Source organism: Onychomys torridus, chromosome 5, assembly GCF_903995425.1.
Source record: "Onychomys torridus chromosome 5, mOncTor1.1, whole genome shotgun sequence".
Taxonomy (NCBI): domain Eukaryota; kingdom Metazoa; phylum Chordata; class Mammalia; order Rodentia; family Cricetidae; genus Onychomys; species Onychomys torridus.
In genome coordinates, this window is record NC_050447.1 from 83,479,337 (window position 1) to 83,767,694 (window position 288,358).

Genomic DNA, 288,358 nt, shown 5'->3' on the forward strand with positions numbered 1-288,358 from the left:
AGCTACAGGCAGCTGGTGGCTCACACGGGAAAGAGAGACTCTTCTTTAAGGGTTTGACTGCTGCTAAGCTGACCATGCTCTAGTGAAGGACCACGGAGTCATGTGTATATGGGCAGCAAAGATTGGTCTTGGTGGGCTATAAAAAGGAGAGAGGACATGAGGTTGGGAGAGAGTGGGGCAAAATCTGAGAGAAGTTAGGGGAGGACCAGGAGGTGACTGATAAAACTCCTTTATGCATGTATGAAATTTTCAGAAATTAAAATAGTTATAAAAGCAAACAGGAACACCTTATGCATTGCTTCTTTTCCACAACACATATTTTAACACAATCACTTGCTACTTTAATTATTTTTACACCAAAGCATAGTGTGATGCTATTCTTGGTTGTCAACTTGACTACATCTGGAATGAACTAAAACACAAATGGCTGTGCACACCTGTGAGGGATTTTTTTTTTTTTTTTGTCTTCAGTCATTTAAGTGGGAGGATCCACTTTTAATCTGGAGGCGAGAAGATACACCTCCAATCCAGATCTTCTGAGATGGAAGATCCATCACCTTCCATCTGGGCCACCTCTTCTGCTGGCAGCCTACATAAAGGACATGGAAGAAGGAGGCTTGCGCTCTCTTTGCCAGCTTTCTCTCACTCTTGCCAGCAAGTCCGTTCCTTCACTGAAATTAGAACCTCCTCTGTGATTCTGGCATAAACCAAAGACCAGCTGAGACATCCAGCCTCATGGACTGAACAATTACTGGATTTTTGGATCTTTGGTTGGTGGACAGCCATTGTTGGACTAGCTGGATGAACCACAGCCTGTAAGCCAGTGGTTCTCCATCTTCCTAATGCTGTGACCCTATAGTTCTTCATGTTGTGGTAACTCACAACCATAACGTTATTTCATTGCTACTTCATAACTGTAACTTTGCTACTGTTATGAATCCTAATGTAAATATCTAAGATGCAGGATATCTGATATGCAACACCTATGAAAGGGTTTAGGTTGAGAAACTGCTGTCAGCCATTCTCCCTCCCTTTCCATATATATATATATATATATATATATATATATTCATTCTATAAGTTCTGTTCCTCTAGAGAACCCTGACTAATGCACATAGTTTTCCATTATATTTTTTTTTAGCCCATTCTGATGAGTTATACTCAATCTTTCATTACAAACAAAAATTCAGGGACATATTGTTTACCTATCTGTGTTCTCATTTACTGACTCTTAGAAGTGGGACCCCTGGGTCAAAAGATCTGTGCCTTTTGAATTTTGATGCTGTACAATTTCTTTCTACTGATGGTAGATCAAAATATTCATGCCATTTTGCTGTCTAGACACTGGGGCCAGGTTTACTCTGCCCTCCTGGTTCAGATTGTACTTATTACTGTCAACAAGTTCCTTGGTCACATCATGACGTTAGACTGTTGCCCTGCTCTTTCTTCAAATACTGTTTGGACTAGACTATTTGTGTGTCAGGGCAGAACATTTGCCTTGCATGTGTTAGGGCCTCAGCTTGAAAAAAAAACCCAAATACCTATGAAAGACAGACTTCATGCTTGGGTGGTAGTGGCGCAAGCCTTTAATCCCAGCACTCCACTGAGGAGGCAGAGGCAGGCGGATCTCTGTGAGTTTGAGGCCAGCCTGGTCTACAAAGCGAGTTCCAGGAAAGGCACAAAGCTACACAAAGAAACCCTGTCTCAAAAAACAAACAAAACAAAACAAAACAAAAACAAAAAAAGAAAGACAGATTTCATGGGCATTAGAGTAATTTCTTGAGTTTAGTCACTGTCATAAGCTTGGCTCCATGAATGTCATGACCAATGAAATGAATGTTTCATTGATGACAAGGTGGGAGTGGAGACATATATCATTACACATTACCCCACATGCAGAGCCTCAGGGTGGCTGGGAGCACCTCTGTTTGGGTCATCTTTGTGTGAAACTGTCATTGACACTTGGGTGGCAGTGGATTAGGCTGCTCTCACTGCCCTGCCTCTGTGGAGGCTTGCAGACCACCTAAGCTGTTCTTGCCAGCCCTTAGGTGTGGACTCAATTCATGTTGAATGAAAAAAGCAGTTAACTTTTTTTTGAATACTGAATAGATATTTGGGTTCTCAAAAACATGACCTATTATAATGCTAATATCTGGCAATTGGTATTTGGAGCATATTGAAAAAGGCAACTATTATCAATCCCATTGGAAGTGAATGGTTGACTGCTAAGCTAATAGCAATGGGGGCATGTTGAGGATGGAATCTGCTTAACTTCACATGAAACCTAGAACAAGGGATTCTGATATCACTTTTAGCTGTTACCTTTGGTTTTTCACACAGCGTTTCCTAAGGTTAAATAATACACTGAGGCATTCCCACAAGTCAAAGCGTGGCCTCTGTGATGTGCTCCCCAAACGGTGTCTGCACCCTGAACCTGACTTCACAATACGTTTGAGAAAAAGGTGTTGTGGTTTCATGATGAAGCCACCACAGTCAAGGGCAAGTATGAGAGTATGAGACACAACAGACTTCTCCCCATCAAGTAACACTCCCAGAAACAGTTCATGCAGCATGGAAGCCTCGATCAGCTGCTGATAGTCCAGGGGGACTTGAAGCTGAAATTCTATACTGCTAAACCCAGTGAATCCTGACCAGGGCTTATTCTCAGGAGCTCAGTAAAGAGGGAAGACTCTATAAAACATGCACCTAACAAAGCATATCAGCAGCTTGAACGGAGCAGGCCTGTCCAGATAGGAGAACCCTAATAAATAAACGAAGCACAACATTTATTGCCAACACTCATGTCACTAGCCCACAGAAAACTGGAGCCGCGCAGCTGGGAGAGGAGAAGTCTGCAGCCAGAGAAGGCCATGGAACATGCCCAGGCTCAATTATTTATGGCGTGCAGATGAAGAGACAACCTTCCATATGAGGAACAGTTCAGCAGAGGAGGGTGGGCTAAACCAGGATGAGATCCAGAGAGCCAGCGAGCCCCATGAAAGGGACATGAATACAAATGACAAGCAATAAAACAGTACAAATCAGAAACATTGTAACTCTCAGAAATAATTTAGGGTCAAAAGAAAAGGGGGGAGGGAATCTGGCCTTGGGACAATTTTCTGAGAAGCAAAGACATTAAGCAAAATGAAAGTGCTGAGTTGAAGACCCAATTTGCTGCAGTGCCATCCTAGCTATGAGCTTGGTGCTTTATTGAAAAAGAAGAGAGAGAGAGAGAGAGAGAGAGAGAGAGAGAGAGAGAGAGAGAGAGAGAGAGAGAGAGAGAGAGAGAGAGAGGGAGGGAGGGGGGGAGGGAGGGGGGAGAGAGAGAGAGGGAGGGAGGGAGGGAGGGAGTAAGAAAGAGCAAAGCAGCAATTCTGCATTAGCTGATGCAGACACTTCGTTGTCCCCTAGTGACGATCTGTGTACCGTTCCCTGTATAGCAGGGCTCAGTCTGACAAAGGGCTATCTCTGTCCCCAAGAGACTAGTGGCCTTAAGCTAGCTCCTGGATGGTGTGTGCATGACAACAGCGTCACCAGGGAGAGCAGAGTGGCAGTCACAGGAGACAGGTGCAGAGCTGGAATTCCAGCCTCCATAAATGCGCTTTTTATACGAGATGCGGATTCCTCTGTTTCTCTGTAGTTTCTGATCTTGCAGTCGATACCTAAGGGCTGTCTGGGCCATTTTCAGTGACTTTTATATGCTACAATGTACCCCCTTCAAACCTGAGCCAAAGCATAACAAATACCTTCCACCTGCTGCTGTATGCTTCAAGGACTCTTCCTACCCACTTCTTGAGGTGAGATTGTCGCTGTTAATTTAGAGAGAGGCTGGAGCACCAGAAAGAGACTTCTTTCCCGGTCACAGGGAGTAAGTGGCAGAGTACTTTATTCCACCCGGTATGGGCTGTGTGGGAGGACCGGCTGGAACTGTGTCAAGATCCAAGGGCGGCTCTCCCAAACCTGCTAGCTCAGTGACTCCCTCCCCCAACAAGAGCCCTCTTCTCCTGGCCTCTGGAAGAACTGATTGAAAGCGCCAGAAGTCTCTTGTCGTGGACGGCACCAGAAGTTTGCACTGTTGCACAGGCCTACTTCTACAGGGTGGCATCTGAAGAAGTCCGTATATATAGGTCCTTCATGTTTTCATTCTTCAAAGGCAACTGGACTTGACCCAGGAGCCTGCACTCTACCAGTGAGCTATGTCCCCAGGCCCAAAGATTTCCCACTCTTCGACCAGACCCTCTATGCCACGAATCAGTGTTCTGATGGCATGCTTCTGCCTTTAGTCAGTAACTTCAGCCACCACCCTGAAACATTCTAGATGGAAATTTGGAGCCAAGCATACCTTCTGTTCATTCTGTTCTCTTCTCCACTCCAGCTTGCCACCTATTTCCAGTCTATCTCTTATTACACTAAGGGCTTGTGATGAGTGGGGGTCCCCACAAAGTGCCATCAAACTTTGCTCTGCCTGCCAGGTACACATCCACCAGAATGGCCATTTTGCCCTTAGCCAGCTTTCTGAAACCCTGCTCTGTAATGGAGGACAGGATGGTCTATGAATTATTTCAGAGTTTGATTTCAAATAATATTCTTTCTTTCTTTCTTTCTTTCTTTCTTTCTTTCTTTCTTTCTTTCTTTCTTTCTTTCTTTCTTTTTTTTTTCTGAGACAGGACTTCTCTGTGTAGCTTTGGCACCTTCTTGGAACTCACTCTGTAGACCAGGCTGGCCTCGATCTCATAGAGATCCGCCTGCCTCTGCCTCCCACATGCTGGGATTAAAGGCGTGCGCCACCACTGCCCAGCTGATTTCAAATGGTATTCTTAGTAGATTACAGGTTTAATACCTTTAAAATAAATGTTGCTAAGAACTAGCAAATTCATTAGTGGTACATGCAGACTATTTCATCATTAACGGAAGGGGTCTAAGAGCATCAAGCACTTGTTGCTGTGACGATCTCTCTGAAGCCTAGAGGGTGATCAATGGATAGACCACAGAAAGATGCTCTGGAGAATCAAAACCAACCTTCTTTCTCAGATTTGCAAAACTGTTACCAAAAGGGTCTCCTTCCCACACTGCTCTATCCACAAGGTACCTATAACAGCTAGACATTAAAAAAGATGATGTAAGCCTGGCAGTGGTTGTGCACGCCTTTAATCCCAGCACTTGAGAGGCAGAGGCAGGTGGATCTCTTGTGAGTTTGAGGCCAACCTGGTTTCCAGAGTGAGTTCCAGGAAAGGCACAAAGCTACACAGAGAAACCCTGTCTCAAAACAACAACAACAACAAACCAAAACCAAAACCGAAAAAACCATAAAAAAGGTGATAACCCAGTAGCTTATCCATCAACATTCTCTTCTTCCTTCCTGGTAACTTGCTCAAGCCCGGGCCTGGCAAACAAAACAGGACTGGCCACACGCACAGAGCTCTCATGGAAGCAGCGGGTTTAGGGTGCTGAGTGTTCAGACCCCACTTCCCAGAAAATAACTCGCAGACAGGATGGCCAGAAACTTCAAATGGCAACTTTGGTGATTTGAGATACTTTCCCAGGAATTTAAGAGGCTATCACTAACTCTTGACTTTCAAAGAGACTCTGGGCTTTAAAGGCACAGTTGCATCTGAAATTGCTCAGCTAGCGACATCCCTCTGAAGCTCCTGGGCGGGAGAGAAAGCAGGAGGCACCGCCACATCTGGACTGCACCATATAGTTCACTTTCCAGGTTATAAATTTTCTGCCACAAAGCCTTCCCGAAAATAACTTTCTACCATGCAAGTAGATTTTTTTTTTATTAGCTGAAGTATCCATTTTTTTTTCTATTATTTTGAGATGGAATACTAGAAGACTTGCTGGCTACTCTTCAAAGAACTGCACATTTAAGAAAACAGCAAAATTACAAAAAATGTGTCTTGAAAACACAGATTTAAATTATGGTAGAGAAAACATTAAAAAGACTGCCAGAGACTAATAAATATGAACATTTATCATGTAACTATATACTATAGTTGAGATTACATTCCACAGTTGTAGAATTAACTGCTGATAAATATAGCCAAACAGTACCAAAATAAGAGGGCACATATACATATATACTTACACACCCCACCCACACCAACCCACCCCACACACACTCAAACACACATATACCTACACACCCTACCCACACCAACCCCCCCCCACCCCTACTGAAACACACACACACACACACACACACACACACACACACACACACTCAAACACACACTCCCTCACACTCTCAAAAATTTGCACTCAAGAACAACAATCTTCTCTACATTTCAATGTCCAAATTTTAATATTTTTATTTATTATGAAATAAAGTCTATGATATTAGAGAATGAATGGAATTTTAAAGTGAGACTATATATGTTAGAAAAATTCATCCAGGGCACATATTTTCTTTCTTTCTTTCTTTCTTTCTTTCTTTCTTTCTTTCTTTCTTTCTTTCTTTCTTTCTTTCTCTCTCTCTCTCTCTCTCTCTCTCTCTCTCTCTCTCTCTCTCTCTCCTCTCCTCTCCTCTCCTCCTCCTCCTCTTCCTCCTCCTTTTTTTTTTTTCCTTTTGAGACAGAGTTTCTCTGTGTAGTTTTGGTGCCTGTCCTGGATCTGGATCTCGCTCTGTAGACCAGGCTGGCCTCGAATTCATAGAGATCCACCTGGTTCTGCCTCCCGAGTGCTGGGATTAAAGGCGTGTGCCACCACCATCCAGCCCCATATTTTATTTCTTAAGAAAATAAAACTATGCACAAAAAATTACCTCTGTGCCCTGGTGTTAGCCCGGGAGTACTAGATCCTTACCATGAAATACTAACAGAAACAGAGCATGACAGAAAGGTGGTGTGACATCTCTTCAGCTGCATGGCCTCAGTGTCACTGCTTCACCCCACTGGGAAACTCAGGAGCTCCCTGGTTAGAGAATGCACCCAGGATAGCCCAGAGTCTGGTGGGGTCCTCACAGTTGTGCTGGTGTGCCCAGTGGAGAAGCAGGTCTTCCTTCCTCCCCAGCATCTGGGCACAGAGCAGGCAGTTCAAGCCTGAATGGGACCAGAGAAGCCTGGTGGGGTGCTGTGGGCTGTTCATTGCCCATGGGCCACCTTCACTTTCTGCCAGCACCTCCTCCCCCTTCTGATGAGGGGGTGGCTGCCGTTTTACTTTAGGGAATGCTGGGGAGTCTTCCACAGAGGCACACGGCTTTGCCTGCTTCCTTCTCTCAGTGTGAGTTTTCTGGTGGGGAGCCCCAGCTCTGCCGCCTGGGAAGATCGCCTCCTGAAGTCGGCCTTGGATCTCTTCCCCGTGAACATGAAGCAAATGGAACTTTATTTCAGCAAAAGACTGAGCAGTGATCTGACAACGGGCACATCTAATTTGCAACTTGACTTCATCTGCCTGGTTTAGAAGGAAATCTTCTTCCAAACTTGACTTGGTTTCTCTGGAAAGGGGGAAACAGTTGAGGTAAGACTTCCCAGGAAAATGCAGGTGATCTCTTGCCATCAGGTCTTGGCCTCCAGGCGTTTAAGGCACCCTGCTATGGAGATCTCTGCAAAGCCTGAGCAGAGGCCACCACAAGCTGCCACCCCTAGGGCCAGACATCTCTGAGGCCACCGGGAACAAGAGTCCTGCATCTCCCCCTAGTGAACCACATCCCTGGTTACCATAGGTGTAGTCAACATGAAGATTATTAATATGACAGGAGCTGCCACAGTACACCGTGGCACTGCTGGAGATGCCTGTCCCACATCATCATGCCATACCCACCACTTTGGCAGTTCTGACATCGTACTTCAAGATGATCTGAGAACATGAAAGCAAGTGTGAAGGGAGACTCCATGGCACATGAGTGCAAAGCATGTTAGTGGGAGATGGAATGAACTACTGGAGATGGGGAAAGGCGGAAGACAAGAAAAAGCTAGGGCAGGCATCTTGTTGTTATCCATTATGACGGTGAATACAAAATACTTAGAGCAACTGGGACAATAAAAACAGAGAACATAAGGTGTTGGGCAGCGTTTCCTTCTCACCCCTCAGGCCCCTCAGTTGGGGCGTGGAACACACTACGGCCACTTCCCTGTCATTACTGCTCATGTGCTGGCCTTCTCGGCACCCAGATTATGGAGCTTGTGGATGTTGTTGTTGCTGAATAATGTCAAGGAGCAGAGCTTACCAGACAGAAGGACACGGGGAAAACCTAATCTGGCCTGACAGGTAGCAAAGGGCACAGACAGAGGGATAGCTGGAGTACACTGGGGTCTGGTGAAGGGAGTGGCTTCACATGGTGTTGTGGGCTAGATAAAGCTGTTTAGATAAGAATTCTGTGAACAATAATTTTGGGGAAACTACTTTATAAAGACTACTAAGAACTATATATGGTAATCTACTATTTTAATTTTTAGATGCAAAAATAATCTGTCACTCAGCTGTCTCCAGCATACCCCAACTGGCATTCATGCCTTGACTTACACAAGTTTGAGTAAGTCAACATTGTGACTGAGCAGACCAACAAGAAATGGGGTCATTCTTCAAAGAACTGAGAGGGTGGGACGAGGTGGCTTATTTTTCCTTATGACATCTTTTGTTATTGTTATTTTGGGCCTGGGTCTCACATAGCCCAGGCTGACCTTGAATTCCTGGTCTCACTGTCTCTATCTGTCAAGTGTTAGGATTGTAGGTGTGTAGCACCACTCCTGACTATGTTTTGGAATCTTAATCTTCTCAAATCACAACAGACTTTCTTGCCAGGCTTCCCTTCTGTGAGCACTCACCTCTCCAGTGGGCCATCAGGTCCTTGCACACAGGCATCTCTGTCTTTGTTCTTTGGCGTGTCTCCTGGCTGCAGGTCACTGGAGGAGGGCTCTGTGCTGATCACAACCCTGTGCACCTCCTTCAGATGGCCAAAATAGACTCGGACATGACCAAACACTTTTGCACAAAACTCACAGCACACTAGTTTCTTGGGGCGACTCTCACCATGGTGAAGTTTCATGTGAGCACTCAGGCTGCCGGGACGGACATAGGCCTTGCGACAGATCCCACAACTGTAAGGCCGTCTGTTGGTGTGTGTATTCATGTGGTCTAGAAGGTGATGTTTGAACTGGAAGTGGTGGTTACAAACGGGACACATGTGCCAGGGCTTCTTAATGCCAGAGAATCCATTTCTGAGTACAGGGCTGGGCTTAGGGGTAGGGCTGTCACTTTGCTTGGAGCCAAGACATTTTGGAGGTAGTGCATTATTCCGCAGAACATCCTGACTTAGGCTGCTGGGAGCCTGGGACTGCAGTGCAGCTGCAGGAGACGCCAGGGGTGCCAAAGTAGACATGACGATGATAGGCTTGGGCATGATGCTACGATACTTTCTTGAAGCAGCCTTGGGCTTCTGGTCTCTGGGCTCTTGGGGACTGTTCCTCCCCCTCTCTATGCCATCTCCACACATATCAATAATGAACTTCCTCCTTTTGCCCTGAAGTGCTAAAATCTCCTCTGGCACTTTCCATTTCCTTCCTCTTTTCTTTGCCACCCCACTGCTGGGTTTTCCTTTGTGGCTGAGATCTAATTTGGTGACAGGACAGAAGGTACTTTCACAAGCATTCTGCTTTGACCCATGCAGAGCACTCATCTTGCTGGGCATCGTGGTGGCTGCATCAAATCTTTCTGTTATGGACAGTCTCTCGTCACAGTTTGCCCTGTATCCAAAAGAAGATAATTCGGCATCATCTGCATCTGTGGCTTTCCCTCTTGAGAAGGGCAGGATGGGCAGTGTATCCTTCGGTACTGAAGAGACCAACTGAACCACACTGCTGAAGACAGTGTGTGCAGGGGCCACCTGCTCTTGGAGCTCTTCACCAGCACCCGCAGGCTTAGTGGGCACCTCCTTCCTGGCAGCAACAGCAGGCTTAGTGGGCACCTCCTTCCTGGCAGAGTCTGCCTTCTGCATGATTGCTGGGAGGTTCTGTGGGGAAGAGCAATCCTCTGTAGTGCATGCTGGGATGGCAGGAAGCTTCAGGTCTCCACAGCTGTTGGTCACTAGAGGATTTGAATCTCTGTGGTCAATACTACTGGTCAGCGCAGCTGTTTTGATGGTGGGAGAAGGGTTTAAAGTGGGCACTTGCTTCACCAGGCTGGCCTTGTGAGGCAGTTCAGAATGGGCTTGTGGAGAAGGGTACATTTGGCATGTCTGGGCTGGGCCAGGAGGTTCATTCCAGCTACTTTTGGGAGAGCTCAGGTCCTGTTTCTGTCTTAACCCTTTGTTACTTAGTGGTTGATATCGAGGAATAGGCAGTTTAAGGTTTTCATGCAGGGACATTCTGGGCTTCTGAACTGGCTGAGCTGAGGCAACATTCGGCAAAGCAAAAATAGAAAACGTCCCCTCCTGGCCAGCCACCTGCATCAGAGCATAGTTCTGGGTGGGTATGCTCAGAGGCTTGGAGGTTAGAGCCACACTCCCTTGGTCAGAAAGTGAGGAAGAACATGGTAGCACTCTGGATGTTAAGACTTTAGGCACAATTTTTGGTGCAATGGTCCTAAACTGACTCTTATTCTGTAAACTCTTCCCACTCTGTGCTGTTCCAGAAGGGATGTTTGATTCATCTGCAATGATAACACACAGATTACTACAGTGTAATTGTCCTGGTACTGAAACTTCAATTCACATCTGACCTGGGCTAGAGACCTGGCTCAGCAGTCAAGAAGATATCCTGATCTTGCAAAGGACCTGAGTTCATTTCCCTGCACCCATGTAAGGGAGCTCACACCTACCTTAACTCCAGCTGCAGGGGATCCAATCCTTTTCAGGCTCATGCAAGCACCTGCACTCATGTGTATACATCCATACCCACAATACATAAAATTTAAAAAAGTCTAATTGTTCTGTGTAGAAATCTGTGTAGAACAAATTCCTTGGCCCTTCCCCATCTTCCTAAGCAACCATCTCTGTCCTTCAAGACAAAGTTTGAAGGTCACCTGCCCTGCTTTCCCAAGGACTGTAATTCTCCTCCACCACTGCAACATAATTCTCCTGTTAGAATGGCAGTTATTCAAGAGAACTTCCAGAGAGCTGGGACTCTGTTCTTCTGGTCCCTGTGCTCTGTAAGCCCTTCATCCAGCCTCTGTCTTACCCACTTTTGACCCATCTTCACAAGCCAGAGCAATTCCACTTTCCTTCCTGATCTCCAGAGCTTCAAAGTATCTTTTCTGGAACATTCTATTGTGACTTCTGTTTTATACACATGCCTTGCTTTCACAGAACACCTAAGCTTTATGAAGGCGACACATACTAAGTTCATCTCTTATCACCCACTGCATCTTTGGTCTGAAACAAATGCCTTTTGCATGACCTGGCTTTTCACTCTGGTTTAGGCTGTGCCATTTGGTGCTAGCAATGCAGTTTGCTTTGCAAAGTGACGAATTCCAGACTGAAGGTGGCTTTGGTGCTGTTCCCTGTGTGACTTGTGAAATTTCTTCTCACACTTTTCAAACTGTTTATGTATGCTTTTGCAATTAAATCATCAGCATTAAGAAAAAAACTGATGTGACACTTTAAAAAACGTTAAACATAACCAAAGAGACACAGGATGATAAAAGTACAGAGCTAAAGAGAAAACAAAATAAAACAAAAACATGAATCACACAGAAAGCACCTTCCAGGACACTAACAGGAACAATTTTAACTGATGGAACAACGTTCCATTCATCCCAGATTTATTGGCCTGACCACAGAGCAATTACTACAACCTTAAGAGAACAATTAAGGAAACATTTTGGCTCCCCATTCTAAAAACTGAATCATCCATTTTATTCCCTAAGGCCTCAAGGTCACAAGGCCTGGCTGTGGAGAAGTTTCTTATTTTTAAGTGCCTCCTATTAATCAAACTTCATGTAGGCTCACATGTACTAGCTGCACGCACTAGTCTAGGAACTGGGTATTGCAAGCCCATAATCCCCTTTCTGAAAGTTGTGGGGCCACATGTGGGTTGGAGTTTATACTTTCCCATTTTAGAAAAGTAGTAAGATAAAGAAACACACACACCAAATGTCACACAACACCTAGCAGAATCTGCAGGTCATCAATAATTAAACCCACTGCCACACCTGCAGCCAAGTCCATTAGCACTTGTAACACAGCAGAGAAATCAAAGTACCCAACTGTTGTTTGCCTCTGAGTGAGTGAAGCACTAATTTTTAATTTCAGATTTTGGAGCTTTGTGTAAAGAATTTTAGAAACATTTGTTTGTGTGGATACCAGGGACAGAAATGTGGGGAGCTACAAATCCACTGAAACACAGAGACAAAGCTTTAAAATTAGCCCTTATTGACTGACTGCCCACAGTTAATGAACCAACAATCTGACCAGAAAGTTGCCTGTTAACACTATGGTAATAAGCAACATGGTGGGAATAATTTGAAAAGTATGACAATTTACTTTAGAAAGTACTTTAACATTTGGTTAAGAAAGAGGATGTCGGGTGTGGTCTCACACACCTTTAATCCCAGCATTGGGAAGCAAAGGCAGACAGACCTCTGAGTTTGAGTTCAGCCTGGTCTACAGAGAGAGTTCCAGGACAACCAGGGCTACACGGAAAAACTGTCTCCAAAAACAGAAAAAAGAAAGAGAGAAAGAAAAAGGATGTTAGGAAACACATGCTACTTGCCTTAGAGTGAGGAAGGCATTATTTCACACAGTAGCTGCCTTAGAGTGAGGACAGTGCTGTGGTAGAGGATGCTGGGAAGAGAGGTGGGACTAGCTGACTAGACAGCACAGGAAATGACACTGGGAACAGCACATTATGCTACTGGGGTTAAACTGAAGTAGTCAGAGCAGCAAAGAAGAAAGCGAAAGAATCATACACACCGAGGAACAAGTGTGAGGGAAAGAGAGGGACCAGAAGAAACACAGACCTACGAGAGCTGACTCTCAGAGGCAAGACACAAAGATGGCAGGCAACCCAAAGAGAAGCCACCAACAGCCAGTGTCAAGGTTTCCTGAAGGTGTCCAGAGACTGAAGCTGGGAAAAGGATTCTTACTTTTGTGACTAGGGATTAGTAAGCAAGCTTCTGGGTTTTCAAAAATGAAACTTGATACACTTTATACCGCCATACTAAATGGGAGTGAACTACGGACATAACTCTCCACTGCTGTCCATGTGTCTCCCCAGCCTGTGGAGACAAAATCACACAGGAAAAGCAGTGATTTCAGAGCAAAAGGAGGCTGTGACGACTTCAGAGTTGTCTAGGAGACAGGCTGCTGAGTATGTCTTGAGAGCTTTCTGAAGAGGTTTAGCTTAGGGGCAGACTCCAGCAAATGGCCTGGGAGCTGGAGAGACAAAAAGGGTGAAGGCGAAAGCAAGCTGGGCCTCAGCATTCATCTTGCTCTGCTTCCTGCTCTGGCTGCCCTGTGACCAACCACCATTCCTTCCCTGGTGTGCAGGACCCCTCAAGCCCCGAGACAACACCAACCCTCCTTCCTCCCCACCCTGTTTTCACCAGGTATTCTGTAGAGCAGTCAGAAGAGCAGTTAACTAACCAGAGGCCAACTGTGGATGAGAACAAAGGCCGTGTCTGGAGGCACCCAGCTCTGCTCCAGCAAGGGCAGACTCTGATTGACAGGTGAGCAGTGTGGGCAGCCTGCAATGACAGACCTAGGTGATAGGCAAGTGGTAGTCGGTGGAGTCCGATGTTGGGGATGAAAGGGGATCAGCTGGCTCATGATCATTAATCGCAGCTACTCACATCTGTGGGGGTGAAGAACAAGCCTTGCCAAGAATATTGCAGTTAGGTATGCTGGCATACATCCATCAGGAAGTGCATGCAAAGATGGAGTTCCCCATAAGTGTGCTATGGTGTTCCACTGCCCACAATCACAAAAGAGAGGAAAGGAAACTGGCATGTTAGTGGAAAAGTGAGGCAAGAGTACACAACCCCAACATCGGAAGGAAGAAAAACCCCAAATCCCAGGACCTACTTAAATGCCCAAAAAGAAGCTAATGATAATTCAAACACAGTATCCTGTAGCTGTAGAGGAAATGACAAACGGATACAGAATACTCTCAACAGGTTTTTGTGGGACAATATCCTGTCACTTAGACTATAAAGTCTGGGATTGCATAGAGAAATCTATCCCCCATACACAGAGGGGAAAAGAGGGGACCTTTGTGGGGTAGGGACAGCTGTGGGAACAAGAAGCCAAAAGTCAGACAGTAGTTTCCAGTTCACTTGCCACCCTGTCTCTCTCTAGGGAGGTGCTCAAAAGTAACCTGCTCAGTGAATGAGACACTTTACCCTTCCTGGCCTACTGAGTACGCAGGCATGCACACACCATGTAGTGTGGAGAGGTCTGAGGACAACTTGCAAGAGTGGTTCTTTCCTTCCATGGCATGGGGCCCAGGGACTGAACTCAGGTTGTCAGGCTTGGTGGAAGGTACCTTTACTCACCGAACCATCTTACTGGCTCCAATTAGGTATAGGAATAAGATTTTGAAAGTGAGACCCTTTGGGCTATTTGTGAGTGTGTGCTTTTGCAAAAATGACAGCATCTAGACACATAGAATGGTTCACACCCTTTATTTTCTGTGACCAGAATTGATGGCCAAAGAGGTAATTTGGTGACCTGACAGGCAGCACATCGCTGTCTCTTGAAGCTATACATGGAGAAGTATGAGAGCTCATCTCCCTGCAAGGACAAGCAGGGACCTGAGACTTGTTCCTCCAAACATGGGCAGTAAAAGTCAGTTATGTTAGAATAGCTACAATTATAGAAATGGTTTTTTGAGCAGCAGGAGTCCTCAGAGTAGACGAAGTGCCATCACACGTGTTTAAACTCTACAGTGCTGCCAAAGCACGGCTGTGGCTAGTCTCTCTTGGCAACACAGCCACAAAAGCAGCTTGCTGCTTTGCACTGGGACCTTCCACAGATGGCACAGTCTAAAGCCCCTCACTCACACTCCTAAATCCCAGAGCTCACAGAGCTGTGCGCTGAATAATAAGGAGAAATTTCCACTGGCATTTATAATTTCTGGAAATCATGCAAAATTAGCCATAACAGAGTTAAAAAGACTCACAGGACCTTCAGGTACTAAACTTGGACTTTTATTAACTAAAGGCATGAAAGGCTCACTCAGTAAAATTAATTTTGCACAACTATTCAGTGAGAATACCTAATATCAGAATTTTAAATGTGGGGTGTTTTTAGTATTTTAAGTATATTAAAGTAACCACTTGAAAACTGATATCTACAGCTGATGAGAATTGATCAGACTGCAGAATAAAAGGAAAGAGGAAGTGCTGAGTACTTTATGGCCTGAAATCTATAGCAGGTATTTTAATTGAACCCTCATTTATCACCAAGAAAGTATTATTGCTCCCCTTTTACAGATTAGGAAAAGTGAGGCCAAGGAGAAAGCAAGCCAATGGACTGTGTGACAGGCCTGACCTACTCCTTCTGAAGGAGCAATCTTCCTTAACTTCATTCTTCTGCACCCCATTAAATCCTAAACTAGACTAGCATTCCAAAATTTTAAGGGAAAAAGAGAAGACAAATTGAAGCTGAAATGGCTTGTCAAGTTTGTATCCCAGTAAACAATACTTTTAAGAGGTTCAGTAGTAGAGCTAATTTTTGAAAAATTAAGCTATGTGAAAGGAAAGAAAGCTAACTGTTGGAGCTGAGTTTGCCACTAACTACCATAAGATCATGACAATCCAAAAGGCTGGAGACATTTGTGTGGAGAATGAGCAACATGTGCCTTTCTTGTCTTCCTCCACCAGCAAGAGGCTGGATGTGCTGGGCACTGTTCTCATGCTAGTAGTAGGGAGTAATCAACCAGAGGACTCAAAAGCTCTGGGAGTCAAATCCATCTCAAAATACTTGCTGTACCTTGAGGAGACAAACCCATAGGGTTGGTTGTCTCTAGATGGCTATAATACATTCCTTTCCTGGTTTCCAGAGCAGAACTGGGAGTCCTGCTTTGTGGAGGCTATACAAGCTTTTCCCCTCCACTGTGCTCTTGGTTTGGAGAAGTTCCATTATTCTTCCTGCAGAACTTGGGAGGGTGCAGGCAGAGAGACAAATGGCCCCGCTCTAGACTCAAGCCCCTTGGTCTCGCGCTTAGAATGAATGTGCTGTCAAATCAACTCAAAGAAACAAAATCTTACAAAGTGTTCAGGTTTTAATCTGATCAGATTGAAAAAAAAAACATTTCAATTTTATTTGTTGGGAATCTAGATTCTCCCTCTTTCATTTGGCTTTGAAACCATAAACTTCAGCTGGGGTTCAAACTGTTTTTCAAGATGCTCTCTGCTTAACACAAGCATGTTAAGACTGGGAGGAGACCTAAGATAAAAGAAATGACTCAAAACACAAATGATTACAACTTCATTTTGCTGAAAAAAAATATAACAAATGTCCTAACAGTGTGCTCAACTGCCTAAGTTTTGTTTCAAGGGCCCAGGAAGTCAAAGACATTTTAAGTTCCTCTACTTTTCCACTATGACTGCTACAGTCACCATTCCTTGAACCCACATTTCAGGAAATTGGAAGTCACACAAGGAAGTTCCAGGTGGAACTCTGAGTCTGGTTTGCCCGGTCTTCCTAGCACACCTACCCCGCCCTACCCCGCCCTACCCTGCCCTACCCTGCCCTGCCCCGCCCTACCCCGCCCTACCCTGCCCTACCCTGCCCTACCCTGCCCTACCCCGCCCTACCCTGCCCTACCCCGCCCTACCCTACCCCGCCCTGCCCTGCCCTACCCTGCCCTGCCCTACCCTGCCCTACCCTACCCTGCCCTACCCCGCCCTACCCTACCCCGCCCTGCCCTGCCCTACCCTGCCCTACCCCGCCCTGCCCTACCCCGCCCTGCCCTGCCCTGCCCTGCCCTGCCCTACCCTGCCCTACCCTGCCCTGCCCTGCCCTACCCTGCCCTACCCCGCCCTACCCTGCCCTACCCCGCCCCACCCTGCCCCGCCCTACCCCGCCCTACCCCGCCCTGCCCTGCAGGCCTGCCCTACCCCGCCCTACCCTGCCCTGCCCTACCCTGCCCTACCCCGCCCTACCCCGCCCTACCCTGCCCTACCCCGCCCTACCCCGCCCTGCCCTGCCCTACCCTGCCCTACCCTGCCCTACCCTGCCCTACCCCGCCCCGCCCTACCCCGCCCTACCCTGCCCTACCCTGCCCTACCCTGCCCTACCCCGCCCTGCTGAGCTGAGCTTTCAGCTAATACCCTCTTTTCTAATGACAACACCCATAACCAGCAGGCCTTGCCATTTGGCACAGGCCAAACATGCTGACTTCCTGCCTCCCTTAGCAAGAAAGAGAATTCTCATTTTTTTTTTTTTTAAAGCAGCTATGTTTCTTTATCAATACTGTTTCTTAAACATTATCCCAACACTAAGTATATTTTATGTGCCAGGTACTACGTAAAACACATGCATTATCTTATTTGATCCCCAAAGTATGGTGGGTGAGAAATGATTGTTATGAGCATTTTATAAATGAGGATTTCCAATGTTGGCACCTAGATGCTGGCCTATGGATGCTTTTCCATTTCTCCAGGGGCAGCTATGAACACCTTCACAGCTCTGTTAGAACAATAGACAGGCTCAGGTTCTGTTAGATTTGGTGTCACCTACCTCTGCCGTGCTCTTGAGTTTTAGCAAGTCACTCTGTGCATGAATATTGGCACCCATAAAATGGGCACAGCAATATATAACTACAAAGGTGGTTAAATAAGAGAAATATCCCCTGGAAATATCCCACTACTCACTTGCTCAGCAGATATTCTTTCTCCTGCCTGTAAGTAATCATGAAGTTTCTAATATTTATTCTCAGTAGGAAGAAAAAAGGCACAACTTAAATTCTCATGCTAAGGAATAGTTCTGAATTTTAAAACCTGCATTTCTTTTATGAGAAGCAACTGAGGAAAGGGAGGAAAAATGATGCTTGTTAGAATCCAACAAACCTGTCTCTCCCGTGTCTGTGTCAGCTTAGCCTTGCCCAACATCTGATCCATCCTGTCAGATTCTATTCTCAGTGGTCCCCCTTCTCAATTTTTCAGTTGATTAAGTGTTAATTGGATTAACAATTCAGTGTGAACAGAAGTTCACGCGCGCATTTGAAGGAGCTGTGTTGTGGGGATAGTGCCCCTTGCTTTTGTTTATACACAGTAGGGAAGAAAGCTACTGGCTTGCAAGGTGTTCAAAGGCCGATTTCCAGGCCACCAGGGAGGAAGGTCACTAGTGTGATTTAGGATGCTCACTGGCCGCCACATTTCTATAGGATAGCAGAAGTGAAAACTGTGGCCAGGAGGTAGGGGAAACATTTTACTTAGAAAGTAATTAAGATATTAGTGTAATGGAGCAGGAGAGATGGTCCGGAGGGAAGGCAGAGGCACTTGCTGCACATGCCTGACCTGAGTTCAATCCATGGAACCCATAGAATGGTGGAAGGAGAAAACTAACTCCACAAAACTGCCCTGACTAACACAGGTGTGCAGTGGCACTCATGCCACCACAACCGCATTATGTGTGCTGTGAAAACACAACAGTAAATTAGAAAGGACTTTAAGAAAGCTTGAGTACAGAAAGAAAAGTGGGGCATCAAAAGGGAATTGCAGTCTTTAAAACTGAGTAAGTTAGATAAGCACAAAGACTATGAAGCAAGAGGAAACAAATGTTCTCTGTGGGAGAATTTAAAAGTTAATTACCTCAAATATTAATGGCCATAAAAGAAAATATTTACACAATGAGACTCAAGTAACTATTCTTTGGGGGAGCTAAAGCTCATGTTCCAAATGAAAAGAAAATTTAAAAGACTTTTTAGTTAAAATATCTTTTAATAATTTTCAATTTCAACAAGTTTCAAGGTTCTCCATGTTAGTTACAACTCTAGTATTAGTTCTTATTTCTGGGAGGACTTTTTATTTAAGAGTTTCAGATAAGAAACACTAAAAACCATACACGGAACACATTTTGTTTTCAACAGGAATAATATATAGCATGCACAAAAGCTTACTACTGCTACACAACAGCCAAGCTAAGTGTTTCCTTAAACCTACAAAGGACTGGACAGTGTAGTGACTTAACAAAATGCTAATAACCTTCCACAGAGTCTATGTAAGACAACTAGAACCTTCTGAATGTTTCTAAAGCTGCTAATATTGAGTCCCTTATGAAATTGAGACCCTGATAACTGAACCTCAACACTGTAGGAGCAGCAGACAGCTTCCTGGCATCTTGTCACTTGTGACAAGTATCTGTGTACTCTGTCTTCCCAGGGCATTCTGACATGTTCTAAACAAATGGGAACCATCTCCTGAAAGAGTTTAGTGCCCAGCATAAATGTCTGGGTATGGAATCTTTATCAGCCAATGAAACTGGTCATTTCTTTTAAAATCATGTTTTATTTGTTTGCTTGCTTTAAAGATGGGGTTTTGTATAGCCAGAGCTGGCCTCAGGTTCATCTACCATGTAGTGGAAGATGAGCTTGAACTCTTGATCCCTGAAGGCCCACTGCTGTCTTCTTATGCCCCCTAACCATCTGGGCCCCAACTGTACTCCCCCCACAAGGGCCAGGATTACATCATCTTTTTCAATTTTGTATTTCCCCAGTAGTTACAGTAGTTAAGAATCTGTGATGATGAATAAGATGACATTTGATGAGAAAAACTTTTTCTTTAGTGGGTTAAACATAGGTAAAGGTTTCAGCACCAAGAAGTGTATTTAGTAGGGATCCATGCAGAAGGTTGGGTGTTTTTTACTGTTGGTCAAAGCATCATCATATAACTTACATGGTTAAGACCACAACCTTTTAACACTGGTACCACAAAGACACTATTTTTATTCTGTAATTTCAAAGCAAGTTTATACAGAAGGGTCATTTTTGGGGAGTACACAAGCTGCATTAAAACATTAAGGGCTGGAGGTATGTAGCACCTGCCCTCCAGGCTCAGAGCCTGGACTTAACCCCTAGTAAACACAAAGGAGAGAGGGAGGGAGGGCGGGGAGAGGAAAGGAGAAAGACTATGTTTTATAGCATAGTCTTACATATGCTTTATCTTTGCTTCTGATTTATCTGCAACTCAGTGTGATTTATAACATTTTTGGTTGCACTTTTCCCCACACCTCAGCTTTTATGCCAACAGTTTATGATTTATAAGTACAAATGCACCCTTTTGGGCAGCTGTGGATCTGTTACAGGAAAGGCAATCCCTTGTGACCACTTTACTGTTTTCTAACATTGGTTGTTAAGTCTTGCCTGTAGCTCTTCACTCAAGGCACATGTTTCTTTAGCATGGGTCCCTGCAACTCTAAGACTGTGCAGGTAATAAAGAAGACCATGAAGCATCAGCACAATGGACTAGCACAAAGAGAACTGGGCCTGGAGTATCCTTTTGTGGGAGTGATCAGGTTGGCTGTGTTAATAAATATCTACAGGCTCAGAGCTACAACTAGTCACATCTGCTTGCATAGATGGCCACATCATCCTGAACATGCCCCTAGAACCAATTCTTTGAGAGTTATTACAGGGAACAAAGTCACTCAGATTTGAAACTAGGAATTTTGGATTCCTTTTTCTTTGAATTCTGTCTGGCTTCTCCTCCACCAGTGTCTTTATTCTCCTTTGATGACAACTACTAAGTTTGGCTGAAGTGAACATGTCTCATCTACTGGTTGGGAACACATGACAGCTTCTTGTTTCCACAGGAGATAGAATGATTATGAGGTCTATCTGCAGTCTCCTTGCCTTTTGGGTTTGCTTGTCTGTGTGTATATGTGCACAGGCAGACATTCTGGTTCCATATATGGCTTTATGGCTGGGTATCCATTGACACTATTAGCATATCATAGGTTAGCCTCATCTCTGTCTTCTTATGGCTTCCCCAAGTAGCCCACCATGTGCTCTTCATTCATACTGCCTGATCAGAGCTGGAGAAATCTACCCTCCATGAACAGTGGCTAATGTTAGAAGCTTGAAACCTCTAGTCTCAAAAGGTCACCACAATCTACACCACTGTCTGTCTGTTGTCCCTGGACTTTGTTTCTTCACTGGGGCTCACTGAAGATTCTCTCATCTTCCATGGTACATTTCCCATCTGCTCTTTTTGCTTCTGAGTTCCCCTTCTATTGTTAATTATGCTCCACAAGTAACACCTCTTCCTGGATGGGGAGGAAGGAGATGCACTGACAACTCACCTGTCTCAACACAGTAAAGTGCACACTATAGAATGAGGAGATGCAAGACTGCTCACCTCATTCTGCACCCCTTCATGTGTTCTGCGATCAACACATGCTGAGCTCCCAGCTCTCAGGAGGCCTGCCTTGACCACTCTAGTGGTGCTGCTTGGCCCAGAACCACTGATGGCTGTCCTCCTTACCTGCCTCAATTGGCCATCATGGCTTTTATCGATATACTGATATGTCATCTGTCTCTTCCACTACAACAAATTCCATGAAGCAGGAGTTGTTTCAGCCACTGCCAGACCTCAGGCCCCAGATTCCATCTGGCTTTGCACAATACAGTATTTACTGACTAAACAGGTGAACTTTGAGTTACCAACCATCTTGTCTTGCTTGCTTTTAATCCTTTTCTGACAATATAGATACAAAAGGCATGAGAAGAGTGAACACCTAGGCTATCTTTGGCTGCAGCTACAGCCCTGTCTTCCTTCCTTCATGAGAGCATGTTCTGTAGGTAGTATATACATTTCTTGTGTCTGGTTGTGAATTTTCTCTCCTCTCTTCATTCAACTTCCCCCAATCCTTAAATTTCATTATGAAGTACTAAAATGCACTTAAGTCAGGGGTAAGAGCTTAGCTTGACTTCACTTTTCACTCTATTTTTAAGTTAACAGCTAATTTATGTTTGTGGAAACTGAACATTTCTTGCAAGGCCACAAAGCTGAAAGAGCTGGATTTGAATCCAGATCTATGTGGTACCACAGCATTCCCCTTGTTCCAAACACAATGAACTCAGTAAGTAGTTCTAAAGTTTCTCCTGTTACATACGTTAGACTTTTTCAGTGGCTCTATCATGATTCCAGGGAGGAGTCACTGGTAAGGGGGTATTTGTCTTCTAGTTACAAGAGCAATCCATAGCCTAGGGTTATAAAGGCAGGTAGTGAGGCTCCTACAGAGCAATATGCAATGCCACAGAATTTAAAGGACAGGCTTGGTTGGCATCTAGGGGGCATGCTTTCATAGAGCTTCTGGTGTACATGTCAATAATGCCAAAAGATGAAGCCATCAAGAGATTAATCCATGGATTATCTCAGAGCCCTCATTAGCTTTCTCTGGAAATACCTGCACAGACACACCCAGAAGTGGTGTGTTTTATTAACTCCCAGTATTTCTTAATCTAACCAACTTGAAAGTAAAGGCTAATCATCACAAACATGATGAACTGTTTAAAAATTGGCATTGGAGTCCTTTATCATTAAAAAGAGCAACAGAAATCACCCATAAATGTTCTAAGTACAATACTACTCTGCAAACTGAGATCACTGAAGAACTCTAGTGTAGACAAGAAGTACAGGACTGTGACTAGGTTTTCATGTGATGCATTCTGGGACATGGAAACTTGAGCATCACCTGGGCTGTAACACGTGGCCTGATCTGAGGACCTTCCTTTTCAGAGAGTGGAGAAGTCCCTCAGAGACAAGACAACAAAGTGCATGTAAGACAGAGAACTGAGATCTATCTTTGGTTCTTCCACTAATTCTAGCATGAATCTAGGCAGGACAACAATCCTCAATCTATTCTGGCCTCTGTTTCCTCTCTGAAAGTGGTGATTAGAAAGAGTCAGTGTTTCTCTAGTCAGATCTGCAGACACTGGGGAGGCTCCCAAACACCATCTGATGCTAATATAGACCTCAGAGGCAAAGGATCTATTGGGCCAAATTACCTCAAGACATCTCCACCTGAAGCCAAGCAGTGACAGCATGCTGGCCAAGCAGTCCACTCCGTACTACTGCATTCTCATAGGAGATCGAGAACGCAGCTCTAGATTTTGGTAATGTTAAACCTTGAAGCTTAAACTACTTTGTGTGATGGAATGATGCAATCACAGCACATTTCTGCCACAGGGGTTGGCTTTAGGAAAGTGAAGCTGAGATAGCTGCTTTCCCCTCTATCTAATGAACATATGTTAAAAGAGCATAGATTTGGGTATGAGTGGAGTTTTATTTACAAAAGTAAAACACAGAAAGTATTAGTTGTCAGTAATAAAGATAATTTTTCATGCAGCAAGTAGAATTTTGGAAGGTGGAATTTCTGAACTTAGATGGCTCCTTACTTATGATGGGCATGGGTCCTGATAAATCCATTGGTAAGCTAAAAAATTAAAAAAAAAACAGCATAGCATCCACTATCCCTCATCTAGCAAACATCTCGGCTTGGAAACAGCAAACTGAAGAGTATTGACTATTGGCCCTTTTGTCTCCTGGTTGATGAGAGTTGTGGCTTGTTTCAACAGAAAGCACCATGAGCTTCAGATAATGTATGATAAACTGGTAGCCTGGGAGAAACTGTAATTCTTTGAAACTTACGTTACCCAATGGATATTCAAGGACTATCTCATAAACTGTTTTCAATTTCATGACATCTATGTTTTTTTCCCAGTTTTTAAAAGACATCAGAAGATTCCACTGATAGTCTATATAACCTTTCTAAAAATAGAGCAGTTTCTAAAGCATTAAAAAAAAACACAGAAATGTATTCAAAATTATTTTAAATTTAGTTTAAAACCCAAACAATCATAAATCCCTTTCTGTCTTTATAGTAACCAGCATCAAGCTCAGGACCTTAAGCACACTAGGCAAACACAGAATTCTACCACTGAGCTAGACCTCAACTGAGTGGTATCTTCCTAACATATGCTGGAATTTCTGTAAATATCTTTAGAATTTTGATGTCAATTAATTTGAAGACAAGAACTCTATTAAAAGCATTGTCAGATCTGTGAGTCTCTAGCTATCAGTATTACACTTTTAAAACAAAATGCCTATCTTATATTCTTGGCTTGCATAGCAGCCTAAATACCCCTGTCAAACTACTTGGCTTTTATCCCTGTTCAACTCATCACATCAACCATCTGCATAAATAAAGATGCAGGCATCTGCTATATGGCAAACGGTCTCAAGGGCAGATGTTTCCATCCTTGCGTTCATGTCACCAGGGCTGGATACATTATTTGAACAGATGTACACAATCTCAAAGTGTTGTGTCCCACAGTGAAATGTCTCCAACTGGTTTCTATCAGAATACATAACTGCTATTTGCACCTGCATTTATGATAATGATAGAAATCAGCAGGGGTTCTGACAAAGTGAGATGTGATGCTATGAAATATATTTACATGGTTAATTGGAATTCCTGGAGACTATGCTGCCAAGCGGCCACACTGACATGCCCAAGTAAACTGTCTGTTTATTATCCTGATTTTTATATAGGTACTTCAATAAAAGTACTCATAATCTGAGTTTACTCACACGAATATTTTAAAATCTAATATTTTATCCCCAAATAAAAGAAGCTTCCAGTTATGGTCTACTCCATTATTTTAGGCCACCCAGGTCATTTCCACTTGGCTGTACACATATATAAAACTAGGTGTGTATGTTTCCCATTTGTCCTTCTGTCAACAGAATAACATACTGATAATGTACAGCAGTGTTTTACAGAAGTTATTGCACTGGGAAGTCTTGGTTTCCAACATGAAACAGTTAACTAAAACCAGCTTGAGAATGTCATTTGTATTTGGTTGGTAGCATAAAGTGGCACAAAGGTCTAAGAGCAACACTTAGACCATTTGTTAGGATCAAAATGTTTCCATATGAATTTCACATCTTTACAAAGAAAATATTGGAAATGCATAAGAATGATCCCTTCCCCCACCACTCAAAGAGGTCAGGTCACAAAGCAGTGTTAACTGCCACTAGTGGATCCAAGGGCTGGAGAGCGGAGCACTTAATAATTTTCTTTAAAGCTTTCCCTAAGCTACAGTGCTGTGGTTACTGTTACAGATGCAAGATCTACTTTACTAACTTGCAATTTAAATGTCCCAACCTTCAGTCATTATACCTGAGTTGTTATCCAAAATAACTTGTGTTTGTACATTTTGTGTGTGTGTGTGTGTGTGTGTGTGTGTGTAGGCAGAGGCACCATCCACCATTTTGGTATAATTTTTTCTCATCCACTTTTTTTGAAACAGGGTCTCTTATTGGCAGGGAGCTGGAAAAGTAGGTTACACTGACTGCTGGTGAGTGTGAACCCAAGAGATCAACCATCTCCACCTCCCCAAGTCAGGGATTATAATTGCATACCACCACACCTAGTCTCCCTTTTATATATGGGTTCTTAGGTTTCAACTCAGGTCCTTATGTACTTCCACTGAGCCCTCTCCCCTGGACTAAATATGGTTTATTCTGTAAATTATGTTAAGATCTCTATTGTGTTCTAAAGGAATTTATAAGGAACATTTATAAACAGTTATTTTCTATATTCACAAATTTGCCCACATAGTAAAATTTATTTGTAATCCCAAATCCAATGTGCGTGGCATTTCCTGCTCATTCACAAACACATGCAAAGCATGGAAAAAATCTGAGCTACATGACATTCACCGTTCACAGCTGAGGTCAGGCAAGGTGACTCTGCCTTCGCGTTTCAGCTTTCATGCTATAAATAAGAGTTCTTTTCATGGTCTATTTGGCACCACGGCTTTCGTATTTTGTGCTTTTTCTCAGTGAGTCACTTTTAGAACAGCTCTCTAGCATGGCACTGAAGCACTGCCTCCTGTGTGCCTTACGAAGAAAGTATGAGTGACAGAGGAACCCTTGCTCCAGTACGAAGTGTTCTGCTGGATCTGTGGGTTTGCTGTTAATGAATCAACTGTACTAAACTAAGTATCTTTACACTGACACATGAAACCGAAGATTATTTATTGATTGCTGTGACCAAGGCCCACAGAAAGTTAACTCTGTGTATCTACAAAGGGTGGTGGTTCAGTGTTGGCTAGTGCAGTGTTCTAGAGACTTCAGAGAGTACTCAGCTGCAAACACCAGCCAGCTGCCTGTATCTCCCCTCACATATTCATCACCAGACATGTTTATACCACCCCTGCAGAGGGCTGCTGTTAACCAAGGCCACAGAGCATAGAAGAGTAGATAGACTCCATGGAGTGCTTTGTTTTTGTTCACTGGACAGAGAGAAGAGGGAGACAGGAGGCAGGAGGGAAAAGATCCTAGAGAGGAGGCTAAGAAACCTCTTTTTGTAGCATGTTAAAAATGTATAAAGTGTTTTTTATTTGAGTTCTAAAATGCCATATTAATAAATACCAAATTGTTTATGTCTATAAGATGTGTACAATCATTTATGTATAGAAGATATGAGGACTTCTCTTTTGATACTACCATGGCATTTTATTTTATTTTACTTATTTATCAGAATATCATAACATGTTACTACTTACTCTGTAGTCCAAGCTACCCTGGAATTCACTCTCTAGCTATCTGAATTTAAACTCATGGTAATCTTCCTGTTTTCACCTTCCCAAGGGCCAAGATTACAGGTATGAGGCACCACACTTGTCTATTATTTTTAAGAATATTTATGATGACGATGATGATGGTGGTGGTGGTGGTGGTGCTGGTGTGTGTGTGTGTGTGTGTGTGTGTGTGTGTGTGTGTGTGTGTGTGTAGGTCGGAGGTTGATGTTGGGTATCTTCCCCAATTGTGTTCCACCTTGTTTTCTTTTAAATTTTATTTCTTTTTGGTTGTATGAGTATGTGGTCTGCATGTATGTCTGTGTACCACATGCATGGCTGTGTTGGGAGGTTGGAAGGGGGTGTCGGATGTCCTGGAATTAGTTATACATGGTAGTGAGCCACCATGTGGGTGCTGGGAAAGAGCAGCAAGTGCTGTAACCAGTGAGTCATCTTTTCATCCCCTTAGCCAGCTTCTTTTTACATGGGTTCTGGGGAATGAACTCAGGTCAAAATGCATGTGCAGTAAATACTATATTTCCCTAGGGCCTTAAAAGTATGTTACTAAATCAGAAAATTCAGCCTCTGAAAAAATGCACACATGGCTTCACAAGAGAGGTGGTAACGGCAGTGGCTCTGCTGTCCGGCAGTATACGAATGGTAGCGTGACGGCACACGCTCAGCTAAATGCAGTGGCCCTGAAGGGCGTCTGCTCTTTTCCCACATCCACTTCCTACTCTCATCTAGTAGAAACAGCACTGGCATTTAGGTTAATCAAACATTAGGGCAGAGTTCGGAAATTCAGCACAAGACCATAGAGCAAGAGCTTTCTACCTGTAGTCAACTTGCCTAGAAAACAGAAAACCAAATCATCAACTTAGCAAATGACTAAGTTCTTTCTTAGGGATTCCCATAAAACAGAGCCTCCACTAGAGGTAAATGAAGACAGAACTCCAAATTCCTCCTGCCTTATCCAAAGTATAGACTTTAATCCTCTGTGGGCATGGCCACAGTGAACTCTTCCTAGCACACAGAGATTACCAGTCAGGGAACTCTTTGGTGATATGGTGTGGTGTGGTGTGGTGTGGTGTGGTGTGGTGTGGTGTGGTGTGTGTGTGTGTGTGTGTGTGTGTGTAGGTGTATGTGTGTGTTAGTTAAATAAAACTAAATACACTTGTATTTTCTCCCCCCTTTCCTTATTACCCCTATTTCCTGTAATGCCCAGTAGCCCAAGACTCATGGAACTCACTCTGTAAACATCAGACATGTGACACAGTTCCTGGTGAGAACAATATGGGCTGTCATTGAACCTGTTTTCAACAAATAACCACATGTGAAAGCATGCTAATGGAATGCTTTCCTTAAGTGCCACAACTCTGCTAATGATATCCCATGTGAATTATATATTGGAATGTGCGCATGTTTCTAAAGCTGAAATTCAAAAAGTCCATATTTATAATCATTCATCATTGATATGTTAACTCTATCAATCAGTATTTACCTAATAAATGGCATGTGCCCAGAAAACTTCTCATGTTACACAAACTGTTTTCAGAGACAAGAATATAAGCAGAATAATAACAAATGAATCTAGGGTTTTGTTTTTGCTAAAATATTAGTATTAATTAGGAAATATTTGAATGAATGAGTAAAGTTAATGAAAGAACTGGGCAACTTTTAGGCTCCAGATACTCATTTAAAATTGCTTTTCTTTACTTAAGTAATTTTCCATAATATGATTTCTGTTCATATTGATTAAAATGACTTTAGGAATTCAAATATGCAATGTAGTATTGACTGGAAAAGAAAAAGGGGATAATCAAATGATTGTTAGCAATCTACTTTGCATGTTTATATGGTGACAATGGAGATAAACAGTGACCGCTGGGTTGTGACAGATCTGGGTTCAAATCAGTGGCTTATTGTTTGGCTTTTTTTTTTTTTCCATTTCCTTGAGCCTTTAAAATAAAGATTACATCCAACCTATTGTGAGGTCTTAATAAAGAAAGGGTGGAAAGCTGTAGCAGAGTGGCCATCACACCACACACCCTCTTTGTCTCGATCCAATTCCAGGTTTGGGGTTTTAGCAAAGACTAAGGAAGAAGTTATTAGGGAGACTAGGGAGGCTCAAGGGGTTGAATCTGGAGGTCAAGTCAAAGCTGGCAAGCAAACTTGGAGGCAGTACAGAAACAAAACCCTGAGGCCAGGCAAAGCAGGTAAGAGGTGAGGGGAGTGGCATGCTATTTTTCTCTATGAGCCACAAGGCACAGAGTTCATTAAGTAGAGACACATTAAAAAGACTTGTAGCATTTTAAAGCCAAAAAGGAATGTTTGATAACCCTGGACTTCCTAATTGGAAACTGAGCTTTAGGAACAAAAATAACTTGTCTGAGGTTCCACAGCTTGATTTGGGGATGGGTGGGAGTGGTAATTAGGACAAGACTTGACTTTCTTGATAGTTGACCCATTAGTTTTTCTTCTATGCAACTCTGTCTCTCTCTCCTTTGTACAGATAAAGAGGAGAGACTAGTTAGGACACTGATTATCTAACACATTGCTACTGGTCACTATAAAGGATACACACCAGAGAACTCAGAAAACTTGTGTTCTTCATTTGTACTTAGGAGTTGCTTCCCTCTCTCATTTCTACTTCTTTTCATGACTTAGTGTTCAGAGCTTAAATTCTGTATATCTCAAGGGAACTGATTTACCAGTTGGCCTGATGTGTAGATGACATCTAAGAAATGCAGTCTGTCTCAGCTTACTTGACAATGGATGCCTAGGATTATGCTTGGCTTTCTAAGGGGACTAGATATCATCCCAAGCAGAAGGCAGCTTCATGCACATCTCACTAATAGAGCAGGCTCAATTTTAACAACTATGAAGAGTGACATTTCTAAGTGCTCACTTTGTGGTCAGTAAAATGCAGGGTGAGGTATATAAATTAGCTCTATTAATCTCCATATAGCTCACAGAGTGAGACTTACTATCTTTATTTTACAGTTATAGAGAAGGGTGCTGGTGTCATACAATGTACCTAAGATTATAAAATTAAGAGATAGAACTGAATTACAAAACCAGCTTTCAAGCTATCTAAAACTTAAGGGGTAGAGATTAGAGATTTGTCCCATTTATTCTAAAGATCTTTATAGCAAATTCTTTTTGCTATACTAAGATTATTCAGTTTTACAGCATGAAAGATGACATCTTTTCTTATATCCATGACATAATTTCTTTTCTGTATAGAAGGTACTATGCAGGGTAAAGGAAAGATATATATTTCTTCTGTGTTAGTTTATTTTTTATAGAAGGACAGTGTAATTAGTCTTTACTATAGAGTCTATTTCTACCTATAATCTGTTTAATCCATTTCTCTGAACACACTAGAAACTTCTCTTAAAAAATTAATCATGGTATCATCTATGTATGGTGTTGACACTTGCAATCCTATCTACTAAGGAAACTGAGGTGGGTCAATCCCGAGTTTAAGGCCACAGTAAGTAACATGGTCTCAAAAAAAAAAAAAAAAAAAAAAAAAAAAAAAAAAAAAAGGGATAAACCCTTCCTACCTGCTACAATCTACAGGTCTCTCTTTCATCAACCTCTCCAGCCAGCCAGAAATCCCGCTTTCTTCTCCAGGGTCTAGCCTGGCGAGTCTCCTTGACTCACCCAAGCCACACAGCTATCCCAACCTGCCAGATCTAGACTGTGTCCCACTTTATCTGGCTACCACTGCATGCAATACAACCAACCTCTGGGTTTCCTCCCTACCCACCACCAACCCCACAGGTCCTTCCCACGCCATGTCTAATCCTTGCACAGCTAGATTGAGCACAGCCTTCTCCAGGGTCTAGTCTGGTGGGTCTGCCTAACTATTCCCTCCACAACCTATCAGATTTAGCCTGGATCACACATCTAGAGTTCAGAACTAGTCTGGCCACCCTGCCTGGGTCACAACCAATCTCTAGGCTTTTGCCAGGACCTACCCTGTCGACCCTACACCTAAAGGTACCTTGCCACATCCAACATTTCTACCCAGTGAGATCTACCTCACACTAAAGGCTTGGACCAGGAGGCACATCCTGTCTATCAGCCCAGTACCCTCTGTCCACCTGACTTCATTCCTCCCAAGCCATTCCCAAGCCATTTCCAACCTTTAAGCCCAATTTGCCTGTACATCCTCTCTTTCACTCTAACCTGCTCTGTCCATATCAAACTTAGAACAAAAGAAATTCATATGCCCAGATCTCATGACAAAAATACCAGCAACATGAAAGATCAAGCTAATTAATATCTTCTCTGTAAAACCCACCAGTCCTATAAAATGTATGCCAAGGAGAATTACCTAGATGAAGCTCAGTACACTAAATTTAAAATAATAGTCATAAACTTCATTAAAGAATTAAATGAATTTAAAACATAAAGAAACAACTCAATGAAATTAAGGAAAAAGAACTTAGGGAGAATAAGTGTCTGAGGAATGGCCAAGGAAGCACAAATACAAAGCTGACAGAAATGATGAAGACAATGCAAGACTTGAGAATAGAATTCAATAAGGAGATAGAAACACTGAGGAGGACTCAAGCTGAAATGAAGATGGAATTGAAAAACCCAATTACTCAACTAGAAAACTCAAAGGAAAGCCTTACAAATAGCATAAATCAAGCAGAAGATAGATAGGACTCAACGATAAAGTAGAGGGTCTAGACCAAATAGAAAGGAATATGAAAAATTAAAAAAAAAACAAACAAGAAAACACAGAAAATGTGGGAAACTAGGAAAAACTATGATGGGAATTGGCAAGGGTTCTTCTACAGGTACCATCCCTAATTTTGGGGAAAGGAACACCAGGGCACAGGTCCCTGACCTTGATATCAAGCTAGTAGGCGGCAGTAAACCTGAATGCTGCAGATGATCAAGGCATTGTGAGTGCTTGGACATAAAGGGGGGCAGTGCTCAAGGTCAAAGTACTATTACAGATCAAGGGATCCAGTGTGTGGATCCAGCCCATAGAGTGTGTTGCTGAGGAGTGAAAACAGCCACAGTTTGACTTAAAGCAGTCTGTGATACAGGAGAGAGAGATGTGGAAAAGATAAGTGGTGGTGGTGGTGTTTGGCTTAGAGCAATTAACTAGTAGCGAGGTGAGAGAGTCTAACAAGCCAATGAGCGGGCCACAAATGGTGGTCATGAGTTTGACCCAGGAGGGACACACAACCAACATTCTCCAAAGTGGTCAGGCAGAGTAGTATTCAATAGCTGACATGGTTAAGGTCTGAAACAAGAGATGGTGTGATAGGCAGGTGGGATCAACATCATGTAAGAGAGGTAATGTTAGGGATCTAAGGACCTTTGAGGAGCATTGGCAATTTTTACCACTGTGTCTATGCCTAGGGGTTAAAGAGTGGGGTATGTGTCCTTTGTATTTTGATTGTGCCTAATGGGAGGCTGTGGTAAATGCTATAGTAAAATTTACCAATAACCCGTCTCCCATCTGGGGTGACATGGATCCTTAATTAGAATATTAAAAAACCCATTCTGTATACAAGGTCAAATGCCTTCCTAAATATGCATCATGTCTCCTACAGGACCAATAAAGGTAGCCTCCATAATTCTCTGGCCAGTGTTGGCAGTAATCTTTAGTTTGATTATAGAGAAAGCTAGCACAGGGGACAGGAGTTTCTAGAAGTGGATTTAGGTGTTATAGGGGTAAGTATCTCCTTTTGGAAATTTGCTGGTTGTAGCTGGAGACCTTCTCTCCAGGCTCTGCCAAGCCCTGTTAGTCCAACAACCCACTTATGAAATAAACACACAGGTGCTTATATTATTTAAACTTGGCCATTAGCTCAGGCCTACCGTTGTCTAGCTCTTACTCATATTCAGCCCATTTCTATTAATCTATACTTTGCCATCTGGTTCGTGGCTTATCGGTATCTTACATCTCGCTTGTCATGGTGGCGGCTCGCACTTCCCCCAATTCTCTTCTCTGCTTGTCCCGCTAATACTTCCTGCCTGGCTACTGGCCAATCAGTGTTTTATTTATTAACCAATCAGAGCAGCACATTTGACATACAGAACATCCCACAGCAGCTGGTGAACACTCTCCAGACACCACCATACCAGTGATCTGATTGAACCACTGAGTATAGGTTTCCTGAACCCTTGAAATCTTAATATAATGATAACAAAGAGGGGGGAAAGAAATCTGAAACACTTTTCATTACTTTAGATCACTTTCTTATATCTTCAGAACATTCATTTACATGCCTTAAAACACTTTCCTAGACCATCAGAACTTTCTTAAGCTTTTGCATCCTCAGATCTTTATACACGTTCTTAGACTTTCATTGCAACGGTGTTGAATTTTCATCAGTAGCCTTTCCTAGCATCTCTTTAGGAACTTCAGTTGCTCTCAATGACCCATTCAAGTCTTTTTAAAACTAACTACTTAGGTGACTCTTATATTAATTACAAAGTCTGGCTATCAGCACAAGGTACACCTTTGTATATGAGTACATGAGGTGCAGCTCTAATACCTTTTAAACAAGCATTGTTTTGTAAACCCTATCATAAGCCCTGTTTTTATGATTTTTCAGGAATTATCATAAAGTAAAAGAGAAAACAGGCATGTGACAAGCCCAGATGAAGAAGAGATAAATAAGGGAGTTTACAGAGAACTGAATCAGCCTTTGAAAGCCTACTGTAGAGCAGTTTCCTGACCTTATTAGGACAGGCTGTTGGTTAAAGGTGGGGGTCTCTTGATAATAAACATTCATATGTAATAGCTACTCCAGACAAGTATAGATAGGAAGAAATAAAGGACAGAGTAAGTTTAGATATAAAAGATTCCAGATCATCTGTTTGTGCAGTGGCAGAAGTTGCCACCATTGAAAATCGAGTATGCCAATTTTGGCCATTGAACTATACTGAGGCTAAGATGTTTGAAGTAACAGAGTGAGGCTTTAATAAAATCTGAGTCCAAGGAGGAAGAGAGGGAAAGTTGCAAATCAAACTCTGCTGGAGAGAGTTTCTATAAGCTCCAAGTTAGAGAGACAAGCTCCAAGCTGAGAGACAAAAGAGAAGCCCAAGAGGACATAGAGAAGTTGTGAGACTTTCAGGACAGAGCCGAGAGACAGGAGGGACAAGGTGTAGAGGCCCAGAAGGGCTTCAGGAAGCTCCTAGGGGAGGAGGCAGGAAACAAGAGGGTTCCAGTAGAGGGAGATGAGCAAGTATCTTATTAACTAGAGAGTTGCCTATATAGGGGAGGGGTCCTGGAGGGTACAGCAGGCTCCAGGAGCTGGAGAGAGGACACTTACTGAGTAGGGGAAGAGAGATGGATGGTTAAAGCAGGTAGAGGGAAGAAGCAGCTGAAGGGGTAGGCTCTAGAATTTGGAACCAATTATGATGGGTGGCAGAAACAAATGGTTTGTATACAATTTAAGAGAGTCAAATCAGCAACTTGAGTCAGTTTGAAATGTTGAGATGTTGACATGGTTGAAAGGTAAGTATGACACCCTCTACCAATGCTACCTACCTGCAGAGAGAGAGAGAACTCAGGAAGTGAATTGTGCTTGGAGACACTTGTGTGTTAGGAGATGAGATAGGTGGTGAAAACAAAAGACAGGAGTGGGTGACCTGAAGGTTAACATTTTTCATTCCCATATGAGAAGTTCAGATGCAGCCAGAGTATGCAGGCAAGGTACCCATCCTTGGACAGTATGGTCTAGTTTCTTTAACAGATATACAACAAGAGCAAAGGAGAGTCCCAGTTGGTGACCGAGGAACCAGAGCACATACGCCTCCTGTTCTCTACCACACACACACACACACACACACACACACACACACACACAGAGAGAGAGAGAGAGAGAGAGAGAGAGAGAGAGAGAGAGAGAGAGAGAGAGAGAAGGAGCAAGTCAAGTCCAGAAGACAGTGCTGGGGCCTGGAGGAGGCCTTGCTGAAGCTTACAAAAGGGTTTGGTAATAGATGCAAGCGGGAATTCGTGTGAGAGGCCCAGGGGCACCGCATATAAGGGGTAGGTGAGATAAGAGAAAGAGGGAATCCAAAAGTGTAAGAAGCCAGCCATCTCTAGGGAAGACAGAATTTTGCCCTTGGTGGTAGAGACTGAAAGTGATTATATTAGGTATTTCCTGTCTAGGGCAATGGCCTTGTGAGTTGGAGTAATAGCTAATTCCAGATAAGTTACTTGAGGAGCAGGCAGTCAGACCTTAGAAGGTGAAACCTTATATCCCCAGCTGGACAGAAAGTTTAATATGGTAGAGGTGTCTGCCTGGCTAATTTGTGGGTACAGACTACAAAGAAGAAGATCATCTATGTCTTGTATATGCTTGGATTTAGGAAAAGACAAAGTTAAGTCAGAGGCCACAGCCTGGCCAAATAGATGTGGGCTGTCCTGGAACTTCTGGAGTAGGATGGTCCAAGTGAGTTGGGTAGAAAGGTGAATGTCTGGTTCAGTCCAAGTCAGGCAAAGATATTTTATGACTGGGTGTCCGGAAGAATAGAAAAGAAGGTACCTTTGAGGTCCAGGACAGAGAAATGAGAGTCTCTGAGGGGTGGCGAAGATGAGAGCACAGGGGTTAGATACTATGGGGTGAAGGGGAACCACTGCCAAGTTGATAAGTCATAGATCCTGAACCAAGCTGTATGTTTCATTGGGATTTTTAACTGTACATATGGAGGCATTAATGGGGGAAGAAGTGGGTTGCAGATTCTTTCTTAGGAGGTCAGAGATTTAAGTACCCTGAGGCTTTGGAGAGAGAGTGGGTTTTGAGCACGGGTGATAGAATTGGTAGGCTTTTGTAGTTGAATGATGAGAGAGGGATGATGTTTGGCTATGGAGGGGTTCTGGGTGTCCCATACTGGAGGATCCACTTGGGAAGCTGTTAAGGGGAAAGGTAAGACAGATTTTGTAGTTTGGAGGAGGGGGTGGAGAGGAATAACTGGCGAGCCTGGGGTCAGGTGAAGTAAATAGAGGGGAGTGAAGGAAATAGAAGCTCCTACTTTAGCCAGGAGGTCCCAACCAGCAAGGGGATGGGACAGGTCTGGTACCCCTAGGAAGGAATGGGTAAGGGGGACACCCCTAAAGATACAACTAAGTTGGTAAGGCTGTCCCCATACTCTGGCATTAAGGGAACAAGAAGGAGAGATGAGTCCCCTAAATTCCATCAGGACTGAGTAGGTGGTCCTGCCCCAGTGTCCAGAAGGAAGGAATCAATCACCCTGATACTAAGATAACCCATGGCTCCCTGTTGGAGATCATGGTGGTTGGGCCAAGGGAGCCCTTCCCCTTAGTTGTCTATGGCCAGACCTAGGAGGTTGGCTGGAGGGCAATCTGTACTTCATGTCCTCACACTCAAGGGACACGGGGGCAGCTAACAGCCCAGTGCCTCCCTTGATGTCACCTTAGACATGTCAAAGTGATTTAGGAGGGCTCAGGCAAGCTCACTGACCCTCCTGACCACTTTTGAGGCATGGATCTAGAGGTCCTTGGGTTTTGGAAGGCAAGGGAGCCTAGGCAGTTGCTATGGCCTGCTGAAAGGTCTTAGCTAGCAGCAGGTATTTTTGTTTTGGGGCCTTTTTCTTCTCTCCTATGGTATACCGTGAAGGCCACTATTAAGACTTTTGCCTGTGAAAGTAGGGGGTTCCTCTCTAGATTTTAAGTTGGGCCCTAATGTCAGAGACTCTGGAAACAGGAGTGCTTTAAGGACAGGCTTATGGAGACAAGCCTGGAGGCAACATGTCTGGACTTCATCTGCATGTGCTCTAGCCTGGTTCCAGACTCTCCGGTGCTCCTCAAGGAGAAGGTTGGTGGTGAGAATCTCATAAATGCCATGGAAAACAAGGTTGTAAGATTGGGTAATATATTGGAATTCTTTAATAAAGGTGTAAGAATTAGCAGTATAGAACCCCAGTCCTTTTATAATTGAAAGTGTTTACTTAATGAATAGGTGAGTTGTATCCTGACCAAGCCATCCACTCTGGCAACCTCCTGCAAAGGGAAAACCATGACTAGTTTAGGCCCTGTGTGAATGGGGGGGAGGGGTAATGAGGGTCCCATAGTGGAGCAGGAGCAAGCAGCAGGAGGACTCAGGGCTGACAGTGGGCTGAAAAGTGGGAACCTGACAGGATCAATTTGGGGGGTTTATTTCTGAGGGACAAAGGGAAACTAAAGAGGCCTGAGACTGTGGGTGGAGGCTAATATGGGGGAGGCTCCTTAGCATGACTGAAAATAGTGGGGGAGTCATCTGGTCTGGGCTTCATAGCTAGGCGTTGTTTCTTTCTTGGTTGGCTTATACCATGTGGTCACTTTTTATCAGGAAGGGAGCGAAGTCCATCTTTTCCATCCCTAGCAAAGATGGTTATCAGCTACCTGGCTGTCTCTATCCCAATGGGGTGCAGCAGCTAAGATGGTGGCAAGCCCATGTTTCCTCTAAGGTCACCTATGCATACATTTTTAACTATCACCCCGGTGTGATTTTGTTACAGATTTTACAGATTTTTAATCATACTCAACAGTGAGTAGCAATAGTCCCTGTTGGGAATGGTCTGTCCCTTTATTTTGTTTTTCTTTCCTTTCTCTGTTACATAGTCAGGTGGCTTGTCTGATATGGGACAGAGATTTGGCAAGAAACCTTTTAACAAGCATGCCTGGGTCTAGAGGAGGGGGAAACCATACCTTAACTCCAGAGCCAGCTTTAATTGAAGTCGGACAGCACAAAATAACAGTCTAATGCCACTGATACCTAAAAGACACCTGAATTCCTGTAAAATTGAATCCAGCAAGCTGAGAGAAGGTTCAGAGACAGGAAATTTTTGAGCCCTGGATACAGACAGAGGATGATGCAAGAGGGAGCTAAGAGATGCACTAGCCAGGGAGGAGTGTGTGCAGGATGTGTACAGCACGTTGCAGCTGGCCTACTCCTTTGCTTTCTCCACCCACTTCCTAGGTCCTGCTCTGAACCCCCACTCTGCAACAAACTTACAGATTCATCAACTGTAACTTAAAAGACAAGATATTTATGCAGTGTGTGTGTGTGTGGGGGTGTGTGTAGGACCAGTCAAAAACAAATGGCTTAGAGCAGAGAAAAGAGAAAGCTTGAACCTCTTGCAGTATTTGCAAAGGTCCAGAATAAAATTGGGATCTAGAGTGCTATAAGGCAGCATCTGAACTCATTATCTAAAGGGTATTGAGGCCAAACAAGTTTAGGGCCCTTCAGGGTGGGCATCAGGTGTAGAGGCTTGAGGTTTTCTAAATGGTATCCCAGGGGGAAGGAGAACATATAGAAGGCATGGTTCCCATGCTTGAGAGAGAGGACAAGAGAAAAAATATCACTGCAGCCTGTAGTCATGGGCATACCCAAGACTCAGGGAGGATCAAATGAGTACCAAGCTTTTTAGAGGGCTGTCACCTCCCTTAACATGGGTCAGGGCTAACATCCTGAAGAGGTGACTCAGTACTTGGTACCAGGGCTTTCAATGAAGCCTGAAGGCTTTCCAGAAGGCATGAAAAACTGAGCTCTGGAATGAAGTCTCAACCAAAGGAAAGGGTTGGAGAATAGAGTTACAAAAGCCACAAGGGCCTAGAGAAGTTGTGGGATTATGGGCAGCATCAAAGGGAAGGTGGGAGAAGAGGGCAGGAAAGAGGTGCAATAGCCCAGTTTGACCTTAGGAAACTTCAGGATTGCAGCTCTAAGGATGGGGCAATGGGATCAGGTGAAATGGGCCAGCCATAACCTTAAAGATCATGGCTGGGGGTACCTCCATTTCCAAGAGTACCAGAGCGGGGTGGGACCTTCATCAGTCATTTCCTCGGACTCAGGGAAGCATTTACACTGACCAAAGGGGAAACTTACCAAATTGCTGCTGGTGGATGGGGTACTGAGCAATCAGTGAGCCAGAATGTGAGTCTGTTGTAGGTGGACTAGAGAGGAGGAACAGGATCCCAGTGAGGCTCAGATCTCAGGGACAGCACAAGTACCAGGAGAACCTATCCCAGTCACAGCACCAAATATAAGTGTTACAGCTCTGGGGGGGAAAGGTATCCTGGCAGTCAGGAGCCAAGGAATACCACAAAGTCACACCATGCAACAAATCTCACAAAAGGGATTTATTAGGAAAGACACAGAGAGTGGCTGCCTCTATTAGTGCAAGAAGCAGCAAAGAACTGAGCAGGAGGCAGGTTTTATATAGTTTCTTGGGGACAGAGCTTTCCAGGGTGGCCTGGGTCTGTGTTCTCAGATCTCAGGGCAAGCTCAGGAATTGGTGGGGCTTTGTGACCTGATCTTGGGTTTTTCACTCTGTAGAGTAGAGCTTGTTTGTCCATGTTTTGAGGGGTTGGGTCTTGCCATTATGGCCATTATAGGGTTCTGTGGGCACAGCCTGACAGTTGGAGGTCCTCAGTTGCAGGGTCTGGCTACCTAATTCCCTCAAGGGGTTTACAAATACATCTGTAGCAAACACACAAACTCATGGGGATTAAACAGTTCATTACTGAATGATGAGAGGGTCAAAGAAATCAAGAAAGAAATAAAAATATTCTGGAACTAAATGAAAATGAAAAGACAAAACAACAAAAGCAGTCCTATGAGGGAAATTTATAGCTCTAAGTGCCTACATAAAAAAAAAAAAAAAAGACAGCACAAATAAATGGTGTGATAGTGCAACTCAAAAATTTGAAAAACAAGAACAAACTAAACCAAACCCAGCGGACAGCAAGACATAATAAAAATTAGAGCAGAGATTAATGAAATAGAAACAAAGAAAATAATACAAAGAATCAATGAATCTCAGATCTGGTTCTTTGAGAGGATAAACAAGATGGACAGATCCTTGGTCCGACTAAGCAAAAAAAAAAAAGGGGGGGGGTTGGGGGTGGGGCCAGAACCAGAATGAACAAGGAACCATTACAACAGACATCAAAGATATTCAGAATATTATAAGGTAATACTTTAAAAACCTGTACTCCATCTAAAAGAAATGGATGAACTTATAGATTCAGCAAAACCACCAAAATTAATCCAAGAAGTTAACAACTTAAACACACCATAACAAATGAGGAGATTGAAACAGTAATAAAACACACCCATAACAAATGAGGAGACTGAAACAGTAATAAAAGCCTTCCAGCTACAGGAAGTCCAGGTCTAGAGAGATTCACAGCAGAATTCTACCAGACTTTCAAGGAAGAACTATAGCCACTCTTTCTTAAACTACTAAGAAAACAAAACAAAACAAAACAAAACAAAACAAAACAAAACCTCAAAAACAGAAACAGGAGTATTCCCAAACTCGTTCTATAAAGCCAGTCAATATCACTCTAAAAAACAAAAAACAAACAACAACAACAACAAAAACCAGGCAAAAACAACCAAAAATGAAAACAACGATGTCAATGGTGAACATAGACTCAAAAATGCTCAGTGAAGTACTTACAAATACAGACATATCAAAAAGATGATATACCATGACTAAGTTGGTTTTATCCATGAAATGCAGGGATGTTTCAACCTATACCAGTCTACAAATGTAATAAACTAAATAAATGTACTTAAAGGCAAAAATCACATGATCATCTTAATAGACTCAGAAAAACAAGGATGTCTGAGAAATAAATCATATAAATCATAAGGAATCATACTATTGACTGCTTACTTAAAAACTATAATGATGTAATTCTTTCTATAAATATACATATGAAGTTTTAATGAAAGTTACTCATCTGACAATGCTCCCTCCAAGAGCTAAAGACCACCTAACAAAAACCTAATACCATATATGAGATGCACTTATTTTTTAGTTGTTAGCCAGGACTGTCCCAAGTGCACTTCAGAAACAGGGCCCTGGGTTCGATCCTCAGCTTAAAAAAAAAAAAAAAACCACAATTATGTCCAGCATGTTACAATAACCCTATGGGTGCAGTAGTGGCATACGGACCTTGGCAGTAACCAACAGCTTTCAAATTGCTCAACAAGAGGGAAACCATGCCTGATACTGGAAACCTAGCTAACTACTGAGTGCTAGTAAAATCATAGCTATTGGAATATAACTTACAACCACTACTTTACTAAACCAGTGTAATCCGTAGCAACAATCTAAACATTTGTCTTAATACTCAAAGATAAATGTAGACTTCACTCACCAAGGAAATTTTAGATAGACAAAGCCCACTACAGAAAACTGCAGCCAATCAAAATGCAAGAGTTGTGGAGTCCAGTTCCAATGGATACATATACAAAACATTCCTACACCTAAGGTTCAGAGAACATTGTAGAAGAATTGTAGAACACTGTAGAGGGGGTAAAAAGATGTAAGAACCAAAGTATAAAGCAGTTTGCTGTGAGACTGTGTGCTAGTGATTGTCAGAAGCTATGCCTATAAAGTCTCACCAACATGGCCATGCAAATATGAGCTAAACAAGGACAATAGGAATAGACATGCCAAGTGGGAGAAATAGTCTTCCCCACAGAAAAGCCAATACCAAACTGTCAGTCCTCAATTTGCACATACACATAATATCATACAGACTGAGATTATATTTAGGAATATATACATATATGCATGTAATGACAATTAATGAAAAAAAGAGGCCATAAATTTGAAAGAGAGCAAGGAGGAATATATAGAAGACTTTAGAGGGAAGAAAAGGAAGGGGGAAAAAGATGTAATTGTTTCATATTCTCAAAAATAAAAGAAGTAATTTAAAAATTATGGTATATATATTTTCATAGGTTTTATAAAGGGAAATTAATTTTTCTTGTGGATTTCATTTTGAATGGTATGAGATAAAACAGGTAAATATATAAGCAAACACCATCTCTCTACATATGTGCGTCCTTGTATATATATGAATATAAATATGTATGAGGCATGAATGCAATACTTATTAAGATACCTGGGTCATTCTGCCAGTGAAGCCACATCCATAATCCCAGTGACATCTATTACCTCCAGCTAACTGGCAGTGGTGGACTGGCCTCTCAGTTCTGCATGGAATGAGCTGGCTTGCTCTAGGAGCATTTCAGCCTAGGAAAGGAGACAGATCCTTATAATGTCCTGGCAACCTGGGAATCCATATTTACTAGATTAATTTATCAAAGGCAATGAATTTTTATATGTAATTTGAGGTTTTGCTTTTAATTCTAGTAAATATGTCACCTCATGACTAGAAGGTGGAGGCATAAATATATCAACTAAAAGTGCTATATTATAATGTGTACAGTGGCATCTTCTGCACCATGGCTTGTCTTACCTTGCTCTTTTGGTGGTACTGATGAGGAATTCCGCATTATGATGTATGTGACTTGAACAGTAACTTTCCTAAAATATTCAAGAACAAAGAATTAGAGACTAGTTGAGATATTATGTTAATACACTGTAAAATATGAATTATAAGAGCTTTTAAAAAATGTTTTCCTTATTTATAACTAAATGAGTGCTAAGAAATGGGTCTTAAGCTACTAATAATTGCTGCATGTATTTTCTGTTCATTTTTCTATGAAAGGATTTTGCCAAATATACTGGACTGGACTGGACTTGGGGAAGGATGCTATGATGTGGGATGAGGGCCTCCCTGCACCTCTGCCGTCACAGTCAAGTAGAAGCAAGCGAAGTGCAGAGTCTCTGAAAATGCCCTGCCTGATAACTGTACTTCAGACATATTGTTTAAACAATAATTGCTAAAATAAATGATAAGTACTGACAACTAAAATATTAAAACAAGCACTGAAATATAAATCATAAGCTGCAAGAGCAACATAAGTCTACTATAGTCACTTGATAGAATATAGTCTCATCAATGTAAAAAGAGTATGACACCTATGGAGGAGCATAAGAAATGCTCATACATTCACACTAAAAGACAGATGCCAATATTATAGTCACATAGGAATGCACATGGTGGCAAATTCACGTATGTGTCTGCACTGTGCTTGGTCATAGAATTATAAGTTTTCCTTTTTAGGTTAGCAAATTTCCAAGCTGTCTATATATTGACCAGCAACTCAGTATTCATGAGGCTTGGTACTGGGAGCTTCTCAGAGATCAGAAGTCAGGATTCTGGTATGTTATTTTCACATAATCCATACACATTCTCTTGTATGCTTTAAATAATTTCTAGATTACTCCACTACTTGAGTACAATGTAACTGATATAGAAATAGATACTAGAATATGGGTGTATCCAATCTGAGGCCTAGCTATGAATGTGGTCTAACACAGCTGTAGAAAAAGGAGTCATGTCACAACATCCAAGGGTTGGCCATGCTGCTTGTTTAGGGAATAATAAAATTAAAAAGTCACTACATGTTCTGTATAGATGCAGCTTTAATTAAGTATAGGTAATTAATTCATCTGTTTATTTGAGACAAGTTTTTACTTTGTAGCCCAGTCTGGCCTGGAACTAACAGAAATGTCCCTGCCTCAGTCTCCCAAGTATGAACAACATGCTCAGCTATAATTGCAGCTTAAAAACTATTTTTGAAACAAGGCATGGTAGTACATGCCTGTAAATTCTAGCACTTGAGGCTGGAAGCGGGGAGATGAGGAATTCAAAGCCAGTCGGGACTACATGACAGCCTGTCTAAAAATAAAACTGGAATGTAAAACATGTTATTATTGTTATTTTGAGACAGGGTCTCACTATGCAGCTGTGGCTTACAACTTTTTTTTTTTTAAAGTGGAAAGTTTCATCAGTCTTGAACTCATTGGTATTTGTTGATATTACTTAGAAAAACATTTGTACCTAAAAGTTTATAAAAAATATTGGGCATTATTTTTCCAAAGATCTTAATTGTCTTTTTTTTTATTTAAACACAGTCACATTTCTATTTTACATCCTCAAAATTAGAATTTTGGCCCATGAGGTGCTACATGCCTTTAATTCCAGCACTTGGAAGGCAGAGGCAGGAGTATCTCTCTAAGTTCAAGGCCAGCCTGGTCTACATATTAAGTTACAGATAAAAAATAAGGATGGAACAGATAATCAAATCTTTTAAAGACACCAGAAATTAGTTCATAAAAACAGGTCCTAACTGTAGCCAAATTTCTAAGCAGTCTTATTAAATAAAAAACATGGAGCCAAATATAGGGGTGAAAGCCTTAGACATCAGGGAAATAGTGAGAGCCACCAACCAACCTTACTTCACCTGCTCTGCAACTTCCAAAATTCCATGGCTTCATGTCTACCCAGGCTTTTATTGCCTTGCTGTTCTGCCCTTTCATTGGCTCTTAGCCCAGCTACCTCACTTCCTTGTCACTGCCTGTCTATACGGACCTCCAGGTCTCCATGGTTAGTACTGGGATTAAAGGTGTGTGTCACTATGCTTGGCTCTGTTCCCTAGTATGGCCTTGAATACACAGAGAGCCTGCCTGCCAAGTGATTGGATTAAGGGCGTGTGCTACCACTGCCTGACTTTTATGTTTACTTAAAATGGCTTGCTATTTCCTCTGCTCTCCAGGCAAACATTATTTATTAATATACAATAATATAAAATATCACATTTCTCCTTTTTTGTCTAATAAAAAAGTTATAACAAATATAAGAAAAACTATATACAATAAGTACAATAACTATATATAATATATACAAGCAATAAATACATCAACAATGTCTAGACCTTTTATTTGCATTTGACAAATTCAGAGAAAATATTTAATTATTTATCCTATCCAAAATGTACCTAATTCACTTTCTATTCTAACTTGTATTACCAACAGAAAACTATCTTATGATGTCTTTCAAACTTACACGCTTAACACCTCTTAGATTCTTTTCTGAATTTCTTAACAAGGAAAATTGTTACTATAAATATCTAATCTTTAACTCTATCAGAGACCCAAGAAGGAAGTAATATTACCTAGTAAAACAGGAAGTGCAAACAAGCAACTTCCAAAAAAATGTGAGTTGACAGAAACAGCCAGCTGCCTGGACAGTCACCCGAGTTTCCTCTGCTTAGACTTTTCTTAGACAATGAGGCACATATGCTCCTGGCAGGATTTATTTATTTCAGAGAGGAGGATGGGCATCAAAGACTCCATATGGAGTTTATTTTCTTTTTGGCAAAAATAGCCATTTTGGCAAGAAACTGTTCTTGCCTGGTCTGCTTGACAAATTGCTGTATCAACTGGACATGCAGGACTCAAAGGAAGGTGACCACTGAAATTTGCAAGGCGAGATGGTTCTTCAAGTTCCTGCTTTGTAGAAGAAACTGCCAGAAATTCTACAGGACACAGAGAGAAGAGACTGAGAGACTCTAGACCTATGTGGCTGAAGATGGATGCCCCAAAGTTGCAGAGGAACTTTGGATGACTGTCCAGGTAGGTAGCTGTCTCTGTCATTCTAGATTTTTGGAAGTTGCTCACAAAGCTCTTCCCAGTTTATTTAGGTAATATTATGTCCTTCTGAGGTCTTTGATATAGTTGAAGACTAGATAGTTATAATTATTATTTTCCCTGGGTATGATAAGAGATAAATTAGATATGAAACTTTAGACTCACAAATATAGGATAAAATATGTTCTTTAATTGTGCCAAATACAAATAGACTAAATATTATAACTGTAATTCTTGCCTGATAACTGTTTTGTTATATATAATTTTACTATGTTAAAGTTAAAATTTTCCTTTTTAATTAAACAGAAAAGGGGAAATGCTGTGGGATAAAATTAAACAGGAAAGGGGAAATGCTTTTGTACACTGGTTTAATAAAACACTGACTGGCCAGTAGCCAGGCAGGAAGTATAGGCAGGGTAAGCAGACAAGGAGAATTCTGGTAAGAGAAAGGCTGTGAGTCAGGAGACACTAGCCTGCTGTCCAGGGAGCAGCATGAAATGGCACACAGGTAAAGCCATGGAACATGTGGCAACATATAGATTAACAAAAATGGGCTGAGTTTAAGTGTAAGAGCTAGTCAGTGGTAGGCCTGAGCTAATGGCCAAGCAGTTTTTAATTAATATAAGCCTCTGTATGTTTACTTGGGGGATGCAAGTGGGAGGTCTATGTCCAGACCACCAGCAGGCTGGGACACAAGATTTCTTCCGACTACACCTAATGAGGCTGGAGAGATGGCTCAGAGGTTTAGAGCACTGTTTGGTCTCCCGAGGGTTTGGGTTGAATTCCCAGCACCTGTGTGGCAGCTCAATGCCATTTGTAACTCCAGTTCCAGAGGATCTGATGCCCTTTTCTGGCCTCCAGAAGGCACCAGACATATGAGTGGTATGCAGACACACCACAGGCAAAACACCCATACACATAAAATAAAAACAAGTAAATCTTTAAAACAATACCAAAAAATTGATCCCAAAGAGATAGGAAACCACAGCAGTGAGTTGGATAATTATGATGCAAGAGGCAAGGTCCTGAGTATGGAGAAAAGAGAGTCTCCATTGTGTTTCTCTTTACTTACAATTATTGAGCATGCAAAAAGGTATAAAATACGATCCATAATAAAGAAAATAAGGAAAAGTGACCCAGGTGTTAGAAATAATAGATAAGAATATGGGGTATTTATTCATGTTCATTAACTCCTATTAGGCATGTTGGAAGAAGAGAGATTACCCAAAATGAAACTGAGAAGAGGAGTTAAATAAAAGCAAAACACAGAAAATGTAAGTATCATAAGCTGAGCTGTATGACAAATTAGAAGTTCATTCCAATAGCTGGAGAGAAGAGAGATGGAAAGACAAGAATGTTTCTTTAAGAAATAATAGCCCAAACACTATGATAAAACTGTAGACACATAGATCCAAACATGTAAAAACCTACAACACATAAAAACATAAAGATTACAGCAAAGACTATCATTGACCAACCTGCCCAAAACAAGTGAAAAGAAGAAAAACTAGAGATCATGTATTACATACAGAGGAACAATGTATTGAGGATGACAGGACACACCTTATTAGAAACAATACAAGTAAGGAAACAGAAAGCATGAAGAAAGGAGGGAGAAACAACCCTGTGATCAAAAATCCTACGTTCCACAAAGAAACACGAGGCTCAGACAGCTTCCTAAAGATTAGGAGTCCTTAAGGAAGAAATGACTTCAACCGTACACAAACCCTTCTAGAAAATTAAGAAGATGGGTCTGGGCAATCGCTCGGATGGCAGAGTGCCTGCTGTGCAAGCATGAGGACCCAGGTTTGGATCCCCAGTTCCCATGTAAAACTTGGCATGATGGTACCTGCCTGTGATCACAGCACTGGTGGCAGAGACTAGAGTAGAATCCTACACTAGGTCAAGTGAGCTTCAGGGCAAGTGAGACTCTGTCTCAAAAAATAAGGTTGAGAAGCAATGAGAAAGACATCTGATGTCAACACATGCATGTGTCCCTGTGCACACAAACACACATACATATACAAAGGACACTGAAAAGAATGAATTTCTCACTATTAAAGAAGTGATCAGTATCTAAACATCAAAGCTAGACAAAGCCTTTATGAGAAAAGAAACTAAAGACCAATATCCTGGCATGAGCACACATGTAAAAGTTACAAACAAGATTTCAGCTAATCAAATCCAACAACATGATACGACATTGTAACCGGGCAGGGTAGCCTCACCAATACACATTTGTTTTAACATTCAAATGAATTTCATTCACATATTAATCAACTAAAAAAGAAAATTATGCGATCATCTCAAAAGATACAGAAAATGCATTTGATATGGTCTAAATCCATGTCTGCTAAGAGCTTTAAGAAAATGAACAGAAAGGATAGTCACTTTGGCAAAGAGCTAAATCATGAAAAGCTGACTGCTTTCACTCCAGGTTCACAACTAAGACAAGGATATCCATCCTTAGCATTATTCCCCAGAGCTGCTGCAGACGGCCACTTCAGCAATGATGTACCAGTGGACACCCATGTGCAAAAACAACAATGAAAAATTTTCAGCCATTTCACAAAATTTAGTATGTACCACATATCCAAGTATAAAACTTAAAAGCCATAAAATTCCTAAATGAAAAACTATGATCTTTATGATTTATTTATTCACTAGTTCATTTATTATTTTCCCAACCCTAACCATAAAGCATAAACCTTAGGAAACACTATTAGCTTTGGTCAGGCAAATTTATCAGAGTAAGAATGTCAACTGAGACATATTCCATAGAATATCAAACTAAAAGGGTAGAATTCCCTCAAATTGAAAAGACAGAGTATGAAAAGAAAAGCCACACAACAGAGACAATATTTATAAATAATAAATAGTATTCAAAATAAAAATCCCTCTTAGCAATGAGCAAACAACCCAATTTACAAAATATGAATCTATTATGTCACTAGAAAAGATACATGGCTTATAAATAAGGACAGGAAAGATGTTGGACATCATTAGTTACAAACCAAAACCATAATGCAAGGAAACCATGCATCTATCAGAAGGGATATGGTGAATGTCAACAAGGATGTGGGAGAAAGAGAGGAAAATAGAGCATACATGAGCATATAAGCAAAACCAGAATACATACCATGTGAATCTACTTGTGTAAGATTTTAGAAAATGCAAACTGGAGGGATAGGAAACTGATGGCTGCCCGAGACAGGGAAGACAGGGGTCTTGGAAAGAAAGGCTAGGTGTGCATGAAGAAAATACATCCACCCAAGGGGATGAAAGAGGTGTTCACCAGATATGCTTCTGGGATATGCACACTTCAAAACTAATCATACTTCATTCTACATATGTGTACCTTACTGTGAATCAACTGCAGCTTCATAGTATTTTTTTAAAGACTTTACGGATATGGATGAATATCACTTATTTACACTCATGCCTTTTCATAAAGCAAGCTGATGAGAACATATTCAACTATGAAATTATTAATACTTTGTTCTTAAAAGAAGATGTTAAAGTAGGAATCACTGGAAAAATGTTATATCTTATTAAGAAATCAAAGAAATGCAACATGAAAACTACCTTTGTTTGCTTATGAATTGTGAAAAATACAGAAATAGCTGGATGTGAGGGGAGGGTTGCCCAGATGCTGCTGGTGTTGTAGGCACTTGCTGTGTGTTGTGCACAGCACTCCTGGAGGCTTAGAGGGATAATTCCTCAGGGCTACACCTTCTCTCCACTTTAGGAATTAATCTCAGCATCATCATGGCATCCAACATCACTGTCATAAACAGCGTTTTCTTGAAACCAACTCAATTCTTTACAATGAAATTAGACATTGAAAAGAATGACACTATTTTAAAGGCTGTTTCTTAAAAAATATTTAAGTATAAAAAGTGATTAAGATACTTTTGCTTAAAAGGGTTGGGTATAGAGCAATATCATTCATTTTTTTCATATAGACATAAGAAAAACTTCACTAATTTAATAATTTTTTTTGTATGTACATATTTGTTTCACTAATGAACAACTACTACCTTTGAAATCAGAAGAAAGCACAAGTTACTGTTTTAGAACAACGCATTAGAAAAAGAGGGCCATTCTCAACAGTGCGTGGTTGCTTATGCTTTTATTTTGCATGGAAAAACTGTCACACTAGTAGGGTACCATGCAGCACTTCCATACATGCACTCACAGTGAACTCTTTCAATTAGGTGAGCCATGCCCCCTCAACCATCCACCACTTCTCACTGGTGTAATGAGTCAACATCCTTCCATCAAGCATTAGATGCAGTGACTCAGTTATTTCAGTCACCCACTCAGTTATTTCACACTCAATCATCTTACTCCAATCTAACTCTAACTCAGTATCCATCTCTCATCTCCCCTAGACTTTTCTTAATGCCTAGTAACCACCATCTACTTTCAAGTTATGTTCCACATGAGCGAGACTGTGAGTATTAATCTTTATTTCACATATTATCAGGATCCATCCACATTGCTACAACTGTCAGGGTAGCATTCTTTTAGATAGTTCACTCCTGTTTTATGATGTGCCTGTACATTTTCTTTACTCATCTATCACTGCCTGACACTTAGGCTGCTTACTTATTCTGGCTATATGACAGTGCTCAATAAACATGGTAGTATGAAAGTTTCTTCAACATACTGGTTTTATTTCTTTTGGGTAAATGCCCAGGAGTGGGCCTACTGGATCATATAATAGTTCTATTTCTAAACTCTGGGTCCTTCACAGTGTTTCCCACAATGGCCATATTAATTTACATCCCCATTAACTGTGCAAAAGTTTCCTTTCCTCTCATGCTGTTGTCAACACTCACCATCCTTTGTCTTTTAGAGAAGGAAGCTGTTCTTATTGGGGTGTGGTGATGTCTGACTGTGGATTCATTGATTTACCTTCCCTGGGTGGTTAATGATATTAAACATGTTTTTCAGAATCTATTCACCATTTTTTTCTTTTTAAGAAAATGTCTATGAAGGAATACTAGTTTGAACAGGAATTGTTCCTCATAGGCTCACAAACTTGAACACTTGGTCCCTAGTTGGTGGTACAATTTAGGAGGTTTTGGAACCTTTAAGACATGGAACATTGTTGGAAGAAGTAAATTTCTGGGGATGGGTTTTAGGGGTTTGTAGCCCCACACCAATTCCAGTTCACATTCTCGGCTCTGTGTGGTTGGAGATATGATCTCTTAGCTTCCTTCTCTGGCTGCCTATTGCCATTCCCGCCCCCACGCCCCCATTATGGACTCTCCTTTTGGAACTGTATGCCAAAATAAACTTTTCTTCCATAAGCTGATTTTGGGCATGGTGTTTGTAGCAACATAAAGTAACACACACAGTAAGTCTACAGCATGTTTTAAATCAGGCTGTCTACTTGCCAGCTCTCACATTTCCTTCTGGATATGAACCACCTGCTGGATGTACAGTTTGTACAGGATGTCTTTTCACTCTGACATTTCTTTGCTGGCAGAAGCTTTTTAGTTTGATGCAATTCAATTAATTGATTTTGCTTGCTTCCTAGGCTTTACGGTCTTGTCCAAAAAACTGTTGTTCACTCCAAAGTCCTGAAACATTTTTCTGTGTTTTCTGCTTTTATTTTCGTATCTTACACTTAAAATTTCAATCAGTTTTGAGTGGTTTTGAGAATTGGTAAGAACAAAGATACTATTTTCCTTTTTTTTCATTAAGAATTTTTTTTTTTTTTTACTCATTTTACAAACCAAAGATTCCCCCTCTTCCCTCCTCCTGTCCCCACATCCTCCCACCCAAACCTACTCTTCAGTCTCCTCCACAAGAAGGCAAGGCCTCCCATGGGGAGCCACATCCAGTCCAGGCAAGTCCAAGCCCTTCCCCCTGCCTCAAGGCTGCAGGTCCCATCATAGGTAGTAGGCTCCAAAAATCTCCTTATGCACCAGGGATGGATTCTGATTCTACTGCCAGGGGGACCCCCAAGCAGAACAAGCCCCACAATTGTCTCCCATGCAGTCTCCACAGCCATTGATCCAACTTTCATGAATTCCTACTAGTTTGGTTTGGTCGTCTCTGCAGGTTTTCTCACCATGATTCTGATGTACTTGCTCATAAAATCCCTCCTCTCTCTCTCTCTCCTACTGGACTCCTGGAGCTCTGCCTGGTCTTTGGCTGTGGATCTCTGCATCTGCCTTCATCAGTCATTGAAGGAGAGTTTTGTGATGACAGGGTATTCATCGATCTGATCACTGGGGCAAGCCAGTTCAGTTCAGGCACCCTCTCCACTATTTCTAGTAGTCCAAGCTGGGGTCATCCTTGGGGATTCCTGACAACTTCCCTAGCACCAGGTTTCTCTGTATCCTTGATATCTCCTTCTATCATGGTATCTCTCTCATTGCTTTCCCACTCCATCCCTGTTGCAGCTCGACCATCCCATTCCCTTATGTTCTCATCCCCCATTCCCTACCCTCCATTGCCCACCCCTCACCCCCAGTTCACTCATAGAGATCTCATCTATTTCCTCTTCCTAGGATGATCCATACATCCATCTTTGGATCTTCCTTGTTAGCTAGCTTCTCTGGAGTTGTGGGTTGTTGTCTGGTTATCCTTTGCTTTACTTCTAGTATCCACTTATAAGTGGGTACATACCATGTTTGTCCTTTGAGTCTGGGTTACCTCACTCAGGATATTTTCTAGTTCCATCCATTTGCCTGAAAATTCCATGATGTCATTGTTTTTCTCTGCTGAGTAGTACTACATTGTGTATATGTACCATATTTCCTTAATCCATTCTTCAGTTGAGGGGCATCTAGCTTGTTTCTAGGTTCTGGCTATTACAAATAATGCTGCTATGACCATAGTTGAGCATGTGTCCTTGTGGTATAATTGAGCATTCCTTGGGTATATGCCCAAAAGTGGTACAGCTGGGTCCTGAGGAAGATGGATTCCCAATTTTCTGAGAAAATATCACACTGATTTCCAAGGTGGCTATACAAGTTTGTACTCCCACCAACAGTGTAGGAGTGTTCCCCTTGCTCCACATCCTTTCCAACATAAACTGTCTGTAGTGCTTTTGATCTTAGCCATTCTGACAGGTATAAGATGGTATCTCAGAGTCATTTTGATTTGCATCTCCCTGATCACTAAGGATGCTGAGCATCCTTAAATGTCTCCTAGCCATTTGAAATTCTTCATTTGAGAATTCTCTGTTCAGCTCTATAGCTCATTTTTCAATTGGATTGTTTGTTATTTTGATGTCTAGTTTCTTGAGTTCTTTATATATTTTGAAGATCAGCCCTCTGTCAGAAGTGGGGTTGGTAAAAATCTTTTCCCATTTGTAGGCTGTCATTTTGTCTTATATACTGTGTCCTTTGCCTTACTGAAGCTTCTCATTTTCAGGAGGTCCCACTTATTAATTATTGTTTTCAGTGTCTGTGCTACTGGTGTTATATTTAGGAAGTGGTCTCCTCTGCCAATGCATTCAAGACTACTTTCTACTTTCTCTTCTATCAAGTTCAGTGTAACTGGATGTATGTTGAGGTCTTTGATCCACTTGGACTTGAGTTTTGTGCATGGTGATAGATATAGATCTATCTGCAATCTTCTACATGTTGTCATCTAGTTATGCCAGTACCATTTGTTGAAGATGCTTTCTTTTTTCCATTGTACAATTTTGGCTTCTTTGTCAAAAATCAGGTGTTTATAGGTATGTGGGTTGATGTCAGGGTCTTCAATTTGATTCCATTAGTCTACATGTCAGTTTTTATGCCAATACTAAGCTGTGTTTTATTACTATAGCTCTATAGTAGAGCTTGAGGTCATGGATGCTGATGCCTCCAGAGATGGCTTTGTTGTATAGGATTCTTTTAGCTATCCTGGGTTTTCTATTTTTCCAAATGAAGTTGAGTATTATTCTCTCCAGGGCAGTGAAGAATTGTGTTGGGATTTTGATGGGGATTGCATTGAATCTGTAGATTGCTTTTGGTAAGATTGCCATTTTTACTATGTTAATCCTACCTATCCATGAGCATGGGAGATCTTTCCATTTTCTGATATATTCTTCAATTTCTTTCTTCAGGGACTTAAAGTTCTTGTCCTACAGGTCTTTCACTTGCTTAGTTAGAGTTACACCAAGGTATTTTATATTATTTGTGGCTATTGTAAAGGGTGATATTTCTCTGATTTCTTTCTCAGCCCATTTATAATTTGTATATAAGAGGGTTACTGATTTGTTTTAAGCTAATCTTGTATCCTGCCATATTACTGAAGGAGTTCCCTGGTAGAATTTTTGGGGTCACTTAAGTATACCATCACATCATCTGCAAATAGTGAAAGGTAGACTTCTTATTTTCTAATTTGTATCCCCTTGATCTACTTTTTTGGTCTTGTTGCTATAGCTAGAACTTCAAGTACTATATTGAATAAGTATGGGGAGAGGGGACAGCCTTGTCATGTTTCTGATTTTAGTGGCATTGCTTTGAGTTTCTCTCCATTTAATTTGATGCTGGCTGTTGGCTTGCTGTAAATTGCTTTTATCTATCTATCTATCTATCTATCTATCTATCTATCTATCTAATTATTCATTCATTCATTCCTTTGTTTATTTATTTTTTGGTTTTTCAAGACAAGGTTTCTCTGTGTAGCTTTGCACCTTTCCTGGAACTCACTTGATAGCCCAGGCTGGCCTCAAACTCACAAAGATCCACCTGCCTCTGCCTCCCAAGTGCTGGGATTAAAGGCGTGGACCACCACCGCTAAGCTGTAAATTGCTTTTATTTTGTTTAGATATGTTCCTCATATCCCTGATGTCTCCAAGACCTTTATAAGGAAGGGGTGTTAGATTTTGTCAAAGGCCTTTTCAGGATCTAATGAAATCATCATGTGGTTTTTTTCTTTCAGTTTGTTTATATGGTGTATTACATTGACAGATTTTCATATGTTAAACCATCCTTGCATCTTTGGGATGAAGCCTACTTGATCATGGTGGCCAATTTTTTTTATGTGTTCTTGGAGTCAGTTTGCCATATTTTATTGAGTATTTTTGCATCAATGTTCATGAGTGAGACTGATCTGTAATTCTCTGTCTCTCTCTCTCTCTTTGTAATTCTCTCTTTGTTGCATCTTTGTGTGGCCTGGGAATCAGAGTAACTGTAGCATCATAAAAGGAGTTTGGTAACATTCCTTCTGTTTCTATTGTGTGGAACAATTTGAAGAGTATTGGTATTTTTTTGAATATCTGGTAGAATTCTGCGTTGAAACCATCTGGCCCTGAGCTTTTTTTGGTTGAGAGTCTTTTAATGACTGTTTCTATCTCCTTAGGGGTTATTGGTCTATTTAAATAGTTTATCTGGTCTTGATTTAATTTAGGTATATGGTATCTATCAAGAAAGTTGTCCATTCTTTCAGATTTTCCAATTTTGTGTAGCACAGGTTTTTGAAGTATGACCTGATGACTCCCTGGATTTCCTCATTGTCTGTTGTTGTGTCCCTTTTCATTTCTGATTTTGTTAATTTGGATGCGCTCTGTCTTTTGGTTAGTTTGGATAAGGGCTTGTCTAACTCGTTGATTTTTTAAAAAAACCAACTCTTTGTTTCATTGATTCTTTGTATTGTTATCTTTGTTTCTATTTTATTGATTTCAGCTCTCAATTTGATTATTTCCTGGCATCTATTTTCCTGGGTGAGTTTGCTTCTTTTTGTTCCAGAACTTTTAGGTGTGCTGCTAAGTCACTATTGTGAGATTTCTCCAATTTCTTTATGTGGGCATTTAGTGTTATGAATTTCCCTCTTAGCACTGCTTTCATAGTGTCCCATAAGTTTGGGTTTGTAGTGCATTCATTTTCATTGAATTCTAGGAAGTCTTTAATTTCTATCTTTATTTCTTCCTTGACCCATTGGTGATTCAGTTGAGCATTATTCAGTTTCCATGAGATTGTAGGCTTTCTGTAATTTTTGTTGTTGTTGAAATCTAACTTTAAGCCATGGTGGTCTGACAGAATACAGGAGGTTATTCCAATTTTTTTGCATCTGTTGAGATTTGCTTTGTGACCAAGTATGTGGCCAATTCTAGAGAAGGTTCCATGGGGTGCTGAGAAGAAGGTATATTCTTTTTTGTTAGGGTAGAATGTTCTGTAGATATTAAGTCTATTTGAGTCACAACATCAGTTAAATCCCTTATTTCTCTGTTAAGTTTCAATCTGACAGATCTGTCCAGTGGTGAAAGTGGGGTAAAGTCTCCCACTATTAGTGTGTGGGGTTTGATGTGTGATTTAAGCTTTAGTAATATTTCTTTTATATGTGTGGGTGCCTTTGTATTTGGGGTATAAATGTTCATAATTGAAACTTAATCTTGGTGGATCTTTCCTGTGATGAGTATGTAACGTCCTTCTCAATCTCTTTTGATTGATTTTAGTTTGAAGTCTATTTTGTTAGCTATTAGGATAGTTACACCAGTTTGCTTCTTAAGTCCATTTGATTGGAAAGTCTTTTCCCATTCTTTTACTCTGAGGTAGTGTCTGTCTTTGAAGTTGAGGTGTGTTTCTTTCTTTTTTCTTTTCTTTCTTTCTTTTTTTTTCTTTTTAAGATTTTTATTTATTTTCTATGTATTCAGTATGTATGACTGCAGGCCAGAAGGGGCACCAGATCTCATTACAGATGGTTGTGAGCCACCATGTGGTTGCTGGGAGTTGAACTCAGGACCTCCGGAAGAATAGTCAGTGCTCTTAACCTCTGAGTCATCTCTCTGGCCCGAGATGTGTTTCTTGTATGCAGCAGATGGATGGGTCCTAATTTTGTATCCATTCTGTTAACCTGTGTCTTTTTTATAGATGAATTAAGGCCACTGATATTAAGGGATATTAATGACCAGTAACTGTCAACTCCTGTTATCTTTTGGTGGTAGTGTGTGTGTATTTCTCTTCTTTGGGATCTACTACTGTGGGATTATCTATTGCCTGTGTTTTTGTGGGTGTATCTGACTTCCTTAGGTTGGAATTTTCCTTCTAGTGCTTTCTGTAGGGATGGCTTTGTGAATAGGTATTGTTTAAATCTGGTTTTGTCTTGGAATGTCTTGTTCACTCTGTCTATGGTGATTGAAAGTTTTGTTGTGTATATTAGTCTAGGATGGCATCCATGGTCTCTTAGTGTCTGCATTACATTTGTCCAGGACCTTTTGGCTTTCAAAGTCTCCATTGAGAAGTTGGGTGTTATTCTGATGGGTCTGCCTTTATAAGTCACTTGGCCTTTTTCCTTTGCTGCTCTTAATATTCTTTATTTTGTATGCTTAGTGGTTTAATTATTATGTGGTGAGGGGACTTTTTTTGGGATCTAGTCTTTTTGGTATTCTATAAGCTTCTTGTATCTTCATAGATATTTCCTTCTTTAAGTTGGAAAAGTTTTCTTCTTTGATTTTGTTGAATATGTTTTCTGTGCCTTTGAATTGGTATTCTTCTCCTCCTTCTATCCCTATTATTCTTAGGTTTGGCCTTTTCATGGTGTCCCCAATTTCCTGGACAATTTCCAAGGTGTTCCAATTTTATGTTATGACTTTTTTGGCTTTGGTGTTTTCTTTGACTGATGAATATATTTCCTTATTGCATCCTCTATACCAAAGATTCTCTCTTCCATCTCTTGTATTGTTGGTTATGCTTGCATCTGTTTTTCCTGTTTGTTTACTCAGATTTTCTATTTCCAGCATTCCCTCTGTTTCTGTCTTTTCATTGTTTCTATTTCACTGTTCAGGTCTTGAACTATTTCCTTCACATGTTTAATTGCTTTTTCATGGTTTTCTTGGATTTCTTGAATGGATTTATTGATTTCTTCCAATTTTTTGTTTGTCTTTTCCTCAAGGAGTCTATTTTCATTCTTCTGCCAATGAATGCCCAATGGTTCCAACATTGTCTATCGAGAAGACTGTCCTTCCTCCACTGTGTGTGGTTAGCACCTCTTTTGAAAACCGACTGTAGATGGGCAGGCTTGTTTCTTACAGTCCTCAGCTCTGCTGTATGTCATGAAAATACAAAGAAAGCTGTCTGATCACTAGAATTTTCAGTATATTTTGAAGTCAAATTTTGTACAAATCTCTAACTTCGTTCTTTTCACTCAAGATTGTTTTGGCTTTTTGGATCTTCAAAATAACTTTAACTGTACCCCAGCTTGTTGATATCTAGAGTGGAAAACTTGATAGCTGTAGTTGGCTGCTGTATAAAGTATGGCTGGATTTCAGTTAATTTAGTTGAAAAATAAATATATTGTGTAGTTAGTATACTGAAACTAAAGAAAACACTGGACCATAATATAATGTAACATCTTATAATTAGATAGGATGAGAATTCATTATTAAATATGGCAGAGGCAAAAAGGCATTAAACAATAACATAAAACCTGACTGTAGTTTTCAAACCTCACACAAGAAAAGTCCTATGCATTTAGGGCACCATGGAAAAGCACTAGCCTCCACACTTCCTTCAAGGTATAAAAAAAAATCTGTGAAAATCATAAACTGACTTTTTAAAAACTTGAAAAACTGAAAAGTATATTTAAGTAGAAAAATCTATCAGAATAAAACAGTGAAACCGCTGGGCAGTGGTCGCACGCGCCTTTAATCCCAGTACTCGGGAGGCAGAGCCAGGCAGATTTCTGTGAGTCTGAGGCCAGCCTGGGCTACCAAGTGAGTTCCAGGAAAAAAAAAAAAAAAAAACCCAAACAGTGAAACCACCAGTTACAGCAAAATCTATCATAATGAGTTTAGTAAGTCATACATATACATAGTGCTCTGTTACTATCTAGTGTTTAAAGAGAGCTTACTGAACATAAAATCAGATGAATTGGTAACTTGAGAAAGTGACTTGGTGATGCTGGAAATGGAAAATTTCCATTTCCTTCTTACTGATGGACTTTAAGGTTGGCATTGCTTGTCTTTGTTACACATCCTTGCCAAGTTTTCTAAAAAGAAATTTAGATAGAGAACCTCAGAATATCTCTTGTATCATGCCTCACAGGTTGTTGACATTAGTTTATACTAAGAGTTTGTGTGGCATGCTCTCCTGTGTTTGTATGGGCACTGACCACAAGATTCAGTTTAGTTGTTCATCTAGATTAGCATTTCCAGAAAACTATTGCCTAGGGAATAAACAGATCATACATCACCAGACAGACATGCTGTCATCAGGATAAATGTCCTAATAAGTTTGGCCAGTAGATATTAAAATGTGAGAGTATTGAGTTGGAAATATAAAAACAGGCAATGAGACTTTTGGTGTCTTAAAACCAGCAACTTCTGAGAATGTGTATGTCCTGCTGCTGGGACTGAACTGAGGGCCATTGTACATGTTGGGTATGTATTCTACCTCTGAACTACCTCCCTAGTTTGTTGTTTGAGACAGGAGCTTGCTAAGTAATTGAGACTGGCCTCAGAGGTGTGATCCTTCTTCTTATCTGCTTCAGCGATAGGGTTGCAGCCATGTAGCACTGAGCCCAGGATCTTTTTACACATTGGCTTTGTTTGTTTTTGCTCTTTTGGGGGCCCAACACCCTGCTCCCAAATAAATCACACATGAAGACTTATTCTTACTTATGAATACCTGGCCTTAGCTTGGCTTATTTTTAGCCAGATTTACTTAACTTTAAATTATTCCATCTATCTTTTGCCTCTGGGCTTTTCCAGTTCTGTAAATCTTACTCTTACTACATGGCTTGCTGTGTAGCTGAGTGGCTGACACCTGGAGTCCTCCTCCTTCTCTGGCTACTTCATCTCTCCACTCCTCCACCTCTCTTTTTCTTTCTCTTATTTATTCTCTCTGCCTGCCAGCCCCGCCTATCCTTTCTCCTGCCTTGCTATTGGCTGTTCAGTTCTTTATTAGACCACCAGGTGTTTTAGATAGGCAGGGTAACACAGTTTCACAGAGTTAAACAAATGCAACATAAACAAAAGTAACACATCTTAAAATAATACTCTACTACAATTGCCATATGCCACAGATATAGCCTGACTGGCAGCTGACCCTTTGACAAACCTTTCATGTTTGATTCTGTTGTCATCTCATGCTTCTTGATTTTAAAGTATAACACCGTGACAGTCCTACAAGACTTCAGATTCGATGCTAGAACAGTTAGTGAATCCACAAGTGACAGCTCCACCTGGTCTGCATTCTTCAATAGAGCTCTTTTTAATTTGGTGACAATATTCCACTTTTCCACTTAGTGGGCATTCATTCACTAATGAGCATTTGCCAACTTCAGGTTATCAAAAATAAATGTAATATAATGTATGTGTTCAATTTCTGGGCAGATAAATGTGTGGTTTTATTTGTTTGTTTGTTTGTTTTGGTTTTTTTAAGACAGGGTTTCTCTGTGTAGCTGTGCGCCTTTCCTGGAACTCACTTGGTAGCATGTGCCACCACCGCCCGGCCAGATAAATGGTTTTATATCTGTTGGGTAAAAACCTAGGAGTAGCATGCTATTTAACCTTATAAGCAACTGCCTTATTCAAAGTGGGTGTGCTGTTACAAACTTCTAAGTAGGGATGGAATTCAGGTTTTCTCAAGATTAAGAGAATCTAAATATCTTGATGTTTAATTTTGCTAAAATAATAAAGGTCTATTATTTAAAAAAATCCTGACTACGGGGTGGTGGTGGCACAGGCCTTTAATCCTAGCACATGGGAGGCAGAGCCAGGTGGATTTCTGTGAGTTTGAGGCCAGCCTGGTCTACAGAGTGAGCTACAGGACAGACACCAAAACTACACAGAGAAACCTTGTCTCAAAAAAAAAAAAAATCCTGACTAATAACAAACAGTACTCCCCATATACTCAACTGTAGCAATGTTTGTTCCCATCTTAATCTGTCCTATTTAAAAAGCAAATAACTGGAGATGTTGTTCAATGCTAAAGTACTTGCCTGATATGCACAACACCCCTGGTTCAAACCCCATTTTTTTGGGGGGGGAGAAATAAAAATAAAAATTTCAAATCACACTGGGAAGTGGTGGCACATGCCTTTAGTTCCAGTACTTTAGGAGGCAGAGGCAGGCAGATCTCTGTGAGTTTGAGGCCACTGGTTTACAGAGAGAGTTCCAGACAGGCTCCAAAGCTACACAAAAAAAACCATGTCTTGAAAAACCAAAAGAAAAAAGAAAAGTTCAAATCACAATGAATTGGTATTAAAGGATCAGAGAAGCTGAAATATCAACATAATACATTTTCATCTATTTGGAAATTTTTTAATGCTTATATTACTGTTTGCATTAACACTAGTATTTTCTCTGCAATAATTGCATGTTAGTATTAAGTTCAATGTAAAACATTTATTTACATTTAAACAATATTTTTTTCCACTTCCCAGACCTGTTAAGGTACATGACTGCTGTTCAACGAAAGCATGCTACAACACTGGACTGACCCTTAATTTTTAAAGTCATATTCAGCCCAATCCCTTGTGTGCAAAACATTAAACACTCACTGGATCAATAGAGTGAGTGAGGAGATGAACACCCTTAACTGAGTCACTACATATGAATTTTGGCAAGCTATGTCTTCATTTAAAAAATATTTATTTTTATTTTAGGTGCAAGAGTGTTTTTCTCACACATATGTATATGTACCACATGCATGCCTGGTGTTCACAGAGAGCAAAAGAAGGCACTGAATTCCCTGGAACTACCATGTAGATACTGGGAAACATACCCAGGTCCTCTGAAGGAGCAATAAGTACTCTTAACCTTGCAGCCACCTCTCTAGCCCTTATTTTTTCTTATTGTACTGTGTCTTCAGTTTTTACAACTTGGAAAAGGACAGAAAAATAATATTCAACTCATTAGTTGAAAAAATATTAAATTGGATTCTTGTGTTATAAATACTTTGTAAAAATTAGTATTTAAAAACAGGGTGCTAATATGTCAGTAAAATTTTCTAGTATTATTGCGAAAGAAATGTTCACTATATTTTTGCCATTTCAAACATGAATAATAGTAAAAATTATAGTAGAATATATTTAAAAAATGAATGCCAGGGTTTCCTGTTGTAAGATCTGTCTATGTTTACAAAATGTGTACACACTCAGGTCTCTGTGCTCCTTATGTGATGCCTGTGTTCTTTCTTAGAGAGGTTAACAATATTTTGAGGTCATTTTCTGCCTCAATAAAGGAAGGATGTTCAGGGAAAGTAGTTCTAGCTCAGAACCTCGCTTCTTTACCCTTCAGAAGGTTTTTTAATAAACTTCCTTCCAACTTTGGTGGCTCTATTCCAATCTGGTTGTATTTTCTTCTGCTTCCAGGGGAAACCACCCACTGCTTACTATACATGACCCTTGGATACCTCTGAACAAAGTGTCACAACCTTCTTCCAAGACAGCCACTCTTTTGATCCACCCCATGCTGCTGCCTTGGCCAGGAGGTCTTATCTTCCTGCCTCCTAACATTTTCTCCTGCCTGCATTTTTCCATCTTTTCTACCACCTCTCTCTGTGCAGCTAACAACAGTGTTTGCCCTTTTTCTTTTTAATTAACATTTTTAAATCAAACCTATATTTTATATCTCTATTTTATTTTAAATATACAAACATCACATTCTCTTCCTCAGAGATAAGCACTTTCAATTCTTAGCACTTAAAGCTTATTTGATCAGAATTCAGACACCCATGCATCCACGAGTGTTAACTACACATTTAAATTTTATTTCTATATTGTTCAGTTTTAGGTAATATCTACTGCTGTCTTTCCATAAAGAATGAAAAATGATTATCTCTCAATCAATGAAAATGACGATTAATGATGATTAATAATAATCTCTAGGTATAGAATTCTAGACTGAAATGGAAAAGCATTATTCCAGTTTCCTCTGGTTGACAATATCAGTAAAGACAATGAGGATTTCAATGCCTTGCATACAATCTTTTTACTCCTCTATAGGAATCATATTAAGTTCTATTTATTCATTTATTCATTTATTTATTCATGTATGTATGTATGTATGTATGTATGTATGTATGTATTTATTTATTTATACAGGATCTCAATATTGTAGCTCTGACTGGGCTGGAACTTACTATGTAGACCAGGCTGTCCTGGAGCTCCTAGAGATCTGCCTGCCTCTACTTTCTCAAGTGCTGGGACTAAAGGTGTGCCATGCCTGGCCAATGTTAGAAAATTTTGAAGTCGGGCCAGGTGGTGGCGGCGGACGCCTTTAATCCCAGCACTCGGGAGGCAGAGCCATGCAGATTTCTGTGAGTTCGAGGCCAGCCTGGTCTCCAAAGCAAGTTCCAGGAAAGGCGCAAAGCTACACAGAGAAACCCTGTCTCAAAAAACCAAAAAAAAAAAAAAAAAAAAAGAAAAAAGAAAAAAAAGAGAGAAGATTTTGAAGTCAAGTGCCTCAATTATGTCTTCATCCATCTGTCCAACGTTTGGTGGACCCTTTCAGCCTGAACTATATAGCAAGATTCTGTATTAAATAAGTAGTCTTCATCCTTTGAAATTTTAAAGTATCAGTCTTGGGGAGGGAGAAAGTATCAGGACCTGATTCAATCTCCAGCCCCACATAAAGAGTGAGTGCAGAAGCAAATCAGAACAACTGAAGAAGACACAGGTGTTGACTTCTGGCCTCCATGTGCATACACACTAAGTATATCCACCTTCCATTGCTGCTTTATTCACAACAGTCAAGTAATGGAGCCAGACTAGCTGTTCGTCAAATGATGAATAGATAATGGCAATATAGTTACACACACACACACACACACACACACACACACACACACACACAAACAATTTTGTTCAGCTAAAAAACTAAACTGCAAAATCTGTAGGAGAATTATGGAAATGGAAAATATTATACTGAATGAGGTAATATCGGCCCATAAAGGCAAATTCACAAGTCACTCTCATTTCCTAGCTTAAATTCTCAACTTGCAGAGGCCAAGGAGATAGAAACAGAGAGGGAAAAGAGGCCTTAAGAAAGGGAGCAATAGAAGACATATGACAAAAGTAGGGGTGTAACTGTAGGTAGAAAGGTTTAAATGGAAATGGTGGTGGAGAGGGTAGAGAAGAGGGAGTAGGGAGGGGTGTTAACAAAAACTAAGTGTATATGAAAAAGCCACATGAAAACCTACTAGTTTGTAAGCTTATTAAAAATATAACAATTAAAAAAGAGGTACCCCCTTTGGGTGGATAACCTATGGGAAGCCATGGTTATTAAACAAAAATTCCAGTGCCAGGTATGGGATACCTCCCTATAAGCTGCTGATCAGAGAAGCCCCAAAGGCCCATAAACCAATATAGGTTATTGACAGTGCTTTTGATTACCCACTAGAACTGAGACATCACATTTTTAAAATAGTGAAATCCCTCTGGAACTGACCTGGAAACTTCCTTCCTGAAATCTAGCATTCATATTATTAGAAGGTGCTATGTAGGATGCTGGTGTAAAGAAGTCCTCAACAATCTCATGTAACCACAGCGAATCATAGAAACTATAATAGTGACATGCTAGGCAAGCTGTGGCACACGATTACAGGGGCAACCAATTGCTTTCTGATTGATTGGAGGCTGGCCCACAGGAGGGAATTCACAACTGGTATTTGTAGAACTCCTCAAAGGCCTATAGCTCAGGAGCTCACAGGCCCCATAAGAGAACTACTATTGTTTTGTTAGCTGAACATGTTGCCAAGCTGTCTTATAAATACTTATGTTTATATCCATAGGTAAGTACTGCTCTCAACTTTGGTGAGACAAGCTTAATTGTGCAGTGAGCAGTGTTTAATGCAGACTCCTAAATGATTAAAGTGCTAAGAATAAATGACTGCTGAGTGCTCAGTTCAACATGGAACATCTTTACCAATCCCTAAGGCTCATCATGAAGAGCGAGTAGAAGAAATGTAAGAATCAAAGAATAGGAAGGGGCACTGAAAAAAAATGTCTTCTGGACATGACAGGGCTGTTGTAGCATGAAGTCAGGGAAACTGTGGTTGCCTGCACAAGGTCTGAACAAGGAAGCCTATCAACATTCCAACAAGGACAGAGAAGAGGCTCGAAGGCCCGACCTACCCCTCCTGAGGGACTACTGCCAGTTAATGAGTACTGGGGGCATACATGATTTTCTTTGTGGTACAGATACTGGTAGGTTTCCTTTCTTCCTTCCTTCCTTCCTTCCTTCCTTCCTTCCTTCCTTCCTTCCTTTCTTTCTTTCTTCCTTCCTTCCTTCCTTCCTTTCTATCTTTCCTATCTATCTATCTATCTTATCTATCTATCTATCTATCGACATATATATGGAATTGTCAGAAATATTTAGAGATAAAAAAAACTATTAATTTAACTAAAAGACATAAGAAAATACCTTAAAACCACCATTTGGGAAAACTGCTAGCATCTTTTACAATTAGCTACAGAAGCTTTACAGATTCTAACATTTGTACCTCCATGTTTCTCTGGATTTTAGCTGGATATGTCAAAGTTCATTTTGTTGATACACAAACCCTGACAAAAAATGAAAAGCAGGGCTCAGAACCTGAGGGCTTAGAAGAATGGGTATAGAACGCCAGTTGTAGAATAGTGTGCTGCCCATATTCCTAAAAGAAAGTGGGTATTAGTGTTCAAAAGGCCTGCCCTGATAGCACCAGAACATACTTCCTATGAATATAAAAAGACAAAGTGATTTCTTAATTAAAAACAAACTATATTAAAACAGTAAGTGGAAAAAATCCTACATATTTTATTTGAAGAAAGTATTCTTTAAGCCTTTTTGTGTAGTTCTGAGGTAATTTTCTAATTATAAAAATTATGATTTCTTGACTAATAAGAAATGCTGTGTTGATGGAGGTGTGGCCTAGCTGAGGATCAGGTGAACCCAATTAACTCAAGTTTATCTTGCACATCCTAAGTGGTTTATTTCGATGTACAATGCCCCCTAAGTCCCTTAGCACCCAACATGAAAAACCCATAAACAAGCTCTGAAGGCCATGACATTAATTTTGCTGTCATTCTTATTCCTTAAGTGTTCATCCAAGACTACAAAAATTCTTGTCCTTTGGGAAAGAAGGCAAATCTGAAACCAATTATGGCAGTTATTATCATAATACTGTTAAATTAAACACAATGACCTTAGTGAAATTTATTTTGGTATAATTTGCTAATGAACATATCTTCTCAAGTGAGATTAGCTCACTCATGCCTAGAGCAAAATGGTTTGACAGAGGCCTAGTAGAACAAAACCACCATACAAAACTTGGAATTTCCATTCTCATAGGCTCAACTGGAAAGGCTGATGTAATGAACTTGGCTGCGCCCCTGCACTTGTTTTACAAAAAATGTGATATCTGTTACAAAGTTTTATTTAAGAGGCAAATACTTCCAATGCCACTGAGTAGAATACTGAATCAAGAGTCTTATCTGTCACAGTTATAGCCTCCGAATGGTCAATCATTACTACTTTCTATTGTCATCTGCTTGCTAGGATTTGCTTATAGTCATCCTCACTATTTATTTAAACTTAATTGAAAGTTAAGAGGGAAAGGAAACACACTAGTACTCCAACAGCTTCTTTCTGTGATTGAGTTTTTAAAAATCCCTTTTCTGTGTGTGTTTGTGGGGAGAGGGGCATGAACATGATATAGTGAGTTTTATGGAGGTCAGAGAGCTCCTATGGATGCCAGCCCTTCTCTTCACTTTGCTTGTTGAGACAGGGTTCCTTCTTTGTCACTCTGTATGACAGGCCAATTGGCTTACAATCTTTGGGGCATTCTGTCTCCACCCCTCATTCTGCCACAGGAGTGCTGGGATTACTTATTCATGTCGCTGGGCCTGGTTTTCCATGGGTTCTAGGGATCCAAACTAAGGTCCTCACATTTGTATGTCAAGCACTTTTACCCACAGAGCCATCACCTCAGCTCCTATTCCTCAGCTTTTAAGAATCAAGCTGCTTTATGTATTGGGAGGATGGGCCAGTGACAACACCCAAGATCAATGAGTCCTCTTAGCTCAAGTTCCTAGCACCTTACCAACATCTAGACTGAGCTTCAGGTAGGAAAGGAAGCCATCTGAACTGCCATGAGGACATGTTTGCTGCATGAGTTTGCCAGTGCTCTGAAATTGTGTAGATAGCAACAGACTACATGGGCTTGTTTTAATTCTTATAAATGCTCAAGGATGGGGATTGGAGCTGAGGCCAGTGAAGATGACTCTGATGGGCAGTGAGGGAAAATTTGGCAAGTAAGACTACCAACCTCTGGGTTACAACTGATGAGCAGGGTGAGATGGCAAATGCAGGCAGAAAAAAGAACACTAGGAATAGAAAAGGAAGGTGAAGAAATAAATTTCTTCAGCTCTATTGAGGTACTATGACATAGGAAACCAGTCAAGAGCTGGTTCTTCGTGTACTTTCCTGAACTCAACAGAGATGTCTCTAGACAACTTGCTCACTGCCAATGGGCTTGAAAACCACTAATTAGCGACTAGTGTAAGTGGTCCTGTTGCTGATCAGATGCAATCATGAGTTGAGATAACATTAACTACTTTAAGAACATCTTTTATCCGTCTACATTTGAAAGTTACCTTCAAATAAGATTTCAAATGTCTTTGCTGGCAATGATAACTGAATATGAGATACTAGGTCACAGAAAGGTAAGAAGAGTACGAGAGCAGCAAAGGGCATTTCCTTGTAAGGGTTTCCATATCAGTTTACTGTGGATGCTCAAAGACACTAATTCAAAGGACACTGAGGAGAGCTTTCCTCAGCCTCCATTTCCATTTCTTTGCCACATTTCCACCATCTATTCCATCAATCCCTATTTCAACACATAGTTTATACTTCAAACTGTAACATTTTGCAAACTTTTAACCTAATAAATAAAACTTTTTAAAATTGATTTTTAAATGTTTCATTATATTTTGTTCTTGGTATCTTAGAACAATAGTGAAGATAAAATGATCAAAATCAAATGTAACAGATATGACAACAAACTCACTGATAATGAAAATAGATAATAAATAAAATTTAATACTTCTATGCATCAAAGGCAATAATGCAAAGGCAACTGATGGGAAGAGTTATTTTCAAAGCATATAATAAGTTTCCAATTCTAATATCCAGAATTTGTAAAGATAGGATTCAAACCAAGAAAAAAACAATAGGTTTAAAAATAGGGAAAAGCCTCTATAACTATTGTTGAAGACATCACACATTTTAGTTGCTAGAAATAAAGAAATCAAGCTGAAACTAACCTGAAACTTTCTCCCTTCTAGATATCTTTCATTATACCAGCAGGTATGATGCAGGATCATAGCACATAAAAATCACCAATGGTCTTATCCACAGTGGAACTGTGTGCTACAATAATGACATGCCAGACAAGATATGCCCATTGGTACAAAGTGGTATGACTATTTTATATGTGTGACCAACTGCTTTCTGTCTGGATTGTAGGCTTGTTCTCAGAGGGAATTCATGCTTGGTACTGTTCAGCTGGTCAAAAGTCCATGATTGGCCGTAGGCCATAGGCCCTAGTAGGGAACCTACTGGTATTGTTTTGCTAAATGGTCATGTTGTTAAACTGTCTTCTAAATGTTTATGTTTAGACACAAAGATCAGTACTTCTCTAAATCTTGACCAGATGTTAATACAAAGACCCAAAGCTGGCCAAATTGCCGAGATTAAGCAACCAGGGAAAGTGCAGCCCTAAAAGGGACAATCAAACTTCCCCTCTCCAGTCTCAGGGAACATTACAGAAGAGGGGACACAAAGAATATAAAAACCAGATGACAGGAGGAGTGCTGAGAAATAGGGCCTTTTGGATGTGACATGGCATATCATCAAGTCATAGCAGCTGTGGTTACCTGTACAAGATCAAGCCAGCCAACATTCCAGTATGGATTGGAGGGGCTCATGAGGTCCCACACCTGGCTGAAGAATTACTGGCAGCTAATGACTACTTGGTTAAGGAAAGGAATTTTTCTTTGGGGCTGGTGGGTTATTCTCACTCTGGTAGACAGCTCCATAGCCATACACATGCAGACAGCACTAATGTGATTCTCTGGGTAAATATTAAAAATGGTCATGAAGGTTGGATGGGGACATGGTGGGAAGGTTGCTAGAGGAGTGGGAGGAAAATCTTGAAGTGGATATGATTAAGATACATTGTATATATACATGAAATGATTAAAAGAATAAAAATATTCAAATTAAAATAACGGTCAAAGGATTTTAAAGAGAAATTTCTCCGAAGAAAGTATGGAAATGGCCAGCAAACACATTAAAAAGATCTTCAATATAACTAATCACTAGGAAAATAGAAATCAAAACCATAAAAACTACATGCTCATTAAAATAGCTATTGCTTAGAACAAAAACACAAAATAAGTCTTGGCAAGGATATAGAGAAATTAAAAGTCCTGGTGGATGGCAGTAAGATCTTGAAGAGAAATATGCACACCTAGGTTTATTCATTATTCACAATAGCCAAGAATTAAAATGACCTTATTTCTAACAGCAAAAAAAAAAAAAAAAGGATAAACAAAGTCTGGTATACCCATACAATAGACTATTATTCAGCCCTACAAAAGAGGCAAACTCTAGTATAGACTAAAATACTGCAACATGCATAAACACTGAGGGCAGACACAAAAAGACAAATGTTGTAAGAATCTATTTGTGTACTAGGGTAGCTAAATTAATAGAAAGAAGCAGATGGTAGTTTCTGGAAGAAGAGGAAGCTGATGGGTGTAGAAGTTCAGTTTTACACAACAAAGAAATTGTAGAGTTGTTGAATATATTTGGCAATGTTCAACTATACACTTAAAATGTTTAACATAGTAAGTTCTGTTAAGTGCTTCTTTTATTGGGAAAATAAAGGTACTAGTAGTTAAGAAACACAGGTATTAAATACAATTAAGCAAAATGGCAACCATTCTGCATGCTAATTTTTGGAAGCACACTAGACAAGTTAGACATGAGATTAAAGAATATTTACAAAACATGCAGTACTTATACTAGACATGTATTATATAGATTTATATAAAATAAAATATAAATTTTATACTGTTTCTTTGGAAGTGGAACATCTTTGTATGAGCATGAATTAACTGCAGAAAACCACAGGTTTCTTTTTTGGGAGACAGGCTCTCCTATAGGCCAGGGTGACCTTAAACTCACTATGTAGCAGATGACAACCTTGATCTTCTGGCTGCTAATACAGGTACCATCACACTGGTTTATGTAAGCTGGTGGTCAAACCCAAGGTTTCATGTATGCTATGCAAGCATTCTACCAAAGCTCCATCCCTAAGCCCAAAAAGAGTTTCACTATGACATTTTCATACATACATACATACATACTTTGATCTTACTCAGCAATGACACTGGGATATCTTTTGGTACAGCATATGTTATTTTTTCTGTTTATTGCTGTACTTCTGCATTTTTTTGAAGAAAATACTAAATACAAAAATAGTAAGTATAAATAGGAAATACCAGCCAAGGGCTCTTTAGGTCTTGCCCATTAACAGCAACTCTAGTCAATGTGTTGGATATAGTTTGTTTCTTTACTTCTGAGAAACATATCACTGCACTTCTCGGGACAGTTTACCAGAAAAGCTGGCATCTTCAAGGTAAGGTGAGCAGTGGACAGAAGATTCAAGTTACAGACAGTGTTTTAATGAATAATATCAGCTACAGACTCAGGCAGAAACCCCCCATTATCCCTTTTACCATCACCTAGATAAACTCCTACACATCAGTTCTGGCCAATATCAGAGATAAGTGAAGGAATCAAGTTAAACAAAGTAGCTTCAGATTCAAAGAATTAACTAAAACATACCATCACAAAAATTACATAGAAATTCTTAAATTCTTTTGAATATTGAAGCAGCAAGGCCACTGATTCCTGTGTTCTCCAAGGCCAGGCGTACATGGACACCAGCACAGTGAGAGCAGCCAACAGGAGTGAAGGAAGGGGAGGAAGTGCTCTGGAGCATATGGACTGTTGGGGGTTTCCCCTGAAACACTTGAGTTAAGTAAAAGCTTAAGAACCTAAAATGTGGAGAAAGATGTGTAGCTAGAGTTTTCCTGCCTGGCCCAGTCAGGACAAATCTCTTACCCGCCAGTCCCATAGTCGCTCAGACCCAACCAAGAAAGCACACAGAAATTTACATTGTTTAGAAACTGTATGGCTGTGGCAGGCTTCTTGTTATCTACTTCTTCTATCTTAAATTAACCCATTTCTGTTAGTCTATACTTTGCCACATGGCTTGTGGCTTACCGGTGTCTTTACATGTTGCTTTTCATGGCGGCGGCTGGCAGTGTCTCCTCTCCGCCTTCCTGTTTCCAGCCTTTTCCTCTTCCTTGTCCCGCCTACCCTATCCTTCCTGCCTGGCTACTAGCCAATCAGCACTTTATTTATACAGAGTGATATCCACAGCACTTCCCCTTTTCTTTTTTGTTAAAAAAAGGAGGGTTAACTTTTACATAGTAAAATTACAGATAACAAAACAATTATCAAGCAAGAATTATAGTTACAATATTAAAGAAGATATCTTATCTATCTTATATTTGTGAGTCTAAAGTTTTATATCTAATTTATCTTGTATCATAACTGAGGAAATTATAACTATCTAATCTTGGAAAGCACTTCCAAGTACAGCACTTACAGCAGTAGATATCACTCTGTATAAATAAAGTGCTGATTGGCTAGTAGCCAGGCAGGAAGGATAGGGTAGGCGGGACAAGGAAGAGGAAAAGGCTGGAAACAGGAAGGCGGAGAGGAGACACTGCCAGCCGCCGCCATGAAAAGCAACATGTAAAGACACCGGTAAGCCACAAGCCATGTGGCTAAGTATAGACTAACAGAAATGGGTTAATTTACAGTGCCCCCCTCCAACAGGAAGTAGTAAGAAAAACCACGCCCAAATTCCCAGCTGGCTTTGGAGATGGAATTGGCTCACTCCTTCTCTAAACCCAAGCACATTGTTAAAACAAAAGGTTAAGAGCTTCTTGTGTCCCAAATCAGAAGAGCCCTCTAGTGTGGAACAGAGAAAAAACACTATTTTATTTAAAACAGGTTGATTATAAATGCAATCTCTTTCTAAAGATAAAAAAGGGGATATGATACAGATATGATAGGGTGAAAGGGTAGATTAATGAACTTACTTCTAAAGAGCAACAACTCATTTAAAATGTTTTACATTGGTATAGATTTTAGTCTATTGACACAAACTTAAAGTTAATTTTGTTATACTGTGTGTATATTTCTACTCTTGTTTAAGGTATTATGTTAGTACAGCTTATTTAAAATTGTAATGGATAATTAAAAATAGATTAATAACTGGTCATCTATGATAATCATACTCATAGCCATGTTAGTTAAGTTTTCTAGATATACACAGAGATATTTCAGATAGACAGGTAATCTTCAAACACTTCAAAGGTCTACAGAATATGGCATTTAAAATATTTTTAAAATTTAGACTTTCTGGACAGTGAGACATGTCTGCTCCTGGCAGCACCGATTTACTTCAGAGAGGAGGATGGGCATTAAAGACACTTCATATGGAGTTTATCTTCACCTTGGCAAACATATCCATTTGGGCAAGAAACTGTTCTTGCCTGGACTGCTTGATTGACTGGACGTGCAGGACCCATAGAAAGGTGACCACTAAACTTTGCTTGACAAAATGGTCCTTCAGGTTCCTGCTTCGCAGAGGAAACTGCCAGACATTCTACAGGACACTGAGAGAAGTGACCAAGAGACTCTAGCCCTGTGGGCTGAAGACAAATGCCCCAACTTTACAAAGGAACGTTAGTTGACTGTCCAGGCTGCCAGCTGTCTCTGTCTACTCTTGCAAGACTCCCGAAAAATGCTTGCATCCTTCTCCCGGTTCTCAGGTAATATTGTATCCTTCTGAGGTCTTTGATGTGGTTGAAGGCTAGATAGTTATAATTTCCTCAGTTATGATAAAAGATAAGTTGGATATAAAACCTTAGACTCACAAATATAAGATAGATAGGATATCTTCTTTAATATTGTAACTGTAATTCTTGCTTGATAACTGTTTTGTTATATGTAATTGTACTATGTAAAAGTTAAAACCTTCCTTAAAAAAAAAAAAGGGGGAAGTGCTGTGGATATCGCTTTGTGTAAATAATGTTCTGATTGGCCAGTGGCCAGGCAGGAAGGATAGGGTAGGCGGGACAAGAGAGAAGAGAATTCTGGAAAGTAAAAGGTTGGAGAGAGACACTGCCAGCTGCCACCATGACAAGCAACATGTAAAGACACCGGTAAGCCACAAGCCATGTGGCAAAGTATAGACTAACAGAAATGGGTTAATTTAAGATAGAAGAAGTAGATAACAAGAAGCCTGCCACAGCCATACAGTTTGTAAACAATATAAGTCTCTGTGTGCTTTCTTGGTTGGGTCTGAGCGACTGTGGGACTGGTGGGTAAGAGAGATTTGTCCTGACTGTGGGCCAGGCAGAAAAAAATCAAACTACAAAGATGGTTTGCCTATAGCTAGTGCTGCCTAAATCAGAAATTGAAACAAAACTAATGGACTGAAATTTCTTTTTATTTTAGTATCCAACCTTAAATGCCAACATTACAAAAGTCAATCAGCTGCCACAGTGCAATGAGGAAACATTGGTTTTTCTATGAATTGGCTGGTTGGGGAAGTTAATTTTAATTTAAGAAAGGGCTCATAAGAACAAAAATATAACTTCAAAAGGCTCAAACAACAAGTCAGGGCCTGAGAAGAGAACAGGGAGGCATACTTCATCAGGATTTGTGGAGTGTGATCTCCACCCAGTATTCTTCCTGGAAACCTTTCAAACGTTGTGTCTAACAGATCTACAACTTATCACTATCATGAATAAGAATAATAGGAGCGATTAGGATCTACAGAAACAGTCCTCAGTAAGTACTGCCAGGGAAAGACATCCACAAAATAATCTTAAGAAGGTTGTGGGACACTGGGCAAATTCTAACTCAACTAGGTTTTAGAGAGAGAGAGAGAAAGAAAAAAAAAGTCACATTCCCTGAAATGCTAAATCAGCAACAGAGATGACTTGTAGAGCTTGGGTTCACCTACTTCCTCTTTTTCTGTGTCCAACATATATACACACACACACACACACACACACACACACACACACACACACACACACATATATATATATATATATATATATATATATATATACATACATTCATACATACATACACACATATCTGTGTATATAGATGTCTATGCACTCTCTATGTGCATAGCTCACACGTCTAAGTACATGATACATATAATCGTGTCCTGGATAATAACATTTGGTCAACAACAGATCATACATGACAGTGGATCTCTGTCAGCAAGCTCTTGTGCTGCTGTGACATCAGAAAAACAAGCTAAAAGTGGAAGGATCTGTTTGCTCTGGTTTCAAAGGTATCACTGCTTCTGGTTGAGAGGGAATGGTAGGGCAGAGACATCCACAATATAGTGTTCAGGAAAACACAGGAGGAGGAAGGGCAAGATATAATACTCAGGGACAAGTCCCAGTGATCTACTTCCATGCAGCCCTCCTCCCAACAGTGTCAATGTATGATGAATAAAGGAATTGTCATGCATTAGGTCAAGGCCTCATGACCCAGTGATCTCTGGAAACACCCTTACAGACAAACCCAGAAGTGTGCCTTACTAATATCTCAGGTAGCCTTGATCCAATCAGGTTGATGCTGAAGATGAACCACCACAGGTTTCATGACTATCAGGAGCTGAAAAATTCCTCTTACCTAGAAAAATCATAGCATAAAGTCTGCAGTGGCTGTTGTAAAGAAACCTGCTCAAGTCATATAGAGACAGCACACATAGTCATGCAATGGCTAGGACTTGGTAGTGAGAGCCAATCCTGATGTTACTGGGCATTTACTACATTAAACTTATCATGGATATTTCACAACGGATTCCTCCTACTTACTAAAAGTAAAAGTTACTTTCACAGAATCCTAGTGCAGTTTTTTGTGCCTCATGACCCAAGTCCAACGCTTGGGCTCCACAGGGTGAAGAAGAACCAACTCCTATTAGCTGTTCTTTAGCTTTCACATCTGGGCATGGCATGTGAGCACCAGCCGGGCACCCCCAGACAAGAAGCAACATGTAAAAGATGGTAAAATTTAACAAAGTAAAAAAGTAACAGTATTACTGAATTAATTAGAATAAAAGAAATAAATCAAAATAAGAAATAAAGTTTTAAAAGTAAATTGAGTTTCTCCTTAGGGTAGAGGGAACCAGAGGAGACATTCAGGCCAGGTCTTCTTATGCTCCACTTCCTTACTGACTAGGAACACCTTCAGGTAGGTTCTGTAAGTTCTATTCAGATGTCCACCCTACATAGGTATGCTAGCTTTACTTTTCCTGTACTGTTTCCAAAAGTAGATGTGCACACAGCACAGTGTTAACTGTCTACAGTATCCAGTTAGGTGACAAGTTTGTAGCTTTCGGGAAATAGACTATGCCATATAACACATGTGTGCAGTGGGCTATACTGTTCAGGTTTATGCAAGGACATTCCACATACACTCAATAACCAGTCAGTAACTATTACAAGACAGAGGACCACTGCTAGCTAGAATCTACTTTAAGGTCCTTTTCTGTTCAAGGGCAAATACTTATTTTGATTTTCAAGTAAGATAAACTGAGAGTACTTAAAACAATTCTTTGTGCCTTTGTCTTCTAATTTCACAGTGAGATTATATTCAATAAATACTTTTCTAGAAAAATCAATTATACAAAAATCTATCCATCAACCATTAAATTTCTATTGAGATGTAAGTTCATCAACTTTTTGTCTTTCTACTTTTTCCAAACTGAAAATAATTTCAGTTTATTAACAGATCAGTTAAAATGTCAGCACAAAACTCAAAAGAAAAATAATCTAAAGAGACAAGTAACCTGACTTACCAAGATGAGCTGAATGAAGTCCTGAAATGTTATGTTGCCCCTGTAAAATTTAGCTCTCTTCTCCGAATACAGATCATCTTTATATTGATGTAATTTAATGTGTGTCTTCCTCCAGAGACTCAAGACTCTACAAGGGCAGGGTTCACATCTGTCTTGATCCCATTACTCCAAGGGCCTTGGAGAGGCATCTCTCAAGTACATTTGACAAATCCACTTTAAAGAATACAAACCTAAACAAAAGGAGACACAAGACTTTACAGATATTCTAGGACAAAATACTTCCATTTATAAAGGTTACATAAACAAAAGTCCACACAGTTAAATACAGGATGAAGACAGAAACAAAGATTATTTGCCCAAATGACTGACTGGTGTGACAAAATTAAAGCATAATGCTCAAAGCCTCTACCTCTGGCCTCCTAAAACTAAACTCTGAGTCACAAAGGCAAAACCTTTAACAGAACAAGAAACTCTAAAGGGATTCTACTACTACTATTCTAAAGTATTCTACTATTCTAAAGGCATGCTGTTACTGAAAATGATTACTGCTAGATTGCCTCAAAACCCATCATACACACACACACACACACACACACACACACACACACAAAGTTTAACAAACTTTCTTAACACACACATCAGCTTTTGCTCTTGATAATTAATAAGAGGCCAAATCTTAACACTCACTAATGAAAATGTAAGGCTTTGGGCTCTGTCAATATTTGCACAACTGAATTAAGCTATTCATAAACTTGCATTCTAGCTTTAAGGCAATCTTAAGCAAGACAGAAACTGATATTTTCTCTAAATCATATCAAAATAAAAGTTTCCTGGAGCTGGAGAGATGGCTCAGCGTTTAAGAGCACTGTCTGCTCTTGCAGAGGACCCAAGTTTGATTTCTAGCATCCTTTCTTGACAGCTCAAAACTACCTTATTAACTACAGCTCTAGGGGATCCAATGCTTCTAGCTTTCTAGGGCACATGCATATGTGAATATTCTCATACATAGACACATACTTGAAAAACAGGAATAGATATTTATGGCCACAAAAATGGCTGGTGAAAATCTTATGCTTCTGTATATATGTGTTCATATTTTGTCAAAGCAGGATAGTTAAAAATTATGAGTTGATTTGTTAGTTAACACAATGAATGACCACACAAAGCAAGTGTTGGGAACTTCTGTAAATGCTCAGAAACCATTTTCAATTTTATTGCTCTGAGGTGCCCATTGTCCCTCATTACTCCTGCTTCTAAAGCAACAAAGGATATCTACAAAATTACTCCAATCTTTTTCTGAACACTGAAACCAAACTGTCTAATTTTCATTTGTTACAAGCATAATCTTTTAGGTTCCCCCACCCCAATAATTCAGAAATGTAAAAGTCCATTAGTCAGGCATGATGGCCTTGGCCTTTAATCCCAGTACTTGGGAAGCAAAGGCAGACTGAGTTCCAGGCCAGCCTGGCCTATACAAAGAGTTCTAGGTCAGTCAGGGAGACATAGTGAGAAGCTGTCTGAAGGGGAGGGGGAAGCAAATCTGATCAAACAAGAAACCCCACATTCTTAGATTGCAGGCCTCACATAACCAGGCCTAAGGTGGCCCAATGAATTATAGTCTGTTATCATAATTCAATAGTTTGAACATCTGATTCACACCACTTAGTATAGCAGTTCTCAACTTGTGGGTAGCAACCCCTGTGGGGGTCGAATATCAGATACCCTGCATTTCAGATGTTTACAATGTTTATAACATAACATTGAAATAATCCACCGACTTAGTGGCTAAGTACCCTTATCTTTAGGGCCATCCTAGCCCCACCCCCACACATGAGGAAGTCCACCACACCACTAGGCTGGAACTAAGCTCTCATGCCCAGGCAGGAGTAAGCTACACTACTAACAGAACAACTGCAGCAAACATAAATAAGTAAATGACATGAATATCTGAGATTAAATGTACCAAGCAGCGTGAGGTAGTTTAATTTGTATCACGGCTATGGGATGGGTATTTCTATGATCCCTATTTTACATGTAAAGAAACTGGCACAAATGGCTTATGTGAACTATCTAAGCTTGCACAATGAGTAAATATGTTCTTGAGGCTCATGGACAGGCACCATGTTTTGTCCTTTACCTTCATCATCTGTTTTTTTCCTACAAAATTTCCATTTCCTATGACAATTCTCAGAGATTACAATGCACCCTAGATTAAGCACATGTAGAAAACAATGTGATACACGTAACAATGACTAATAAACAGCTAAGCTTTACTGAGCCTTTATGGACACTGACACAACTGAAGAGCTCAGATGAAAGGATTTCAGTATTCTCATGGAAAGACTGGGCACCAAGCTCCTACTCCTTCCTGTGTGCTATTCCCTGGAATAACTGTGATGACACCATCCCAGAAAAAGGGTGGCAAAAGTCAAGTCACTACTGCTATCTCTAAAGACCTCTTAACTTTCTTACTTAAATTTCCTTCCGGCTTTGCTGTGTGTGGAGGCATTGACACACCTACACTGTTTGTCCCTTACTGGTATGCTAGCAGTATGTTCAACAGCCCCAGTACAGTGAACTTAACCTGCACTCTCTGCACGATGTTCTTGTTTCTACCACTTTGTTGGCTCTGAAGGCAGGAGTTCCAAATCCAACAATGTGCAGAATAACAGATTCTTTAGTGGGCATTTGAAAAAGGTTGGGGTTATTAAAATTATTTAACTAAACACTTAAAATGTATTTCAGCAAAGTATTAAATTGCTAAAGCAGCTTTTAGAAGATATAATGAAAGACCATAACTTCAAATAACTTTGTAATAAAAACACTGAAGAACTTGACATTTGAGGACTTTGGCTGGCCAAGGAAATAAGAAATGGCTAAAAGTGAACTTCTTCCAAAGAGCTGTCACTGGAAGGCAGCTATGTGCCAGACAATTACTTCAGAGTCTGCTTTCATTACTTATAGAAACATGAGGAAATTTACATGACAGATGATCTCCATATCATTGGGCCAAGGACATAAGACACTGGGGTTCTTACCAGGACAAGGCTTAGAACAAAATTAATCTGGCCAATGTTATAAAATGTATTTGCCAAATTCTCTTAAATTTGTACTTTTCCAAAAACATTTGCGATCAGTAAACTGCACAATTCTATAACATGTGCAACTAGCCTAGTAAGAAAATGATACTTCTCAGCAGAAAGCAAGCAGCCATGTTTCCTGAGGTGGCTCAAAACAATATGCATTCCAAGAGAAACTCTCTGGCTGAAAATTGTACTCCCACATTTTCATTTTCAAAAGCCACATCTCGGAGCTGTGGCTTACACTCTCCCTCTCACCTTCTCTGCCTTGGCGCTCATCAAACTCTATGGGTACTATCTCCTAAAAGCCCTTTGGATGCCACATTTCCTCTCCGCTGCTGACCTCCTGGCACATGGTGCATCATCTTCTACCTAGAAAACCAGATACTCTTACCAGGCTTCTATGGGGTTGCACGGTCTGCTCCTGACTCATTCCCCCTACACTTCTTGCCTCAGTTCTGTACTCCAGTTACAGCAGCCTTCTCTGAATTTCCTGAACATAACAGCTTCCTCTCAATGGAGTTTTTACATGCATTGCACTTGCTTGTGTAATGACAAAATGTCTAAGACAATCAACTTAATGGAGGATTTACTTTACTCATGGTCTCTAGGTTTCAGATGATGTTTGGCCCAGTGACTATGGGGCCCATAGTTGGGAGCATATTTTGTGACAGCAGGAATGGCAGAGGAGTCTGCTCCCCTTATGGTGGCTAAGAAGCAAAAGGAGAGACAGAGAAGGGATGGGGTCCCAATATTCCCTTCAAGAGCATGTCCTCAAAGTGACCTAACTTATTTCCACTAGGCTCCACCTCCAACAGGTTCTCCTATCTGTCAATAGTGCTACAGAGCCTTTAGGAAACATTGAAGATTCAAAGCATAAAATAGTGTCAAGGCAGCCGGGCGGTGTTGGCATACACCTTTAATCCCAGCACTCGGGAGGCAGAGCCAGGCGGATCTCTGTGAGTTCAAGGCCAGCCTGGTCTCCAAAGCGAGTTCCAGGAAAGGTGCAAAACTACACAGAGAAACACTGTCTTGAAAAAAAAAAAAAAAAAAAAAAAAAAGTGTCAAGGCAAAACCATCTCCTCAGAGCTGTCCAGTGCCAGATTGGCTCAAATACGCTTTGAATACATTCAGCGGACCTGCATCTTTCCCGCATATTATTGTGATTTTATTTAAATAATTCCTAGTGCCACTAACAGAGAAGCTTTAGGAGAGTGGGCTCACATTTCTTTGTGTTCAGCATCTAGCATCTAGCATCACAACAAAATCCAAGAGGTGCTCAATCAGTAATTCATTGTGATAAAACTGGCATATCACAAAGCCTCCTTTTAAAGTGTTCTATCTACAGATAGAATGGCTATATTCCATACAGGTACAGGCTAGATTATAGCTTTCTAATCTATATATCCCAAATCTTCCTTTAAAGTGTTCTTTACACAACATAATGGATACACTCCACATGGCCAATGGCTAGGTCATAGAGCACTTCATGCACAACCTTCTTAACAACTGTCAGGCTTTCTGATGACACTTCCCATATAATTCTCACTAGCAGTATATGAAGCAGGTGCTACATATTCCCACAAATGCCTGTTTCCATCTACTTTATCACATGGCATCTTGCTGTGACTAGTCTTAAATGACTAGTGACACTGTCTTTTCAAGTGCTCACTGGCAACTTGTGAATCTAAAGAAATTAAAATGTGTATGTGTACATATTTAACTAGAATTTTTTTCATTGCTGAGTTGTAAGTTTTTCAACTATTCTGGATATAAGCCTCTTACCAGGTATGATTTGCAAATACTCTCTTTTATACCCTGGCTTGTCATTTCAGCCCTGAAAGTTCTTAATTTTGGTGAAAGCAAACTTATCCATGTTTAGTTTGTTACTTGTGCTTTAGGTATCAATCTGATAAACTGTTTTGAATAACTCAAAGTCATAAAGATGTTATCCCCTGCTTTCCTCTGAGTTTTTCATATTTTTTACCTCTTACCTTTAGGTAACTTCTATACATAATATAGGGGTCCTCCTTTTTTGTTGTTGTTGTTCTAGGGCCACTAATTGAGAAGCTACCCTATCTCCTATTGATATCTCTGGGTGTCTTTATTGAAAAACAGTGCAGCAGAAATGTCAGGGTACATATGGACTCTTCCTTCTATTCTATGCATCTGTCTATTCTTATTGCAGTTACCATGGTGATTTCTTTATTCCAGTTTGTAATTTAATTCCTGACACTAAAAAGAATAAACCAATATCCCCCCACCCACAGGCAATCTTGGTGACTCTAAGTCCCTTGAATTTCCATTCAAATTTTAAAGATCAGATTTTCAATGCGTGCAGTATGAGGAGGTCCTGATTGCACAGAGTTTGTACTGAATGTGTAGTTTAGTATGTCATGCTGACAGTGTTAAGTTTCCCACCCTAAGAACTTGGACTGTCTTTCCTTATTTAAATCTTTAACTCTCAAATTGTTTTAGCATTTGGTGTTATAAGTCTTAAACTTTTGTTAAATTTATTTTTGTTTTTGATGCTACTGTAAATGTTGATTTATTTAATGCTATTTTCAAATTATTCAAGGCTAGTGCACAAAAATGCAAGTGGTATTTATATGATTTTGTATTTTTCAGCCTTGATAAACTTATTTTTTATTAGAATCATTTTTTAACATGATCCTTAAAGATTTTACGAACAAAATCTTATGATAAAGAAATTGAGACTTTTTTTTGTTTGTTTTGGTCTACCTGTCCTGGTTAGCACCTTCAGAACAACACTGAATAGAGGCAGAGACAGAACAAAGACTTGTCCTTTCCTAACTTTGAGGCGGAAGTGTTTTAGTCTTCTACCACCAAGTATGTGAGCTGACAGGTTTTCAGAGATGCCCTTTATCAGGGTAAGAGTTTCTCTTCTGTTCTTTGTCTGCTCATCTGATCACAAGAGGGACTTAGAGGTCACTAAATGCATTCTCTTGTGTCTATTAAGATGACACATGGCTTGTAAAAACACGTATATTAATCTACTATGTTCCTTGGGTTTTTTAATATTGAGTAAACCTTGCATTCCTGAGATTAATCCACCTGGTAATGATTTACAATTCTTTTAGTTATTTCATTTAGTATACTAGCATTTGTTGACTGTTTTTGCATCTATATTTATTTGTTTAGTTTTCTTGTGTGGTTTTATTGTTAAGGTGATTCTGGGCCTTAGAGAATAATCTGGGGCCCTTCCTTCCCACACATTTGGGAAATCACGGACTACTGTCAATTCTTCTTTAAGTTTTTGATAGAACTCGTCAGTGTAACCATCTGAGCCTGAAAGGAGAAAAAGAAGAGGAGAAGAGGGAGAGGAGAGGAGGGGAGAGGGGGGAGGGATGGAGAGGAGGGGAGGAGAAGAGAGGAGGAGAGGGGAGAGGAGAGGAGAGAAGAAGAAGGGGGAGGGGGAAGAAAGGGAGGGGAAATGTGTGGAGAAAATCAACTGTTTTACATGTTAAAGGGTCAAATTTTCTATTTTTGAGTCAGTTTTGGTATATTTTGTCTTTTAGAAACTTCATTTTATCTACGTAATGAGCAGAATATACTTGTTCTCAGAATTCCTTTATAAGCCTTTACATTTCTGTAGCATAAGCAGCAATATCCTGTTTTCAATGCTGACTTTAGTATTTGGACTTTTTACTTTCATCTCTGTTGGTCAGGCTAAAGGTTCATCAATTTTTGTCAATTGGTTTTTAAGGAACCAACTTTCCATAAGTAGTTTTCATAATCTAATTGTGTTTTTGTTGTTATTATTATTATTTGAGACAATGTCTCATTATGTAGCCTTATAATTATTATTGTCACTATTGCTATATTTATTATTACTATTATTATTATTATTATTATTATTATTATTATTATTAAAGACAAAGTCTCATCATATAGCCTTGGCTGGCTGGCCTGGAATTTGCTATGTAGACCAGGCTGGCCATGAACATAGATCGTCCTGCCTCTGCCTTTTGAGTGCTGGGATTAAAAGTATGTACTACCACACTCCACTTGTGGTTCACTAATTAATATTTTCTTCCTATTGTTTTGTAGGTGGTATTCTTTTTCTAGGTTGTTAAGGTGGAGGTTAAGTTTGAGAGCATTCTTTAAAAAAAAACAGACATTTAGGGACCTTGAGGAGATGGCTTACATTTGGATTTCCAGAACTCACATAAAAACCAGATGAAGTGGTACGTGCATCTGCAATCCTAGTGCTTGGATGGTGAGATAGAAAGCAAGGACAGGAAAATCCCTAGAAGCTTGTGAGCCAGGGAATCTGGAATATACAGAGGTTAACAGAAACAACCTACTTTAAAGATGGAAGAAGTATCAACACCCAAGGCTGTCTTCAGATATTCACATACTCTCAGGAGCATGCATATATGCATGTGTGTGTACATACACACACACAGCATTTGTAGCTATACATTTTGAGGCAGAATAGAAAGAAAAAAATATGGGCATAAGAGAAAGGAAAGGAGCCTCTTACTTGGGAGTTTGATTAGAGTCTCTCACCAACTAAGAAGCAAGAAAGCACAATTAGGATTTTCTGTCAAAGCTGACAACACATATATAACATTCCTTTCATATATAGACACTTTATGTTAAAATAATAGTAAACAAGGCTTCAGTCCTAAATGTGCACTCCCTTGGATAGGTCTCTCTCCAAGACATTTTCTGGGTACCTTGTCTCTGCCTTATTATTGTGAACAAACGTCCATGAAAATTGCCTTTCTCCAACTGCACCTGGTAAGTTTAAGTGTCCTGGGCTTTAGGTTAATTTACCTTACAATATTTTCTAAATTACCTTGTAATTTCTTGATCCTCCAATTATTTGAGAGTGTTATTTAATTTCTACATACTTGGTCAACCCCCAATTTACTCCCTCCAGTGGTATACACAGTGGTCAGCTAGTGCACTGTGATACTGCACCCTTCTTTGTACTCACTGTACGGCCTAAGTCCTGGAGATGACACACACATGCTTCAAGAGAACGTTCTTTTTGAGTATTCTATGGGTGACTGGTAGGTCTTGCTAGTTTAGTGTCGAGTCTGGGAATGGAACACAACTTATTCTGCTATATTTAAGATAAATCCTTATGCCACCCCCAGTGGCAAGATATATACATAATAAAATCTAGTTTAGAGTTACTTTTTAATATACTCATTCTTAATAACTCAAAGGGACACAAACTAGGAAATAAATTTACTTGTCCTTATCTTTTATGTTTAATTTCATGTCCTATAATAGAAAAGTTTATCACTTTTAAACAAAGTACTAATTTTTCCAACAATATGTACATGACTGTAACTTAAAAAACTAACCATATTAACTATGGTGAACTTACAGATCAGAGAAATGTCCAAGTTTGTTTCTAGATTATCTTGCAGTTAACACATGCTCACCAGCTGCTGCTTACCAAAGCATGACTTTCTTGGTTGGCAAGAGGGAGATCCTATCATTTTCCAAATCTATCATTTTTTTTTTTTTAGTTAAACACACACACACACACACACACACACACACACACACACACACACACACACACGGCATACATTCACACATAAATACACGTAGATGTTAGTATTGAATTGCTGTTTTTGTCATGTGTTCCTTGTTGAAAGTAATGAAAGCATTTTGCTTTTAGATACCTCATGGTGAATTGTTGTTTCTAATAAAAGGAAATTAATAGCACCAACTGATGATCTAAATCAAAAGAAGTATGGCAAAGGACTTTTAGAAGCTGTTGTGACTTATGCACACATGGCAACCACTAGGAAGAACAGGCTCAAATCTAAAACATGCTTTTACACTCATATGCTATGTATCTTCTTCCAATTTTGATGAGCATATTGCAAAGTCTCCACACAAGTAGCGTATATGTAGAGATTCAATGAAAATTTTGGTTTTTTGTTTTTTGTTTTTCAAGACAGAGTTTCTCTGTAGCTTTTTGGAGCCTGTCCTGGACTAGCTCTGTAGACCAGGCTGGCCTCGAACTCACAGAGATCCACCTGCCTCTGTCTCCCTAGTGCTGGGATTACAGGCATGGACCACTACCGCCCAGCTCAATTAAAATTTTTAACTACTTTCATTAGATCTTGTAGGTAAATTTATTTTCAGTTTGTCTTGTAATAAATCTCATTAGTTTGTGAGGACTGGAGTGAACTGGGTTCCATCATACAGTCCTAGGGAACAATGTTCCAAGTCTATGTGCTCCAACCCTGTGTATGATGCTGGATGAAGAAAAACCACATGTATTCCCACAATGATCATGTGAAGGAGTGAGGAAAGAAGGCAGACTCCAGAACAACCAAAGAGTACATTTAAAAGATCATGGATTGGAGGAAGCAAGATTTGCTGAAAGAAAAATGGAGGCTATTGGGTTAATGGAGGAAAACCGTTGATTAGTACTTAGGAGACAAGGGCATTACACTGTGACAAATGCTGAAGTCAGGTAGGCCTCCAGTGAACAGCCTAGGATAAGGAAGGCCCATAAGCCCAGCTGGGCAGACACAGTGGAAGGAAGCAACAGGGTCAAATCTCCCCAGACAGAGTAAGAAAGGTGTTCCCACAGGAGGCTGCATGCTGGGCAAAGATAACATCTTGCAAAAGAAGCATAAAGGAGCTTTATCTTAAGGACTAAAACCCCACTTCCCTTTGAGAACTGTATGCTTTCTTATTATGTTGGCAAGGAATACATCGCCACAAATATATCATCCTTTCACCTACAGTGTTATTCATAAAACTACTGAAAACAAAAATGTTTTAATATTTTATGTAACAATTCTGCTGTTTCTAAGTCAATTTTCTTTATTCTAAGCCAACTTCAAATTAATAGAATAAAATTTATTATAATAAGCACGTTTTCTTTCAAATATCAAAAGTAAAATCTGATATATTCTAGAACAGAAAATATCTAAGAGAATCAATACAAAATGATTTCAGAGCCGGGCAGTGGTGGCACACGCCTATAATCCCAGCACTCGGGAGGCAGAGGCAGGGTGGATCTCTGTGAGTTCGAGGCCAGCTTGGTCTACAGAGCTAGTCCAGGACAGGATCCAAAGCTACAGAGAAATCTTGTCTCAAAAAACCAAAAAAAAAAAAAAAAAAGATTTTAGGATATCTGAGTATAATGTAATTTAATAAAAATTTTCATAATTTAAAAAACTATGAGCTAGCAGACAGAAAAGTACTTGCCACATGATCCAAGAACCTGAGTTCAATCCTCGGCACCCACATAAAATGCTGGGTGTGGTGACACAAGCTTTTATTTGCAGCTTGAAGGATGTGGAGATAGCAGATCCTTGGGGCTTGCTGACTAGCCAGCCTCACCTAATTGGTGAGCCCCAGGTTTCCAGTGAAAGAGACTGTCTCAAAAATCAGAGTGAACTGGACATTGTGGCACATACCTTTAACCCCAGCACTTGGGACGCAGAGGCAAGTAGGTCTAAGGCTGTCAGGATTACTGTCTCTCCCACCACCCCCTCAGAGAGGTAGAAAGAGGAAGAAAAGAGAAGGAAAAGGAAAACAGAAAAAAGAAATTTCATTTAAGATGATAAGATGGCTTAGTGGATAAAGATACTTGCCGCCAAGCCTAATAACCAGAATTAAGCCCTTGGCACCCATATGGTAGAAGGAGAAAATCATTTCTCAAAAGTTTTCTTTGATCTCCACATTTGTATGGTAGGACACACATACTTGTTCTTGCATGTGCTTGTTCATGCTTACACTTGCCTGTGCTCACATGCACCTACCTTAATTAATCAATCAATGTGGTAAAAAAAAAATCAGAAAACAAAACAGGATGGATGGCTCCTAAAGAACGATGGGTGAGGCTGACTTCTATTTCCACTGGCACAGGCACACAGAGAACTACAGCACATGCACGTGCACACATAACTAGCCAGCTCTTCTGGCTCACCAGCCTGTAATCCCAGCACTAGGGAAGCGGGGGCAGGAAGATCGGCTGCAGGCTCCAGGCCAGTCTTAGATGCACATCAAGACTGTCTTAAGAAAGCAACACACATATACACACTCACAGTATTTCAATTATGACAGGTACTCTGTTACCTTAATAAAAAATTCTAATTGGCTAAGGGAAAGTAATTCTCCTGGCAGGCTATAAAGAAGAGGCCCATCATTAAATTATGTTTTATTAAAAAAATTCCTGACCAAATAAAATGTGTCAGAAGTGTCTCACACTTTCCCCACCACTTATCTAACAAATAGGCACACATATAGAAGCTTGTTTAGTAATGTAAAGGTCTGATCCTTTAAAAGTTGTTTGAGGAGCTCTGCTGGTGGAAAAAAAGAATCCTCTAAAACAAGTACAATTCCAGATATACATAAAGTGTCAGGAAATTAAAAGAAATATGTATGTATATGTGCGTGTGTTTGTATCTTAAGTATATGCATGCATATACATGCATACGGGTGCGGAGTGACAGGCTGCTGTGAGTTATTGAACGTAGACGGTAGGAAATGAACATGAGACTTTTCAAGAGCAGCAAATGCTTTTATACACTAAGCCATCTCTCTAGGCCCCAGAAGATTCTTTTACTAAAAATAAGGTAAAATTAAACTAAAGCATTAGAAGTGTCCATTTTAGAATATGATAACAGGGTCAATGGGATAGCTCAGTGGGTAAAGGCATTTGCAACCCAAGCCTGATGACCTCGATTTGATCCCCAGAACTCAAGGTGGAATGAGAAAACTACTCCTGAAAGTTGTCTTCTGATCACACGCATGCCATGATGCTAGACTTTTCTACTGCTGTGATAATACAGTGGTGGTGGCTATGTCAGAGGAGCAGCAAGTGGCAAATGAAGTTCTGGAAATTGGCCCACCAGGAAGCAAAGCTCTGATGGGAGAATTTAGAATAGGCAAGGCCCCAAGGGCTTAGGCCCTAGAATGTCTCTTGTTACTGCTGTGCCTTTACATGTTTGCCATGGCCATTTTTCTCTGATATCTAGCATGGTGTGAATGGGTGTTGGGGAGATCCACACTGTCTTTAATGTAGTGTGATTATCTCATGAAAATATCACCTTCTACTGGACATTTTTACTTGTGGATATTATGAAGATGATTTCCTTGTAAGCTGTACGGTTTAACTAAAGCAATGATTTTATACAATAATAGTTTAAATGTTAGGATTTTGATGATTGAGGGTCTTTAATAAATATAGTAAGGGATTATGATAAAGGTTAGCTTAGTGGGAAAACTACTAAGGTTAAAGTAAGATACATTGTTGGCCCCACCCACAATAAAGCAGGGGTTGCAGAGCATAGAAAATAAGAACAAGAAAATGTCACACAGCTTGTTTCTCTTAAGGAGTCATATAGACTGTGGCTTAGGTTAATGATTAAGAAAAACAATTGAGTTCCAGAAGCTAAGTTAACTCAGGTTCTTTTCATCTTAATGTTGGGAGCTATGTTCACAGGTTTTGGGGTACATCATAGCTAAAACAAAGCTTTAAATAATGACTTAGGATTAGGTTAAGAAGTTTTTGTCAATGGCTCTGAGGTTAAAAAAATATCTTGGAAAATAATTTAAGGGCATACTTTTAATAGCTGAGTGAGGGACTTATTGAGGTCAGGGAGCAGGAACAATGGTAGCCTGGCTACTGCTGGCTGACATGCCTTTCTTGTTAGGATGGGTTGGTGACCAAAGGTGATGGCTAATTCCTTGTACCCATTTCTGCCCTTAGCTTCCTGATATAAAGAAATTGTTGGTGAATGGGTACGCACCCTAAGGATTTAAAGTAGAGATGACTGATTCTTTTTCATATATAAGTGGTAAGATTTGTGATTCTTCTAAGATTCTTTCTAAGATTACCTTTTGAGATAAGTAATAAAGTGATTGGTCCTTTCTTTGCAACCACAAAATGCAGCCTACTAGCAAAAGAATAGGCTGAGAAAAATACCTTGCTTGTTTACACTCTGTTAATCTATAACAAGTTGCTTGGGTATGAATGTACGTGTGTCCTTGTAACAAACTGTTTTTCACCTGTAATACATAAAATGTTTAATCACGTAAGGGATGTGGGAAAATGTTTTTTTATTCATTGTAATCATTCAGTTAAAAATAGAATATAACTAATTATAATTTTGATATTGCTTGAAAGATTTTTATAGGATATATAAGCTATATTAGTTAGAAGGAAGATATCAAGAGAGACAGAGGGATACATATGGATAGAGGTAAGAAAAGAAATAAAGAGAACAAAGAAAAGACGATAGATAGACTCTAAAGGTGTATGGATGTTTCCCCCCTTTTCGATGGCCCCAGAGATTTAAGCTTTGTCCCCTTTCACAGGCCCCAGAGAATTAAGTTTTAATCCCTCAGACAGAAAAGTTAAGTCAAATAATTAGTTTGCTGACTCCATGGTTTCCCCCTAAATCCCTGAGTTGCTGAAGGCTGGTCCTCAAAGCAGCAGTAATACAGCATAACCAAGGTAACTTATAGAAGGGAGAACTTATTTGAGGTTTATGGTTCCAAAGAGATAAAAGACCATTACTATCCTGGAGGAAAGCAGAGCAACATGCTCACAAGCTGGAGGAGCAGCTAAGAGCTCACCATTTGAACTCGGCCTGTACAGTCCACGTTGTTCTCAGCACTATCTCCCAAGCTCTTCCTTAGGTGGTATATCATAGTATTCAAAGTGTTCAAATTCAAAGTTCCAAAGCCTTTTACATTCTTAAAACAAACAACAACAAAACCAAAAAACCACATGGTTAAGTCTGTCACAGCAATATCCCATTCCTGGTTCCAACTTCTCTCTTAGTTATGTTTCTATTGCTTCGATAAGACACCATGACCAAGGTAATCTACTGAAAAAGGATTTATTTAGGGCTTACAGTTCCTAAGAGGTAAGAGTCCATTACCATCATAGAGGAAAGCATGGCAGCAAGTTAACAAGCTGGGGAAGAAGCTAAGAGCTCACATCTCAAAACAAAGGGGGGGGGGAGGTGTGTGTGACAGGGACTCAAAGTGGTATAATCTTTTGAAAGCCAGCCTCCAATGACACACCTCTTTCAACAAGACTACACCTCAGAATCCTTACCAAACAGTTCCAAGAACTTAGGAGCAATTACTCAAACATGAGCCTATGGAGGCCACTCTCACTTAAAGCACCACACATAGCATTGGTATGCCCACACTCACACATACACAGTTTTTAAAAATGTGTTTCCAGTTTTCCACAGTACAATATTTCACACTTTCTCATTTACAGTGCCCTCCAATGGTAGTATCTACACACTGTAAGGGCCCTACTTGTGCCTTAACATTGAGCTCATCCTCTGGAAAATGGGTTCCATCATGAGCTACATGTCTCTGCCCTGAATCTCTCCCTATATCCAGAACACTTCTGTTCTCTCCACTTGCAGATGCTTACCTACTCAGAAAAGGAGGCCTATGGTGCAGTGGGAAGACCACTGCTGAGGTGTTCTGAAAACAACAGAGCCAGGCTTCTAAACTGACTAGCCTAAACCTTCTCCTCACTCCTCAAAAATGTACTACACTTTCCTCTATCTGAACCATTTCTCCTTTTTTGTTCATAGAAATATGAATTGTTCAAAAGGAGTTTGTTGCCTTCCCAGTATTATTTATGGAAGGACTTCTCCTGCCTATCTCAGTCCTGAAACAATAGGAGCTGCCCCTTCTTCCTGAGACCAGGCCCTGACTTAGGCTACATTTCTACATGCTCCTGCTTCCTCAACAATACAAAACAGCATTCCTCTCTTTAAGCAGACCCTCTTGCACTACCTTTAAACAAACCCACATCTATACAGCAGCAATTATCATGTGGCCTTAGAACTTCCTGAAGCTGCAGCCCACAGGCCTATTTAAATATTCCTTATTGCAAATAAACTTCTGAGTAATAGTACCTAAGTGCTCTTACTCATTTTCTCATCTCCTGCTCATTCTCTTGACATCCTGCCCCATTCTCCAAGATGGCTTCTGTCAACACCATCCACTGGGCCTGCTTGGTCTTCAGCTCACCTGACCTCTTAGCACCAAATGACTACTACTCTCAACCTTTCCAGGGCCACTTGCTTTTCACTGTATGAGGAAGAATGCTGAGGTTCCTCTAAGTAAACATCAGACCTCACTGTGCACCTTCTCTCTTGGGAATCTTACCCAATTATGGTTTTATTTACCACACTGACAGCTTAAAAGCCATCCACTTGGTATTCTTAATCTGAAGTTCAGACCCTTCTTTTCTGAGCTCCCCAACTCTAAGCCTGTAGGCTCATGTCTGTCTGCATGCCCAGCATGGGCCTTGAAGACAGGATCCTTGCATTCTAAACCCCTCTCTCCCATTACTGTCCGACATCAAGGAACTTCCTCAACATGGTAGTGTCTCTCTCATTCCCTAGACAATCTAGTAGCCCTGGCCCCATGCAGTTCCTGCTGCTTACCTCGTTCTCCTCATCACTGCAGTCCCTCACCCTTCCTGTGTTCAAACTGCTCACTCCCTAGTCAACTCTTAAACAGCTTCAGAGTCTTGCTTAACTCACCCTCCCGAGGGAAGCAGAGAAAGGGGAAGGGCATAGAAGGAGGGGAGAAGCATTTCAGTCAGACAGAACTTAAAAGAAAACCATCATTTAGATGAGAAACCAAACACAGGCACACAGGTAGGAGATTCACAAGGGGAACACTGGTCTTATGAAGATCTAGCTGAGTGATCACAGGCTGCACACAAGGGAATCAGAGAGAAGAGCTTCCTGGTGCTCCCATCCCTGCAGGTTTTTATCTGGATGAATAAGGGAATAGAAAGATGTTCCTCTTTCGCACTGGAAACAGTCTCAGTATACCAACACTGACTCATCTATTCTTAGTATGTTCAGATAAAACTAATCTAAATGATTAACATGTCAAAACTAATCTATACCCTTAATTAACAAGTAAGATTCAACAATGTAATGCCTTTGGTACTTTTAAAGTGACATTTTACATTATTTTCTCATATATGTAAACAAAATATCAAAATATACTATTGATTATGTAACAATTGAATGAGTATCAAAGGTATTATACTAAATGAAAATATACTAAAAGGTTACTCACTTAATAGTCTACTTACACAATACTGAAATATAAATACTAAGGAAACAGAGAAGATACCAGTGATTGGCAGGGCTTATGGATGGAGGTAGACAGGTGAAACACTAGAACAGGACCATATGAAGAATCTCTATAATGGAAACCTTCATTTTTTTACATAGTTACAAAAAGCTATACCTGAAATAAGAATTGCGCGCGCGCACACACACACACACACACACACACACACACACACACAGGAGTTCAAGAAAAATTAGATACATCTGAAAAAGATGAAGACTGTATTAGTATTAATACTCTAGAGCAGTGGTTCTCAACCTTCCTAATGCTGTGACCCTTTACTACAGTTCCTCATGTTGTGGTGACCACCAACCATAAAATTATTTCATTGTTACTTTATCACTATAATTTGGTGTTATGAATTATAATGTAAATATCTGATATGCAGGCTATCTGATATACAACCCCCATGAAAAGGTTGTTCGACTCTCCAAAGGGGTTCCAACCCACAAGGTGAGAACCACTGCTCTAGGGAGTACCACTGAGAAGGGTGTATAATGTCATGTGTATTATTGAACATTTATGTGCATTTATAATTACCTCAAATCTAAATCTATGAATGAAAAACAGCTTTAGTGGTGGGGATAGAGAACTTGTTTAGCATGTGTGAGGCCCTGGGTTTCATAGCTGGCACTTCAAATAAAAGAAAAAAATAGACAAACAGATAAATCCTTTAAACTTTGAAGTTTAAAGCATTTTACTACTATGATAGTGGTTTTAATAGTCAACTTGACATAGTTTAGGATAACTTGGGAAGAGAGTCTCAGTGACGGATTGTCTAGATCAGGTTGAACTATAGCTATGTTTGTGGGGGGGTCAACTTGATTGTATTAATTGAGGTGGAGTACGGTGGGAAAACCCACTAAGAATGTGAATGGTACCAATTCATGGGCTGGGCCCTGGACTGACTGAAGAAAAGAATGAGCTGATCACTTGTAAGCATGCATCCATTCTTTCTCTTTCCGCTCTTGGCTGTAGATGTGACCAGCTGCTGCATGGTGCCTTCGTTTCCTTACAATAATGGACTGTAACCTAGAATTGTGAGCTAGAATAAAACCCCTCTCATTTAAGTTGCTTTTATCACAGTAACAGGAACACATCCTCAAAAGTACTACACTCTTTATCCCTTGATACAGGCTTCAGTCTTTTCACAGGCAGTCTCCAGTTCCTCCACACTCCACCCATGCCAGCGTCAGAAAGGACACCCAGGGTAGCTACACAGATGTCATGAGGTTGTTCTGAAGACAAGAGAGAAGCATTGGCATTTTAGAGAGGAGGTCTTGAAATGAGCTTCAGGGTCTGAGGTCATAATGACTCAGACAACTACTTATAACCTAAGAAAAACTGCCTTCTTTGGCACTTTGAAGTGTTAAAAAAATCACGTAGAATTAAATTACAAAGTTTGCACACTTGTTTATGCAGCTGGTCTTTTTAAAAATTGTGGTGCTTTAAGTCTACAATTCTAATGGGCTCACTGGTGACATTCCAATCCTTTGAAAAATAAATGAAATATCATAAATCATTTGACAGTTCTTAAGCTTAGATTTTTATCATCACTCTGACTCTAAAAATAAAAAGCAATATGTAAGGATAGGATCTTGTTTTGTGCCCTATAAAGCTCAAGACAGAAAATAAATCATAATATTACATGTCATTTAAAACCCTAACTTTAATACTTGGGATTAAATTGGCATAATGCCTATGGTCACTCCCATGAGAATCTACACAAGTAGAACAGCATTTCTTCAAATACTGCATAAGTCTGGTACTTCCTGTGATAAATGAAGCAATAAGGCTTGGTGACTTGTATATACTCAAATACTTTATGTCCACACCCATATGGTCATCCTGCTAAATATCTGGAAGGTTAGTCTTATTCTTCAGCATCCAGGAGAATGTTGGAATACTTATAAAATGTAAAATATTGGGGTTAGTCTTTTGAATTAAAAAAATGTTTTGCAGCTGGCTGTGGTAACACATTTTTAATCCCAGCATTTGGAAGTCAGAGCCAGGTGGATCTTGTGAGTTCCAGGAAGGGCTGTTACACAGAGAAAACCTGTCTCTAAACATAAAAAAAAAAAAAAAAAAAAAAAAAAAAAAGTTTTGTGTGTTTGTATTATCTGCATTGTGTATGTGTTCTCAAGACTAAAGAATATTCTTTTTTTTTAAGTTTTCTATTAGTTTCTTTATTATGGTCATATTACTTTATAAAGCAGAGCTACTAAAATTAATGTTCTACAACATAAAGGATAATTAGTTTATTGTAGTCCTTTTAAAATTTAATTAATTTATTTATGTAGTACGAATTCCTAAAGGTCTTATAATGAAAAATACCCTAGAGCCAGATATTGGGGTAAATTCTGAAAGATCAAAGAGACAAAGGAACAAGCCACTGCCACTTCTGACCTTGTCAACTTCAAGGAATCCTCTGACTGAATGTCTCTGAGTCCTCTGCCGAAAGGGGTCTGAAAAGGCTTTAGTTCCTGTCTCCTCATGCCTTATATACTTATATACCCTTCTCTGCCCAACCATAGTACTTCCTTCCTAGTGCTGGGATTAAAGGCGTGTGTGCTTTCCAAATACTGGTAGCAAAGGCATGAGATCTCAAGTGCTGGGATTAAAGGTATATGCCACCACTGCCTGGCTCTGTTTCTCTCCTAGATTGAATCAATCTCATGTAATCCAGGGTGGCTTTGAACTCAGAGATCCAGATGGATCTCTGTCTCCGAGTGCTAGGATTAAAGGTGTGTGTCATGTTTAATCTAGTGGCCTGTTCTGTCCTCTGATCTTCAGGGAAAAAAAAATTAATTAGGGTACAACAAAATATCACCACATATTTACTTTACATTCCAATGGCAGTTTCCCACCACCACCACCTGCCTCCATCCACTCCTCCTCTGTTTCTATTCAGAAAGGGGCAGGCCTCCCATGTGTATCAACAAAGCATATCAAGTTGTGGTAAGACTAAGCATTAGGCAGTGGTGGTGCACATCTTTAATCCCAGCACTCGGGAGGCAGATCTCTGTGAGTGCGAGGCCAGCCTGGTCTACAGAGCGAGCTCCAGGATAGGCATCAAAACTACAGAGAAACCCTGTCTGGAAGAAAAAAGAGACTAAGCACCTCCCCTTGCATTAAGGCTGGTCAAGGCAATCCAGCATGAGGAACAGATTCTCAAGTACCAGGCAAAGCATTACAGGCAGACTCTGCTCCCATTGCTAGGATTCCTGCAAGTAGATCAAGCTACACATCTGTCTCATACATGTAGAGGGCCTAGGTTGGTTCCATGCAGGTCCCTGGTTGTTGGTTCAGACTTGTGAGTTCCTATGAATCAGGTTAGTTGTTTCTCTGTGGGGTTTCCTGCGATGTCCTTGACTCCTCTGGCTCCTACAATTCTTCCTCCTTCTCTTCAGCAGGATTCCCCAAGCTTGGCCTAATATTTGGCTGTGGGTCTCTTCATTTGTTTCCATCAGTTACTGGATCAACACTCACTGATGACAATCAGTGTAGACACCAATCTGATCACAGGAGATGACCAGTTCAGGCTACCTAATCACTATTGCTAGGAGTTTTAGCTGGGAGTTTTCCTTGCACCAAGTTTCTACCTTACCCTGAAATACTCCCCACTTTCCAGTTATCTCTTTCAGTACTCTTTCCACCCATCCACCTCCCAACCTGATCCCTCAAGTTCTATCCCCACCTGCTCCCAGTCCACCCAGGAGGTCTCCTCTATTTCCCCTTCCAAGGAAGATGCATTCATGCCCACCACCTTGGGCCCTCCTTGTTACCTAGCCTCTGGGTCCATGGATTGTAGCATAGTTATCCTTTACTTGACAGCTAATAGCCACTTATGACTGAGAACATACTATGCTTGTCTTCCTGGGTCTGGATTACCTCACTCGGGATGATTTTTTTCTGAAAAGAACACCTTAGCAAAGACAATAAGATTGGCAATTAGTAAATGGGCCTGATGAAACTGAAAAGCTTCTGTAAGGCAAAGGACACTGTCAATAAGACAAAATGGCAGTCTTCACCAACATCGCATCCATCCAACAGAGGACTAATCTCCAAAATACATAAAGAACTCAAGAAACTAGACATCAAAATACCAAATAATACAAGTAAAAAATGGGGTACAGATCTTAACAGAGAATTCTCAACAGAAGAATCTCAAATGGCAGAGAAACACTTAAAGAAATGTTTAACATCCTTAGACATCAGGGAAATGCAAATCAAAATGACCCTGAGATTCTATATTGTATCTACCAGAACGAGTAAGATCAAAACCACAAATGACAGCTTATGCTGGAGAGGATGTGGAATAAGGGGAACACTCCTTCATTGCTGGTGAGAGTACAAACTTGGACAGCCACTTTAGAAATTAGTATGGCAGTTTCTTGGAAAATTGGGAATCCATCTATCTCCAGACTCAGCTACACCAATCTTGAGCATATTCCTAAAGGATGCTTAATCATACCACAAGGACACTTGCTCAACTATGTTCATAGCAGTTTTATTTGTAACAGCCAGGACCTGGAAACAACCTAAATGTCCTCAACTGAAGAATGGATAAAGAAAATGTGGTACATTTACACAATGGAGTATTACTTAGTAGTAAAAAAACAATGACATCAGGAAATTTGAAGGCAAATACTTTTAGAATTGATTCACTACTTTACAAAAACAAGTGAAAAACTACCACCAGCAACAATTGTGTGAAGATGATAGGGATTAGGTAGAATTAATGGATCAATTGGGGGGGGGGGAATACCATGAAACCAAGTTTTCCATTCTTTGAATAAAAAGTCTCTTCACTTACTGAGATGTTCCAACTTCTTAGTTCTGACTTGCTATTTTCACAATACAGATTTTGTATGTCTTTTGTTAGGTATATCCCTAAACTCTCTATTTTATTAAAAATAAGAAAAGCATGTGTTACTAATCAGCATACTTCAAAAGCGTGTCTCTCAGAACCACTGTATCAGTCTCTCTGGAAATGTCTAATACCTCAAACTTATATGCTATTTTAATAGCACATTTCAAAAATGGGCCAAGGACTCTAAACTTGGCAGTAAAAGAAATGAGCAGATAATATCTGACAGGACCACACTGTTAATGTAATCAGGTGGCTTGTGGAAGCTGCTCTCACGTTCACGTACACCTTACACTAGACACTGTTCAGACAGGTTAACTGAGAGTGGCAGGGTCACCCATCCCTGAAGCAAGGGGTTCACCTGCCTAGGTGCTCTGAAGCCAAGTCCTCTAGTTAAATCTCTGCCTAGTCAGGACAGGGAGTTCAAGGAGAAGATCAAAGCAAGGAGCAGGCACAAAGCTCTGCTTTTGGCCTATATCCAGAGACTAAGATTTCTGATTGGCTTTTCTCTTCCACTCAAGACTGCCAGTCCCTTCTTTCCCCTTCCCTTTCTTCTTATTCCTCTCGGTCTCTGTCCTTCCATCTTCCCTCCATTGCTTTTAATGTATCAAGACAGGGTCTTGCTGTGTGTAGTCCAGGGTGGCCTCAAACAATCCTGCTCAGCTCCCCTTGTCTCTGGCCTTTGCTTGCCTTTTGCTGGCTTCTCTTCTGGTTTCCCTTTGCAAAGTCTTCTGTGCAGGCTTTGTTTTGACTGTACTTCATATTCTTCGTGATCAGATCTTCTTCCTGAAGCCCTCTGTTTGATGAAGGTTTATTCCATTATTATATAGATGTAACCGTCTTGTTAAATAAGAAACACAGAGCCAGTTGCAGAGTTAAAAGCCAAAAGGTCAGAGCAATAGCTGAGAGCTGAAAACCTTACCCTTGACTGCTGCTCTGTCTTTCCTCTCCGCCAGAGCTACTTCTATGTGTTTTTTCTTTTTTATAGACTTTCTGTTCTGCTTTGTCCTCTTCCTTCGCCACCTTTACAAGGGACTTCTACACTGGAGGCCATTGCTACACTTGCTTCCCTCCATTGATAAATTTCACAAATTTCCTGTTTATGTGAACATCCTTTAAAAAAGACTTAAAAATGATGTGAGCTCTTGTGCGTGCATGAGTGCCTGTGTGTGTATGCATGCCTCTGTGTGTGTGTGTGTGTGTGTGTGTGTGTGTGTGTGTGTACACATACATGTGCATGAAGGTTCCTACAGAGGTCAGAAAAGAGAACTGGATTCCCCAGGAGTTACAAATGCCTGTGAGTTGCCTGATATGGGTACCCAGTAACCAAATCTAGGTCTTCTGCAAGAGCAGCAAGCACTCTTAAGTGCTAAGCCACTTTTTTTATGCTCTGCGATTTTTGATTGCCTTTTTCTGTCAAAAGATTAAGGCAATCCTTTATGTCATAATATATTTATTCTAAGGTCTAAGTTATACATTTCACTTTCTTAAAGAAACCAGCATCAGTTGGGGATTTAGCTTAGTGGTAGAGCACCCTGGGTTCCATCCTCAGCTCAAAAAAAAAAAAAAAGAAAAGAAAAGAAAAGAAAAAGAAAGAAAGAAAGAAACCAGCATCAGGGATGAAGAGGTAGCTCAGCACTTAAGAGCATTAGCTGCTCTTCTACAGGACCCAGGTACAATTCCCAGCACCCACATGGCAATTCACAATTGTCTGTAACTCCAGTCCCAAGAGATCTGATGCCCTCTTCTGGCCTCCATGGGTATCAGTCATGCATGGGCTTCACAGACATATATGCAGGCAAAACATCTATACATATAAAAATTTAAAAGAATATTTGATTAAAAAGAGAGCATCACAGCCACCTTTGCCCTCTTCTGTGCTCACAAACATCATAGAAATAGCTTTTCAGTGCCTTAGCAGAGTCAGGTGCCGACTGAGCTGAGACTTTGTTTCTGCTACTTTTCCACGTTCTCCTTCATCTGCCAGCTCCCTTTCCCTGTCTTTGTTCTGATACAACTGACCATCCCGACTATTTCTCTCCTGTTCTCAGTCTTCCCACCTCACAGGACTGACAATTTCAAGTTCTGACCTGTCCCATTGAGTCAGTAATAAGAAGAGATAGGCTCAATCTTTGGTCAGTTGTTTCCACACTTTATGAAGACACTGTATCCAAGGCATTACAGTAAGATCTAGATACACAGCAGCAGGTAGAGGAAGTTTGTCCAATTCACACTTACTTAGCTAGATGCAGAGACACATAGAGAAACAAACCTTTGAGGTCCTTCATTTAATTCTCCATCTGTCTTGTTCTGAGCATCTACAGGTTTTCCTAGATTCATTTTCCTCTCAAAGACACTCTCCTCTCAAGGCATTTAATATTTAATACTCCCTTTTTACTCAGAGCCCATCTGCTCTGTGCATAGGCTGGCACCTCGGAGCTAGAAAGCTGAGGTGTGTACTTCGCGCCTGTGGGGTCCAGCACCCCAGCTGCCATGCTAATAGCAATGATCATGGACACACTCTCTCAGACAGACTCACTACAGACTTCATCTCCCTCCCACTGCTGTCATCACCCACAGGAGCCAAGAGCAGGAACTGGAGGGTAAATGCAAGTGGAAAAAGAACTATGCTCTTCTCCAAGACTTCTCTAAACTGGACAGGAAACGTTTCACCATAGGGCAACTCCCGCATACTTGTGTTTCAGTGTCACGGGTGTGCTGTAGTCCATTCTTCTTACCAATCCAAAGGTAAAGTTTAGGGTTTTTCAAACTCAGAGATATAAGACCTTTAACAAATGTAATTAGTTCTACACAGAAAAATACAAAGTTAATGTTTCTTGGGCCAAATGTTGGCAACAACCTTTATGGTTTCAAGCAAAGCTTCTGCCCAAGACCCTGTCACCTCCATGAGGATTGGTACAGAACACCGTTTTATCTTGTGTTGAGATTGAGCCTGTGTACAAAATAAAGTACTGATGGGTTTGTTGCTCAAGACACTTGTTTAGACCCTTGCCATCAGTGATGAGACTGCTGAGAAGTATGGACCTTTCTGAGAATGGCCAACGCCTCGGAAACAGGCTAGTTCTAGCCTAAGAAACATTAATCAAAGAAGCCACTGTCATTCACGAATTGCTCACAAGTGATAAAAAGTTTTCAGCACTGAGACCAGGTGTCCTGGCTGCATCAAATCTTTATCTTGAAACCTATGTTTAAAAAGTCTGTTTTCTAATATTGGCTCAATGAAGGCTTAAGAATTCCTTTAAACTCAAGAAAACTTGATGATTACTTGAGACTGTTTAGATGGGTACTGTGAACTTTTCTTTAAAATCTTAAAATTATGCTTCACTACTGTGCATTAAATGAAACATGTGGCCAAAATACCTTTCTTGTTTTTTGATGTCTCAAAGCACCTGCCTAGTTCCTCTGAGGAATTTCCTTTACCTCTGAGGTCCAGCAACTTTACAAGGTTCATTCAATATTTAGATTTACTCTCAAAGAAGTTTAAAATCCAAAGGTTGGTTTGATTTCATCAGTTTGGGGGTTTTGTTGTATCATTAACTCCACATATGATGGATTTATTCTACTTACTTCTTGAGATGTAGAAACTCCCACAGTGATCTAAAGAGGGGGGAATTAAAATAATGCTACCCATGAATCCACCTTCCATGGAACACTGCAGCAAGATGCTGTTCTTCACCAGTCTCTCTATATTCTGTTAATAAGTATAGTATTTGGGCCCATATAACTTTATTCTATCATGAAACAAGGCAGTTAAGTGTGGACACTTTACTTCCACAACTTACCTCTTCCACAGCTGTATCACTTACTGTTAAAAAACATCTATCTGGAAGAGTTTCCTGAATGCAAAGGAATAAAGATTGTGGGAACAGCATCTTACAGTATCTAGGTAACACATGGTATGGCTCTGTGCCCTATTTATTTTTATTAGAATTAGAATTCAGCCATGTGATGGTTGTCATGGTGGCATATATTAACATATTTGAGTTATAAAATCAAGTGGACATTTAGTGAAAGATGTGTGATTTCTAAGATAAACTTAAAAATGAAGACTAGCCTTGTTAATTAGATTAAGCAGTAGACATTTTCCATAAACTGAGTGATCTACATTTACAGGTGCAAGGGTTTGAAAAAAATATTCAAAACATATACATTAAAAAATCCTCTAAGTATGTTAGGAAATATATGTTAAAATCAATAATATTCCTTACCACTTTTTTATGCATAATACTGGGTGAATTTAGGGTGCCACTTATATAGAAAGTAATAAGTTGAACTGTCATTTCATGAATCTTAGTTAAACCTTTTTGAAGCTTCTCTAGGTGAGAAAGAAATGGCAAATACCTTGGCAAGTCAAGCAGCTTCTAGTTTTGTTCCTTTGATAGGACAACCGAGCTGCCAGTGAGGGCTCCTTACAACTTTCCATCTCCTCTGGTTTTCACATGTAAGCCAGCGGTGTGAGAAATGCTCAGGGCACTTAGGACAAGCCCTGCTTGGCTCTCAAGTGTGGGCTGCCCTCACTCCTCCCGGCTGTCTTTGGGTCATGTGCTCCTTCCATTTGTTTTAATCCTTCAGCCAGTTTCTGAGTCTAGGTCTTTCTTGAGTTGTGTTTCTACATTTATAATTTCTAGTTTTCCAATTAGATTTACTGTATCTAAATGAAATTATAAGTTTAACCTTTTTCCCAGTTATGTATGGAAAAATCCCATCTCATTCTTTTTCATATGGACAATCTACTGTCCCCGGAACCACACACTGAAAACTATCCATCCATTCTCCCACAAATTTACAATAGCCTGATTGTGTTATAAACATGTTTCCACATAGAAATGTGTCTATTTATCAATTCTCTGTCTTTTCTACTGGTAATTTTGTATACTTTTACATCATGGATGGCTTTAATTACTATGGGTTTACATTAAATCATGCTACAAAGACAGAAAAAACAGGTCCTTCACACAGGGTGAAAATACCTTATAGGGGCACATTTATAATTTTTAAAGGACACCTCTTTCCTAAGTTCACAATTATAATGTCAAAATTAAATTAAGTAATCAAAACAAAATTAAAAACATAATTGTACTTTATTCTCTAAGATGTTAATAGTAAGGACAAAATCCCCATCCCCACCAGATCTGTTAGGGATTCAATTTTAAGAGCACTGGAAAAAATTAACATTTTTTTCCAATGGTAAGTCTTTTTTTCCCCCCTAAATTTTATTTTTTGGGATGGTTTCACATAAGCAAGGCTGACCTTGAATTTTCTATGTAACTGAGAATGACCTTAAACTCCTGATCCTTCTGCCTGCATCTGTCAGTGGCTGGGATCACAGGCTGGGCCACTTAGCTTGGTTTATGTAATATGGAGAATGAACCCAGGGCTTTCTGCAATGTAAGGGAGAATTCTGCCCACTGAACTGTATCTCCATCCCCCTTCAAAACCACTTCCTGAAGGGTTTCTCTACATTTAATTTATATTTAATGCCATTCAATGAAAGGTTGTAACTTTTCCAAAAAGCTCTAAATTTTTCTTATTTAAGTCAATTATATTGTGTTGCCATGTAAATTGTATTCTTTAAAATTAAACATTTTAGCACCTCCCTTGCCCCCAATCTGTGGTTTTGCCTTCAATGGTTTTAGTTACCCAAAGTCGACCGTGAACTGAAAATAATAAATGTTATTTTCCCAAAATAAAGATACCTTGAGTTTTCAATTGTATACTCTGATGCTATGCATCAGGGATGGATTCTTCCTCTGCACACCATATGTACACTGCAAATCCTCCTGCCTGCTGGCCAGACACATCCTGATCATTAGATCTACTGTTTATGGCCACAGATACAAGTAGCCCTTCTTTTAAACAACTTTAGTCCCCAAATCTTAGAAATAGAGTGATGCTGGGAATTTGAATATGTGAAATCTGTAGAACACTTCTTATGAGTGAAAAGGTAAAAGTTTCTCACTTAGAAGGAAAACAGAAGTGTATGTTAAGAATGCTGACATATAAAGCAACTTCAAAAGAAAATCATGGCAGCTTTGCTACTGCACCTAAGAACTGCAAACAGCAAAAGCTACCGTGTATGAGCACTCAGCTAAGAAAAGACAGCAGCTGTGTGGGAAGAAGACAAACAAGATGTATTCTGGGTGAGATGTGCCAGAAAGCACTGAGCCTAATGAAGATGCAAGCAAGCATCTCATCAAAGGAGCGACACCAAAACACTTACTGGAAGTAAGGAATGCTTTCTAGACTCAAGGACAAGTTTGGATTAAAAATATGTAAATCCCTGAGGGAAGCCACTGAAGAAGATGCTGCCACACTTATGCAGAGTTAAGAGGTTGATTCTAAGGGATGGGACAGGAGCCAAAGCAAGCCCTCACCTGGGACAAATAAAGGCTCTTCCTGAAAGAAGAGGTGCATGAAAATGTAGTCAGAAACCTGTGCATGGGCACAGGGAGGAAACATGGAAGGACAGATGAGCACTGCAAGCATGTGGCAGTGCTGTGGTACAGAGCAAGAGTAGGCATCACGTGCAGAGCAAAGACTCCATGGACTTGCAAAAGCAAAAATAACAATGACATGGAGACAAGGAGGGGCCATATTATCACTTTTGTTATTTTAATTATTTATCGCTATTTTTCTAAAAAAATTATTTTTCTGAGCCTAACTTAGAATTGAACTTTTTTATAGGCACATAAAGTAAAAAGCATGGTTATCCCTAGGGTTCAGTATAATCTGTAGCTTCAGACTGACATCTACTGGAAGATGAAACATACTCCCCACCAATAAGATCCACTGTCATTCCTTCACTGCGGAGAAACCTAGCAGAGGCCACCTTAACCAAGAGACCAAATTTAACTCCACCAATAATAGTCATGTTGATACAATTTACTCCTGATCTGAAAACAAAAGCAATCAGAGTCCATTCTCAGGAACAGTTACATCCCACTTAATCTTAGCTTTGATAAACAGCATGGCTTTGAGTGATATACCACCATTCCATGCTGTCTGGCTGTTGCCACTGGTCTACAGAAGTGCAGCTGCTGTTCTACTGACTTTTCATCAAAATCCCACCCAACTTACCAGTTCATGCTAATAATGTAGTTGTGAAATTCTGAAAGGTTTTTTAAATTATTGTTTTATCTTATCTTAGACATCATATGCTCATAATGGTATTTTATTTTCTTCTCATTTTTACATCTTTTCTTGTAGTCTCCTCCCCTAATCCTGACTTGCTTTTCTGGACAGACCCTTTAGTACAAGACTGAATAAAAATGGTGATATCTGACATAATTTTCTTTATCTATTTATGCCTACAACTCATTTAAATCTCATCAGGATTATGAGCAAATAAGGTCCTTTGGGCTTGACTATTTCTACCACAGAGATAGCAATAGCATTTTGTTTCAGTTTTAAGTGCTGAATGTTAATCCAGAAAGCACAGAATATATATATAACACAAGCAGAAAGAAGTAAGATGAAGACAAGGAGTACAATATGGTATTGTTATTCAAGCAGAATAAAAACTATGATATTAACCTACCCATACTTCATTTTCTCCTGGCAAAGTATAAAAGCAACCCCTGGAAATGTCCAATTAAAAAGCTATCCAACAAGGGAATCACATTATAAGCCACATCTTCTCAGCACCAGATGTGGCCTTGTGAACAGTTCTCCCCCAAAAATACTTCGGTGACATGATTGGATGTCAACTCCAAGCAGAAACTTTTCAGGAACAGGGGAGGTGTTTCTTGGTCTTTCTTGGGTGCTGATGAGCTCAAAGGCCCGTTATTGAAGGTTACCAATTAACTGATACAGTTTTACTAGCAGTAAAGCAATGTAGTAAACCTGAATTGGATTTAAGCTCTGTGCATTTTAGAGAGTATTTATTACAGCAGTTAATAATACCAAAACCCAAAATAAAACCACAATATCTTTCAAGAGTTACTGATATGAGCAAATGAAAGGCAACTGCTCAAATAGTCAGAGATGAACAGAATAGAGACAGAAAGCAAGGCAGCTGTGCTGTGGAGTCACAGAACATGTTTAAAATACTGCTTGCCAAGATAATTCATGGTAATGTGAAAAGTAGCTACTAAAATTCTTTGAAAGCAGAGCTTAAACCCAACAACATTACACATCCCCTAATGTCCACATAAACAATGTCTTAGGAAATAATGGGCAGGAAGAACCTTCCAGAAGGCAGAATTAGTCCCAGAGAACAGCAAACAATGGAGTTCTTCTTAGAGGACAGAATTGGAGTCTGATCAAGAATGTTTCATCATGTTTCCTGCCACCCATGTATTATCTGGTTTTAATCCCACAAGCCCCTCAGCTTCAGGAGATTAAATCCAAACTTGTAATTTGACAACTGGCCCTAATGCAATAAATTACGTGTCCTACACATAAAAATGATGCTGGAGAAAAACAACAACAACAACAACAACAACAACAACTGAGGAGTCTACTGTAAATTTCACTAAACTGACAGCCAAGAGGCCCTGCATCTCTTCCGACCCTTACCACTGACTACTGTAAAACATAGATAACCAAGGCTTCTTGGGACTTCAGCTCCTTCATTTATAAGATAAGTAAGAAGGATATCTTTTAGTTCTAGAATTCTAATTTAAAATCATTGATACTATGGTGCCAAAGAATCCTACAAAAATAAACTATAAAATGTTGGAATCATGGTAGAGCAACTAGTTGGTTTGGGATCTCAGCAAAACCCAACTCAGCACTTAAAAAAAAAAAAAAAGAAAGAAAAGAAAATGCCAAGAAAACATCCTGACAGTCTCTCATTGCTTTTCTGTATTGTTTCTGTCTCACTATAGTATAGTAAGAAATATAACTCTTGCACTTCCCCTCAGAATCCTCCCATGCCCTCAGTTCAGATCCAAAAGACCCAGGGAAGAGCCAACCCTTCCCACCCCATCTCCCATACCCACTGTTATGCCCCAGCCCCCTCTTCAGGTGCAGGCCATGCCAGTCACAACAACTGCAGACTACACCAGTTAGAAGAACAGGTGCAGGCCATATAGTCAGAAAAGCAGACCACATCAGCCAGAATAACATAGGCAAACAGAGGCAGAAACTCTCTGCTGAACCAGAGACCACATTGGCCACCAGACTCCAATAGGTGGCCCACCTGAAAATCTTCTCCACTGTCTCAGTGTCCCACCCCACTATCCCCAATCCCCACTTCCCTCCTCATCAGTGACCTCAACTCTGGGCAGAGGCCCCCTGCTGGACCAAAGGCCACACTAGCCACCAGAAGTCTAGCCCCCAATTTTAACAGAGATTTCCTGATGGACCAGAGGTCACGCCAGCTGCTAGAAATCCAGGCCACAAAGACCAGAAGACCAAAGAGCAAACAGAAACCAAGGAACAAAAGACCCATCCAACAAAGATAAACTCAAAAATTGGTGCCTAGACCTATAATCACCCCAACCCAGATGCCTAGACCTCAGTATAAGAACAAATCAACAATAGGCAGGGCAATAAGTCACTAGGAAAGAGCCCAGTTATCCTACTATAGCAGGCCCTGAATATTCCAACACAGTTGAAGCACAGGGGGGAAAAAACATTACAACCAACTACATGAAGATGATAGAAGTCCTTAAAGAAGAAATGAATAAATCCTTCAAAGAAAGCCAGAAAAACACAAACAATTGGAGGAAAGGAATAAATCTCTTAAAGAAAGCCAAGAAAAACCAAACATTTGAAAGAGACAAATAAAACTGTTTAAGACCTGAAAATAGAAATAGAAGCAAGAAAGAAAACACAAACTGAGGGAATTCAGGAAATGAAAAATCTAGGTAAGTGAACAGGAACTATAGACACAACCAACACCAACAGAATACAAGAGATGGAAGAGAGAATCACAGGTGTTGAAGATCTGATATAAGAAATAAATACATCCTTCAAAGAAAATGTTAAAACAAAAAATTCATGGCAGAAAATATCCAGGAAATCTGGAAGACTATGAAAAGACCAAACCTAAAAATAACAGGAATAGAAGAAGAAAAATCCCAGTTCAAAGACATAGAAAATATTTTCAACAAAATCATAGAAGAAAATTTTCCCAACCTAAAGAAGGACATACCCATAATAGGTACAAAAAGCTTATAGAACACCAAATAGGTTGGACAAGAAAAGAAAGTCCCCTTGCCACATAATAATCAGAATACTAAACATACAGAATAAAAAAAGGATACTAAGAGCTGCAAGAGGAAAGGGTCAAGTAACATATAAATGTAGACCTATTGAATTACACCAGACATCTCAACAGAGACTCTAAAAGTCATAAGGGCCTGGACTGATGTGTTCCAGACTCTAAAGTGACCACAGACACCAGCCCAGACTACTACACCCAGCAACACTTTCCATCACCATAGATGGAGAAAACAAAGTATTCCATGACAAAGTCAAATTTAAACAATATCTATCCACAAATCCAGCACTACAGAAGGTACTAGAAGGAAAACTCCAACCCAAGGAGGTTAACTATACTCATGAAAACACAGGAAATAAAGAATCTGACACCAGAAAAAACAAAGAAAGGAAGCACACACACACACACACACACACACACACACACACACACACACACACTACCACCACCAGCAATAACAACAAAATAACAGGAATTGACAATCACTGGCCATTAATATCTCTCAATATCAATGGACTTAATTCCTCCCCCCGCAAAAGATACAGGCTAACAGAACAGATGTGAAAATAGGATCCATCCTTCAAGATCCATCCTTCTGCTACATAGAAGAAATACACCTCAATATCAAAGATAGATATTACCTCAGTGTAAAGGGTTAAAAAAAGATTTTTCAAGCAAATGGACCCAAGAAGCAGGCTGGTATAGATATTCTAATATCTAACAAAATAGATTTCAAACAAAAATTAGTATAAAAAAAAAAAGATAGGAAAGGACACTTCATACTCATCAAAGGAAAAAAAAATCTACCAAGATGGCATTTGAATTCTTAACATCTATGCCCCAAATGCAAGGCACCCACATTTGTAAAAGAAACATTAACAAAACTTAAATAACACACTGACCTTCACACACCAATAGTGGAAGACCACTATCACCAATACCCCACTCTCACAAGTAGACAGATCATTCAGACAAAAACTAAACAGAGAAATACTGGAACTAACGTACATTATAAACCAAATGTACCTAACAGGTATCTACAGAATATTTCACTCAAATACAAAAGAATATACCTTCTTCTTAGCACCTCATAGAACTTTTTCTAAAACTGATCACATACTTGGTCACAAAGCTACTCAACAGTTACAAAAAAATTAAAATGTCCCACTGTGTTCTATCAGACCACCAGAGATTTAAGACTTTTTGGACACAATGAAAGTGATGTTCAGAGAAAATTTCATAGCACTATGTGTCTACATAAAGAGATTGGAGAGATCTCACACTAACAACTAAACCGCACACCTCAAAGTGCTAAAACAAGAAGCAAGTACACACAAGAGGAACAGACAGCAGGAAATTAACTGTGGGCTGACATCAATAAAATAGAAACAAAGAGAACAATACAAAGAATCAATGAAACAGAGTTGGTTCTTAGAGAAAAATTAACAAGATAGACAAACTAACTAAAAGATAAAGAGAGAATATCCAAATTAACAAAAACCAGAAACAAATAGGGGAGATATAACAATTGATACCACACCAAGGAAACTGAGAGAATCATTAGGTCATACGTTTAAAAATTGTATTCCTGGGGTTGGGGACTTAGCTCAGTGGTAGAGTGCTTGCCTAGCAAGCGCAAGGCCCTGGGTTCAGTCCTCAGCTCCTGAAAAAAAAAAAAATTGTATTCCATAAAATAGGAAAATCTAAAAGAAATGGACAATTTTTCTCAATAGATACCACTTACCAAACTTAACTCATGATCAGATAAGCAATTTAAATAGTCCTATAGTCCCAAAGGAAATAGAAGTAGTCATTAAAAGTCTCCCAAACAGAAAAAAAGGCCAGGACCAGACAATTTTAGCATAGAATTCTAACAGACTTTCAAAGAAGAGCTAATGCCAATACTCTTCAAATTATTCCACAAAATAGAAACAGAAGGAACATTGCCAAATTCATTTTATGAGGCCACAGTCACCCTGAAACCTGTATCACATAAAAACTCAACAAAGAATTACAGACCAATTTCCTTCATGAACACTGATGCAAAAATAATCAATAAAATACTCACAAACTGAATCCAAGAACACTTCAAAAAGATCATTTATCATAATCAAGTAGGATGGTTCAACATACAAAAATCTGTCAATGTAATACACCATAAAAACTAACTGAAAGAAAAAAAAAACCACATGATCATCTCATTAGATGCTGAAAAAGCCTTTGACAAAATGCAACACCACTTCATGATAAAAGTCTTGGAGAGATCCGAAACATAAGGGTCATACCTAAACATAATAAAGCCTACAGTCAACAACAACTTAAATGCAGAGAAACTCAAAGCAATTCCACTAAAATCAGAAATAAGACAATAAGACTCTCTCTCTCTTGATCTATTCAATATAGTAACTGAAGTTCTAACTAGAGTAATAAAACAACTAAAAGAGATCAAAAGGATACAAATTGGAAAGAAAGATGTCAAAGTATCGCTATTTGCAGATAACATGACAGCTGTCCAAGGGAGAACAGGACCATGTACAGAACTCATCTTCCAGTTTTCATTAGAATCCATCTAGTTTTATGCATTAAATTAGTTAACAATTAAAATAACACTACTTAGTAACTAACTGATGTTTTAAAAACAAACAAAACAAAAAGTAGGGTGCAGGTCAAATAAAACACATTTAGGGACCAAATCTGGCTCCAGGTGTCATACCTAGGAGTCTCTGCCATACATGTTTTGTTTGCTTCCTAAGTCCATTCCTCCCTTGCATGTCACCTGACCTGGTCCTAGTAGAGACATCTGCCCACTTGACCTAGGAAACAGGCACTGCTAGCATTAGAAGCCAGGATGGAGTTAGCTTCTCAGGACCAGGGAGTACTCTTTGTCATGGACTGGTGTGGTAGATACAGAGGAGCTACAAATTCTCAGGAGCTAAGGACTGAGGAGGTGTACCTTTCTAGATTCAGATATGAAGTCTTGGGTTGGGTGCCCCAAATTTCTCACATCCTTCATGTATATATGAAGGGAGCACAAATGGATTAGGGTAGTTGTAACTATCTTTTAGTGTGTTCTATCCTATAAATCATTAAAGTTTCCCAGAAACCTGAAAACGTTTTTGAAAGCAATTTTGTGAAAACATTTACAAAAAAGGTGACTTTGTTTTAAACCTTCAAATTACAGGCAGAATAGTTCAGAGACTGATGACATTTACTCTAGTCTACTACATCATACTGCTACTTAGTACCTTACTGTGCTCATTGGCAATGAGCATGTACTGATGTAGTGTGAATTCCAATTGGTCATAATAAATAAATAAATAAGTAAATAAATAAATAAACAAACAAACAAACAAACAAACAAATAAATAAATAAATACATACCCAGAGCCAGATATTGGAGTAAATGCTGAAAGACCAGAGAGACAAAGGAGCAAGCCACAGCCACCTCTTACCTCACCAACTCCTCAGCTGAAAAGGGGCCAAACTCCTGTCTCTACCCACCTTACATTCCTCTCTCCACCCAGCCATATGACTTTCAGTTTCCTCCTCCCTAGTGCTGGGATTAAAGGCATGTGTCTCCCAAGTATTGATCCCAAGTGCTGGGATTAAAGGTATGTGCCACTGCTGCCTGGCCTCTATGGTTAACTAGTGGCTTAGCTCTGAACTCTGATTTCCAGGCAAACTTCACTTGTTAGAGCACAAACAAAATATCACCACATACCAGAGTTCAGACCTATTTGATGCAGCACATGTGCTAATGGTTGCTTCTGACAAATGGCCGGAAATACTCAGTGCACTGCCAAGTTATACTCTGACCAGGGAGGAGGTAAAAGCACAGAAATGCATTCTGGTTCACTAGTGCTGAGAACATGCAATATTAGCCAACACTAATTTTGGGAAGTTTGTAGCAAGGGGCTGCACCAGTTACAGATATGTGTGGGGAGAAAAACATATGCAAGAGGGAGATAGGTGCTAAGGCTGGGGAGCAAACACAGATCTGTCACCAGAAAAGCAAGTAATTTCCCAATTTAACTAACCAAAACATTAAAATGCACAGTATGACTTCAAATTTCAACTTAATACTGGAAAATGGTATGCGAACAACTACCTCATACACATGACACTGACTCCTGGAATGATCCTGCAGGACTGAGGCTGTGTTACTGCATATGTGGGAGGTTATTAAATGCTTCTTAATGATTATGTTAAAGGTCATATTCCTCATACACATAACCTCACTTACTATTATGAGTTAGACATGTACATGGGCAGACAATGGTCTTCTTCTATTAAATGCAACTGGCTGAAATTACTGCCGAAGTTGCCAGGCTCTAAGAGAAAAGAGATCAAATTAATGAGGATGAGGTTGTATAATCAGTTTATGATACAAATTGTGCTGGGGTCAAGGCTGATATCATCAACTCCCACATACCCAAGTATACAGTAAAATGTGACTCCTCTCCTTTTCTCATACTACCACAAACTCTAAGTCAAGCTGTTTCTTACTTCTCTTCCATTCAAATGTACTTGAAAAATCTATTTTAGCAAACTCCCATTTGATCATGCCACCCACTGCACAAACCTCTGAGGGCTGAATCCCTACTGCCAGAGGGACATAGATTCACCTCCTTCGCAGGGCATTCTTGGCTCTCCTAAGTTTGGCCAATACTTCAAATCCAGGAGTTTTCAATCTTAGCTGGATATAAAAACTAGTAGGGGAGTTTTAAAAAATAAATAGCTTGATAGCCCATGCCCCAGAAACTACTGAAGTTCTGAGATAAGATTCTGAGACTTGTAGCTTTAAGAAACCTGGGTGACACTGGAACTTTCAAGACTGAAACACTTACCTAATTTCCCCACCTAGTACTCTACCCGACATAACCTAACTCTTCTGTTCCAGACAGTGGTGGCAGTTTGCTTGCCTCTAGCCCTCTCTTCAGGCAGGCTATCCCCAAAACTATCATTTCTTCCCTAACTCTAGTCACAGGTCCTCCATTCTTCTGAAACCCAGTGAACCCCTACCACTATCTTTAGAAACATGGCATTCACAATGGGAATGCCATTCTGGGCATCCCAAACCCACTAATTTCCTCTGTAAATTATTTTATAGCAATGACACTCTCACTGGGGATGCTTTTGTAACAACACCTTGAGCCCTATATTTCTCTAGCACCTTTTGTTCACATTCCCTAGCCTCTAGCTTTAACAACAACATTAAGCATAAATCAGGTACTCATGTGCACAACACTTAATGATCACTGAATAAATTAAATTCTCTTAAATTTTATGAAGTGATTTTTTTCTTATACCTGACAACCTAAGCTGTCAACCTTGAGGGTTGTTTATGCACACAGTGACATGTTTTTCACTAGAAGCATCATTATACCCATGTAGAAATGATAATCACTTGTTCACAAAACCTGACGTAATGTCAAATATCTATTAATGTGTTTTCCTTATAGATTGAATGATTTCCATGTTTATGTATTTTCCATGCATATGTATTATGCTATGTGTGGATGAGCAGAAAGGGACAGTGGAACAGCTCTTCATCTCTCTACACCTGCTTTAAAAGTCCCTCCCAAGCAAAGGGACAGCCAAGCCCATCCTAATCCACCATAAGGAGGACCAGAGAGCCAGAGTGCTTCTCCCTCAGTTTAAGGGAGTGGTTCTCAACCTTCCTAATGATGTGGCCCTTTAATACAGTTCATGTGTGGTGACCCCCAACCATAAAATTATTTCATTGCTACTTCATATCTGTAATTTTATGATGGTTGTGAATCCTAATGTAAACATCTGACGTTCAGGATATCTGACATGCGACCCCTGTGAAAGGTCCTTCAACTCCCAAGGCGTCCTGACCCACAAGTTGAAAACCACTGGTGTAGAGTGTCAGGAGCCTATAGGCAAATGTCTATGACACAGTCCCCAAAGCCAAGTTGCACTGGAAGATGAGTAGCCAGCATGACTACCAAACTCTAGCTCAGCCTATAAAGTTCATGATCCATCTCTAGAGCCTTCCAGACACAAAGGTACAGCTTCTCCACCAAAGAGCATAATACATGGCAGCTGCCTAGAGTTGAAGCAGTACTGGTGCTTATGAATTAAACAGTCCTGGGAGTGCCAGCTGAGAAACTAACCACTACTTATAACATGTTTTTGTGGAAAATGCCTTCTACATTCCAAACAACAGATCAGACATGAACTTCAGGGATAAAGATTATTTCTGAGGTTGGAACTGACTGTATTTTGTTAATTGCGCTATGTTCAGTATTTTTCTAGGCTAAGATAGCAGCCAGGAGAGCATAACAAGAATAACTAGTTGCCATGAACATGGGTCAGAAGTATCTATGAGAATCAATGCCAGAGGGCAAGATGGGAAGAAATCCAAGTACATTCTTATTTTTGTTAAATGAGTATTAATGAACACTATTACAGGCTATGGTAAATGTTGTGGGAGACAAAAATTAGGAAAGATCTTTAATTTGTAACCTTAACCTAGGATGGGGGACAGCAGATATAAACTTCACACACACACACATACACACACACACACACACACACACACACACACACACAAACCTATATGTTAAAACACAGGAATACAAACATTAGATATGGGCAGCAGAGAGAGAAAGAAAAACCAATGCTTCCAGCTGGAAGCTGAAACCTCATGGAGGTTTTGCATGGTACGGTACTTTGAATGAGAATCCCCCCCCCCCACACACACACACAAAGGTTCATGTGTTTGAACACTGGAATCCTGGCAGGTACACTGTTTGGGGAGCTCTAAGAGGTGTTGCCTTGTTGGAGGATGTATGTCACCAGGAGCAGGCTCTGAGGTTTCAAAGCCTCACCATTCTCAGGGTGTTCTTGTCCCCCGCTCCCTTCTCTCTCCAATCTTTCTCTCTCTGCTTTATGCTTGTGATTCAAGGAGTGAACCCTCAGCTTTCTGCACCAGCTTCCATACCTGCCTCCTACTTCCACCTTGCTGCTATGGACTCTAACCCCCTGGAACCATAAGCCAAAATTAACTCTTTCTTGCACAGCTGTCTTCATTATGATGTTTTATCACAACATAAAATTAATACCCATGGGCTTTAAGGCAGAGGAAGCAGCGAGTTTGGTTTAGCAGAAACCACCACAGGCATTAGAAGAGCACAAGTATTGTGTATTAAAAATAACACCATGGATTTAAGAAGTTGCTGACCTATCACTTCCCAAGACAGATTTCATATACAAGAGAACTATAAGGTACTCTGAGAAATTTGAGAGTCACAAAATGGCAAAGATGTCAATCACCGTTATTCTTTGCTCTGAAGTCTATCTTGAGCTGGGGCTAAGACTTACTTGAAGTAAATTTACTTGGTAAATGTCTTCTAACTTCCAAAACCTTCATATTGGGTGATGCATGACATTCATCTTTATCTGAAAGGAAATGTAATAGAAGTGTTAAAACAGGAAGAATTGATAGGTAGCTTACAGAAACTAATTAGATTATTGTATCTGAAAAGTAATAAAATTATATGAAGCACTATAAAATTGATATCCGTTATACTATGAGTCAAGTAAGAATCTAAAATAAAACCCTAAGCCCTGCTGAGAGACTTTTAAAGGTGAACTCTATATTATTCCTCTTCATTTATTTCACTTGCCTGATTGAAAGGGAAGCTTTTGAACTCCAGTCACTATTCTTGTGAACATGGAGATACCAAGATGACTTAATAGGCAGTTCCTGTTTTCAAGAATCTCACAAACCTCCAGAGAGATAAGCAAGAAAGTGCACTGAGGTAAGTCAGTCAGTGCTACAAATGATACAAGGCTTCTGGGACTTCAGTGACTACAAGAAAATGAGGGAAGGCTCTGCACTCTGGGAAGAAGACAGAGATGGACAATGGTAGGCTAACAGTCAGAGAAGGGGGTAGATTCAGGTTGAGATGGTATTTTAATACTTGTAAATACTTGATTCAGCCTGACCTGGGGTCGGTTTATATCTAAAATAAGCCACAAAGGTTTTAGTTGGAATCATATTCAAGTTTATATTTTCAAAGCATGGCTATGGGTCTAGAGAAGCAGCTCAGTGGATAAAAATGCATTGCACACACGAGTCTGGTTCTCAGCACTCACGTAAAAAGCTAGATACCCCATGGGTACCCAGGGGTGCCTACAGCTGCAGCATAATGAAAGGCAAAGACAGCTCTGGGGTTGGAATCAGGAGGATACCTGGGTTTGCTAGCTGCTATAGTAGCTCCAGATTCAATAAGAGACACTGGCATAAAGGAACAAGGTAGAGAAAGGCAGAGTAGAACACCTGATGCCTTCCCCTGGCCTCCACATATGTGCCCATAGGCACTCACATACACACCCTACATTTACATGCATACATAAACACACACCTTTTATTTTCTTTCCTGGAGCTGAGGACTGAACCCAGGGCCTTGCTTGCTAGGCAATCGCTCTACCACTGAGCTAAATCCCCAACCCCTACACACACCTTCTAAATGAATTTGATTATTTATATACTAGAACACAGAAGAGATATTGGGAGAAGACTCCACAGGCAGGGAATCTCTTTTGTTACTGCAGGAGCCAAGATGAGAAAAAAGAAGATGAGAAGTAAAATGTCAAAAAAAAAATAATAATAATAATAAAAGAGATGTCCTTCAGAGTGGGAACTAGATTAATGACCCCATCAATCACCCCAGCCTAAAAACTGGAGCCACCATCAACCTTGTCACACAGTGACAAACACAGGTGATCTGGGCTGCAATAGAGTGTCTTTCTAATCAGAGGCATTAACTGTAACCTTAAGAAATCTGTTCTCGAACATCAGAGCCCAATCTGTGACCAACAGACACATCACACTCATGTGTCTGAAAGGTCAACTTCAGAATGGTCTCTGTGACTGCTTGCTTGCACTGCTCTGAGTTAGTGTTTGTTCATCTCATAAATAGTTTATTCATGTGAGGATGGGATTCCACACAAGATTGCTAACTACCAATGAAAGAAAGCCAAAAACAAGGGAGGGGGGGTTGCTCTGCCCTGTTCTGTCTCCTTAGAGAAGAAAGCAGACTGAGATGAACTCAATGGTCACTTGTGATCTTAGCAATTTCAGAAAGACAGTGAAAGAAAATAAAAAGCTTCTATGAATTGGGAAATTTAGAAGAAAGAAGTGGAATTAGTTAATAACTTATATTATGTGTATTTATGATTATCATCTAAAATCTTCTTTAGGGAAGATACAAATTTAAAAATTATTAAACTATATTTTAAAATTATTTTTGGTTACTTAACACCAAATGGTCAGCCCTGAAAACATGCATAGGAGTAGCAGGTTACTGAGCAGGTCCTACTTAGAGAAAAAAAATTGTGTGTGTGTGTGTGTGTCTGTGTGTGTGTCTGTGTGTGTATATGTGACAACAATTAATTTAAAAGAGGCTATGACTTTGAAAAAAGAGCAAGGAAGGGTAAATGGATAGGTTTGTAGAAAGGAAAGGAAATGATGTAATTATATTATAATCTCATAATATAATTTTAAAAATAAAAGAATATAGTTCTCTTAGGAGCTAATACTAGTTTCAGCAGCTGCTCAGGGTCCAGCAAATGCTACTCTCAGCCTAAAACAGAGAAACTTCTCTATATAATGAATGACAGTGAATAAAGCCATGCATGGCTGATCAGTGTGCTGAGAAAAGTGACAGTTGATGTTCGGCCCCAAACAGGACTCCAAGACTCAGGGAATATCTAGGAAAAAGAGGCAGAAAGAACGTAAGAGCTGAATGATGGGGAGAAAGGCTGTGGGATGCTATCTTGTAGACACAACACAGTCAATGTAATCATGACATCACAGCAGCTTCAGCTGACTGCAATAGGCCTGCACTACACTGGGCCTTAATACTCAATTGTGGATAGGGAAAGGTTCATGGAGCCCTACCCTCCCTGATGATTGGTTACCGATGGATTCTGGAAGAAGGGTAGCCATTATCTTCAGTGGTCTACTCACTGGTGGGCCTACCAAGCTTCAATGGACAGCTCAGCTCCACACCCATTGAGATGGCTATTCTTGTTTGCCAAGTTGACTACATCTGGAAATTATCTAAAATCTAAGTGGTTGGGAACACTTGTAAGGGATTTTTTTTTCTTAATTAAATCATTTGAAGTGGGAAGACCCACTCCTAATCCAGATCTTTGAGTTGAGAAGATACACTTTTAATCCAGATCTTTTGAGGTGGAAAAATCCACCTTTAATCTGGGCCACCTTCTGCTGGCATCCTATATAAGGACACTGAAGAAGGAAGCTTGCTCTCTTTCTTGCTAGAAAGTCCATTCCTTCACTGGTATTAGAGCCTACTTCTTTTGGATTCTGGCATATACTGAAGACCAGCTAAGGCATTCAGGCTCGTAGACTGAACAACTACTGGATTCCTCATCCTCCCATAGGTAGACAGCCATTATTGGACTAGCTGGACCACAGCTTGTAAGCCATTTTAATAAATAAATCTTGTGTGTGTGTGTGTGCGCGCCGCGCGCACACACACACATTCTCTATGTTCTGTTCCTCTAGAGAACCCTGACTAATACACCTATGATAACACAATTGACCCCAGTTAAACTCAGTGAATCCCAAAACAAAACAAAGAAACTTGAATGGCAGAAAGGGACTTGAAGAGAGGGCAAAGTGCTTAAGGAGATCTAGGAAGGATGGAGGATGTAATCATAATACACTATATACATGTATGAACTCTGTCAAAGAACAAATTCAGTATGTTACATAAGAACAAACAAAAATCCCCAAGTGATCTGATAGTAACCAGCATTAATATAGTCTTTAGGAATGGCTGTGAATTTGTCTCTCCTCTATGTCTACACTGAAGGAGTGCCTGCTGGACCCAGCCACAATACTAAAAGGTGGGAAGACACAGACACAGTAAGATACAACTGCTCTCCCATGCATGATCAATAACTAAGTAGGAAAGAGCACAGTGTATGGATACCAGGCTGGCATAGTGTGAGATAGAAATTTTATCAATTACATTTCCTTTATTTCATATGACAAATTGATTTCTGAAAATCATTTACAAATCTTGGTATTTTCTAAGCAAAGTAAGTTTACATATGACAGAGAAGCTAGTACTCATAAAAGCTTTAAATGATCTATTATAAGTAATTTTTTCTTTTTCTTTTTTATTTATTTATTTATTTACTTATTTATTTATTTATTCATTCATTCATTCATTTATTTATTTATTTTGGAGACAGGGTTTCTCTCTGTGTAGCTTTGCACCTTTCCTGGAACTCGCTTTGGAGACCAGGCTGGCCTTGAACTCACAGAGATCCGCCTGCCTCTTTCTCTGTATTCTTAAGGTCACAAGAGGAGTTCAGACTAAAAGAAAAAAACATATAGAAATGGTGAAACCAAACAAAACAAAAAAACCTGCTTCCTACCACCTCAACCTGCCCCTCTGCTCCCCTGAGATAACTTTTTTGGTTAACTGCTGATCACTGAGAGCAACCTGGCAACAAGCTTCAATGACACTGTGTGCATTATGCATACATGTGCAGTGTGTGTGAGACACTTCAAAACCTGCTCTGCAGTAGATGTTAATAAGCATTTCTAAAGAAGAGGGAAAATAAATTAGAAGGATAGAGTGGGTGTGTCAAAGCTTGAATGCAGGAAATCTGCTCTATAAAAAAATACAAACGCACACTGTGATTACTCTCAAATCCCCTAAAATTAGCCAACAAACCCTTTAATCATGGAATACCAATTGGCATCTTGAAAGACTCCAGATCGTTACAAAACAGTGTGGGAAGTTAGATGGTTCATTGGCAGCAACACATGCAATTGGACAATAGGCATATCCAGAAGCAGACACAGGCCATGTGAACTCACCCCTGGCAGCAGACGTAGAAACCAAAGCTGCAGACTGCCTGAGTATGTCAGTGCTGAGCCCGCTGTGGTTTCTGTGCTGCTGTCCCTGTGACCAAGAAATGGAAACATCCATCTGCAGAGCCTGATGCTAAACTAAATGCACTGGGTATATTTGCTTTTATCAAGTAAATACAATCAAAGGTCTCAAGAGAAAAAATTAAATTTGTTTTACAAAACCGAAAAGTATGGCTAAATATTTTGTGAGACGAATATAAGAATTGCTTATTATAAAAGAATTAGAAGTAAATAAAATTCCTAGGGAATTATATTTATAATGATTTCAGCTCCATATATATGCAAAAGTAGTGAATTTGGAAATACTTCTTTTTATGTTCAAATTCAAATCAAGAAGACATCACTCAGCTCTGTGCAGTTGATCTTGCCAGTGAGGTTAGATAGGCCATTCTGTAGTCATAAATTCTACTTCCCAATATTTCTTCCTAGCTTTCTGCTGAAATGTTTAACTGGGAAGGAGAATGTGAGATGGTTTTCCTACTGAACCGATCCTAAGGTAGCTAAAGGAGCTCCTGTATGTCATGGGCAGAGGCTTCTCTGAATTCCACTGCAGAACAAAGAGCAAGTAAGTTGAGATGGAGAGAAGTCTAGCAGGAAGCAGGGCATGTGTAACTATCCCCCTGTTTATAAATGGCCTCCCCACTTCTTTACATCCAAACCACAACTGTTTGTTCAATGTCATATTCACACTTCCTCTACAAATCTTTCACCACTCCCTTATCCCAGTCCAAATGACTTCCCCTCCTCCTCAGCCTCTCACTTTACACATAATCATACCTAATTTACTTTAGGCTAGTTACCTTTGAACTAGACCACTTACTGAAAGGTCTAAGGAACCTTAGATAGAGGAGTAAGATTTCTCATATCCTTGGGGAGGCCACATTGGAAAGCACAATGCTCACATTAGCATTCAGCCAATACCTGCTAATTTACTGTTACTGTTATTTAATGCTTTTTCTAGAAACAGTTAATCCTTGGGAGAAATTTGTGCTTTCTATTGAAAAAATAGTGAATTTGCTCATAGCTTGGGCAACATTCACAGGTTGTATCTGAAGCAACTGCTCACTACGTCCTTGTTTGTGTTGTTGTTTTCTGTGACAGAGCAGTATCTTGACTAGCCCAGTAATACACAGACCACCTAAGGACTTTGGGTGCAGAATGTTAGAATGGAATTAACTGCTTCATGGCAAAAGGATTCTAAGCAGTGTCTACCATTTGAGGCTAACAGAAAGGGTGAGGACAACAGATTTAGAAACATATATAAATATGCACGTATGGATCAAGAATCTACAAAAAGCAATTTACACTAACATTCATTCAAAAAACTTGTTACTGACACCTATTATGTAACAGCTTCATACTACACCAAAGAACTAAAGACAAATGAGAAACATCAAGCATTCCTGTTGACTCCCCAAAGATCCAAACCTAAGAAATCTAAGGACTTATCCATCCATATCCACATAAAACTGCATCACTTGAGGGTAAATTGCATTACAGTTCATCACATTGTAAACAGCTGATTTTGCCAAAATGACAACAAACTGACATCATCCTAGAAAGTCCTTTGCTTTAACTTCTGTCCCCCAAGTCCTTAGGCTCCAAGATACTGAAAGGAAACAAAGGTCTACTATAAGCAGTGGGATCCAATATGCCAAGAGAGCTATTCCTAGGGAAAGCTGAGATGGGACAGAATGGTCATGCATGCTTGCTATCCTGTGGACACATGGCATTCCTGTGGACTTCGAGGCATTAAATTTCTTCTAAAGCTTAATGGAGAAAGGCAAAAAATAGAAAACATTTCTCCAGCCACAAAAATACATGTATTTACAATTATGGAATCAAAATGGGCTGCTGTATATTTTTAAATCTAGAAAGAAGTGAGTACCTGATCCTCTGAACTGTCAAAAAAAATTAGTAGGAGTGTTGCCACTTTGTATTAGATGCAACTTCAGATGACTGACTGAATACCTGGCTCAAGTGTGATGAAAAGGTCAAAATGTGTTCCTTTAGAACGGAAACACATTTCTCTAGAGTGGCTTCAGGAGGAAGAATGTACAATCTAAAAGACAACGTGTTTGCATGCAGACATAAAGGTTCTGGATCCAAACAGGCAGAGTGAACTCCCTACAGAATTCATCTGACAACAAACACAGTTGTTAGACGCCAGCGTAAAAACCCAGTATGTTACTGATCTGTTGTTTAAATCGAAGGCTTCCTTCTGGAACAGCAAAGCAGGGAGATTGCCTATCTCACGGAGAAAGCTACTGCTACACTTGAAACAGGAGGTTGCTCGCCTACATAATCACCTGGGACAAACTTGGCCAGTGCAAGCAGGCCAGAAGGTTAAAGGAGCCTGGGAACATTTAACATCGTGAAGGAATTACAGCTCAGGAAGATCAGAGGGAGCTGCACAGGAAATGTGAACAGTAACCCTTTTATATCTTTGAGCCTCTTCCTATTGCCTGTGATAAATGGAGTCCTACTGCTTGAACATACACAAGCCAGGAACGTGTGGACAGGAAAGAAAAGGCATTTTATCCACATACATCAGAGCAGAGCATAAATCTACAATGACATGATGACATGGTGCTGCTCTAGAAAACAGACATTGGCTTTTAATTCTAACTGCCACATATGTGCTGTATCACTGCCTTATCCAAGAAAAATGAGAAGAGTGGGCGGACAGGGAGGGACAGGATAGCTGGCAGGCTCATCACAAGTGGGGAAACATGGGACCTGAAAGCTGACCAACAAATAGGCCTCCACCCTGGCTGACAGTTAAACATCTTGTTCCCAGTCAGTCTTCAGGGAAAGCATTCTTTCCATAATAAATAATGAGACCCAATCAGACATTTTTATTCTATCCTTTATCTACTCTATGTAAAAGTTTCTCCAATATTCTAAGCCAGAAGCTTGATGATTCAACTGATTATAGACTGTTTTAAAGAGTAGCTTAGCTAAGAAAGCTGAAACCTTTCTAGCTAATTTAGGAAAGCAGATGAGACTGTGCAGGACTTAGGTATCCTAGTTGGGATTTTTTTCTTAACATATCTCTTCTGGCAAAGAAGAAAAGCTCAGTTTAAATGAACAGGTGCAACTGAAAGATACTAATTAAACATATCATGCACAAATACACACATTCTTCAGATGGTGGGAGCAACAAAAGAGAGGGGGAAAAGGCTATTTCCAAATGGATACGCTTAAATATCAAATAGAACTTCACAGACCCCTCTGAAAGAAATCTCACTTTTCCCACTGACTTAATTTTAGGATAGATGATCTCCTATGAAAATCAGGCAAACCAAACCAAACCTGAACATGAATAAGGAGATAGCAAAGCAAACCACCAAGGAGAGTCGTAAGAACTATCCAGAAGGGTGAAGATTAAAACCAAAGGAATTTTTCACAACGAAGTGCCTTCTTCAAGGCCCACAATAATTACTTTCTGCACACATTTTCTCTTCCTGTTGAGTGTTATGTGAATGGTCCTATCTAGCATTCAACCAGAAGCAGCTCTGACTGATGCTTAATTGGCATTCAATATTTGTTAAATTTTGCTATTTGCTATTCTGAAAATAACAGAACCATACAGTAACCTCTTTTGAGTAGCAAAGCACGAAAGCAAGCAGGTTCAGTCCTATGCATAGAGGCATCAGTCCTTAGTTAGAAAAAGGCACTAAGGAGTCCTTAGTTAGGGCAATGAGCAAACAAGTATGCTACCTGCTAGAGGCACTTTTGTTCAGCACTTAGCAATGCACACATGTAATCTCAACCCAGTGACTGCATAAAGTGAATACTACTATCACTTGGTTAAAACAGTATAACATGGCTTGTTCAAAGTCTGTCATTGGTTAAACAGCAGGGAGGAGTTAGACATTTCTGATAGCTAGCCCATTCACTAAAAATCTTTATCATGGAATGTTGAAATACCCTCAACCAAACTCCCCCAAACCAGTTACATATAAGCACTTTTTCCTTCTCAGCCTACCTAATCCCACTCCCTTCCAACAGTTCCTAGAACAACTGAGTCTCCTCTGGAGCAATGCTTCTCTTCACACCAGTATGACTAAGCCTCCTAACAAAAAGGCACCTTTCAGAAACAAATGTCCTTCAAACTGGCCTAATAGGTCCTACAACTCTCTCCAAAATAAGGATATCATCACAGATGCAGGCTTCTAAACTCTCCTCTATTGAGGAAATGTCTAAGGCTGTATCCCTCCTTAGAATGAGACTGGACTCCATGAACCTGACAAAGGCCAGAAGTACACAAGTAACAAAAAGCTCTCTTCTTCTAAAAGGTTCTAAAAGGCAATCTTTTTAAAAAGAAAACTTTAATTAGAATGTGCAATATTAGGTTGCATTACAGCATTCCAAAGAAAATGTGTTTGTTTATTCCTTTCCCCCATCCCAGGTCCCCATCCAACCCCTTAAGCTTCCTTTCTGCATTCATGTCACTTTATAAAAAAGCATTCTAAAAGTTTTAGTCTTAAGATGCAAAGTTTCCAGCGTCAGTAACTAACATAAAGGAAGATGAAGGTGGAATTTCACCACAGTAGATACCAGATGCTACTTGCTACTAGTGAGATTATCTAGAGTAGGAAAATCAAAACACAGGACAAATGGTATTATTAAAATGAAGCAGCAATTTGTATAATCTGGTCACCTGTAACTATTTATTTAAAACAAAATTGCTATTCCATAGTGTGGGGTGCATAGGTACGTGTGTGTGTGTGTGTGTGTGTGTGTGTGTGTGTGTGTGTGTATACAGGTATTTACATGATTTGGAAGAAAAATGATAAAATGATCCCTGGGAAAATGGAAGGGTCATGATCAAAGAACTTTGGTCTGATCTATAATGCTTTTTAAAAAAAAAAAAAAAAAAAAGCAACAGCATTTTATCTTTCTAAAATATCTTAAACATTTGGTTTCATTATTAGTCTCAGTTTTACATTTTAAAAACAGTGTGTTTGTTCGTTGAGGGCTCTCCATTTCTAACCCCCTCTTTCTCAGCAGTACCATTCATAGCTGTTACACACTGCTCAGCGATCTCTTAGTGGCCTCCCTTCTGCTGATTAACAACACCCGCTTGTACCAAAAAGAGCCATCCCCACAATTTTATGAACTTTTAAAGCCATGGAACACATTTAATCAAGGAAGAAGGAGGATTTCAAAGTACAGGAAACCATAAATCAAAATAGTCCTACATAAAAAGATTACCTTTTCCCTTTAAATTGTGTATGTGTTTACATTTAATAAGCCACACACAGAAAGTCAAATAAGGCTTGGTTCTTTTTAAAAGGCCAAAAGGTGTCTACTTAAAACTATCCTAACAATTTCAATGTCCTGAAGGTTGCTGTAATAAAAACCCACTTCTCCTAGACTCTTCCTAAGTTCTCAACTTGGCTGTATCATATTGGTACTGCTTTTTAAAATTCTAACTTTCCTCTGTGTTCCAGGCCACAACTGACTTTTCATCCCATTCCTTTTCCAAACTTCAGATCATCTAGATTTGGGTTCATAAAGTGGTGACATAGCAGGTCACCAGAGCACAAATTATCTCCCTAAGAGTTGCTAGGATTAGACCTCCCAGACATGGACATAAGCCCTGCCAGATAGGCCTAGCCTGGACCCATCAATTTACACAGCTGATGTACAAAGTAAAGGCTTCTTGTACAAAAAGACACTGCCATTCCAGCAGATAATGACTAGAAGAAGCAGCATCTGCCTTAGATAGGAAGACACTGGGCTGAACAGGAAACTCCCACTTTAAAAAAAGAAGAAGAAGGAGGAGGAGGAGGAGGAGGAGGAGGAGGAGGAGGAGGAGGAGGAGGAGGTTGGTGCAGGAGGTTAATCATTTTAGGTGCATTTAAAATGCAGGAAAAGCCTGTCTGTGAATTAGTGAAGAACAATGCTGATCAAAAGGCATCATTCTTTAATTTCAAATAAAGAATTCTGGACATAATTTGTAGGCAGCATAGAGCACTTCAATCATGACCATCATCTTTGCCTTCAGTTTTATTTCTAGAAACAGAATGGACAATACATGTATGATTAATCTCTTCTCCCAGATGCTAAACTATGAACCTGATGAATATCAAATAGCTACAACAACAAAAGTATCAAACTCTGGTTCCTCTATCAGTTGACTTCTTTCATTCTATAAGGCTGAGTCCTAATGTTTAGCAGAAGCAGGAGATACCAGTGCTTGAGGATGCTGGGTTCTAAGAACACATCCAAAGCTAGCTGCATCATTTATTTTGGTGATTTACCCTTTTTTACCTATGGACTCAACCTCTGTCTGGAGAACACTCTGCAGTTCCATTAGCTAGTACAGTACCTAACCCAAAGTAAATGCCACACAAAACCTGAATGACACTTATCAGACACTTGCTATTTACCTGTCTGACTCACTCGACTTCCCCGGACAAAGCCATTCCTGGCCGAGCTACTCAAATGCAAATGGCCTTAAAAGCATATCATATACACCTGTTAATCTAAGTTTATACTTTAATTTTTTAATTTTTGAAAAAGTATTCCTGGCAAACTTTGTTTACTAAGACAAGACAGTTCCTGAAAACTTTCTACAGAGGCTCTTGAAAGAGTGAACAGAGTCTACCTTTTCTGTCCTCAATGTGATGACCAAAGAGAATACCTAATACAACCTGCACAGCCTTTTTTCTGTGCTGCCCTGGATAGAATTTCTTGATGGCTGTTTTCCATGATCTAGACAGAGCAAAAACTTCAAAAAGAATCACCCCGTGACTGCTGTGGGGCTTTCATTCGCCAGCACTGTGTCAGCTCCTTCCCAATTGAGACCTTTTTATGATTAAAAGTTCTGCCAACCCTGCTCCTGAGCATGCTCAGATCAACTCTGAGGCAGCATACTCTCACTGCTTCTGGGAAACACTTTCAGAGCTAAACACTTTCCAGCCCTCAGGAGCTTCTCAGAGAAAACAACTGTCCCGTGTGACCTGCAGACTGATATCTGTTAGCACCATGGGCCCATCTCCCAGTGTCCTCCATCTTAATATACACCCCTCCCAGTAGAGTCCAGACAAGCATCTCTTCTCACTTTTTTCAGGGAAAGATGCCATGTTAACATTCCTTCCAGTTATTCTAGTACAATCACTTGCAGGTGTTATGACTGGGAAGCACAAACACCACAGGTTCACTTAGCTAGGATTAGGTCAGAGCACAACTAGTAGACTCAGACGTTCCTTCTTCCAATCATCCTTATTCAAAACAGCAAATGAGTTCTTCCTCTTTACTCACACTAGATCTAACTGAGGCCCAGGAAAGATGAATCATTTACCATGGCCTCAAAAGAAAAGTGAGCAAAGCCAGGTCTTCCCCATCTCCATAACCATGCCACACCAAATTGAGTCTCTTGCCAAAAGCCTCATCCTGACCCAGCATCCTGGTGAGACTGTTCCCAGCATTGCCTCCCTCTTACATTTTGGTAGTTCAGCCACATAATTACCTGCTACAAAAGATGAGAAATACAAGGCTTATATCTGAAAATAATTTAGTGATGTTACCATTAGTAGCTGCATCTTTTCCCACCCACTCCAAGACAAGGACACTTATCTTCAGAGAACCTCTTCCCCTAAATGGTGTCCCGAAGGTTCTGAAAAACCTGGGAAAGCCTATTTAGGTACTTTTATGATAGAAAGTTGCCCACTTGCAGAGGTCTAGGTAGAGGCAAGACAGGGATAAGAGTACATTCAAAGTAGTAAGAGGACAGTCCCACTATCAAAACAATGCACATTTCAATGTCAGGCACAGTGTTATCTCAGGGATGACACCGGCAAGGACACCCCAGAAAACAAGCCCACAGGTCGATGAAGTAACTGGTACTGCTTCTCATATAACCCACTCCCATGACTCTGACAACCCAAACACATTCTAGACCTTATACTTCACTATAGAAAATATCAAATGCAAAATCTGAATTCCCACTCGTTTTCTGCTGGTTTTCCTAGTCTAATGAGGAAAGCAAAAGAATGAAGGGGGCAACACAAAGGAAAACAATGATCTTGGGAGGTACAAGACAGGAGCGGATCCAAAATACTGGGGACTAATAAGGTACAAGAATACATTTTTAACAACTTTCTTAAAGCTCATTTTGACATCTATTTGGAAAAACTAGCAATTTATTTAAGACTGTGACAATATTAGTGTTTCATAATCCTTATGCCCACAGAAAAAGTAATAAAAAGAATTACTAAAAACCACAATGTAGTAACTCTCTAAGATTAAAACCTCAGATCAAGGAAAACCAAGAAGTAAGTAAAATTCTTAAACATTTAGAAAAATTAAAAGGTAACCATCCAATCTTGATTGATTAATTGATTGATTATTTACTTATTTATTTATTTATTTGTTGGTACAGGGACAGATATAGTCCAGGGCCTTAAACATGCTAAGAACAATCTCAACTTCCTATGATTCTTGACTGTTAAATGTAAAACTTTAAACTACATTAAGCAAAGATAAAACATTAATAAAAATCCTCAAACACAATGGAGACAAGAACTTTTAAAAATTTGTTTTTAGGTATATTTCTTGTTTGTATGAATGAGCACCAAGGGCACACAAGTGCCCACAGCAACCAAAAAGAGTGCATCTGAACCCTTAGAACTGGAGTTACAGCAGTTGTGAGCTGCCTGATGTGGGTGCTAAGTAAACCCAGGTCCTCTACAAGTCCACCAAGCCACTCCAGCCCTGGAAACAAGGATTTAAATATTCTTGCTGGCATATTGACACATACTTGTAACTATAGCACCGAGGAAGCTAAGTCAGAAGGATTGTGAGTCGGAGTCCACCCTTGGTTATACAAGACCCTGTCCGTCCGTGTACAGGAAGACAACCTATTAAATGCAGCAGGCCACAAACAAAATGAAAATAAGAAAGCAGTCTGTTAGGAAAAAGGGGGTTGATGGGACGGGGAAAGGGATTAAAAATGATAAGGAGGAAGAATATGATCAAGTACATTGTGTATATGCAGTGAAATTGTAAAAGAAAAATAAAAACAAGTCCCCAGCATACTGTTTTTTATTTGTGTATTTAATTAATGACTTTCAACTTTAGTCCCCACTAAGCCAATATAATTAAGAGAAAAAAATCAGTAGGTTTTTTTAGGGACAATGAAAACAGGTAACAGGTAGCAAAAGTTTCCTGTTAAGCTCTTAAAAACTGAAAATGTTAATAATTTTAACAGCTGTATCTACTAGATATGTAAGATCACTATTAAAAATGGAAAAATTTCAGATACATAAGAGTAAAATAAATGTAGTCTTCAAACCCATCACTCAGAGGATGATAAATTAGAGGATCTGAGCGGGCAATATGAAACCCCAATGGTACAAGGTTAGAGGATGTCCTGGCTATGGTGAGGGTGTGGAGTTTATGGGTGAATTTAGCTGCTTAAAAATGGAAATATGTGTTTCCATTAGTTTGGTTATTTGTCCCTGTGCTTTTCCAATCTTGGTCTCAATAATTCACACTCTTACAGTCCCTCCTCTTTCTCCCCAATTGGACTCCTGGAGCTCCATCTGGAGCCTGGCCGAGGATCTCTGCATCCACTTCCATCAGTTATTGGATGAGATTTCTAGCATGACAGTTAGGGTATTTGGCCATTCGATCACCAGACTAGGTCAGTTTGGGCTTTCTCTCAACCACTGCCAGTAGTCAGTCTACAGCGGAGGTATCATTGTAGATTTCTGGGGACCTCTCTAGCACTTTGCTTCTTCCTATTCTCATGTGGTCTTCATTTATCATGGTCTGTTATTCCTTGTTCTCCCTCTCTGTTCTTGATCCAGCTGGGATCTCCCACTCCCCTAAGCTCTCTTTTCCTCGAACCTTGCCCAATGAACCAAATGAACCTATGAACCAAAAGCTGAGGAACCCCCAACTAGATCAGGCCCTCTGGATAAGTGAGACAGTTGATTAGCTTGAACTGTTTGGGAGGCACCCAGGCAGTGGGACCCGGACCTGTCCTTAGTGCATGAGCTGGCTGTTTGGAATCTTAGGCTTACACAGGGACACTATGCTCAGCCTGGGAGGAGGGGACTGGACCTGCCTGGACTGAATCTACCAGGTTGAGCTGAATCCCCAGGGGAGTCTTTGCCCTGGAGGAGATGGGAATGGGGGATGGGCTGGGGGGAAGGTGGGGGCAGGAGGGGGAGGACAGGGGAACCCATGGCTGATATGTAAAATTAAATTAAATTATAAAATTAAATTAAAAAATGGAACTATCTAAGAACAAAAAGGCAAGCACTGATAGACAAAAGAAATGAGCATAGCAGAGTAGTGTGAGAGACTAACAGGGCTGTGGCCTTGAAGTAAGGATGATGACGGATGGTATGGATGCATTCTGGAAAGGAGTTAGCATCTGTTTAACACACCTGAACCATTTTGTCTCCCAGCCAATTGCTTGTGACTATGTGGCTTCCAGCCTGATATGTGAAGGGGGCTTCAATTTATCTCAGAGCTGTGGTGAGATAAAATGAAGTAATAAACATAAATGCCTGGTAACAGGAAATATATATTAGCTATTCTCATGTTATACTTTGATGTTCACAAAGTGACAGCCAGCTGAATGGTGAACAAGTCCCCAAAGCAACATTTTTAATGCTCTTTGGTTGATTGGGTTTTGTGAACTATTACATAATCAATGGAATTTAGTGCTGGCGCTGATCTGGAAAAAAATAACAAAACTCCCTTTTTTCTGAACTTTCACGCCAAGACTAGAACAATCATGTTTTATAGCCAAGAAATAAAGCTGTGAATTCTGCCAGGTGGTGGTGGCACACACTTCTTTGATCCTAGCACTTGGGAGGCAGAGGCAGGCGGATCTCTGTGAATTCAAGGCCAGCCTGGTCTACAGAGCTACTTCCAGGACAGCCAGAGATACACAAAGAAATCCTGTCTCGAAAAACAAAACAAAACAAAAAAGAAAGTTGCAAATTCTATTAACATGAGATTAGTAACACCAGCTATGGATAAAGACTATCAAGAAAAAAAAAGAAAAAAAGGAAACTCTAAAACCTGACAACTTACTCTGAGCCTACTGTTTTAAATAACTATATCCTTTAAGTATATTTCTATTTCACTTTATGAAATTTAACTAAATCATTACAGTTGGCAACAAAAGCAGGAAACCGTTTACACGACCAGCATGGCTATTTTACTCTGATTAATGAAAATTACATAATAGTTTTGGCAGACTACAGAGTGTTCTTTTTACAGTCTTTGAAAAGTTACCATGCTACAGACAATTTTGGAAACTGAGAATTTCCACTACCTTGGCAGCAATCAATTATGTATTATTTTAGTTCAGTTTCAGAAATGGCTCTGTAAGGTTTATGTTCATCTTCACTCATACCCATTAACAACAGATCAAAGTATGTCTAGTATTTGATGGAGAAACTCAAGAAAGTGTTACTGTAAAGAAATGACTCTGAGGACTCAATGTCAAATCACAAATCCTCTCATTGGCCATTTTGTCTCCAAATCGTACACTAACAAAGGGGAAAAAAATTTTAAAAAACCAACCCAAGTAGTGCATCAGGAGCCATATTCAGGACCTGCTTGCATTACAAGGAAGTATAAGAGGAAGCAAAAAGTAAAAGAAAACCCATACCAGTATCTCCCCTTTAAAGAATCAAAAACAAATAAACATCACTATAATGTTCAAAAGATAAAGCCCTACACTTCCTAGAGCTGGAAAACAAACCCTATGACCACATACTTCCTTCCACAGACTTCCTTTCTCTGTTTCATGAAGTCAAAATTTTTAAGGCAACTAACAATTCAAAAAAATTTTCAAACCATTACACTGAAAAGTGACTTCTAAACTGTAATTCTCAAATGAATAAACTTGACATTGTTGCATTAAATAAATGTACTTTTTAGTAACTTTAGATTTACAACATAGTTACAAAGATAGTACAGTTAGTTTCTGTACACATTTTACTCGTTTTCCCGAAAGGTAATTATGATACACTTCTCAAAACCACAAAATTGGCCGGGTGGTGGTGGCGCACGCCTTTAATCCCAGCACTCGGGAGGCAGAGCCAGGCGGATCTCTGTGAGTTCCAGGCCAGCCTGGGCTACCAAGTGAGTTCCAGGAAAAGGCGCAAAGCTACACAGGGAAACCCTGTCTCGAACCCCCCCCCAAAAAAAAACCCTACAAAATTAAAGCTGATATAATACTATGAATTCAACCTTAAACTTTAGCTTTTACCTATTTTTCCCACTGGCATCTTTTTCTCAGTTTCTATGCACAGCCTAGAGTACCATATCACAGCTAATAATTTTTCAAATGCTATAAGTTTTGATATATCCCTCAATTCTGTCTATTAACAATATACTAATTATAGTTAGCATATAAAATTAAACCTAAAATTTCCTGAAGAATACAATTACTAAACACTCTGGGAAAATTACAAGAAAATTCCTGTAAGCATGGTGTTTCTACTAATGTTCTATCTGAAAGAAAAGCAAACAAATCATTGGAGAAAGGTATGTCACACTGCCTATTTTGCCAAGAACCTATAATACCAAATTACTTAATGTACCAAGAATATCTCTTCAAAAACATGATGTCATTAACCTATCTTCTGAGACTCTTATCCTTATAAGTTATATAGTACATTTTTAAATTAATTCTGTAATAGAATATAAAGTTAAATTATACTCATTCAGATAATCTACTTTTATCAAGTACAAATAAAACTACTTTCATTTTCCACTTTTACTTTTAATTACTGTGTGATATTTATAGTAAGAAAACAAAAGGACTAATTTAAGAAAAAATGATTGCTTGTTATTAATGCAATCTTTTCTTTGAAAGGAATAGTTAATGAATGTTTTAAGATGAACAGAAAATGCTCCAGAAAAAAAGAAATGTCACAATGAATAAACTGGCAAAGGAGGATGCTTCACATTCTTTTCCATGGTGTAACACTGTGAGGATTACTAATAGTCACAAACAAGCAATTCACACTGAGGGCAGGGACTTTTCAGTGAGAATCAGTAACCAAGGGCATGGTGTTGGTACTATTTGATTTTACTGAGATAAAATTCTGCTAAGTGTTGCAGACTGGTCTCAAACTCTCATTTCTCCTGCCGTAATCTCCCACTGCTGGGATTACATGTGCAACACACCACAGGCAGACTCCGAAAACTTCTGAAAATACACATGCCTGAAACAGTATTTGGATGTGTTGGTTTGCCTGAGATGGTCCTAACTTATGCCCACTGTTGGAGTGTCCCACCTAGTATAACATTTATACTAAACTTTTTCCAATGAGTTCTTACATATTTGCATTAAAATTAACCAGGACTTATTTATATACACTTCCAGAGTCTGTCATGACTCTATGTATGAGACTCAGTTCTCAATATGCAGTTACATCTACAGATATTAGCAGTAGCCCACATCTCTGTATCATAACTGACACCTCACTCTCAGACACTACTCAGTGCTCTTGCAGAAGAGGGGTCTAAATACCCAGTGCCACTGCCCTGCTTTATGACTATCTTGAAAAAGACACAAATGTAACAAAAGCAGAGAAAGTGTTTTACACAATACCCAATAAAGTATAACTTCATCCAGATCAAGTAAGTTCTAAAAAAAAAAAAAAAAAATCTACTCAGCTTTTATTTAAACCATCCTATTTAAAGTCAAAGTATGGTGATACTACTTTGCTGGCTCCATAAATAGAAGAAATTCAAAGTTCAATGATGGGAGCTTTAAATCAGTGTCAGATATGTCAAATAGAAAAATCAGTTAATTACAATGATGGTTTCACTTAATTCATGAAATCAAGGTAAAGCTCTCAGAAGTTCACTCAGAAAACATGACATACCCCATTTCCTATGCTTGCTTACTAACATTCAGTTAAAAACAGTTCTAACAACAAAGATAAAACTACAGTCAGTTTTCACCAGTCACAAGGAGTCAAGCTTTAGAAAGCTACCATGAACCATGAATTAGTGATTCACTACTGATTTTAGATTGTGATTCTCAACCTGTGCATCATGACCCCTTTGGGGGTCATAAGGTGATATTTTATTTGTACTGAAATGTGATTTTATTTGTATGTTAATAAAGTTGCAGTGTCAGAGCTAATAGCAAGCCATAGGAAGAGCCTGGAGATGGTGGTGGTGGTGCACACCTTTAATCCCAATCACATGAAAGGCAGATCTCTGTGTGTTCAAGGACACAGCCAGCACGGGGAGACACACGCCTTTAATCTCAATAATAACCATAGAAGATCTGGAGGTCTGTATAGACAGGCAGTGATGAGGAGGTCGTGTGGCTGGGTTTACAACCAATGAGAAAGCAGAACAGAAAGTCAATAAAAAGACAGATACACAGGAAGTAGGTCTCTTTCTGAGGGGAAGGACTACAGCAGTAGCAAAGGGTAAGAAAGGCAGTTTTAAGTCTCAGCTCTCAGCTACTGCTCGGACCTCTTGGGCTTTTAAGTTTGAAAAAAAAAAAAATGTCTGCAGGGAACCATAACCACATCTAACAACAACTTTGAAAACTTCAAAAGCAGGACAAGACCCCACAAAGATGATTCCACATGGACTATGGTAAAGCCATTAAGCTGATTAACACCACGGAAAGATCAGCTTTGGACTACAAACTACTCAGGACAGTTTTGAGATGGCTAGCTGAGATGATCAAGCCTGACAGACTACTTGAACAAGGACTTGAAACAAGCCCTGTACTTTCTCATTATGCAGCAACTGTACAAATGATACAGGACTTGACAATTAACCCAAAAATTTTCTTTTCAGGATCCCCTAAAGATGTCTTCACTCCCAGAAAGCAGGAAATAATTTTAAGAAAACAACGCCCACATTCCCAAGAGGTGGGATGGGAAGTTTTTGGTGGTTTAATGAGTTTTGGATATTGTCATTGTTTAGAATGGTTGGTTACAAGTTGTTAACTGTTAATGGTCAGGAAAAAAAAACTGAACATGGAGATTAGATTCAGAGGTTTTTTTTTTTTTTTTAAAAAAAAAAAAAGGAGGGTTGGGGATTTAGCTCAGTGGTAGAGCGCTTGCCTAGCAAGCACAAGGCCCTGGGTTCTATCCTCAGCTCAAACAAAAAAAAAGGGGTGGGGGGAGACTATAGAAATATGAGGTAGATCATTGACTCTATACTGAGAAAAAAAGATAAAGAAATAATAGGATAAATAGGTAGATCACTGAATCTACTCTAAAAAGAAAATGGGGAAGATATAAAAATTACAAAAGGTAGATTACTGAATCTATTATGAAAAGAAAAAATACTTTTAAAAAGGAATTACTTGTTTTAAATAGGATAAGTAATGAAAATTTTTGTCTGAGTGTATCAAATGTTAATGGACAGACATTGTTAACGTAATTCTTGACTGTATATATTGTATATGCTTATTGGATAGTTTTTCTTAGTTGTAAGTTATAAGCTTTTTAAAATTTTAGACAAAAAGGGGGAAATGTGGTGGTATTGTGTTCTCCAAAATATTGTTCACCCTAATAAACTTATCTGGGATCAAAGAACAGAATAGCCACTAGATACATAGGCTAGAAAATGGTGACACTCAAACCTTTAGTCCTAGCATTCCAGAGGCAGAAATCGCTCTGGATTTCTGTGAGTTCAAGGCCACATTGGAAACAGACAGGCTTGGTGACACACGCCTTTAATCCCAAGAAGTAAACCTTTAATCCCAGGGAGTGATGGCAGAAAGCAGAAAGATATATAAGGCGTGAAGACCAGAAAGTAGAAGCTTTTCACTGGTTAAGCTTTTAGGCTTTTAGCAGCAGTTCAGCTGAGACCCATTCAGGTGAGGATACAGAGGTTTCTAGTCTGAGGAAAACAGGGTCAGCTGAGGAACTGGCAAGGTGAGGAAGCTGTGGCTTGGTCTGCTTCTCTAATCTTCCATCATTCACCCCAATAACTGGCCTCAGGATTGATTTTATTAATAAGACCATTTAAGATTCATGCTACAGGGTATCCCACATATTAGATATTTACATTATAATTCATAACAGTAGCAAAACTACAGTTATGAGGTAGCAATAAGATAATTTTATGGTTGGGGGTCACCATACATGAGGAACTGTATTAAAGGGTTGCAGCATTAGAAAGGTTGAGAACCACTGTTTTAGAGGGTAGAGGGTTATGTTCTTGGGAGGCTATGTGACCTCTTCAACAGCTGATCAAACTTAGCATTGTTGTTTGTGCATTTTTATTTCTATATGCCTTATTTAAAATAATCAATAAAACTATAACAAGTCTGAATGAAGCCTACCTAGCACATGTGCTTTTTCTGTTAAGGCACATCTCAAACTTCTTCCACTTAGGAACACTATACAACACTTTAGTACTATATCTGATAGTCATTTTAAACAGCAAAATCACTAACATGCCTCAAAACACAGAAACACAACACTGAGTAAACCATAAAAGGGCAGTAGTTTACAGTAAAAGCCTAAGGAAGGCAGAAGGTGCATGTTCCATTGGAAGTGCACATAGCAAGCAATTCAAAATCCAAACTCCATGCTTTCAAAAGATTTCAAAGTTATGAATAAATTTTAATAACACAAAAGTTAACAAAGTAAAATCTGTAAATAATAAAAATCAACTACCTTCATTTTCATGGTAATAGCAAAATAAACACTAGTGGGGCATGGCATCATAATAAAAACAATGTTCTGACTAAATTAAAACAATTACACAGCAGAAGCAACATGGGCTTGGTTCACAAACAGCTCATAATTCTGTTCATATAAACTGCAATATACCACCACCAGTCAAAATGGGAGCAAATTGTATGTTACAACTGCCTCCACATGAGTGTGTGAACTCAATCAAAACTTATAAACACAGATAATGATGCTGAAATAGTTTTAATGTTGAGTAAAATGAAAATACTCACTTCATCATAGAAGAACTTGCTTTCATTTCAAAAAATTGAGAGGGGGGGGCATGTGTATATGTGCTGTGTAATAATCCTCTTGCACAGTGTAAAGATTCATCACCCAAACTGATAAAACGCTGATTGGCCAGTAGCTGGACAGAAAGTCTAGGTGGGGTGACCAAAGTAAGGCTGCTGGGAAGGAGAAAGGCAGAGTTAGGAGTCACCAGCCAGATGCAGAGGGAGCAGGAGATGAATGTGCCATGCTAATAAAGGTACTGCCACATGGCAGACCATAAATAGAAATATGGGTTAATTTAAATGTAAGAGTTAGCTAGTAACAAGCCTGAGCTATTGTCCGAGCATTTATAAGTAATACATGCCTCTGTGCAGTAATTTGGGAAGCAGCTGTCAGGTATTTGATGCCCAATTGCATATGGTGTCCAAATGTTCAGCAAGAATTTCCATATAAAGCCTGAAAAAGCTTTAAAAAGGATTCTAAACACACAAAAACAGAGTCAAGCTTGGTTTCTTGGTAACTGCTTTTCCTTGGGTAGACTCTGTTTGCTAGTGGCAAGCAGCTGCACGGCTCCTTTAAGAGATGGCTTCCTGACTCAGTCAGCGCTAGCAGCAAAAGTGGGTGGCTCTTTTAAGAGGCCCTGCTAACAAAAACTTAAATGGTATTTATGAGCTGCCAGTAGCAGCATGGACCTAGAAACTTCCCAGAGTTGGGGAGGGAAACATGGCTCCTAGAACTTGCAGTAAACATGCCTCCATAATGAGACTAGAGTCTCAGGGAAGTGAGGGGGAGGAGCCAGCACCAGCATGCCCTGATCTAAGCTATGCAGCAGTTTTTTTGCTCATACAGACAAAAAAGGTTACAGATGCGCAATAAGGACACAGTCAGACAAAAAGATCTTCTAAACAGGTTACAGTGTGTTTAAAAATATACATAGGCTTGGGAGAGAAAAGAAAAAGGGTAGAAAAAAGTCCTTAAGAAAGAAATAGAGTAATAAAAAAAATACAATAAGCCATGTAAAGATGGAAAATACACAGAGAATCTGGATACTATATTTTATTGTGTTGTCTTTAAATTTTTTGATGGCTAATGGAACAAATTATCACTGCTGAGAGACATTTGTTTATGAAAGCTGCTAGATTAAACCAATCTATATATTTTAAAAATATCTTGACTTCAAAATTTAAGTCAAAAGATAGGTTACTTTGGGAAAGAGTTTCTGCTTTTATTTCCACAGGAAATGAGAGACTGTGGATTCATTCTGCATTAAGAAATACCAGGTTTGATTGAGGAAGACCTCCCTGAAAAATCTCTGATGGGAATGGATGACCCAGATGATGCAACATTTCAGAGTGCCTCTGTTGCAGTTTCCTCTGAGTTCTACATCCAAAAAAGCTTCAGGGCTGCTGGCTGAGATGACACAGCTCATAGACTACTCCAGCCAAGACTTAACCATTATCCTAAATTTTCTCAGGGCCCTCAAATTTTACCAGTGTGTCCAATCAGCAGGAAGTAGTCTAGAAAACTATGCCCACATTCCCCAAAATAAATTATGAAAGCTTGTCATCATTTAGGGGGATGGGTTATTAGATTAGATTCAGAGATCTCATTCTAAAAAGAAAAAGAGGGGATAAAGAAATAGAATTAAAGGATAGATTATGCCGGTGGTGGTGGTGGAGGCCAGCCTGGTCTAGAGAGCAAGATCCAGGAAAGGCACAAAGCCACACTGAGAAACCTTGTCTTGGAAAGAAAAAAAAAAAAATTAAAAAAAGGGATAGATTATTGAATCTACTTTATTTCATAAAACAGCAATTAATGTCAGGATGTTTTACATTGGTATGATTTTAGTTTATTAATACAGATTTAAAGTGATTTCTGTTATGCTGTATGTATGTTTTTAGTCTTGTTTAGGTTATTGTGCTTATACAGCTCATTTTAAAATGTAATATAAAGCCAGGCTGTGGTGGCACAAGCCTTTAATCCCAGCACTCAAGAGGGAAAGCCAGGAAGATCTCTGTGAGTTCAAGGCCAGCCTAGTCTACAGAGCAAGATACAGAACAGGCACCAAAACTACACAGAGAAACCCTGTCTTGAAAAAACAAAAACAAACAAACAAAAAACAAAAAAGGAAAAGAAAGAAAAAGAGAAAAAGAAAAAATGTAATATGTAATTAAGGAATACAGATTAATAGTCATCCATAATAGCAAACATAAGTTTTCAGTCATACAGAGATATATTTCAGATAGACAGACAATCTTCAAACATTTCAAAGACCTACAGAATATGGCATTTTAAATGTTTTAAGAACACAGACTTTTCTCAACAATGAGACACATCTACTTCTAGCAGCACCAATTACTTCAAAGAGGATGATGGGCATCGAAGAAATTCTGTATGGAGTTTGTTTTCTTCATGGTGAAAGCTAGCTATGTGAGCAAAGAAACTGCCCTTACCTCAATTGCTGACAGTTATTTTCCCAACTGGACCAGCAGGATGCAAAAGAAAGTGACTACTAAACTTTGCCAAGACAAGATAGGACAGTCCTTCAAAATTCTCTGCTTCACAGGAATGTCTGTCAGAAATGCTAGGCCTGTAAGCCAGAGTTGCATGCCCCAACATTACAGAGGAACTTTGGGTGACTCTCCAGGCAGCCTGATGTCCCTGTCATTATGTAACATTTCACCCTTCTGGGGTCTTTGATGGAGTTGAAAACTAAATAGTTATAATTTTCCTTAGTTATAATAGAAAGTAAATTAGATAGAAAACTTTAGACTCACCAAGATAATTATTTTCTTTAATTTTGCCAAATGCAAATGGATTACATAGTGTACTGTAATTCTTAATAACTTCTTGTTGTATATAATCTTTCTATGTTAAAGTTAAAACTTTCCTTTTTAATTAGACAAAAAGGGGAAATGCTGTGGCATAATCCTCCTGTACACTGTAAAGATTTGTCACTCAAATAGGTTTAATAAAATGCTGATTGGCCAGTAGCTAGACAGGAAGTATAGGCAGGGTGACCAAACTAAGGATGATGGGAGAAAGGCAGAGTCAGGAGTACAGCCAGACACAGAAGGAGCAGGAGATGAACATGCCATGCTAATAAAGGTACTGAAATGTGGCAGAGCATAAATAGAAATAGGGTTAATTTGAACATAAGAGTTAGCTAGTAACAATCCTGAGCTATCAGCTGAGCATTTATAAGCAATATAAGCTTCTGTGTGGTAATTTGGGACGTGGCTGCCAGGTATTTGAAAACAGGTGGTTGGGACAGGAAGCATCCTTTTACAAATATGTAAGTATGTGAGCATCCAAATGTTTCAGACAAATTTTTTTCACTGAACCTGAATCTCTCTATTTTGGTTAGGCTGGCTTTTAGGTGAGCTCTCAGAATCTTCAGGAGATCTCAGGATCTCCTCCCTGCAACTCTAAGACTACAGGCACGTGAGACCATGCCCAGCTTTTTATGGGAGTATTGGGGGGTTTGAACTCAGGTCCTTGCCCTTGTACAGCAAATGATCTTATCCACTGGGTGATTTCCCAAGCCTTCTTTGAATCTTTAAAAGTTATTTTCCAAAACCATCAAAAGCAATGACAATTTCCAATAACCACATAATCTAAATCTTGGTTTCATTTTGGAAATTAAATCAGCTGGAAACACAGGCTAATGTTTGTCTCTTTCAAATCCTTTTGCTGAAGTGCTAATTCCCATTGTGATGGCCTTTGCAGGCAGGTCTTTTGAGAAGGGCATGGAATTATATTAGGTCACTTATATAAGTGAGTACATATTCAGATTCATTTCTCTCTCTCCCTACCCCTTTCTTTCTCCTTCTCTCCTAAAATCAAACCTCTGCACTCAGGAAGAAAGAAGCCTTGCTCAGACCAACAATCTGTCAGCACCTTGATCCCACACCCAGCAGTAGGGTGATACAGGTTGTCTGTGTCTTTTTGGTAGTCAAGATTCAGCTTTTAGAGAGAATCTACTTTTATTTATTTTATTTAAATAACTTTTTATTATGGAGGAGGATAATAAAACGAACCTAAGAATGGCCCCAGAATAGCAGCATGGAAATTTAGTAATATTTTCAAGAAATATCTCTTTTAAAAGAGGTACAACTTATATGACAAGCTTTATTTTGTAAAAATGTTGTTGAATAAAAATACTCCACAGAATAAAAAAAAAACAATGCCTATGAAGGTATATGGCCTGGAATATTTCATATTGAATGTTTTAAAAATCTAAGTTTATTATAATATCAGTTACTTAGAATTAGCTTTGAATTTACCAGGTACCTCAGTACATAAATAATCTGAAATTATGTTTTAAATATTTAAAATTTTGACTTATAGGGAAAAAAATTGAAAAACAAATCACCAATTTCAAATTTAGTAACCATAAAATGCAATTTGGAAACACTCATGTTTTATGGAATAATAAAAAATAATACAACCACATTTTAAATGCTTTATTTTAATATATAAATATTCATGTTTAAGGTGAAGAAACTAACAATAGGAGCATAGAGATACATACTACAGGCCCAGCACTTGTGAGTCTGAGGTAAGAAGGTGACAACTTTGAAGCCTGAGCTGCACACTGAGACTCTATCTCAAAAAGGAACAAAAACAGAATAATACATGCTAACTTTTACTGATAAATGCACTTGCAGTTTTTTGACTGTTAGGAAACTCAACAAAATAGTTTTTATTTGGCTTTAATGAACACATATATTAGTACTTATAGAATAAACGTGTTTTTAAGATAAGGTCTTTTTAAAACTTCATTATAAAAGAAAATCTTGGAAATAAGTAAAAACATCACACACCAAATTAACCAGACTCAAAGAACAAATAACTTAATATATAGTTAGAATTGGCATTTAAAATGGAGGCAGGATTGTTATACAGGTTCATCAATATTTTTTTACTAAAAAACAATTTTTAGTGAATATTATAATTTTATAATATATAATTCTATTTAGTTATAATTTGTAATACTATAACTTACAATTAATTGTTCTTTATTCACTATACAATCTCAATTTGCATACTAAATTAAGTGGTTAACCGAGATACAATAGTTAACCTTACATATCAATTTATCTGGGATTTGATGCTCAGAAGCTGCAGCAGGGTCTCCTATGGACATGACTAATATTTACCGTTAGTTAACTTGAAATTATACAGATCACCCTCCATAGTATTTATCTAACCAGGTCAAGGTCTTATTATAAAAGACTGGTATTTCTTGAAGAAACTCTTCCTTAAGACTGTAACATATACGCCTTGCCTCAGCTTCTAGCCATTCAGCTCATCTTACAATCACGTGCGCTACTCACACTCACTCCTGGGTACTCTCTTTCCAGCTATCTGTTCATCTCACTAGTTCTCCCCGCTCACACACTAGGGATACAGTTCATTATTCTAACATCAGTATAACAAAGGGAGAAAAGGGTCAAGAGTTTATCCCACCTCTATGAACTATAGCACTGGATAAGCAAACAGCAGATAAGGGCAAGTGTCTACAAAATATCCCAACTACTAACTGAGAAATGAAAAAAATTGAAGAATCAGAACAGGTCTGTTTTTCAAACGTATACGGCAAGCACAAATGTCAACTAAGATCACAAGATGCCAGACCAGAAACCTTCATGCCATTTAGTTACTTGTCTGGAATTCTCAGGCCCTCCCTGCCTCAAACTTGATATATCAGAATGTGGGCATGGGATTTTGTAATCTGTGATGGAATAAGACCACCAAGTGACTCAGATCTGCTATGCTTTGCTAACTTCTACACACAGTGTTGCAAATAGGAAGAGCCTCAGGCTCAGTTCCCTTGCACAGCTACCAATTTGACCTCTAGAGGTCAAGAAAACACGCCAGTCTATACCACAAATATGGAAACACTGAAGCTCAGAATGGATCAAGGGTCAAAGCCAAACTTTCCAGGTTCTTCAAATTGTATGGAACAGTAATATAACATTAGGAATCTGTGAACTAATAGGCTGACAGAAGAAACAAATTTACCAATTTCTTTTAAATGGGCAAAACTAGGAGTCTGGATTCAGTAATGAGAAGTGCCACAGAATTTGCCAATAAACAATTTAACTGGAAAAAACATATTCAAAGTCTCTGAACATTTTTCTAAGGACATACAAGAGATGAATAAACACTCATTCAAGAAAATCCACAAAGTCTCAGCAAGATCTACTTGGTGACATCTGAATTAAGTAAGCTCCCTCCTTGCTTCTATACTTCAGTGGTGACCTACTGAATAACTCCAGAAACTCCAGGCAGGCCCAGCCCTTCTCTCAGCACGGTGACTGCACGCAGCTGTACCCTGGGAAGGCAGACAGCTGGTGCTCTCTCCCCAGTCCTTTACTGCAGACTCTACTCTGGACAGGCATGGCTGAGAAGACAACCGCTCCCTTTCTCTGGTGACAAAGTGGCACACTAGGTGCAGCAGATAGAGAACCCACTGCTTAGTTCTCCTGGCCCATCTTGATTCTACACCCAGAGGGACAAGTCAAGAATGCATTTGCTCTCAACAGCCCTGAGAAAGCAGAGAAACCAAAGTCACTCTAGGAGAAGTGAAGCAGTACTTTGTCCCAGTTCTTACACAATGGTGCAAGCAGGGTTCTTCCCAGAAAGGGAGGCAAACTCAAGCATCAGGCCTCAAGGACAAAGAGCTCAAATACACTGCTGGAATGTTAAGCAGTTACCCCAACCCAACAGAACTTCAAAGTCACAAAAAATAAGTGCCATGAAAAGTGACTATGTGTGTGATTAGAACTGATTCTCAAATTGTTCTTAGAAAACAACAGGTCTGAGTTGTGCTGGTGAGCGACGAGCCTTCGATGCTGTGTACTTGCTGTCAAGTGTGGGCAATGTTCTACTGTCAGCTGACATCCACAGGGGTGATTAGAGCAAAGTACCGAAAAACTAACACAACGATCTATAGTTACACGTTCTGCTTTCTTTTCCCAGTTCCTTCAAGGAAAAATTATATAATAAACAAGTTATAATTATATCAAGTTTCTTAGATATAGTGATGTAACAATAACAGCACAAAATACAGAAGGTAAAATGGAGTTACATACGGAAGGAGGAAATTCTATTTTGCTTAAATTTAGTACAAATCAAACAAATATTCTTCAAGATACACAGTAAACCACTAGTCCTCTGTATCTACTGATTCTCTATCTTCATTTCCAACCAATTTAGGATTGAAAATATTTGAAAAAGACTGTAGCTATGACAAACATGTACAGACTATCTTTCTTTGTTATAATTCCCCAAAGAAGACAATACAGTAGAATACCTATTTATACAGCACTTACATGGTATACAGCCTAGAAATGGTTAAGTACATAGAATGGTGTACATATATGATATATATGTACATATATATATATATATATATATATATATATATATACATACATACCAGTTTCCATAACAAACTGGAGCGTCATGAAGGGTCCTGGAACAAATCCCCAATGGAAATTAATCAAAGATGGAACAAGAAAAAGCATTCCAAAAAAACCCAAGATATTATCAATTATCAAAATATCACAGGAATCAAAATGCCACATTAAAAGATACTAATTTCAAAAGAAAATATAAGCCCTAAAGAAAACAAACATGAACTTTCAGTGCACATGAAACACTTTCCACAGCAGATCCTGTGCTGGGTCCAAAACAATCTTCACTAACTTAAAAAGATTAAAATCATGCAAGGGTATGAATCCAAAAGATTGCAAATGAAAATTATTATAAGAAAGAATTTTTAGGAATAAATATGCAAATATTTTACAAATGAAAATAAAAGAACAGATTTCTGAATAACCAATGGGTTAAAAAGAAATCATAAAGAACATTAGAAAATACCTTGAATGTGCAACATCCCCAAACAGACACGAGACACTACTAAAGAAAGTAGTGCATAGAAGATAATTACATCTATAATAAAAACCCACCTTTTAAAAAAGAAGCTCCCAGCTGGGTGGTGGTGGCACATGCATTTAATTCTAGCACTTAAGAGGCAGAGGCAGGCAGATCTAAATGAGTCTTGAGGCCAGCCTGATTTACAAGGTGAGTTCCAGAATAGCCAGGGCTACACAGAAACCCTGTTTCGAAAAGAAAAAAAAAATTAAAAACAAAGCTACCAAGTCAATAACCTCATCTTCTATTAAAGAAGAATCTTGAAACAGTAAGTTAGCCCTAAACAGACAGAGGAAGGAAATAACAAAATGTAAAGTATAAGCAAATGAAAGAGGAGGAGACTACAAAGAGGAAAATCAACAACAACAAAATCTGTCAAAGGATTAGCATTCTGGTGATTGGTGATCACAGATTAGGGCAGACAGGAAGATGTCTGAGAAATAAATGACAAAGAGGGGCTGAAGAGACAGCTCAGTACATGTAAAAAGCATGTACTGCTAGCAGAGGACCTTAGTTTGGTTCCAGCATCCATTATCAGGCACATCACAACCACCTCTAACTCCAGCTTCAGGAGGTTCTGACATCTCTAAGCACCTACACTAATATGCACATACTCACACACATACACACAATTAAAACTAAAATCTTTAAAAAAAAAAAATCAGATAGACAAAGAGAAGAAAGGTTCTCAAAAGGTCAAAAGAAATGAAGAACTCAAGGGGAAAATTAGTCCTTGAAAGTATCAGAACAATAGACTCCTAAATCCTGAACACCCTGGGACAGGTGAGGAACCATGAATCTTTACCAGTTTAAGCCAAACAAAGAACATTATACGCCCTGCCACTCAAAAAGGAAAATAAGACAAGTCTGGCCAGTGAGGCAGGCCTTCCAGAAGTCTTGGACAGTTCCTTCTCCACTTAAGAGAAAAGAGACACCTTATTTTTCTATACTCTTGAGGGCTTTGATACAAAGATAAAATACCTACAGCTAAAACTGTAGACCAGGTAGAATCTAAGGACAAAAGGTCTCTCATCCAAAGTTGTGGAAAAAGAGAACCAGTCTAACATAGTTATAAACCAGATATGACAGTTAGATAATCGAATATGCTTACTCTATTTTCATTCTGTTGCTGTAACAAATACTCTGATAAAGGTAACTTAGGGGAAGGAAGGGCTTATGCGATTTACAATTCCAGGTTATGGTCCATTATTTAGGGGAAATCAAGGCAGAAAAATCAAGCAATAATCACATCACACCCAGAGTCGAGAGTAAAGAGAAAATAAGCATATTCTTATTTGCTTGCTGTTTATGCTCAGCTAGCTTCCTAATTCTTATACAGTTCAGAACCTAGCATAGGGAATGGTGCTGCCCAGGCAGCTGGGTACATTAATAATCAACACCCACCCCCTAACACAAGCACGCTCGCACAGACACATGCGCACACTTGCTTATAGGCAAATCTGATCTAAATAATTCCTCATAGGTTGTAGGAAGTTGACATTTAAAATTAGCCACCACAATCTACCAAATGTCAATTTGACACACAAACATCACTTTTTTTTCTTTTCTTTTCTTTTGTTTTTTTGTTTGTTTGTTTGTTTGTTTTTGTTTTGTTCGTTTGGTTTTGGTTTTTGATTTTTGGAGACAGGGTTTCTCTGTGTAGCTTTGCGCCTTTCCCGGAACTCACCTGGTAGCCCAGGCTGGCCTCGAACTCACAGAGATCCACCTGGCTCTGCCTCCCGAGTGCTGGGATTAAAGGCATACGCCACCACCACCGGGCACAAACATCACTTTTAAACCATAACCTTACATTCCTGGTCTCCAAGGTCTCATTTATCTCATAATGGAAAATATAGCACGATGTTAAAAGTCCCCAAAGTCTTTAAAAATCCTAATACTTTAAAAGTCCAAAACCTTTTAACAGTGAGCTCCTATAAAATAAAATCACATATGTAAACATTCTTATTCCAAAAGGAAAAAAAAATCATTGAGACAGGGTTTCATATAGACCAGGCCTCAAATTCTCTTTGTAGCTGAGGATAATCTTGGCCTTCTGGTTCTCTTGTCTCTCTCTTCTGAATGCTGGGATTATAAACCATACCACCATGTCCATTTATGCCATGCTGGGGATCATGCTAGACAAGCCCTTTACCAACTCAGCTGTATCTCAGCCTCCAAATCAAGAATTTCTGATGCAGACAGTATCTGCTGCTACAGCAGCTATTGAACTCAGTTACTCTTTTTAAAAGCTCATATTTTAGACTTTTATTGTTTACTTTCTGCATTCCGCTGACTTTAACAGTGAAGCCATACCAATATTTTACTACTTATAACAATTTCCATGTTGGTTTCATTTTTCAGATTCATGACACACAACATAGTTTACTGATGGGATCTTTTACTCTGAAGAACATTTTGAAAGCCATATAATTTATTAAAACACTTCTGTGTTTTCTAAATCTGCTCAAGGAAAATAAATTTCAATGGCATCTGTGAAATAACATCCCTGATTCATATCAAATCAGAAAAATCAACACCATGGCCACATAAGCACCAGAAAAAGCATGTTTAACAAAAATAAAAACCCTAGAAAGTACGCTTGTGCAAGCAGTCTCAGCATAGTCAAAGCTGGCTAACTTGTAAGGTCTGAAGCTAATATTTCTATAGAAATATTAACCCTGAGTCACCCAACAGGAGCCAGTCCATTAACATCTTGTGACACTGAGCTGAAGACTACCATTTGAGCTACACCAAGACAGGAGATTATTGTTTCCTCTGGAAACTACAATCCATCTCCCCCACCACTAACACCAAGTCCCAGGGGACAGCACCTACCTAGCCATAGACTTTGCTCACTCCCTAGCTCAGCGGGTCAGTCACACTGAACTTCTCCCTGTGGGGTCTTCCCACTAAGACACTCAAGTCACAACTGTTCCCTTCCTGCTCTTGTGAGTGAGCTGCACTCAGCTCTCTCAGCCAAAGCCTCCTCAGGAATGCTATCCAGGGCTCCACGCTGAGCTGCCTACACCTGCTACAGGTCTTCGCCCTCATACTTCCAGGTGAACACTTCTGTCAATCTCCCCCTTGAGCTCCACTATGTGAAGGATTCATTTAACCCAAAACTTGTAACAATGTTTGGCATTTTGAAGATGCTTAATATATTTATTTATATGAAAGGATGTTCATGAGAAAAAACATATTAATGCTTTTTAAATGTAGTCTGTTGAATTTTTGTCTTGATCTATGATAACTAAAGAAGGAGGTGATTTTCAAAAGACTTCTCCACTCTTGAATTTATCTTTAGAAATTATTCTTGGGGTGAAGACTTTGAAACCCTTCCCCATTGCTGGTTTATAGGCCTTCAGGTGAGTATTCAAACTCTAGCAAACAAAAGCATATCTTCTAATACTAAACTGATCCCTTTCTTACATGTAGTTCCATTAATTCCCATGATATTTGAAAGCAACAAAATACCAACCCCCAGATGTGTACCTCTAGATATGAATTTTTTCCCTCTTGGGCTTAATAACCACATTTCCAGCTGTCAACAGTTTTATCTGGGTATCAATATTCATCCATGTTAAGTCATGTGTCAGGACCTCAATCATTTTCAATGTTAAATGAAATTCCATTGCATATATATAACATTCTGTTCATCCAACAAGTCATTCATTGGTAAACAAATCTGGGTGGTCTATATTGATAGCTACTAGGAATAAAATTACTATGACTTTTTAAGTACAAGTTTTATGTGGCTGAATGGTTTTATTTATCACAAGTAGCTATATAGGAACAGAATTGCTAGGAAACCACTTGCTACTCCGGTGCAACAAATAACTTGAGTACAGATTGGAACCCATATTAAAAACCAAATCTATAATCCCAGCACCCCTACTTCACAGTGAGAAGTGGAGACAGGAAAATCCCCTGGAAGCTTAGGGACCAAAAAGCTTGCAGTCTGCAGCACAGCAGCAGAAATCAGAAGACAGAGACTCTGCCTCAAGACAGGTAGAAGGTAAGACTTGATTCTGGAAAGCTGTCCTCTGACCTAGATACACAAGCACACATAAAAAGAAAATATTTACACTTTTCTCTTTAGTCTGAAAAGCCTAATGATTTAGAATATAAATCATGGTCAGGCTTTATTTAACGTTGTATAAATATGTTACAATAGCTCTCCATTAAATATAAAAACAAAACCAGAAAATTCCAACTCTGGGAAGTTAAAAGTATTTCATACTAATACTATTTTCAAAACTATACCTGGTTTTTTTTACTGTAAAATATGCAAAATACTTCATTAGGATCAATAAAGAATGTACTGAGGACAGATGGAGCCCATGTTCTGTATTTAGAACTACATCAATTTTTATTTAGAAAGGGCAGTGAGTCACAACACTGTTGGGTAGGTACACCACCTTGTGCTCTGAGTACCCTCTGTACAGCAATACAGAACTGGAGGGTGCACTGCCCTTTTTGGCAAGCTTCATGCCTCAGGATTAAAAAGGTATAAGCTAGGCTGGGAGAATATGACCTGAGGTGACCCAGGGATGTCCAGATGCAAGAAAAGGCAATGTTTCAGTTCAATGTAGGGCTCTTTCACACTGTGAATTTGGGCTCTTGGAGGTCTTTGGGAGCAAGGATCTGAGTTGCTCCAAGACTCAGAGGGCAACTCCAACATTGAGCTACAAAGAAAGTTTTCTGAAAACTGAAAAACATAAAAGGTCGTAAGAGAGATCTGGAGGAAGTTGTAGCCAGGAAGACCATATATACCAGATCTAAAAGAGAAGGTGAAAAAAAAAAAGTAGGAGAGGGGAATGAATAATGAAGCAGGGAAGGGGCAGAGTAAACACAGGAAAGGGTGTGGTAAAGCCAATAGCCAAAGAAGAATGCCTATTGTGGAGTGGGTGTGTCTGCTTAAAGAAGCAGTGGCAGTTTAGGCTTCTTTACCCAGAAGCACAACTGCAGGAGTCAGAACTCTGGTGGCCTCCTTTGAAGGCCACCGCCTCTTCTTTCTAGCTTTCTCGGTTCCTTAATCCCTGTGGCCAATCATTTCTGCAAAAAGCAGCAAGTGTTAGCCCTCAGAAAAGTATGACAAATCTTGTCCGATTTCTGATTCAAACCTTCCCCAAGGCACAGTAAAACCCTAAATCCTTTCAGCGGCTCTAACTGACTACCACTGTCCTCTACATACACTCCCCAGTGCCAGGGCTGCTTCAAGACTTCACAGGATTAGTGCTGTCTCCTGACCTTGGGATGTCCATGTACTGTTATGCCCCTGGATACTGTCCAGGGTCTGCTCAGAAGTCATTTCTTCCAAGAGCCTTTTTCTAATTATAGTATTTAAAATCAGCATCTGTATCACTCTATCCTTCCCCTTCTTCATTTTTCTTTGTAACACTTACCATTTGGAGTTATATATGTATATGCATACATGTGTATATATACTGGAAAAAATGTATCTCACACACACACACACACACACACACACACACACACACACACACTTTACCATAGAACTAATGTCTATCAAGACTGAGACTGTTTCCATCCCTGCTCTGACTTAGGTAGATAGCAACAGTATCTCCAACAGTATCTGGGAGATAAATGCTTAACAAATATTTAATGGGTGAATGAAAGAACAAACAAATTTAAGGTCCCACTTTTTTTTTCTCTACTTCCCTGTGTATTCTCTCCTCATGTATTAACTATATTCCCAGCTTCATGCCTTGTCCAACATAACCTAGGAACTGACCATCCAGCTTTGCCCATTCCTTGGCCTTAAATTCTCAATTTTGCTTGGCTTGTACCTCTACTACACACCTAAGCATCTACCTAAGGATCTCCAGCACTTACACACCCAATCTGGAAATCAATGTTATAGAAAGTCCCAAGGAGAAGGAGTGGGATCCTACAAATGCACAGCTCCACACCTGGGTAAATCCTTCTCACTGCTGTTCATCGATTCTTCCTTGGGTTTCAATCAGGTCCTTCTCTTACTTCCCACAGACTCAATTCCAAACTCCCCCTAGTTTTTTTTTCAAATTTCCACTTAGCAGTTTACATCACTCTATAGAAACAAAGGAAATGTTTATTTCCTCCTTCCTCAAACAACAACCACATAAGAATTCTTACCTCCTTCCTGGTAGCACCAAGGAAGCAATGCAGCACCTGTCACTGACCTTCAACCAGTGGAACTCAAGCCATCTGCCTTTTTAGAGACCTGATGTCATTTATCCACTTATGGCTCTCTATCTTCTTTCTTTCTTCTAACCCTCCAATGACTAGTGTTTGATACATAAACACAAGGATTTAAATTAGATCAAATAGAACCTGCACCAATCCACCAAAAAAGCCAGACATGGTGGGACTTGCCTAATTCTCAGAGCTGAAGAGACAGAAACAGGTGGATCCTTGCAACTCTTTGGCCTGCCAGTCTAACAGAAGCAGCCGGCTCCAGGTCAATTAGAGATTAGCAACCCTATCTGAAAAAAAACAAGATGGGAGCCAGCGAGATGGTTCCTCAGGCAAAGACACTTGCCACCAAACTTTGGTTCAATCCCCTAGGATTCATATGTGGAAGGAGAGAGTCAAATGCAAGCTGTCCCGTTCTGTAGAAAAGGAGGCAGGAGAAAAAGAAGAAAGAGAGGGGGGTGCAAAAGAAAACCAAGGTGGATAGTGCCTAAGAACAATATCTGAGGTTGTCCTCTGGCCGTGCACATGTACCCAGACAGACACAGATGTACATACACAAGAAGTTACATCAAAACATTATTTTAGCTGGGCAGTGGTGGCGCACGCCTGTAATCCCAGCACTCGGGAGGCAGAGGCAGGTGGATCTCTGAGTTCGAGACCAGTCTGGGCTACAGAGCGAGTTCCAGGACAGCCTCCAAAGATACAAGGAAACCCTGTCTCGCCTTGTAAGTTTATTTTAATATGAACACAGGAAAAAAATGCTCTAACTAAAATATATTACTTTGAGAGATCAATTCAGAAAAAAAATGTTTTATAGTAGCTCCAGTAGTCATAAATAGGTTTTCATTTCATTCTGAAGAAACATTCTAAATATTAAATAGCTGAAATAATGTAAATAGTGTTATAATAATCATGATAAAAAGAATCATATTAAAATGACCATGCCATGCAAAAATTAGGCAATAAAATCATTAAACTTTTAAGCCATTTCTAAAAGCAGTCAATTCTAACTGCATCTCTAACAACAGCAAAACCAACAAGCTTTTAGATCTATATGTAATTGGGCATCCTTGAAGACTGATTTTGGTGGGTATAAGATACAACACACTCCCTCAACAAAGGAAGTAGACAAGAAATATTGCAAAATATGCTAACACAAATGTCAATAAAGAGTACATATTCTTCAAGAAAGAAAATTGTTCTTTGGCTGGGAACAGGTAATCACAAAACTGGTTTCCAACCTGCCACAATCAATCAACCTTTAAAGTCTATTCAACATTTCTATTCTACATATTCAGTTGAGAATTTCAGCCAGTTAGCAACTACCTTGCTTTGGAAACCTCCTCAAAGGCAGTCAATCTTCAAATTCCAAGTTTAAAGTCAGCCAATCCTTCAATTATGTCACCTTTGAAAATAAGGCAATTTTTAAAACACCATGCTTCCTTAAAAAGCCAGGAGGACTGTGTTCTCCCTTGCTTAAATAACAAGCAATCCCAGCTTTGCATTAGCTCCATTTGTATAGTGATCTCTTTGTATAGTGATGTCACAGTACTGCAAATATTACGGCTATTTGAATATTAATATTTTTCTTCTTGGGAATAAAAAGAAATGTTTGTTATAATAATCCAGTTTCATAAAAGGCAGAACTCCTTAAGACCTTTTAAGAATAATTATAGTAATCTTCACCCACCCTTAAGACTTATAATCTCATGATCAATGGTTCCAACTCCAGTCAATGAATATATTATATAAATATTAAAACATCTGACCACTAAATCTTATACCAAGAATCAACTGCTATTAAATAATCTTCAAACAAAATAACTGCTTAAATATTTTTTAAGTAGATATCTTTTTTCATCTAATGAAAATGATGGTCCAACTTGGTTTTTATAAAATGCAAGAACCTTTAATCCCTGCACTCTGGAGGCAGAGATAGGTGGATCTCTGTGATTTTGAGGCCAGCCTGGCCTACAAAGTGAGTTTCCAGGACAGTCAGAGCTGTTACACAGAGAAATCCTGTCTCACCGCCCCCTCCCCAAAAGTGTTAAAATGTAAAAATCAAAAGTCTTATACTGTATTTATTTGGGCAAACTGATAAACTTCTTGTTCACAATTTAAGAGATAAGTACCTCTCACCAGCTTTTATTGCCTCACAAAAGAGAAACTCATTAGAGTAGGATAAGTCTGCTTATCAGAAGGAAAATAACAATAAATAATTCCATACCATCATTCTGTCTGTTGTTAAGTGTGCCTGTGGATTAGTTCAGCATAGGAAAAAAACTAAGAGAAATAACCTCAAATTTGACATGAAAGATAGCTAACCTTTCTATCTCTTTTTTGGATTTAATCCACACTACCAAGAATACTAGAGACTCAGATTCAAAGGAGACATAAACGATAGCTAACCTTTCTATCTCTTTTTTGGATTAATCCACACTACCAAGAATACTAGAAACTCAGATTCAAAGGAGGTACAAATGGGGGTACTCTCCTAAACATGAATCAGACAGACAACAAAGTGACTGCTCCACATAGACTTCCTTGCCTACCTACAGGTAAATGCAGCTCAGAGTTGTATTTGTACACTGCTTTTGGACTTAAGTCTTCTCAAAAATGAAATTCTAAACAGCACATCTTGTTACCATATAGTTTACCAAAACTCGGGAAATCCCCACTCAAGTCAAATCTGGGAGGAGCACAAACACTGACTTTACCAGGTGACTCAAGTGGCGACAGCAATGTAAGCCTATGTGCCAAGAGACCAATGCAGTCAAAGTACAGATCTGATGAATCTAACTGAAAGCTGTCAAATTCACGTCCTGGAAATATCTGGAAAGGCAGTATAATTCAGTGGAAACAGTCAAGGATGAACACTAGAGTTGGGGACCTTGCTAGATGACTATTTTAAACACGTTCCTTCTCTCAGACATATAATAGCTTCATTTCACAGGACTCTTGGGAAGATGAACTGTTACCAGCTATAGGTAGTCCTAGGTATTAAGACTTAACTCCAAGTTCACTTTGCTTTTTGTCATTAAATTGTTCTAACACATAGGACAAATCATTTGACCTGCAGTATTTTCTTATCTGTCAAATTATGAAGATAATATATGACCACTACATCTTCCAGATGCTGCCAAAAATCACATATGAAAACTCATAGAGAAAAGATTTTTGAAAAATTAATAAATATGTAACTGAGGTAGCTAATTCAGTATATATAAAACATGAAAGAAATTTGGGGGTGAAGAGACAGCTCAGCGGTTAAAAGCACTCACTGCTCCTGGGTTTGGTTCCCAGCACCTACAAGGTACTCACAATCATCTGCAACTCCAGTTCCAGGGGTAGTCAATGCCCTCTTCTAGCTTCCATGGACCGTGTGTGTGTGTGTGTGTGTGTGTGTGTGTGTGTGTGTGTGTGTGTGTGTGTGTGTGTGTGTGTGTAGCAGATAAAATACTCATACACATAAAATAAGTAATTTCTTTAAAAGCCTGCATTTCTAAAGCATTAACTGAAACAAAAAAAGAAAAGAGAGAGAGAGAAATGAATGAATAAAAAACATGCATTATGGTTTGTTTGGAGCTTAAATGTCTTCCAAAGGTTCATATGTGCAAGGTTTGGTGGCCAGCCTACAATGCTGGAACTTTTAGGATGTGGGGCTTACTCAGCCCTCCTCCACTGTAAGTTCCTCCCCACATAGTACTGTGCTACCACAGACCCAAAACAATAAGGCCAAAGGTGCATGTATATCAATCTTAAGGAGCTGATTAACAGAGAAGTCAAATAGTAATGTGTGGAACCTTGGCATGACACACTTCTAAACAGAGGAAACCTGCCTAAGTATTTCACACACGGCCCCTCCATTGCCCTCTGTTATGCAAGCAGCAACATTTCAAGCCAGTTCCCTTATTTCATTAGTAAGCTCTGTCAACACTGAGGTAACAGAACTGGAGATAGTCAAATATCAGAATTTTTCATTTGGTAAAATTTTATCAGTGCCAAATAAAACTAATGCAAATTTAGTAAAATATGCAAGATTTTGAGTAGTTCTTTTGTTGAAAAGGACTCTTGGGGAGCTTCCAATCCATCATGCAATTGTGTAGGCCTTCTTTTGCTCCTTTGCCCTTTTCACACCCCATCTCTCAAGTGTGGGGCAGGGGGGAAAGGGTGTGGGAAGCCAGAATGAACTAATCAGCATGTATTTATGCATTCATTCTACTCTAAATCTATTCCCACAGGTTCTTCCTCATGTTATGCTCCTTCAGAAAGAGAACTATGTTTATTCATCTCCAAATTCCCCAAACCTAACCAATATCCTTCATATAACGTCACCCTTACCAGCTCTGAGTAGCAGGCAATGAAAGGAGACTGGAGACAGAGATGTGAAAGAGACAGAAACTCATCCACCCTAACCCCACACTGTGGAGATGGGAGACAGAATCAGAATGGATATTAGCTGCAGACAGCCAATCAAACAAGGAAGAACCAACTAGCACAGCCCTACCATGTACACTTCCTTCTCTTGCCTCTTGTTATCAACCAAAGGTTAGAAAAGAACAAAAGCGGTTAGCCTTTTCAAAAATATGTGCATTTCCATCCTTGACCACAGTCATTTCATATACACTCAACACTGTACCCACATGAGGTGGTTACAGAGCTTAACCTTCGTGGACTCCAAAGCCTGAGCACTTTGGGTGTGAATCCCACTTCTAATGGTCAAAAACTCATGACAATGGGTAAGGACTCAAGTGGTCAGAGGCCTTGCCCTACTAAATGACTTAAGGCAGCTCCCTGTGCCTCCATTTTCTCATCTGCAAAATGGGAACAGTAAGTTCTTAGCACATACAACTGTTTTAAGGATTAAAAGAATATATGTAAAAATACTTAAAAACTTGCCTGGAACACAGTTCATCTTTACATTATTCTAATGATTACTACTGTTACTAACACTCATAATTACTAATTTAACAACCATGTAAAACTGGACTTTGATTTTTCCTCCCAGATCTGTCATCTCAGAAAACAGCATCGCTCTTCTAGCTCTTCCACCGTAAGCCTAGGAAATTATCATTCCCCCTTCTCTCAGCACCCTCAGTAAGCCCTGTCAATATAGCAGAGTTCCACCTCTCGATGGGACCTCCACAACCGTCTCTACTAGTCTAAAGCACCACACCATCTCCCCTCCTCAAGGGACAGCAGCAACAGCCTCTTACCTCCTCATTTTCACGGGCCCTCCACCACTCCAAGACTCTACAGTTAATTCTCCATATAGGAGAGCAGAAAACAGATACCATTCCCATGACGGTACAGTCTTGTGGTTTTTCCATTACACTCAGGAGTAACATGTCTACTTTGACACAGGCTCCAAGACCCCACCAGAGCCTATCAGATGTTTCAAGGTTACATGTCAACACTTTTCTTTCTCCTTCCTTACTGTGCTCTGAGACAAAATAGTCATTTGGAACGCAGCCTCTCAAATCAGATGACCTCAATTCAAATGGTAAAAATTATAGCAGTGCCAAATAAAACTAATGCAAATTTAGTGAAATATGCAGACTTTGAGTCTCTTAAGCTTTTAGCCTGAGTACACATCTAATATGTGCCAGTTTCCTCATCTACGAAAAGCAGAGGTAGTTTTCTTAACTTAAAAGGTGGTGGTAAGGCATCCAGTATTTAGAACTGTGCCTTGCATATGGTAAGCTCTCCAGGCCAGGCAGTGATACTATCCCCATCCACACTCCCAAGTGAAGATTGAACCCAGGGCCACAGCTCTACCACTTATCTATACATTCCTCAGTCCTACTTCTACCCAGGCCGGCCCTAGGCTCCATCTGCAGCCAAGGCAGTCCTTGAACTTGTGCTCCTCCTGCCTTGGCCTCCCAAGGAGCTTGAAAGCCACCAGCTGGGCTCCTGATACGCTCCCACTCTGCCCTAGAACAATTCAACTGCCCCCTCCTCGCAACGGTCTTCTCTGAGACGATTAAAACACTGTTCCCTCACCATCCTCTTACCTTCATTTCACATGAAATAAGTTTCTGTGCCTGTTCCTTATTGTCTACTTTTCCGCTGGAATTAAACTCTGTTGGGTACAATCTGTCTTCTTCACCTTTGCCACGCCATCTCTAGTTCTGACTCAGAACCTGACTTCTGAACGCAGAATCTCAACTTGGGTGGTGGCTGATGCAAACAACATCCCATACTTAGAAAGCTGCCTATGCTCTCCATCATGGTCTCATTTGACCCTTTAAAAGTAACAAAAGCTACACTATCATCTCCCATTTAGAGACAGAGGAAAAAAAAGTTCCAAGACTTAGATGACTTGTCTTTGGAAAGCTACTAACATAACAAAACTCAGATGCCCTGCTTAATTCAAAGGGTCTTCTGTAAGGATTTAACACCCTCCACTGAATTCACAGACATGTGACCTCTTAATCTACCGTATAAATCCATCCTAGAGTATGTATATTCCCTTCAAAGTTCCTGACAAGTTCATGTTCCAGAGTGTGAGAAGTGTTCCATGTTGTAACTAACTCTTCCATAAGGCAAGAGTTGTCTAAACCATATAAGCATACAAGTTGACTCTAGCTATTTGTGTTGAGTATAATATACTAGTTCTGGGCTGCTAAAAACATTTTTCTGTAAAGGCCAGATTTGAGGGGGTGGGGAGGACCAACATATTGCCAAGATGTGATAGTGATACCGGTTATTTCTTGATCCCCGGTCAATCAATACAATAGCTGAGATACCTACAGGTTCAAAAGTCATGATCAGATGGGTCAGGGTAGGAGGTGTGGGGAGGAGGCAAAGCCCTGAGAAAGATCTTTACATACAAATGGGTTACCACATTGCTCAGAATATTCAATATTTTCATAAGCGTTGTGTAGGATTACATAGCTTGGGTTAGCTCAGAGGGTCTCAAGGTATCGTGGCGCTACGGGAAGGAAAATAAAGGAAGCTGGAGGCAACACGGCACATAACTTGTCCTCAGCCACCTGGGCATGTGCAGGATCCCAAAGGAAGATGGGCACAAGGGCTAGTCTTTGAAGGGGCTCTCCATCCCAGCCTGACCGGGAGCACGTCCTACTGCAAGATGAGAATGGAGACTGGGAATCTAATCTCTTTATCAATAAAACCTAAGGAGGGCCTTGCCAGTTCCCCGTTAACAGGCCAAATCACCCGCTCTCAGCTGTCAAAGGCCCGCGGGAAAGGTGCCGGCCAGGCTCCGGAGAGGCCTCGCCTCCCCTGCACAAGCCGGCAGTCCCCGGAGGGCGAGCTCCCACTTGGGGCGGTCACCGGCCCGGCGTCACGTTCGTGGGCTCCCGGGTCTCCCGAGGCTTCCCGGTGCCCGCGGCCAACACCGCGACCGTGACAGCGAGCAGCCCTCAGGCCCCGCGAGCCCCGCAAGCCAGGGAGCTGCAGGATCCTCGCAAACTTACAGTTTTCCTACTGCATACGCGTCACGGCGGGGTGACGTCACGGACCTGCGTTCAACGAGGTCAGCGGGCGGGCGCGGCGCTCGGGCCCAGGCCCCGCCTCCAGCGAGCGGCGGGCGACGCCCCGTCCCGCCCTGCCCTGCCCAGACCGGCGCGCAAGCGCACACGGCCAGCTGCCGCGTGCCCATGGGCTTCGCAAGCTGGCGCGCTAAGGCGGCCACTCGTTACCATCTTCACAGAGCCCCTGAGGTGAGACGGTCCGGGGTCGATGGAGACCCACGAGAACAAGTCAAACAAATTCTCTCCCGGGCTTGGGGCGGGACGCCAGGGTTCTTACGCAGTTTTTCCGCAGACACTGCCTTCCTCCCCTCACCTGTTCACTAAAACTTGTACGCGTTTGGTAACATACACTTGTTCTCCACCAGGGGCCTATGGGTTCTCCGCACGGGTCACAGGGGCACTTCTCCCATGGGCCCTTGCGCTATCCCTCTTCTGCCCCCCACCTCCCGTACCCAACTAGACACGCCCACTAAGAGTAGACCACGCCCGCTCCAGTCCAACCACGGCGAGCCCCGCCTATGGCACGGCCCGCCCAGGTCCGGCTAGGCCCCGCCCCCCGGACCCGCCCTTCCGGCTCCGGCTTGCGGCGGACTACTGCTGCGGAGCGGTCCCGCCCTCCCAGTGCACTGTCGGCTTCTCTCCTCTGATGGAATTGTCTACACTTCTTACTGTGTTCTCTCGTTGGCCCAAGCAAACCTTTTACAAGTCACCTGTTAAATTTAACAAGTAGTAACCGGAGTAAACTTTCCAGCCTTCCCCCACGTGACGAAAATCCGACTGTCTAGCTCTGGCTGAAAGACCACCGCAAAGAAAGTGAAGGCGGAAAGTGGACCCACAGACTATGAAGAGGAATTCTGCTTTGTAGGAGCCCCACGTTACTCCTTCAGGCAGAAAAAAGTAAACCTCATGACTTAAAAAAAATAGTTCAAATTGTTTGTCTTGTAGAAAATATAAAACACCTTGGAAAAAAACTAGCACCTAGAAGAGGAAATATTGAAAATAGCTGGAATCAATTTTATAATTAATAGACACATAGCCTGGTCAGGGATTTTGCAGGGCAGCTCCTGTGTGTCTTTAAATCTAAAACAATGGTTTGTTTACACTTTTCTTTGGGAGTGATGACTGGGAAACCAGAGATGGGACCTGGTTGAAAATAAGCTTCTAAGCAGAAGCAGAAGAGAGTTGAGTTCCAGGACGGTCTGGTCTGAAGAGATCCTGCCTCAAAAAATAAAATAATATAATAATGTATCCCAGGAAAATCTACGTAGATCATTAGTTTTGAAAGAACCTAATCTGTTCAGTTAAATACTATGCAATGTTTTGACCCTTATCGAGTGCTGTAAAATAAATACTTTCATTTTGTGCAGCAATATAGAAAAAATTACAATTTAAAGAACTTCCACGTATCTCTAAATACTGGTATTTATTTTTCTTTAAGAACAATTGTAAGACTCTGTCTTTTCATTATTCACATGCTGACAAATCTTCTATATCATTACTCCAAACAGGATTTTTTTTTTTTTTAAAGAGATCTAATCTAGCTAATGCCTCAGATTCTCCCACAGGCAAATGTCATCGTAATTTTTTTTTTTAAGAGTGGAAACACTATGTACCAAATGGGTTAAATGTTTTTAGTATAGGGCATGATAAAAATATTCTTTGATCATTTGATTGTTCAGTATTTTTTTCCTTAATGCCACAAGTGTTTGTATATGTAGGGTATGTGTTCAGGTGTGTGTGTGTGTGTGTTGGCCCATGAGTACCATGACATACATATGGAAGTCAGAGAACAGCCTCAGCTGTGGGTCCTACCTAGCCTTTCACCTTGTCTGAGGCAGGTTCTCTGTGTTTGTTGCTGTGCTATTCCTTAGCTGGAGCTTCCAGAGGTTTCCTAGCTCCACCTCCCTTCTCACTAGAGGAGCACTGGGATTACAGATTGGAATTACTAACTCCAATTCTACATGGATTCTTAAGATTTGAACTCACCCTTATGCAGCAAGCACTTTACTCACTGAACCATCTCCCCAGTCCCACAAGTATATTTTTAAAAACCGGTATTGCTTCGTGCAAGAAGGAAGGGGGTGTGATAAAAGACTGAGAAGGGAACTTGAATGTCAAGTAGAAATTTGCAGGAAACAGCTAAGAGGTACACACTAAATACATTAAATATTTTTAATGTGGGATACATTCGCCTTTACAGAATATACTCACATACAGGCACAGTAGGATTTGGTGGAGCTTCTGTCCAAACTGGAATTTGGTGGAAAGGAGTACTGAGAAGCTAGCCCTGGAAGTGTTCCTATTAGAGGGAGGGGCTGCAGGCAGAGCTGCCATTAAGGAAACAGACATCTAGCCCTCCTGGTTCAGCACCGGCAGCGGTAGGCGCTCCAGTCTTGGGGGTGTTGCTTTATCCTGGAGATGGTTTCGTTTTGATATCTGCTGCCCTGACAGTCTACTTCCCAGAGTCTTTTACTTTAATACACACAGTACTTCCTTTAGTTCTACTTAGCAACCTGAGTAGAGCCCCACTCCATCCTTGCAAAAAAAAAAAAAAAAAAGGACCCAATACTAGAGAAAAATTTAAAAAGTAAAGAAATACAATGGCGAATGTTTCCTGGGTGTTAGACGCTAAGCACCCTATTACCTCACTTAATCCTTGAAACTGAGTATGTACTGTAATTATTCCCATCTTACCTACTGGGCAAGCAGGATGTAGGAGACCATTATAGGTAGCAGAAGCAAAGCTTGAAACCATATTCCTAACCCACACTCATAATAATCACTGATATGTATAGTTTCAGGGAAAAAAAAGAAAAAGAAAAAAAAATCACACAATCCAAGAAAGAACAAAACAGAAAGCCTAGGAAACATGTAAAATTTAAAACACTGACCACAGTATTTCACTACCTTCACAATTTTCCATTCTGTTTCCAGCAGATGAGTCTGTTTTTAAGGTGCTCATTGTGGCGCAGTAAGTTAATTTTGTGACTCATTAATGCATTTCCACCTTAAGAAGTATAAAACATAAAATTCCTTCTTCATCACATATAATAGGGATAATTCAGGCAGGTGTGGTGACACATGTCTTTAATCCTAATACTCTGGAGGCAGTGACAGGCAGGTCTCTGTAACTTCGAGGCCAGCCTGGTCTATGCAGTGAGTTATAGGCCAACCAGAGACCCTGTGTCAGAAAAAGAAGAGGAGGTTGACAGCAAAGGCCAGGACAAGGAAGAGGAGGAGGAATCTTTCCAAAAACACAAGATTGTGGTAGTTATTTGTTTTTTCTCCCCTTCCCAGCATGCCAACCAAGCATTCTGCCTCTGGGCTATATTCCAAGCATTTGTGTGTCTGTGTGTGTGTGTGTGTGTGTGTGTGTCTGTGTGTGTGTGTGTGTGTGTGTCAGGGGGAGGGGAACACACACACAAACAACATAAAAACCATCTTCTTAACAGATGTCTCACTAAGTTTCCCAAGCTGATGTTGAACTTGGTCTAATCAACAGGTAGTCTTTGAACTTGTAACTCCCCTGCCTCAGTGTCTTGTGTATCCGGGTTTATAGATCTGGCACCAGGCCATTTAATGCTTGAATAATATGCATGTATTCTGGGCTGTAATATTAAATTATTGATTGCCCTAGGACTCAGAAATCTTACAATTGCTATTGTTTGTTATAGTTAGAGTTTTCCTGCCTGGCCCAGTCAGGACAAATCTCTCTTACCTGCCAGTCCCACAGTTGCACAAACCCAACTGAGAAAGCACACAGAAACTTACATTGTTTAGAAACTGTATGGCCATGGCAGGCTTCTTGTTATCTACTTCTATCTTAAATTAACCCATTTCTGTTAGTCTATACTTTGCCACATGGCTTGTGGCTTACCGGTGTCTTTACATGTTGCTTGTCATGGTGGTAGCTGGCAGTGTCTCTCTCCAACCTTTTACTTTCCAGAATTCTCTTCTCTCTTGTCCTGCCTACCCTATCCTTCCTGCCTGGCCACTGGCCAATCAGAACTTTATTTACACAGAGTGATATCCACAGCACTTCCCCTTTTCTTTTTTTCTTTTTTTTTAAGGAAGGTTTTAACTTTTACATAGTACAATTACATATAAAAAAACAATTATCAAGCAAGAATTACAGTTACAATATTAAAGAAGATATCCTATCTATCTTATATTTGTGAGTCTAAGGTTTTATATCTAACTTATCTTTTATCATAACTGAGGAAATTATAACTATCTAGCCTTCAACCACATCAAAGACCTCAGAAGGATACAATATTACCTTAGAACCGGGAGAAGGATGCAAGCATTTTTTCGGGAGTCTTGCAAGAGTAGACAGAGACAGCTGGCAGCCTGGACAGTCACCTAATGTCCCTTTGTTAAGTTGGGGCATTTGTCTTCAGCCCACAGGGCTAGAGTCTCTTGATCACTTCTCTCAGTGTCCTGTAGAATGTCTGGCAGTTTCCTCTGTGAAGCAGGAACCTGAAGGACCATTTTGTCAAGCAAAGTTTGGTGGTCACCTTTCTATGGGTCCTGCATGTCCAGTTGATCGAGCAGTCCAGGCAAGAACAGTTTCTTGCCCAAATGGCTATTTTTGCCAAGGTGAAAATAAACTCCATATGAAGTGTCTTCAATGCCCATCCTCCTCTCTGAAGTAAATCAGTGTTGCCAGGAGCAGACATGTCTAACTGTTCAGAAAGTCTAAATTTTAAAAATATTTTAAATGCCATATTCTGTAGACCTTTGAAGTGTTTGAAGATTACCTGTCTATCTGAAATATCTCTGTGTATACCTAGAAGACTTAACTAATATGGCTATGAGTATGATTATCATAGACGACCAGTTATTAATCTATTTTTAATTATCCATTACAATTTTAAATGAGCTGTACAAACATAATACCTTAAACAAGAGTAGAAATATATACACAATATAACAAAATTAACTTTAACTTTGTATCAATAGACTAAAATCTATACCAATGTAAAATATTTTAAATGAGTTGTTGCTCTTTAGAAGTAACTTCATTAATCTACCCTTTCATCCTATCATATCTATATCATATCCCCTTTTTATCTTTAGAAAGAGATTATATTTATTATCAACCTGCTTTAAATAAAAATATTGGTTTTTTTTCTGTCCCACACCAGAGGGCTCTTCTGATTTGGGACACAAGAATCTCTTAACCTTTTTTTTTAACAATATGCCTGGGTTTAAAGAAGAAGTGAGCCAATTCCATCTCCAAAGCCAGCTTGATAATTTTGGGAATGTGGGCGTAGTTTCTCTTACTACTTCCTGCTTGAGGGGGGGCGCTGTATCTTATGTTGACACAAAGAAAATTTTAGGATTATGGAGTAGTCCATTAGGGTGAACCTCTGAGCCATTTGTCTTGAAACCATTTTGGATGTTGGATCATCTGGGCCATTGTGTCATTGGAGACCTTTCAGGTGGTCTTGGCTGATCAAACCTGATGTATCTTAATCTGGAACAAGCCCATAGCCTCTGGCTTTCTGTGGAAACAAAAGCAGAGACTCTTTTCCAAAGCAACATATCCTTATATCCAAATTTTGAAGTCAAGGTACCTTTAAAATTTACATATTTATTTAACTCAACAACTTTTACGATCAAATCTTTTTCTGCAGTTAAAAGTCCCAAAGACAAGACAAACCAGATTCTCTGTGTAATATCCATCTTTGTAAGACTGAAACACCACTGTGGCTGCTGGCTCCGCCCACCTCAGCTTCCCAACATGGCGGTGGTACAGTTTACCGCCAGCTCTGGGTCTGGAGCCATGTGTACCATCAACTATCAGAAGCAGTTCTATCAAAGCAGTGCATAGCCCAGAAACCCTTTTTTTTTTTTTTTTTAACTCGCAAAGGCTAAATCCACCATGCAGCAGAGCAAAGTGCTGCTTGTAGACTCCTCATTCCCGCCACACTGCAGGTGAGACACACAAGCCAGAAACCCGCCACAGTAGCTCAAACTGGCAGGCTGCCACTAACTTAAGAGAGACAACTAGGAAGCTGTTTTTAGCTCCGTTTTAGAATCTTTTTTCTCAGGTTTTAGGTGGAAATTCTTGCCAACACGTTGGGCGCCATTTGTAGTTGGAGTTTTCCTGCCTGGCCCAGTCAGGACAAATCTCTCTTACCTGCCAGTCCCACAGTAGCTCAGACCCAACTAAGAAAGCACACAGAAACTTACATTGTTTAGAAACTGTATGGCCATGGCAGGCTTCTTGTTATCTACTTCTTCTATCTTAAATTAACCCATTTCTGTTAGTCTATACTTTGCCACATGGCTTGTGGCTTACCGGTGTCTTTACATGTTGCTCCTCATGGCGGCGGCTGGCAGTGTCTTTTCCCACCCAGCCTTCCACTTCCCATAATTCTCTTCTCTCTTGTCCCACCTCTACTTCCTGCCTGGCCACTGGCCAATCAGAACTTTATTTACACAGAGCAATATCCACAGCAGTTTGTATCTAGAATATTTCCCCCAAAGGCCAATGTTAAAGGATTAGTCCTCATCAAGAGGTGGAGCCTAGCAAAAGGTCTTAGGTCACTAATTGTCTGCAAAGGGGAGTATGAGACACTGGGGCCTGTAAGAGTTCTCATCACTTAGTCAAGGAAATATCTATAGAGCAGGGTGCTGGAAGGAGCAATGGGAAGATGGTGCTAACAAAGGAGCGGAGGCCCAAAGAAAAGAAGCCACACAACAGAGATTGGAGAGCAAGGGAGAGTTGCCATTTTCACTCAGTCACACCCACACACCATCTGCAAATAGTGTTTACTCATTTTACTTCTCCTCCTCTCATTATTTTGCTTAGGTAATTCTCCTTGGCCTTTTAGTCACCGCGTAGCATGACTTTCCTCTGAGAAGCATCCCCTAAGCTGTCTCTGTTCTTTGCATTGCCTCCTCCACCTGATTGTAAACTCCGAGTATGGACTGTGCTAGTTTGGATTAGCATCAGATCCTCTACTAACAGCTGTTGTGCTTCAAACAGGCAACATGTGTGGAGATGATTGGCAACATGGACTCAAAGACTGGATGGGCATGTTGGCACATGGCCTATAATCCCAATACTCAAGAGATTGAAACAGGAGGATCACAAGTTTGAGGCCAGTCTCAAAACAAAAATCCAAAGACTGGGTAGGTTTCTTACTCAAAATGCTAACTGTGTTCATAAGGAGTAACAAGGTACTAAATCAACAAAAGGTACACTGAGAAGGAAAATCTTTTAGAAAGAGAAACATATACAGTGTATCATAACAGTGAACCACTGAACTGGGTTGGCTCTGGCTCCTGGGGGTCTCCTTGCAGGCACAGTAACTTCTCCAAATTTCAGAGATAGGTAAACATTTGTGCTGATTAGTTTTTGTCAACTTGACACAGGCCAGAGTCATGAGGGAAGAGTTGGAACCATAGTTAAGAATGCCTTCATCAGATTGGACTGAAGGCAAGTCTGTAGTACATTTTCTTGATTAATGATTTATGGGTACAGTGCACTGTGGGCAGTGCCACCACTGGGCTGGTGGTCTTGGGTGCTATAAGAAAGCAGGCTGAGCAATCCACGAGGAGCAAGCCAGCAAGTAGCACTCCTCTGTGGCCCTTTTGCCCTGACTTCCCTTGATGATGGACTTTAACCTGGAGGATGAAATAAACCATTTCTTCCCCAAATTGTTTTTGGTAATGATTATTATCACAGCAATAGAAAACAGACTACCACACTCACTAGATTTTATTCTTGATGAATGTCTTAGCTGGGTATTACTCCTCTAGGAACTCTGGGGAGTCAGGTCAGGCCACCTGGACTCTTATTTGCATGCCCATGCCATCTCCTGGAAAAGCTAAATAGACACTGAGAGATCATAATGGTGATAAACTCTCTTAAACAAAGGATTTAGGACAAAAGATGCCCTGGTAGCAAAGAAGCATGTGTGTGTGTGTGTGTGTGTGTGTGTGTGTGTGTGTGTGTGTGTGTGTTTGGGGTAGGGGAAGCAGACTGAAAAAGGAGAAGACAAGGGACCCAGCCCTTGGTCAGAGCAGCCAATTTTATGATGGGGTCCAGAGCCAGCTGCATGATTTCAAGTTGATTCTGAAAGAAGCAAGCTGCCTCTTGGTGTGTGTTGGAATCAGAGACCAAGAAGAACATTCAGAAATTCTGCAGGGAAAGTTAACTTTACCTCAAACCTTCTATTGTCCCATGGAACCACTGTGTTCAGTGGAATGTTCTGGCTTTGGGGCCTTTATATAATCTATTTTCAGGACTGTTTCTTCCCTTCTCCAGTTGGAGAAGAACTACTCACCTGTAAGTCAACTTGTACCACCATTAGTTACATAGCCCCATTTTACAAACCAGTTCCTAGGCCTAAGCACTACTAAGCCTGACATGAACAGCTCTGTGGGGTAGCTCCTACTATTCTCCTATTTTACAGATAATAAAATATTCAGGGACTTTCCCTAGGTCCTGAGACCTGCCAACCCCACATGTGTTGAGGTCTTAGTCCTCACTAAGAGAGTATTTGGAGTTAGGGTCCAAGAGGTAAGGTTAAATGAGGCCACCAGGATGGGGTCCTAGTCCAGCAAGAATGATGGCCATATAAGGAAAGGAAGACTGTCCCTTCTGTGAGGACACTGGAAAAAGACAACTGTCAGCTAAGGGGGGGAAAAGATCTCCAGCAGGGTTCATTTCTGTGGGCCCTCCATGCTGCACTCTGGTAGCCAGAAACATGGGAAATAGTCCCTGCTGGATAGGTTACAAACTCTGCCAGTTCAAGTAGAGGCACACCTGTTAAAGTGGACTGGCTTGAAATTCTTTTTTAAATAAAATTTTTTCTTGCTATTTTTTGTGGATAAGTATTTGCCAGCATGTATGTTTGTGCGCCGTGTGCATGCTTGTGCCCATGGAGACCAGAAGAGAATGTCAGATTCCCTGGAGCTGGAGTTACAGACCATTGTGAGTCACCGGGCCATGTTGGTGCTGGAAACTGAACCTGGTCCTTGGAAAGAGCAGCCAGTTCTCTTCTTAACTGCTGTGCCATCTGTGCACAGTTCCTGGCTCCTGATTCCTAAACACGTCACTGTATCTGCCCACTTTCTCCCACAGACTTGACCATTTCTTCTTTCTGTTCCATAGCACAACCTCTCCTATATTATATTTATGTTTATCAAATTTTTACTTTATTTTATTCACTTGTTTATTTCAAGATGGGGTCTTGCTGTGTTGCCCAGGCTGGTCTCAAACTACTGTGCTCAAGTGATGGCCTGCCTCAGCCTTCTATGAGTTAGAACATATAGGGATGCCAACACTTACAGTATTTTTTTTAACACCCTTTAAAAAAATTAGATACATTTAGAATCATATACATCTTAGACTTGAAAGGTTATCAGAGTTTAATTTTTAAAGGCACATAAGTAAGGACTGGAGAGATGGCTCAGCAGTTAAGAGCACTGGCTTCTCTTCCAGAGGACCTGGGTTCAATTCCCAGCACCACATGGCAGCTCACAGCTATCTGTAATTCTTCCATGGGATCTAATTCCCCCATACAGACAAACTTTCAGGTAAAACATCTATGTATATAAAATAAAATAAATTATTTTTTAAAAGAAGACAGTAAGTGTACCTCATTGATGACATCTCAGATTAAATAATGAACAATATATTATAGTTACTTTAGTCACTTGTGGGTCTTTCTCTCACACTAAGCTATGGCTGTGGTTTACCACACAGTTTCTGATGCATTTTATAAGTGTATTTAATTAACTTGGAACAGGAATGATATCTGCCAGGCAAAGTGACAAGTGATGGAATTTAGGATCCAATGTCATCAAAGCTTTGACTGCCCTAAGGCCCTGGTGGCCTGGGGAAATAAAGTCATCATTTCTCTAAACATAACCCTAGTTAAATTCTATCTGGTCCTAAAGATCTATAATCTTTCTCCCTGGCAATTAAGCTAGCCTCTCTCTTTTCTTTTTGGCAAATTGTCACATATATATGTTAGCCTTTATATAGGATTCTGGAAATGTTTAGTGAGATAATTTTATTGGGTCAAATTAAAATAGTTTAAAATTTTGATTTTGAAAATTCAGGCACAATTACATGTAAAGTGTGAACTATAGATAGCTCTTCACCCTCAGAGGTGCTGATTTTGGTCTGTATTGTTTCCTTTTTCATTTTGAATGGAATGTTAACAGATAACACAGTTTCAAAAGAAAAGCAAGTGTCCTGACTGCTTCTAAAAAAAAAAAAATGTGTTTTTTCCTTCTACCTCATACACACTTAGAGCCTTCACCATTGCCCTGAGATGTTCCCCACTTGGCTGTCAATCAACCTATCTGCTTGCCACCTGAAGATTCTTGGGTTGACAGGGAATCTGGAAGCAAGGGACTGGTCATTTAAGCTTCCACTTAAGGATAATAAAACCCACATGAGTGCTTTCCTACAGAATTATTGATGCTTTATGTGGGTTCAACATCTCCAGTAGCTCCAGTTTTCTCTGCACCAACATTCTCACAATTGATCTTCTGGAGAAGGAATTATTTTTCTATGTTAGGGACTTGGGCCACTAGGATGTCAGCTTTGATAGTTATCAAAAGAAGAAAGGTGCTTCAGAAAAACCAAAGTATAGAGTACAAAGCTGGGTTCATAGTTAGGGCCCAGTGTACACAGATGCTGTATTGGTGGTATTCACAGAACAAGCACCCCCACCCAGCAGAAAATTACACATATTTCTTTCTTGTCTCGGGTAACAGGTAAAGAAGGGAGATGTGTATGTGCTAGTTATTTGGATCATGTTTTCCTTTACACAAAGGGTAATCACAGTCACATGAAAGTTACATTTAAAGTAAGTTCTGTGATGACATATAATTGACAGTATTTAACAAAAAGATTATTTTGATGGAATTTTCTTGTTTCATCATCCAGCAGGTACTGCTGTTTATATTAGTTAGAATAAGATTTGGTTGGAAGCAAGGGACAGTAAAACCCAGATGTCGAGCTTCAACAAGATTGGAACTTACTTGTAGAAATATGTAGAAATGTCTGCACATAGGTGGTCTGTGGCCACTTTGCTCAGGCAGCCTTAGGAATTGTGTTAATTAGGTTTTGTCATCACAGCAAAATATTTGATATAACCAACTTGAAAAGACAAAAGAAGTTAGTCTCTCAATATTTGAAGTTGTATCCCATAATTGGTGGGCACTATTGCTCTTGGTCTTGAGGTCTTGAGGCAGGGCCGCTGTCACTGCAGGAGGCTATGGCAGAGGGAGCTGCAGCACTTGTGGCAGCTGGGAAGCAAAGAGAGAACTGGCAGGAGGAACCAGTATCCGTTATCCTCCTCCAATGACCTCCTGCCTAGGGAGCCCACTTCTTCGAGGTTACATTCATTGACTTTCAATAGCATGATAGGCTAGGGACCAAGTGTTGGATATCTAATGTCCTCTGTAGAGGGAGGGTCACTTATCCAAACCATAGCAAAGACTAGGCTCCCTCTATACCTGTATTTCCAAAGCCACCTCACATGCCCCCAATGACAGCCTACTCCTAGTAATTCTCCAGCTGTGGGAAGAAGATCTAGAAAAGTCTGAAGATTAACATTTCTCAGTAGTTAGGAGCACTTACTGTTCTTGCAGAGGATCCAAGTTTGGTTTCCAGTGCCCACACCAGGCAGCTCACAACCAGTACCCTTCTCTAGCCTCTTCAGGTTTCTACACACACACACACACACACACACACACACACACATACACACACACACACACACACACACATACACACACACACACACACACACACACACACACACACACATTTAATAACTATTTAAAAAGAGGTAAACTTTTCATTCCATCCTTTCCAAGAAGATTTTTCAGATAATTAAATTTGGAGTTTATAATTTATTTTGCAAATTCTCTTAATATTTACCTGTAGTAGACTTTGATATTTTAAAGACAATAAACTGTCTTTATATTGCTAATAACATTACAACGAATTTATATTATTTCCATTTTCAAAAATCTCTATTTTCATCACTTGACATTTTTATACTGTATGTTTATATATATGTATGTATATATATGTATATATATATATATATATATGTATATGTGTGTGATTATCTAAGTGTATGTGTGTGCACCTTTGATGGTTTGAATGAAAATGCCCCCTCTTAGGTTCATATATTTGAATGCTTGTTGCCCAGTTGGTGGAACTGTTTGCAAAGGACTAGGATATACTCAGATAAAGACAGAGGAATTTAGAAAAGGACCTACCACACCACTGCATGATGAAACTGAAAAGGGGCAGCCCAAAGTTATTAGAAAACCAACCTTAGTTTATCCAGTTACTATACAAGAATATACAACATGTGATCTAATATCGAAATATTAGATTTGAGGAGATTTAAGAATGTGGTCATTTCATATGATATACATTCACTCTATATGAAGCAGATATTAAATTCATAGGAAATTCAGAATAGAATTATCCCCAAGACTGGAAAGATTTAGCCATAGAAATATTGGAAGCTGGTCCTCAGTGCAATAGAAAACATGGTGGAAAGAGGAAGGTAGGACTAAAGAACAATGAAATAGGGCTAGAGGTACTTGTATTTCCCAAGATCAGTTTCTCAGTGAAGACAAATATGCTGACTTGCAAAGACAGTTTGAATTTGATAATCACACCTTCGCACTATGTCATTTAGCAGCTTTGAATGTTTGGGACAAGATTGAAGAATCAAAAGATCTGAGTCATTTATTAAAATTATACAAGGCCCAAAAGAAGCCTTCACTGATTTTTTTGCAAAGATTGCTTTCAGTTGTAAATAGAATACTACCAAACCCAGATGTTAGACAAATATTACCTGAATCTTTGGCTTTTAAAATTCTAATTCAGAATGCAAAAGGGTGATTAAACCTTTTAAGGAAAGATCAGCACCAATAGATAAATGGGTTAGAAATATGACTGATATTGGATCTCCAATTTATGATGCTGCTTTAATAGGAGAAATAATTTCTAGGAAATTTAAGAAAAATAAAAATATAAGATGTTACAATTATAGTAAACAAGGTCAACTGAAAAGAGATTGTAGGCAAGGCATTCCTAGAAACAATGTTTTTTTGTTTTTTCAAGAAATAATCCAAACAGAAAACTCCAGCCTTCTGGAATATGCAGAAGGTGTGGCAAAGGCCAGCATTGAACTAATGAATGCAGATCAAAAAGGGACAGGCAAGGTAACCCTTTGCTATGGGAAAATGCCTTAGGGGGCCTCCTTCAGGCCTCAATATCAAATTCAGTTCAATCATTCCCTGTCAACATTGGAGAAACTCATCCACAGAGCAATTAAAAGACTTAATACCTGTTGTTAGAAACCACATTGCTTTGGATGTGATCAAGGACAGAACAGTTACAGTAGATACAACAAAATTTCAAGAGACCAAAAAACAAGTATTTTAGTAAACTTCTATAAATGCTTAGAAACCAAGACTAAAAATACAAATAAACAATAATTTCACTAAAATCTTGGCATCCAGATTGGCCTCTTCAGGAGGTAAATATTCAGCTTCTAGGGATTGGAGCTTTATCTCAGGTAAAATAAAGTACAAGATGGGTTGAGTGTACAGGGCCAGAAGGACAGATAGAAAAATTAAAGACATATGTGACTAACATAGTAATGAATTTATGGGGATATGATTTGCTACAGCAATGGAAAAAAGATTAACATTCCTTCAACCTCAGAAACAAACCATAAAATAAAGAATACTTCCGAGAAAAATAGTAAGAGGTATTCTCAAGAACAATCACAGACCATTCAAGTTGTACTTAAGCAGACACAACACCTGTTGGTCTTTCAAAGTCACCAACAACCTTACCTTTAAAATAGTTAACTGACAAACCTGTGTGGGTGGAGCAATGGCCTTTGACATCAGAAAAGTTGCAAGCACTGGAACAGTTGGTACAGCAGCAGCTAAATGCTCAACCTATTGAAGAGTTGACCAGTCCTTGGAATTCTCCTATATTTGTCATTAAAAAAGAAATCTGGAAAATAGAGAATGGTAAAAGAAGATCTGAAAGCTATTAATAAGGTGATCCAGCCAATGGGCTCCTTTACAGCCTGGAATTCCTGTTCCTTCTTTATTACCAAAAGTATAGTCTATTTTAGTGATTGATTTATAAGATTGTTCTTCTTTTTTAACTACACCTTTACAAGAACAGGATAGAGAAAAATTTGCCTTCACAGTGCCTACTTTTAATAATTCCCAGCCTGTTAAAAGATACCATTGGAAAGTTCTTTCACAAGGAATGTAAACAGAGGCACACTGGGTACCAAATGTTGTTTTAATGTTAGCTTAGCTGCCACACCTGAATCTACTGCTATTTTGACTACCATCTGTGTCTTTCAGCCCAACAGTCAGCACCTTGCTGCTCAGACTGTGGCCTGGCTGGATTTCCAGTCCCACCAGCACTGGTTTGGCTACGGCCACCAAATGTATGATTTGACTAAGTCTCTATCATTCTATTTACCAATAAAAACTTGTAAGTCCGATGTTTGAGTGATAACCTGCTAGATAAGAGAAGTCAGAAGGAACCAGCTGACCTTCCTTTTCTGCCAGAGACCCAGCAAGGGAAGCATCTCTCTATTAGTCCCAAACCAAAAAGACTGCCTGTCTCTAAGTCCCTCCCTACTCCTTCTTGTGTGTCTCTCTATCCATATTCATGGGTCCTTTGTACTCTCTATGACTAATTCCTGTCAGCTAGTCACTGGCTCTGCCCCCTGATCCAAGGTTAATTTTATTAACAGTATCTTGGAGTTCCACATGTGAACAAATATCCCAAAATTGTGTTGGAATTTTTATGTGGATTTCATTGACTCTGTACATTGTTTTTTGTAGGATAGCCATTTTAACTATATCAGTCCTACCAATCCTTGAGCATGGGGGATCTTTCCATCTTCTGATATTGTCTTCAATTTCTTTCTTCAAGGACTTGAAGTTTTTAATCGTACAAGTCTTTCACTTGCTTGGTTAGAGTTACCTCAAGATATTTTATATTATTTGAAGCTATTGGGCAGGGTGTTATTTCCTTGATTTCTTTCTCAGCCATTTTATCATATGTATATGGGAGGGCTAATGGCTTTTGTGAGTTAATTTTATATCCAGAATCTTTGCCAAAAGTGTTTATCAGCTGTAGGAGTTTCCTGGCAGAACATTTTGGATCACTTATGTATACTATCATATCATCTACAAGTAAAAATACTTTGACTTCTTTCTTTCCAACTTGTGTCCCATTGATCTCTTTTAGCTGTCTTATTATTCTAACTAGAATTTCAAGTACTATATTGAATAGACATGGAGAGAGTGGACAACCCTGTATTGTTTCTGATTTAAGTGAAATGGCTTTGAGTCTCTATTTAAGTTGATATTGGCTATGGGCTTTCTGTAAACTACCTTTATTATGTTGAGGTATATCCCTTGTTAACCCTAACTTCTCCAGGATTTTTATCATGAAGCATAGTGATATTTTATTTGTATTGAAATGTGGTTTTATTTGTATGTTAATAAAGTTGCCTTGGGGTCAGAGCAAGCCATAGCAGAAGCTAGGTGATGGTGGTGCATGCCTTTAAACCCAGCACTTGGGAGGCAGAACTAGGCAGGTCTCTATGTGTTCAAGGATACAGCTAGCATGGCGACACATGCTTTTAATCTCAATACCAACCATAGAAGACCTGGAGGTCTGTACAGACAGGCAGTGACAAGGAGGTCATGTGGCTGGGTTTACAACCAATGAGAAAGCAGAACAGAAAGTCTATAAAAAAGAAAAAACACACAGAAGTAGGTCTCGGGCGGAGAGGAAAGACAACAGCAGCAATGAAGGGTAAGGTTTTCAGCTCTCAGCTATTGCTCTGATCTCTTGGCTTTTAACTCTGCAATTGGCTGTGTTTCTTATTTAACAAGATGGTTACATTTACAATGAAGGGGTGTTGGATTTAGTCATTGGCCTTTTCTGCATTGAAAGATTTGAGCATGTGGTTTTTGTCTTTCAGTTTGTTTGTATGATGGATTACCTTTATCAATTTTATGTATGTTGAAATACCCCTGCATCTCTGGGATGAAGACTAGTTGATCATGATGGATGATTTTTGATGTGTTTTTTATTCAGTTTGCAAGTATTTTATTGAAATTTTTTTTATCTATGCTCATAAAGGGAATTGATCTGTAATCCTCTTTCTTTGTTGAGTCTGTGTGGTTTGGGTATCAAGGTACCTGTGGCTTCATAAAATGAAATGAGAAATGTTCCTTATGTTGCTATTCATGGAATAGTTTAAGGAGTATTAGTGTTAACTCTTCTTTGAATATCTTGCAGAATTCTGCATTGAGCCTTTTGTTGTTGTTGTTGAAAGACTTAATGACTGCTTCTATTTCATTAGGGGTTATATATCTGTTTAAGTTGCATATTTGATCTTGATTTAATTTTGGTAAGTTGTATGTATTGAGAAAATCATCCGTTTCTTTTAGATTTTCCAATTTTGTGGTGTACAGGTTTTTAAAGTATGTCCTTATGATTCTCTGGATTTCTTCAATGCCTGTTGTTATAGCCCTCTTTTCATTTCTGATTTTGTTACTTTGAATATTCTATCCTTTTGCCTTTTAGTTAATTTGGACAAGGGTTTATCAATCTTACTGATTTTTGTTTCAAAGAACCCACTATCTACTTCATTAATTCTTTGTATTTTGCTTTTTGTTTTTTTTGCTTTTTTTTGTTTTTCTTTGTATTTTACTGATTTAATCCTTAAGTTTTACTTTTATTTCTTGCCATCTGCTCCTTTTAAGTATGACTTCTTCTTGTTCTAGGGCTTTCAGATGTATTGTTAAGTTGTATTGTAAAAGATCTCTCCAATTTTTTAATATAGGCCTTAATGTTACTTGCCACTTAGAATCACCTTCATTGTGTTCCATAAGTTTCAGAATATTGTTTATTTTCATTAAATTCTAGAAAGTCTTTAATTTCTTTCTTAACTTCAATCTTCACTCATTTTTTCATTCAGTAGTGAGTTGTTCAGTTTCCATGGGTTTGTAAGCATTCTATTGTTTCTGTTGTTGTTGATATCCAGCTTTAATCTGTGATGGTCAGGTAGGATGCAGGGTGTCAGTTCAATTTTCTTGTATCTGTTGAAACTTGCATTGTTTCTGAGTATGTGGCCAATTCTGGAGAAAGTTCTATGAGGTTTTGAGAAGAAGGTAAATTCTTTTGTGTTTGAGTGAAATATTTTGTAAATATCTGTTAGGTCCATTTTGTTTAAAATGTGAGTTAGCTCCAGAATTTCTCTGTTTAGTTTTTGTCTGGCTGACCTATCTATTGGCAAGAGTGGAGTGTTAAGTCTCCACTGTCAGTGTGTGAGGGTCAATATGTGATTTAAGCCATAGCATTATTTCTTTTATGAAATAATAGGCTTGTGCTCTCTTGTGTTTGGTGCATAAATGTTAAGAATGCAGTCTCCTCTTGGTGGATTTTCTGTTGATGAGTATGTAGAATCCTTCCATATGTCTTCTGATTAATTTTGGTTTGAAGTCTATTTTGTCATATATTAAAATGGCTATTCATGCTTATTTCTTAGGTCCATTCACTTGGAATAACTTTTTTCATCCCTTTATTTTAAGGTGATGTCTATCCTTGATGTTAAGGTGTATTTCTTGGATGCAGCAGAAAGATGGGTCTTGTTTTTACATATTTCTTAGTCTTTTTATTGGGGAAATTGAGACCATTGATATTGAGAGATATCAATGGGCAATGATTGCTAATTCCTGTTATTTTGTTGTTGCTGTTGCTGTTGTTGTTGTTGTTGTTGGTGGTGGTGGTGGTGGTGGTGGTGGTGGTATGTGTGTGCTTGCTTCCTCTATTGATTTTACTGCTCTGGGATTACTTATTCTCTGTGTTCTCTTGGATATTGTTAATGTCTTTATGTTGGAGTTTTCCTTCTAGCACCTTTTATAGGGCTGGATTTGTAGATATATATTGCTTAAATTTTGTTTTATCATAGTATGTCTTATTGTATTATTTTCTCCATCTATGGTAGTTGAAAGTTTTGCTGGGTATAGTAGTCTGGGCTGGCATCTGTGGTTTCTTAGAATCTGCAGCACATCTGTGTAGGTTCTTTTGGCTTTTAGAGTCTCCACTAAGAAGCTACATCTCATAATGTATAATAATCTTATAATACATCTTATAATAAGTCTGCTTTTATATGTTACTTGTTCTTTTTCCCTTGCAGCTTTTAACATCCTTTCTTATTCTGTACATTTAATATTTTGATTATAATGTGGTGAGAGGACTTTCTTTTCTGGTCCAATCTATTTGGTGTTCTGTAAGCTTCTTTGTGTGTGTGTGTGTGTGTGTGTGTGTGTGTGTGTTTATTTTATTTTATTTTATTATTTTTTGGTCATTCACCTCAGCAGAATGCCAAATGCCATTTATTGAAGGAGGGAGGAGGCCTTAAATACAGGCTTACAGCACAGTGGGAGAACCCTGGAGGGCAGAAGTTTGCTACCTATTTTTAACAATCTTTCATCTAAGCTGTTAACACCCAATATGCAGGATACACAAACAAGGAACTTCCCTTAAGCATTCAGGAGGATGGAACCCAGCAGGGAATTAGCATAGGGAGGACATCAAGGTCAAGGTCAGCAAGCAAGGCAACCGCCTCCCAAAATGGGGGCCAGGGACCTACAGGTCCCCCCCCCCCTTTTTTACTAAAAAATGAGCTTCAGACTTAGGTTGCATGGGATGTCAGCAGGTCACCTTACCCATCGTAGAGACACCTGCCAGGCCACACAGGCACTCTGTCTTAGGTTAGTGAGCTCCCCTCAGGAATCACCTGTCTTTGAAAACTCATTATCATACAGGCTCAACCATGTGTGAGTTGAAGAGTTAACTGCTGCCAAAGATCTCAAAGTGGTGCTGGGCTTGCAATCTGTGTGTTCAACACAGAAAAGACTAACAGAAGTCCTAACCCACCCATATCCAGTAGGCTAAAGGCAACTGAGCCATTCCCTTCCTTAACGAGCCTTACTGCAAATTGGAATCCTTGTAAGATGGTATCCCAAAGCAAATGGAACTTGAGTTTATAAATTTATAACTTTCAAAGATAATAGAAATGTATATAACTATTGAATTAAATTTATCATGCCCAATAGAATGAAAGATTAACTAACTGTGGTATCAACTTTTGCTGCCAGGATCTCCACTGTGCTAGCTGTAGTAACAAATTATGAAATGGCAATCCCAGAAACAGTAGTAGCAGTGGTCACCACTGTTATAACAGCAACAATGGCAGCAGCGATGTCAAATTCTCTTCTGAAGTGTGTGAGCATCCACTGGCATGGACAACTCCAGGAACATGAACCGCTGAGGCCCATTATTCTTGATCCCAGCACAACTTAAGCTGGCAGCTCTGCAAAAGAACAACTAAGAACCATAAAGAAAAAAACAGGCAGCTCACAAGGAGCAGAACTAATGGTCTTGTAATGGCTACATTCAGGCTCACAAATTTTAAGGTATCTTCAAAGGGAGCTAAATGAATTTCAGGAGGCCAATAAATGTTGCACAGAGCCACTCCTGAAAAGTAGGTACTACACCTTGAATAGGATTGTGAAAATGAAAATGCTTAGCTGGCATGCTACTGTTAACAAATGGAGGTCATTGCCCTTCAGGGTTATCCTTAATCTCCAAGGTGTCTGGGTGACACGTTCTCAAACATACTTGAAAAAGCAGTTACCATACATTACCTTCTGGAGAATCCAACCGCATGGCTACAGTTCCTAGGCTTACATTAATGCTTGCCAAGGCTGGCCATATTGAGCTCTCAATCCCCATTGGCATCAGAAGGGGAGAGTTTTTCATGAAGGCCCAATAGGTCTCTACCATTTTGGGATTCAGCAGCAGCCACAGGGTGCACACGGTGCTCAGGAACCCAAAGAGGAACCTCATTGTCCTGAGGAAAGACACAACCAGAACCCCAGGCCCACACCAACACCAGATCGGGTCCCCTCCAAGTGCCAGTAGAAAGATCCTTTCATCACACCAGAGGGTGATTTGCAACAATGGAGTACTACTCAGCAGAGAAAAGCAATGACAGCATGAAATTTGCAGGCAAATGGATGGAACTAGAAAAAATCATCCTGAGTGAGGTAACCCAAACCCAGAAGGACAAACATGATATGTACTCACTCATAAGTGCATTCCAGATATAAAGCAAAGGACAATCAGACTGCAACCCACAGAACCATGGAAGCTATATATATGTATAGCATGGGGGACCCTAGGTTGACTGTAGGCTTCTTGTACCTTGATAGTCATCTCCTTGTTTAGGTTAGGGAAATCTTCTTCTGTGATTTTGCTGAAAATATTTTCTATGCCTTTCACCTGAGTTTCTTCTCCTTCCTCTATTCCTATTATTCTTAGATTTTGTCATTCATAGTGTCCCAGTTTTCCCAGATGTTTTGTGCTAGAAGTTTTTCAAATTTAATGTTTTATTTGACCAGTGTATACATTTCTTCTATCATGTCTTCAATGACTGAGATTCTTTCTTCCATTTCTTGTGTTCTGTGGGTAAAGCTTGCCTCTGTGCTTCATTTGAGTTTATAAATTTTTTATTTTCAGATTTTTCTGTTTGAATTTTTTATTGTCTATTTCTACTTTTGGGTCTTAAATAGTTTTATTCATTTCCTTGCGCTATTTGTGTTTTCACAGACTTCTTTAAGGGATTTATTCATTTCCTCTTCATGGAACTCTATCTTATTCATAAAGGCTCTTTTAAGGTCTTTTTCTTGTGGTTCAGCTATGTTGGAATACTCAGAGCCTGCTGTAATAGGGTTTCTGGACTCTAGTGGACATATATTGTCCTGGTTGTTACTAATTGTAGTTTGTTTGTTTGTTTTTTGGTTTTTTGAGACAGGGTTTCTCTGTGTAGTTTTGGTGCCTGTCCTGGATCTTGCTCTGTAGATCAGGCTGGCCTCGAACTCAGAGATCCACCTGGCTCTACCCCCCAAGTGTTGGGATTAAAGGCATGCACCACCACCTCCCTGTTTAATTGTAGTTTTACACTAGTATCTAGGACTCTGGGATTGGGAAGATTGTAATTCTAGTTGCTGATATCTGTGTTTATTACTTATTATTATCTCGTGTTTATTGGGTGGGTGTTTTTTTTGGTTTTTTGTTTGTTTGTTTGTTTGTTTTTTGGTTTTTTTGGTTCCTGTTCCTTCTCTGGTTCTTAGGAAAGTGTATTGTCTGTGTATTGCCTGGTAGGAACTTCTTCTGGGGTCCAGATAGGTGTGGCCAGTTAAAATGTATTTCTAGGTATTAGGAGCTATCACTTAGGAGTAGAGGTGGCTGGAGAGGGAAGCTGGGAGGCTCACAGGAGGGAGGAAAGCAGGCTGTCCCACCAGTATCTACTTGGTTAGTTCTGGGAATGGGAGCAGAGAGTGAGGAGGGGCCACAGCAGGTCTGCTACAGAGTTGGGGGTGAGATTAGTGGGTTGGACATGGAAGAGCAGATGGAGGGGTGAAGATCTGTTAGCCTACCTGATTCCCTGGCCAGAGTGTCCTGTGGGTTCCCAGGGAGTGCCTCCTGGAGTTGGGAGCTGGGATAATACAACTATTGTGTGGGGATGTGTTAGGAGGGGAAGGTCTGTGTGACCCCTGGAGATGGGGGTAGGGGATAAGGGAAGCTGCAGATCTGGAGATGAGACTGGGGAATTAAATTTGGAGGAGCAGAGGGAGAGATGAACATCTTAGGCTGTGTGCTTCCCCAGAGTGGCCTTTGGATTTCTAGAAAGTGATTGTGAGAGTTACTAGAAAGTCCTGAGGGTGGTGCCAGTGTATGTAAGCTTGGCGCCCTTATTCAAGAGGCTCAGAGTGCTGCTTTATCTCTTAGGAGAACATGGAAGGCCAGGTTTTGTCTATTATAGATTAAACTACTATAAATTTTGGAGTCCAATTCTATGTTTTAGTCTGTAGTGTATTTAGTAAATTTAGTAAATATTTTGTAAAATTTAGTAAAAAATTTGGTGAAATGCCGGGCGGTGGTGGCGCACGCCTTTAATCCCAGCACTCGGGAGGAAAGGCAAGCAGATCTCTGTGAATTCGAGGCCAGCCTGGACTACAGAGCAAGATCCAGGAAAGACACAAAGCTACACAGAGAAACTCTGTCTCAAAAAACCAAAAAAAAAAAAAAAAATTTGGTGAATAAATATACTATATTTAGTAAGTACCTTAGATTGAGGATGGATTTCATAGTATTTTTTGTTGTTGTTGTTTTGTTTTTCGAGACAGGGTTTCTCTGTAGCTTTGGAGCCTGTCCTGGACTAGCTCTGTAGACCAGGCTGGCCTCAAACTCACAGAGATCCACCTGCCTCTGCCTCCCAAGTGCTGGGATTACAGGCATGAGCCACCACCACCTGGCCTCGCTTCTTCTTCTTTTTTTTTTTTTTTTTTTTTTGAGCTGAGGATCGAACCCCAGGCCTTGTGCTTGCTAGGCAAGGGCTCTACAACTGAGCTAAATCCCCAAACTCCATAGTATATTCTTTAACTTCGTAAGAAATTGCAAAATTGCTTCTTCAATGTCACTGTACAACTTTACATTCCATTAGTGATATATAAGAGTTCTTGCCCCTGCGAATTCTCACCAACACTAGGTCTTATATTGCTAATTTTCTAGGGTTCTACCTAAGAAAATTTAGACTAACCTAAGGGCCCAGATTTTTTCTTTTTATTTCTTTTAGAATTTTATAAAAAGGTATGTTTTACTTATGAGTGCATGTGTGTGCAAGTGCACATAGGCCAGAAGTGTTGGATCCATTTGTGAGCTACCTAGAACTGGGAACTGAACTCAGGTCATCTAGAAGAACAGTAAGTACTCTTAAGCTGAGTCATCTCTTCAGCTGCTTTCTTAGAAGTCTTATTTTCACTGTAGGCCTGTTTTTGCCTCCACACATTATGGCAATCCTCAAACGATAGGTTTTGCAGAACAAAAATGAGTTTATTTGCAAGATGGTATAGTGTGGAAGTGAAAAACCTAAGTCTCCAATCATCTTCCCCAAGGAGTTTGATGCTATCTATGAGGAAGAGGCAGCATGTGGGGAAGGTAGTCAATGCACACGTGCAATCAAATTCCATTGCTTCTCCTGGGAGGTGTGTTCAGAAAACGGCAACACAACTATTACCTGAAGAGCGAGGTTTGGTGCTGACTTCAAAAGGTACCCACTCCTTGTGCTTTTGCATGGGCCCAAAAAGTGGCCTTCAAGAGGCTGAAAAGTGACCTAGGCAACTGTTATCATAACCCACATGCCAAAGGTGTGATTCATAGCAAAGCTTGTGGAGTCTAATGCATTGCTTGGGTGTGCTACTTTTTTTTTTTTTAATTTAATTAACTAAATCAGGTGTGACTAGAAAGTTTGTTACAGTTTTGGTCTCAGTTTTAGCTGACACACTGTATTTGTTCCTTTCCTGTTGCTATGGTGAAAAAGCCTGAGAAAAGCAAGTAGGGGAAGAAAGCCTTAATTTTGACTTAGAGTTCCAGAGGGATACTTTTCACTTGGGGGCGGGGGAGGACGCATATGATACAGGACTGTAGCAAAAGAAAGACAGCGAGAGTGCAAGAATCTGTGAGAACAGAAAGTGGAAAGGTGGGGCCAGGCTCTAAATCTTCAGAGCTCACCCCCAGCTGGGCTCCATCTCCTAAAAGTTCCAGATCCTCCCCAGACAATACTACAAATTAAGGAGCATATGTTCAAATACAGGAGCCTGTGGGGGACATTTCTCACCAATACACCCACACATACTCCAATCCGCTTCGTTTTTTTCCCCCGCCTGGATGGTCACTTGTCCAGCTTCCTTTATCTTTCCTTGTGGCTTCAGACTATTTGTTCTGGTGAATGACCACGTACTATGTTATTAGCTTTTCACAAAATCCTATGTGATCTTTTCTCAATCTAGACCATCCTCACAATGCTCAGATTTAGACAAAAACAAACAAACAAACAAACAAACAAAAACAAGCTAAATTACAAAGGCACCGGTCTGCTGCAGTGAATTCTTCAATGGCTGATCCATCATTGGTTAAAATGGAAGTGGTCATTTGGTGGCTAGGGTTGTTGGGTGTTGAGTCCCTCTGTAGGTGTTGCCCTAAATGTAGGAAACCTCCTTGCTTAGGATAACCCCTCCTTAGAAAATGTAGACATCCAGAAACTTCTCAGGAAGAAATGTCACAGGAAGGTTTGCCAGCTGACCCCAGAGTGTTACAACTCTGGACGGTAAATCCAGTTCCAGCACAGCCCATGGGAGGCAGTTGTGTTCCTCATGGGAACAAGAAGCTGGCTCTTCTTAGCCTCCCTGCCACGTGCTGTCTCCAGGATAATTCCCGCTATGATCTGCTGCACGCAAATCCCAGAATTCTAATGACTTTTTCTTAGGGACTCTTACCTGCCATCATCACAAAGCTGATTATGTCATTCCTCTGCTCAAAATCCCTTGCCAGCAGACATGGCATTAACTCCTATACTTGGCACAGCATAGAAAGGCTGGCTCTGTTCCATGTCTGTCTCCCTTGTCCCCCACAAGCTGCCCTTCAGCAATGCCACAGATGGATAGTTGCACATCTCCCATAGTTTCTTTACACATGACCTTCCCTCCACTCATTCTTCTGTTTAATAATCAATTATGAATGGCTATTTCCTCTGGGATGTTTTTGTTGCTCACTTGTTTGGCTTATTATTTTTTTTCTGGTATGGCAATGTTGTGGGTTGATCCCAGGCCTCCTACATGCTAGACAAGCATGCTACACAGTTATGACCCCAGTTTGTTTTTATCGAGTCAGAGTCTTCCTGTTCTGACCCAGGCAAGGCTTGAACTTGGCAGTCCTCCCGTCTCTGTCACCTGAGTGCTAGGATTACACGTGTGTGCTGCTGCCACACTCAGCTAGGATTATGTAGCTCTTTACATAATAATTTAACATCCAACATTGAAACTGTGTTTGCCCATCTGCCCCCCTACTAATTGCGATGTCTGTTGGTAGAGATGTCTGACACCTAGTGAGTCCCAATACATTTTTGAGAAGTGAATGAGTCAATGAATTAATGAAAGGAGGAATGAATAAACTTGAACATGTTAGAATGAAAGAATGAAATGAAAGAATGAATGGTTAAACTGAAAAGGGTAATTATTATTAAGTGATGAGCATTTGTAAATATATGCTAGATGTGTTTCCTGTGTCATAGCTAAAATAGTACGCATGGTTTGTTGATAGAGTCTACAGTTTTGTTTTGAATTATGAACTTTCAGGTTAACCAGTAACAAATCCAAGTACATACTTTGAGGCAAAATGAAATCCAAGCCTTAGATCTTTAAAACTGGTTCTGTTTATTAAAAACAAAGAAGAAGAAAGAGGAAAGGGGAGGGCTGGAGAGGGGAGAAACACTAATAACTTCAGGGGAAAGTGGAAAAAGATGAAGAGGGACTTGATTAAGAAGGATTGCCTAGAATGTTCTTTTTCCCAAGAGGCTTATTTTTTATCTCACTTTTTCACACTGTAAAATGTCAAATAAAACTGCAAAGTTAATTCTCATCACTGAGGATGGGATTCTAAAGGTATTAATTAAGGATTACTGAGCATTTAATTTTATTCCTTTCAGATAAACTTTTTAATAATTAAATAATTATTTTTTACATATGTTTATTTATATAATTATAGAATGTTACAATTCAACATCAGGACTTTAAACTCTGGCTTCAGAGCCTTGGGAGACTATTTTAATATGAGAGCAGTACTTATTGGTATATTTGATTTTGTGATTTACATACTAGGGTTCCTTTAAATAATCTTTCTCTTCAAAGACTAAATCCTTACCAGGAGGAGAACCATTGTGCAGGACTTTACTGTAAAGTGGTGTGGGGCTGAGTCTGGTAAAATGTCAAGTACCTGTTAGTCTCTCTGTCAGTGCCTTATCTTACCATGGTGATAATTTTTAGCATTGTTTAAACAGATGAATGTATCCTTACAGGAATTGGACAGGTTATCTACAAGAAAGTTTAAGAGAAAGAAGAGCAAAATCGTCTTTTTCTGGTAACACATTGATGTGAAAACAAGATAAAGTGAAAAAAATAGCATTGTGTGTTTGAAAATTCAAAAGTCACGTAAAAATACCTATCTTCATATGTCTCAGACATTGAAATATTCACAAACAAAGTTGGAATCATTGTCTTCCTGACAAATCAGGGCTGAGGACATTGTAAATTCTAAATTGCAAAAATATAACCTGATAAAATGTAATACAACTTAAAACTAAGCAATTTGTTTTTCTAGACTTGCAGCTTTTTACTATTTCCTTTGGAAAACTCAGCTATTTTCTCAGTGAGCAAGTTACTCTAGCTAGAGGTAATATTTAAAACTACACACATGTGAGCGTGCACGCGTGCACGCTCACACACACACATACACACACACTTGGAAAGGAAGCAGCAGTGGAAGTCAGGGAGCTTGAAATGGTGTCAAATATCAGTAGTTTTTAAACTCAACCATGCGCTATTGTCAAAATTAAGTTTGGACTCTTTGTATATAGATAGAGAAAATATTTGCATTGAAGCACTTTGCCTCCTCGTCACCCTGGTGGGCAGAGATTATTATTACCGAGGGTGTAATACAGGCATCCAGAGAGCCGAGGATTCTGGCTTGAGGATTTAGAGCCTACCAGGGTAGCAGCTGTTTTACATTTAAGATGACAGGGGTTAGTTAGCAACATTTTGTAAGAAATAAATGAGCCTTCAGTACACTGCAATTTCTGATAACCTCTGAACATGATAACACTCCCCTTCAGCAAGAAATCAAGATAAGAACACCTGCGATGACATAGTTTCAAAACAGAAAAGATGTCACCGTAGAATTAGGGTAGTGGCTGATATTTCTCCAGTATTCTGCTTTTGTCTTTTCCCTCCATCTTTTTCTAATCAGGACTATCTCTAAAGTTCAGTAATCCTTATAAACTCTGAGATGCTGATCAGAACAAAACAAACCACAATCTGCCCAAATATCACAGCCCAAAGTGTCAAGGTCCACTATAACCCTGGAAAGTATTGGAAGTCATCTCCCACTATGTGTTTGACGTGAAAACTGCACCATTTTAAATACAGCCAGACAAAAATCAGAATAACAAAAAGCTGGGGTGTTTTTGTTTGTTTGTTAAAAACTGTACAGGAAGCAGCATAGACCTAAAGCCACATGGTGAGGGCACTATGGACGGACACCACACTGATGTGGTATAGTTGGTGTTTCTGTCCCTTAACTGGCATCTCAGAGAACAGCTGAAAAGTTTGAACAAAGCCCTTCTTTAAGTCAACTGTGTAGGATTTTAAGCTCATAACTTTCTAGTGTTTTTGCCTATCACATACCTAATATGAATGAGTAATCTTATATGTCTTTGACTTGGGATCTTGTGTAGCCCAAGCTGGTCTCAAACTTGTGTGCATTCTACCTTAGCCCCTCGGCATTGGGATTATGAGAGAAGATGACCACTTGGCTATTTATATGACTTAATAAAACCAGTTCAAAAGTCTTACTTCTGCAAGTTGCCATTTCAGTTCTGTGAAATAGATTGTTGTCTATCACCCACAGACTATACATATGTACATATGTACATACATACATATACACACATATTCTCTCAGTTTCTGTCTCTCTAAATCTGTTTAGACTCACCAGCCAGTCTGTGATCACCCTGTAACACCTGCACCCACAGGTGAACTGAAAAACTAAATTCCAGATCAAATTGTGATTCCCAGACCCTGAGCTAGGAATCATAGCATAGTGTCAAATAGGTTTGGAATGAAGATATAGTGACTTTATTAATATCATATTTACTCTCAGTCAAAATTAGTGTTGATTTGAGCTAGTAAAAGAAGGCCAAAAATCAATAACAATATAAATACTGGAAAACAATAGGCAGTTCACACATTTTGCAGAAGATAAAGAAAAGACAAAAAACCATATTAAAACACTTTTTCTTATAAGGGAATTGGGTAAGGTGACAAAATGTAAGATAAATATACAAATGGCCATGGATTTTTTTTCCCCAATGTGTTTGCAATTTTTGTGTATAACCAAATAGCTAATTTTACAGTGGCTCACAAGAGCAAACATTCATTTCTTATTAACACTATATGAGAGCTGAGGCTCCATAGGCCTCCCGTGGCTCCTGTGTGTCTTGCTGGGTGTGCCAAACATGCAAAAGCCTAATCCTTTCCTACCTGAAATTTACTGTGGGTTGTGTTTCAAGTTAGCACTTTTGATGGAAGGGATTATTTCTACCTCTGGCTTGAAGACAAGGCTTGCTTGCCATTTGATGTGAAATAATGGGATCTCAACTCCACCATCCTGTTTCAGTCCCCTATTTGTTGAAGTATTCATCTGGGCCCATCCCCATCAGCACTGTGGGAATGGATACCCAGGGCACTAATTCAAACTCGCTGACAATCTGGCTAGAATTACTGGAACTCTAGCCCCTTTCAGAGCATGGCCACAGCGATCTAACTTCTTCCAATTAGGCCCTGTCTTTTAAAAGTTCTACTACCTTCTGCCTCCACACAGTACTATGGGCTGGGTCCATGCCTTTGGGGGACGTTTCAATCCAAACCACAGCAGCCAGTTTATAGAAATAAATGTAATGCAGTATTTCGAAGCCAACCATGCTAGGTTTTGAAGAGTAATGAACAGTACAGATGGTGGCAGCTGGCCCATGATTCCTTATCTTCTCATTATTATAGAGCCCAGTGAGCAGGATATCTATTCAGTTTATATGTACAAATTTAAAGCATGCCAGCTTTTAGTAAAAACTTAGCAAAATTTGAAATACTTTTGTGGCTCTCTTAGTAAGATACTGTTGGACTGAACTCCATTGTCAAATATCAGCATGCATAAAGACAAAAGAATGGTTCTTCCAGTCTGCATACAAACTCATCCTTTTGGATGTAAATCAAGTTATTCTTTATGCACCAATGCACAGCTACATTTATATTAGCATACACACAAGCATGTAGTGTTTTGTAAAAGAGTGTTGCATATTTTCCTGAAATTTGCTTCTTTCTTGATCCATATGCAGATGTATAATTCCTGTTCATGTTAAATAACACCTACGCAGGTTATGATTCAGCTTGCACTAGGACACATTAAAATGGGTCAGTGTGTTTTAACTTTGATATAGGGTCTCACCATGTAGCCTAGGATGACTTCAGACTTGTCATGTAGTCCAGGCTGCCCTCAAACTCTCAATCCTCCTCACTCAGCCTACCAAGGAATGGGACTATGGGCAAGTATCACCATACCCAACTGAGAAAGAAAGAATTTTTAAAATACTATATTTTCATCCAGTAATATGGTGTAAGTTTTAATATACTCAGGTTTTGTGTTCTTCAAGAAAAAAATTTATTTTTATGTAAGTATTACCTTTTTTGAGTGTATCCAGTTGATGGCTTTGCTTTATTTTTGCTGTTATGGAAAGGTATTTCCTTTCCATTTATACCAAAGCAGTAATCATTAATACAGCAGACTATTATTGTCTATTACCTATTTCTTCCTTGGTGGTATCATAAATATGTGCTTATTAAATGTGATTTGTGCTATTAGTCAGGTTTTCATTACTGTAATGAAATACTTGAGACAGCCTAAGTGTGAAGAAAAGAAGTTTCTGTGGCTCACAGTTTCAGAGGGGCAAGGGCCTGATGCTGGCATTAGCCAGTTCTCATAAAGTCTCTAGACTAGCACATCAATGTGAATAGCAATGGAGGGAGTGTGAAGCTGAGAAAATGTTATATTTCAAACAGGAAGCTGGAGGATTTGGGTGGGGTCACAGTTGAACTTTTACAACAACTTTATCTCAAGAACTACCAAGTGACCACACAGAACTACCTTGCTCCCTGCCAGTGCCATATCCTAAACGGTCTATGGACCTCTCACTGGGCCCTATCTTTTACTGACCCTACCATTTCCCTTGGAACCAACTTTCTAGCATAAGAGACCTTGGAGGTCAAATCATCAATTCCCAGCACTCACTTGGCAGCTCACATCATCTGTAACTCTAATCCTAAGGAATCTAACGCTCGTTTCTGGCCTCCACAGGCACTAGACATATGTGTGATACACAGATACATGCAGGCAAAATACGTATACACATAAAATAAAATATTTTTAGACATTTAAAGTAGAAACTTTAATGGATAAAAAGATCTTTTTATGGAGTATCCTTTGTGTTTCATCCATTTGGGTGGTGCAGGGATTGAACATGCCAGTCAAGTACACTACCCTTGAGCCGTACTCTTTAGCCCATATCATTTTATTCATTGGAGAACAAATCTCCATAAGCCCAGGAACTTCTGAGGAAGCTATTTGCCAAAGATTTATCTGAGATAACATTCAGCAGCTAATCCAGAGCTGTTCTCTCTTGGATTGTGTGGTTAGCCATGAGAAAACCTGATGTTATCACACTTTTTTCCAGAGAACAAAATATTGTTTTTCTACTAGTAGTTTGATGCATCTTATGATTGCCCCTAAAAACTTGTTGCTACCCCTGTGTTTGTACATGACTTGTGGCTAAAGGTGAAGTGAAAGAAACAGCTGTTTTCTAAAGGCTTCAGGGCTACAACCAAAACCAATATCTTTGAAGCTCTTTCAAAATTCTTCTGAACAAATGAGGGGGGAAAATCAATAAGAATGTGCATTTAATCGTGTTCCAGCAACATGGAATTCACAGCAAGGAATTTGGCAGGACAAACAAGATCAGTTATTTGCTGCTAAGCATCCAAAACCCTGCCCAGCAATCTGTGAGAAACCCTGCCCAGAAATCTGTGAGAACTACTCACAGCTTCCTGAAGGTGCTCTCGTGGGAAGTCCTAGAAGCCACGCCTTACTGAGAGGATGTGAATGCTAACAACAAAGCTCTTGTCGTCTACCCCGAAGTCTGTTCATGATCACAGCTGAAGGAGAGATGTTTGGAGCTGTGTATACAGCTCAATGGTAAAGCACTTACCTAGCATACACAAGGCCCTGGGTTCAACCCCCAGTACCAGAAAACAAGATAAAACAAAACAAAGCAAGAGGAAAGACATTTGACTAAAGAATTCGGGGACTTCCATTTCACAATATCAAGGACAGGACCATCTATCTCAAGTTTTCAAAACCCGCACTTTTCACCAGGGCTTCTTGTGCTTGGCTGATAATCGTCGGGACTTTAAAAGATGAATTTTAATGTCAATGTGTACCATGTACATTTTATGTGGTTATAACTAAAATCCAGCCACAAGGAAGATACTCTAGTGCTAAAATGGCTCCCTTCCCTTTCCAACTTAATTTGTGAAATGCTTGGGGGGGGGGGTAATATAAAAATATCATATAGTCTGCTTGCAAAATAGATTCTAGTAGTATTTCCCAAACACTGTGGCAGAATGCTCCATTCGGAAGTTTGAAAGGAGATTTTGTTGTTGTTGTTGTTGTTGTTCACATTTTATACTTCTGGAACATTGCCAAGAAGAGATTTGGAGAAATCAGATTTGATTAGATTGCAACTTCCAGAAGTTCTTATTTCATCAAAGGTAAGCGAGCAAGCCTTGTCCAATCTTACCTGATTTCCACTGGCTCTATTTGTAATGTCTTTCTCTTACTTTTACATTTCTGGCTAGAAAAATAAAGAAGCAAGATGGGATGGATATTTTAAAAAACAAAACAAAACAGACAAAAAAAAAAAACCAAGCGAACATCTTCTCTTGTATTACCGTTCCATAATCCCTCCTTACCTCTGACTCCCCAAGAAAGTTCCCTGACAGGCTGAGTATGCACATAATACTATATAACACATTCAGATGTATGTGTGGCACTCAGGACTTTTATTGCTATGACAAATATTGATGGTTTGAGGGAGAAAAGACTTACTTTGGCTCATTGTTTTGAGACCTCATTCCATGGCCACTTGGCTCCCTGATGTTGGGCCATGGTAAGGCAGAAAATTGTGATAAGGAATATATGAAGGGAAAAGTAGCTCACCTCATGGGGGACAGGAACAGAAAGAGAGTCAGGATGGAATCAGGGCAAGATGCATTACCCGCCCCCACCACCCCCATTGACTAACTTCTTCAAACCTCCTGAAAGTCCATTTAGCTCACACGCAGTAATGGATTAGTCAACTGATGGAATTAGTCATTTCTTAGTGATGGAATCAGCAGCTGGAGACCAAATCTTTAATGCATAAGCCTTGCAGGATGGAGGCACTTCATACACATCCATAACACATATCTCAGTCAGGTCTTGCTTCTAAAATAGAATTGTTTGTTTTAACTTTAGCTGTGATAGGAAGCCAAAGGAATCAGGTTTTAAAAGAGGGGAGTTTTTCACATGTTTCTTTGCTTACTTTTTATTGCTTTTTAGAATGCATCATTTTCTGTGCCAATACTGACCTGATTGCCATCCCTGTATAAGCCATGGTGTACTCAATGCTCCCATGCACTTTCTTCCCTAAAATATTTTCTTCAACTTATTGGCTGAGATAATGTCTCCTTGTCTTTCCTATCTCAAACCAAGCAAGCCAAGTCTTCCAGGATACCTACTTATAATGGAGTAACCTCTCTATGGACCCTTAGCTTTTTACCTAATCTAGTAACCTGGCATTTCCCAACAACTCTGCTGCCCATGACCATTTTCTATGGAAACCCACTAACATAGTATCCTCTTCATTCTCTCAGTATTTGTTGGGTGTCTAACATTTATATATAAATATATGTAGCCATGCATGTCACAGAGGAGTCCATTTTACCTTGACAGGGGTGGACAGTGTGCAGCCAGGAAATAATACAGAGAAGGGGTGACACTCAACAGAATACTAAACCGAAAGAGGCCGTTCCGTTGCTCTAGAGGAGCAAATTGAAGGAAGCATGGAGGGAGAGAATCTTAGCCACCAGAAGAGAATGCCTGGGAAGGAAGTGAAGGGCATCAAGAAACAAAAAAGGAAAAGAGCTCTGGGGGTTGAAGGCAACAAAGAGCATCACAGACGGCAGCAAATTCGAGTGTTCACACCTTTCTCTGCTTTTTTTATTTTTTAAACAGTGCCCATCCTAACTGGGGTTAGATGATACCTACGATAGTTTTGATTTGCATTTCCCTGACAGCCAATGCTATTGAAATATTTTCCATGTGCTTTCAAGTCTTTATGTTTTTTCTTTTGACAAGTGTCTACTTTGCTGATTTTTAAATTGGGTTGCTTGGTTTTCTCTTTTAAAGCGTTTTTATGTTATTTGTATATTCTATGGAAGTATCACACTGAGTCCTGTGTATTCTGGAAATTACCTCTGTCAAATGGATAGTTGACAAATGTGTTATTTCATTCTGCAAGTTTTATCACAGTATACAATCAAAGAAAATGGTATCAGAACACCAAAGAGACACCTTAAATCCTTGTTTATTATCATACTATGATATGGAATTACTCTAGGTAATCTTAAAAGATGGGTGCATACAAAAATGTTACCTATAAACATGGTATAGTGCTATTTGGCCATAAAAAAATTGCAGTCCCTAGAGCCAGAGAGTTGGCTCAGCAGTTAAGAGCACTTGCTGCTCTTCTAGAGGACCCAAGTTCAGTTCCCAGCACCCACTTCAGGTAGCTTACAACAATCTGTAACTTAAACTTCTGTCCTCCAAGGGAACCCACATGCATTTGTACACACACACACACACACACACACACACACACACACACACACATCTTTTAAAAAGATGGACTAAAAAAATAAAGTTGAAATACTGTCATTTTCAGCAAAATGGCTGGAACTGGAGGACATTGTTTTAAATAGACTAAGCCAGACCCAAACCAAAATTACAGTACTCTCTTTCATAAGTAGAAGCTTACTAAGTAGATAAATATAAAAGGTTGACCTAAAAGACGATTCAAAATTAGGAAACAAATGGAATATGTAGGCATCTTTGGAAATATAACTGAATCCTATTAGTATGCCCAGTTAATATGCAACAAAATAAAGTACAATGAAAAACAATTTAGGGGTTGGATATGAAATACTTCAGATTTAGATATTGGCAAATAGTTTAAAGTCTTAACAGAGGTTAGAAACACATACCTCAGGGCTGAGTGTCTGCTACTTACCTTTTTATGTCTCTAAACTCAAGGTCAAGCTCCAGCAAACAAGCTATGGCTACAAGGTCATGTGGTAATCACACGAGGACCTCTGCCATGCGCCCAACCTGAACGTTCCTTCTTCCTCACCACGTCAGTGCTGTCAGATTTGTGGGGCACCCTGAAGAGTCTCACACTCCAGAGTGAAACAGACGATCTAGAAACACTCACCTGAATCATCAGCCTTTGCTTCTTTACTTTCTAGACAGTTCCTCAGTCTGTGTTTTCATCAACCCCCCCCTCCCTGCCCCTGCTTCTCAAGCTACCCTGGATAGTTACCTTAAAAAAAAAAAAAAAAGGACAAAAGACAAATATAAAGGGGGAATAAGCAAAGCCGCAAACATAGACCTTCAGAGCGCTTAGTGGGATAAAGAGAGCAAGGAGACTTTGACATGAAGCAGGGGATGGTGGCCAAGGGGGTCATTTGTCGCTGTTATTCTTAGTCTGTTTATTCAGGACACTTGTTTTTATTAATAAGAAGACATGAAAAGTAAGTTTAATGCCTGTTAATTCTACCTGTGTGTGTGTGTGTGTGTGTGTGTGTGTGTGTGTGTGTGTGCTGAAGAGTTAACATCCCCTGACAAATAATCCAGTCTGAAGAAAGAGACTCACATCTGCTTTACGTTAACCTTTCTCCACAGGAAAACAGTCCCAACTCTGCCCAGTCTTCAGACTTGGAATTGTCTCCACGGAACTAAAAAGCCCTCACACACATTCAGATTAATCTTGTGGTGTTGAAACTTCTGGAAACCTGGCGTGGAATGTCCTTCTCAGATTAGAAATCCAATGGAAATAAGAGAGATGTGTAACTAGGAGACAAGCAGAAGGACATACCCTACCTCTGGAGGGATTCAAGGTACACAAATAAGAGCCACAGTGGCACACACTTAGGACGCTGGCCTTATGACGGCATCTGAGGCTCCTTGCTTTGCTGTGGCTGGTGCTTCTCAGAGTTACAGGAAGCTGCACAATTTGAATGATCCCTAGAGAAAATCTGGCAGTGTCTATCAATATCCCTGAACTCTCTGGCCCAGTACTTTCTGGAATCTAATTTGAAAAATTATAAAATAAGAAGAAAGACTATGTGCATTAAGGTTTTTGTGTTAGCTTTTGTTTCAAGATGTTTGTAGACTGGGCTTTCGTTCAATATGCTCTCTTAGGTTTGGACTCCTGTAGAGCAGCCAGCCACAGCTGGAGGTTCTTTTACTGTGACTTAGGGGTGCTTATAGGAAAAGCTTCCCCAAGGGACTAGAGATGTAGCATGGGGCTGAGGAAGAAGCTGGGTTAAGTTCTATAGCCTAGTTTAGTCTCACCACAGTGAGCTCAGCTACAGCCTTGTCCCAGCTTGAAGCATCTTGTCTAGTGTTGGATCACTGGCTGAAGGTCATCCCTGGCAGGAGGGAACACTTTCCTCTGCTTTTCCAAGCAAGGCATTTTGTGTCTTCTCCAGAGTAGGGTTCATTCCACAGCACTTGGGAGATGGAGGCCCTGGCCTGGGAAGGGAGCCTGACTGTTGGCCTTCTATCCAGGAGGCTAATAAAACTCACATAATACAGAATCCAATTCATTTTGTGCCTGAGTGGAATTCGGGGCAGATCTCCTAGACTAGAGGGCTGCATTTGGCTCCTTTTTCTTCTGTAGCCAGGATTTCTTTTTGTTTGAGCAAAGTTCTTCCATGGGAAGCTACAAAGTTATCTCTCCAATAAACCCCACCCCTTCCCTCCACCCTCTCTCTACTGGCACTCTGGCCAGAGGTGAATAGCAGAGGAGATTGTCAAAAACAAAAACAGGTGCTGCTGCCTGGTGGAGATCAGACTGCCTTTACTAATTCACAAGTTGGGGAATATGTCTTTTTCTGGTTAACTCTGCCCCATGTATCACAGTTACAGATCGGGTGAGTCAGACCCAGGGCCATCTTCAGGCACATTTGTCCTGTTCTGGCTCAGGCTTGGGAGTACATGACTTTTAAATTAAAAAATATGTTCCTCTGTACAAGCCTTTGACTGGCACAGGTGGCGGTGAGTCAGGCTGGTCTTTTGCATTTGATCTTAGCTTTTATTTCCATTTTTAATTGTTTGATCTTCCCTGGGGAATGTTAAAAGAGAAATTGTAAGGAATCTCAAAGCTGTCAAAAATTGCCTGTCTTCTGCCAAGTTCATTCAGGAGGGTTTTTAAATAGAAATCAAAAAAAGTGCTTCCACATTTGAAGACTTTGAGAAGTCTTTTAAATTCAGGTCTTCAGGAAAGACTTCCTGTGTAGATCGGATACTCATTTCTAAATGCAGTTCAGAAACAAATGATAAATATTCAAAATGTAAAAAAAACAAATCACTGAGGTCTTTCTTACTGAATCATCAAATATATTTCAGAAACAAAAGATGTAATAAGGGTTTTGGTGCCGGGTCAGAGAAATCTAGAATTCAGGAGGGTTCCCAGGTCAGAGAAATCTAGAATTCAGGAGGGTTCCCAGGTCAGAGAAATCTAGAATTCGGGAGGGTTCTCATCAGGCCAACTCGCCGTTTTCAGTTTGCGCTGTTTCCCCTCTTAACACCCGTGATGTGGGACAAGGTTCTGGGTGCCTCTGAGCTTCAGATTCTTATTATAAAGTGGGGATATTCTTTCCTCCTTAGGACAATGTGGTGGGGGGAGCACAATGCCTGGCTTTCGGTGTTGACACCGCTACAAACTAGCAGTATGACCTTCAGCACATTAGCTCTCCAGTGCCTCAGTTTTCCTTCTGGAAAACCGAATGTAGGGCTGGGGAGATGGCTTACTGGGTAAAGTACTCGCCACTTAACTGTGAAAACCAGTGTTCAGATCTCTAGCACCCATCTAAGTACAGGCTAGCCCTGGGTGCCTGCTTGTGACCCCAGAGCTGAGGAGGTGGGGACAGGCTATCCCTGAAGGAGCAAGCTGGCTGACTGGACTAGTCTCTCAGGGTTCAAGTGAAAGACCCTGACTCAGTAGATAGAATGGAGGGGAATCAAGGAAGACACCCAAGGTCAGCCACTGGCCTACATGTGCACACACAGGCATGTGCACCTACACAGATGTAGACACACTTACACACAGGCATACCACACACAGTCATGCAAAAAGAAAAACAAAAAATGGAGCTGGCAAGATGGCCCAGTGTGCAAGCACTTGCAGCGGAAGCCGAGGTCCTGCATCTAACCCCTGGTAAAAGAGAACAACTCAATGGCATTGACCTCTGACCCCCACATGTGCGACTACAAACACAGTCATAGTTAATAATATTTTTAAAAAATCAACACAATAAGACTACTTATCTCTAGGGGATGACTTGAGAACCAAGGAGTAAATACTGTGAAACACTTGGAAAGTATTTGGCACATAGTATTTTTACAGCATCAGCTAATCAGTTTTTACTTTTATTTGTAATATACATTACAAAATATATTTGTTTGTAATATATAAACATGTGTATTTGTGTGTGTGTGTGTGTGTGTGTGTGTGTGTGTGTGTGTGAAGAGAAAGAGAACATGGTGAGTGTGTAATAGATGCTGTAACAGGATTTGCTTTACCTGTATTTCATAATAAGGGTCACATTCCTCATGAATGTCAACTAAGGTGTTGGTTGTTATTTTTGTTTTTTTGGTTTTTTTATATGTCACCATTTGGGAGAAATCCACCCCTAAGGTGAGACAGGCTTTATGTGTGACCTCTCCAAACAAGGGAACACCAATGTAAGTTCTCAAACTTCATGGTGTGGTAACTGTCCTTCGCTTCTTTCTTTTTTCTTAGCATGATGGGTCATCCTGACAGCAGCGCAGATAAAGCAGTCACTGAGAAACAGGTGTTTAATAAAATTAGCCTGAGAGATTCAGAGAGCCACAGAGGACAGAGACTGACAGTAAACATACCAGTCATGAAATAAAATGGCTTAGTATCAATAGTGTTATCATTTGCATCTTAGATGTTTCTTGAAGGCCTGTATGTTTAAATTGAGATTGGGAAGGAGTCAGCCTTAAGAGGTAGACTCTAAGAAGCTAAGTTATTGGATGGGATCCTGAAGGAGATTATGGGACCCTGATCGTTTCTTCTCATACTCTGTATTTCTGGTCACGGGGTCTACCCCTCCCCATGCTATCATGATCTATCTGCCTTGCCGTAGGCCCAATGGGGCTAGCTGATTAGTTGATGAACTGAAATGTCCACAACTGTGAACAAAAATCACTTTTTTAAAATCTTCATAAACTGAGAGCCTTAGGTATAAATTACAGTGATAGAAAGCACAGTTATATAGCTGAGAAACTGAAGTCTATATAGGGTCATCAATTTTTATTAATAACCAGGTAGCCCTGGTTCAATGCTGCTCGCAGTACAAGGTTATTAGAGCCCCTACTTCCAAACAAATGAGTGCTAGGTTTTCTTTGCAGTATTAAAACTAGATAATACCTAAGACAATGAAGACACAGTGAAATATATCTTCAAAGTAATACCGATCATGCAAGTATTTCTGCTTAAGGACTTCTTGAAAAAAATAAGTGAAGTATGCCAACTCTTATACACATAGAGACAGTCACTCTAGTAACTCAATTTAGGAAAAACAAGGTTGGAGCAGGCCATCCAGAACTACAAAACTTGTGCAACCATAGCAGTGTAAAAACAAAATTGGTTCCTGGAACAATAACCCCAAGAGCCCAGTTTGGCTGTTATGCTGGCCAAGTGCTCAGGACAACAGAGATGGGGGGGGGGACTGGGGCAGTGGCGAAGGTGGGGGTGGTGGTGCCAGCAATAGCTCTTGCTGTCAAGTGAAAGCCACCAAGGCTGGGCTCTGTGTCCCTAAAGTGCTTACCCTGCACATAGAACAGTTTTCTTGCCCAAAAATGTTATTTATGGGGTAAACGTGATCTTCAAAGTGTTTCCCTAGTTGATGATGGTCATATTCTGATCCTTCTAAGACAAGGCCTTCTACCCAGAAAAAGAAAAAGAGGTCAATGTCCTGATATTGCTAATCATATTCCCACCAATCATCTATGTATGACTTGATTGACATTTTAGTTTATCTAAAGGGATCAAATTGCGTTGGAATTGTTTAGAACAACCACAAATCCACTTACTGAAAAACATTTGCTTTTGACCATCTGAAGGAGAGTTATAATTTGAATCAGACTGTCGAGGATCTTTAGGGAACCAAGAAGTGAATGAGGAAATCAGGTAGATGGAAGCAAAATAATAGGATGAGTTACCAAATTATAGATGGTCAACTTTCAATACACGGGAAGCACTGTTACTTGGTGTATATGGATTAGCCTACTTAATCCTCACAATAATCCTTCTCTGGTTGTTTTTTAGCACCCCAGGTTTCAGATGAAGAAACTTAAGCACAGAAAAAGGTCACTTGCAGAGGTCATGTGTGTGTGTGGGAGGGGGGAGGTGTCCCAGCTCCTAAGGCTGCACTGGGGGCCTTCTTCATTGACTTGCTTTTCAAAAATGCTGCCTCTGAAGTTGTCCTGGTTCCTGGATGGTGCAAGTTTACATTTGGGCTCATGGCGAACCCCTGAATCAGGCAGACAGCTCCTCAAGCACAGGTGGAGATACAGACTCAGAGGGGCCAGCTCTGGGAGTATGGCTTAAAACCCAAGTGTGAAGGAAAGGAAAGGAGAGCAAGATGCACTGGGGGTTCTGGGGTGGGCCATCATCAGCCGTTTCTCTCCTGCCCCAGACAGACCCCAGGCCTGATGTCCTGGTGTGCTTTCCTCCAGTGCTCACTCCCATAAGGAGATCAAGGGGTCTTCTGTTGGTTTAAAACAGAAGTTTGACTCTGGAAGGGACAGTCTATTTCTGCTGCCAACTCTCTTGGGATCCATCATTAACATCATCCTGGGTTCCGTCTCGCCTGAAGAGGCATGAAATGAAGTCAATATCAAAATAAAGCAGAAGGAAGAAGGCCTTTTGGGGGAGAGAGGGAAAGCCAGGAGGGTGAGCCCTGGGATTCAGGAGGTAGACCTGGGAGGGTCTTCCCAGAATACAGGACATCCAGGAATCACCAGCCACAATTATGTGGCCAAATGCTGGATGGAACAAAGTAGCCAGAGGGATTTAACATCCTGGGTCTCTGTTTGCTCTTTCTACCCTCAGCCTGTTTCCAGCTGTTTCCAACTTCAAAAGGATTAAAGGATTGTGGCTAGCTTCAGGAGTCAGTGAGTGGGAGGGTATTTATGGCTGATCCCAAGGCTCAGGAGCCAGAGGAGTAAGGAAACCTTGATCCCACAAAACAGGTGGAGACACTGAAAATCAAAGCAATGGGGCAAACCCAAGAATTTTTGAGAGAAAAGGAATTAATTTATATAAAGAAAAGAACCCCCCCCCCATCGGGTGCAGGGAGGCCATCTGGAGGCTGAACCCTTAAGTGATTCTCCCCCACCCCACGGAATGTTCTAGGACCCATCTACTAGAGTCTGAGAAGGACTTGCATTGTCTAAGAGGTTTGGGAGAGCTGCAGAGTCTTTGCCTGAGGGTATATAGGTCTGCATTCCTTCCTGTTTTAGAACTAGAAGGCGTTTTCCAAAAGAAATAAAAATGTGTATACATTCAGTCTTTATGTAGAAACACCCAGGGTACCAATTTTAGCTTCATGTGATGAAATGCTGAGACCAGTGGAGAAAATAAAGGATGCCATAGAACAGATAGGGATCCAGGCATGTGGGAAGTGATTCTTGAGCTATGAGGGATAATGATAACTAGGAATCCGTAGCTGGGGCTCAGGAGTCCATGTTCACTAAACTGGACAGACAAGGTCTAACTGAGAGGCAGGCATTGGGATAATGGGGTCTGCTAACAGGGTGGGGTTTGGAGAGTGTGTCTCCTGCTGTGTCCTCTGCCACAGCTATCACCATCACGTTGGGTGCAAAATCAGCAGTTTAGAGTTCTCAGCTCCTCCCAGACCTACTAACCCAGCGGTTATGGGAGTATGGCCCAGGAATCTACACTTTAACAAGCACCACAAAATGTCTCCTCTCTTCTCCATATTAATTTTGGAGGCTCACCACAGGTTTGGTTTTTATTAATTATTATCTAAGAATTTAGGTGCTCAGGCCATAAATGAAAACAATGATCCCATTATATTAGAGAACTAGAGAGTCTGGAAAAGCCTTGGCATTTATAACATAATAAACATTAATATAAATATAAGGTGCCTAACACACCTAGCTACATAATAACTAGAGTGTAAATGTGAGTCAACTCACCTAAATCATTGCATTCGTGTATTTTATACAAATCTAGGCTGAAATTTCTGTGGCCACAGACAGAGAAGCTGGCACAAAAAGGGTGTGGTAAGGACACAGCTATAGAACACTGGCTTCTCCCAAGTCAAGGATAAGGGGGCCAGTGATGCTGTTTCCTGCAGCTGAGCTGCTGGAGAAAAGAGATGTCACGATTAGTGTCTTCCATTCCCCAGTAGCAGGTGGAGCCAGCCCTGGTCTTGGCTTTCCAGTTCTGTGTGGGTGTCCTCTTTAAAGCCCTGGCTTCCTGATTCCCTTCCAGAGGCCCAGAACACTCATCATGGAACCTACCAGGTCCCTGCTTCCCTCTTCCTATGACCTGCCTGGAGTGGGAGATACAAATGGGTCAGCCATCATGAGCAGCATAGATGTTCAGGAAGATGCCACGCTAGGCCAGTACATTCCTCCAGCTTTGCTCTGAAAATGAAGTTGCCTTCCCTGGGGTCACGGGACCTGTACAGGGCATTTACGCTGAGACTCTTTCCTCACTCTGACATGCTGCTTTTCCGGTCCATCAGCCATCTGTGAAAAAAAGGTGAACAGGTGTCTTAGGCAAAACTCTTGCAAGGAAACACCGGCCCTGGAAAGAGCTTCCTGCTACCTTCCCTACCTGCCCACCCTCGTCACCATGCACCATCTTATTGGAACCAGACCACTTTATTGGCATATTTCAACAATAGTCACTTAGGGGCAGTTTAGGTAGCAGGATCTTTTTTGTCTTGTCCTCTGTTCTGTTTTTTAAGATTTATTTTTATTATTTTAAGTGTGTATGTGTGTGTGTGTGTGTGTGTGTGTGTGTGTGACACGCATACACGTTTAAGTGCAAGTGCCCTTGGAGACCAGAAAGAGGATCCCTTAGAGCTGGAGTTATAAGCAGTTGTGAGTCATAGGTGCTGGAAACCAAACTTGGGTCCTCTGTAAGAGCAGAATGTGCCCTTCACCATTGAGCCCTCTCTCCAGGTCCTGTTCTGTGTTTTTGAGACAGGGTCTCACTATGCAACCTAGATAGCTTTGAACTTATAGTCCTCCTAATTGAACCCCAGGCATGCAACACCACAGCTGGCCTGCTTAGGTGAGGAGGTCTGCAGCACCTGTGAGAACCAGATGGCCTCTCTCTTGCTCTGCTGATTTCGTGTGGCCACCGATGGTCAGACACGGCTTTTCTTACTCTCAGTAATGTTTAGCTAACATTCTTACCCCGTACGCCCAAGGGGCCCAAATTAAATCCCAACATGGCTTCTAGAAACAATGAAAGGCTGAGGTGATGTAACTGTAGAAATAAGGTAATGTCACTAGGGACAGGCAACTGTACTCAGGCCAGTTTGGTCTATGTCCATTAGCTCAGGTAATTGGCAAGGAATCTTCATGGGAGACCAGACTTGGCCTCCTCCAACAGAACTGTATTCCCAGATAAGTTCAGAGGTAAGGACAACCAAAGTTTCACACTTAGAAAAGGTACAGAAGTTTCCCCATGAGGGTCTGTGGGGGAAGTTGGGGGAAAATAACCCATGCCTGGGTACCTCTCTACCCAGCTGCCAAGCAGCACAGGAAACCACAAGAGCTGTTTGCAGAGCTGTATCTTCTTGGAGGTTCATTTCAGCCTGGCTGAGTGGGCAAGAAGACGGCTTGCTGTCAGCTGTCATGGGTCCTTTAAAGGAAGTGAGCATGCTTAGCTCTTACGGATCCATTCTCAACTGCTCTGTGGAGGAAAAATACGCCTCTGAGAGCCCATGGTTCTTTGCCAAGTCTGAACAATTTGGCAGGTTTATCAGAGCAGCCTGCTAGATCGTCCTCCTGAAAGTTGTTCCTGGGATGGCGGAAGCTCCAGCTCTGAAGGCCTTATCTAAGAAACCCTACTTGTCGCGCTCCACTCTCCACTCCGTGTTTGTTCATTTTGGAGCAGACAGATGAGCCTGTCAAGAACAGACCCTGTGGTTTGCAGGGAGAAGGGAGCGAATTTTTAGTAGAAATTCAGTCATCACTTCACTCCTTAGTAAGCAAGAAGGGAGAAAGGTGTTTGTGGCATACTACCAAATATAATAGCCTCAGCTATGTGAAACTCACGGTACGTCTTGGAACTTTTGAATCTGAAGTTGTCCATGCCAAGATATACTTGGGCAACACAACCTGAGAAAACAAAGTTTTAAATAAAGCATTCTGGCATCTTTTTCTAATGACACATACAGTTCGGTAATATATCCAGCTACGTCTTTCCTTCCAACCTGAGAGAGTGCAACACCATATATGTCTGGCCCTAACCCAGGGGAAAAGTATGACTTAGCCTCCCCCAGATCCTCTGTGGCATCTGATCTGAGGGGCCTAGGAAGACATAGAACATGAGTATAACGTGTTCTTCCCCTAAGAGGTGGAGGGGACCTGGCCACACTCCCCTGGTTTTAAACTGTAAATCTATGACTTGGACTGAGAATGAGCAACACTTGCCCCCATTTCCTTTGCTTTTGAAGTGAAAGTCTATGCAGATGACTTGGCCTGGGCTTGGCAATGCCATTGTCAAGCCATTCTGGACCCAAGTGAAGGATGGTTAAGTCCTCTTTCAAGTTTCCAGAAGCTGCCCAGGGAAGCAGAATGAATCATCTTTCCATGGGCTGATCTCACTGAAAGTTAACTTCATTTCAGCTAGAAGAGTCAAACTCAATGTTACTATGATTCTTCTATGGTTTAAATATTCCAATTAAATATGTGAATTTATTTTTTGTGAGAAAGCAAGCAGAATGTTTATTTCGGTCATAGCAACAATCATATCTTTGGCTTGTGTTAAGGATGGTTGGTCTCCTGGGCTTGGCTAGAGATTCACAACATGGGAATTTACAGAATTTTCATAAAAGCAATGGGAATGACAGTGTTTTCATGAGCTCCCAGGGTGAACGTCTATTAACAAAAGATGCTTTGCTTGCCTCACACCTGCTCAGCTCTCCACAGGGGCCCCGAGTGATACACATTCCAATAGAGCAGCGCCAATAAAATCAAATAAAAATGAGGTTCCCAGGATGAGAATGGAGATTTACAATATTACCACAGTCAGTGCACTGGAGAAGGAGTGAAGCTTTTGGAACTGGCTTTTAAAGTAGAAAATTATTACAAAAAATAGATTTGCAGCCATAAATCATATAAGTTTGTCTGTTGAACGCTCTATTTACACAATGCACATCTGTGCCGATGTGTGGAGGGTTCCGAGGTGGAAGAAATTCAGAAGAGGTAGAAAGGGAGAAGACAATCTAGCAAAATAACAATTCTTTTTCTTTGCACATTTCTGCAAAAAATTAGGGAACTTATGTAAATACATTTGATAGTTTAATGTCTTAAGCAAACAAACATTAAAACCCACGAATCCCACTTTTTCTAAGCGGCCTCTGTCTATAGAAAAGCAAGGTAACAATCTAATTCCCTTAATGACTCGCACGTTCAGATTTAAGCACAATTCCACCATTTCTAAGGTTTTGTCATTGTTTGCAGAGTCACAAGCATCTCTAGAGTGTTACATTAATAGTCAGCCTCTTCTGGGGTGTGAATATGGTGTGTCTGGTGCTGAAACTTAATCCCTGCTATGGAACACTAATAGGTGGGATGGGAAATAGGCTGCAACCTCATGAATGGATTAATCTATTCAGTTAGTGAGTTGTCTCAGGATGAGTTTTCTGAAAACCCAGTTTGGCAAGTTCTACACAACCCTGTCTCTCACTACGTGAGGCCCTCCACCACCCAAGGGCTGCCAGCAAGAAGGCTTTCTCCGAGGTTCCTGACCTTGGATGACAACCATAGGTCAAAATAAGCCTTTTCTTTATAACTTATCCAGTCTGTATCATTTTGTTAGTAGCCATAGAAAATGGACTGCATGTGCACAACAGACCACACTCATTACAAGTGAAAGGTAAGGTCCTTCGCCCTTCCTCAAAGGACTTTATTTTCCATTTGGAGCAGAAAATGACAAATACACAGATGATAGGAAAATGTCACAAGAGGAACGTGTTCTTGCTATAATCTCTGTTAGTGCAAGAGGAAGACACATCTTGAAGAGGATACCCTTCAGGGTGAAACTTGGGTACGAAGATAGTAGATGGGGGACCAATGAGGACCAAGTCAATAGCTCTCCATGGAGGAAGGGTGTGCTGGACAGTGGGACCAGTGAGGGAGGATCCCAGGTCAGGAAAGGCCATTGGAAGAGTATGAATGGAAAAGGACTGAGTGAGGTGAGGCTGTGGGGGAGAAGAGCAGAGAAGCTCTAGGTGAGGAGACAGGCACGGTGGGACTTTGGTTGATTGTCATTCATCTCAACATCAATATCAAACACCTGCTGTGTGTTAGGTTCCGCCAGGTGCTGCAGATCGAATGACTGTTTGTTACCTTTCATCTCTGAGACAAAATATCCAACAAAAGCAATTCAATGGTGGAAGGGTGTGTTTTGGTTCAGAGGGCTTTCGGGTTCTTGTGGCGAGGAAGGTGTGGTGGCAGAGCAGCTGTCTGGGGTGGCCTTCATGGTGGTGGGAGCACAAGGCAGAGATACCACACACTGCAGCAGCCCAGGAAGCAGAAATCTGAACCAGAACTGTAGCCAGGCTTAAACTGCAAAGGCCCACTGGTAGTGACCTACAGCTACAACCTGGGTCCACTTTCTAATGGCTCCATAGCCTTCAAAAGAGTCCCACAAATCCAGGACCAAGTTTCCAAAGCATGGGATATTTCACATTCACGTGACAGTGGCACCAACCCTCAGGGGTCTTCGGTGATCCCACTTCTCCATGACGCCTCTTGGAAAAGATAGAGGAGTGTCTAAAATTCATCAAGACCAGCAGAGGGGGAGAACCCTGGTGGCTGCCAGCAGTGACAGCCACATGTGGTACTCCCATTTCAGAAGGGCTGCTCATAAAGGAAAAACTCAGTATATTGGCTCCTACTTGTCATAATTGACTCTATGACCAGGAATTATAGGCATCTAAGAGTAGGAAGAACATGCCTAGCCACTCAGGAATGTGGAGGGAAGGGAGTTATTTGCTTTGGATTGGGTTGGTCGCTTCTCAGTGTGTTATAGTGGTGCTTGTTCTGTTAGCTTGCTCAGTCTGGAATGGTGTTTGGAGCTGGAGTCTATAGAGAGGCTGTTCTCAGAGGGGGGATCTCAACTAACTGGTGTGTTGCTATGGTATGAACTGTGGAGGATGCAAACATTCCTTACTAATAATTAAGACTCAAAAGTGTACAAGTGAATTCAATGTAGTTTTTGAAGTGTTGTACTGATAAAATATATATTTGGGTCAAAAGTAAAAGTGTTTTGACCAAAAGTTTTCGAGTTTTGATCAAAAATTTTCAAGAATACATTGTTCTTGATTTTTTTTTTTCAGAGGTAGTGTTTTGGGGACTTTATTAGGATTGCTTGTCTGCATTTCTCGTTTGGCAACCAGAGTCCCAACAATAAAACGGAAGTTGTGGGAGCATCTAACTGTTCCAAGATTATTTGGATGCAGGAGATGGGTCCCAGCCATATTAGTGACAAATTCAAGCCACTGCAGTTTCTGTAAAACAAACGAAACCAGCAAAAGACAAGGCAAGTTCTCAGGATATTCTGTTGTTAGTGGCCTCCCTATAAAGTTAAGCAAGATAAAAACCTAGTGATTGAGGATTCTGGTAAAGCACAGGACACATAATTTTAGGGTTGTCTAAATTAGGTGTCCAAACATGGACATTTGCTGTAGCTTAGGCTGTTTCTCAGCTTGCAGGTATTAGATGTCGGTTAAGTGATGAGAAAAAGTTCCATTTCCTTGCGTTTCTGGCTTCCCACTGCTTCATTCTTTCAACATTTGAAAACATTCAGTAGTCACTTTGAAGTGGTGTCTGCCCTTGTCCACTACACTCACTCTCAGCTTGAAAAAATCTCCTACAGCAAGCAAACATGTAAAACACAAAACAGAACAAATATTTACCCTCATACCCACAGATGAGTGCAGCTCTCATCCCTCACTGAAGAAGCTTCTCTTGGCAGCCACAGGGACCGTCACAGAAAACCATAACTGGTCACAATAGAGAGAACTGACTGTGGGGTGCTCAGCCCCCGTGGCTACATCCACAATACAATTCCTGCACCTAAGGCTCAAGGAACATTTTGGAAGAGGGAGCAGGAAGTTTCTAAGAGCCAGAAGACTGGGAAGTCGGCCATGAGACCTTGTCACCTGAGATGACAGGAAAGTGACAACCAGGATACTACAACAGTGTTGCTGCCTAAACAAAGCCTGAACAAAGACAGCACCCATAGGCATGCTAATGTGGACAGGGGGAATTGCACTGGGCCCCATCACTAGGCAAAGGACTACAGGGAACAAGGATCTTCCTAAGGGATGAGCCTTCCGATTGCTTACCTAATACCAAGTGATCAGCCCTGAAAATCATATACATACAAATAACACTAAATAGCCTCATCAGGTTGCATTTATATGTGTATGCATATATCTGTAACAATAATTCTCAAAGAAGAAGAGGCCATGAGGAAGTAAGAGGGGGGCATGGGAGGGATTGGCGAGAGAGGACATGGGAAGGCTTGAGAAGCAAGAAGAGAAATGATGTGATTACATTTTAATTAAAAAATTATTTAAAAAACTATGACAATGGGAAGATGTCAGCAGGACATTTTTCTTTTGAGAAGCAGTATAGCAATGTAGTGTGCCCCAGTTAGGGCTTTGGTTGCTGTAATAAAATACCATGACCAAAAGCAACATGGGAAGGAAAGGGTTTATTATATTTCACAACTCTCGGGTCACACTCCATCCTTGAGGGAGGTCCAGGCAGGAACTCAAGGCAGGCACCTGGAGGCAGGAACTGATGCAGAGGCCATGGAGGAACAGGAATGCTGCTTACTGGCTTGCTCCTCATGGCTGGCTCCGTCTGCTTTCTTAGCTGTCTAAAGCCTCTTGCCCAGGGGTGGCCCCACTCATAATGGGCTGGGCCCTCCCACATCAATCACTAATTAAGAAAATATCTCACAGGCTTGCCTACAGGCCCGTCTTAGGGAGACATTTTCTCAACTGTGGTAACCCTAGCTTGTATCAAGTTAACCAAACAAAACTAAGCAGGACAGAGGGTATGTGCTGAAAGCATGGAGCTGGGGCCTAGATTACCAAGGCTCAACTCCCAACTCGAACATTTACAGTTAGGACCTTGCACAAGTGTCAATGGCTCTAGCTCACTTTCCTCATTGGTAAAGAAAAAAGACAGTATTTGTTTTCCTCATCTGCACAGGAGGAGGACGACTGGACCACCAGGTTACCTAATGCGAATGCATTAAAATCAGCACTGAGCTGCCCTTTCCTGATCAACTAGTTATCATGGTTTCCCTGTGAATATTGGCTGACCCCCAGCATGCCACTCTCTACTTTGTATTACTAATTTTTAATTATGTATGAGTGAGGTCTGGTTTCCAGCATGTGCATACACAGAGAAAGAGAAGCCTTCTGTGCACACTGCCTTTCGAGCTACACAATTTGTATTTTTGTTCACACTGACAACCAAACCTAAGTCCTAAAGTCATCCAGTGTTCTTATTTTTAAAGTGGCTCAAATCTCACAGGATTACAGGTTCTGTGGGTCTTGGGTCTCTTCCTGGAGGCGGGGTGAACTCAAAAGGCACTCTGGTACGAGGACTTGGCACTGGGGAGATTCCAGTCCCAGTTCAGATACTGAGCTGCAGAAGGAAGCCTGGGGTCAGCTTGGCAGAAACAGTATCTGCCTTCAGGGTCAGAGGGGACAGGAAGCAAGGCCAGGGCCAGGGCCTGGACAATCAGGAACAGGTGGGGAAAGGAAGTAGCCATCAAGATAGACTGAGGCAAATGTTTCAGGATGTAGCCTGGGAGCACAGAATCTGCCAGGGACTTTCAGCAGGGTTGAGGGGCTGACCCCTCCAGCTTAGATTTATTTGTTTACAACTGACCTTCTTAGGTCTTCTAAGGTGTGGTGTTCATACCATTTAATTATCTGAGGATGCGGCAGTCCTTCGGGAACTTCACACCTACCTTTTGAAGTTTGAGATGGAAGGGAGTTCTGTAATGTGAACTGTAGCCTTCTCCAGGCTCAGAGCCTCCACTGAAGATACCTCTTGGGGCAAAACTCCTTGAAAATGAAGTTATGCCCACAAGCTACGTGAGTTTTATCAGCGCCACATAGCAAAGTGACCACTTTGCTACACACATCACATGGACCCAGCTACATAAAGCTGAAGCTACCCAAGTTGACTTCCTGCCTCCCAGAAATCTTTGCTTTGTCCTTTGCCCTTTCTTCTCTGGGGGGCAGCATTAGCTCACCTCCTAACCCATCCCCTGCCTTGTGAACCGCAGTAGCAATTTGCCACAGGCTTGTCTGATTCTCAATACGTGTGAACACCTTTGTGTGTAAGAGATGGATTGATTTCCTGAAACTAGCCTGAGGGTAGACATTATTGTCTTCATTTGGGGAATGAAGACACAGATGCTGATGAAGCTTATGTAACTTGGCCAAGGCTGACAGGGTCACAGTGCATGGACTGGGGAATTAAGTTCAAGCCTGTCTGACTTTTCAGCACCGGGCTGAGGTGCTAGTGAGAGTCCATCACAGCCACTTACAGGACGCCAACTTCGGGCCAGGCAGGGTTGACTGTGTCTCTCGGCATGCACTGTTAGCATATGGCCTATCTTCAACTGTGGGACAGAAACAGAAGGACAAGAGGCTGATGGAGAAAAGAGTGAGGGATAGAATGGGTACAAATGTGGACTACTCCTGTAGTGTGACTTGAGTGAGTGATCCAGAAAAGTCAATGGGCCTTGGCCTCTCCCTTCTCCAGAGTGTGGTCAGACCAGGCTGGCAGCATGGGCCTTCTGCCAGGCCTGTTTTCAGAGCCTGAGCTGGTCTCTGGCCACATTCTTATCCACCCGCCCTGCAGCCTGCAACCCGTGTCCCACACAGACACACGCCTCTCTCCATAGTTCAGACTATCTTCCTTCTGTGGCTTTCCTTCCCCCACCTCCCTGGTCTGACTCGGGTGACACAGTCCAAAGTTGTCAGGTCCAAGCAGCCTGCAAATTAACTACTGTATTCAATTCTCCGGTCCTTAGTGGACTAGACTCTTTCTACCCTACCCTGTCATGGCGGTCATTCTCTTCTCAGAGCCTATCATTGGGTGTCTTACATTCTACCTCTGCTGATGTCACCAGATTGTGTCCTCTTTGTTAAGAGGTAAACCCTCAAGTTCTCTCCTGAATTCTGTCACCCAGCTCTGCCTCGCGGCCACTCCTTGCTCATCTCTGCCCCCCCCCCAACTTCCCCATCAGCTCAGGGCAGCTGCTGCCTTTTCCAGAACTTTCCAGGTGCTGTCTACGACGGTGCTTCTGTTTCTTGCCCGTGTTGCTTTTCCCCCTCAAGCGCATGTTTATAGCATTTCAAAGTAGTGTTCCTCAGAATTGGTTCTGAATGCTCATCCTTTAATTTATCCGCTTTCAGGCGTAAGGCTGTCAGCCCGGCCACTCAAGGCTAGTGGCAGAGGCTTCTCCCACCTCTCCGGGCTCTGCTGCCCACGGACTTGTCAATTCAGAGCAGTCATAAAATGTGGTTCTCATTCCAGGCCCTCACTCTCCTCACACTAGGCAAGGTCTGCAGGCCACATGGAGGCTGCAGACAGAGGCTTCTGTGGGTCTTTCTTCCCCCTCACACCCTCTCTGAGACAAAGAGAAAAGTATGCCCCAGTTCACCAACCCAAAGAGCCAGGGAAGGAGACAAGGAGACAACTTCCCAGGCCCCCTAAACCCCACGAAACAAGGATGTGATCAGTGTGTGTGTGTGTGTGTGTGTGTGTGTGTGTGGTTTTGATAAATATAAGGTGCACTAAAATTAGAGGCCATAAATTTGGGAAGAAAGAGGAGACAACTTAGATTTAATAGAACAAACTGCTACATGAAATCTGCCTTATTAAAGTTAATTAAAGGAAGTGGAAATGGTCATTTATTAGCAGAACTGAGCCCTCCAAGGACTAGCTTATGAACACAGATGCATTTTTACATAGAATTATGTGCGAAGCTATGGCCTGGATTTAAGTCTAATAGCCTTTTTTTTTTTTAAACAATAACTCACTACTTAGCACAGGCTACCCTTATATTATTGATCTTTCTGCCTCAGTCTCCCAAGTGCTGGGATTATAGATGTGTGCCACCATGTTTGGCTCTAAGTACAAAATATCTTTTAAAATGCTTAAATTACAGTAATTTATTTACTACATACCTGTGCTCAACAGGGAGCTATGGAGTGCCTGTGGAGGTTAGGGGACAACTGTGGCACTTGTCCTTCCTGCCACCATGTGGGGCCTGGGAACCAAGCTCAGGTCATCTGACTTGCTGGCCCTTTCCCTATAAGCCATCTCAATTGCCTAGTGCAAAATCTTTTGATTCAAATCATAATGCAATGATATCTTCTTCTGATCTAATGAATTTATTCATACGAAGAACAAAGATATAGAATAAAAAGATATTTCACATATGCTTATCTATTATAAACAAGGTTTTATAAAATTTGCCCATGTCAAAATAACTGATAAACACACATACCTTTCTGCTCTTCTGGAGAGCTAACACAGGGCATGAGTTTAAAAGTCGCTATCTAAAGGCATTATGGGTGGGTTGAGGGCTGGGCCTACTGGCCTCCGATCTCAGTTACTTAGGAGTCTGAGGCAGGGGCAATGAAATTTCAGGGCTTGCCTTTGCTACAGAGTGAGTTCAAGGTCAGCCTGGATGGCTTAGTGAGGCCTTGTCTCAAGATGGAAAGTAAGAGAGACATGGACGTGGTGGAGTACATGCCTAGCCTGTGAGAGGCCCTAGATTCAGTACCTGGCAATACACACATACACACACAGACAAACAGACACAAACTCACACATACAAACACTGCGCATTCTCACTCACTCAAGGACATGGATTAGAATATCTCTATATTGACTTTTAATTTCCAGATCACTAAAATCTTTAAAACTTAAATATACTAAAGTTATAGTTTTTAATATTTAAAAATAAAAAGATAAGAATATAAACTCAAAGGCAGAGACAATTACTCATTCTATCTCAAGTACCTTTGGAAAAAATTAACTATGCTTTTAAATGGAGTCTTAAAATGAATCTTGTATTATATATACTCGTATGGACTTAGGGAAATTGGGACTATTTGAACAGGACTCATTTAAGTAGTGTGCGCTCATCGAGGGCTAGATCCCTGGGCTACATGAACTGAAGGGGAAATTAGAGGGGACCCAGGAGTTTCTCCAGCCAGGAGTGATGGTACACACCTGGAATCCCTGAATTCACAAGGCTGAGGCAGGAGGATCACTAGTTGGAAACCAGTCCGGGGTACACAGTGAACTCCTGCCTAAAAATAGGTTTTGTAACCTAGTGGCCTATACCAAAAAGATGACTTTTGAACACACCCCAAATTTGTAAGTTAGAAAATTAGCTAAGTGTGGCCACAGGTCCTAATTGCTGTGTGGTGGGCACGGAAGCGTGTGTGTGTGTGTGTGTGTGTGTGTGTGTGTGTGTGTGTGTGTGTGTCTGCTTACCAGGTCAGAATGGGAAGCTTTGAGAATTCAAAGGCACTGTCTTGAATCTTTCAAGCACAGAGGCCTGGGGAACGTGGTGGGTTTTAACCAATTCATTTTCATTTTCACGTGCTGTTGGCGACAGCACAAATTGAAACAATTGGTTTGAAAAGCAATTTGGCAATCGGAGGTGTCACGACACTTTTCATGCCCTCAGACACAGGGATTAACCTTCTGAGAATTTGCCCTGAGGGAACAGGAGGACAAATGTGGAACATTTTCAAGACACGTTTATTTTCAAAAGCAGAACCCGAGGCAGAAATGTGGAGGTCTAACAATTGGAAATGGTTAAGTAAGTGAGGTTTAAAATCACTGTATAAAATACACCCCATTAGAAATGTGGGCTTTGCAGTGATACAGAAACAGACTTAGGATATAGGTTGGCTATTGAGTCACATGCTTTCATCTTAAAAGGCTGGCCTCTTCCTCTTGGGAACCTTGTTCCACAGAGCTAAAGCTGGAACCTTTCCCATCAGATTTCTTTGCTGGCTAGCTCCCTGTTAGAGTCCACCTGTGGGGACCCAGGGGCGCTGAAGGCAAGGGGAGGAAGAAGAGACACTGCCTTGTGTGGGGGCTTTTGCTTATTGGTTACCCAGCTGCCTTTACAGGTGCTCCCATATTGCCCCCTCTCCAGAAGCATCTCTGTGGCTTCCCCAGAGGTCTAAGTCTCCATTCTCTCCTCCCCTACCAAGCTTCCTAACTACCCCAACCCTCCTATGCATCCTGCAATTCTGAGGAGTGTGGTGTGCTGACCACTTCCTGGTTTTATTTCAGGGTCTTTATTTGTCTTAGTTCTCCAATATCTGTTTAACCAAGTTCCCTAGTTAGCTTCAACTGTCAACTTGTCAGCTCAGAGTTATCTGAGGGAGTCTCAACCAAGGAATTACTTCATTAGATTGGTCTGTGGGCCTGTTGATGGAATATTTTCTCGATGATAATTAACATAGCAGGGACCAGCCCACTGTGGGTGGTGCTATTCCCTGGGCAGGTGGTCTGGGATCATAATAAAGTTGGCTGAGTCCAAGCCACTCAACAGCTTTCCTCTGTGGTTTCTGCTTCAAGTTCCTACCTTGAGTTCTTTCCCTGACTTCCTCAACAATGGATCATAACCTGGAAGCATCAGCCAAACAAGCCCTTTCTTTCCTAAATGGCTCTTGGTCATGGTGTGTATTGCGGCAACAGAAAAACTAGAACACCAATCCTTGTATTAAGCAACTTCTACAGTATTAACGTTTCTGTTTCCCCAGTGATTAAAAACAAAAGAGAGAGAGAGAAACTTAAGGAGTAAAAGTGTACGTTCACCGAATACAATCCCATGTAACAGTGGACAAATGCATTGGTGTGTATTATCAAACCCTAATAGTGGTTGTATCAGATAGCTTAGGGGTTTCTGTCTTTTCCTCCCTTCATCCTTATTTCTTTTTCTGGGCTGGGGTAGAGCCTAGCACCTTGCTAAGCCACCACTTCAGGCAGCCACATCCCTAGCTCGATTCTTATTTTCTTTACTGCTTGACAATGTATTTACATTAATTCATAGTAAAACATGATTTACTTATTCAGGTTTTTTTTTGAGATGATGCATCATAGATCTTAGGTGGGCCTTGAACTCACTATGTAGGCAAGGATTACTGTAAAGTCTGGATCCTCCTGCCTCCATTTCCAAGTGCATGCAGCACCACACCCAGCTTAAAAATGTAAATTTATACATATGAAAAAAAGGGAATATTTGATTCCAAGTAAAAGAGTTTGCCCCGCGAAGGAAGTCTGGCCTCTAAGACCAGTTAAATTATAATCGGGGTGATAGAAGCAATGGCAGGTGGTGGCACAGGTCCACCAGGGTCACTCTGAGCAGACAGACTCCATTGATGTCACCCTGTCCTTGGGGGAAGAGGAGAAATGTTCGGAGATAATCGAACCAAGGCTAAGGTGGGTCTTCAGCACATTCTGGTGGACTTGGTGCTGGGAGGAAACCCAGGTTCACAGAACGCTTTCTTTTCTTCCAGATTGTCTGATGAGTTGATCATGTTTTTACTCTTTAAAATTAATTCATACAACAAGCATTTGCTATATGACTACTATGTTCCAGGAATGTCTTGGCACTAAAGATAGAAAGACGATCTTCTGGATAAGTGAGACAGCTATATGACATTTAGATGCTCTCCACATATGTCCCAGGGGCCAGAGAGATTGCCCAGTGGGTAAGGACACTAAGCCTGATGACCTGAGTTCAATCCTCAGACCCACATGGTGAAAGGACAGAAGCAACCCTGGCCTCCACATATGTGCCATGGCAAGTGGGTGACCATGCACTTACATATGCATGTGCGCGTGTGCGCGCGCGCACACACACACACACACACACACACACACTCACACAAATAAATTAATAAAAAATATGTCTTGGAAAACAAAGCATTCAAATTTAAGCTTTTTGTTTTATTCAATAAATTGCAAAATACACCTGGGCCTCATACCTTGCTCCCCACCCTGAGCCAGAGAGGAGAGTGGATTATAGGGAATGGAGGGGGATTGGGACAAGGAGGGGACTGGCCTGGGTAGGAGGGAGGGACAGCCCAGGGCTGGGTGGGGTGAGGCACCATCTGGCAGCCAAAACACGAAACCAGGTGGCATATGTTTTCCACACTTGCTCATCTCAGCAGGGGCCATCAATCATTCTAAATAAGATGTCTGCTCATTCTAATAACACATGAATTCTGAACAACCCACACCTCAATTCTCTGGATTCCTCCTTAATGCCACAGTGGCCAAACACACTTACCCTTCAGTAATAAACCAATTTAGTTGTTCAGTAATGGAAACCATTCTATTTCTGATCTGAACATCCTTGCTTTTTAAAGCATTTTTTTTTCTGATTTGATTTTCTTGATTGATTAAATATATACAGAGTATCGGAGTGGGGAGAGAGTTCTGTCTGTAATGGGATTTTCTATTCTCAGCTCTCCAGTAAAATAAATTCTAACTGTTCTTTGGTATTCTCTGCTGTACACATTCATCTTAGTTCATGTTTTATCTCCATTAATGTGCTGGTTGGAGGGAAAAGACCAAAAGTCTCTTAGAGATTAATCCAGCTACAGACTTCCATATGTCTTTATCCCCTGCTCCCCCCACTGTTAAGAGGGCTGTACTTGTAAAATTACAAGCAATTTAGAAATAAATGAAGTAGAAAATGAAAGTGGAGGGTGTTGGAGGTGGAGTAAAGGAGGCATTCAATTGCATACCATATTTGTTTATGAACATTGATTAATTGGGCCTGTATGAATGAGTGACATCACAATGCTCTGCTGGGGCAGGTCCTTAAGTAAACCTTTGTCATAAACAGTCCTAAAGACTCTGATGGTCGATCAAGAAGAAAACAAAGAAGAGGGAAGAGTAGATGGATGAACATCTAAAGCAGTTGTTCTCAACCTGTGGTTCGCGACTCCTTTGACAAACTTCTAGCTCCAAAAATATTTACATTATAATTCATAACAGTAGCAAAATTATAGTAATGAAGTAGCAACAAAAATAATTTTGTGGTGGGGGGGGGTCACCACAACATGAGGAACTGTATTAAAGAGTCACAGCATTAGGAAGTTTGAGAACCACCAGTCTAAAGGTCAGGGTTAAATAATGACTGTCACCATGCTTAGCGTTCAATAAAACAATCACCAGTTAATTTATACCCAACTGTAGTTCAAAATGTATGTGCTACCTTGTTAAAATATATGTAGTACAAGAAAAGTTAAAAACATGCATGTCATAATTTGGGACAAGAGAATTTGGGACAAGTATAGGAAAAATAAGATCAATGCATGAATAAGGCTGGTCTACAATCAATATTTGATGAAATAGCACACACAGATTTGTGTTGAAATCACTTGAGAATGTGCCACAACTTTGATTCCAAACCTCTTCCATCTCTGTTCACGCTGTTAGTTTTGTAGATATCTAACCTGGTATGGCCTAGTAAAGTGACTCTTCTTGGTCCTGTGACTAAGAAGACCTGTTTTCCCTTTATAAAGCAACGTGAACTAACATGGTAGACAGTGCCCTGTGAGTGTTTTCAAAGTAGAAAGAGAATCTTATTGAGCAATTTCCCAATGCTCGTGGTCAAGAGAGGCTGAAGTAAAAATACACTCACCAAATTCAGTAAAAAGAATTCATAAAACAAAAATGGTATGAATGTATAGCCTCCTGGGGAATTTTTTAGATCAATAGTCCTTAACTTTTTTGAATTGTGAGCTTCTTTGGAAAAATTTCCAATCAATCATTTAAAAATAAATATTTTATTTTTTTATTTAAATGGGCTAGAGAAATGGTTCAGTAGTTGGAAGCACCTACTGCCCTTCTCTGGGACCTAGATTCAATTCACAGCACACATGGTGACTTATAGGCATATGTAACTCCAGTCTCAAGGGATCTGATACCTTCGTCTGACCTTCTCAAGCACAATTAAGTACAAATGCCCATACACATAAAATAAAAATAAATAAGGTGTGTGTGTGTGTGTGTGTGTGTGTGTGTGTGTGTGTGTGTGTGTTTGAAATCATTCTGTCACAGGCTGTAGGAGACTGGAAATACACACTGCTCAGATCTGCCTCAAGACCAACCACTTCAGGATCCACAGCCCACAGCAGAGGGGTTGGCTGTAGTGGGGAAATCCCAAAGCTGGCCTTGGCTTGAGGACCTCCCTAGACTGGCCAATTCAGCACTGTCCTGCAATCTGCTCTTCTCTGGTCCTTCCCACTTGGTCCCTTCCTTTGTCCTTTCACCAGGCTCGGCTTCCATCTTGTCTGGATATTCTCCTTGCCTCTTTCTGTTCCCACCCATGTTCTTCATGGGTTTTCCTCCCAGGACATCTCGTTCACATTCAATTCCATTTTTGCATTTGCTTTTCCAAGGAGGAAAACTAACTTATGCATACTGATGGTGGTTACCAAGACAGCCAAGAATCCTGCTTATGTGGAAATGCATGAACTGTGGACCAATAGCCGAGGAGCCCTCATGGTACTGGACTAGGCCCTCTGGATAAGTGAGACAGTTGTTTAGCTTGAACTGTTTAGGGGGCCCCCAGGCAATGGGATCAGGACCGGTCTTTAGAGCATGAGCCGGCTTTTTGGAGCCTAGCGCCTATGCTGAGACACTTTGCACAGCCTTGATGCGGGGAGGAGGGGCTTGGACCTAACACAACTGAATGTACCAGGCTCTGCTGATTCCCCATGGAACACCTTGCCTTGGAGGAGGTGGGAATGGGGTATGGGTTGTGGGAGGGATGCTGGGGGGGGGGGGGGAGGACAGGGGAATCTGTGGTTGGATTATAAAATGAATAGAAAATCTCTAAAAAAAATAAAAATAAAAAAAATAAAAGAATCCTGCTCATATGGAGAGATGGACCACAACGGAGGCACACATGCTTAACTGATTGGAGTCTCCAAAGTCATTAGGACTCCGAAGGAAGCAAACCAGGGCTACATGATGGAAAACAGGGAGAGGGGATGCTTGGTTATGGTCAGGGTGGCTTCGTCTATTAATCTGACACCCAAATGCCAGGCACACACTAGATAGAGGAGAGTGAGCTGCAAGGGTCATAGAGAGTAATTCAGATCCTATGCTTAATATGATGGGGAAATTAAGAAGATTAAGAATGTAAGTATAATTTGAGGGCCTTATCAACCTCTTGAGATTTATATATAGCACAAAGAGAGACAGAGACAGAGACACAGAGAGGGGGGAGAAATAGAATGTTTGTTTTGCCCAATTTTCCATGAATAGTTACATCATTTATAAATGTTTATTGCATTTTAAAACATGATGTACTATTACTATGAAGACTGCTAACTATTCAGAAAAAAATGCAAAGAAAGCCAAATATCCCCAGTCTCACTACCTATAGATGGTTATTGAAAGTATTTGGATAGATATATTCAAAGACATGTTTCGAACTGGCACAAATATATGTAAGAATATGCTTTTAACTTACTGGGTTGAAGTCCTCACCAGACATGCTATTCTAAAATTTGCTTTTGATTGCTTCTGGATATAATATATTCCATTGATTTTTTAATGTTTTGTTTTCTTTTAAGCATTCCTCAATCTTGTCATTGTACGGTATCTTAGAATCCATGGGGATGAAGTATGGCCAGGCAGTGTCCACTGTGGACACATTCACAGAGGCATCAGCACAGATAGAGGGGTATTAATGGCCCTCTGGGTATTAATCTATTAGCAAGAGGTAAGGTTTCTTTTAACACTTAGGGATAACATTATTGAGAAAGGATCCTGGGGAGAGTTTACTAGAGTAGAGCAAAGGTAGCTTATTAGTATTCCCAAAAGCTGGACTTCAGAGTCAGTCAGTTCTAAGTAACTGCAAAGCCAGATGGGAGTTGGGCCCTTTCTGTTGCATGCACTCTCAGGAAAAGCAATGCCCATTCTTGATGTCACAGAGGATAACACTGCATAAAAGTACATGGGCACTGATGGGATTGCATGAAATTTAAAATTTCTAACATCCAAGAATAAATACCAACCTCCCCTACATAATCTAATTGGTAAATGGGAAAATATTTTGAACAGATGTATCTCAAAATAAGGAAAAAATGTTTAATATCCTTAGCCACATAGGAACTACAAATCAAAATGACACAGAGATCCCATCTCACCTCTGTCAGAATGGCCATCATCAAAACCAAACCAAAACAAACAACAAATGCTGGAAGGAGGCAGAGGCAGGGGTCCTTCAACAGTGTTAGTGCATGTGTAAGTCACTGTAGCCTCTGTGGATGGCCTTCAGAAAACTAAAATCAGAACTACCACACCATCCCACTATCCTACTCTTGGGTATATACCTGTAGATAACAAAGTCAATGTTCAGTACCTGTATTACCATGGTTATTGAGATGGGGATACTGGTAGCTACAGCCCAGCTATGATCAGCCCAGGTGTACACCAGTAGAGGAATGGATCAAGAAAATGGGGCACATATACACAAGGGAGTTTTATTCAGCCATTAAGAAAAACAAACACAATGTCCACATCTATTTTGGAAAGTGAATGGAACTGAAGGTCATCTCGCTAAGCAACACATGCCAGACTGACAAGTATCACATGCTTCCTCAAACTCTAGGTAGGGGAAAGGCTTCAGAGTAAAAGGGGGACCAGTGGGGAATAGGAATAAATAAGAAAGAAGGGGAAGGGGGATGAAGAGGGAACTGAAGTACCGTGATCAAGGTGTGTTACATATGAGCACAACACACACAATGAAAGCCATTACTCTGTATGACTGATATTTATCAACAAAAATAACTGTGCATTAATATCACTCAACTGGTGTATGTTCAGAAGAGTTGGATTCCAAAAGTGAAGACCTCTCAGGAATATACTTCATGCTAGTATTTTTCTTTTGTGTATGCAAAAGAGTGGTGTGTAATTTAAATATTCTTACTAAAAGAAGTGGGTATAATATAAAGTTGCTAAGTATTTTTCCTAACATTATAAGATGATGAATCTTAAGCAAAAACAAAACAAAAAACAAAAACAAACCTGGAATAGGCATCTACAAAATATGTTTGTAAAAGCAAGTGACAAAAGTTGGAAATATAATTTAAAAATTAAAGTTTTCCTGTTAAATTTCACCTGTTGGTTCCTTGATTACAGTGAAATAATAGCAATCCTGGATTCCTAGACTTCATAACTATGAGAAAATTAATTGTTATTGGTTAAAGTTACCAATTTTTTGTGGCTTATTACACTAGTAACAAAATTCATACCCAGAATTGATTTGTTGTTCTAATAAATAACTAAAAATATATGTGACCCTAAACTTGGATAATGCTCAGAATTTTGAGAGTCTGATAGATAAAAGATTAGTTTCCATTAAATAGCCTGCATGTGCTGGTGGTAATTTAAGAAGAAATGACAGGTTTGGAATAGAAATAGATTGTATATTAAAATTATAGAATATATATGAGACTATGTGAGAATTTATATTGTATCTTAAATATAAGAAAAATTGAAATGTGAGTACTAAACACACATTGGGTTATGGATTAGGACTACATTGTTATGGAAACTTTAGGAGATACAACCTTGGTTATATTGTGGCAGAGTGCTTCTCTCAATTATGTTATGTAGCTATAAAAGCAGAACTTGTAAGCAAGGAACTTGGATGCTTCATTCAAGGGATTTGTAAGTCACAGCTTACAGAAATGGCCTTGTTGGTTCTTGTTGCCAACAAATTTGTTGTAGGAGAAAAATAAAGTGGTAGAAGAAAAAAACCAATAATGTATCTTAAAATGATACTGTCTCGAGTCTGATAAAATGAAGAGTCCCTATCCTTACTTTCAGGCTCTTTAGTGTTATAATATGCATTAAAATTTATGATTTATATGAGCAGCACTCTAGTGATAGACACCCTAGGGCACTGTGATTCTTTAAAGTGAGCACCATACTATAGCAAATGGTCTTGGGTGTATGCCTTTTCAAATATGTATAGTTTTCTCTTTCAGATAATAAACCAAAATTTAGTGTCAAGTTACAGAGATTTGAAATGGTTCACCTTGATATCTGTGGAAGCTGATAGGGAATTATTCTACCTGGATGCCAGTTACTTCTTAAGAGTAGATTAAATGGAGAGATATGAGCAGTAAAAGATTGACCAACTACCTCCTCCATCAATTTTCATGTATCTACTCATCCATCCATCAATTTTCATGTATCTACTCATCCATCCATCCATCCATCCATCTCTTTTCCTATTCATCCATTCAATCCTTTATTCACACATCTATCAACTCATATAGTCCCAAAGTCATTTGTATGTAATTAAGTAATTAAAAGTTAATTGTCTCTTTAAAATAGTCCAAAGTCTCATGACTGAGTCCTATAAAAACAAATAAGTTAAATACTTCATATTCTAAGAGAGAAGAACCAGGACAGTTATTATAATCACATCAAAGGAAAATTGACATTCAATGGTGTAAAAAGCTCAATGTCCAGCATTTGGGACTAATTCATGACTCTGGCTCCAAAAGATGTCTCCTAGTCTGCCATTCACAGCACACTAGTTGTCTCTTAGGCTGTCCTTGGTGAACATCTCACAGTCACAGCATCTTGAAGATACCAAGTCTCCATTGCAATTGAGGCTGAATCTTCACCAACAGCCTCTCCAGGCTTCTTCCTGGACTCCAACCCTACCATGTTGGGCTAACTGTCAGCTGCTCTCCATGACCTCTTCATGCTACTCAAACCTGGGTCAGATGAGAGACTCTTGTACGTGACCAAGTTCAGCTGGCAGCTGAAGATGTAGAGCACAGCTGCTGGGCACTGACCCTGAGGAAATACTTCCCAGAAGATTTCACCCCAGTGTCACTGATCTTTTGTTGATATTTTTTTTTCAGTTCCAACTAACCAGCATCCATTTTCCCACTAAAGCAAAGGTTTCACTTCCACAGACTCTTTGATTTAAATATATCACAGAATCTGTCCTGGTAGATTCTTTGCTTTGCTCTGAAATTTCACAGGCCAGGCTTCCATCCTCTGCATCCCTCTCAGTGTTCTCATCATCTGAGAACCCACAGGGAGCCCACCAAGCTCTGAGCACTCAGCGGATTTCCAGCCCCAAGACCCAAACACTTCATTGACCCTCCCACAAACAACATGGTCAAGTTCATCACAGCAACACCAACTTCACACTCAATACCAATGTCTGTCCCAGTCTACTTCTGGTTGCCATGATAAACACCATGACCAAAGGCAGCTGGAATAGAAAGGGCTTATTTTATCTTAGTACTCCCAGGTCATAACCAATCTCTGAAGCGGGAACTGAAGCAGAGACCATGGAAGGATGCTATTTACTGGCTTTCTCCCTCTGGCTGTCTCAAGCCCATCTGCCTACCCTAGCACTGCCCACAGTGGGCTGGGCTTTCCTGCATGAGCCATCAATCAAAACAATGGCCCTCTGGCCAATCTGACAGAGAAGTTCTTCAATTGAGGTTCCTTCTCAAAACTGATCAGATTGATCGCTGAAGCTAACTATGATGCCTCCTAGCTATTCACCTCTCTCTTCTCTGTGGTCGTTTGATTGGGAGCTGTTCCCCGTAGGCTCATGTATTTATTTAAATACTTGATCTCCAATTGGTGACACTGTCTGAGCAGGTCCCTTTAGGACCTTTAGAAAGTGGGGCCTCGCTGAATGAGGAATACCACTGGGTGCTGGTAGGAGGGGAGAAAGCAAGTTTTGAGGGTTTATAGCTTGGCCATACTTCCTGTTCTCTCTGCTTCCTGTAAAGAGATGAAGATATGTATTTATGTTCTGCCATTTTTCTGCTCTGGCCACTAGAATGGCTTGTCTTCCACTCCATTATGGACATTTCCAATAGAACTATAAGCCCAAACAAACTATTTTAAGTTGTTTTTGATCATGGTATTTTTGTCACAACAACAAAGAGTAGCTCATACACTCATACACTATCATTCCTTCACCCATCCATCCATCTCTTCACAATGTATCCAACCACCCCTTTACTTATTCATTATTTTACTCTGTGTAAGTGGATTGTGCTCAGTGACAATATAGAATTAGCTACCACCTTCTGGAAGATTCCTGTACCTCATGCGTCAGGTAAAGGAGTTAGAACTTTCTCTCAAAAAGTATAGCTTGTTTTGTCTGTAAATTCCTCTAGCATTACATTAAAAAGCCTTAAACTGAGAAGTATCACAATCAGATTGATTGTTGTCTGAATCAAAATGTTTGACATTTGATCAGGTTGAACAGGTGGCAGGAATCAGAGTCGACATTTGGAGCCATCTGTCTGAAGATGGGGATCTTTTCTGGGAATCACATTTACCCAGAGCTTTTGAATCAAATGCTCCAGACAAGCAGATGTCACAAGGGCTACTTAGGGAGCAGCTTGAGACCCATAAGCCTTGAGCACAGCTGATCTGGGTTTGTAAAGGTAGGAGACTGTCATGGGAGGCCAGCAACAGGAGCCTCCAAGGCCCATTATATTCATCCCTTGCCTACCTCGACCTCAGAACCCCCTGTCCTTGTCCTTATAACGTGGAACTCCATTTCCTTGGATGACTCTTTCTTTCTCTTGGCTAACTAAGCTGACTTACTATCAAGTTTCAGCTGAAGTAATTTCCTTTGAGAAACCTCTTCAGGCCGGGCCAGGTGGTGTTGCTATGTGCTCCCATGGGTGGTCCACCTCCTACCACCACTTAACATAGCTGAGAATGGACATTTCTCAAAGTCCGACACTATGTGGTTGTGCAGGCCATGCTTGGCAGTGAGGCACCATTTATACCAGAGTCCGCATGCATAACATGCCCTGAAGTTGGGTAGTGCACAGTCTGTGCTACTGTGTCTATTTATCCTTATTCTTTACCTTATTGTGTGACTTTCTCCTTAGGTTGTCTAGTCTAGAAGGACAGAGACTGTCCCCTCTCTTCCCTCTCTAAATCCCAAGAAGCAAAGAGAGAGAGAGAGAGAGAGAGAGAGAGAGAGAGAGAGAGGAGGCAGAGAGAGAATATGAATATGCATGTGCTAGACAGAATCTTGCTAAGTAGCTCAGGCTGGCCTGCCTCCATGTGTCAGACTTCTGGATTACAGGCCTGAGCTACCAAGCTGAGAAACGAGCATGCCCCTTTTGCTTAAGATGTTCCCAAGCATTATTGCTGGTCATTATGAAGCATTCACATTTTTATTAAAATAATAAATCTATTCTTGTTAATATTGATAGCAATGAAATATGCATTTCCCATGCAACTACATTCTTTTGAGGAGGTATGTGAGTGTAGCCAGACTTAATTCTACCTTGGTCAACATGAAAAATGTTTGCTGTTGTATTTCCTAATAAACTTTGCCAGGCTACCCACCAGCAGGGCAAAGCTTGCTCTTGCAGGGACATGAAGTAGGCCTGGTTTGAAGGGCTCAGTCACCAGTGGATAGGGAGTAAAAAGAGAAACTCTTCCTTGAGGTAGCCCAGAGACAATGGGCATCATAAATTCCACCACAAGACACAGGCCGATAGCTGACAAACTTCTGTCCTCATCTGCAAGGGTGCCGGGAAATGAAGTCCTTTAGGACATGTTCTTTATAGTAAAAGTGAATGGCTACACCATAGGCCAGGAACATTCCCAGCACAGGCTCTGAAGGTGCTGCATGGAAGGCCATGGCCATTGCCCATCCACGTCAGCAGAGCTGTCTACAGAAGGGTGAGGGAGTTCTGTTTCCTGGGGTTGAAGAAACTCTGGCTGCCTTCCACACCCACTCTCCTGAAGGTTTTGCAGCACATATGTTTAGAGTAATTTTCCACTAGGTGCTTACAACTCACTAAACGATGACCCCAAGAGAGAAACTGCTTGGCTCCCACATGGTCCTAGGCAGGGCGCCAGGGTTCTGCTCCCGAGATAAGCAGAGACAAATGACATATGGAAGCAGGAGAGATAAGGTGTCCCTTCACAAGGACAGTGTAAGAATTCAGAACGGTCACGTCCTGCTTCCTGCCACAACTCAGGCATGGTGCTTTCATAAGTTAAAGCAAAACCAACAAACAAAACAAGCAAGAAATGGCAACAAAACCAATTGGTGGGTGGTATGTGTAAGAGAGGGGGACACCTGCTGAAGAGGCTTCAGAGCCCACCAGCCACGGCTGGGCTGTGCTCACCTGTGAGCCCAGAGGATTGCAAATTCAAAGTCAGTCAGAGCTACAGAGTGAAACACTGTTTCAAGAATAAATAAACAAATAATGTAGAAACTAAAAAGAGACTGCAGGCTGGCCTCACTTGGGTTTTGGAGGAGGCAGAAAAGCTGAAAGTATCATGCCTAGTCACCAGCTGGAAATTTGGGACTGTGGACTAGCTGAGGGGTCCCAAAGGACAGGAGGGAGGTAACAGAAGAAGTAAGTAGCAAATTCTTAGAGGGGTTCATTCACGACTGTTCCTGTGCTTCACGGGAAACAAACAGACAAAACCAAAACTGAGTCCTTCCTGTTTAACCCGTGACTTCAGGACTCAGCCAGCAGACAATGAAAGATGTCCATCTGTTTGAAAACAAGAGGAACAAACAGTTTGGCTAAGAAACAGAGAGAACCATCCACAGAGAAACTCCTCAGCAGCATCGTGCAAAAGTTAACATTAATGTCTAAATGTCATTATTTTACAGTACACCATAGCTGAGGAATAGCTTTGTCTGCCTGATGTTACATCTTGCCATTTCATAGAACTCACCCTACGAACCAGTAAGAAAGCCAGCACATCCACCACTGCACACGCACGGCTTCTCCAGAAGGGTGTCCCACTATGTCTTTTCACTTTGTGGTTTTCACCGGAAGCAGATGACTCATCTGGAGCTGGAGACACACTAATTCTCCCAGGTGTATCTTAGAGAGGTGGCAGGTGCCACAACCACCTGGTGTGCATGATGCTGTTGGCTGCAAGCTCTAGGAAGGCTATCTTAGTGGAAATGACTGGCTGCTGTGTGCTGGAATGCCAGTGGAATGCAAGGAAAAATCCTTAAGAATGGCTTAAGTTCACTGGCACAGACTACAAGCTCAGTGGCAGACTCAAGTTCCCCATTTCAAACGACAGTACAAAATGACCAAACCTTTATCTTTTAGAAATGCCAATATGCATCCAACATCTTGAATAATTCTCTGAAGTTTATGACTTTTGAAATTATCAACAAAGTAAGTCTTACTTTGGTAAAAAGCTTATGATATCAGGGCAAGCGAGACGGCTCAGTATGTAAAGGCCAAATCTGACAACCTGGGTTTGATCCCACATGTTGGGAGGAGAGAGTTATCTCCAGCAATTTGTCCTATGGCCTCTGCACATGTCCCAGGTACACACGAAACACATACACACACACACACACACACACACACACACACACACACACACACACAAAATTAATTAAAACTATGCCATCCAAGGAATTCTTCCCACATATCAGCACTTTCTTCTTTTACTAAAACATGCATCATTCAGTGGTTCTCCTTTCCTCCCACTACTGAGGCCTTTGACGTTTCATGACAGGCATCACTAATCCATCACAGCACAGTCTCTCCCGGTACACAGACCAGCTTTCTCAAGACAATATTCTCCTGGTGGTGCTGAGCTAAAGCCTATTGGCCCCTCTGCCCCATAAAGGAGCCCTTTACCCCTGCTTTCAAAGGTTGGCGAAGTTAGATATGTTCAACTCCCCATGAAACACCTTTTACTCACTCTCAAAATATGCCTCTCTGTTGGTTATTATTAAAGTAGATATGAGTTAGCGTGGCCTAAACACCACCAGCATGAAACTCTCATAGGTACAAGATAAAACTCCATAAGATAGTAACCTCCCTGAGTTGTTTTGTAAATATACTTTTCTGTGATGGGGAAATCAAAAGCACAAGCAATGTTATTCATCCAAGCAGAAAGCAATTTGGTGAATTTTCAGGCTGCCTTTGGGGCACTGTTCTACCTATAACTTAACACACAGCTTCAAAAAATAATCTTATTTAGGATTACTTTGTAAGTGATCATAAAGTGTGCAATCATTTTATTAGCTGGGTAAGCTCTATCTTCGGAAGGGAATCTTTCAGTGCTGTGTCTAACAATATCCTTCCAATCAGGTCTTCCTTCAGCTGGCCTTCTCCCAGTGAAGTGGCAGTTACCTGCCCCCAAATGCTGTGACCGTTATTTCTTTCCATCAGAACAGTTGGGGCATCATCACATTGTGATCATTGAAAACTTATTCAAGTAGCAAAAATATAAATGCCAGATATACTGGAAGGTTCTTATGCGCCACCCCCACCCCACCCCTGTCCTTATCCTAGGTGTCCCTTGATGCCTCTGGTGGGAAAGAGGCCTCAGGGAAGCACCCACGTGCCTGCTTGCTTGATGAGGCCTGTGAAGGAAGCAGCCTTGCCACTCTCTCCTCACATTCTTCGGAGTCTAAGGAGGAGACAGTATCTAGACATGGGGGATATGGTGTGGTGACTTCAGAAAAGAGCTCATGTATAATGGACCACCCAAAGATCCACCAAGCATGCCAGGATTCAAGCCAACCACAGACCATAGTGAAACCCAAACCTCCTCTCCTTTTAAGACTTCTGGGTCCCCTCTCCTCTGCTAGGGGAGGAGTGGAATCCCCTGCATTCTGGCCCTGATTTGCTGCAGGATAGCTATCAGGTATCAATAACTGCTTTGGGGGAGGGGAATGAAATGGGGTGAGCCCACCAGTTCACATTTAGAGGATTTGGGAGGATGGGGAGTGTTTTCTTGCCCTCCCACATGTGTATATGTGTATGTGTGCATGTGTGTGCAGGTGTGCATACACATGTGTGCATATGTAAGTGGATATCAGAAGTCAATACCAGATGTGTTCCTCAGTCTCCCTGGATCTTTATTTTTTGCGGGGACAGGGCCTCTCACTGAACCTGGTGCTCTGTGATTCAAATAGGCTGGTTGGCCAGGGAGCTCCAGGGATCCACATGCTTCTTCTACCTCTTCAGGACTGTGGTTACAGACAGGTACTGCCACACCCAGCTTTTTATACTGGTGCTGAGATGCAAAGCCAGGTTCTCGTGCTTATGTGGGCAAGAACTTTACCGGATGTATCCCTAGCCCACTCTTCCTTATCAGGAAAATGTGGTGACAGTTCTCAGCCCACTCACAGAGAGAAGGAAAGGCAGCCAGCCACCTCACGGATGTGCTAGAGCCTGGAGTTATGGAGGAGTGCCTCGAGGGCACAGTACTGGGACTGAGATGGAATCCTTAGCCTTGTCAGCTTGGTTACCTGACTTTCAGGACATGCAGCCCTTTCTTTGGACTCAAGCAGCATGCCTGAGAGATTCAGACAAAAATCTTTCCATTTTGCCTCTTAGTTCATCTCCAACTACAACTTCTCCTTTGTTTTTCACTCAGCTTAGGACTCAATACCAATAGTAAATTTAGAGAATTTTTTCTTCTTTTTTTCTCTTCTATTGTTCAAACCTTATCCCAGGTTTGATGGGACTCGGTTGGTAGGTTTCAAACTCTACAGGTATTCTCGTCCTCAGTGAGGTTGAGAATCTCAGGCACAGAGTAAAGCAGGAAGCTGTGCCCTCTCTTTTCTCCTTCAGATCTCAGGGTTCATGTCCCCCTGCACAGGTCAAGGTCAAGAAGCAATTGCTCTGTGAGACTCCATTGGTAAAGACCTGCCCACTGCTGTGGCTTCTGCTTGTCTTCTCTACTTGGCCAGGAGAAGCAGAAGACCTGCTCATCCAAGCATCTCTTCTCCCCACGGCCACCACCTCCCTGTCTGATTAGATGGTGGGTTAGGATGGGGGGCCACCAGACGTGAGAAGTTGGCTGTAGCTCTGGGCGTTTCATATCTGACATAGTCACAATGCATAGTGTAAGGGCTGATGGAACACGGAGCAAAATTTATTAGAAGCATGCATTTAGTAAGTGTCCAGGAGCTCCTTTTGCTGCATGTTAAAACTGGTATTGAATTTGTGCTTTTTGCTGTTGTTGTTGTTGTTCCATTTAATGGATGCATTAGCAAGGCATAGACACTTTGAAACAAATTCATTCCTCTTAGATGAAAATACCTTATTATTCTTAATTGTTTCTTTCAAACTCACCCAGTTATTAGCATACATCATCTTAGCAGAGAACATCTAATCAGCTCAATTTCACAGAAAGAGGTGTTCGAGGCTTTGTAAACCCTTCCTTGTACCCCCCCACAAGCTCTTATTTTAAAGTAAATGAACGTTTGTACACATGTGTTATTAAAATACTGTCAGGGTTAGTTCAGGTAGGAACAGGGAAGCAATTGCTGACATCTAGAAAGCTCCTTTTGCCTCTCCTCCTCGGTTTTCCAGTACATTCATATGGTAATATTTCCCAGCTGGTAAGGAACCCAGCTCCTGGAAGAGGAAAAAGCAAGAAACGCAGCCCTGCTTCCCCAGCTGCATGTCATTACATTATTTCCAATTCACAGGAAATGAACAATCATTTAGCCTTGACAGGTACATCCAGAAACATACCGTCTTCCTTTCAACCTCCCAAAAAGTCAAGGTCTTCAGAAGGTTAGCTTGAAAGCATGCTTCCCTGTTTGGTTGTTGTTGTTGTTGTTTGTTTTTTCTTTTCTTCTTCTTCTTCTTCTTTTTCTTTTGCCAAAATTTTGAGGCTATCTTGTGAAAGCTTTTGGAAGTACTCTGGAAAAATGTTGCCAACGGGCTTAGAAACCTGGGAGGAAAAAAAACAACAACACCCAATTACCCAAAATACGTTCTGCTTATGAAGATATGAACTTAGCAGTCTCTTGTGACTGGGGAAGGTCAGACTTACTTGGTAGAAATTGGGGTGTAACTCAGTGGCCTTCTTAGTAGGTTCTCAGACTTCATTCGAAAGCAAAGTTGTCAGTAATGTGCCCCTGTTTCAGCCTCTAGAAGAAATGCCACACATGGTAAGGAGTTTATCTTTGTCACTATACTTATTCCTTTTATGCTAGCCCTTTGTCCATTGACTGAAAGTATTTTCGTTTTCTAAAGATACTTTCCCAAAGCAGAAATTTACTCAATACAAAACAACCATCTTCTTAAGCTGGGGAGATAGCTCCATGTCTCCTCACTACAGCAGGCCTCCACGTGACATGACAACATACCAACAGGACCCAGGAGGCTGTGTGGCCTGACTGAGTGGCATGTCCTCACAGGGCTGCCTGGAGAGACAGCTGTCTTCCGGCTCCCTGGGAGGCAAAGCTGTTTAGTCTGTGGCGCTGAGGGTTTCAAACATTCACTTCAGCTTACCTCGCTCTGCCCCTCATTATGATCCATTTGTGAGTATCACTCTATCACTGAGCCCAAATCAAACTCCACCCTTCTACTGCTTCCTCTGGTTTCAGAATAAGAAAGTCAAAGCTTGATCATGGAGCTCATGTGCTACTCATAGGGCTGTTCAGAAGGCCAGGGAATGAGCACCAATGCTGGCCCTCCTCCTGATCTTTCAACAGACTTTCCAGGGTCAGATTGATGCTGCTGGCCATAGCCCGGGCTGCAGGAGCCACCTAGTTCAATGATCCCTTCTTGCCACCACTCCATCTTCCTGTTCCCAGCGTCTTCGTGGATCTCCCTATCAGTTTGTGAGAAACCTGCCTTTCTTTCCACCCGTGTAGACTCAGCAGTGTACAGGAAGTGCTGGGTAGACATCTTGCTGCAGAAACCTGGAATCTTCCAGTGTCTGGCTGGGCTGCATTGGGCAGCATGACTCATGGTGACGGCATGCATTCCTGGGCAGCATTTATAGGTAACCAGTGGCTGAGCCCTTTGCAGGTGCCCCATATCTGAGCCTCATTCAAACTCACCTCCACACCGCACTGGCATCTTTTGATGTGCACCTTCACAGGGTGAACAGGAAGACTATAGCATTTTTATTACAGTTGGCTTCCTTTGCTGAATTAGCATTTATATTTTCCTAGTAGAAATCCCCAAATTGAAAATAGAGAGGTGTCAGCTAGCACCACTTTAGTGACGACTGTGTCAACATTTCCTATAAACCTTGTTTTTCTAGGGTTTATAACTAGACCATAAAAATTTGCTTAGCTCTAAAACTTGGCATAGAAAGTAAACCTGGGAGTGAATTTTGCAGAATTTGAAGAAGAAGAAGAAAAAAAAAAAGTTCCGCTGTTGTTAACATGTGTTTGTGCTCAAATGGAGATGAGCTTCAAATGCACTCTTTTTTTTTTTTTTTTCTGAAATGCGCTCCTCAAGAGATTATTTCTTTAATATGGGGTAATGGCTCTAGGTAGTTTTTAGAAAAAATGTTAATGACTGGGGTCTTTAATGCTAGCCCACTGGCTGCATCTGCAGGTACCAGTTTATGCAGAGGAGTTAGATGTGCACAGTAATCCAATTTGGCAAATTGCACACATCTTAGAGCATCAAACCAATAGCACTTCAAAGGAATCCTGATAAGAAGCTAATGGGCCATTTCAAGACACATATTCGCTGAGGACAGGGACCCCTGGTTCACTTTTTCTTTGCCTGTGACTTGATTTTCTCTGATGACCCCTAAAGTGACATTTGCATAGAGAGTCACTTTCTGTCCCCCTAGGCATCCTTTTCCAAGGAGGGGCTTCCTTTCTGCAACCTTCAACTACTCATGTCCCCACTTGGGTAGTGCTGATGGGATGGTGGGATTGGAAGCAGTGCCTCTACTTGTAGACATTTCAGATGATGCATTGGCTTACCCTGGGCCATAATCTCTGGGGTGATGGTAGCCATCATAGGGTGACAGGAGCATCATAGAGCAAAATACATTTCCTCCAGAATTTGAGTCCAAATTCCTCTGTATTCAAAGACTGAAAATGGAGTTCTGTCAACCATTGGGCAGTCAGCAATGAGTTTGTGTTCCAGCTGGTCCAAGTGGGCAGTCAGTGACTTGTCTGAGGATGATGGTGATCTTGGTGAACCTTCCAGGGTGACAGACAGGATGGACCCAAACCATTATACACAGGAAAGCACTCTCAGAACTGTATAGTACCATCTACCTAAGAAGCATCTGCATCAGCACATGGTATCCATGGATACCTACCAAGCATTGACAATAAAATAACCACATACCCCACGTGCTGACTCATGGGGAAAGGCCCTGTGCCTCTTAGCATAACAGCCACAACCACAGGACTCCACCTCCGCCTGTCCTCTGCAGCTTCCTCTTTTTTCTCCTTGCATCTGCTGGTCACTGACTGCTTTTCCAAATGGAGATGACATCAGAGTCGAGCTGCTCATTGCCACAGACTCTAACCCAGACTGGCTGCAAATGCCACCTTCGGTCCTTTGATGTCACCTGCTTTGGACCACCTCCATCCTACAACATGACATCCTTGCTGGAGGTTGAGGATATAGTTCCGGTACCTTCAGGTTTCTTTCAGTTTTTGTTTGAGACAGGGTGTCTTGTAGCCTAGGCTAGACTAGAATCCTGTTCCCCGACACTGCCTCTGAGTGCTGGGTTTTGAAGTATGTGCCATCACACCTGGCAGCCTTTATGATCTCCGTGGGATCAGTTTCCACTCTGCCTGAGGGCTTCTCCCTTAGATGAAACCTGCCACCCACCTTGAGCAGAAGCGGTCTACATCTATTCTAGGTGAGTTTCTGGCAGGAACATCTATGAAATGCCATTGTCCTGGTCAGTTCTGGCCATGGCTGGTTTCAGGAGTATGAGCCTGTGCTGTCACATGGGCCCTTCACTGGCTTTCAGGCTCTGTTCTTGCCCATTTGAACTAATAACTTGTGAACAAGGGGCTCTTTGCACTAGATTATGTTGTTGGTTCTGGCATGACCTTTCCCTGACTAGACATGATGTCTCAGCCTGAAATGATTTGCTGAGTTTCTAGAGACAATCTGCTGAGGGCTGCTGAGGTGGGAAGTCCCTTGTCCTGAGTAACGGAGGGATTAGTAAGATCCTTGTTGCTGCACTCCAAGGTTTCTGGTGACTATCTGCCCTGTAGCATCTGCCTTAGAAAATCCCAGGTGGCAGCCTTATGTGTGATTTCTGCCAAAGAAGAATTCTCTCAGTTGGTGTAACAGGAGCCAGACTCCATGTCTGCACATCTCTCCCCTGTTCCAGAAGCCTGCATGCTGAACACAAAAGGGACATTTGGCCATCTCAGAGTGGCGACACTCAGGAACTGAGGCCATTGCTCTGTACCAGCCTACTCACATAAATCTCTTCTGAATTCCCCATCCTCTCAGACAATGTAAACTGGGGCTGGACCATGTGCCAGACACCCTAAGTTCACTGGAATACATCAGTGAGCAAGATGGGGATGTCCCTGTCCCCAAGAGGAAGAAGACCATGAATGCAGTAATTGAGTAAATCAGTGCATGGGTTGTGTTAAGGACAGTCTGGTTCAAGGTCTTAGGACCCATGGACTTCCTGAAGAGGAGCATTCTCAACAGAGCTGGAGGGCAACGTACAGGCTGGCTAGTGAGGGCCAGCCGAGGGGCTGTGGGGCTGGAAAAAAAGTGATAGGAGGTAATGCCTGGAAGAAGGGCAATCTTAAGAGACGTGGTTCTCCCTGGGGGACACGGGAGCCATAGAGTAGTTTGGAGAGAAAGCATGGCAGGATCTGTCTTCCAGGGATCTCTGTGAGGGGGAGCTGCAGGGACTGAGGGTAGAAGTTTGGGGAGTGAAGGAGAACATTACTCAAAAGCCCAGAGGTGAAGTGTTAATGGAGGTGACCTCTGACTTCCCATGCTCCTCTGAACAGTTACCCCACACTAACTTCTTCCCGGCGGTTTCTCAGGCCCCAGCAGCATCTGCACTCAAATGCACCCAAGAACGAGCAGGTCCTCAGGCCTGGCAGAGCATTGCTTTCACTTGAGATGCTTTTAGAACAATTTGCTAGATTCACCTGGGGGATGTTTAAGCCTGCAGCTGGACTCACCACTCCTTAACCTCCATCCAGGCTCGTAATGCTTTCTCCAGGCTGCTAGCTCAGCAGCTGTATCTGTGCTGTTTGGCTCACAGTGAACTTGAGTTCCAACTGGTCCCCAGAGACAGGAACTCAAGTTAGTAAAACACCTTTGCAGGCAGTAAAAGGTGTATCCCTCTGAGGTCAGAAAGCTCACTTGGCAAGAGTCAAATGGATGTTCCCCAAAGAGCATAGAGAACCTGAGTGTGGGGCAGACTCCCAGAGCAAGGGGTGCGACAGGCCCAGGGGTCACAGGTGGTCAGGGAAGATGGTATTAAAAGAAAGCCTGTCTGTGGTCCTCTCCAATGTCCCCCATTCCCACCCAACCCATTTCTTCCTTCCTTCCTTCCTGGCAGGAACTCACAACGTAGCCCAGGCTGGCCTAAATTCACAATACTCCTGCCTCTGTCTCTTAAGTCCTAGGACTTACAGGCATACATCGCACCTATAATTTTACTGCCTTTATGAATGAAAACATAACCTTTCATCCCAGTCTCAACATGTCCAGGACCAAGTAAGAAAATTGTGACAGTGTCTTCCCAAATTGAGGCAACACCATTTGTCAGGGAGCATCTCCAGTACTTTCCTTCCTCACTTGGCAACACTCTATTGAATACCAACATCTAAATTTCAGCAAGCTGTTCCAATAACTGTCTAGTAATCTCCACAGACTTTTGAAGCAGCTCTCCTGAGGTTTCAGGACCTTTGGTTACCTGCATTTTCCACCATCTACAGGGCCACTCACAGCAGAGAGGGTCCCAGACCCATATTCAGAAAACCCACTGGGCTCTGCAAGCTCAGGCAAGTCACTCAATCACCCAGAGGCTACATTTCCTTGTCTGAAAAAACACCCTCCACTTCTCAGGGTTTTGGTAAAAAAAAAAAAAAAAAAAAAATCATAAGAAAATTCTGTGTCGCATGTTCAGGACATGCAACATTGCCCAGCTGCTCCAAAAGTCAACCCAGCTGTATATACAGTTGGAACCTTGAACTCCTCAGAAATTCCAAGAGCCAAGGGTGGATTAACTATTATAGACATTTTAGGGACCTCCCAATCATATCCTCATGTTCTTATTCTGTTTGTTTAAAAACACAAGAAAGCCAGGTTCCTGGGTCATACTGCTCATCAATGCATTTCATAACCTGAAGTGAGAAGTACCGAGTCACAGGTCACAGCAGCAGTGAACAGGAGGTAATGAATTCCACAGAGTAGAATCAAGTAAGAAAAAGGAAGGGGAAACTCTAGTTAAAACCTGAATAAACAGGATTATAAAGTGACTGCTCTGTGGGGTTCTGGTAGAAGAGTGGCTGGCCCACTAATTAGTGCATTTGGAAACATTTTATGGGGGGACCTGGGGAGGTGGCTCAGTGAGTGAAATGCTTGGCCTGTAAGCGTGGGGACCTGAGTTCAAGATTTCCCTCAGGCCACAGGGAGTGATTGCAGTGGTGGGGAGTTGGGAGGACTAACACAATGTGGGATCTTGAAAGAGCTTTTTCTCATCAGGACCCCGTACCAAAAACCCCTCGCAACCAGCCCTGAATCTTGAAGAAAGCATTGCTTGGGAGAATTCCAGGATATTTGCTGAGGGGCAAAAGTCCTGCACTGTAAGATGGTCAAGTCTTATGAAGAGGTCCTCAGGGCCCCATGGAGCAGAGTGGCTCGCTGTGGAGAACATGGGGCCCTGGCGTTCTGGAGCCAGGCATGGTTTGCTGTGGGGAACTCGGGACCCTGGAGTTCTGGAGCCAGGCCCAGTTTGGGCTCCAATACGTCTGACAGTGCCAGTGTCGTTGCTTCTGATTATTCACCTGTGAAACATGCTCAGTGATGAGTCAGATTGAGCGGGAGATGGGACACTGTGTTCAAGAGCTTCCCGAACATACGTGGCCAACACATCTTGATTCTTAACTTAAGCCAAGTGCTGGGCAGTCACTTTTACATGAGTCATTTTATTAAATTTTCCAGTGACTCTGAGCCAGGCGCGAATCATACCTTCATGCATCAGGACAGCCTGACTCCAGGACAGACTGAAGAACTTGATACTCTGTCCCTCAGCCCACCCAAGTCCTGTTTGTCTTGTAGTTGTTTTGCAGGACTGGGGATTGGACCTCTCTTGGCTTTGCACAAGCCAAGCAAACACTTTTACACAGAACCACACCCCCAACCTCTTGTTCTTATTTCTTAAAAATATGTTCTTTTGATTACAAATGCCCAAGTATGAGACTATTTCCCCAGCAGCCACAGAGCCTTAAAAGGATGTTTTACCCCAGGAATTTAGCACAGATTCTTCTCTTAGGTGTTTAATAATGTGTGCCAGCTCTGCAAACGGGGGAGGTTCCCTTGGCTAAAATTTAGTTTATTACAAGGTAAGCGCTTCACAGCTTGATAGCTATCCTTAAAAACACTCACTGGGAGAGCCTCTTCTCTTCATTGTACAGAGGAGGAGTCTGGGGCGTAGGAACACTAAGTGAGTTGCCTAAAGTCGCACAACTGATAAAGGAATGAACTGGGGTTCAGCTCTCTGCTACTGGCATGAGTTTGCCTCCCTAATGGGCACTCAGAAAAAGAGGGTTCTGTACTCCCTCTGCCCGCTAAATGGTCCCCTACATGGTCCAGGCTTCAGGAAGGCCTCAAAACACATTTCTATGCATACATCAAAACTATGACCCATACCCAGATTGGTCTGGTCTGCTTTCTGGGGGACCATGAGGAGAAAACTGGACAGGTCTTGCCATAACTTTCCTCACAGGCACCAAGACCCAAACCATTTTATTCTCATGATCCTTTGCTGGAAATAGCTTCTTCAGCGGGGATATCCTCTAACCTTTAATTTTGGACTATAATTAAAAAACTACTTGATGACACATTTGGCCTTGGGATGCCATTTACTGAAGGTCTGCTTGGATACTCAGAGTCAAGATTGTGGCTTCTGGTGGAGAAATGGTTGCTCACCTTTCCCTCCGAAGCTACTGCTAGTCTTTGTGCATCCTCTGAGGGACCTTCTGGTGGTTACTAATACTGTCACTGAGAGGATGGACTGCATACTTACAGAACTCAAGGTCACTTTATGTAGAGGCATTATGCTTTATGGGGGAGTTAGATGACACATATCATTGAAGATAACAAAGGCCCTCACTTCATCCCATAGCTGGTACACCCTGCTGATTCAGCTTTAGACAATGTATGTTTGGGGTAAGCAGGGGAAACAGGGTGTTTCAGCATCTCCTGGTGGCTGGATCCCTCCAAAGCCAGAATGAGGCCTGTCTGTCAAGATGCAGCCATATCGCTTCGGCTAATGGCATCATTTGTCTTGGTCTTGAGTGTGCACTGCCCAAGTCTCTGCAGAATTCTAAAAACTGCAGCTCTTTGGGAGTAAGAGGCTTGTGAAACTAATTCCTCATCTTCATATCCAGCTTTGCTAAGGCCCCGTGCCAGAGCAGCTTACCCTAACGCCTGCACATCACAGAGTTCTCAGACTTAACAGATCCTGAAGTACAGTATCCAAGGAGACCATGGTGGGGAGGGGGCCCTGCTGTAGAGATCCTACTTGACTCTGAAATGTTAGTTCTCTGGGCAAGGCCAAGACAGGATTGGGAAATGTGGGAAAGCAGAGGCCGCCTAGGATGGGCACCTAAGCCTGGGAGAGGCATCAGGGAACTGTGGTTCACTGTCCTCTTCTAGGGCCCTGGGACATGCAGCAACTCTCTCCTTAATATTTATCAGGGCTGATGCATTATTAGGGTTTGGGCTATAGGCTGAGATCTCTCACTCCTCAATGCAGTGGACAGTAGACTGGGATTTAATCTGGTCATGGGAACTAAAAGTCTAGGTGTCTGCTTCCCAGGCCATGTGGTGACAGTTCAAGCAGCCCATTCTTATTTGAGTTCACTCTTTGCTTCCGGTACGTAGGAGTCTCTGCTCCTTCCTTCTGCATTCAGCTTTGTGTTCAAACAGCAGTCACTGCAACCTCAGGCCCTTTCCCATTTACTCGGTCTAAGCATGTTCCTTTCTGTGATGGCAGCAATAGGTCACTGCGTTTTCAGACACCAAACCCACACTCTTCTACTGGTGGCTGAATTTGACCTATGCCTTTGCTCACTCCTAGTGTGCTGATGGGGTCATCCCAAGGGTTGGGCCTGTACTTCTGCTTCAGCCAAGTCATGAGACATTTAGTGCCCTCTTGGTGGCTTTTGGTGGCCAACTGACTGCCCTGTGGAGAGCAGTCCCAGAAGACCACGTGAGGAAGGGGCTCATCTCTTAAAGCCTCTTCATTTCCCCCTCTTCAGGCAGTCTGGATGGAAATAGAATGTCTCACAGTCAATAAATAACCCTGTAGGCTTTGAGGGTCACAAGTCCCTTTGGGAATCTTATACCTGTGTGTTCTGCCTTGAGGAGAAACGGACACAGAGCAATCTGCATGAGCTTTGTGAAGCCATTAACTCCAGAATCCCAAGCTAAGAATCAGAGTTTGGAGGTTAACAGTTCTTTGGTGAATTAGCAACTGTATTTTCTGGCTTTATCCAGATGGAGGTCTTCATATCTTATTTTCTGACTCATTTATATTGCAGACAGGACAAAGGAATTGTTATGGTATAAGATGAAGCCAGTGTAGTATGGTGGAAAGAAAGCTGGATTTTAGTTCTCATTCTGTAAGGGGTTCTGGCTTTGCCAGGGCCAGCTAGCAACTTTGAGAGATTCCAGTCTCTCTAGGCTTCTTTTTTCTTATCTGTAAAATGAGGAAGTTGGACTAGATCAAAGGCAGGCTGGCAATCTGCAGCTTGGCGAGACAAATCCAGCTCACAGCCTGATTCTATACAGAAAGCTTTATTGGTGAACAGCACACTTGTTCATTTCTACATTATCTATAGAGGCTTATGGGTCAAGTGGTCATAACTGACAGAATCCGTAGCATCAGCAAAAGCTGCTGACATATTTACTATTGACCTTTACAGAGGTTTCCCACATTGTTTTGACTGAGAGGAACTGAGCACCCTATTACTTTCTTCTGCTATTCTGTAATCCCCAGAGGCAAAGGGAATGCTACCCAGCTCTCTGTCCAGGCTCATGTGGAACAGAAGTGAATGAGGGGGCCCACTTTAGACACTGGCTTGGAGTAGAGATGAATAGAAGGAACTGGGGGAACATTGCTTAGCCCACTTCATGGGCTGATGTGGAATGTGAGTCAATGGGGAGTAGCCCAAGATATATTATTTCACTGTGTTGAAGTCACTCCTTCAGTGGAGTCCATGCTCAATGCTAGTAAAGAGTCAAGGGAAACTTTTTAACCTAATCAAACTTGATATGCATGCAAACCAATGTTGGAATTCAGACATGCATTGGCTCAGAACAGCCTTCTTCTGCTGAGGCTTTTTAGAAAATTTCTCTGGTACTATATGTTAATAAAGATAGTGAAAGGTAGCATGTGCATTGCTTCCCCCTAGCTCAAATCTTGTTTTGAAATTAATCAAGGCCTTTAACAACCAAGAAAGACATGCAGGCCTCTGGTGGGGAAAACCCATGAAGTGTCCATCTGAGCAGGAATTTTCTGGCTTGAGCCTTCCACAGACTGATGCATTTTTATGATCTATATTGTTCAAACCATACTTTGCAAACAGCAGGAGCTGGGAAGTCACTGTGTCCCAAGAGCATTGCTACAGTGACAGGCATCTCAGGGTGTAGGGTTTCCAAGCAAGCCCAAGACAGTCTCATCACATTGGAATGTATCTTATTTTAAATTTGCTTTTCCTGTTTCTCTCCACTGGATACATGGAGGGAGGGATTACTTGAACTCATCATCATAAAGCTTTTCTTTCTGAAAGGGATATATTCAGAAGGGTTAAGCCTCTCCATGGAGTGCTGAAAAGAGAGATGGAGGGCAGTCCTGTAGGTGCAGAGACCCCCAGGCCCAGGACAGTGATTCACCCTGTTATTCCCAACCATTAAGCTGCTCTCTCTGCTGTGTCTTCCAATAACATCACTGTGTTCTGTCTTTTTTTTTTTTTTTTTTTTTAAATTTGGGTGCTGGGTAAATAACTTATGACATGGTGCTTTTTCTTAGTTGACATTTGAAAATGCTTCTATGCAGCTCAGAAAAATCTGTCCCTTCTGCCATTTTGTTTAGTAATGACACATGGGACACATTGTCCCCAGAAGCTGTGATGATGAGGACAGAGTATTTGAATTCCTCTTCATTTTTAACCAGTGGAGAGTGAGACCCTCTGGCCTGGCAGTAAGATTCCTCAAGGGCAGGACCAGAACCAGGAGAATGTCAACCCAAGATCTCTAAAGGTACCCAAACTGGAAGGTGAGGGGAATGGACAATTAATTGATTCCTGCAAAGGTTAGAGAGTGGTGGAGATCTTTTGGGGCCTGGGATATCAGACCAATGGGACACAGACTCCCAGTTTTGACAATTGGAAGGAGTCTTTGATCAGCCCCACGGTTACTGTTCCTGCTTGGAAACTCAGTCTCTTTTCTAAAGCGTTGGAGAGTTGGCCTCCTTGTGTACAGTTGCACTTTCTACTTTTTGTTTCTGGAAGAATCCAAGCACTCTTTCATGCCTCTTTCCTAGCATGGCTCTGCCTTTCGAATTAATTTCTCCCTGCAGGAATTATGGCTTAGAGTTTTCCTCTCTTCCCAAAGGACACCTGATCTAACAACCCCTTGAAAATTCTGCCTTTCCCCACGCTTGTGGCTCCATCCTTGGCTTCTCCTGACTTTATTCCACACCAACCCTCATCTTGGCTGGAAACATTCATCCTCTGTTGCCACTGGAGACAAAAGGAACTAGAGGAGTTGCCTATGAAGGAGAGCTATCATAACTCACTCCCCAGAGCTTGCTTTGGATGGGAGAAAGGTGAGGAGAGAGAGGAAAGACAGAAGGGAAGAGAGAAAGAGAAGAGGAGAGAGGAGTGGAGTGGAGGGGAGGAGAGGAGAGAGGGAGAGGAATTGGGGGTTGTTAAGTAGCTAGGATGTGGCCCTTACCTTCCTGGAACTAGCATCACCCTTGCCTGCTGTCGGATTGGTTACTTTTTCCATTCCAGATACATTGTGTTGCCATGTTTCCGGGCTGGAAAGGCGGGTCTTACTAAGAGCACTGCTAAGAAGCACTTAGTCCCAGGGTCTGTCTCTGTGTAAATCTGCGCTCTGAGTTTGCTTTACTGTTTATGTTGTCTTATTCAACTTCCTGGTCTAACCTCTGCAGAGTTCACTGTTAGCCTGAGTGAGCTGTCACACTTTCTAAATTAAGAGCTGGCAGTTTCCAAAGCACAAACACCAGATTTAAGAATGTTCTTTGCACAGGAAAAGCTGATCCTTTCTGCTCCTGGGTGGCATTGTCAGAACTGTCAAGGCAATCTCTCTTTGCCACCAAGCTTTAGCAACTGGGCAGTTCTTCCCATCAGGAACAAGTGGGACTATTTTCCTAGGAAACCATTGCATGTGGTGGTCCAGGTGCTGACCGTCCCACAGAGGTACATCTCGTGTCATGTATGCAGCTGAACGATGGTGAAGAAGCAGACCCAGTGCTAACGTTTTTTGCCCACACAGAGTTTGGTTGTTGGGGTTAGAGCTGCACAGCCACATTACAGTGTTTCCATGGGAAAATGTTTGCTTTCCCTTCCCAAAACTGATTTACAAACAAATTCTCTCTTGGAAGGAAAAGCCAGTCTAAATTTAGAGCCTCCTAGATCTGCTCTAGTTTTCAGTACAGATTTTGTCTTCCATTCACACAAGTCATCTGGGGACAGTGCCACCGAAGCAGCCAGGTGAAACCCCAAGGCTGGTACCTGTCTGGTGTAAGCCACGCAGGTGTACCAGGGCTGGAAAAGGGACTTTTATAGCCAGAGAAAAGGTTTTGGTTTCACCTGGGCTGAATTTTCTCAGGTGTTCTTAAATGCTGTCAACGCTCTCTCTGCAGATGCAGAGAGAACCTCAGATAGATTAGTAAGTAAATTCTCCCTCTGGGCTTCACAGTGATCCAATTTGTTGTCTTTCTTGGGAAAAGAAATAATGCCACAGGCCCAGATTTCCAAATTGGTATATTAGAGCGTGAGCCTCAAAGGCAGTAGTCCTCAACCTTCCTAATGCTGTGACCCTTTAATACAGTTCCTCATGGTCTGGTGACCCCTCAACCATAAAATTATTTTATTGCTATTTCATAACTGTCATTGTGCTACTGTTATGAACCTTAGTGTAAATATCTGCTATGCGACCCCAAAGGACTCATGACCCATAGTTTGAGAACCACTGCTCTACAGTAAAATGGCATTAATGGGTATAGGTTCACTTAGAACTCTTTGCTCATGTAAAATTCCTACAGAAGCTGAGGAGCTGTATGAGGACATGGGCTTAGGGCTGTAGCAGGAATCTTAAATGGTCTTATTAATAAAATCAAACCTGAGGTCAGTCATTGGAGTGAATGCTGGAAGATCAGAGAAGCAGAACAAGTCACAGCCACCTCACCTTGCTAATTCCTCAGCTGATCCTGTTTCCTCAGACTGGAAGCCTCTGAGTCCTCATTCAGAATGAATCTCAGCTGAACTGTGCTGCTCAAAGCCTAAAAGCTTAACCAGCCAAATGCTTCTAGTTCCTGGTCCTCACACCTTATATACCTTTCTGTTTTCTGACATCACTTCCTGGGATTAAAGGCGTGCGTCACCATGCTTGGCTGTATCCTCGAACAGATGGATTTCTGCCTCTGGAATGCTAGGATTAAAGGTGTGTGCTAACACTGCCTATCCTCATGTTTAATATTGTGGCTGTTCTGTCTCTGACCCCAGATAAATTTACTAGGGTGCACAATATTTTGGGGAACACAATACCACCACATAGGGCCTTCAGGTCTGCTCACCTAAAGAACAGAGTGATTTCTCTTGAGTCTCATTAACCATTAGTGAAAGGGCTTCCTGGTGAACATGGCTCTCAGGACCCATGCCTGGCTTTTGGGCCAGGTGCTCCAAGGGTCCTTGCTGTCTATGCCAAGACCCCACATCCTCAAGGTATGCCTTCCTGCCTTCTACAGACACTGGAGCACTTTTGTTCATAGGCCTTGTAAGTTATGTTTTATTAGTAACAATGACCGGTCGAGAGGGCATTTTCTGATTCTTAATGACCAACTGCAGGAACTGTGGGCCTGAGGCAATGCATATACTATGCTATTAAACTCTGAGATTTGAAAATGTAGAGAAAAATAATTACCTTCTTATGCATGTTACCATGGATACCAAGTTTTGTTTATCATTTCAGCCTTTTCTTGGAGATTAAAGTCCAGTTTAGTAACCAGTAGGGAAGGGGCTCTTCAGCCTCTATTTTCACTCACTGTATAATGCTTGACATCACCTAGTGAGTGTGTTTCTTTAAGAAACTAGCCCTCGCCCCTGAAATAGGATGTGGATTGCCATAGTAAGCATTCCTATTTCATTGAACAGTTTAGCAGCCAGTCTTTAAAATCAGCTAAGCCCACAGATGCCCACACTCCATTCCCTGAAGTGTCGGGAACTCTCATGTCATTCTTTGACCCTAAAGAATGATCTATTTTTCAGCCTTCAGATTGTATGCACATATTTTATGCATTATGCATTAGTGCCAGAAATACTTTTTCAATCGGATCTATTATTACAGTGCATAGCTCAGAGATGAACTTTTAAGGATGAGGAAGAATATGCCCAGAGAATTACCTAATACTCCATAATTCACAGAAAAACTATTTACTCCACATGTTTCTGAGCTTGGGACACCACTTCTTTTCAAACTCTTATGGAAAGGCCGGAATCCATTAATTTCACATCACTGCAAAAATGCTGGCCCAAGTTTATATGACTAACTTCTTCTATTTGTTGTCGTCATCTATTCTAGGGATAAAAGATTTTGAAGGAAAATTTTAGAAAATGTCATACAGAATTGTAAACTTTCTCCTGTCAATATTTTTTTTTTAGTTATTGGCTTTATGTTTCTTTACCATAGTAAAAGATTAATAGCACAGGTTTCGTCAAATAATACAGAAATGTCATTCATTTGTCTGGGTATCTTTGAAGTGAGCTGAGCTCTGTGACAAGGGAGATCACAGAAGCATGCAAATGAAGAAGCCTGCCTAGGAGTCAGAGATATAAGCTTTGCCACAATACCCCATTACATATGCTGCACTAGGGGACTGAGGAGAGGCACTGAGTGTGAGCCATGACCACAGCAACTCTAACGATTCACAAAGGTGTCTCCAAAGAAATGGCATTTATTTCCTATGTGAACCCTACAGTGTAATACACAAGTGTAAGATTATTATTATCTTGCTTACTTAGGTTTTCTTTTCCTCATTTTGTGTGTGTGTGTGTCCATGTGTACCTGTGCCTGTGAATGTGTGTGTGTGTGAGAGAGATCTCTGCATGTGTATGCATGCGCGTGTATTTGTGTGTGTGTATGTGTGTGTGTGTGTGTGTGTGTGTGTGTGTGTGTGTGTGCATTAGAGGATAGACAAAGACAATGTCTTCCCCTCTCTCTTTCCACCTTATTCCCCTGAGACAGGGTCTCTCACTGGACCTGAAGCTTGCTGTTCTGGCTTGACTGTCTGGCCAGCCAGCTCCTGAGATCCTCCTGTCCCCTCTCTCAACACTGGGGTTAGAGACATACATGGTTCTTATGTAGGTGCTGGAGATTCAAACTCAGGTCCTTGTGTTTGTAGAGCAAGCACTCTTACCCACACATCCGTCTCCCCAACCCCCCCTTAACTATTTTTTCTATTGAAGTACAAAGATGGACATATTCCCACAGGATTAAAATAGAAAATCTCACAGTAATTTTTAAGCTCTTCTGTACTCCTCCCATCCAAGCACACATATCTCTAAGCAGCACTAAAGTCACATAAAGAACCAAGTCTTGACCTAGTTGTGACAGGCCCCATTGGCATAGTGGCAGTGGAGATGGAAAGAATGTTGGTTAAAGCAGATGGACATTGCTGGGCTGACTTCCCTGTTGACACACCGGTTTCTGTCCTTAGGGAGGCACATGAGGGAGAATCCTGACACTTTTCTTTGTGTTATTTCCACATATAGACAGCCAAAGCATACTTTGTGCCAGTGTGATGTATATAGGTCATTAGCATCACACACTGAAAGCTCTTGTTATGAGTAAGAGGAAATAAAGGGACCAGAAGAGAATTCATCAGGGAAACTGACTGGATCCTGTGGGTTTGAGCAAGAGCTTGAGATGCTATGATGATATGTATATAGCCACAGAGATGAGCTACCATGAACCCAAAGGGTCTAGAGAATATCCAATAGGTCCTACAGAAAGTAGACTAGCTTCCCTGGAACAGAAGGCCTGGCTTCTAAGTCTAGAGAACTTGGGTTAAAAGGATATGGGCAGGAAGGGGACCAGATGGCAAATGGCCTTGCCATTAGCTTGAAATGTAGATGTGTTGATAAATTCCTTCTCTCTTCAAGGCTACATGGCCATCATCTGGTTGCTTTCCTTGGTGCTGACACCCCAAGACCCTCACTCAATAGCACACACCCCATACTCCTGAAATGACGTGATTGAACAATAATCTCACATTGCCCTTGACTCTGGTGCTCTGCAAGACAAACATGTTTGCCTAACACAATGTCTTCTTGTGTGTTTAGAGTCTTGCATGGAGCCTGAGGCAGTGGTCATTGACTCTGCCAACAGAAACCGAGGGTCAGCCTCATGCCACCACTGTCCTAGAGGCACAGAAACAGCAATCCAAAGAAAGAACATGTTTCTGGTCACATGGTTCTTGCACTAGAAGGAGATCCAGTCTAAATTCTTACAGAGACCATACATGAAGGATTGAGGAAGATTCTCGTGACCCGAATAAAGAGAAAAGCCTCAAATGTGAATCAGACTTTCAGCTTGGGGCCACTTGTTATTCCACCTGCAAACACACAAGTAGCTAAATCTGGTATGACAAGAGAAGGGGGTCCAAGAAGGCGGCCACTGGCCTCACATGGCTAGGCAGAGCCACAAAGTTGCTACTGTGGTTTGGATGCCCCCTTCCCATCTCCCCAGCCCCTAGGCTGAAATGTAAGAAGTGGGAGCTTGAGTGGCTTAAGGCTGTTAGGTTGCTTATCTCAGGACTGATGAAATTATAAGCTCAGCTCAGGCCAGGTGGTGGTGGCGCACGCCTGTAATCCCAGTACTCGGGAGGCAGAGCCAGGTGGATCTCCGTGAGTTCGAGGCCAGCCTGGGCTACCACGTGAGCTCCAGAAAAGGTGCAAAGCTACACAGAGAAACCCTGTCTCAAAAAACCAAAAAACAAAAATAAAAAAATAAAAACACAATAAGCTCAGCTCAGTTTTTCTTCCTGCCTTGTGTCCTTCCTCACCACAATGCCCTCCGCCACACTGTGACACTAAGGAAGGTCCTCCTCCACAGTCCAATGCCAGGCTCTTAGATTCCTCAGCCACCAGAACTATGAGAACTAAATCTCTGCTCCAAGTTATTCAGCTACGAGCCTTCTGTTACAACAAGAGAAAATGGGCTGTGGCAGTTGCCCAAGACTGAAGACATTGGCTTAAAATGTTCTGAAGAGTAGCTTTTTTAATAGAAAAACTCAGGGGTAATTTAAATGTTTTCAAAGGGAAGAGGAAAAAAAAAATACTTCTGCAAGCACTCTAACATCCAACCATGTGTTGATAAGACAAACACAAGGGGTGAGCAACAGCCTCATAGACCAACTGGCCTGGGCCAGATCAACTGTGAAGGCGCCTGAGGAGACAGCCTAACCTGACTGAGAAAGCACATAGCCCAGAGAACATGTGTGCTGACTCAGGCTGTCGCAGGGTCTGGGCTGACTCACTCGCTCACGCTGTCTGGTTCTCCATGCCTCCATGCCAAAAGCCCATGCTCCCGCCTCAGTGGCCCTCCATGAGTAAGGCCTGAACATGGCTAGAAAGCAAGGGGTTTGTCTAGCTGGCTTTTAAAATCACAGATAATGAAACTGACAAGAGCACCCAACTAGGAAGGATGGAGGTGGGAGTGAGAGGAAAAAGGGAGAAGCCATTAGTGTGTTTGAGGTGTGGCCCTTCCGGGGGCCACATGCAATGACAGCATTGTAGAATCGGTTAGCTTACATGCTCGTCTAGTAAAACAGCAAAACAGCCGAGGGTTTGAGCTGGAGTAGAGAGCAAGGTCGCTTGTCTCAGATGACTCATACGTAAACAAAGGTCCTTCATTCTTCATACAAGTCAAAGTCAAGGTGTACCTACCCAGCTTCCACCACACTTGGGGATTTGTATGAACCCATTGGAGAGGCTTCCTGAGCTACCTCCTCACACCAGTAACTTTGGGTCATGAAGAAGATTCTCTTAGAAATGTACGTTTATTTATCTGTGTGTGGAGAGAAGAACCCGTGGGAAGCACGTCACTCCTTTTACCATATGGGTCTAGGAATAAAACTCAGGTCAACAGCCTTGGCAGCAAGTGCCTTTATCTGCTAAGCCTGCCCAGAAAAGAATTCTTTTCCCAGCAGCTCTGGATGTAGCCTCATACACGGGAGTAGAAGCAGACTACACATCCAATCTGTGCAGGGTCCCCTGCCCAACTAAGCAGACATATGACCAAGCAGATGGTACCAGGGTATGTGACCATTCCTTTTGCTTTTAAAAAATAATATTTTTATTTATTATTGGAAAATTTCATACATTTATAAGTTTTGATCATATCCACTGACTAGTACCTCCCCCCAACTGCCCCTAGTGCCTCCACTTGTCTCCCTCTCTACTTCATGTTCTTTATTTGTTATGTTTATTTTATTTTTATTGTCATAAATGTGTCTGTGTTGCATATGTGTGTGTAGTATGCCTTCTGAGGCCTAAAGAGGTGCAAGGGATGGGGTGTCTGGTCCCCTGGAGCTGGAATTATAGACAATTGTGAGCTGCCTGATGTGGGTGCTGGAAACAGAACTTGGGTCATCTGCAAAAGTAGCAAGTACTCTTAACCACTGAGCCATCTCTCTACTCCTTTTCTTTCTTTTCTGCCTGTACGTGCATGAGTGTGGGGCTGTCCACTGGGCTGTGGGTAATCTACAAGTGACTCTATCCCTAAGGGAGAGTGCTGTGGAATAGTATTTTAAGGTGTGCTACTTTTGTTTATGTTGCGTTTGTTTAACTCTGTGAAGCCGTGTTACTGTGCCTGTCTAAACCATCTGATGGACTAATAAAGAACTGAACAGCCAGTAGTGAGGCAGAAAAAAGGATAGGCAGGGTTGGCAGGCAGAGAGGATAAATAGAAGGAGAAATCTAGAAAGAAGAAAGATCAAGAGAACAATGAGAAGAGGATGCTAGGGGCCAGCCACACAGCCACACAGCCACCCAGCCACCCAGCCACACAGCCACCCAGCCACACAGCCACCCAGCCACCCAGCCACCCAGCCACACAGCCACCCAGCCACCCAGCCACCCAGCCACACAGCCACCCAGCCACCCAGCCACACAGCCACCCAGCCACCCAGCCACACAGCCACCCAGCCACCCAGCCACCCAGCCACCCAGCCACACAGCCACACAGCCACACAGCCACACAGCCACACAGCCACACAGCCACACAGCCACACAGCCAGCCACACAGCCAGCCACACAGCCACACAGCCACACAGCCACACAGCCACACAGCCAGCCATGGAGTAAGAGTGAAAGTAAGATATACAGAAGTAAGAAAAGAAAAAGCCCAGAGGCAAAAGGTAGATGGGATAATTTAAGAAAAGCTTGCTAGCAACAAGCCAAGCTAAGGTTGGGTATTTATAATTAAGAATACGCTTCCGTGTGTGTGATTTATTTGGAAGCTGAGTGGCAAGCCCCTGAAAGAATAAAAGAAAAAACAAACCAACCTACAACAGGAGAGTGAGTCTCCCTCCCTCAGCAGCCACCAAGTGCCGAGCACCCCTACCCCCAACAAATCTGGAACTTTGGCTTGATCTTATGTAGATCTTGTGAAGGTAACCATGTTTTCAGAGAGCTGACACATGCAACAACCAGGGCATGTCCAGAAGTCAGCACTCACAGCTCTCCTCCACATCCACTAGCTCTTACATGCTTTCTGTCCTCTTTTTTACTATGTTCCTGAGCCTTGAATGGGGGCGGTTGCTGGAGATGATTCATCTACAGCTGACCACTCACAGTTTCTTACACTCATGCCTTGGACCAGTTATGATTCCCTGCATTAAGAAATACCCATTGTGGGAAGAAGGGTCTCTAACCAAAGCTGAGGAAAACAGGAATCCATAGGTATAAATATAAGTATTTAGAAGGCAATTTTTACAGCATGAACATATATCAGAACAATAGTAGGTTTCTCCTCCCTGCCCCAAGGGCCTGTGATCTGTTCAGTCATAGGCTTCTGACCAGGTTTATAGTACCAGGCATTAAATTCCCTCCTGTGGAGAAGGCCTCATATCCAATCAGAAAGAGGTCAGTACATACCATAATATTCATGTCACTATTGCACCAGTGGGCACATCATGCCAGGTAGGTCAGAATTGTAGCATGCAAAGTTCGGTGCTGAGCAAAACTGTTGATGACTTTTCTTCCCTAGAAGCCTGCATAGCACTGCATAGCACTACTGCAGAAGCTAACCAGCAGGAAGAAAGCTTCTTGGTTAGTTGAAGTTGATTTTTCCAGGTCCTTTATCCAGAGTGAATGTTGTCCTCAGGAGTAGTCTCACCGTTAGTGACAGTCGATAAACAAAGCAATGGCAATAGCCCGTGTTGTTTGGGTGCCACTGGGGCTTCCATGACATGTCATTTGTAGAGCAGCATCCCATGCCTGGCATTGAGATTTTCATTTAATAACCCATCTTCTGGGAACAACACTGTCTACCTCTGTGGGATACTTCTGTTAATACTCCTTTTTTATATATTATAATTTTTTTTGTTTTTGTTTTTGTTTTTTTGTTTTTTTCGAGATGGGGTTTCTCTGTGTAGCTTTGCGCCTTTCCTGGAACTCACTTTGTAGCCCAGGCTGGCCTTGAACTCACAGAGATCTGCCTACCTCTGCCTCCCAAGTGCTGGAATTAAAGGCATGCTCCACCAGCGCCCAGCCTATATATTATAATTTTAATTAGCTATCAAACTAGTGGTTTCCATAACATTTCCTCTTATATTGATTTCTGACTTTATGAAGCTGCTGTTGAATAGATATGAAATCCCAAGTTAGGAAAGATCCATCAAGCTGAGTAAATTCAAACTACGACTGTAAGTTTTTACTGTTGCCTGTGGAAGGTGGAGCTCAGCCTATATCTGAATTATTAAATATCTACTGTTTCAGTGCAGCTCAGTTACAAACTGATCTGGCCAAAAACCATGCCAGGCATATAAAGAAAGCACAAAACTTTAAGATTCTGGAAATGAAACCATGAATCCAAAAATTCTCATAAAAATTCTGACCATGAGTCAAAACACCACCGAGGAGTCTTTGCATCTGCTAGGCTCCGAGACAGTGCCTTCTCTTGTATGAAATGACAGAGGGTGAAATCAGGCTTGGAAGTCTTGCATCTGACAAAGATGTGCCCAGGATGAATGCCTGCAGGAGCTCTCAGGAAGAATTTGTTTTGCTTACATGTATGTGTACTTGGTCAAAACCAGTCACAGCCAATAAACATATAGTTTGGTATTAATTAAATGGATACATTTTTCTTGGTTTTTATCAGCCTGGAAACATAAATCATCTCATTTGTTATTGACCCACATTTTATAGGCTGTTGTGAGTCAAGTTCCCAGGAGGTGCTCTTAGGGGACCAGTGTGGTATCAGTGTGTAAAGAAGCCTGCACCAAACCTATCAACCTGAATTTGATCCTGAGAATCCACATGGTAGAAGGAGAAACTGACTCCTGCAAGGTGTCCTCTGATATCTACACATGTATCATGGCATGCATGCTTCTAACCCCACAAAAACAAAATAAATAAATAAATGCCATTAAAATGAAAAAAAAAAGTGCTCTTTGTATCAATATATGATGAAGGGAGATTGATAAGCAGAATGAAGCAGGGCATGATCATGTAATGTGTTCCCAGCGAAAAGATCCAGCCAATCCATAAGGCATGCATCTTTGAGAGCTGCTCCTGATCTGTTCTAGCAGGTCACGGCTTCCCCTTTAATATCAGCCATCTGAAGCAGGTTCCTCCTGGCAGATGTGATGCTTTAGACCAGGCAAAGCCCATCGCTTACAGCCAAGGGCCATGTTCTGCCTGTACTCTCAGCATGGGGGGGAAAGGCCTTCGTTCCTAGACAGGAATCCTCCTGAGTAGGAATCTGGGCAGTGCATCAAAGCACAGCTCCAGTCCACCCTTTGCAGCACTGGACATGCCTTATCTGTGGGTGTTTAATCAAAGCTTCTCAAGCGGTGAGCCTGTGCCCCCACTGGGGACAGAAGAGCAAGGCCAGAGTGACATGACAGACCCCAGGGTGCCAATAGATCCTCACCCTCATCCTTATCCGATAAGGACTTTCCCACGTGTGGGAGCAAACACCACTTCAGATCGTGGTTTTCCCAGTGACAAAAGCAGCTAACCCCTGAGAGTGGGTCACTTGCCTTTCTGTCCTTCTCAAACTATAGTTTCTTTTCTTCCAAAATTGAGGATGTGCCAAAGGTCCTAAGCAGATCCCTCGAGTTTAATATCCATTCTTTCTCCCCTGTCCGTAATGGCAGCCTGCCCTCTGCCTGATGATCAGATTCAATGATCCTTTCCAATATGGCCACTCCTCTTCTTTGCCAGTTGGTCCATGGAACAAGGAGCACTCATAGATTAGCTGAAGGTATAATTCATTGGACTACCACTCGATATCCCACCAGAAGCATTCCTGTCTTAGGAATGAGAGCCTTGGAAGCCACACAGTATTAAGGATTCTCAACTGGGGAAGTTTGGGAGGACCCCTCCTGTTTCCACTCTTTTATTCCTAGACTCTTGGGTCCTAACCATGAGATAGAGGTTTTGATTTAAGGTGAGCTCACAAAGAATCACCTGTGAGCTGCAGTATCAGCAAAAGCCGTCCTGAGGCGTGTCTGTGTTCTTGTCCTCTGATTGAGAGCTGATCAAGGGTCTAGCGTGTGACTGCAGCAGCGGAGTCCACTTGCATGCACCACTCTTTCTGTGTGCCAACAGACTCTTGGATGAAAAGTGGGTTTCTTATCCTTATGCAATAGTCTATGGAGCTCATGAAAGTGGGTTTAATGTCATAGAAGACCTAAGATGGTGGGTTCTAACCCAAATGCTAAGGTCGGTGTCTTCCTCACTGCTCTATTGCTGTGAAGAGACACCATGACCACTGCAACTCTTATAAAAGAAAACATTTAATTGAAGCTGGCTTACAGTTTTCAGAGGGTCAGTCAGTCCATTACCATCATGGCGGGGAACATGGCTGCAAATATCCCCGACTGCTCCATCCATATGAACAGTACTGATGTGGCTGGCTAGAGAAAGAAAATTTCCCTCAAATCACCTGCAGCTTTCTCAGTAGCTGGAAAAATGAATGCTTCTCTCTTCATGGGTTTGGAAGGTCTAACACAATGACCTTGATTCCAGCTGTTCAATGTGGCTCTCTCCTCTGAAAAATCCTCCTTTCTTTCTATCAATTTCTAGGCACCCTAGTGGGTGGCAAGATTGAGCTCCTGGCTATTCTTCTCAGTTCTGCCCTGCACCCCATTATTGGTGTCCTGTGTGTGTTGGACCACCCAAGTGAAGTGGGGCTACCCTGATGGTACTGCTTGGTTCCTAGTAGAACTCAAATAAGCCTTCGAGGATCCCCCATTCCTAACCTTGTGCCTTCCACAAACCATGGAGTGGCCCTTCCCCCAGGCCCAGAGAGGAGCCCATTAATTGGGAACAGCCAATTAACCATTATAGTGATCCCCCACAGAGATGGCCACAAACCGTTCTCTTCTAGACAACTCCTCAACTGGGGCTTTTCTTCTCAGATGGATCGATCTGGGCTTTATCAAGGTGACAATTAAGGCTGACCAGGTTAGCTGTCAATCACCAGGCAAGCCCGTGGAGCTGATGTAAGAGGGGCCTTGAGAGCAGGGGAAGAGAAAAATGGCACCATCCTAGTTTTCCTAGAGCTAGCTACCTGGATCTCAGGGCACTATGGGGACATGGCAAAACGTCTAAGAGGGAGGGTCTCTATGCCACTGGGCATGTTCTCAAAGAGGACTGGGGGAGGGGCCCAGCCTCATCCTTCTTGTCTTTTAATTATCTCTGACATTGTGTTACAGCATCTGGAAGCTTCCTCTACCCGTGAATTGTTTAATTCACATAACTGGACAGAGACTTGCACAGCAAAATGAAGGGTGAACTTTTATTTTATTGGCATGTATTAAACTGACTTAGATGAGGAAGTGTGAAGACAGACACTATGACTCCCTTTTTGGTTAAAAAAATAAAAATAAGTAAAAAAGAAATCCTGGCCTCCTCCGAGATGGCAGGTCCTGAGACAAAAGCCTCAGTGAAGGCAGGCAGCATTTGTTTACTGGGAAGGACGGTCCAGAGAGAGAGTAGGAAGAAGAGGATGAAGCACAGGGGCTGGAGAACCAATGTGAGGAGGAGTCATGAAGCTGGACAAAGCCCCTGCCTGGCGGAGGGTTCCTGGCTCTTTAAGAGCTGCCTGGGGGACCTGTCTGCTTCGGGGAGGAAAGGAAAGCATGGATCCGGGAGCACTCATGAAGCATCCACCAAGGGTTTGCCTCTGAAATGTTTACTGAGATGGACAATACCCATAAGGCTCTGGGTAACTATAAGGAAGATTCTGGAAGCCTCCAACATACTGGGGCACAGGGTGGAGTCCCAGAGGGTTGTGCATACAGGAAGCTGCTGAGAGAGAAGGAAGATTAAAACACACACACACACACCAAGGTGGTACCCAAGAGGTTTTCAGTACGTGTACTCCCTGTTCTGAAAGCATCCTCTAGAATCTTTAGCACATTAGTAAATTAGTAGGGTTTTTTTTGGGTAGCAACCCTCTCAGAAGAGTTAAATGATGTCACAATACTTGTAGCCAGCACTGTGTTCAACACTGAGTTTACTTAAGAGCACAGTCAGCATTTGATAAGGATGTTATTTGGTTCATATGTTACAGTTTGAATCTGTGACTATTCCTGAAAAGAGACTTGCTCCAAGCATCTAGTACAGTAAACTCAGCCCAAGATAATCCCTTGCACAAGAAATGAAGAATCCAAGAAATGAAGCCCTTTGTTCTAACCCATGGTTAAAAAGCCATTTCCACACTCATTTTCAAGGTACTTTTTGGATTCCTAGAAGTAGCTCCATCTAGGTGAAGACTTTTATGTGCAATTTTAAGCAGTGTGAATTTTCATATTGTTCTCTGACTGGAACTCTTGAAAAAAAAATTTCCCTATAAGAATCTAGTACTGAATCTTTCATGATCAAACCAAGTCACATTAACCAGGCAGAATTCCATTTAATCTTTCACCGAATGCAGGTCTCTGCTGTTGAACAGAACATGGTCCAGATCATAAACCCGTTGCTGAGGAGATGGCCACTCAGCAGTCCTGGAAGACCCCAATCTACAGCTGCTTTGTCCTCACTTTGAGAGAAGCTATAATGAAATCCCAACCTACACTTGGAGAAAGATCTCAGAAGTGCTGTGAAAGAGGCAGAACCCCATTAGCTGGGGAAACTATTGGGGAGGCACCACCTCATTGGAGCTCAGAAACAACCAGTAGAGAAAAGCTGGTCCCCAGACCAAGAGCCCTTTGTGGGTTCCTCACCATCACTGACAGGTGTAATGGGATAAAAGAACCTACTGGAAGTTGAGCATTTAACTGTAAAAATATTAGCATTTAAATAGATTTTATAAAACTCACAAGAATTCTCTAAGTAGGTATGAGAGCTTTAAAACAACCTTAACAATGTTAGACCCCATTGTCTCTCATTACCTTTTTCCTGTACTGTGGATAGAACCCAAACCCATGTTAAGCAAGCTCCATATCACTGTACTTCAGCTCTAGTCAAAGATGCTGTTAACAGCGGTCTCAATATACTAAATAGAAGATTCTGGAAGCAATCAGTTCATGAGTCCTTTTTCATGTGTAGATTTGCACATATGTGTGCATGTGTGTGGAGGCCAGAAGTTAGCCTTGGATGTTGCTCCTCAGGTACTTCCCACCTTGTTTTTTGAGGCAGGACATCTCACTGGGACATGGGGCTTACAGATTTGAGTCCCAGGAATAATTCTCTTTCTGTCTTCCGGCACTGGGATTGTAAGTGCGGCCATTTTTTAAACATAGATTTTAAATGTCACACTCACTGAGTTACAGGTTTGCCCTCAAGTATTTTATGGACTGAGACATCTTCCCAGGGCAGTTTATGTGTTTTAAAAAACAGCTTTATAACAGGATAATGTTACATGTGTTGTATTTTGCTGTAAGTTATTGGTAATCTCTTACTGTGCCCAATTGATGAATCAACACACATAAAGGTATTAGTGTGATTTCTGTTGCTGGGTGTGACATCTGATCTTGGTTGTCAACTTGATAAACCTAGGAAGAGAGAACATCAATTGAAGAATTGCCTCCATCAGAATGGCCTGTGGGCATATCTGTGGAGCATAGTCTTGATTGATGATTTACTCTAGAAGGGCCCAGCCCACTGTGGCCATGCCACCCCCATGGGGTTGACCCTGTATTGTTTAGGAGAGCTGGGTGTGCAGAAACAGAGGAAGAAGGCCAGTAATCAGTGCTCCTTCACCGGTCTCTGCTTCAGTTCCTGCCTCCGGGTCCTGCTTTGGCCTCCTCGATGATGGACTCTGAGGTGTAAACTAAAGTACACCCTTTCCTCCCCAAGCTGCTTTAGTCTTGGTACTTACCATAGCAATGGGAAACACACTAGAACACTGTGACAAACACCAGGACCAAAAAACAACTCAGGGGAAGTTTATGTGGCTTACACTTCCTGATCACAGATCACCATTTCATGAAGTCGGGGTAGGAGCTCAAGTCAGAACAGAGGCGAGGACCATGGAGAAAAGCTGCTTATAGGCTGGCTCAGCAACCTTTCTTACACCGCCCAGGGCCGCCTACCCCGGGGATAGCAGCAGTTACAATCAGCTGGGCCCTCCTGTATCAACTAGCATTTAAGGAAATGCCTCAATGACATGGCACCAGACCAATATAATCTGGGCAGTTCTTCAGTTGAAGTCTCCTTTTTTCAGGTGTGTCAAGATGACAGCTGAAGCTTACTATGACACAATGTATGGGAACATCCTGGTAGGGCTGGGATTTGGTGCTCTCTAAGGCTTCCTGCATCCACTGGGGGCAGAGGGTGTGGCACATGCATTCCATGGGGATTAAGGGGGACTACTATGTCAACCATATTTCTTTACTCTATATCCTCAGTTTTCTCCTCACTGTTGAAAACACAGAAACAAATCTTTTGTATGTTGTAAAAACAAACAACAACCAAACCAAACCAAGAGCTAACCCTCCTACTGACAAGTTGGTTTTTGCCTAGCTCTCCTCCAGCAGCTCCCCCCCTCCCCACCGGCACCTTTCAGGGGCTGGAGGGGTGGGGTAAGGAGTACATTATTACCCTTATCCCCAGCTGCAGGATGTTAACCATGCCTCTTAGAGACAAACAATCTGTGCAGGACACTGCATTGCCTGAGCACATTGTAGGCTAGGTGACATGTGCAGCTGAGAAACTTATCTGCCAGGGTGTCCCTTTACAAGGAGTACCTGGCTCATGTTCCTTCTGCGGAAGACACTTCTCCAGGCTGCAGGATACTGTGAAATAAGAAAGTTTAAACCGTGTCCATTTTCATCCATGAAGTCCCTGCTGATACCAGGAGTAGAGCAGTTTACAGTCTGTCCTCACAACACAAACGATTCTCACTAGCTGAAGAAAAGTCCAATTATTCATCAACTCAACAAATATTAGGAAACTTGGTGGGTAAGGCCCTGGGCCAGCCTAGCATGTGGTGACTCTTCCTATAAACAGAATGTTTGCAAAGAAATGAGGGATGAACCTGTATGCGTGGTGACTGTTACATCGGATAAGCATAAGGAGCAATAGGGTCACTTACTAGAAACCTTATCTAGGCAAGGCAGCAAGGAAGTGTGCCTTACCTGAAGTCTGGAGATGGGCAGGAGGTGAAGGAGAGCATACAAGAGAGTAAGATATAGTGGGTGGGGTGAGGTGCAGCCCCTGCCTTGGTACATTGCCTGCTATCTGGCCTGCAGGGGCACATAGTAGTGTCTGGAAGGAATATAGGAAGGAAAGAAAGGCAGGAGGAAAAGTGGGAACCGTGTGACTAGCGTCTAATTCTGGGATTCTTCTCCCCAGTGTCTTGTCATCACACAGAAAAGGAGACCATGACCACCAGTGGTCACAGCCTCTCTTCATTCACTTGTTAATTTAGTCTCAAATATGTGCACTAGGTGCCACAGACACAAGGGTGACTAAGATACCAGTCTGTTTCCAATGATCTTACAGTCTAGGGGGGGATACTCAACAGAAGGACAGATCTCCCACCCTTTCACTCATCTATGAGATGGGATGGATTGGCAGATTTTGTTTTTTCAAATCAGGAGGATAAAATCAGGAGGGAGCCTTGCACTTGCTAAGCAAACATTCTTCCACTGAGCCACACATCCATCCCTGCCTAAACTTCACGTTTGCCTTTTCCCCCAAGCTGTGTGTGTGTGTGTGTGTGTGTGTGTGTGTGTGTGTGTGTGTGTGTGTGACTCCAGACACACAGCCACTGTACACTGGTAGGGGACAGAGAGAAATACTGGGCGTTGGTCCTCACCCTCCACCTTGTTTGAATCAGGGTCTGTGTTGTTCACCTGTGTTCTCTAGGCTAGCTGGCCCACAAATTTCCCAGGATCCTCCTGCTTCTGCCTCCTGTCTCCACACAGGAACTCTTGGATGACAGCTGCATGTTGCCATGTCCAGTTTTTGCTTGAGTTCCGGGGATTCACACTCAGCCCTCATACCAGTGCATTAGCCCTTTACCCCCGAGCCTCTCCCCAGCCTCTCCCCAGCCCCACAGGATCCCTTTATTAGTGGGACTCAAAGCAAGGAGCTCTGCTGTGCCCTTCCTGGCATCTGTATCATATTCGTTGATCTCACTCACCTGCTCTCCTTTCTGCTCCCATCTACTTACCAAACATTCCTCCTGGTTTTAAGTTTTTTTTTTTTTTAAGGTTATTTTAAAAATGTGGCCAGGCAGTAGAGGTGCATACCTTTAATTCCAGCACTCAGAAAGCAGAGACAGATGGATTTCTGTGAGTTCGAGGCCAGCCTGGTCTGCAGATGGAGTTCCAGGACAAACTCCAACTGTTTGGACCCCACACACACACACACCTGCCGCCGCCAAATAAAAGGTATTTGTGTGTGTGTGTGTGTGTTCTTGCTTGTCCACGTGTGCACCACATACGTTCAGGTGCAGGAGAGCAAGCATGCTACACTTGTCTAAGAGTAGCTTGTTCAGCTTCACATGCTGGTCTCCAGTTCTATCCATTTTCCTTAAAATGTAAATCCATTGCATGTGCATGCTGGTGGGCATCTAGGCTGATTCCATGTCTTGGGTGTTGTGACTAGTCCTACAATAAACAGGATATGCATCGGGTGGTGGTGGCACATGCCTTCAATCCCAGCACTCTGGAGGCAAATGCATCAAATCTTGGTGAGTCTGAGACCAGCCTGGTCTACAAGAGTAAGTTCTAGGACAGCCAGGGCTACACACACAAAAAAATCCTGCTTTGAAAAACTTAAACAAACAAACAAACAAATAAATAAATAAATAAATAAAAGCGGAATATGCAATAAAGCCTATGGCATGCTGATTTGGAGACCTTCTGCTACATATCCAAGCATGGTATAAAGCTGGATCATATAAAGTTAGATTGTATGGTACCTGAGTTTTCGTTGTTGGAGGAATCGCCATACCGATTTCCACTGTGGCTAAAGTAACTTACATTCCCACCAGCAGTGTGTAAGTGTCCCCCATCCCAGCTAGCATTTGCTGTTATTTGGTATTTCGACAATAGCCCTTCTGACTGGGGTGAGATAGATGTAAAAGCGCTTCCCAGCTTTCAACTCTGATGTCAATTGTCCAGACAGAAGTTTAGCTTTGACCACCAACGCTCTCTTTACAACTACCAGCCCAAGGACCTGCATTTGAGGGAGCAGAATGGGCTCTCTGGGCTCTACACTTCTGCCCATTCATTTGCTCTTTCCCTCAAAGGTAGAGAGCCCGCAATCCATTCTACAGCCCAGCCTCCTCAGCCGAACAGGACTTGCCATCCAGCCGAGATGCTTCCTAGTTGGCTGCACGTTTGCTCAGGGGTCTGGCTCGCCCACTCTGCCCCCACCCCACGACGTCATCCTGCTCCAGTGAGTGAGTGACCCGGCTCCGCCTTCTCAGCTGCTCTCCCCCGGCTGGAGTGCCAGGGGCGGGCAGCCTTCTGCTGCGGGTGGGGGCAGCTCCTGGAACCCCAGGACAGCATTCAGCAAGGGGCTCTGGTGAAATTAGAACCGGTGCTCTAAATTAAGGGGAGCAGATGTCCCTGTTTTGCTCACGAGGCCTGGGTGGCCTGCTGTTCAGAGCAGAGTGGTGGAGGCACTGACCTCGGGGGCTGCTGTCAATCTCAGCGTGCAGATGGCCAGCCAGGACCCGGGAGCCCCTCTGCATTGGAAATGCGGTGGCGGGGAGATCCCGAGCTGCAGAAAGCTGTCTGGAGCGGAGGCAGCCAGCAGGCCGGGGAGCCGGAGGGCAGGAGAAAAAGGCCACTGCGTGCACAATGGAGCCCCGCCGCGGCCCCTCAGAGGACAATGGGGTCCTCGGGGACCCGCAGTAGGCTGTGCCGGGCAGCCCGCGCTCCAGCTGCCTCTTCAGAACAAGGCAGTGCAAATATGCACACTCGATTCTAAATCCTCTTAGGCACTCTCCGTGTGAACGAGAAGAGGGTGGCTTTACAATCCCGAACAATCCGAAGTTTGAAGAGGCCTAGAAACCGCAGTGCCAAGGACAAGGTCTGCAGCACGCATGCAAATGCATTCTCTAGACCACCAGAAAAGCTTTCTGCCTCGCGGTGACCACTGCAGGAAACCCAGTGCGAGCCATAAACATTGCAATCTGGCCCTTCAGGGCCACACGGTGTCCCCAAACATTTAAGGATGTTTCCCCCTGCAAGAGACTTCCCATTAAGTGCTCAGAAAAGCCAGCTGAGCTGTGCAACCATTAGTCATTCAGGTATTTACGCTGTTTTTCCTATTTCCTTTCTGTCTTGGCCTTCGTGGTCAGTGGTATAAAATTCCTGGGAACTCCCACCTAAATATCAGCTTCCTGTTTATGTGCTGAGCAGCTTTAACATTAGACTTCAAAAGCAGTTGACCCAAACTGAGGTGCAGGAGGAGGAGGAGGGGGGGAGCAGGAGGAGAGAGCAGGTCAGGGGTGCAAGTTCAAATTGCTTATGTCAAAATCAGAGGAGGAAGAAAGTAAAATTGAAATGTAACCTAATGCCCATGATCTTGGCTCAGTTTCACGTGGCCCCTGTGTCTGCAGGCACCCATAAAACACATCAGTAAATTATGAGCACTTTCATTTGTAGTACACACACACACACACACACACACACACACACACACACACTCTTAAATGTGGCATGACGCTGGGTTGGGTTGTTATCAAAGGTTGAAATGACCACATTAGCATAGCCTGTATGCGCCTCAGTGTGTGCCTTGCACCTCTTCACGGCTGTTTTTCTGTCAGCAAAACATTTTATTGTATCGTCACCTGAAATGCAGCCTCCCTGACCTAAGTGGGGGTGGGGGGAGCCCCAGAGGCTATTTCTTGTAGCCATCTTCTGGCACAGAATTTTCTGTATGGTTACCCCAGGAGGAAACAACTGTTCCTGGATGGAATCCTTAGAGATAAGAACCCCGTGCCTTGGAAAACAGTCTCATCCCATGGCTGTCTTGTGTTTTGATTGAAGTTTTCTGTCTATAAAAGTGGAATCTGTCTCTACTTACAGAGTCATACAGAATAAATCTAATTTCTCTTCCACATGACATTATCCTTCAAATATTTGGAGACAGTTCCATTGTCCCTGCAGCATCCTCCCATCCTTCAGCTGTTTCCCTTGCATCTGTCTCCGGGTCCTCCCCTGGGTTATCTAGAGATGTTCCAGCTTGCAGGAGGGCCTTTGAGACTGAAGGCAGTCACTAGGTTCATGCTAACACTCAGCTTCCTGGCAAAAGGGGCTTAAAACCAAAGGAGAAGTGGGTGGGTTCATGGACCAGCTATTTTCTCAGACAGAACTCAGTTTTGGCTTTCTACTCGGAGTCAGGAGGAACAAACCCAGCCATGAACCATAGAAAATAAGAAGAAAATTCTACCCCGTGCTGCTAGCCTTTCCTGGTCTTCAATTTTACCCCCACAAACCTCTGCTGAATAGGTACTATTATTATTCCCTTTTATAATCTCTGAGGTCAACTGACCCATACAAGGGCATCCAGCCACAGGCAGCAGAGCAGTCTCTAATGTGCTCCACGTCTCTATGTAATAAAAGCTGCCGCCATGGAGCTCCGTGGCTAAATTCGAGGTCCCGAATTTGCTTTTCAGCACATTCTACAACATACAGCTTTTATTTAAAGCCAGATTGTGTATATATCATGTTTATGTAGCTACAAGGACTTTTGAAATACAAGTTAAGAACTTTAGGGACAGGGGAAAAAGTCCTTTTTGGAAGCAAATGAAACAGAAATTCCCAGTTTAAGCCAAAAGTCATCCTGAACATGCTTTTCTTCCAATGCCGTTACTTAACAGCAGAGTGTTATATTACCCTTGAATTTCCTGCCTAGGCCAGGCCAGGCCCTTGACTCTATTTCAATTTTTCCATGTATTTCAGCTCTATCACAGCAGGGCCACCGCCCGCGCGCAGTCTGTCCCTTGGTGTGTCAGCTAGAGGCGAATATGTTTCCCATGCATAGATTATAATTTTTCTCCAGTGCTTCTCAGCCCTGCCAGAACAAAAATAAAACCACAACAAGAAGATTTAGATCAGCCCCTTGATCACAGTGCTGCTCTCTCACAGTTCGGGAGGGTTGGACATCAAACACTCCCAAATGTCATCTGTACATTCCTTCTCAGAATAAAGGAGCATTGGCATGTGCCCATGCCAAAGCACTTTCTACCCAGAAAAGGTTAGAGTGACTTTTTCTCCAGGAAAACACCCCACAAAAGGCACAGCAAATTGATGGAGTCGGTTCTGAGAAGGGTTTTACTCTGCCGTGAACTGTCTCCCACCACCCAGGTAGGCTCTGCCTTAGCAAGGGTGTTGAGCTTTGTTCTAATTTGCAACCAGTGCCTGGGAGACCCTTCTCTTACTCCATCTAAAGGGACCCCTGAAGTCACTCTCACTGCTCACTTATCCTGGGCTGGGGAGCTGGCTTAGTGGGTAAAGCTCGGGCTGTGTTTGGGTGAGGACCTGAGTTCCAACCCCCAGAACCCATAGAAAGTTCCACGCAGTAGTAGCCCCAGAGCCCCTCTAGTGGGATGGTGGGTAGAGATGGGAAATCCTGCAGGTTTGGGGGCCAGTTAAGCTTACATAATCAGCAGTGGACAACAACAATAAAGAGACCCCATTTTCCAACAACGTGGAAAACAAATACTGACACAGGAAGTTGTCTGCTGACCTCTACGTGCAAGCTGTGGCACGGCACACAGGCACCCAAACACACACGCACGCACGCACGCATGCACGCACGCACACACACACACACACCATGACACTTATTTCCACCTCATTCCTTACTGTCTGCATGCTTGTTTACAGCTCTCCTTGTTACTTGTGTGTAAGTCAAGTGACTTCACGTCTCTAGTTTATGACCTGGTACATAGTAGGGCCTCAGGAAAGTTGTTTGAGTGAATGAATATTTCTTTTATGCACATGTGTTTTACTTTTGTGCTCTTATCTCCTTAAAATAAATATTTGGAATAGTTGACTTCATAGAGGCAGAAAATAGACTAGTGTTTTGCGAGGGTTAGGCAGAGGCCGGAGTCCGGGGAGTTGGTGTTCAATGGGGACTGAAATTCAGCTGGGGGAGATGATAAAATTTCCGGAGAAGGGTGGCAGTGATGGCTGAACAACAAAGTGAATCGACTCGATGCCCCCGAACTGCACTCTTAACGTGATGAGCATGTTAATGGGCTTATACTTTGAGCAAGTACGAGTGAAACTGTTAACTGATTAAGAACAGACATAAGCAGTGTAATTGTAGGTATATGCACACACATGGAAAGTGGACTAAAAGCAGATATGCCTACCTGCTAAAAGAGTCAATTTCAGAGGAAAGTTACAAGTTTCACCACCCTAGAAGTACGTATCTAAACTAGCTGAGTTAGACTTACTGGGTAAAGGGCTTGTATGCGTATCCTAAGGTTTGCTTCTGTTTCCAAGCTTGGCAGTTCACATCCCAGCTATCTATCTGCTCATGAGAAGGCTCCCTTTCTAAATTAACCAGCAAGTTTTCTTTATTCTTGTACCTGGCCATGATACACAAACATACACTTGATTAATTTGTTTGTATGTTTATCATCTAAAGTTAATAGCTTTTAATATATTCATTGTTCTTTTATAAATACACTGTTTTTTAAATATTTATTTCTATGGGGATGTTTCTTTGAATTGACTTGTATGAATTCTGTGTGTAATAAAGGAATCAGCTCCTGACACATCATATTGTTTGGAAATAACATTGTAGAGTCTGGGAGAAGGGGAGGGCAGTGAGAGCTGAGTAACTAGCAGATGGCTCTGGGAAGGGTGGTTTGCTTTCTGTTGTAGGCTGAACCACACAGCAGCCCTAGGGATGCTTTTCCCGCAGGATGGCTGATTGCAAACCATCATGTATTGTCCACTCATTGCCCCAGTGAGCAGTTACTGAACATGGGGTCACGTGTTGAGACTCAGAAGTGGGCAAGACAGGCCTTATTCTTAGCCTGGAGACCTTCTACTCCAATAGAGAAAATGGGCAAACACCTTCAGATAAATGACCCATGCAGCAAGTGGTGCCCAGGCACAAAAGATTGCTGAGAGCCGGGCTGAGTGCGGAGGCCCTCTCCAGATCCAGTGCCAAGAAGAGCTCCCTGAACACCTTTATCCAGCTTCTGACACGAGCCCCCCTCCCATTATGTAAATATTTGGAAATGCTTCCACCACTTCTTCCTGCATTTGCAAGTTTCCTCAAGAGCTTAGAAAAGAGCACATCACAGAGCCGTGAGTTACAGAAGCTTAAAACATACATCCTCATTCCTCCCAGCCATGTTTTCCTCTTCTTTTGCCCTTTGCCACCTGTTACTTGATTGCTTTTAGACCTGGATTAATTCTGTCTGGCCCTAGGCCCATGCTCATTTGCATGGCTATTCTATGCACAAATCTGAGTCTTGAAGACAGCAGGCCAGCCTGAATTCAGACACCAATTCACATCCATCAAAGTGCCCCCAGCCCAGGGTACTCACTGCACAGGAAAAGGGAGTAATGAGAACTCCATGAGGTGGAATCGTGACGCACCAGAGTTGCCCCATGGTCACGCTGATGACTGAGCCACTCCATCATCCTTATGTTCCACATGTCAAAGACTTGTGGGATTCCATTTTGGGCTTTGGACATGTAATTATGGTTCACATTGTTTCCAAAGCCACAGTTAAGCCTCAGATTATATAATTAATCGTGAGTTACATGGAGTTCTTGGCTTGCTTTATACTTTCATCTTCGATGTTTAACACAAATCCTTGTTTCACTTAGTAGCACCAAATTGTACCCAGCCACACTAGTTGATAAAATATTTTCTGTACATGGTCCCCAATTCTTTTAGTCTTGAACAATCATATTTTTTTGCCCACCAACTGATTAATTAATTAAGTCAACCTTATTTGACTCAATCAATACACAGAAAGTCTGTTAATTCATTCAGTAATAATTTATATTTATTATAAATATCTTGTATGTATTTATATTTTAAATGTTTACATGTATTATTTATATTGATATATACTATAGATGTATATTTTCATTTTTATGTTAATAAATTATTTAATTTATGTTTATTTACATTCTACATGATGAACAATGCTAAGTATGAAGCAGAAAACCTGCTTTCTCACCTTAGAATCATACATACAACCTAGCTGGTACCCATTTCGAGGTACGCACTGTCAGGTGGTTATATCTGAATCAGCTGGGAAGCATTCAAAAGTCACATGTGCCTGTGTACTCCATGCCCAAATCCTCAGATTCAGAGGAAGGTAGCATGTAGACCAAGCGACAATAAAAGCATAACCATTCTGGTAAGATTGTTACGGGCCACTGTTCTGGGATCCTCCTAGAACTCAAGTCCTTTGCACTGGCCATCACAGCTCTGGGCCCCTCTTTTGCCAAGCCAATAGGAGTTCTGGGCTCATGCCAAAGACCACCTGCTCACCTCTAAAGGACTGCTCCTCAGGCCTCCATGGCCATCTCCTCCCATGCCAGCTGAGAGCAGACTCATGTTTACTGTACTGCCCTGAGTCCCTTGCCTGGATACTTACACTCTAAACTTGCCTTGTTTCTTCACTGGCTTCTAAGCTGTGAGTACTGTAGCCATAGTTACATCTCATGCCTGTCTATTTTCCCTTCTGTGAAGATGCTCCAAATAGACACTCAGGGTACAGAGGGAGGGGACCCCTGAGTACCTTGAATGAGCTTGGTCATTCTCCTGTGCCCTGGGGTGTGTGTAGTTAACAAAGTAGCCAGAGAAGTGCTCATAGGGAGCATTGAATCCTAAAGGGGAGATGGGTAAGAGGCTAGAGAGAAGACTAATATGGGCTGGTGCCCCAAAGAAAGAACCAACCTCATTCCCTTGCAGGAGAAAGTTCCAGTTGGGGTGTGTGTGTGTGTGTGTGTGTGTGTGTGTGTGTGTGTGTGTGTGTGTGTGTCAGGGTGGGTGGGGAGCATTGTCATCAAGTATCCTCAAGTATGAGAATATGGCATAACAGAGAAGTTGAATGTCTAGCTTCCCTGTATCTGCTGCTCCATCCTGACCACCAGGTGATTCACTGCTCTCCTCCTCCAGCTCTGAGTCCAGACCCATCCTGCTGGCCTCTGCCGATGGGGAGTGACTAAGCTCTCGTGAGCCATGCGGGCATCTGTGGAAGCATCTCCAGAAAAGCATCTGAGTGACAGGGAGTGGCTTGCCTGATACAGTGCCTGTTACCAACTTGTGGATTCTGGTTCTTTTGAATTTTAAGTGTCAAGTCTGTTCACTTCAGATATGATATTTTTCCTGAATATGATTGATACAGATGACAAGTCAGAGAAGATATTTTCAATATTTGACGATGCTTTAATTTCACATAGATAACACATGGCTCAACCAATTCAGATTAGTCTTTTGAACTGATAGTCAATTCATGGAGTCTTCCAAAATTAACAGGCTTTCTGAGTATGTATAAAAGTAGGAGCATGGAATAGCTAGTTTTATAGTTTTAGTCTTTCCTCCTTAGAGCTGTTTCCCATTTCTTGGCTTTGATTGTACCATCTTTTTGTCACTTGCCCTTTCTTGGTGATTCCGCTTTTACTTGCCACTTAAGCTGGTCCAGTCTCACGACTCTCTGCCATGCTCCTCACACACACATGCTGCAGCATACCTGTAGGAGAGCTGGATGACTAAGATGTCCCTCAACTTCTCCTAGTCCAACAAGGGTGACAGCTAGATCGTGATCATATTAAGGTGGTAAAGGCTATGGTGGCATTATACCTACATCTTAGGGGACACAGAGCAAGCAGGCAAGGAGAATCCCATAGAAGTGGCTGGTGCACAACTCTGGAGTCCAGAGATCAGGGTGGCAGGGCAGATGTGACTCTCTAAGCGAGGAGTCCATGGTAGGAATGCAAACCCAACAAGCAGCTGTCTGGTCAGTCCTGGCATAGTACACTGATTGGCTGTTGAAAGAGCTGACTATTGAGTGTGACACTCTTCCCATGTTCCCAGACAACAGGCCCTCACCCTACAGGGCTTGCTGCCAAGCTGGAAGGGAGAATCTGGACCTACACTCTTGTTCTGCAGGGTGGACAGGTTGTCGTATTCTGTTTATTTCTCTTCCTCTTGATTTGGAAGCAAAAGCTTCATTGGACTGCTCCCTGGGCCTGCTCAGGGAGACGCACAGCCGTCACATCTCATCTCTGGTTCAGACCATCCTCACTGCAGACATCCGTCTGAGCCCCTAGAGAGGTCTGCAGGACCAGTCTAAAAATAGATGAACAGAAGTACATTCCCGGGGTAAATGCTCCTACCAGGCCCCATGAAAGCAGCTAGATCAAATTCAGGCTTCCTCCCAGCCAAGCCGCAGGGTCGTGAGAGACTTCCCATCTTGCCTTCTTGAGCTGGGAAAGGAGAGGAGGAAGTGGGGAGGCAGGATGTGGTGGATGGCCTGGCCTGTGTGTGCTTGGAGGGCAGAGGCCCAGAGCAGAACTCCTCCTAAAGATTTTGTTATGGCTAAGCAGCTGAACACACACATACTCTCTCTCTCTCTCTCTCTCTCTCTCTCTCTCTCTCTCTCTCTCTCACTCACACACACACACACACACACACACACACACACACACACACACACACACACACACATACACACGCACACACACACACACATACTGCACCACACCACACCATACTGAGACAGCCCTAAGTATCCAGAGGAATCTTGGGGTTAGGATGATTTTCCTGTGGGGCAGCCACTTGCTCTGGAGGCAGGGTTTTCAGAGGTGTACAAGCACGACCAAGACCATTAGAAACACAGTACTTACCACATAAATTTATGATTGGGTAGACAAAATCTGGAGTTATAGCCTGTTTCTGGTGATTCCCCCATGACCTGGGCAAACAGACATGTGACTGTCATCCAAGTGTCTTGTTGATCCTTCGGTGCCAGTGTCCCTTCTGTCTGCCTATCCAGCAGTTCTGCTACTGTGAGTTGGACCAGTTCTGTCTCAGGATACAAGGTATTCTGGAATTCCAACAGAATTCTGTCCAGTGGGTTCTATGATGGGAAAGCTACGTCCTCCTTGTTTCTGATCATTTCCTGGGTATGTGGGGGGGAGGGGATTAAAGCTAATCCAAGGAAGAGATGATGACATAGTTACTTCTGGATCCCCAGGAAACAGCTCAGGGCCTTCCATTAGCAACTCACCTCAAATGTGAAGCTCTGAGCATATTTCTGGTGAGTCACACTGACAGGGGTAACTCATGCTCTAGAGGCTCAGAGATCATTACCAAAACACCTCGTGCTGCTGTTCTTCACAGGGGGATACCCGCAGAGATGCTCTACCACTTCAGATCCTTGTTCCATTCAGAGCATCCCTCAGTCAGCATCCCATCTCCTCCCTGCCCTGGAAAAGAATCTGTCTGACAAGCACATCCTCTATTACAGATGTGAAATGGGATTGCTGGACAGGGAGGAAGACAGAATTGTTATTATTTGAGTGGCTACAGATGCCAGGCCAAGTAGCATGTTGAGTGGAATTCTAGCCTGGAAGTGATTCTCTGGGAAGCCCAGAGGCAGGATGACATATGGGTAAAACTTACCTGAAACCACACTGAGGCTCATGTCTCAGAACTGTCACTTGCAAATGGCTCGATTTCAGGTAAATCTCTTTGCAACTCAGTTTCATTTCTGTAATGTGATGGGGGTGATTCTCCTACAAGTGGGCCTGAGTGGATCTAATGAACATTATAACTTTCAAGTCCTAGGAAGGTGCTCAGTAAATGCCACCTCCTCCTCTGTAGATCAGAAAGCATCTTGTCCTGGCTGAACACCTTGATTTATCTGGTCAGGTGAAATAGGCATCGAACCACGTGTACATATATTTGGACATTTTGGGCAGAGAAGGAAAGGCACAAAGCACTGCCCATGGAACAAACTAAGTTTGCCTTTGGGGACATATTTGGAGGTGAGTATGTGCACTTTGGGACACACTCACTTACAGCTATAGTCCCCCGCCCCAAGTAGAAAAACAATCCCTACAAGGTAGTTAAGCCATGATTTAGATCAAGCCCTTCCTTGACCCTCCTCCTTTTTATTTCATGAGACTTTATGCAGTTACTTAATTTAGTGCTGAAGACTTGAAGGACTATGGAATACATTTCCATATGGTGATGGATGGGGCTTCAGACAGCTCAGAGTTTTGCTCTGCCAGCATTTTTTTAGCCCTGGATTTCACCAAACAGCAAACCTGCACAGGTCACAGGGATGTGAGCACTCCTTGGGTTGCAGAGAGATGAGGTGGCCACTTTAAAACCTCCCAGCAAGGCCAGGGAGATGGCTGAGAGGTTAAAACTCTTCCTGCATAACTCGAGGATCAGAATTGGGGATCTTCAGAAATACACACACACACACACACACACACACACACACACACACACACACACACACAAAGCCAGATGGCCATGGTGGCCTACCTGTAATTCCAGCCTCAGAAGGTGGACATCAGGGTCCTCAGAGCGAGACAGCTAGGAAGACTAGAGTTTATCAGTTAGTGAGCTCCTGGTTTAACTGAGAGACCCTGTCTTGTTAAACGGTTTAGAAAAGCCATTAAAGATCATTCTTTAATCTTGGGCTCATAGACATACATTCATATGCATGTACCCATAAACACATATACCACCTCCATACACAGACAAAAAAATGGAAAAAAAAGAACAACAGCAAACACACACACACACACACACACACACACACACACACACACAGAGAGAGAGAGAGAGAGAGAGAGAGAGAGAGACAGAGACAGAGACAGAGACAGAGAGACAGAGAGAGAAAGACAGAGACAGAGAGAGACAGAGGCAGGCAAACTGAGTTGCCTTTGAGCCGCCATCCTTTTACCGAGAGGTGAAGTGAGTGAGTTGGCTGTCTTCTGCCCATGTGTTTGAATTAGAAACAGGGGCCATCAGGACTTTTGAAAAACAATGAAACTTTGCTAGCCCAATTAAAAATCCCTGTCACCACAAGTCTGTGATTGAGCTTCTGGAGGACACAGCATGTGGTAAATATTGTGACTTAGCGGTCCAGTGGCATGGCTGCCAAGGGGGTGAGTCCCTGGGGACCTCAAACCGCTGAGGGGAGCAGGGCATGGCAAGGCAGTGGCTTTGATCCATCTTCCCTGGAGCTCCAGACAGCCACTGTCTTTTTGCAGCGTCCCCCTTGGGAGAAAATTGTACCACTCCCCCCCCCCCCCTTTCCAAATACGACTTATTCCCCCACCAAACTGAACTGCAAGTGTCCTCGGTCAAGCGAAAACACGCCTCCACCTCAGAAATGCTTGCTCACCAAAGACCATTTTTCCTGACTTGTCATTTGGTCAGTTATCAGTGGGTTTAGGTTCTGGGTGGTCCAAGCTCCTCTGGGAACTTGGTAACTTCCATGGTTTCAGTTTCCGGAGTTTTCTGCTTGCCTAGGAGTTCCAAGGAAGCTGAGCTTGCTGAGGAAGTGGGCGGCAGGCAGAATCCTGCTGCAGAGGTGGTTCAGCATGGGGAAGAGAGAGCTTAGCTGAGGAGTCCTCCTTTTCTGTTAACCGAGGCTGGGGCTGGGCAGGAGCTGGCCTGGGGTGAGGCGGCTGTCTCTAGCACACCAGCTAAAAAAGATGCTCACTTGAAAATGTTCACATATTGGATACTAATTTAGACAATTTTTACAGGTGCCATTAGCTCCCCTGCTTCCTCTTTGAGGCGTCATTATCACTAAGCCTCATGCGGCGGCCTCCCTAAGGGCCCCAAGCCTGATACCAGCCTGATACCACTTGGGTGGTGTTAAGTCTCTGGCTCTGCATGCTTTACTGAATTCTTCTAATTTGAAGTATGCAAACTAGGCTTCTCCCTTCACAGCCATCCCCTGCAATTTGGTTGAAGAGCTGAGCACATTTCACAGCAAGAGGATTGAGACCCTCCAAAAGGGATGGAGATTTCTCAAATGAACAATTTCCATTTATAGCCCTCCTGGGGTGGGGGTTGGGGTGCGATAAACACAGAAGCATCTGCTGGGAACATTAAGGTGTAGCCTCCATTCCTCAGCTTCTTCTTTTGGCAGTCAGATGGGAAGGAGGTTACAGCACACAGAGCCTAACCCACAGCGCCTGGTCCAACACTCCATGGGGATGGCCAATAAGAAAGAAAGAAGTAGGCCAGTTGTCTTCTAGAAAAAGACAGGAAGAGGCCCTCTGATAATGGAACTGGTTCTTAGCAGTCTAAGGCCACCCTCTCACCAGAGAAGCCCATTAACTTGTGCTCTGCAAAACTAACAAACAAAAAGGCACAGCTGGGTCTCCAAAGGAGCAGGAATCTTTCCCATAAAAAATACAATGTTTTCATTTATTCATTTGAGATTTTCATACATGTATACAGTGTATTTTGGCACATCTACCCCTGATCTCTCCCAATTCCTCCAGCACTCCCTCCAACTTCATGTCTTCTTTTTTGTTTGTTTTTTTATAACTCGCTGAGTCCAGATTTTGCTGCCTGAATGTGAATGGATGTGAGGCCATGCATTGGAGCAAGGGAAATTTATCAGTGACTGTGCATCCAAAGAAAACTGACCCCACCCACCCCTAAGCTGCCATCAACTGCCAATGGCTCCTCAGTTAGTGGCAGAAACTTGTGAGCTCCCCCATCCCATGATGGCATTTTGACTGGCTTGCTATTATAGCACAATCGCAGTGAGCTCATGGGCACAATGTCCCTGTCACAGTTGCACATACTCTATCCCATACTCCAGCTTCCACACCCTTGCAGCCCCCTCTTCAGCGATACTCCCTAAGATTGGGCACAGATAGGGGGAGGTTAATAAAATGTCTCACTCAAGGGTGAGCACTCACAGTAACTTATTCTCAGCCCATTGACTAGTTATGAGTCTTTGAAACAACCTGTCTGCTACAAAAAGAAGCTCCTGTGACTAGGGCTTAGAGCAGCACTAATCTATGGGTGTAGACATATACGTTTAGAAGGAAGTCATAGCAACATGACCATTTAGCAAACAATAAGTAGTAGCGCCCCCCTTCCCCAGGGCCATGGGTTTCTAACCAAAATTACATACAGTACCGGGCATGAATTTCCTCCTGTGGTAGGCCTCAAATCCGATCAGAAAGTGTTTCTGGCTACCTCTATAATAGACATGTCACTACTGCACCAATGAGCACATTTTGCCTGGCAGGTTGGTATTGTAGTATGCAAGATTCAGTCCCGGGGAATGGTCACTGGCGAGAGACCTGCTCCTGGGGTTTGTACCGCATCTTTTGGCAGAAGGAACACTAGCCAGCAGGGAGGAAGTTTCTCTGTCCGTTCAGATTGATTTGCCAATATTCTACAACTGAATATGTGTGTGATGGCTTCAAACACAGGGTCTTAACATCTAGTTAAAGGTAGAGGCAATAGCCTGTATTTTGGGGGAGTGTCCACTGTCTTTCCACAACCTTGGCCAAACACCAGGGACATGTATTTGTTAAAACTGATCAGACACAAGACAGAGATGCCAAGGGGAGACACAGCTGTCTGGATCACCACATCCAGTCTTTACTGTCCGTTTTGGGGAGCTCAGAGTGCACCTAGGCGTCCTTGATGGGAATGTCCCCTTGTGGCTCCTGGTGGATGGGAAGAAACTAGGCAGCAGTAGATTCAGAGTTCTGCATTGGTCAGGAGCAGCATTTTATCAAAGCCAGTATGGTGGTTTTTGGCTTTCTGTTCAGAATTGTTTATTCAAGACCAGAAAGTAGGGAATAAAGCTTGTGTGTGTGGCTACACAGAGGGAAGCCACCTCTCACAGGTCACAGTGCAGGGCTCCTGTAGAAAGCCATACTTTGTGGACGTACTGGCCTTCTGGGGCGGCAGATGGGACCACTTCAAAGGTCTTCTGCTGTGACCTTGGCTTGTTTCTTCTTGTCTGATCAACCAGGTCGTTTTCCTAAGACAAAGATCTCAAAAGCTGGGCTTAGACTCCTCACTCAGCCCCCATACCCCAGGATGAGAGAGTTCTGTGCTGAGATCTTATCTCTGCTGATCTTGGCACATGCTGTCTATATGGGCCCCAGATGAGCCCCTACTGTGGCCAGATGGATGGATGTCACCAGAGAAAACCTCCCATCACAGCATGACATTTCCTTTCTCAGGAAAGTGGGGCTCGGGAAAGGAGACCCATGCAGGACTGGCTAGAGAAGAGAATTAGAGCTAGTTTAGAAGTTTCTGGAACCTCACCAAGGATTGAGGGAAACTTTGGAATTATCTCCATTCTCCCTCTGCTTCTGTGGTGCAGAGTATGAAAAGTGCCAGACGAAGCTGGAGGAACCAGAGAACTCCCTTCTCTAAGAACTATGGTTTTGTTTTGTTTTGTTTTGTTTTGTTTTGTTTTGTTTTGTTTTGTTTTGTTTTGTTTTGTTTTGTTTTTGGAGTAGTTGGTTGCTTTACCTGCATGAATGCCTGTGTACCACGTGTGTACCACATGTGTGCAATGCCCATGGAGGCCAGAAGAGGGCATCAGAATCCTCTGTGATGCTGGGAATCGAACCCAGATCCTCTGGAAGAGCACCCTGTGCTCTTTAGCTCTCTGCCACCTCTCCACGTATTCTCGGTGTTTTCCAGGCCCCAATCGGTGTGTTCTTATCTGGCAGCTTTGTGTCCACGGATGTGATTACAGTGGGGCTGAGTCAGGGAGCATCTGCACAAAGACGGGTCCCTCATCTGTTCTCTTCTCTTTATTGTTTCTGTAAACAGGGAACTACTACACTTTGAATTCTATCCCAGCATATAAAGACTCTACGTCAATGTGATGGGCAGGGTATTCACGGAAACTTCCCATTAAGGGTTCAATTCATATGGGCTCTTGCCTGAGATAAAGCTTTCTAGGCAGCGAGTGGTGGGACAGGGGAAGGTGCTTGGGAACCGGAGGTTGTTGGTCCCTAGTGTGGGTGAAGGTATCTGAAAGCACACGAAAGGATTCATGTACAGACAACAAAGACTTCAGCCATGCTCCCTCTGTCCTGGTCTATGGACTGATGATTCTCCAGTCACTGGCTGTGCAGGTCTATGATGGAGGTTACTTGGAAGGGGGGTAACTACCCTTCTCTCTTAGACAGTGCTAACAGAAGCTTCTCTGGGCACTGAGGTCAGCAAAGCACAAAGCTGGGGACTCACCCTGCACTGTGCTACCACCCTTGGCACAGTGCCACAGTGGTCAACGCGGTTGTGAGGTCCAGTTCTCCTGGGGCAGCTGCAGTGACTCAGCCTTGCACCATCAATCTCCCCCTCACAATACAGAAATCCCAAGCCCGTGGCAAAGGAAAGGCCCAGAATGGCTACTCTTGGTCCAGCCAAGCCTTCCTCAGGTCCTCCCCAAACCAAACTGACTTTGAAAAGCATCCAGGAAGTAGAAAGAAAATAGAGTTTATTCTTAGAAAAAAGGAGTGCTGCATGAAGGCCAACTCTGTTTGCTCCTCCTCCTCCATCACTTGCTTCCTCAACGGGGAAGGAGACACAAGGGACTCACGAGGGCAGAGATCTCAATGGGTAAATATGCTGGCAACTTGAAATGGCTGGGATGCTCTTTCTCTGGAATTGTCTGGATTTAGGCTGAAGATTGGACATCAGCAGGCTCATTTTCCATTTTGATTAAAATAGAAGAATTATCAAAATATCCCAGAATTAGCTGGATGTTGGGGTACATGCCTGCAATCCCAGCTCCTGGAGGGCAGAGGCCAGAGCATGGTAAGAGTTCAAGAACAGCCTGAGCTACAGGGAAGGTTTGAGGCCAGCCTATGCTACATAGTGAGACCCTATCTCAGAAAAATCACTCCTGCTATTTCAGAAGAACTATACCTCTAACCTTAGCTCCACCTCCTCAAAGTTTGTAAAGTAAATGTATTTTAACTGCTGTACGTACTAACTCATGGACAGTGTGGTTTCGTTATTGGTTTATTTCAGCACAATTAAAGTTATTTAATTCCTTTAAACGTTGACAGTTTGGGTGGGGTGCTGGAGAGACTATTTCTGCTGGGGAGTTGGGTTCAGTTCCCAAAACCCACATGGCAGCTCACAACTGTCTATAACTCCAGTTCCAAGGGATTCAACACTCTCTTCTTGCCTCCAAAGCATCAGGCATGCACATGGCACTTATGCATACATGCAATGAAATAAACAAAAGTCACCATAACAACAAATCTTGAAAAATAAATAATAAAAACTAATGGTGGTATTCTTACTTCATATTTATAATCTGGATTTAGGTGCCTATAACTCTATTAATTAAAAATCATAACACCAAGCAAAGAGAATAAAAAGCTTGCCCGGATGACTACAGTCATGTTTGGAACAACTCTGAATGTATGCCCTAACATTTCCTGATTGATTGAATGACAGCATTACAATTACATTTTTGCATCAGGAATATTTTCCTCATTGCCATGCTTCTGAGAAGGAAGGGCACAGAATATCAAAGGAACATCCTCAGTATCTGCCAGCCCTAAACACTTGCACCGTAGCCAGAGAACATGCTACCAGTTAGTAAATTTCCTCTTTGTGGAACATGAACGTGACAAATTCTAAGCGGGCTCCTCTTCAGGCAAATTGCCTCAGCGTGTGCAGCAGCAGGGACCACTCGTGTGAAAGGACACAGTTAACAACAACAAAAAAACCCCTCCAACCTTCCTAGTATATTTCCAGGAGGGTGTTGTGTTAAGTTCCAGAGAGAGCTGGTGGGACATTCACGAGGAAATGGTATATTTTCTCTGAGATCCACCTGCTCCATCTCAAAGTGTTCAGTTCTGCAGAGCAGGTCCCTAATGTTCCAGGAATAACAGATCCCTCCTCCCTCCTTTCCGCGCTCCACTGACCCAGGCCAAGGGGAATCTATGAGCTTTGAAACAAGATTCTTTGCACTGGACTTGCTGGATGCCTGGCCTCCTCTAATTTTCCTGGCTCCGTGTGCATTGCTGTTGGAGAGACGGGTTTTGTCCTGTCTGGAGAGCAGCGTGATTAGAAAGCCATTTGGCCCCCACACAACCTCTGTGGTTCTCACCCGGCTGGTTTTGTTCTGCCTTGGCTATGTGCCGGGGTGTCTAGCAGCTCAGTGATGTTCCATCTCCTCTGCCTGGGGCCCCGGTTTGGCCAGACTCAGAGAGTGTCAGGTGCTGTCTGCATGGAAGCCTGGGGGTCACACTGGAGCCTGTGGCAGCCCTGAGTCCCAGTGCTGTGACACCCACCACTAAAGAGATGGACAGAGGGCCTTGACAAGCTGGCTGCACTGCTGGATGCCTTCTTTGATCTTTGCTCATGCCTAGAGTTCAGAGAGCACAGGGAAGCAGACTCCAAACCCAGCCTCTGCTCTTGAGCCCTCTGCATTCCCAAATCCTGATTCCTACATGGAAGGCGTCTTTAATTCAGCCCTTTCTACCCCTCTCTTCACCCCCAAAGTTGACCTTTATATTCCTGCTCTCCATACTCCATCTTGGGCCCTTTCTCAGACTCTTGACTTGTGAACTCCATTGCTCTTGTCTCGTTCTGTTTCGTTTCTTTTCTTTTCTTTCTTTCTTTTTTTTTTTTTTTTGAGACAGGGTTTCTCTGTGTAATTTTGGTATCGGGTTTCTCTGTGTAATTTTGGTGTCTGTCCTGGATCTCACTCTGTAGTCCAGGCTGGCCTCGAACTCACAGAGATCTTCCTGGCTCTGCCTCCCGATTGCTGGGATTAAAGGCATGAGCCACCACCACCCGGCTCTTCTTTCATTCTTCCGTCAGCCTGTGATCAGATTCCTTAACACAGAGCATGGGTAATGTCATATAAAGTTCTCGCAGATCTCTGGGACCATTTTTCATGGGCTAGAACTTCCTCAGCTAGTGCTCTGGCCACTGCTTGTTCCTTTAAATAAAGTTTTATTGAAACACAGTCATATCTAGTCATTTCTGGATTATTGATGGCCACCTTGTGCCAGAGTGAAGTCACTGTGACAGAGTCCACATGCTTGCAAAGCCTGACTACTTTTCATTTGGAGGCCAGCGAGATGACTGGGTGGGTAAAGGCACTTGCCGCTAAGCCTGAAGATCTAAGTTTGATCCCCGGGAGCCACATGATGGAAGAAGAGAACATACTTCACGAAGTTGTTCTCTGACTTCAGCACATATGTGTATTCTCTCTCTCTCTCTCTCTCTCTCTCTCTCTCTCTCTCTCTCTCACACACACACACACACACACACACACACACACACACCACCACACCACACCATGCGCATGCACATGCACATGCAAGCACATACACACAAATATAGTGATCATTTAAAAAGGCTTCTGTTTGTCCTTTACAGAAGACTTTGCTGACCTCTGCTCTGTAACATGGTCGCAGCTCCTCTTACCACCCTGGGCTTTGGTGCTGCAGTGCCTCAACTTGTCCTAATCAACTCTGTGCTCTGGCGAGTACATTCCTCCAAGCCCTTCTCAAGGAGTCCCTCTTCAAGCATGCTCTTGCTGGTTCCTGTTTCAAGTGTGACCTCTCAGCATGGTCACACTTGGCCATTGTATTCTGACTCACTTTGGAGCTTGTCACCTTCTCACTTGGCCAGCTCTGGAAGGTCCTTGGGAGGAAGCAGTCATGTCTCACCCATCTTTGGAATCCTCCCAAGCTCACTGCATGCACATAGTGGTCCATTAACTTTTGGAGGCTTCTTTGACTCAGTCGCTTCTAGAATCAACAATCCATCTTCTACATCTTATTGTGGGCAGACAAAAATGAGTAAATGAATACAAACTATGTTCTCTCGGGAAGGTTTGGAGTTTTGCTGTGTGAGTCTTAGGTTGGCTCTGATGAGTTATTAAGGAAATACCCAGCTGTGTGCAGGCAAGGATGGAGTTGTAACCAGAGGAATGCACAAAGAGAGGGCCTTTGCCTCCCACCTTCTTGGTCTCTGCTGCAGTGAGCCATTTCAAGGATATGGGAACATCGGGCTGACCAAAGAGCATGGGTAGAGGTTGCTATGATTTGTTATGCCTTGTGCCCCACAGGCTCACTACTGACTGCTTCTCCTCAGTCACTAACACTATTTTTGGATGTGTTGAAACTTTGGGAGATAGGGCTTATCTGAGGGAAGTGGCCTGTGCAAGTTACTCCTTCTCAGTCCCCATTCTGATCCCTTCCCCTCTGCTTCCTGTTCCCCATGAAGTGAAGGGTCTTGTCCATCACACGCTGCTGCCATCATGACAAGTGGGCAAAGCCAAGCGGAAAAGCCCTCTGAAACTGGGAGCTGAATCAAATCTTTCCTCCTTCTAATGGATTTTTGGCACTGCAATGCAAAGCCACTGTTACAGAGAACACTAGCAACACTTCCTAGGCTCTTCAAAGTCCTGCCATGGAAAGAACATGGCAAAGGAGGCAGGAAGAAGTGGGCATGGACAGGGGACTGTGGCCACAGCACAGGTCCAGAGCTGCTCACACAGGAGGGGCATGGCCTTTTGGTTCAGGTTGACAAATAAGACACGGTAGTAAAGAGACCCGCTTTGCTCACATTTCTCTCTTAACATTCCTAGTGGTAGAGAGTCCAAACCTAGCTTCACCAGGACGGTGTCTGTCTGTAGGGCAGGCTGAGACGAGGGCGGGGGAATGGGACTCTGAGGTCACTCAGGCCCCACACTAACGTCTGGCAGCTGCTGACTTGGTTCATTGAATCCAGTCTTTGTCGCCATGGTCACACCGCCTTGTTTTCTGTCTGTGTCCGACCTTCCTGCTTCCTTTCTATATTTAAACTCTATTGGAGTAATCCAGGAGAATCACCCATCTGCAAGATCCTTTAAAAAAATTAAGGAATAATTGCAATGGGCTAAATGTCTGCATTCTTCTAAAATTTATATTTCAAAGTTTAAATAATAGCCCTTTGAGAAAGGATTTAGTGTTTTTATATATGTATGTACAATGAAATGATTATGGAACTCAAGCTAATTAGTGAGTCTGTCGCTTCATGTTTACTAGCTTTCAGTGTGGCAAAAAATACATGCTATACTCCTAGAAAATTTCAAGCATAAAATGCAGTGTGATTAGCCATAGTTGCCACAGTGCACAGTGGATCTAGAACTTACAGATCCTATACAATTGAAAGTTGGTGTCCTTTGGCCAATGTCTCCTCAGCCCCTGGCAGCAGCTGTTCTAGTCTCTGCTTCCATATGCTTGATTCTAGAATCCACATGTGAGAATATGTCTTTCAGTGTCTGCCTCATTAGCATAATGTACTCCAGATTCACCCATGATGCTCCGAGTTGAAGGATTCCCTTCTTAAGGCTGTGTAATATTCCATCTGTCATACATGTGTGTGCGTATATGCAAATGTTTGCATATATCACATTGTATCTGTTAGTCTATTAATTTTCTTATTCTATTTTCTTATCCTATTCTTTTTTCTATTGACAGACACAGGTTATTTTCATGTTTTGACTCTTGTGAACCATGCTACAATGAACCCAAGGCTGTAGATATCTTTCCAAGACACTGATTACATTTTCTGTAGCTTTAGAATATAGTTTGAAATCAGGGACCATGATGACAACAGTTCTCTGTCTTGTCAAGACAGCTGTGACTAAGCAGGATCTTCTGCAGTGCTCCATAAATTCCAGGGTTATTTTTTCTATTTCTTTGAAAACTGAAACCAATGGATAAACAGGAATTACACTAACTATGTACTGCCTTGTGTTGTGTGGACACTTGACAACGCTAATTCTTCTGATGGATAGAGATATCTTAAAATTTATTTTATATGGGTGTGTGGAATGTGTGGTCTATGCTGTGTCTATGTGTGTGGTACATGGATTTGAGTGTGTAGGTGTCTAGAAGTCAGAGGACAAAACTGGGTGTCTTCCTCTATCACCCTGTGCTACATTGCCTTGAGACAAGATCTCTCAGTGAGCCAGAAGCTCTCCATTTCAGCTAGGCTGGCTAGCTCCAGTGAACTCCCAGGATCCACCTGTTCCCACCCTTGCAAATGCTGGGGTTGCAGGCATTCACAGACATGCCTAGTCTTTTGTGTAGATGCTAAAGGTTCAAACTCAGGAGCTCACGCCCACTGAATCCTCTCCCCAGCCCTGACCCTCTTATTTAATTGCACCTCTTTCTTTCCTTTTCAACATCTTATATTTGCCAGTGAAATAAAAACTTTCATCTTCTTGGCTAAATGTATTCCTGAATTAACTTTTTAGCTCCTACTACAAATGGGACAATTTACTTGATTTGCTTATATATATTTCATTGTTGGTATAAGGAGTGCTGTTGCCTCTGGGATTCTGCTTTTGTAGCCTGTGACCTTACTGTAAACATAGTTCCACGAGTTTTTGTTTGAAAATGGAGTCTTTGGAGTTTTCTACACAGAATCATGACACCTGGAAACAGAGATCAAGTCTTCCGTTATGATTTTGAAGCCGTTGGTTAAATTTTCTTGTCTAATCACGCTGTCTAGGATTTCTAGCACTATACTGGATAAAGCTGTGGGGGCAGACATTCTGGCCTTGTACCAGATCTTATGGGAGAGCTTCCAGATTTCCCCCACTGATGTGAACCACCATCTTGGCACACGTGGTTTGTACTGTATTGAGATGAGCTCATTCGGTATCCACTTTTGGAATTTTTACCACGAACAGAAACTGAACTTTGTTAAATCTTCTTTTTTATAAATGTTAAAGTTATCATGTTCTCTTCTCATTCTGTTAATATGGTGTATCTAATAGATTTGAATATGCTGACCCAACCACGTCTCTCAGAGATAAATCCCACATGGTTGTGGCGTGCTCTTCTTGATGTGTGGGTGAGTTTGTTAGTGGGTTTTGTTTGTCAGCCTTGGGGATTCATATATTTATGTTTCTGCTTTGGATGTCTGACCGGATTCACAGGTGAAGCTACCACAAACAGCCTTTTGTTGTCAGGAGGCTGTGCATTACTGACTACATTTCTTTGTTGTTGACGAATGAGACTTTTTGTATCTTTAGGATTTGGCCACAATGGGATGTCCATTTCTCAGAATTTGTCTATTTTTTCTGTGCTATCTACTTTGTGGAAATAATTTTGTATAGAGAGCCCTCAGTTAATTGAATGACACTGGGCATACAATTACTTCCATGTGTCTTTTAAGGCTTTAGCAGTTTCTCCTGGACAGTGACAAACAAGCTAAACTGAGATCTGAGCAGGCTGTAAACTAACATTTTTCCCAGCAACCTGACGCTTAGCCGAGTTGACTCCTCTGTTATCCTATTCTCCACTTGATTTACATCTGCTCTACTTTTTATCATTTCCTCCCAGTAACTTTTGGCTCAATTTGTCTTTTTACCCTGAGTTATTTGTGGTGTACAGTTGGTCGTTTATTTGAGATAGTTTTTAGTCTCTGTACCCTGTTTCAGTGACATCCCAAGCTTTTGTGTGTTGTATTTTCATTGTGTTTGTCTGAAGGTATTCTAAAATTCCTTTTGATTTCTTCTTTGAAGTGATGGCTATCAAGAGTGTGCTGCTCGGCTCCATGCAATTGTAAATTTCCCGTTTTCTTGCTGTCATTTATTGGTGTCTCTATCACATTCTTCAAAGGTGCTCAGAGGTCTTTGATCTTCCACGGTGCACGAAGGCCTGCTCTCTGTATGATCCGCCCTGCGATCTGTCCTGGAACCTGTTCTCCTGCCACCCATGTCCTATTTAGCTGTGATCAAACATGACCCAAACCAGTTTTGGGGAGAACAGCTTTATTATTTGGCCGACAGGTTACAGTCTACCGTCAAAGGAAGCCACAGCAAGAGTTCAAGGCGAGACCTTGAAGCAGAAACCACAGAGAACGCTTCTTACCAGCTCACTCAGCTCAGCTTGCTTGCTTATGCAACCCAAGGCCATACACTCAACTCATGAAGGGTGCTGCCTACCCATGGACAGAGCCTCCCACATCAATCAGCAATCAAGAAAATGCCCCACAGGCGTGCTCCCAGGCCAACTGCCTGGAAGCAAATTCTCAACTGAGGTTCCCTCTTCCAAGGTGACTCTAGTTCATGTCAAGTTGAGAAAAACTAATGGGCACACATTATGTAGGTATTGGGATTGAATAGCAGGTCATCAAGCTGGGCCTCAAGCACCTTTACCCACTGATCCATCTTGTCAGCCTGGTGGTGTTGAAAGCAGTCATTCCTTTACTGGTTTTCTTTCTGGATACTCTTATTGGAACTGGGTACTGGAATTCCCAACCCAGTTCCAATAAGAAATACCCAACCCAGTATTATATCAGTCTCTCACTTTGGGACTTGAGCCATGAAAGTGCTCTGATGTTGGTTGCATGTGTATCACGATTACTGTGTCTTCATATCCTTCCATCATTACAGAATGACCATTTTTGCCTCTGAAGACATATTTATAGCACCATGATCCTCCTTCTCCTTGTTGCTATTTGCATGGACCACATATTCCACCCCCTTTAGGCTGTGTGGTCTTGACTCTAGAATTTGTCTTTTATAAAGACAGTCACTGGGGCTACTGAAATGGCTCAGGGGACAAAGGTGTTTGTCAACAAGCCTGAAGACCAGAATTTGATCCCCAGGGACCCATGGGATGGAAGGAGGGAGCCAATTTTTACAAGTTGTCTTCTTTCCCATATGTGTGGCCGTGGCATGCATCTGCACACTGTGCACATGCATGTGCATGAGCATGCATATACATCCATGCATATGTATGTGCATGTATATACAAATACATATGTATTACATATTATATTGTAGTAATATATATTGCATGTTAGCATCTATACCATCAGCTCCTCCTAGTCTTTTGATTAGGGAGTCTATGCCATTTACAGACAGCACTAGTGTATGATGATGAATTCCTAAGGCCATCTTGTTAACACTGCATTTGAATGCGCTCTCACTCTCTCTCATACACTTTTGAGACAGGGCATCACTAGGTAGTTCTGGCTTGGCCTCTCACTCACAGACATCCTCCTGCCTCTGCCTCATGAGTGATGGGATGCCTGACCATGGCTCATTTCTTTCTCTTTTGCCTTCTTTAGCTGATGGCTCCTGGGGCAGTGATTTGCTTTAATTCTGCTCATTTTATCCCAAGTGTCTTGTCCGTTTTTGTTTGTTGTTGCCGTGAGGTTTGACACAATATCACACAGTTATCATCTGTTTTCTTGGTACTTTCCAGGTTGTCTTTGCCCTTGTCTCTTGACTTGCTTACAGTGTATCCTGGTGTGGTACTTTGGCATTCTTATTTGGGAATTTCTGAGTTTCATGATTATAGACGGTATCTTCCCTCCCAAGATCTGGGATGTTTTCAGACATTACTTCTTTGAGTAAACTTTAAATTACTTTCTTTCCCCTACTTTGTAAAATTTCCTGAGAAAATGTACTGGCTTTCCTGAGATCTCCCTTAAATTATGAGTGCTCCATACACTCTTTCACTCTCCCTGAAAAACTCCAAATGCCCTCTGTTCGTGTCTGCCTGTCTTCACTGATTGAGTCCACCATTGCACTCAACACACCACTCTCTGTGGTCTTCATTTCACCCACTGTAGGCTTGAGTTGGTTGGGTTGCTTATCAGTGCTCTCCTGTAGTTCCCTGAGATTCTTTCAAATTATTTTCAAATCTTGGTCCAGTAAGTCACAGGATTCCATTTCTTTGCATTGATCCCTGGGAATTTCTTCTGCTGGTATCACAGTACCTGGTGTTCCACAGTCCTTACTCCTTCCATTTGATTGTGTGTTTCAAAAAGTCTCCACTGTTCCATATTCACAGACCATCTCCAGTGTGGACACGGGGACACTGGATCCAGAAGAAACACTTACTCTACCAGTCTGTGGTGGTTGAGTCAGGAAGGATTAACAGAGGGAGGGCCCGCTCCTTGAGTGGGCTACATCTTCCAGAAAGCAGCCATGATATAAAGGGGTCTGAGGAGAAAGCAGGTATTCTGTCTTCCTTCCTTGCCTGTCTGTCTTCTCTGCCTGCCTTCTCTGCCTGTCTGTCTGTCTTCTCTGCCTACCTTCTCTGCCTGTCTGCCTTCCCTTCCTGCTGGTGCCTTCACTGACATCAGAACCCAGCTTCTTTGGGTTCCAACATGGATTGAAGACCAGCAACCCTCCAGGAATTTTCCAGGCCTTTACCACCATATTGAGACTTCTGAAGCACCCAGCCTCATGGACTGAGCCCTCACTTCTGTGGCAAGCAGATGGCCATTGTTGGACTACCAGTCTCTATTAGTTATAAGACGTTCTACTACATTCTCATATAAATCAGTATTAGATATAGGAAGACGGTAGTTAGATGGGTAGACAGACAGACAGACAGATAGTTAAGATAGATAGATGGATAGGTAAATATTGTATTGGTTCTGTAGAGAACCCAAATACAGTCACCAGCAAGATGAGCTGTGTCCCAGTGGCTTCAGACTACAGGATACTGGTTCCAGGAATGCAGGCTGAGGTCAGGTCTGCTAGACATGTGGGCACCAGATTTTTTTTAAAATTACGTTTGTGTGTGTGTGTGTGTGTGTGTGTGTGTGTGTGTGTGTGTGTGCATATGCCAGCACATATGCAGAGCATGTGTGGCAGAGGATGTCTCAAGGGAGTCAGTTCTCTCCTTACACCTTGTGTGACCTGGGGATCAAACTGAGGTCATGAGGCTAGGTGGCAAGTGACTAACCCAGCTGCATCATCCCACTGGCCCCAGATCCAGATTTTATGAGGACTTTTGTTTGATCAGTTCTGAGGCTTTCTTTAAGAAAATCAACTCAGATTTAAATGTGAGACATTTAGTGTGTGTGTGTGTGTGTGTGTTTTTTAAGAATGAGGAAGTGAAAATCAAATTACAAATTGTAAAATGCTGACAAACCCCATAAATATTATATGATGATTTGGATGATGGCTCCTACCCACTCCCAAAGGTCCATGGTAAAAGTTGGGCTTTTAGGATGTGGCCTGTGGAGCACTGTGGACCTTAAGAGTTGGAGCCTAGTGCATTTTCACTAAGTTCTTAGAAGACATGGTAGGACACACTTTCCCTCTTTCTCTGTTGTGTGCACATAGGCATATAGGTCAGTATGGTGCATGCATGTCCATGTATGCACATGCATGAGAGTGTCAGGAGATAATCTCTGGTGCATTCACATTTTGAGACAGGGTATCGCATTGGCCTAGGATTTCAAGTAGGGAGACTGACAGAGAGCTCCGTTATCTACCTTATCTCAGCATCCATCTTGCCATCACTTTGATTGTGTGTGCCGCCACACCTGTGCTTGGAATCGATCTCAGGTCTTCACACTTGTGAGGCAAACATGTTACCAGCTCAGCCATCTCCTTAGCCCCTTCCTCCCTTTTCTATTCCTGACTCAAGATGTGGCCACTGGCTTCTGCCATGTATTGCACTCTCTAGAAGCCTCCACAGTGATGTTTCCCAATTCTGCTTTGGCAATCCCCAAATGTGAGCCCAAATGCCCCCCCCCTTTTTTTGCTTTAGAAGTGGCCACATCAGGTGTTTAATTATGCTGGTGGAAGCGTACCGAGTTATGGAGCAACTGTCTGAGGCCACAGATGATGCTTCCCTGAGTTTGCTGTCCATGTACTTTCTGAACTCTTCTCCAGGGGGTACTTACTTTGTCATGTTTTCTTCAGAGAAAAGAAACATGATTCAGTTATTTCCCTCAGCACAAGTGGTCAATGTGTTTTTTTTTTTCTAATTGATAGAAATTTCTTTAATTTTCCCCATCCTAATTGGCAATAACGTTTCAGATTTCAAGATTGCTGTCAAATTTTTAGAAACGTCTGTCAGATATTTTCTATATATGACAGTGGCATGTAGTGGAGTGAGTCAGTGCCAGTGGGTACACAGTGACATGATACAATGGCAGCAGACAAGCAGTTAGGAAAGGTGTTGTGGGGTATGTACACATGGTTGCCTTTCTCCAAAAAGGAAAACATACTCAGTGGTCATTGGTCTGGCCCCATTTCTTCAGGATCCTGAGGTCCCTTATGCTACTTAATATGTTTCAATATCAATCAGCTTAGATACCAACAGCAGTTGCAAAGATAGGAGTCCCAGCTCCTCATGTGAAGACCCAGACAAGTTCACAGAGATTTTTATCAATGCCATAGACATATTAATAAGGGAAGGCTTTGGGGTGGGAATGCATGTGTCACCTGGACACTAGGGTTACCTCTCTAAATGTGTTATGTGTCACCCTTTCCTCTCCTCTCTAGGGTCCTAGATACCATCCCAGTGACTTTAGCAAGGATTTATCGGGAGCCTAAATTGGATAGGGTAAGCAATACTTAATGCTGATCTCTGCTCCAAAGGGGATTCCCATGGGGAAATTTTCATTTTCATTCATAAAAAAATTGAAGTGACTCCACCATCACCCAGTGCTTTGGGGTTCTTAGCTGGATCCTATGCATAGGACCAGTAGAAAGAAGAAAGGGCTGGTAAATTGGTCAGAGGTTGCTTTGGTCAGGAAAAGATAGCAGTTGCCTGTGCCTCTATGACGTTGGTTAGAACCTGGCCCTATACCTACTTGCAAAGGATTCTGGGAAATAGGTTTGGGTAGGTATAGAATTGTGTTTCTGCCATAAGGATGTTAAAAGTCACTTGACCACTGCACTGTCCTGCTTCCTGGTAGCCAGTTTTAGGGAAGGAGGCCCCTCAACCTTTCACATCTGGACCCAGGCAAGCTCACAGAGGTTTCACCGGGCCCCCAAAGTACCGATAAGTGAAGGCCATCGGATGGGCAATTCACGTGCTACCTGACAACTGGCCTGGATGCATTTTACCCTTACTCCACTCTCACGGGGCAGGGGTGGCCAAGAGAAGAACAGGGGAATCACAGAAATTTTGACTGCAGGACTCAAGCCCAGTTAAAGAAATTTAGCTTCTTGGATCTTCCTAGGAGTTGGTGCCTGGCCAGATGCATGGGGCATCTCCTCTCCTGATGTGCTCTGTGCTCCTGGGAAGACCAGAGGGACAGTCAGAACATCTGGGGGCCACATGCTGCTGCCTCCCCTCATGGCCCTGAGAGCGATGGAAGGGAGGGGTTGCTCTTAATCCCCGGAATCCTGCAGGTCTGCTTTTGGTCTCTGCAAAGTCTGCTTGCCTCCTTTCTTCTTTGAGGATAAGATTCAAGGAACACAATAGCCTTGTGTGTTAGATAGGGGCTTTTCAGTGGAGGATGGTTGGTTTTGGAAGAGTTCTGCTGTCAGTCCACCTACAAAGCTCCAGCTTTCTGGCTGTTGGGGCACCATGACAAACCCATTTACTTTCTTGCAGGCCAGCACTCCAAGGTGTCTGAAGTTAAGCCCAGATGCTGCGCAAAGAGATGGATTGATTTGGCTCTTCATCCAGCTTGCTGCCTTCCCTTGTGACTACTCCAGGACCAAGCAGTGCAATTTGCTAGGCTGTGAGATGCTCCACAGAGAATGCTTTCAGCTTCCTCTCTGGTGTTCTCACCCACCCAGGCCTTTGCCCTAGTGTTTTACTTCTCAGGAATGTGATCTGGGGAGGAGGTGTCCCTATGCTATGTATCCACTTAATGCACATCCTTATCAAGAGCTACCTGGATGGTCCATCCATCGTGGGGTTTTAAGGGAAAGTCAAGTTTGCCTGCAACTTCAACTTGCCAAGACTAAGATCAAGAGCAGCCACACCTCTGAACATTGTTCCTTAAATATTCTGTCTGTCTGTCTGTGTGTATGCTTGCACCCGCACACACACGTGTAAGCACATGTGGGGTGTATTGCATGCACATGTGTTCTTGTGCACATGGAGGTTAAGGCACAACTTTGGCTATCATCTTTCTCAAGCATTGTCCACCTTGACTGCTTCTCCTCCTCCTCCTTAGGATGGGGAGGGGTCAGAGTCTCTCATTGTCTTGGGGCTGATAAACTGGAGGATAAGCTGGCTAGCAGGGAGACGCAGGAGTCTGCTTGTCTTTGTGTCTCCAGCATTGGGATTACAATCGCAGCACCACCATGGCCCAGTTTTTATGTGAGTGCTTAAGATGGACCTCAGGTCTTCATATTTTTTGTGGAAGCACTTTACCGGAGGAGCTGCTTCGCCTGTCCCCAAATACTCTCTAGTCACTGAGAGTCTCGTCTTGGATGGATTGCGTACTGACCCCTGGAAGAGTTCATGTTATACTTAGTAATGCCTTGCCAATAACTGTGAGAAAAGTGTTCACTGTAGTAAGAATATATGAATCAGGGAAGCTCAAAATACACTTGCTTTAGGATTGGGGGTACAGCTCTTGGGGATTCAGGTAAGATACCTGTTTCATTTTCTTTTTCAATTCCTGAACATTTATCCATTCAGATTTCCTTTATCTACAGCACAATGGAGAAGAAAGGGATAGTCTGGAGAGGAGGATACTTTCAGGTACAAGAAACAACATATTTTACTCAAGGTAGGTTCTTACACAGTCATGCTAGGGAGAAAAATGACACCATGGTTAGTTAATTCCATGGTACAAAAAATATGATTGTTTTGCTCTGCAATGTTAGGGCTGCTCCCTCACAGCTGCAATATGGTCACTGAAGCTCCAGATATCAAGTGTATAAACAGCTACAGGCAACAGCCTGCTGAGACAGAGTACTGCACTCTGCTTGGACCGAGTGTAGACAATGCGTATCTCTAGGAATGCTGTGATGGCTGTTCTTAACTGTTGCCTTGACACAGTCTAGAAAGACCCTGGGAGAGTGTCAAAGAGGAATTGTCTAGATCAGATGCCTGTGGGCACACCGGTGAGGCATTTTTTTAAATTGCATTCATTGAGGAAGACCTGTCCTGAATGTGGATAGCACCATTCCATGGACTGGGCCCTACACTGTTCAAGAGAAGAGAGGGTTCACTGAACACCAAGTATATGCTTGGATTTATTCCTTTCTACTCTTGACTGTGTGATGTGGTCATCTGCTGCTGTGACGTTTCCGTTATGATGGACAATGACTTGGAACTGTTAGCTCAAATAAAACTTTTCACTTGTAAGTTGTTTTGGGTCAGGGTATTTTATCACAGCAACAGAAATATCAAACCAGGGTAGTTGCTAAGTGGTTCTGCCATGGTCATCCCGGAGAGGCTGACCTTGATATCTCCTGGTTTAGATGGAACTCAAAACATTTTTCTGGAGCCAGGAAAGTCCCATTTTGGATGCAGAGCCATGTATGGAAACTAGGGAAAATATCACCACTGAGTCTGTGGGAGAAAGAATGTTGGGAGGTACCCAGCATCAAGCACAGGATGTTTCCCTGTACGCCCCCGCCCCGCCCCGTTTTCTGAGAACATAACCAGACTCTCCCAGCTTTCTGTCAGGGAATCATTGCAAATGGGATGATCTTATTGAAATATTTTCATTAGTCTCATTTCTACAGCGAATCTTTTTCCTTTGAGATTGACATCCATCCCTGTGTATTCCTTAGATGGTGAAGAGCCTAAGTGAGCTCTCTGCCTCCTTGCTCCGTGTGTAAAAGACCATCGGCCCTAGTGTTCATTCAGGCAGCCGGGCTCTCTCTGCTCTGTGCTAAGTTCCTCACAGCCTCTCTCTTCTCTCCCCACCCTAACACTTCTGCAGCATCAGCAATTGTCCCTTCACTGACAGCCACTCGGAGCTGAATCACTCAGATTGCTGACTTGGACTTGAGACCCTAGCACCTGCAGCAATCCCACCGAGGCTGTCAACAGACTCAGATCAGCATGGCCATTTTTTTTTTTTTAAGGTAGGAAATAATCTACATTCAGTTTCATTCTTTCCGGTGCAGAACTTGTAAGAGAAATGCAATTCATCATTTTCTTATGTGGCTTCATAGTTCATTTTTGTTTTATGAGGGGTTGGGGTTTTATGGTATATGTAAGAAGTCATTGCCTAAACCAAGTTCACAAATTTTTTCCCTTTAAATGTGTCTACAAATTGTATAGTTCTTTTACTGTGTGTATTTAGGTGTAGTGTACATTTGTGTGTGTATATAATTGCTAGTGTGGGGGGCATATGTGTACACAGGCACACATCCATGAGAAGGCCAGAAGTTGTCTACAAATGTCTTCCTTAATTGCTCTCCACTTACGGGCTGGAAACAAGGTCTTTCATTTGACCCCAGAGCTCAAAGATTCAGTTAGTCAAGGTAGCCATCTTGCTCTGGGATGCCTTGTGTCTGCCATCTGAGTACTGTGATCCAAACCAGGCTGCCACGCCCATCTGGCACTTACCTGGGTTCTAGGGATTTGAATTCCTGTCTTCATGCTTGCACAGAACATCCTTTGCTCTCTGAGCCGTCTTCCCAGCCCAGCTTTAATATTCACACTTGGATCGCTACTGTATTCTGACTGTTTTTTTTTTTTTTTAATATATGGTGCTTGTCTTGGTTGAGTCCCCATTGCTATGATGAAACACTGTTACCAGAGCAACTTGGAGAGGAAAGGGTGTATTTGGCTTATGCTCACATATCACTGTTCATCACGGAGGAAGTTAGGACAGGAACTCAAACAGGGCAGAAGCTGGAGGCAGGAGCTGATGCAGAGGACATGGAGGGGTGCTGCTTAACGGGCTTGCTCCTCATGGCTTTCTCAGCCTGCTTTCTCCAGAACCCAGGATCAGGAGCCCAGGGTGGCACCCCCCCACCATGGGCTGGGCCTTCTCTCCATCTATTACTAAGAAAATGCCCTACAGCTTTGCATTTTGCTTACAGCCTGCTCTTGTGGAGGATTTTTCTTTTATCTTTTAAATTGAATTAATTTATTTATTTTACATTCCAACCACAGTTTCCCCTCCCTCCTCTCCTTTCATACCCCTTTCCCCAATCCACTCCTCTGTTTCTGTTCAGAAAAGGGCAGACCTCCTATGAGTACCAACAACTCATGGCATATCAAATTGCGGTAATACTAAGCACCTCCCCTTGTATTAAGGCTGGGCAAGGCGACCCAGTATGAGGAGTAGGGTCCCAAAGTTAAAGAGGGAGGGGGAAGAAGGGTTGTAAGAGTCAGAGGAGTCAGGACATCACAAGAAACCCCTTAGAAACTACTAACTTAGGCTCTTAGGCGCTCGCAGAGACTGAACCAATAAGGAAGCTTGCACAGGACCGACCTAAGTCCTCTACATATATGTGACAGCTGTGTGGCTTAGTCTATTTGTGGGACTCCTAACAGTGGGAGCAGAGGGTGTCCCTAACACTTCGGCTGGCTTGTGGAGGTTCCCTCCTCTCAGATGACTTTGGCTTGCGTCAAGTTGACGTAAAACGACCAAGCACATGGTCCATGGACTGAGTCAGAGTTAATTTCTTCACATATTGGTATTGTGTTCATCACCATATTGCTGTGAGAATACATGAGGCAAATAACCT

The 288,358-nt window shown here is 41.6% G+C and overlaps 1 protein-coding gene across 5 annotated transcripts; it reads right to left on the reverse strand.

Annotated features, from left to right (window-relative positions):
• Window positions 1-6,699: 6,699 nt before the first annotated feature.
• Znf438 (zinc finger protein 438) lies at window positions 6,700-156,916 on the reverse strand. 5 transcript variants are annotated; one of them, XM_036189178.1, is made up of 5 exons: window positions 156,840-156,916; window positions 113,358-113,435; window positions 41,731-41,798; window positions 8,766-10,587; window positions 6,700-7,435 (listed from the first exon to the last, which is right to left on the reverse strand). In XM_036189178.1, the coding sequence occupies exons 3-5, from the start codon at window positions 41,765-41,767 to the stop codon at window positions 6,877-6,879; spliced, it is 2,418 nt and encodes an 805-aa protein (XP_036045071.1). In that variant the 5' UTR covers window positions 41,768-41,798; window positions 113,358-113,435; window positions 156,840-156,916; the 3' UTR covers window positions 6,700-6,876. The 5 variants fall into 5 exon arrangements, with proteins under 5 accessions (XP_036045071.1, XP_036045068.1, XP_036045069.1 ...); XM_036189175.1 differs by lacking the exon at window positions 156,840-156,916 and adding an exon at window positions 156,470-156,782; XM_036189176.1 differs by lacking the exons at window positions 113,358-113,435; window positions 156,840-156,916 and adding exons at window positions 73,461-73,554; window positions 74,723-74,781.
• Window positions 156,917-288,358: the final 131,442 nt, after the last annotated feature.

Bases quoted from the DNA above. Each gene is read 5' to 3' on its own strand.
- Znf438 (XM_036189174.1), bottom strand. From the start codon at position 41,419: ATGTCACTGGGATTATGGATGTGGCTTCACTGGCAGAATGACCCAG. The intron at 10,588-41,373 runs GTATCTTAATAA...TTATCATTGCAG, and splicing joins TCACTGGCAGAATGACCCAG to ATGAATCAAACATCCCTTCT. The intron at 7,436-8,765 runs GTGAGTGCTCAC...CCCCCTTTCCAG, and splicing joins CCTGATGGCCCACTGGAGAG to AGAAACCAAGTCAAGTTTGG.